We start from the raw sequence: 206,856 nt of genomic DNA, 5'->3' as shown, positions 1-206,856 counted from the left end.
TGAGACCATAAACTCATGTTTACAATGTTTACTGAGGTAATAAATCAAGTGAGAAGTAGGCTCATTTTCTCATAGACCTCTATACAATCTGACTTCTTTTTTGCAACCAGAGGAGTCACCCCCTGCTGGCTGTTAAAAATAATGCAAGTTTAAAGCACTTCCTTATTGGCTTCACTTTTCAGACCCGGAGTTAGCTACTGGAAATGACAGACCTACTTTGCTGTGGTTGCTTTGACCCCTTTTAAACATTATACAGCCAATCTGAACTCTGAATAAATCATCTCAAGAAATTACAAATATATACCAGCTATACTGAACACAACGGGATAAATCTGAAGTACACAAGTATAAAGTCTGAGCTTCAGTCGGGCATGTTTCTCAACCTAACCTTCTCGGCCTCTGTATGCAGTTACATGGCTTGATAGACCATTGAACCCGGGGCAGACAAACAGCATAGTCTGACCTTTGAAATATCAACTCCATTCATCCATACCACCTGCAACAGAAGGTCATCTGAGTGTGTGTCTGTGTTCATAGTTATTACATAGAAACCACAACAAAGCATTATTTTATCCACCTAGATTCTTTGAAATCTTGCTCTCAGTCTGTTGTTTTGTCTGGCACGACAGTGCGAATGGTCCTTCCGGCGGGACAGTCAAATTTCAGATTGTAATGTCCTCGCCTGAATTCCCCAGCGTGGCTCTTTAATGGCTCATGGAAAACGGCCACATATGATCTTGACATCAAAGTTTCGAAACATCCCAAGACGATTTTCAAGGGTGAGGTTGATTTCGTTTGCTTTTCATGTGTTGATTTTAATGATAAGATGTACAAGTCCTGCAGATAACCATTTCAAGTAAGCTCGCATATCATATTTCAATGCATAAGCAAATTAGTTCTCTAATCTGCTACTTTGCTTAAGGCAGAAAATGCTTACATCTTACAATTTCATTGATTTGATTATGTAATAGTTTAGTGTTTGAAGTAGTACCTATTAAACTAGTTTACTGAAGTAGTTCCGTTCACGCTCTTCATGCTGTGGCTCTGCATGTTACAGAGCTCTTCATGAGGGTTGAGCACAAAGGATGCTTGATGTGAACAATTAAAGACCATCTACAATATGTTACTTCCCATCTGGTTCACAGAAATACACGCAGACTGATTTCCAAGAACACCCATTCTTCACTCACCCCATCACCATCACCGTCACCCCCTCCAGATTACAGATCACATGTCCTGTCACACAGTAATCGTAGGAGGAGGAGGAGGAGTGGATGATTTGGTGGTGGATTCAGAGTAGAAAACTAACACTTCCTGGCTTTTTATTGCTTAGCAAAGCATTTCCTCATCTGCTTTTGAACAGAAATGCACGAGCATTGACACGAGGACTAAAAAGAAGGCAGGTAAACATGGTTGTAGAAACAGTGCTGTGTTTTGGCTGCAGTCTTACCCAGGGGAAAACATTTTGTTGGCTGCAGTTTGTATAGTCTCACTTTAAAGATTTCCACCATCCTTCCTCTGAGCTATACAATCACTCGTAGGTTCCAGGTTTAACTGTGACAGGAACTCCTGCTGGGATGACTAGAAAAACAGCGATTCTTTGTGGTGTGCTCAAACAATACAAATCGTATTTCCTCACATACAGTTGAGAGACCTTTAGAAGTTATATTTTGAGCTGAATTTACACCCCTTCTACTACAAGTGAGAAAAGATGGAAAACACCCACTTTATTATTAGCAATAGCATTTGAGGTCGATTTAAGGACACTAACAGTGTATTAAAGTTGCAGTGCATAGAATAGCTCAATAGGAACGCTCTCCCTGAAATGACCTGTGAATTGGCCAAAGTATTTTGTCACAGGCTAGATTTTTTAAAGCCTGAAAACAGAGCCATGAGGAGGTGCAGAAGTCTAGTTTTCTCTCTGAACACTTGCATATCTGCTGAAAGGTTATTATGGAATTGTTGCCCAATGATGCCAAAAATGTTCTGCCTACTGCAGGATTTAAGCCACAAGTTCAAACTGTCTCATTGTAGCTATATCAAGAATTACGACAAAGGTTACAAGCAAAAAAAATCCCAAAACACATGAATATGTCTCATACTAGTTGGCTTTAGCTGAGCCTGTGACCTCTGACCTCTCTGCGTGGGAGGACAAGGAGAAAGAGAAGTGAAAGTTTTTCCTTGTCGGTTCCAGTTTCTTGCGATTGACTTTAATGTTATAGAAACAAGTATGTATGTATGCAGAGGAAATGTCTAATTGTGCCTATCAGATGCAGAATTAAGCACTAATGGCTGCTTATATGTGATAAATAAAGATCATTTAAACATCTTGGACAGCGCTCTACACTGCAATCTTTGATCCAAAACAGAGTCCCTTCCTGGAATGTCAGACATGTCTCTCTGAGTGTTTTGGGGAGATAATAGTACAGCCTGCCTCTGTGTGACCAGACAGGGCACAGCTTGCATAACTTTCAGAGACTTGTTGATGAAATCAGAGTTAACTGGATTGCAAGGTCCTGTGGAAAGAAAGCTTGTTGCGCGGCAACCAGCCTCCCCTACAGTTCGGTGGGGCCTCAACTGACATAGTTCTGCCCAGCTGTTTAGTTGCCCTGGGAGACTGATCTTGGGTCGGCATAGGTGCCATAGGTCCTGTGGAGAGGATTGAGGTAAAACTGATGTGTGCGTTCAATGTTTTTGAGTGAATGTGGAGGCGTGTACTTCACAGCAAACCCTCCGAGATTCAGTATCTATGTGGGGGTTGACCTCAAGGTCGTCCAGCAGAAAGCTAACGGAAAAACACAAAGAGTGGGAGTGGGATTTTTGCTGTATTCATGTTTTTCTTTCTTTCTTGAATTTCCCTGAAACTAAAGTGGTTCAGACTCAACACATTTCTCCCCAATGAGAAAGCTGACGTCAAGTTGTTTGGTTTATTGTGTCATCGTTGTAACGCTGACATATTCAGTTACAGTCTTAACACTTTATAGTGGAGTTTGTGGCTGAAAAGGTTTGTTTTTTTTGGCTTTTAACATCTATTTTGATAAATAAAATGTTTGAGAACAAGCAATTCTAGCAGGTTACCTGTCTTGATTTAGACTTTTTTTCTTGAATGTTAAAACTCCCCACCTTTCTACCTGCACCTCCTTAATTCAAACACAACAACAACACAGCTGAATTACAAAGTTGCCTCATCACTAAAGGAAATGATGTCTCACTAAAACTCTTATCTGTCTAATTCACTTAATTTCCTCAGATGTTGAAACACGTAGCCCTGTTTGTTCCTAACTTTCATGATTGTTTATGTTTCCTGTGATATTCGGTTCTCTGCTTTACAGATTAGATTGTTGTGACTGAGGATTTCCAGCTCTAGACACTGTGGTCTAGACATCATTCTCTCATCATGCCCCAGCTCAGCATCCTTGAATTAAAGAACAAGTGAGTGACCGCATTTAGCAAGTGTCTGGCCAGGGAAAGCAGTTCCTCCTCAAGCCATGACAAATAAATAAATAAAAATGAATCATTCTTGAGTGAAATAATAGAAAGTCTGCTCAGATTTTATTACCAGAGCACATTTGGTTTTATGTATTTTGGTGGTGCAACATAAAGGAAAGTAAAATGAAGTCCGATGTGGGGTGTTGCATGAGAATGAAGGCCCATACATTGTGTGTCTTTAGCACTGTTGATCCACTTAAACATGAAAGGTGTTTGTTTTTGACAGAGTTTAAGTTAAGGACAGGCAGAGGACAAGCGGAGGAAGGGTGTCAACGCGGCAGCTCAAGTGCAGCTTTCCAGATGTTTTGCAAAGGATGTGAGATCATTCTTCTAAAGTCAAAGACAATCTTGACACAAAGTAACCCCAGTGTCAACAAGATACCTTTGTCTATCGAGAAAACAAACACACACACATATTCAGACAAACAAATCATCAGTTTACATCGTGTGAGTTACTTCCAACGAGATAACATGCCACATTATATTGGTGTATTTTCTTATACATGACATTAAAAGAAATGTCCTAACTTGAGGATGTTTATCCCTTTGCTTTTCTTTTGTCTTTCTCTGCCAGTTAACTCTCAGCAGGCTTCTCACTGTCATGCTCCTTCCTGAACGGTTTCCTACAGTAATTTGCACTCTGCTACCACTGTGCTGATGTGAGGTTTGCCTCCGTCAACTGTGGGCAGCAGAGGAAGATCAGGACCTTTCCTCTGCAGTGGAATACTTCCCTTTCTATCCTGTTTGGCCTGATGCTAACATAGTATTATTCCACATGTTCACAGGGACTTTCTGTCTCATCTTCACTGTTCATATTTATGGTTGTATGTTTTTTTATACTGTCCAGCTCCTACCTATCAAATATTGAAGCTGCATCACTGAGGGCTACTTGCAGAAACCCTGACAAAAAGAAGAATACTTCAAGTTTAGCAAGTAAACTTAAGTATAGTTCAAGTATAATCCCAATTTATGTAATAACTATACTAATATTAATGTACTAGTAGTATACTTGTAAGTATACTACTTCAATACTTCTTGGGACTAAATTGGCCCACTTTTAACTTTATATAAGTATGCTTTTAAGTATACTTTAAATGTAAGAGTAGTAAACTTTGAATACACAACTAGTTTACATCCAAGTTGTATTTTGTACTGCAACTATAATATGAACTATACAACTATACAAGTGAACTTATACTGTTAGTTTACTAGTTATATACTTGTAGCCCACTTTCTAGTTCATGAAAGTACACTTTAAAGTTTACCCTTAGTAAACTAGTAGTTTAATAGTTTTTACTGCAAGTATACCTGTAAGTTCTCTTTAAGTTAACTTATAGTACTTAGCCAAATATACTTTTCTGTAAACGTTTCAGTATAAGTCAAGTATACTTGCACTTTTCTGTATACTTGCCAAGTACATATAGACCTTTCTGTATACTTGTCAGTATAAGCTAAGTATAATTTTGTTAAGTATATCTCTGATAAAGTAAACTGACAGCATACTCTCTTATTTTAAGTTTAAACGATTTATACTAATAGCACACTTGAATAAACTTCTTTTTTGTAAGGGAAGCTCCACTTCCCCATTAATTCAGAAACCGTCAAATCAAGATGTCGGAGATAAAACAGGGAGTTGGAGATCTGCCTCGCTCCCCGCAGTTATCCAAACAAAGTGACGGAGATGCCTGCTGATCACAAGCACTGCACCTGTAAGTCAACCCATACCAGATGTGATCTTTTCTCTCCGGCTGTGAGAAAATGACCGGCTTTTAGAGTAGAGTACTTTGATAATGCACATACAGAATACCCAGCAGCACTGTGAACAAAATGCACACAGACGAGAGTAAAACAGGAGCTCTTCAGAGGAATTTGAACAAGGTTTAATAATGGATTACACCGCATTCGCAGGATTAGGGCTGTCCCAAATACTATTTTTTGGGCTTCGAAGCTTCGGTGAGAAATATTAGAAGGTATTCGAAGCTTCGGGGCAGCGCCGCAGCCGCACTACTGTACGCACCTCTACACATAACAAACAGCGATATCCGTCTGAGAATAATTAATAATAATTCATGTTGAATATGAATAATGTGTGGGATTACTCCTCATGTCAAGGGCTATTTTGGGATTTATACATTATTATTATTACATACTATTACTACTACTATATTTGGCCGAGGGTTAACAAATGGAGTTACCAAGTGTCCCCTCACCCTTACCAAAAAGAAGTTTATTCAATGTGCTATAAGTATACTTCTTTTAAACTTAAAATATACTTTCAGTTTACTTTTCATGTACTTATCAGAGATATACTTAACAAAAGTATACTTAAGTATAATTGGCTCATACTGACAAGTATACAGAAAAGTCTTAAGTATATTTGGCTTATAGGCCTACTTGTACTTAATCTTTGATTTAGATATACTTAAGAAAAGTATATTTAAGTATTCTTGAGTCGCAGACAATCTCTGCTCAAAAGTGGGCTACAAGTATACTTGCAGTATAAAACCTATTAAACTAGTTTACTGAGAGTATTCTTTAAAGTGTACTTTCATAAGCTAAAAAGTGGACTACAAGTATTAAACTAGTAAACTATCAGTATACTTATAGTATTGTTGCGGTACAAAATAAAACGTAAATGTAAACTAGTTGTGTACTCAAAGTTTACTATTCTTAAAAGTATACTTTTATAAACTAAAAAGTGGGCCAATTTAGTCCCGAGAAGTATTAAAGTAGCACACTTACAAGTATACTGCTAGTGCATTGATAGTATACTTACTACATAAAGTATACTTTATAAAATAAACTTAGAGTATACTACTTTTTCGTAAGGGCAGCTACAGTGAAATGTCCTTGAGGCATTAAAAACATGGCCAATGACACACTAATAGAGCTCTCCACTGGTGACCTTTGCTAGCCGTCCACTGGGATGCTCTCATCCACTTGGCATCCCCCCAAAAGTTCAACAACAGTGTGCCTTCCTCGACTAACTGCCGGTACCATTGTCCGAGCAGAGGGGAACAAGAGAGTTGGCCCACAGTTCCACCTGTTTCAGCTGTTTTGGCCATCAGGTCCAATCAGTGCTATCGTCTCCCTTTTCCTGTCATGGGAAAGTGACCGTCGGCTCTGGAACAATCCCCCCCCAGCCACCAAACACGCAAACACTTGACCAGCAGCCAAAGGGTGGGGAAGACCCATAATGCTTTTAGTTTCTCCATGTACGCACAGCTGGCAGTACATGTGCGAAGGGAAATGTTCGACCTCCAAAAAAGGAAGAGGGGATACATTTCCTCTGTGACCTCTCTGCACGATGCTCTCGATACTTCTGAAAAGAGTTCACATTCCTCATGGGGACCCTGCCAGCACACATCATGGCTGACTTTTACTTCTTGACCTTTAAATAGGGAATATGTTTGGATTTTTACCAAAATAAAGAAGCATGAAAGGACGGTACAAGCTGGAAAAAGTAATCGCGTGTGGAATAATGATGGTAATATCCACCAAGCATGGGAATAAACCATTAAAGTCAGGAAGTCAGCTTGTCAGATTAGGTGGTATGTTCCCATTAGAGCATTCCTCAGCGTGCCCTAATAATTGGAACGCTTTCAAAAATGTCATGATTAAATTTGGACGTTACGCCATCCAAATAAACCAGCAATTAACATCTAATGAAATCACAGAGACGTCAAATTTGACAAATTTTCATTCACTTTTATTCAAATCACCACAACAATTCCAAATGAAACCAAATGTGTCATGTTGGAGAATAGAGGCACAGAAATTTAATTTTGGCAACACAGCGAAGATAAAGAAATAGGAAGAGCAGAACACGCCTTTACTTTAGTTTGGTATTACGCTCATTGAACTGAGCCTGTCATCCAGCAATGCATCCAACGGGTGTGCTGAGGGGAGCCCACATCACGCCTCCTTCACGTACGTCCTCACCGCGATCACGTCTCCCATTATGCATTTCTGTAGGGAATAAAGAAAGAGGGTGATCAGGTGCGGTCCGAGGATCAAACAAGGTGTTTGTGGAAGAATTTAGGCTGCAGCTATCTACCTCTATAACATGTGTATATCCACAGTTAGTCTTACGGTATATTCCTATCAGAGTGTCTGTGGTTCTCAAAAGTGTTTATGTAACTTTATCCTTTGTAATATATAAAAAATAATGTATTAAAATGCAATTGTACTACAGGAAATCCTAATATAAGGGGGGAGCAATGCAAATTTAATTGCATTGCTCCCCCCTTATATTAGGATTTCCTGTATATATATATATATATATATATATATATATATATTATAATATATTAGTCTTTATCTAAATCTCTTGTGATATATAACTGCACTCTTCCAAGTCCATATAAGTATTTACTTTGTGTAGTATTTAAACTACACAAAGTAAATACTTATATGGACTTGGAAGAGTGCATTTATATATCACAAGAGATTTAGATTAAAAGAATAATATATTATATATGTATAATATTGTATAATATAATATATACTGTATGTATAATATAAAAATAAAATATATAAATATTTAGCTAAATCTCTTGATATGTATAACTGAACTCTTCCAAGTCCATATAAGGAAATACTTTTTGTAGTATTTAGTTGCATGCATTGCTCCCCCCTTATATTAGGATTTCCTTTAGTACAATGACACTTTAATCCTAAAATACATGTTTGCTCTTATTCTCTCAAGTGCAATATGGGCACAAGAGTAGTGGTAATAACTGGCAATAAATTAATTAATTAATTAATTAATTAATTAATTAATTAATTTATATATATATATATTTACATTTGCATTGGCAGCCTATTTATTAAAACTTAATCAACTAATCAAATGTGAAAAAAATCTGTGATTTAAAAATAAAAATGGTAAAAAAAAATGCAAGGATGCCCATGAGTGATGAAGTACTTTTACAGATCATTGCATGAACTAATTTAAGGCATTTAAAAGTTGCTAAATGGTTTAATTTCCCCCAAAAAAGTCATGATCTTACCGCTACTAATTTGCCATCTTCGATCTCCCTCTCGATATTCGTCTCTTTGCCATCCCAGCTCTGTTTCTGCACAAGCTTGCCGTTCTCCAGAGTCACCACGGTCTGCAGGGTCACACAACAGAGACAAGTCTTTATACCTCCAGCAGCAGAGACACAACAAGACTGGGATTAGAGTTTCTCAGAGATGCACCACACTAAACTAACTATAACTAACCCTGGTCTTCCTATCGTCTGCGGTCGTCTCCTCAAAGGGCTCGTTGAGCTTGAACTTGATCTCAGTAGTCTTGAAGGTGCTCTGAGACTTCAGGCATACAATCCCTTGATCGTCCACAGTCACTATCAAGTTGGGCTTGGTCCTGTTCCCAACCTGCCTGGTGGCAAATCCCACACCTGCACAAACCATCAAAATGCATTACATATAAGACAGTGAAAGCTTAGTTTTTTATGTGCAAAATACAATTATTATAGACATGAAATCAATAGGCCAATTAACAAGCAACTATAGCAATCCTGATTGTGCATAAACTAGCTATAATAAACCCCCAATCTCTCCTACCAATTGCTTTCATGTAGTCATCAAAGTTGTCGCTGGTAATCATCTTCCACGTCCCAATAAATTTCTCAACCATGTTTGCAGTTTCTGTGATGAGATATCCTGATGAGACAACAAGCAGCTGGAGTGTGACTCTGGGTTCAACTCTCCTCCACTGTGGGAACACACTGCTTTTTAAAGGGGCAGCCTGACGTCAACTGTCTGGGTGACAACCAATCACAGCCTGCTGCGTCATAATTGAAGTCCCGCCTCCAGCTCCCCTCTAAGCTATAGCATGTAAATAACTAAATGGATTTTCTCATAAAAAAGGGGTGTTTAAAATCGATTTTTCCCAAACATCTTCATGTGTTTCTCTGTATATTCTGAGCTTTTTTTTTTTTGTTTATTTGTTTATTTATTTTGCACAATGTAAGACTATACAAAATAACAAAAAAATAAAAATAGATGAGTAATATAAAGTGCAGGAAGAGGCAAAAAAAAAACCACTGGGCTTATCTGAAGCCTCCACCCAGAGACAAGATTAATATAAAGAAATAATATGACTACATAATAGTGATAACAAAGAATTAGGACAAGATATTTATAATAACAACAATAACAATACAGTAAATAAATAAAAAAAAGACAAGTGTGTGTGTTGCGTGGAAGTGTATGGTTAGTGTTTGTGAGGAGGATATTGATTTAAATATCTATAAAGACTTCTGGGTAATCGTAACCAAACAACATTGTGAGTGGGAAAAAATAAAAAACATAAAAACAGATACATGGACAACATGGATGAAAAGCAATTATCAATAGGCATCTGTCACTTCTACGCGTGGTAAAAATCTCAACATATTGTTATTTTAACCAAAGCAAACAACGGCTAGTTTTGTTAGCATGCAAACAACAACATATCCCATGAGACTTAAGCCAGTGGCACACTGCCAAAGCATCATGGGAGATGTAGTTGGTTGAATGCTAACCATTAGGTTGGCCTGTTTTAAATTCCCCAGGGGTTATGAATGGTTATTAATGGCTTTATTAATGGTGAATAAATAACTTACTAATGCTTTATAAGTCGATTATAAGTCAATTGTTTAACCACTATTCTACAAATGGGCTGCACATAGAGACCAGAGACAGAGCACATTAATCAACATTTCAGTTTCTAACTCGATGTAGGCTAAATGTGCTGTATCTGTAGTCCCTGGGCAGGTTATTACAAATTATATCATCAATACAATGCTTCAGCAAGCACTAGTATAGTACAGTAGCTACAGCACAATACGATACAATAGAATAAAATACATTACAAAAGTAGCAGAAATGTAAAAACAATGAGAGCTTTCAACGCCAGTGCCAGAGATGATGATTACTCGTTATTGCAGGTTTTGTTTGCTGTACGGCATCTCTGAAGTTCATGTTAAAAGTCAGGTAATTAGTAATCTCTCTTAATTCAATAAATAAATTAATTAATTTATATATATATACGGTATATGCTATGTATCATTTGCAACTGCAGACTTGATGAATAAACCCCCTATTATTTATTAATAATATTTATTTATGTAAATAAATATTGCAGACTTAATGGCTTGTTAGAAAATGAGAACCCCATTAGCATTTAATAATGGATTAGTTTACATTTATAACTGTATTACACAATCCATAATGTGTTCTTATTAATGGCTCATAGCTGATCTATAATGCATGATGACATTATTTACTAATTAAAAGATTAAAAACATTTTTACAGTGGGTGATTCATTGGGAGGTGGTACTAATTTTACTTGCCAGTATAGTAGAAGACATAAAAGTTATTTAGCTTAATATATTTATAGTAACGCCCATCGAGAACAAGCTTCAGCTTCATCAGAGGAACTGATGAAAATACATTTCCTACGTGAAAACCATGTATTAATAATAATAATTCATCCGTGGAGAAAACTCATCAATTTACAGATGCTGACGGGACAAAGAGTAGCTGCAGTAGCAGAGGGGAACGGATTTCAGTTATCTGTGCCTGGGTGAAAGGGTTCTTTTTTTCTTTTCAGTGGGGCTGCATCTAAAACTGTGCCAAATTACATTTAAGCCCGCTGTGTCAAAGGTTGGAGCTTGCATAATGTTCTCTCAAACGCTGGAATGATCTCTTTTATCAGGAAAATGGCACATTATGCAAGGACGCACCATGACCATGCATTGATCACAGCACGTGCTTTTTAGCAGTTAAAGCATTTCTATTGATGCCTTTAATAAGGAGAAAATAAACATAGCTAATGTCGAAACTATTTCCCCTTAACAAGACGGTGCAGCAAAGAACATCTGTAGGATGTAATCTGCAGATGGTGGAAAGATTTGGATTGTGCAACTTAAAGAGGAACCAACACATTTAAATGAAATACTTTAATAATAAACATCCAAGAATATACACAGCTAAATACAGATAAATTCAACACAGATATATTTAACATGAGGATCATTATTTTTTCGCTGCAACTTTTCCCTGTGGATCCTTGGCCGTGCAAAGTGACTGAAATGCATTCAGCATCTCGCCGCTGGTCAACTTTGCTCCCTTCAACACCAGCTTGTCTCCGTCTACTGTAGCAGAGAAAGACAAAGACACAATGAGGTGACTCACAATGACACACTGACTGATAGCTCTGTAAAAGGAATGCAAAAAAGGTGAAAAGTTAACTCTGAGCAGAAGTCAAGTCACACACAATGTGCAACATCCGTACAATGTTCTGCTGACCTGTGGCAGACATTTCACAAGTACTTGACTCACTCACTGTGTGGAAGTAATATCATGCGGTAAAAACATCAGCATGAACTTCCAAGTCTTGAGTTGTATATGAGGCATTGTGCTGCATGTACAGAGCCACCTTTTCCTGTGTTTAATCAAAGAGCAATAACACCCTCCAGTACACCAGTGATCAAGGTCATTTATCTATAGATTACCTCAAAGGGCATTTTAAAGACAGAGCCCCTCTGAACCTACTGTAATTTAAAATTAAAAAAGGTAAACATGTTGTCTTTAGGCACTGGCTCAAGTGAACTTCATAGGTGGATAAATCCTAAAGGGTTTGTAGTTTCTTCTTGCTACTTTAAAGGATAGTTTGGGTGTTTTGAAGTTGGGTTGTATGAGGTACTTATTGATAGTCAGTGTATTGCCTACAGTAGATGGCGGTCGGCACGCTCTCAGTTTGGAGAAGCAGACAGGAGTTACCGTTACAAGGAACCAAAGCAATGTACTGCTGTGGACGGGGCTGACAGCCAAACGTATTTCAGCCACCTAAATGAAAAGCTCACCTAATAAAATCAATATCAGTTTAAGTGCATGCTATATTTAGAATATTTTCACCGGTTTACCTTACCATCAGACAGATACACTGTCTATTTTTCTGACGGGGAACTGAAGCCGTCTCTCGCAGAAGCAACCAGACTCCATTGAAAAAAAACTGTAATTTTACCTCGCAGAACACAGGAGTTGCTGGTCTACCGCTGCCTCGATCGGTTAGTTTGTTTGTGTTATTGTGTGACTTTGGTTAGTTCGGATTCACCAGTCACACGATAACACAAGCAAACTAACCGACTGAGGCAGCGGTAGACCAGCAAACCCCGTGTCCGGCTTTAGTTCCCCGTCGGAAAGAGCTGTCCGACGCCAAGGTAAAGGAGTGTAAATATTTTAAATATAGCGTACACTTATAATGATATTGATTTTTTTTTTTAAGGTGAGCCTTTCTTTTAGGTGGTTACAATACGTTTTGCTGTCGGCCCCGTCCGCAGCAGTACATTGCTTTGCTTCCGCGTCGGTACTCCTGTCTGTTTCTCCAAACTGGGGGCGTGGTGACCGTCATCTACTGTAGGTAATACGAGGATACGAGGATAAGCACCTCATACAACCACACTTCAAAACACCCAAACTATCCCTTTAAATTAGCCAAATTTAAAGAAAATAATAGACATAAGAAAGTTAATTTTCTTTAATAGCAAATCTGAGGACATTAATATGTCAAAATGCCTTTAGTTTTTTGTTGTTACTCTGTTGTCGTCCATCTGTCTTTAACTCTGTCTGTCTCTCTCTCTCAGACCAAACTTCCCAAATGCGTATTATTGTGTGACAGTTAATGACTCTACATATCTTCAGTGGATTAAACCAATGGCAGGAATCTGAACTTTAAATGCAAAACTCCAGCCACAATCACACTGCTTCATAAAGTCTCACAGTTAAATATCTACTCCCACACATTTGAATGTGGTCACAGGTAATACTTACGATAAGTGATATCCACTACCGGTTCAGACTTGTCATGTTTCACCGTGGATATCACCTCACAGTTCATGTTGGTAGCTCTGGCCTTCTCTGAGCCCACCAGGGCCAGAAACTCCCTGTGGGGCAACAGGAGCATATGATTGATTACATTACAGCAGGGATGGAAAGTAACAAAGTACATTTGTCAAAGTATGTCAGTACAATTTTAAGGGTTCCTGTATTTTACTTGAATATTTCCATTTTCTGCTACTGTGCACTTCAACTTGAAGTATTTAACAATGTGGTACATTTAATCAAGTAACATATCTGAATACTTCTTCCTCTACTGCATTACAGATAGCAGACACAATGGTTGTTCACATAGAGGGCTTACATCATGTAGGAGTATAACATTAGTCACCAATATTAACATTGGTGATTAATGGCCCAACACACCCTTATTACTATCACTTATTTTCTATGATTAAATCACATCTGAGGAGGAATGTGAGGGAGTGTGCAGCAGACTGCGACATCTGTCTGACCCTCCTATGCATTTCGTTGCACCCTTTGGGTGTGAGAGGTTACACCTTTATTACTCTTATATTGGCTGTTCAGTTTGGTTATCTCAGGCCCTTTTCATAGCAGACATGTCATTGCAGGGTAAAGGTTGTAGATAATAACATTAATTAAGGCCCTGTTCCATTTAGGTGGGCCAGGGCCCTGCTATTTGCATCCTGGCTCACTAGAATGGCTGTGGCACACTAAATATAACGGGACCATAATTTAATGTGATCAATTACACCTGTGTTTACCCTGTGATGACATGTCCAGCTCAGCCCAACAAGAGCAGTCTAAGTGAAAACACGTGTGTAAAAGTGCAGGACCTCTATTTAAAACTATTTTTTAACTTTTCAGACCAAATATTTAAGACGTTTAGATTAAAAAAAACTTGTAACAAGCCAGAAATCTTGGTTTAGTCGTGGACTCTGACCTGAGCTTTAACAGCCATATTAAGACAATTACAAAGACAGCCTTCTATCACCTGAAGAATACAGCAAGAATTAGAGGACTGATGATAAAAAACTAGTCCATGCATTTATCTTCAGCCGACTTGACTACTGTAACGGCGTCTTTACTGGTCTTCCTAAAAAATGGATCAGACAGCTGCAGCTAATTCAGAACGCTGCTGCTGCTAGAGTCCTCACTAAGACCAAGAGAGTGGATCATATCAGTCCAGTTCTGAGGTCTCTACACTGGCTGATTTCAAAATACTGCTGCTGGTTTACAAAGCACTAAATGGTTTAGGGCCAAAATACATTTCTGATCTTCTGCTATGTTATGAACCATCCAGACCTCTCAGGTTCATCTGGATCAGGTCTGCTTAGTGTCCCAAGAGTCACAACTAAACATGCAGAAGAAGCAGTGTTAATCTTGTATGCATCAAATATCTGGAACAAGATAACAATCAATATCCTCCTCACAAACACTAACCATACACTTCCACGCAACACACACCATCACACACGTCTTTTTTTATTTTTTTATTTACTGTATTGTTATTGTTGTTATTATATAAATCTTGTCCTAATTGTTTGTTATCATTATTAGGTAGTCATATTATTTCTTTATATTAATTGTGTCTCTGGGTGGAGGCTTCAGATAAGCTCAGTGTTTTTTTTTGCCTCTTCCTGCACTGTATATTATATATTAAGCTCCCAGAAAGCTGCAGGACAACTACAACTCTGAGTTCTTTAAATCAAAGCTTAAAACGTTCCTGTTTGCTGCTGCTGCCTTTTATTAAACCAGATAATGATCTTATACTGAACTAGAGCTTTTACTCTTGTGTGTTATATTCTATTCTAGCTTCTATTTTTAGCTTGTTTTTATTTTCTAATCTTTAATGTTTTTATAACTGTTTTAATTATGTCTTAATGTTCTTTTGCACTTGTTCTTGAATGTTCATATAAAGCACTTTGAATTGCCCTGCTGCTGAAATGTGCTCTACAGATAAAGCTGCCTTGCCTAAATTTCAGACAAATAATGTTGTATATTGTGTAGGTAAAGTAGGTAAGGGAACTCCATATGTCATAGGTATTTAATAAGCCAAACTCTTCACAACCTCATCCCCTTCATCAGTCCTCCTAATGAGACAATAACAACCTACAGACTGGACTAGGCAGCTGGCTGGTTGCAGCTGTTTGGTCGCTTCATTGTTAAATTACAGCTTTAAACAAACAATCCAGTGCTACAAAAACAACTCTGAGACACAACGAGACATTAAACACACTGTTCTTACCGTGTGGACCGGACATTAGTCTCAAAAGGACAGAACTGGACCGCTATTTGCTTCACAGCCTTCAGCACCACGGTCGCTTTACTGGGAGCCGCCATGTCTTCTGTTGTGACCTCCAACCTCGGTGGTGATTGATGCTTCTCATGATGCATCACAAGAGGGCAGCAGAGGATTATAATAACTCACCATGAGAGTGATGCAGGTGACTGGGATAATTGATATAAATAAGGTACAGAATTATTATTATGGAAAAGGGAACTCACAGAATAAGGAATATGGAAGGATGCATGTGTGTGCCCAAGTAAATTATGTTACTATAATTTTTTTTTCTATTAATTTACTTGTTGATTTAATTTATTATTGTTATGTGTGGGTTTTTTTCTGTTTGTTTTGTTTTTTTAACTCTATTCTTTTTTTTGTCATTATTATTATTGGTATTAATTTTCTTGGTTTTGTTTCGGTTTTGAATGTTGAGGTTGTTTTCTCTAATTGTACTTGATGGGTTTGTCTGTAAGCTCATCTATTTAAAAGTTGGTTTATAGACTGTTGTAATTACGAACAGTGGATTGCATATATGAAAACAGCCTTGAAAAAAGGGAACAAATTAAGTATATGTAAGAACAAATAATAAGGTACAAAATTACAGCAATAGACAGTGGATTTTATTTGAGTCATATTCATTAATTATTCTTTCCTTTAATTTATTTTATACCTTATTATTCTTTATATTGTTTTGTATAATATAAGTGTATTTTTCCTATCTAATGTGCCTTTTATGTTAGGAGGTGATAGATAGATAGATAGATAGATAGATTGATTGATTGATTGATTGATTGATTGATTAATTGGCTTTATTGATCCTCAAAGAGAAAGTGGGGTGTTACAGTAGCATTTTACATTGATCACAAAAAAATCCCTCACACAAAAAGACATGAGGTAGGTACAAGAAACACCGTATTCACAAATCTCTATATAAATGTACATACCAACTACTTTACACTGGAAATAATAAATAATAAATAAATTAAAAATAAAATAAAATAGAATTAAAGGTATATTTCTATAAATGCATTATCTTACATTTTTTTTAAAAAGTCTAATAAATGTAGAAATGTGTGATGATAGCGATGATAGAGATTATATTTTTCAATGCCTGGACATTAGTGTAGTTTTTCTATCTATTATTAATCCTCTGCTACTTGGTTTTTCAGGGATTTATAGTTGAACCTCCACCTCCATAGTTCTTCCTTATAATTTTTCAAAAACCTTGACAATATATGATTAACATTTTTTGCATTTGCTCTTTGAGAGTTGGTGCATAAACATGTGTGAGGTGAGGCATGAGATGTATGGGCTGTAATGCTGCATGCCTTATGTGTAAATACATTTACAACATGGGGTCTATGGAGAAGGTGTTGTTTATACTGAGACACGGTGTTTTGATTGCTGATAATCAGACTACTATTGGGAATGAATTCTGCAGGAGTCATTGATGTCCTGCTCTCTCCTATGATGTCAGGTGTCTATTTAAGCAGTAATAGTTTAATAACACCACTTGTAGTAAGATTAAGCTTTTATATAGGTTAGTAGTATGTAAACAGCACAATCTCGTTCACAATGACATGACAAAGCTCATCAGCAAACTCACGGGGAAACCGACAGTGGCACGTTCTTATAATCATCTGACAAACGATGTCACAGAGCAGAATTATGTTAGAAGAGGTCTGTCACTGCACCAAGTCAATAAAGGAGGTGCTGCTCTCCAAATAGACAATCAAACAGACACATCTCATAATCAAATAAACGAGGAGGATGGGAGTCTCCAGCTACTGCTGCTCCATGCACTCAGCAGATGAAAAAAGGTCAAAGGCCTGTCACGGTATAAAAACAAGCATTTAAATTTTGGACTCAGTCAAATTTAATCATGGCATGAATTGCTTCTGTGAAATAAGTTAGTGTGTGTATGTGTGTAATGGGGGAGTTTGCTGCATGACATCAAAACAGCAATTTTGTAATTTCTTTTGCGAGGAATGGTTGTCAAATCTGATTTTCACAGTGGAGAATATAAATGTGTGTTTATCTCTTGGCCACATTTGTGTCACGATGAATAATAATAAAGTTCAGTACATTTTCTCAATAAACTGATAAATAAGTTTCAGTGTTCAGATAATTTTTATCATGTTTTGAAAAAGACTCCCAAGAAAAGAGAGATAAAACACTGAATATTAATCATCTCATCTGCCCATTTTGTAAAAAAACAACAACAACAAAAAAACCGTTTGCATTGCGTTTGCCCTTCTTTCACCTCTGTTCAGTATAGCTGCTGTGTATTTATAGCCACCTTGTTTTCAGGGCGTGTGTAGTGTTATTCTCACATCAGCCCACCCGAACTTGCACAATTTATCCTAACTTCAACACGCCTCAAGTCTCTTTCCTGCGCGGCCGACAGTCCGACGCAGACTGTGACAGTTGGACAGTGGAGGCACGGGGCTCTAAATTTAGACATAGGGCTACTGAGAGGCAGAAGCATTTCCTATACACTCCCCACACCCACCACACACACACACAGATACTTATTGAGTATAATGTAAGTCCAGCAATAAGACAGTGGGGGAGAGAGCGCTCAGAAACAATGAATACTCAGGGGAATGTTTGACCTCAAAGAAAATGGAGGTATTGTGTTGGTGCAGGACTTCATTTATCAAGTTCTCCGCCTGAACACAATAATAACTTATGAAAAGTCCTTTTCATTGTTAAGTACAAGGAGGCACCGGTATAGGATATTCGGCTTGTGTCCTTTTTAAAACTATAATACTGCTAAAGACTTGCTACTTGGTGTAAGAATGTCACTGTTACAGTGTTGGATAACATGGGTCAATGTGTCACAACACAGTGAGGTTTATATCTGCTATTCACACTTTGTTTTTAGGTGTGAATATGGAGTATAGAAGTTGTGATATTATTGTCAAACATGGAGCTGCTCCTCAGAGAGTGATTTGGGAAAGATCGTAACAGTGTATGTGAGAACACCCAGGGGGTTCTTGGGAAATCCCAGTGTGTTTACTGTTGGTAGAAAAAGGTATTTCTCCCTTGAGACTGATAGTGAGCAAGGGAGTAGCACTTTATTGTCAGTCACTGTTCAAGTTCTGTCTCCCTGAGGAACTCCCAACAGTCCTTGTGTGTCCCCAGTGTGAAGCCCCGGTGTGAAGAACACAAATCCACTGTATCAGGGACTATAATTTGCGCTCTTTTTATGCTTCTCTCTACATGTGAAATATAACTGTTAATGTTACTCATAAATCATGGAAGTATTTTCAGTGAAAACAAAAATATTTCTGTTCTGTTTAAAGCTTCTAATGTGAAACTGTTGAGCATCAGCAAATTTTTTTCATTTCTTTTTGAGAAATGATTTAAAATTTATAAAATGTATTTTATTTTGTATATAATTCCATATTGCATTATAATAAGTGTGCATGTGGCTCATTTAGTACAAGAAGTGTATTGCAGCATATCTTCCAAGAGCCAGTCAAGCTTGTTTTCATTTTTCATTTTTTTTTTTTGTGGCTTTTTGACCTCTCCTGTCACGTTATGTCTTTTACCTGGTTTTATGCTGTTGTATAACATGTCTGCAAATAAAAAAAATCTATAACTTAATTCACCTACTCATTAATTTGTTTAATATATATTTATATATTATAATCATTATCATTATTATTATTATTATTATTATCATTATTATTGTTATTATTTATTTATTAATAATTCAAAATAATAATTAATAGTTTAATCAATAAATTATATAATTAAATCAATTATATATACATTATATTGATTAACCTTATTTTATTTTGTATATGATTTCATATTAATTTCATTCATTTTAATTTAAAAATTGATTTCGAACATGTAGAATACAAAAAAATAAAATAAAAAATAAAGAAAAAGAATGATCATACCAACAAGTGGACAGTCTGAAACAAGTGGTATTTACATACAATGAAAAGCATAAGAAAAATAAATTGTCAAACACTTGATGCCTTGATTTACATATTCGAAAAGGAGTGAGAAGAAGTATAAACTTATTTAATCCCACCCCTTCTCCATAAGTCAATTATTAATTTATTAACCAGCTTCCTTATTGAGCCATACATATACTCTAATTAAATTTTCATATTAGTGTCATACAGAAATATAAATCAATTACTGATATATTCCTTATCAAAAATATAAATTTGTTATCAATCCAGAATACCAATTCATTACTTATAATATAACTTAATCACAATACCAATTCATTACTTACATATTTATCTTAATCATATTGACTATTTGTTATCTTTTCTTATATGCGCATATGCATATATATAAACATATATATATGCATGGTGCTCATATAGTGCAAAAACTGTCTTGCAGCAGCACATCTACCAAGAGCCAGTCAAGCTTTAGTACTCGTGAACTACATTTCCCATGATGCTTCGCGCCTCGGCAGCTCTCTCCTCCTCCTCCCAGCAGCAGAGTCCTGCTGCCTGGCGGAGCTCACAGAGAGCTGGGCAGAGCAGACTGAAATGAACAGCTCCGTGTGTCTCTCACGTCCAGTAAATGTGCGCAGCGTGAAGAAGGGAGACGCATCGCTGTCTGTGTGAGTCCTCTTCAGACTAAAATATCTTTAATGTGACACCGGGAGGCTTCAGACGGAGGATACAGACGCACTAAACACATCTAAAGCACTTTCTGTTCAACCAGCCGCTGAATGCAGATTGTTTTTGGAGGATAGACTAGCCCTGTTTGTCTGGTAAGCGCTCCTTTCCATACCTTCACACCTCTGCGTAAAAGTTATGTTCTTGTTTATTTGTTTTCATATCACCTTATGCAGCTGGGCTGATATTATATAGGTATGTATGTGTGAGTGTGGCATTGGGAAAACTTCACTGACTGAGCAGCTAGTTGTGACTGCGGCAGACTCAATGCTGCTGCATGTGTGTGTCTGTGACTGTCAAGCTGGAATAGAGACTTGTTGCCTTCAACCACAACATTTTGTGTTTCCTGTTCATATTATACAGTTCTGAGCTGCTGGTTGCACTTCAGTATTATTGGAGAAGCTGTCTCTTTCTGTTTAAAATTGGCTTGTAGTTTCCTTTTTTTCATCTCCTGCTGCATCAGGTACATTTTTAAAGATTTATTATTAATTAATATAACTGTAAACCCTTTAAACATGCACTATCTGCAACCAACTTGGACTCTAACCACTGGCACACTTTACACTATACATCCTATATACCACTTTATACACTGCACATATGTACATACTACATTTATTTATTGATGGACTGTACACACTATGTTCACCCATTCACTCTGTATCTTTTATATCTCTATTATTGTTTTCATAATTTGTGTATACCTTTACCTCTCCTGTGTTTCACTATGTTGCTGCTTTGTCACCTGAATTAATCACCTGGATTAATAAATGTTCATCTTATCTTATCTTATCTTATCATATAACCTTGGTGCTACCTTCACATTTCTATAACCACACCCCTTAAAGGTCCCATATCGTGCTCATTTTCAGCTTCATACTTGTATTTTGTGTTTCTACTAGAACATGTTTACATGCTGTAATGTTAAAAAAAAACTTTATTTTTCTCATTTATGTCTGTCTGAATATACCTGTATTCACCCTCCTGTCTGAAACGCTCCGTTTTTAGTGCATTTCAACGGAATTGCGGTGCCAGGCAACAGCTTGGGTCCATGTTTACTTCCTGTCAGCTGATGTTATTTACATACACTGCAATAGGAAATAACCGGGGACACATTTAGAATATTTACGTTTAAAACCGTGTTAATGGTCTAAATATTGTATATTTGTGACATCACAAATGGACAGAAATCCAAACGGCTTGTTTCAAACGCACAATTTCTGAATACGGGCTGTGTGTATTTCTCCGTATTTTGAACGTTTTGATAGTTTAGCAGTATTTATATAGCACTTAAACCTGCTTTATAATATATAAGACATGAAAATCTTACTTTTTACAATATGGGACCTTTAATATTTTTTATATTAATTGACTTATATCAAGGGTAGTGATTTTAAAACGTCTCCTTCTTGTTTGCCTCCTTGTTTACAGTGTATGTATTCATACAGGAAATTAGTAATGGCCTGGCATTCTTCTTCATGTGTTTTTTTTCTTTTCTTACCAGAACATTTGTGGGAACCTTTTCCATCTTCATGACAGCAAGATGTGCCTGTACTTCTTTTTAAGATGCAAATCAAATCCCCCCCCCATGTTGACAGTTTGACTGGCTTTAGTCACACATGCACACACACATTATACCATGTACTGTATGGATGGTCATGTGTGAGTGGATGCTGCTGTAAGCCCTCTGGATAACCTCAGACATGCATCGTCCTCATTGATACTGACAAGTAGGGCGATACCATACGTATCATGATAAAGGGGTAACGATTCAATATATTGCGAAATATTGCGATACTGTAAGCAAGGCGATATATTGGGATTTTTTAGGAAAACTGTCATAGTATAAAGAACAAATACACCATTTCAGAATAGGCAAACTAACACATTAATACTGTCCCCAAACTGCTTGTAATTATCATAAAGTGGGCATGTCTGTAAAGGGCAGACTCGTGGGTACCCATAGAACCCATTTTCATTCACATATCTTGAGGTCAGAGGCGTAACTTTGGAGCGTTATTCAGCCTCCTTCTCGACAAGCTGGCATGACATGGTTGGTAAAAATGGACTCCTTAGGTTTTCGAGTTTCAGCTTTCTTGCTTTAAGCCCACTACACCCTCCGAAAGATGGAATAGCGGATTTTTAAGAGGTTAATTAAAAAATCCACACAGTGTTTTTGGAGAATCGATACAGTATCACACAACATAATATCGCGATACTCATGTGTATTGCTATTTTCTTACACCCCTACTGACATGTACATGGCCTCTCCTTCATTATAGAGCTGGCATGCACACATGAACAAACAAACATGTGCATAATATGTGATGCGTGGTGAAGCAGAGGCACACACACACACACACACTATTCTACAACCATCTTTTTCTGTAATTGTAAATCCTCCCTGCTCACCTGCCGAATAAATAAACAGCCCTTTTCACACTCTGTCAATTCTCTTCAGGTTCTCTCTAATACCCCCAACCCTCTTGCCAACACACACACACACACACACACACATACACACACACACACATAGAGAGCCAAATGCCGCCAATAGACACCCCCTCCTCCCTCAGTTCATAGGAGCTGTTGGCAGGCCGTCTACCCTGCAGCACACTGGCTTTCACAGAAGTTGACATTCGCCTCAGCAAACACAATTTGCACTTTGTTTTAGCTTCCCCGTGCTTTCGCTGCACTTCCTCGTGTTTTATGCTAAACATTAACGAAATGGGTATTTCCTTGACATCTTTTAATAGGAGCACGGTGAATAAATACCCACAGCCGCTCTGGCGAAACTGGCAGCAGTCGTGTTTTGCATCCTAAATCTGTAACCGTGCCTAAAATGAGCGTAGAGTTCTTGAAATACCCCCTCTGTGTTTAAGTCCAGCGTTGAAGCAAAATGATCCCCAAATGCTCGCCCTTCTTCGTTTTCTCCTTCAGCTTGTTTTCATGTCATCGTATTGCTGGCAGGCTTTAGCGGCTTTACAACACGCACATGTCAAAGACACATAGCTGGATGTCTGCGTACGACTAAATCTCTGTCGCTCTTTAAGCGATAGACCGTGCAAATGTAAGAGGACAGCAGCATGGCAAATGCTTTGTGACAGTTTTAACTTCAGAGTATTCATAGCAAGCTGCTAATGCTGGTATTTGGACGGAGACGAGGCCGGGTATGTGCAGCTGTTGCATGTATAAGAAGGGAGATGAGTGAGGAGCAAAAGGGGAGTTTACCAAACTGCACCAGTTGAAGTCCAGTTTGTTTTGGGTTGTTATGGGTGGCCTTTTGTTCTTACACACACACACACTCCTTAATTGAAAGGGATCACACTCAAGCTGTCCAAACATTTTCCCATCCAGCTTGGATAGGAGGGTCTAACCTCAGACTACATCCGCATTGAGCCAGCTGAATCTGAAAACGTTGCTGCTTATAAGTTTTATTATTACAGCCAAACTCATGATTTAGATGCCCTCAATTGTTTCTTAGTCTGTTCTATTTCTAATTGTGATCTCTGTTTACTAATGTCACCTGTTACCAGGTAGCCGATTCATTTGTTATCAGGCTATTAAAAAAGGCATTATCGGTCACTATAAGCACTATAGATGTGGGTCAATAGGGGCCTACTACATCCAATAGTAGGTTTTATCATCCATTCACATGGTAGATCACCGAAAGAAGGTCTCAAAGAACACGACAGCGACTTTTAGCGACTGTAATAATGATGACAGGAGCAGAAGCGGAAGTGAAACTCCATATGGGGTGGAGGTCGGGGCGATGGATGAGACACAAATCACAGTATTTTCAAATAGTAGACCGGGGTTATCATCCCATGTGAAATCAACAACGTGTAGTTGTCTTTGTGTTCACAAGCGTAATGTTTCACTTTTAAAACATAGCTATTTTAAGCCAAAATACAATGTTTTTCCCTAAACTTAACTTAGTGTTTTCGTTGCTTAAACCAAAAGAAGTTGTTGTTTTGTTGCCTAAACCTAAAGAAGCCTTTTTTGTTTGTTTTCAAAATGTAACGTTTCGTTCAGTTTTACAACGTCATAGGCCCCTAATGACCCACATCTATGGTGCTTATAGCGACCGATAACACCTATTTAATGGCCTGATAACAGTTGAATCGGGTGCAGGTCAGGTGTCTGCCTGCCGTTTCCAGTCTTTACTCTCTGGGCCGCTGTGGCTCAGAGGTACGGGTCGCTCACCAATCGGAAGGTCGGCGGTTCGATCCCCGGCTCCTCCAGTCCACATGTCGAAGTGTCCTTGAGCAAGATACTGAACCCCAATTGAAGGATGTGCCATCGGTGTGTGAGTCAGTATTTAGATTAGATCCTGATGGGCAAAGTTGGCACCTTGCATGGTAGCCTCTGTCATCAGTGTATGAATGTGTGTATGAATGTGTGTGTGAATGGGTGAACGCTGACATGTAGTGTAAAAACGCTTTGAGTGGTCGGAAGACTAGAAAGGCGCTAGCAGGTGTTTTTCAGTTACTTTCAAGTATTACAGAGCAAAACTATTCAAATCAGCTTTTCTAACCTCCTGTTCAATTCTTCACGTACGCTTTTGAGTCATAGCACCTTGTGGTGAAATTACCTCGTAGAAAGTAATTTGCATGACCTGAACGGTTCCCTATTCAGAAGGGGCTGAACAGCTGCCTGTAATTCTGCTCTCATTAAAGCCGGTCATAATGTGTCTGGACTGTTGGAGAGCACAGTGATGCTGCTGTACACCGGGCCTGACGGTCCTGAGGATAATCACACTCTGTCCGTCTGCTGCTGTGAAAGTAGAGTTTCATCATAGGCTGTCAAGATGTCGTTAGGCAGACTACACACATTTCACACTCACTTAGGCTTTAACAAGCAAGGAGCCCGTCCCCATCGTTGGTAGGCAAACAGCGGAGCGTTTGGCGCCGCACCCCAGGTTTTGCAATTACCCTGCACGCCCCGTTTGACACCCCCTGTCCATCTGAGACACACACCTCGGGGAATTAAGCAGAGGATGGAGTCTGGAGGAAGTGTGTGTTGCTGCTGGGACTACCAAAGAGTGTTTGTTAAATGTCAGGCCAAGCTTCGGATTGAGCACGATTCTGTCATGAAAATGGAAAAAAACACCCTAGTATGTGCTGTTGTCGGAAAGAGCATTTTTTTCTCTCATTGATCTGGAATGGAGGAGCTGAACGTAATTATTTTCCCTTTCGGATGGAGCTCCCACTGTGCTCACCGGGATCTGTTTTTTACAGAATTGAATTTCTGTTTTAATGGTGTTCGCTGTGGTCTGAGTATCCACCAAAACATCACTGAAGTAGCTACATATTACATATTAATTTATAAAGTCTTTCATGGACAAGTCTGCTTAGCTTTCACATACTCAGCTTAAAGTTATGTTTAACTATTGGAGGGTGTGGGGTTTTCACCGCGCATATTTGGTTAAGAAAGAGGAAATGCTTAAAGAGCCTTTCACACAGTTGATGCCTCTGTGGGCTGATACGTGTTAACTGGTGTCAAGTGTGTGTTTCTGTGTGGTTAATATGAAATTTGCATGTACTAACATTGGATGCAGCTTCATGGGCTGAAGTCTCCATTCTGCATGAAGCCAATATCGTGTATTCAAAAGTGCTTTTCATTTAAGGCTCTGCCAAGCTGCAATGTGACGAGTCTGTGGTGAATATTTCTGTATGATTTATGGTAGAGCCGCACAATTAATCAAAATTTTATCGAAATCGCAATATGGCCAACTGTATTAATATTTTTTAAAGGAGAAATGTGTCTTAAAATAGCATTTTAAATAAAATATTAATAAATAAGAATAAGAAAAAACATATTTGTTTGGTACAGATCCCTGCAAAAATCACACCATAATATCGCAAATCATATCGCAATTGCAATATCAGTCAAAATAATTATAAATTACGTATTTTCTCAAAATCGTGCAGCCCTAATTTGAGGGTTTATCATCATTAGCATGATTTGGCATCTTTCAGATTCGGCCCTGTCACTTCATTTAGTGTTAGACTGCATGGAGTGATGCTCATTTATCCAACGTCTTTAATCTGCAATTTTTCTATATGAGATCTGTCATTTTATTAGCTGCTTGTGGAGAAATGGTCATTAACTGTGCGCTTATTCAATCCAGCCAAATTAGGATCGGTTGCTGAAAATGTCTCGTCTCATCCTCTTGTAAAGATTAGAGGGTTCAGTCAGCGAGCGAAGTGCTATTAGATGAAGAAATACGACAGATGAAGAGAATAAAACATGAGACGGCTATTCTGATAATAAAAAGGGGGGTATTGATCTCCAGTGCATCAGGATGGTTATCACTGGTGCTCCTCTCCGTCTCCTCGACCCTCGCTGGATTGATTTCTCATATGTTCTCACAGCGTAAAGGGCATTTGTTATGCTTTTTGAAATCCCATTTGTGGTAGTTATTAGAGCACCCAGAGTGTCTCCTCTTCTGAAAGGACACAAGTACACAATCTTCAAAGGGCGCACTCGACGGATCTTCAACAGGTTTAGAGCTGCGTTCGGCTCAAGAATGTAAATATTCTTACAGTGAAACCAGCGTGAGAAAGATGAATGACACCTCGGTAGGATGAGGAAATGCTTTTTTAAAGCAGGGGAACTACCTAATGTTCCGCTTAGCTAAAATGTTAAATATTACACTCAGTTAATCAGTGATGGATCAAATTGTTGAACCATGATGAATCTCTTCTTCTGCAAAATGTTAAAGATTAATCATCCAGTAGGAGTAGAGAGACGCTTTTTACAGCTTCATCACTCTGAGGTTATTAAATACATTTTATTCCAGTATTAGGAGCGTTTGTCAGGTTCATATATTACTTTGATTACTTCTCTGTCTGTGGTCGTGGAAGGTAAAAAAGTGGCTTAAAAAAACTCTTCATTTTTCAGCCTTGTATGTGTGTGTATGAGCGTCTGTTTATTTATACGTGTTTCACTTCTAGTAGCGAGAGGCAACACCTTCGAGACAAGAAAAAGGTGACCTCGTTATGTAAGCATACCAAGCTCAGGAATGCCAAATCACACGTGTGTGTGAGTGTGGTTGTGTGTGTCTTTGCAAGCAACACGTCACACATTGTCAACGGCAGACTTGTTTGTCTTGACGTACAGTTTTTGAAATCCTGCCTGATCCTGCCTGGAAACACACAGGCACACACACACACTTACTAGTAGACAAAACACTCACTCACAACAAACATAAAGCACCCACAGGTTATTCACACACATAAAGGAACCCCCCCTACAGTATATGGACCATAGACTGTATATAAAGATGGACGACATGACAGCTCCCCAAAAGTGAAGCCAAAACATCTTGATTGCCCCCTGGTGGCTGGCTGCAGTATAGCTCATAAAGCCCGCCCCCTCCACGTTAGCGGATTGGGACATGGACCAAATTAAAAAATCAAAGTTCACATCAAATACATTTTTCCCAAAGAGGGTTTCTGTTATTTTAGGTAGCTCTTATCACGTTGATATATGTTCAAGTGTTCATTTGTCTCACGCAAACAAGCTGCAGCCGTGCTTAGCTAGCGATTGGCTCGGGCGGGTGTGAGGGCGGGACCTCGATACCGCGGCTCCAGTCGCCCGATCACTACTGCGCAGATTCTGGCTCCAAATGACATCAAAATCTCAAGATAGCAGCTCCCGTATCCGGGATATTTTGGCTTCACTTTTACAGTGGGAGGAAGTGGAGACACGTCGTCCATCTTTACATACAATCTATGATATGGACACACAACTTGGACACAGACCACACTTGTCTACATCAGTTTCCACTCACACACATTTTACACGATTGTTTACCTCTTTCATACATACAGTAGCCTACATACATACACACACACTGTCATCAATTCAAGGTGGCCCTTAGCAATTTTCTCAAGGATAACAGGGTTTTTCAGCTTGTGTTCAACTATTCTGCAGTTTGTGTCGTGTACTATCTCTGCTACAGCACAGAAACAGACCTCACCTCTGTGCTGCTGCTGTGTGGCGAGAGAGAGAGAGAGAGAGAGAGAAAGAGAGAGAGAGGGTTTAGGGAGAGTGTGGCGTGTTCAAGGCGAGTAAACACTGCGGATGCGATTAACTGAGATTGCCTCAGGGAAGCTCTAATGGGAAATAAGAGTCCCTCTTCCCAGGAATTGTGGGTAACAATAGTTGTTATGTATTCACCCCCTGATGTGAGAATCTACATCGAGAGAGAAAGAGAAAGAGAGAGCGAAAGAGAGAGGGAGAGAGAGAGAGAGAGGAAGAGGGGACATGAAATGACTTGCATTCTGGTAGCTGCACTGTCTTTGCCTTCTGATGTAGGAGACGATTAAAGCTCTATTCAGAGTTTGTTCACTTGCCATGAAGATGGATCTTGACATAAAAAGCAAGTGAGTAACTCTTGAGTTGGGATTGTTCTGTCAAACTACTATTTCCAAGGTCAAGAATGAACTTCCATGCTTAAATGAATAGTTATATTTGCTTCTTGCTCAGAGTTGCTGAGAGTTACATGAGAAGATTGATGCTACTCTCATGTCTGTACGCTGAATATGAAGCTACAGCCAGGAGACAGGTAGCTTAGCGTAAGGACTGGAAACGGGGAAACAGCTAATTTGACTCTGTCCAAAGTTAACAAAATCCCACCAGCATCCCTAAGATCGACCAAAACAAACGGTCTGAGACTGCTTGCGAGAGGTGGTCTCGGACCGTTTCCAAGTGAACCAAAACGCAGGCTGCCTGTGCGGGCATTGGTTGAGTTGGACACAGGTAAAAGATAGGTTAACATGAGTGGAAGAGGACTGACCTGGACTTCTGTAGAAGTCAGATGTTTGCTTGACATCTGGGCCGAAGAGAACACACAGAATATGCTAAATAAAGTCCACAAAAATAGTGACGTTTCCAGTTTATCAGATAAACTGGAGGAGAAGGGATTTGTGTGCACAGTAGATCAGCGCCGGGTCAAAGGGAACAAAACTTCAACAGCGATAATTTCAAAGTCTGCGATTCACTGCATAGAAGTGGCAGCTCTCGAGACGAAAAAGATAAATTCGCTCCTTCGTACACGCCCTTCAATTATTATTATTTTTTTATTTGGTCCACTTTAATTTGTGCAGTGTGAAACTGAACCAGACTAAATAGCAAAACGAACCAAAAGTATCAATCTCACTCTGATTCGGACTACCCAAACGGACTATGGTTTGTGAAAGTGCACTAAAGCATGCTAAGAGCCAGGCTAGGTGTGTTTTACCAAGTTTCCAGTCTATACACAGTATGCTAAGCTAGGCTAACTGGCCTGAGTGGTATTGATATTATCATCTTTGCAAGAAAGCGAACAAATCTTTGTTCAAATTCTTTGGACTCTGTTGGACTGTAACTGCTATCATGGGCAGCTATCTGCTGTTATTGTTGCCCTTTGCTCTTCAAGTCCAATGGAGTGATGTCAGGACTGGGAGGTGGCAAATAACAACATCCTCTCTGCAACAGACGCATTACAGGAAGTGTGGTTTTATTTTTGATAAAACACCTTTAAGTGTCTGAAATGTGCCGTGCGTGTGTCCTGTACGAACGGAGCTGTGAAACAGCCAAATGATCACCGGCATGCAGAGCACGTGGAGGGGTGAGGCGAGGTGATGGACAGTGGACGTGGGTGAGTGGACAGGGTGTGTGTAGAGACTGTCCCTTCTCCTTGGTGTAAAGTGCTGCTGATGCAGCAAACCTACACACACACACAGTCACACACACTGCAGGGATGGGATGCTATAATGTCACCCAAGGGGAGGATCCTCATCTCACACTCTGCTGGGCTAAAGCACTGCAGGGATGGTGCACACACACGTATACACACGCACACACATACACACACACACATGCATGCAAATTAAGGACAAACATAGCGTGATGTCTGCATTCAGACTTATGCACGCACTGAGCCTGATTTGTATTCTGTGCAGCCTTCTTTTGTTGTGAATTTTTGAGAAAAATATCTGTTTCTTTGTGTTTTTCTTTTTTCCGTTTACCTTTCTGTTAGACTCACCTGTGTCTCTTTCTGCATATATAAGCGAGCCTTTGTCCTTGCCTGCCTCTCTGTCTGTATTTTTCTCTGCGGGCATCTTTGCCAACAACAACAATATTGTGAAAACTGCGAGCAAGAAATAATTCCTTCCTGTAGCTACATTTTTGTTATTCTCATGTGAGAAAGAAATGCCCAATACAGTAAAGCAGTGTTCTGTCAACGTTAATGAGGCCATCATGTGTTTATGGGGTCAGGTGTTTTGACATCATGTGTTTTGAGAGATCTGTTCATGGACAGTTTATAACTGGAGCTGAATGAGGGTCATTGGGGACACGATGAAAAGACAAAGAGATGATTGTTGGTTGGCTTTCTGACGTCTGTGTGTGTGTGTGTGTATTGAGCATTTGTCTAACATGCATGCAGTGAAGTGAAGTGTGTATGTTTCATGTTTACGTGTGAATTGGACATAGTGGCGACTATAGGCACATATATGTACCAGGTGAAGGTGTGGGGAGGTTTTGTGCCCCTACAGGGTTGTTGTTTGCTCTGTCGCTGTGCAAATGAAGGATGGAACGGCCGTCCGTTGGCTTCCATCCATCACTGAGGGCCTCAAGCTGGCTGACACCATCTTTCAACTTCCCTCTCTATCTGTTTCGGCCATTTCCCCCTTTTTTCCCCCACTTTCTTTGTCTCTTTGGCCCTTTCCCTCAGTTTATCCCGTATTCTCTCCTTATTTTTCTCCTTTCTTCTTTCTCCACCTGTCATCGTGCATGTCCACAGGAGCGTTTTTTATCGCGAGTGATCGCCTCGCTTCCCAGCGTTGTACGCTTGATGGGCTGCCACTCGACACTAGGCACCTAATTGGACGAACTCTTTCCCTCGTGGGCTGCTGCTCTCAGCTTTCAAACCGGAACCAACAAGGCGGCTCGTTTGGAAACTTTCTTCTCTTATATTATGTAAATAGTTCCCCGAAATGTGATTCTGAAAACATTTTATGTGAGAAATAAGCCATCGCCCGACAACGCTTAGTTTAAAAGTTTCTCAGAAGCTTCCAGAGGGGGCGAGTCACATCGGATGCCCGTGAATTGCGCCGCCACGCTACCAGAATGCATTGCACGACTGCTTAAATAGACAATGAATGGGAAGCGTGGAAAGGACGGAGGCTGTGGACATGTACTATTACTCTTCATCTTGCCTTACATTCAATTCAATTCCATTCAATTTATTTTTATATAGTGTCAAATCACAACAGCAGTTATCTCGAGACGCTTTATATATAGAGCAGGTCTTAGACTGTACGCTATAGTTTAGAGACCCAACAAGAGATCCCACCAAGCGCGCTGTCCTCCTCTTCTCTAACCGTCTGTCACCATGTCTGACATATTTATATCTCCCATCTATTTGTCTACTCTCCATTCCTCTTTCTATATTTATCACCCATCACTCCTTTACCCACTCTCTTACCAGCTTCTCTCTTTTTCACTTTCTCCTGCATCCCTGCTACTGGCATTGATCTTGAGCAGAGGCAGTTGTGCACACACACACACACACACACTCACACACACAAACACACACAAAGACAGTCTGTCCTGCTTACAATTAAAGCGTACCTCCCTCTTCCCTTTTCCCAAGCAGCCTCATAATAGGAAATGCCCCCGTTATCTTTACGGGCACCGGCGTATTAATATAAGCTGTAAGACAAACAAGGTGTGGGTACGTGCTCTGCTATGTACGCACTCTGATAAAATGCAATAGTACACCAGGCAGAAAGTACACAGTTAGCCATTACAAGCTGTTTTCCCCAAGGTTTTTGCACTCATCATGAGTTTAGTAATGGCGGTGAGAGAAGACGAGGAACAGACATGTGGGGAATGAAGTGAAAGATAGAGCTCTCCAGGGTCAAACGTTGGTTTTTAAGGGTGGTTTGGTCTTCCGGTTGATTAGAGTTTAGTGAAGCGAGTGTGAAGTAGAAGGTGGGATGCACAGTAAAAGCCAAGGAGCCAGAATCAAACTAACTCTGTTAGAGGCCTAAATACATGATTGCATGAGATAGTGTATTACTTTCTGTTATATTATATTGAGAGTAAAGGCCTTTACACACCGGGGGCGTGACGAATAAATGATACAAAAATGCAAAATACTCCTGCGAATAATATACTGTATGTCTAGGGCTTTTATTATGAAAGGTAAGAACAGAAGGAATGGATCTGGTCTGCGCTGCCTTTGTCAAGGTTGAAAGGAATAGTCGTGAGAACGTCGCTGCTAAGCAACGTCAATATTAATGTCACTGTCGGTGTCTAGAAGCCACAGAGGCTAACAATTTAGCAAGCTAGCAAGCAGTTAACATAATGCAGGAAAAGCAAAGGCATAATGACAGAGGAAAAAGATGAGGCTGTTGGGAATATCAACATTTTCCTTAGACCTATTATACAATTACAAAGAATTATAATACACGACAAAATTACAATATATTCACTTAAACGAAAAATTTCTGACAACGTCAACAAACACGTCACAACTCGTGAACTTGGAGCTTTCAGAAACTTTCCACCTACGAGATCGTGAATGCCACAAGAGTGGGGCGTCCATATGGACTCTTCTTGTGAACACGGTTAACACAACCCCATTTCAAGGCACCAATAATATAGGCGCAACTCAAACCGTTGATTGGTTGATGCCTTTATTCGCAGTGCGAAAGCTAAAAAAATCAAAACCTAGCTTTTTCGCTATTTATACTGTATCCCAAAAACATGCATCATTCTGTGACATTATATGATTTTGCTCAAATTGATAATGCCACTATCATCTCATTTCTAACACCTGAGCTAACTGTTATGCATTGCTCCCCGGTGTGACCCAGGTCGTATCTGAATTGTCCTGACCAGGGTTCAACCCGGGTTGATTGGCTTAGTTTGAATTGACAAAAGGAGGGTTGGACCAGGGTAGGTTAACCCTGGTCCAACGCAGGTCATTGGTGTGAAAGTGGTATAACATTAAAGACTGATCATATGACCAGAATGTGGGAGCTGCCGGGCCGGAGACCTCCAATTGTTTGTTTGTGTGTACGCCAAAGGTCAATAACAAGCCATCCCAGATGGTTCTTGAATAAAATATCTCTTTTTGGGTTGATAACAGAGGACACATAAGGTCAGGGTTTTTCTGAGGCTAATAATGACACATAATGATTTGGCATTTTGTTGAACTTTCCTTCAATGAGGAACCAGCAAATATGCCAACGACTATGGGACAATGAAAGATAACTAACTTCCTAATTTAGTTTGTGTTTTCAGTCGTCTCTTTGGCAACACATTAACATTAGCAATAAAGGAAGTGATCAGTTTAGATTTGTGTATTCGCTCAGAGTGTTTGAAGCCATTATCTCGCTGGTACAGAGGAAATGAGCGTCTAGTTTTATCCATTTTTCTCCAGAGAGCAGCCTTTAGCCTGATTGCAAATGACTGTTTACTGCAGGGACAGGGATTTGTTAATGGACTATAGGGCACTGTGTCACCAGAGAGCGTAAAGTGTGTGTGTGGGAAGATGAGAGGATGCATCCATTTGCAACATGAGAATAAGAAAGATTAAGAAGGATGTAATTATGGCCATTAGGGCTGTTTACACATATTGTGTGTTCTCTGAAATGAGGGGATTGCTTTCTGATATCTCCAAGTCATGCAGAGAATTTACTCTCCGTCTCCTTCTGTTGTGTCCCCCGTTCCGTCCTCCTCCTCCTTCCTTTCTCCGTCTCTGTCACTGCTGAGCTCTGTGAATAGGCCGGTTGTTTGCCTCCGCTGGCTGCTGGTAAATATGCTTCACTATCCAGGAGCAGACAATGTCGATACGTAAAAGGAAGGAAGGGAAAAAGAGCGAGAGAGAGATACGCAGAGAGAGTGACAGACGGAGAATTAGACAGAGAGAGTTGTGAATGAGCGAGTAAATAGATTTGGGGAAAAGATGTTTGAGCCAAGTGGAAGAACAAAGAGTTGATTGTTGAGGTTAGTTAGGGGCCTTTCAGTTCCTGGACAGTTGGTCCCTGATGTTTTTCTTAGATTCCCTCATGAACAGTTAAAGGGATGGGCACGTTTACTGTGCTATACAGTTTCCCTCCATGCTGCCCATCAAGGAAATAGGGCAAAGTACAGTTTTATTTATTGAAAGAACTATTTAACGTATCATTTTGGTTTATTTGGACAGTTAGAGCTGTGTATCAAACCTCAATCCTGTTTTTGTACCAACTGAAATGTGTCTGCTGCAACAAAATGTGGCCTTGAATGATTGCTCAGATTCGTCTTTTTCACACTCCTTACAAAGGGCTCATATGTTGTAACTCAAAGCTTTTATTAATGATGAATAGATTATTTACTAATGCTTTATGGGTCAAGTTATAAACCATTAAAAAACTAATTTGGGGTTGTGAAAAATCCCTTTGGCCTGAGGTTTTCCTTTCTATCTGGTAATAATTCAGTTGTAAATGTTGGAAATCCATTAATAAATGTTTAAAGGAATAGTTTGGGTGTTTTGAAGTGGGGTTGTATGAGGTACTTATCCATAGTCAATGTATTTTGGCCAGTTTACCTTGCCGTGAGACAGAAATACTGTCGGACTAGGAAATGAAGCCGCTATCTATGCTCTCGCCAAAGCAACCAGACTCCATTGGAAAAAAAACAGTAATTATACCTCGCAGAACACAGGAGTTGCTGGTCTACCACTGCTTTGATTGGTTAGTTTGTTTGTGTTATTGTGTGACTTTGGTTAGTTTGGATTCACCAAAGTCACACAATTGCACAAACAAACTAACCGATCGAGGCAGCGGTAGACCAGCAACCCCTATGCTCTGTGAGGTAAAATTACAGGATTTTTCAATAGAGTCTGGTGGCTCTGGCAAGAGCATAGATGGATACAACGGCTTCAGTTCCCTGTCGGAAAGGGCTGTCTGACAGCAAGGTAAAGCGGTGAAAATATTCCAAATATAGCGTATACTTAAGCTGATATTGTTTTTTTAGGTGGCTAAAATATGCTTTGCTGCTGTCCCCGTCCACAGCAGTACATTGCTTTGCGTCCTTGCTGGTAATCCTGTCTTTTTCTCCAAACTGGGGGCGTGCCAACCGTCATTTACTGTAGGTAATACACTGACTATGGATAAATACCTCATATAACACCACTTCAAAATACCAGAACTATCCCTTTAATAAGTTGTCAATAAAGGTACAGATGCTCTGCATCCTTTTTTTCAGAAGGTAAGCGGTCATTATGATCCAGTCGCTCACTTCAAAAGGGATATTTCACAGCCTGGCAACCCAAAGGTCGCTCCTATTAATTGCTTATAAGGATCAATAAAGCTTTAGTAAATAATTTATCAGTAAGGCCATTAGTTAGAACTGATAAATCTTTTACAAAGGACAGCTTATTAGAAAGAGGTTCTATAAGCAAAGTCAGCTGGTCGGCTTGTGTTTCGACAGCATTTGACATTTGAGAACGTTGGCCTCTTTTTTTTTTTTTAAAGGAATAAAGAGTAGCAAATTATATTCCTCAAAAATGCAAAAAATATTATTTTGTTATCGGATCTGAAGCTCATGTATCGGCACTAGTATAGAAAATGTTCTAGCAATACCAAGCCTTAAATACAGCAATCGATTAATCAGCAATCATTTTGATAATCGATTAATCGTTTAAGTAATTTTTTAAAGTAAAAACACCCCAAAGGTCTCCTGGTTCCAGCCTCTGAAATGAGAGGAGTGGCTGCTTTTCTTTATTTTCTATGAGAATAACCTGAACATGTTAAGGTTTTGGACTTTTGATTGGACAAAACAGACGTCATGCGCTGCAGTTGACCCCTGACTGCTGCATCTACACTCAGCTTTGTCAAATGTTTATCTTTGACTTGTATAATCTTTCCCTTTTTTACACAGCTCAGTGAGGTTGTGAAGAGTACGCACACTTGGCCCGGGGATTAGCGCGTTTGAAAAATGCCTACAAAGCTTAAACGCCTGAGTTGCGTTGCGGAAGCTGCACCTTTTCTTCAGAGAGCAGGACTGGGAGTTTTGACAAGAGGAAGAAAAAGATGAAAGTGGTTTACCTTCCAGCTTTTGGTAAAGGAGGTGATCCCAGTGCCAGAGAGATAGAGTGATGGGAGGGGGAGAGGGAGAGGGAGAGAGGGAAGGACCTTTTTAAAAGAAAGAGATGTGAGCTTGAAAAACGAAGAGAGCCACCACAGCAGGGTGCTCTGCTGAGCTGCAGCAAGCTGCGACATAAAAAAGGTTTTGAACCGGAGCCAGGCCCCTGAGCTTTCTACGAATACTGAGGGACCGAGGAGAGGAAATGATGGGAGGAGAGAATAGTTAAGAAAATGGAGGATTAGAAGGGAGGGGTGAAGATGAAAAGAATAGCAAGGAGACACAAAGAGAGAAGAGGGAAGTGGAAAATAGGAGAGGAAAGACAAAGGAGATGAGAAAAAAAGGGGAAACCTGTGTAGTGAAGTGAAGAAAAGTGCTTCCCAGTTAGTGTATTCATTCAAGTTGGCAGTTTAGGATGAAGCATGGGATAGATGACTGATTTATAATGCAGGGCTTTAACTCTCCGGGACACTTTCTTTTATAATCAACTGCAAACATTCTCTGTACGTAGAGGCGGGGGACATGAAGCAGAAACTCAAACATGAAGCCATCCGTAGAGAATGTGAGGGGATAACAGTTGAACTTTATTAAAGGCTCTACTTTAGGTGGAGGTTTGGATTGTGACTCATTCAGAAATGAATCCAGACAGAGGAATGTAAGGATGGAGCGGAGGATAGGGAAAGAAACGGAGAGGAGGAGGGAAACAAGCCAATGGCAACTCTCACTAGGAAGTGACAGGAGGAATTCCAAGTTGTAATCAGACCTACTTGATGCCGATTCGCGAGACATAACAGAGATAATATTCTTAGCACTCGGGACGTAAGATTTTCCAAACTAACGGCCTCGTTTTAGTGAAATGTCTTGAAAACGATTGGATAAATTGCCCTCAAATTTGGCACCAACATTCATGTCCACCTGAGGATGAATTGTAAAAACTTTGGTGATCCCCTGACCTTTCCTCTTCATCATCAGGTCAACATTTTTATTTGTTCAATACTTTGGTTTATGACCAAATACCTGCAAAAACTAATTCCCATCAGCTGTACTTTGTGTTTAGAGCTAATCAGCAAACGTTAAACTAAGATGGCGAACATGGTCAACATTGCACCTGCTAAACATCAGCATTAGGGCTCTGCAATTAATCGATGTTCAATTACAATTTTGGCTTCCAACGATTATGAAAACAAGATAAAATGATTATTGTGCGGCATTCCGTTTCACAATGACACTCTTGCTTTGTCTTGTGTTATAAGCGCTTCAGCCCCACCGGCGTGGGAGAATGCCCTCGTGGGAACTCTCTCCGTGGCTGGCTGGCTCTCGCCGGGCGTATTTCCTCCATGGTGGTGAACTGCGACCGGCTCCAGGTCGGCTTGGAAAGGCCAGGATGAATGTGCTGCTTTACAGCAACCCTTGCCTGGATCTCGCCACCTAGTGCTCGCTGTGCCCTCTCTCCCCGCGTGACTGTCGACCGGGGCGTACTGCGGCGATGTCGGCAACCCACCCGACCCGTCTTGAAACAAGGACCCCATCTCATTTACCATGCTGTGTGAGTGTGACTTTTGGTGCCTTCAAATTGGGTCGTGTTTTACCGCGTTCACGAGGAGAGTCCATATGAACGCCCCTCTCATGTCGTATTCACGACCTCGTAAGTGGAAAGTTTCTGAAAGCTCAGAGTTCACAACTTGTGACGTGTTTGTTGACGTTGTCAGAAATGGCGGAGGCCATGGAAGTTCATTTTTTGGTGCATAATAAGTTAAGATATATTAATTTTAGTCGTATATTGTTTTTCTTGGTAATGTGTCTGAGGAAAATGTTGATATTCCCAACGGCCTCATCTTTTTCCTCTGTCATTATGCCTTTGCATTTACTGCATTATGTTACCCACTTGCTATCTTGCTAAATTGTTAGCCTCTGTGGCTTCTAGACGCCGACAGGAACATTAATATTTGCCGTTGCTTAGCAGCGGCAAAAACTAGCACAACTAAACCACTTGAATGCCACGCATATCTAGTACACGACTTCCTATGTTGTAAACACGAGTTTCATTTGAAGGCACCATTGATATGATGTATTCAAATTGTTTTTCTTTATCCGTGTGTGCTTTGCTGCTGCGTTCTTGCTCTGATTTGAATATAAATGTTCAGAGAATTGTTCTCTCTCAAGTTGTCAGGAGCAATAATAAAACAGTCTGATGAAGCCTGTTTTTCTATCTCGCGATAAATAGAACCAGTCTTCCTGTGCAGTGTTTGATAAAAACAGTCTGCAGTGCTGCTGAAGCAGGAGAGACGCAGGCTGGGGGAATTCCACAGCAGCTCTCGCTGTAGATTATTTGTCAGTTTGCTCCTCTCCCTTCACACACAAGCACCTTTGCCTTTCCTTGTAGTGATGCACACACACATACACTGACTCGTGACAATAAACGCACACCCGGTCATAAAGCGGTAAATTAAAAGCCTGAGTCAGAGTACCAAATGAGGCTGGGGGATTAGCTTCTTTTCAACCATGTTATGAAGGTTATTTTTAGGCTCCTCTCTGCCACACAATGCCTCATAAAAAAACAAAGCTGGTAGGGTTTGGCTTCTGAATACAGATACTCTGGCTCTGTTAGTTTTCAGCTCTCATTAACTTTGACTTCCAGTTAATGTTGCTTTTTATACGATGTAAACGGGGGTTTCTTGAGATGCGATGATTAAAAATAAATCAGTTTTTTTGTGTCTCTGCTTGTCTGACTCAGTTTTACACACACTAATAGACCTTCCCGTCTTTCCCTCCAAATATACACATTTACAATCCTTGTGCACGTACACACGGAAATCATTGTTGGCCCTCAGCCCTCACAGTAACTAATCACTCCGACAGCGTGGCCGTGCCCTCTCATTAAGCATGCTGTACGCTGAAAGCAACACCGCTAATGACTCTGCGTTGCCTGTTACAAACACAATACTTGCTGACTTAATATTATAATAGCAACACAAACTCTACAGACAGACAGACGACACTCCCGCCCAGCTGTTTTACCACTGCAGAGATGCTCTGGAGAATGTGTAATTTTCTGCTGTTAGATATTGAAATGAGCAACACAATAGCTGCTAGTTAATGTGTGCAGATGTGCTTTTCTGTATTCCATCAGCAGAGATTGCAACCTAAAGCCCCCCATGGTGCTCTCCCAACAAAATACCGCCACTGCTCCAGAAACTTCACATCCCATTTGCTCTGACGTCGGCGCTTTTTTGCTCCTGCGCTGTCATCTTGCATCCGCCGCTGATGGTTGGAAGTTAGCATATAGCCCACTCATCTACTCTATAGCCCGCTTGCGCTTCACGAACTTGACGTCGTCAGTCAAGCATGCACGGATTCAGTCAACAAGGATTTTCAGGGATGCAGATCACGGTGCTGTTGAATCCAAGTCAGCGTCTGAAACACACAATCTGCTTCTCCTTTAGTGTGTGGAGCTCTCCACGGATGTTGGGGTGTTGATTTGATTGTCAATGTCTCTACTTTGTTGCACTTCATGCACTTCTTTTGGCCCTCAGCAGTCTATCTGAATTGTTAGCTGCTGATGAATTGCATGGATAGGGTAACAGCATCGATTTCTCTTTTCTCAATGCGAGGAGGTTGCATATTGACTGTCTCAGTAACTCAATCGCTTGGATAATAGCACAGAGGAAAGAGTATTTGTCTGTGTATGAATACACGTGCATACAGCCTTGGGCTTGACATTGTCTGTCATTCTTTCCATTTATGATTGTGTGCAGTTACGCCCAAGTTGCACAGCAGTTTGTGAAATAGTCACGAAATTGAATGTATTGATTCGTGTACATAGACACGAATTTCACATTTGTTTTCGTGATGGTCAGCACAAAAACAATTTGTGTGTAATCCACGTAATTGTTAACTGGGAAGTATAAAGAGCGGCGAACGCCACGTAGGAAGGAGATCGCGGTGGATGGATGGGTCAAAAAACACCGGACTTTCGCCGAGGAGACCGGTGTTCGTGTCCCGTATGAAACCAGAAGTCAAAGTTACGGCACTTCTGGTGTTATTTAAACCCAAACCACGATCTTTTCCTCAATTTAACTAACTACTTTTGTTGCCTAAACCTAACCAAGTCGATCTACTCCTAACACTGGCTAAGTAGCTTTATTTTGAAAAGACTGGAGCGGAAATTGACACATGCGTCATGGAGTTTGTGTCCCGTGTGAAACCAGAAGTTAAAGTTGATATATTTGTCATGTAACTTCTGTACTTAAAATCGTTATTCAAAACCCAAACCGCAATCTTTTCCTAAACCTAACCAAGTAGTTTTATTTTGAAAAGACTCGTGCGTCAAAGATGCGTCACGTGTTGCTGGACATTCGAAGGAAAACACACAAAAAAATACGTTGTTGAAAGTCAAGCTGAGCATCATGTCTATGTACACAAATCAAATAGATTAAATTTCATGGCAGCTATGATGGCATGTACTTTATGAATATGTTTGTCTAGGTCATCGTATTGTGTTTTCATGTAAGTGTGTGCCTGTCTGTACATCTGAAAGGTCTGCATTATCAGCCTCTTGCCAACAAGCAAACGGAGAACCGCTGAGTTCTGTTCAGTCTGTGCATCGTCAAGGAGGCCCTGTCGCCCCGGGTTAGAGGGTTGCTAGGGGATGGATGGACAGACTGGCATCACCAAAGTGCCAGCTAGGCATGTGGGCACTTCGTATCCTGATTTCCTACTCTTTTTTCCCCTCGGCATCCTCCCCTTCATGCTGTATTTATTTAACCTTTATGAATATATAGGTACAAATGTTTTTTAGAAAAGTAATTTGGCTTTCTAGGAGGCATGAGGTTTATACAAACGAGTCTAATACCAAACGATCCGGGGATTAGGAAGCAAAGTTTGTGTGTTTGTGAGTATTTGTCTGGGTGTGTTTCTGTCCTCGCCAACAGGAAGCAAGCGCGCTGTCTCATCGTCCTCCTCTGCTCCAAACAAACACAGTGATTTTTATTCTGTCACAATTAGTAGCTCGTACATAATGAATGGAGTTTGTTTGTTTCCAATTATCGAGTCGTCGTGGTGATGAATAGGCGTGTTTGTGCGCTGCGGTCGATTGAATCCTTTTAATAGATTGTCATTTATTATCACTATTGTATATAAATAATCATGATGCGCCACTGGGATGGATGTTGTTTTAAGATATGTTGTGGTTGTGTGAGGGTATGTGTGTGTGTGAATATGTGTGTGTGTGTGAGAGAGGAAAGGAAAGGAAAGGAGTGGAGGTTTGAGGCGCCAACAAAGAGGATATGTCTGGCAGCTGTGTCATTTCGCAGAGTAAAGGATTATGGGAGAATTACAGCGAATGAGCAGGAGGACCCGTACACACAACTTTCCCTCTACATTGTGTGTGTGTTAAGGAGTGAGTGAGACTCTGTGTACTGTACGTTCATCGCTCACTTCCTGCCAGTGACTCGCTACTGTTGCATTCACAGCAGCTGGCACTGCTTTAGTCACAGTCTACCTGTGACTTCCTGTAAATGCACACACTGTACTTAACTGTTACTCTTACTGTTACTGTTACTGTTACTGTTACTGTACGATTACCATAGAACGATTATAGGATTATTTTAACGCTTTAGTAAATATTGACACGGTGACTTCTAACTTTCACAGCCGTCCATTCTGCTCTTTACCATCAGCATGACTGCAGAATGTGAGTTGTTGCATCAACCTGTCAGAAAGCCAGACGCACACACCCCAGTGATGTACAAAGCCAGCCAGTCATCGGGGATAATTAATGAATAATATGTCTGTGGTTTTTTTTTTGTGTGTGTGAATGTGTCATCTCTCATGCACTCTCTTATACGCCACCACTTCAAGGTTGTTTTTAAATCCAGCGAGGCGTCCCTGAGTGTCTCTGAGGGCGCCGTTATGCATTGTCATTTTTACGGCTTATTATTGGGACGTGCTGCTTCGGTGCGACACGGCCCGCCGAGCGATAACAAGACCTGGGGAGAGGGTGCCCGACCTCCGAATGTCGGGAGGGATGTTAACAAGCTTTTTCTTGATCCCCGGGTGTTTGTTGTGCAACACACACACACACACTCTTGGCACTGATGTGCGGTTACACACTGACTCCCTCACATGATAGCATCAATCTGTTGTGGATGGATAAAGTAATGTCAGCCATAAAACCAAATGGGTGTGTCCGGGAGGAGAGAGAACCAGCTACTGAGCTCCGAGAGGGTTTTTAAAAGACACAAAGAGGCCCAGGTGTTGACAGGTTTACTGATGAGCCCAGCAGGTGTTGCCAGTTTTGCTGATGACCCTTTCTGCCACGCCCCGCCTCCAGTACCTGCGAGGAAAGCAGCCACACAAACCCAGTATTAGGCAGACAGGGCGGAGAGAGTCGCCACAGGCTACAACTAACTTCATTATTTATTCATCTCCTTTTTCTGATTCATAATTTAGTGTATGTGTAGGGTCAAACATGATGACAGTTTTCCACCATAAGTCATCAAAGCCAAAAGTCATGCCTTAAAGCAACATATTTTATCTGACAGTTAAATGGAAGTCAATACATAATGAATGATTTTAAGCATAGAAAAGCAAATCCTCACATTCGGGGAGCTGCTGGCTGACATACAGTAGTCGCCATCTTTAATATAATGACTTCAAAAGTGATCCATAAGTGCTGGTTAATAATTAGATATGATAATTTATCATTGTTTCAATGGAATCATGTCGTGATGATATATTGAGATATCATGATACACAATTACGTCGTCTAAATTGATAATAACAAGCGCATACTAACTCAAATTTCTCAGAAAATCGGATCATTTTGCACTAAAGTTCTTAATAAAATGAGAAAATACTATACCATATATTTAATTTACACAGGCGTATTCAAAAATAGGCTTTACTATGTGGTTATTTCATTTATATTTCAAATGTTTATTTATTGACAGAAAACATGCTATATTGTGATATATATTGTTATTGAGATATGAAATCATCTATATTGGGATAGAAGATTTTGGCCATATCGCCTAGGCCTAATTGAAAGGTTTATTGATTAGTGTGTCATGCGTCCTACCAAGCATCATGTTACTAGTTGTATGTTTTCATTATTGGGTAATCTGTCAGTTATTTTCTCGATCAAATGATTAATTGTTGTTGATTAATTGTCATAAAAATAATAAAAAAAATGCCCATTGTGTTTTCCCAGATTTCAAGAGGACAACTTCAAGTTTCGGATCCGATCAACAGTCCTAAACACAAAGGTAATCACTCTACTATCATACAAGACGATGAAAACCAGCACAAATCTACATTTGAGAAGCTGGAATCAGTGAATTTCCACTTAATTTTCTGTCAATCGATCAATCATTTCAGCTCTCTTCAGCTGTAACTATATGAAAAGCTGGGGATTCGATCACCTGCATATCAACTCCCTATTCCAATATTTCCCGTCACTCTCTGCCATCAAAACCATCCAAAATAAAATGCCATGAAGAACTTCTTCTTTGACACTGATTGTCCGTCAGTGGACTCATCAGTGACACTGAAAAACTACCTGCGAATGCCACAGAGACCAAATCGATCCCCCCTGTCATTTTAGGGTCATGAAGCTGCATTCAAATAGTGAAAGACTGTAATCCTGGCTGCTCCGTCAGCAGTGCCTCTTTATGGGTCAGCGCTCTAATGGGCACCATGTGTGCTGCAGGTTTGACGCCAGGTTGTAACACATGTCACATATTTCACCTTTTCACACATCCTGTCTTTGATGTTGCTCCTAATTTTACAAAAAAAACACTACGTGTTACTCAACTCAGCACATCACAGGATGAGGCTGTTGAACTCATTATGGAATCATCATATGGATCATCTGCTCGACGCCTTGATCAATTATTCATAGAAATAGACTCTGATGTGAATAAGAAGCACCTCTGTGTTCAGCTAGGACAGCAGTACGTGTGTCAAATATCTCAATAACTTTCTATTACAAGAGTTTTTAGCCTCCCAAAGGTGTTGAGATTTCCCTCAGGGGGCTAAATTGAGTCTCCCAGCAGCTTGTTGTGCTCCAGCAGTCGATTCACGTCTTCTTCTACTTCACTTCCACTCTATTGCTTTCTTTTCCTGTAGAAATCTTAGAGGATGAGGCGGGAGCTTTTTGGACTGACTCCAAACATCCGTTTCTTTACCTCCACGGATCCTCACATGAAAGGGCTTTCAGCTGGACTTGACTTTTTCCTTTTACTGTTGCAGTCTGGCTGATTTAACGGGCCCTCATGACCCTACAGTGAAATATAAGGCCATTATAAAGTGTGTTGTTTTATCATATCTCTCTTTTCTCTCTTCTCTCCTTTTAATTAATGAAGTTAGGGGATCTATGGGGAAGGTGCTTTTGAAGCTAAGTGATACTTTATACGCAGTAGTAGTCAAGAAAGTTTGTTAGGAAAGATTAAATTAAACTTCTAGTCATAGGTAGTTGAAGTATTTCTTTATTTACTTTTATTTTCGGTTCCTGAGAGTCACTTGTATTTCCACTTTAAATTCACTTGGAGGTTAAAAACACATTTTGCATTTCCTGCTTGCATCAAAAAAAAAGTGTGATCTTTTGTGGCTTTTTTTATGTTTCCTCAGAAGTATTTTTTTTTTCTTCGCCCGTGAGATTTTTCAAAACAGAAGTGTCAGCGTCTTCATGGCCAATTTTTGTAAACAAAACACACTGAAAAAGGACTTGAAAGCTGAAATTTCTCTCTGCTCAAGAAAGAATCCCCAACTTCAAACAATGGGAGTCCTCCATTTCAAAGGCGGACAACTTCAAACTCCTAGGGGCCTGTGTTTGCAGAAGTTGTGACTAATTTGGCCACAGTAACACGGGGTGCAACCAGCTGTTTAATAGTGGCCTATCAGCAGAACAATAGCTGCGATAGCAACACGCTGGAGGAGGGCTAACTCTGCCAAGCTATAACCGACAGGTCTAACCACATGACAAGGCCTGGAGAAGTCAAAACACAGGAAATTAGCTGTTGTTTACTTTCGCTCGTCTAGACTTGCTCCTACTAATTAAGTGCAAAGAGCCCCCTCGTGGATTCCTCATCTCTAAGGAGCGAGCGTTCAAGGTTACCGCTGTGCTGGGTGTTTCATTGTTTGTGCTGTTTCTCAAACAAGGCAGTGTTTGACCCATTTGTGGCCCCTAGGACTGTGCGGCGTTACAGCCATACAGTAATCCCCCAGCGACCCAGAAAGTCATTTCTAGAGCAGCTGGTTATGTGGGCCGTAGGCCTAATGACACAACAATAGCGTCATATGGCTGAGAAAGTGTTAAAGACAGCGGGGGTTCGGCAACTTAGTGTACATTATTAAAAGCAGCACGGAAAATTCTAGGGCTGACCCGAGTGCTTCGTAGCTGTGAAGCTTTGACCATTGCCAGGGTATTCAACCTCCTAATCACTATTTGAATGCTTCGTTTTAAAAAAATATATATTTTTTTTTATATATAAGAATGTAATAATAATGAACTGCACTGAAATATGGGAGATGGAGACAGACAGACAGAAGAACATGTCAGCCTGCCGAGCTGCGCTGCTCTGCGAAGCTTCGAATATTTCTCACCGAAGCTTCGAACCCCAAAAAATGGTATTTGGGACAGCCCTAGAAAGCTCATGCCACACTGTCCACCACACTGCCCCAAAGTTCAGCTCTGCTACAAGTGATTATAGTTGCCTAAAAGCAGCTGCAGTGCATCTTGGGTATGTGAGCTGCCACTGAGTGATGGGTCTTAGCACATACACAAATTGCTGTATGTGTACTGCCGAGGGTTTTATTAACAGGAGAAGGGCTGTTGTCAGTTATCCGAGCCGTGCATAGGATTAGAATGAAGTATTGCGTGTGTTTATGTGTGTGTGTGTGTATGTGTGTGTGTGCGCTGTATTACTGAGGTGAGGGATAATAAGAATAATGCTGTCTGATTTTTTTATTCAATTTTAGTGGCTTAACTTTTAACGCTAATGTCTCCAGTAGAGTGCAGCTGCATCATTTTACCCGACGTATTAGTACAAAACAAAAGGCTGAAGGTTGACAGATTTTCCCATCATGCTGCTGCATTCACGCCACCCCTCATGGGGCTTTTTGGAGGACGGTGCGAGGACAGGGGGGGTAAACCGAGAGGACAATCCCAACAAACTACACGGTTCTCTGGGGCGTCTTTTTCCAGATGAGGCCGTCGTCTCACGGCCTCTGATGAGTGTGTGTGTGGGTGGCCTGTTTACATTCCACTGATTCCTCACGGGAATCCCGCTCTCTATCCTCTGTTCCCCGGCTTATTTGCCTGGGACATGTGTGTGTGTTTAGAATATTTTTAGACTTCTCACTGGAGTACAATTGGCAACTGTCCTCACACCAGAGCTCACCCCCTCACAAATAAACACATCCTGCTGGACTCTTTAACCTTGAGTTGAAGTTGAAAGTGGGAATGCTCATGTGTACGGTATGCACCTAAACGCATCATCCTGTGCAGCCCTGAGTACTTAAAACAGTTTGTGTACATAAAAGTGTCCACTGTGTGCAATTTTCTAGCTCTCTAATGGCGATTTCTAGGAAATCCCACACAACAAATTTGTTGTTGGAAGTGAGGGGATTGCGGATGTCATTTTTGTGCCCAAGCAGCTTAGTGACAAAATCTGCAATCTCTCCTCTGGCTCTGTTCACACTGTTAATTCCTCTTTAAGACATGATGGCATGCTGTGTTTCTGTTGGATAGTAAACAGCAGAGCGGGACATTTTAAAGAGTTCAAGAGGTGGTTTACTTTGTTCAGCATCTATTTAAAGACACCGGTTTTCCTTTTGATTGACTTCCTTGTTTTAGAAAGCTTCGCCATCTACACAGAGCAACTTCCCGTCTGCTCTGATAGCCACAATAATTGATATGACGCTGATAGACTTGTCAGGAAGTTCTCAAGTAACCGAGCCATAAAGACAAGTCATTATCACCGTAACATGATGTCATGTGTTGCATTACACATTTCACCCAGGGTGATATCAACAGGAAAAAAAAATCCCCATCAGCAGCACTCGAGGGGTCAGAGCGGCGTGGAGTGTGTGTGCTGTGCGGAGCGTGTTAAGTGTCCAGGGCTTTGCTAATGGCCTAATGTGAGTTTGCGGTCTGGAGCATTGAGAGGTAATTTACGAATGCTGTAAACGTAATGGCTCTTGATTTTCGAGGGGGCACTCTGGAAGAGTGTGCGTTGGGTTAAAGTTCAGACGTGTGTGTGTTTAGTCACAGTGGTGTGTATATAAGCGGGTGAAAGGAAAACAAATTAAAAACAAAATTAATGAGTTGGAGGAACCAACTATTGCCCGTCAGATTGACACATAGAAGCATTTTCTGATATGGTTAAGGTTTGGTTAGGTTTAGTTAGGGCTGTTGCTGTGAAGGAATTTCCCCTGTGGGGATAATGATTGGCTCAACAGCATGATATGCCATATTATTGCCTTTTTTTTAATTACTTATATTATCCTGATTTTAGTGCTATATAAATAAGCTTTATTGTAAGGCTATTAATAGGTATATTGTTGCTTTTTAAATGATAAAGATGTCGTACTTGTTTATTGTTAAATGCAGAACACAGAAAGGCAATGAGGCGCAGTAAGGTTTTTTTTTCCAGCTGAGACGCTTTGGTTGCATTGCGTTGATACGGAATATCTACAGAAGTAAATATGGCGCCACAAGGTAGCTCTGGATGAAGGGAAGGCTGAAGCACATAGGGAAACTGGGAGGATGGACCCGCCCGTCTATGCGTATTGATTTCTCCTCCGTTGTTGTAGTTGTTGTTCAGCACTTGTAGCCTACATGTAGGATGTAACACTTGGTATTTGTGGTATTTGTCCCGCCCCTCCTCCATTGTGATTGGATGGCTGGGTGAAAAATTAAAGTGACGAGTGCAGCATTTTACCCAAAGGTGAACATTTTTCAACTCTCGGCGACTAGAAAATAAATGTGCAGCGCTCAGTGCAGAACAGACGCTTAGCGCCTCGTTACGCTGCTGCCGTAGCATAGTGTAAATACCCGGCGCTCCCATTGCAACAGAAAAAAACGTGAACAAAGCGGTTGTGGCGGTTGTGGCGGTTGTGGCGGTTGTGGCGGTTGTGGCGGTTGTGGCTGTTGTGGCTGTTGTGGCTGTTGTGGCGGTTGTGGCTGTTGTGGCTGTTGTGGCTGTTGCTTGTCATCCCCTGCGGTTGGCTTGTCAATAGTGCAGTTATTTCGAAGACGCTAGGTTTAGTGACAGAAAGAACTTGGTTATGGTTATGAACACATCATGGTTTGGGTTCGAGTAAAGTACTTTGTTAAGGCTAGAGGACCTTTGTTGTCATGGTTACGACAATAATAACTTAGGGAACGATCATGGTCATCTGCTGTCTCCTGTGTCAAAGACGGATGTTTTTTATTGACACGCCCATCCGCCCAACCTCCTCTCTCTGTGTCTGTATTCCACTCACTTTTCCACCTGTGTGTGTCACTCTGTGAATAATATCAGTGAGTGTCACCGACGCTCCCTCCACACACCTCGCCACATTATCCACCCATTGTGTCAGGATGGATTTGCCTCTGGCCACATGGGCTTCCTTGAAAGTGTCAGAGTGTGAAGGTGTCTCAGTTTCATTTTCCTCTCTGCTGCCGCCTGCTCGCTGAGGGCTTTAATGTATTCTTTCACTGGGCTCCCTCCACGTCTCTCTCTGTCACGCTGATTGTCTGTCGCCTGCTAATTGGTTCATCTCTATTCTGATGACTGTGTGTCTGTTTCTCGCTGTATTTGAATGTCTCAACTCCCGTGTGTGTGTGTGTAAATAACTGTGTACATGTGTGTGTGTGTGACTGACAGCAGATTTTCCGCCACCAGCAGGCGTTCAGTTTGCTGCTCCGATGCACATTCAGTTGGTTCATTTGGTTTTCAGCGCTCCCTCGGGACACGCTGAGCCGCCCCCATTAACTGATTTGAGAAGGGCTGTGGCAGCCGCCGCCGCTTTGTAAATAAATATTATACGGTGTTATATATTTATTATACATGATTTGGCCCTCTAGTTCATGAAGCTGATGAATAATAGCACGCGGTGTGAAGAAATGGGAAGCTATTGTGCAGTTTTTGGCTCCAGTTGTGGTTGTAAAGAGACGTCTGCGGTGCATAACTACAGATGTTTGGTCTCTTCACTGGCAAACAACAGGTGGTAAAGAGTGGGTCAAACAGCCCACTTTGAATGTTAGCTGGAATGTACTGTAACGAACTTGCTTTCACGTTGTGGTTTTAAAGGTTGCCAAAATGTGCCAGACTATTACTTGGCCAGGTGCTGTGACTTCCTGGAGGCTCCACTTGGCGACCTCATAGTGATGACAGGACTCCAGGAAGTCACTGTACCCAGCCAAAACATAGTTCAAAAACCTCAAGTTAATGTTTCTACACTGATGTTCAAACGTTTTTAAAACATAGACAGTATGGCATTATGTTTTTGGGTTGTCCGTCCGTCCAATGTAGCACAAACGTCCACTTGGACTCAAATATCAAATGATTGGATATTGATGGTCAAAGGTCGAAGGTCAAAGTCACTGTGACCTTACGTCCGTCCAATTCTCGTGAAAGGGATATCTCAGGAACGCGTGGAGCAAATTTCTTCAAATTAGGCACAAACATCCACTTAGACTCTCTAATTAACTGATTCGATTTTGGTGATCAAAGGTCGCTGTTATCTCAAAAAAAAAACGTTTTTGGCCGTAACTCAAGAATTCATACCCTAATAATGACCATTTCACACAAATGTCTAATAGAATAAAATGTTGACATGATGACATTTTGGAAAGACATGGATGTAAACTGCAAGGCATACAACTGCAACAAAAACATAATTTGTGCACATTCTCTCCAAATATGCTACCTGTTTTGATTCTTCCTCTCTGACCTGGAGTGCCTCTTCTTCGCTGAACGCCCTCCCCACTTACCGACATGAAATATGGAATAAGGTTCGGCTTGTGAAATGAGAAATCAAATGGAATAGTGGAAAAGGTGGAGGCAGCGGCGCCGTATCTGCCTGGTGCAATCTTCCACAGTTGCTCAGGCGTGTGCTGGATGGATTTAACCAGAAATCTGATGATTGCTGTGTGAGGGTTGCCACATCTTGCAGCCCCCCCCTTCTCCTTGCTCTTATAGAGGTTGCCATGTACTGTATGTTTGGCTGCAAACCCCCCTCGGTCACCGCCAGCCGTCCAGCCCACCCCCAGCTGCTGCTGTTTCTGATTGTAGATATGCCCTTTGAGTCCCCGCAGGCTTCCATATTTTACCATATCTTTATGGGCTAGCAGACATGTTGAATATGTCATGGTTAGGAGAGGGACAGAGAGGTGAGAGAAGAGGTTGAGGGCGTGAGGATGAAGAGAGAAAGGTGGAGGGAGAACAGACCGACTGATTAGACAAAGAGAGGAAGGACAAGATCAGAGATAGAAATCACAGCAAAGAAGACGGAACAGAGGACAGTTTACCGGTGGTTCATGTGAGAGGGAGGACAAGGGCCGTTGGATGAGTGTGTGTGTGTGGTTGTTGGGAGTGGGACAAAAAATCGATTCACCTATGTATCGCAATTTTGATTTACGATTTTGAAATAGATTTTTTAATGGCAGAATCGATATATTTACTTCATTTGAGGCTATGCGGAGGTAGAAGGAAGTTACTGCTTTTATTGTTATAGTCTGAGTGACGTGACGTCATATCCGCTCTGTATCCGTCAACCAAAACAAACCACAATGAGACGAAACAACGAAGCAGAAAATGGCGGAGGGTCCGTGTGGATACGACCTGCACCCTCACATTTTAAATCCAACATGGTAAACACTACACATACAGGAAAGTATGGAAACACTTTGGGTTTCACACATTGCCAGGAAAAGCGGAGCTAGACATCACGGCTAAAGCTGCATGCTAACTCTGTCATGAGCAGGAAACGTTATCGTATTGGGGTAACGTGCGGTCAAGCCAGTAGTCACTCTCATCTCTGTGGTCAAATCGGCGGACGCTACAACTGTAGAGCACCCATATACTGACATTTATGTTAAATGCATTAAAACAGCCGCGATGGAGCTGACCATGGACGGATAAAGCAATACAGCAGTACAAAGCTGACGGGAGAGAAAGCAACGGACTAGTTAGTGGAATTATACACGTGTGACTACGTCCGGTTTTCAAAATAAGGTGTGAAAAAAGGGAACTGTAAAAAGAAAATACCACTAATTTGTGAGGGAAATGTCTTTATTCTTTGATTTTTGGGTTGCTGTAAAAAATATAATAAATAATTCCTGACAATTAAGGATATATTTGACTTCAGGACATCTCACATGTAGAAAATCAAACATTTTTACTCTATCAGTTTAGATATTTTCCAAAATAAAAGTGATGATTCAACTGTTTCTCATGGTCTAGTGTTAAAAAAAAGTTAGCAAAAATCGTAATAAATCGTAATATCAAATTGCAATACTTGTAGAATTGCAATACTTAAAAATCGCAATACATATGGAAACGGCACCCAAGTATCGTGATAATATCGAATCGGGAGATAGGTGTATCGTCCCAGCCCTACTGGTTGTGGTGTGATATTAAACAATCCCAGCTAGTAGAAGTATGTCTGAAAAATGGCTCATACCAAAAGGTCAGAAGCTGCCTCAGCTTCCTTCCACACCTTCACTTTTTCATTCCTAACTCTTCTCTCCTTAACCCCTCCTCAAATATGCACACACACACACACACACCCATTAGCAAACCAGACTTGTGTTCCCTCTCAATGTGTTATATAGTCCGACGTTGCCGAGGGTACAAAGGGTCCGACCCCCCGCCACTCGCCCCCCTCTAATAAACCCACCCCTGCTGTGGTCGGAGCCTTGTAAAGAGACGGATCACATTTCCATTTTAGTTGCTCATCTGCTCACACACACACTCACACACACACACTATTAATTCCCCCCTATTGCCCCTGCACCTTTTGTCCAAAAGGCCGGTGTCACAGGAGGAGATAAATGAAGTGCTGCGCAGCAATTTTCAGAGCAGCGGCGGCAGCGTGTAGCCTCAACAGCTCAGGGGTGTGTCTGCAAGAAAGAATTATATTGCCGCGTGTTAATGCATCTTTGATAGGGAGTGTGTGTTGTCCACCTCATCGGCACATGTGTATTTGCATCTCCAGGCATCTGTTGCATCTCATTAGCAGCTTTTAGAATGAATTACCTCACACACACAATATCCTTCATTCTATTCCATCCTCCCTGATAATCCCTTTATCTTGGCGGCTATTCAGCACATAAAGGCCAGTGGCACTGAATAATGATGTGGTCGTATCTACTCCTCATTCACGTTAATGCTAATCTTCATCGCAAGGTGACATCGATGGAGAAATTTTATGCGTGCAGTCGTTCGGCGCTGAATAAATCTACCTGATCATAATAATAAGCGTGATATTATTCTTAAGAGGAGAACGGTCTGCTTTTTTCAGTTCAGTATCAATTTAGCTGGAGAGCAGGAGTCAAAATGACTCACAAACAGACAGGCACCCTTTGTTAGCTTCGCAGCCCCGTCCGTGCTCTTCGTCCTCAAATTCCGAGAGTTCAACAGTTCATTCCCCCCCTCAAACCCTCCATTAGTGTTTGCAGAGAAGGTCACTTACAACGTGAGTGACAATCCCTGAAATCAGTACAACAATCCATCTCCGTTCTTCGTGCTCAACGCTGCCATTTACATATTCGGATGACACGCCTGGCTGGTTTGTTTAATCGCAGAAAATTGCTCCGCAGCACAATTACCGAAGTGTGTTTTGTTTTAGCATTTTATTATTAACCGAGCGGCAACGCTGTCACAAAGCTAATCAATTTGAGACAATGACATTTCCTGCAGGAGTGAGGGGAATAAAAAGTGCTTCGTCAGGATGTGGAGGGTAAAATAATGTCTTGAATTTAGCTCAGTTAATTACAAGTTAATCGACGATTGCTTGCTAAGCAGCAGTTTTTGCTTGACATATTCAGAGGGTAGTCATGGTTTTGGGAGTTGCAGACAGTCATGTTTTTACTGATGGGTGAAGCTGTTAACACCGGCGACAGTACTATACACTTCCCCTTTCGAGGAGCGGAGGGAGTCTGCGAAATAGAGTTGAAATTGAAAGATTTATCATGAGTAAGCAAGAAGCGACTAAAGCGAGGCCTGAGAAACCTGTTTTTTGTGAGAACGAAAGAAGGGAGGGAAGGAAAAAAGTGGAAGTGAAATTGAAAGGCTTTAAGTGTTCGAGGGTGAGAGAGTGAGTATTCTTTCTGTAAAGCCACCCACTGTTGAACTCAGTGGAACGAACGCTCACAGAATCAAGTCCAAATGATTTAAATGCAGAGCAACGGCCCCGGGCCTCGGCAAAAAAGACGATATTAGGGTAGATAAAGTAGAAGAAAGAGGGGAAAAGATTTGTCAAGTATTAAATACTCTCTTGCTTTTTGTAAATGTATGCATATATTTATTATTGGAAATCAATTAACAACACAAAACAATTACAAATATTGTCCAGAAACCCTCACAGGTACTGCATTTAGCATAAGAAATATGCCCAAATCATAACATGGCAAACTGAAGCCCAACAGACAACAACAGCTGTCAGTGTGTCAGTGCGCTGATTTGCCCCAAACTGCATGTGATTATCATAAAGTGGGCATATCTGTAAAGGTGAGACTCGTGAACGTCAACACTCAGTACTTTCCCACTACATGAGACATGCAGACAGAGTAGACAATAACTTTCCACTGTTGCACAAAGAGGCATCACTACCTACATCGTAATTTTCCATTACAGTACCCATAAAACCCATTTTCATTCACATATCTTGATGTCAGAGGTCAAGGGACCCCTTTGGAAATGGACATTACCGTTTTTCCTCGCCAAAATTTAGTGCAAGTTTTATTTAACCTCCTTCACGACAATCTAGTATGACATGGTTGGTACCAATGGATTCCTTAGGTTTTCTAGTTTCATATGATGCCAGTCAAAAACTTCCAAAAGATCGACTGCGTTGATGCATTAAAGAAATGAGTGGCATTAAAACGAATTTGCGTTAACGTGTTATAACCACGTTAACTTTGACAGCCCTAGTTTTGTTTTAAAGTGACGTTACCATCCTCTATTTGGCACTAAATACCCAGAAATTCAGAGCTTAACATTTTACAACCAGTAGTCAGACGAGCAAACGCCCGAGGCGATCCAGCCTCAGTAGAGTTGCAGCTTTGTGTGCATCCAGTTTGAATACAGTAGTTTCTGCCTCAGTAGCCTTTTCTGTGCAGAAAAACATCTGCAGGCAACCGAAGACTTCTCCACGGTCACCAGTGTCCTCGAAATCCGGGAAAGGAAGACAGGAAATGTCTCTTTCCCATGGGGCCGTGTGACATTAACTAGAGGCAGATTTTACACACACGTGTTTACACAAACCCTGCACATACACACTCACACAGAGCCCCTGTGGACTGTAGTGGGTCTGCGAGGTCACAGAAATGCTCAGGGAGACGGGAGCGTTGTCATTTATGGTGAAGACATTAGACACATGTTGCTGTTTCTGCGGCCTCGCAGCTGGGAGGGATTCAGGAGAGGAGGTTGAATTCTTGAAACCAGATTTCTCCGGTTAACCACGAGACCACCCTGCCGTCCCGGAGGATGTAGTTCACCTCTCTTACTAAATGTTTTCATAGTGGTACATTATGCATACAGAGAAAAGGAAAAAGAACAAACATATGTGAGGAATGACAGATAAGACTCTTGGTAGCACGGCTGTTGCGTCTCTTTGAATCTATCAGGAAGAACTTCAGGGTGGAAACGCTCATCTGCTCGGGGGTGAAAACGCTTCATATTTCATTATTATATGTCCCTAGTGTGAGATCGATATAAATGCTGCCGCTAGCAGATATAGCTACTGTATCTCATAGGAGAGAGGAGTCCTGTGTGTATGGATGAAGATGTAACACACATCTGTAATATGAGAGAGGGAGATCGGAGGGGGGGGAGAAATCAGGGAGCCTTGCTAAATTATGCAGTTTCAATTTCCCCATTTAGGGAGGATAGATCAATTTCTCATGCTAAAACCATTAACCCTTAGGATGGGCAGCGTTGCCGTGGCAACACAAATTATGTCCCCCTGATCAGAGGCACCTGTTTTCATGCTCGCAGACACACATGTACACACGCAGACACGGACAGTGATTAGTAAATTAGATACACACACACACACACCTCATTTATGAACTGACACTTGTAGGTTTCTTTATTTTTAATGATGCATTTAATTCAACAGATATGGCCGTGCCTCTGCATGTGTTTTTGTGCGTGTGTGTGTGTGTGTGTATGTTCTTTAATTGCATTGTCTCAGTCAAGGCAGCGTCCCTCTTGCACTGCAGCCTGTGGGGAGCTGTATTTCATCAACGCTCCCTGGGGATGGGCGTGTGTGTACGTGTGTGTCACTATGACTATGTGTGCTTTCTGCTTTTGCCGCTTCTTTCTCTCTCTCTCTTTCATCTCTTCTTTTAGAGTTGTCTTCTCTCTTCTTTCTTTTGGTTGCCTTATGGTTTCTGCACCCCCCTCCTCTTCCTCTCTTCATCTTCCCCTCCCTCCTCTCTCTTGGCAGACGTCCCCTATCCTTCATCTCCCCTCCCCCCATGTCTCCCACCCCCACCATCCAATCCAAATGGCCCTCCGGTCAGGACACAAGATGGTCAGTGGTGTGTTTATTATCTGGTGCATCCATGTTCATTGGTTTTTCTGCTTCTATAATGACCAGTGGAAGTCCCCTAAAAAAAAAAACCTTTAAAATAGCTTTTTGTGCATTCAATTTGAATGTATGTATTTATATACAATATAGGGAAGTTCTTTTTCTGTTTGAATGGGTTTTATTCCAAATTTAGTACACAATGTATGCTACTGTTGGAAAAAACAACAGTACAGAGACCCTGCAGGGTTCTGTGTTGTTGTTAGTGCACATACGGCCTTTGACTTGTGCTTATAGACACTGCAATAGGGCTGCAACTAATGATTATTTTCATTGTTGATTAATCTGTTGATTATTTTCTTGATTAATTGTTTGGTTTATAAAATGACAGAAAATCGTGAAATTTCGATCAGTGTCTCCCAAAGCCCAAGATGACGTCCTCAAAGTTTTATCCACAACTCAAAGATATTCAGTTTACTGTCATAGAGGAGCAAAGAAACCAGAAAATATTCACATTTAAGAGGCTGGAATCAGATAATCTTTACATTTTTCTTAAAAAAATACTCAAACCGATTAATCGATTATTAAAATAGTTGGCGATTGATTTAATAGTTGACAACTAATCGATTAATCGTTGCAGCTTTACACTGCGAAACAACAAAGTGTAGTGTTAGTGGCATCGTTCGTGTGCCACTTAATGTGCATTGTATGTATGCATGTATTCATATTTTTGCTGCCCAGAAAGATCACCGAACATTAGACAAAGCTTCAACGCTCCTGCAACAAAAAATCCTGGTTCATTTTCCCAAAACGGTGCACGAAAAGGAGTCTCTGCAACCGAAGCAAATGTTCTCATTGTTTGGAATAAACTCCCGTCATCACTTCCTTCTCTCCTTTATAATAATTTTAGAAACGTTACTTCCTGCGGTGCTCCTCCACACTAGCACGTCTGCTTGAAGAAAGTTTCTCCTCTAAAACTGGATTATTTATTATTGTGGAAATGCCTCTGGCTCTCCTCTGAGAAGCTTCCTGGGGCTCATCTCTCAGCACCCATCCAGCTATAAACCTTCCCCGTCTGCCTGCACCCAGAGGACCCTGCAGAGGGACGTGTCACGCAGCCACACAGGCAGCCGCAGAAAGCGAAGCGCTGTTGTGCCTGTGGATGTTAATTCTCTCTGTCTTTTCGCTGCCGTCCAACAGCTTGTACAACAGATGAAACTCTCTCACACACACACCACACACACACACACACACACGGCTCTGCCTCACTGGTACGCTTCACACCAATGCCAGGTAGGGTTTCTGCCTGTAGAGCTGCAGGGCTCTTGGCTCTAGTTTCTCACATGGAAGGTTATGCCTTGATGGGGCTTGTGGTTAGTCTCTGGTCCGTGTGTTTGTGTGTGTACAGCTGGTTGAGGGTAAAATTTGGATTTCTGCCTTTTAATTCCCAAAAACACATTCCTTTTCAAATGGCTTTTCCAGTCGGTTATTTTCTATGGCATGAAACAGAAGACAGCCACACCGATTGTCTCTCGTCCAAAGCTCCTGTTTTCTCTCATCAAAGCCTGAAAGTGCCGGGAGAAAGAGAGAGGCAGCACAAGAGAGTTCAGTTGTACTGTTGGCTCGATATCTTGTATCACATGGTGGTGGCCTGTGAGGAGTTTTCCACAGTTAAAAAGACACTCAGAGCTTTTATGTGTGGCGTTTTATCAACTATTTAGGGATGAAGTGTGTCCTCAGAGGGGAGAATGGATGGTTTACTCCACACATATTTTCTACTCAGAAGGGAAATATGTCTGCAATGTTATAAAGAGCTGGATCTGTGTTTGTACTTAACAGGTTCCTCATGCCATTTGAGTTAACGTGGTGGAGGCAGAGATTTTGTTTGATTATAGAATATGTTTACATGCTTTAATGTTAAAAAAAACGCTGGCCTCAGGGGGGCTTTACAATCTGTACAGGATATGACACCATCTGTCTTTTACATTGCGACCCTCTCATTGGATAAGGAAAAACTCCCCACCAAAAAAAAACCTCTAACAGGGAAAAAATAAAAAATGGAAGAAACCTCAGGAAGAGCAACAGAGGAGGGATCCTCCTTCCAGGATGGACAGACGTGCAATAGATGTCGTGTGTACAGAGTAACAACATAATGAAAATACAACATAGACAATCCATATGACAAAAAATAATACATATAATGTGAACATATGTGAGAAGATGGATCCAGGAGGATGTCAAGCAGCTTCCCGGCGTCGCCAAACAGATAGAGCCAGAGCAACACGATCAACTGAACCAAACTCTTCGGACTCCGCTCCAGCTCCACTCTAATTTTGTTTGAGGGCGTGCCAAACTAGCCGCCAGGCAGGTATTATGCAAATGTGTTACTTGGTGACATCACCACGTTACTGAAGAAAAGGTGGGACTTAAAGGTCCTGTGTATAGGATCTGGCGATTTCTAGCGGTGAGGTGAGGAGATTGCAACCAGCTGAAGCTTCTCCCATGTGCCAAGCGTGTCGGAGAGCTGCGGTGGCCGACGCGAAAACGCGCATGGCCTTCTTTAGAGCCATCTGGAGCAGAGCCAGTGCGTAGAGTGTGTGTGTACGTGGGAAGTGAATGGTGAAGCAGGAGAGAGAGTGCCGGCGACGGGAGCGCGTAACGTTATCGACTCCAGCCCAAGCAGGAAAAGTCAACAGAGTTTGGTTTGTCCGTTCTGGGCTACAGTAGAAACATGGCGGACTCTGTGGGACCCACTCCCTGTGTAAATACAGTATAAACGGCTCATTCTAAGGTAACGAAAATACAACGATTCTTAAAGAAAACATACTTATAAATATTATATTCCATTTCTGCCAAAAGATCCCCTAATTGTTATACAATGGTCCTTTTGAAGTGAGGCATTTCAGACTGTTCAGGAGCAGTGTTTCTGTGGGGGAGAGTAACTCCCTTTGGCCTGGACTTTGGGCTTTGCAGACCTTTTACATGCACCAAAAAATGACATAACACACTAAAGGAAAGGAAAGAGAAAAGGCACAAAAGCACAATGGGTCCTCTTTAACACAGATTTTGCAGTATATATGGCAGTTTATGTCATAAAAACTCAACTCACATCATCTTGATAGGGCGACCCTGAAGGCTCATTATTGACTTTGGAAAAAGCATATTGACAAAAAAGTATCAACACAAGGTCCAACTTGTCGTGTCCAAAGCTTTCAACCACATCCTGTGGCCTTCGTCGGCTGATGGAGTTGCTCAGTTGTCATGGAGATTGTCTCTATCTGATGCTAGTGACCATACTAGAACAGAGACAGGTGTTCAGATATCCCCCTCATATACGACCACCTGTTATCACGTGACCCAATTTCAATACTTGGGTCACATGATAACAACTACACCATCTCCATGACAACTGTTGGACACAGTTCAAGAATATTGAAGTGCAGTAGCTGACCCTGAACTTTTACTTTTACTTCGTCATCCTCATTACCATCCAGTACAACAAAAGCCTAAGGTAAAAAACAATAAAAGCAATAACATACCTAAACACACACACACAAACTCCACCTCAGGATGAGTTGCATTCAAAACATTTCTCTCTACCACCGTAAACGGCGCTGATGGGGAAGAAGGGAATGTTGCCATGGAGACACAGTGCTGTGGCAGCCGGTAATTATTCTGGTTTAAGTGCCAACGGAGAGACACACACACACACACACAAGCTGGCACACAGTGGCAGAGAGTGACACCTGGACACACATGAGCCTCTCAGACGAGACCAGATAAGGAATTTAATCAGGCGATAGTCATGTTAAGGGGCGGAACACCTGATGACATTTTAACCACAGCTAAATCAATCAATCAAGGTCAACATTTTTGAATGTACCTGAATGTACAAAGCTGTTTATAGCTAAGCTAAGTTTATAGATTGAAACACGGCAGCTTGGGGAGTGTACAAATGTGTGTCCGTGATGTTAAACAGTGGAGAATACAGTCAATATCATGTGTTACATGATACAATTCAGAGATGATGTCACCTGGTTATTATCCTCTCAGTAACATGAGCAGACTGGTCAATAAAGTGGACATTGTGTGTGTGTTTGTTAGAGAGCATTGAAGACATGGCTGTGTGAGTGTGAGAGCTTGCAGGCAGCCTGTTGTCCAATATGTATTTGATAAGGGTATTAAAAACCACAAACATGCTCGCAAGTCCCTCGCCACTCTCCCACACACTCACACACTTGCCCAGCGTACGCTCTTGCATCCACACACACACACAGATCAGCACCACCCTCAAAGGATAATATTCAGCCTCCACCAAGCAGTAATCCCCCTCCCTTCTCATTTTTATCTCCTCTCTTCCAGGCGAGGCCGACCTGACTAATCATCCGAGGTGTCAAGGTAAGGTTGTGTTTGCCTCTCACCAGCCACTCACACTGATAGCAACTTGAGCCGCGGCGTATTTCACTCCGGGGGGGGAACACAAACCTGCCTTCCTCTAGAATTCCTCGGTGTCCTTATTGAAGAAGAAGTTAAAATTGGCTTTTGCAGCTCATGTCTGATTCGCCACAAAAGTTCCCTTCCCTGCAAGACGCCGAGGAACGCTTCCCCCCAACTCCCACACTCCCCGGTCGCATTAGCATAGGCGAGCAGAGAGACACAATGGAGTTTTTCACCACCACCACTAAATATACACACATATACACATTGCTCCAGACAGGCACATGCCAGAAAACAATGATATTCTTGTCTCCTGATCCTTGCCAGGTCTCCTGTAGCTGTCTCGTCAGAGAGAAGGCGAAGGCCATGCAAACGAGGGCAGATAGACAGATAGATGCTCACTATCTTCCCCTGTCAATCATCCCACATGTCACCTTTGATCACTCCTGCTCCACACTGTCTGCCCTCCATCTCTATCATACACTGCGGTACCAGATGTCATCACATGCACACACAGTGCAAACATCCTCTCCGAATTTATTTGTTTGGAGTTTTTATAAGACTCATCCCTCATCCCCGTCGCCGCACTCCCCTCGCCGTGAGTCACCCGCAGCCCCCATAAATCACCCATGATAACATCAGGGGTTCCATCAGCTCAGTGAGTCCCAACTTTGGATGTTAGACGGGGACGTGAGGAGGTTGCTTATGCTGTGCGCAGAGCCCCAGACACCAGTTGTGGAGGCTCTTGTGTGTGTGAGGGCCACTGCAGCAGATCACAGTCTGCACTGCAGTCTGACTCCGCTCTGTGCTGCCACCTGCTGGCCATGACTGGTCACAGGATACAGCTGAGCTGCTGGTTACTAGTTGATTTGACATTGTCATTGAACCGCAACCAGCAGGTGATGTTTTTACTGGCAATGGTCAGATTCAAATTTCCATGTTGTTAGTCATCGCCGTTTCATAATAGAAGCTGTGGATGATTAATGCATTTCTCTGCAATGAAGCAGCTGCACCAAAATCAAGCCAATCCAGTTAGTTTGCTGGACAAATAAGACACAGACTGCACACTATATTTCAGTAAACTGTACTTATCCTCAACCAACAATAATCATTTAAGATTCTTCCACTACATATTTAGTCTCACGTAAGGTAGTATAAAGTGTTTCCACCAGATTAATTCGCTCAAAGCTGTTACTATCTCTCTCCAAAGAAGAAACAATCTAACTAGAAAATCATTGCCGGTAAATATATTTTAATTTTGTGTTTTTATTTCCCCTGTGTTTCCCCAGCCGGTACCAGTCCGATGTCCTCTCCCCCCACAGTGTGATGCGTCATGGCTCCGGTGCTGCTGAGTGGAGTGTGGTGGGGGCCGGAGGCGGGTGTCGTCGGGTCGGGGGCGGCAGCTGCTACGGGGGTGGCGTCGTGGCTGGGCAGCGGGCAGCTGGTCCTGGTCGTCACCCTCAGCGTCCTCACCGCCCTGCTGCTGGTCTCTGTGCTGATGCTGCTGTGTGCTAGCTGCCAGGGGTGAGCACCATCTCACATGAGCAGTACTGACCTACGTATATGTTGTTGTTGTTCTTGGAAACACTCACATAATTAGCAGATGTCAGGAAAGGCTGACTGGTTTTACCTGCAGTCAATTACCCTCGCTGGAAAATGGCGATGGTGCATTGTAGGTGAAAGTAGCACAAATACCTGAGAAGGTATTCTTAGCTACAGTAATTATGGGTGCAGCAACAATGAGGAACAATTCTGCTGAGTAAGAATGTCCTCAGGCGTGTTAGGACTTTATTACAGCTATAATTAATGAGCATGTGTGCTGTCAAAAAGATTTAGCAGGTACAAATTGTAGAATTGTAAGTGTTTTCATACCCCCGAGCGCAAAAAGAGTTGAGGTGAACAGGAATAGGGCAATAATGTCCCAGAGGCTTACAGAAAGCAGCGTGAAGAAGGCAGAAAGCAGGAGACAAGCCTGTGATATCCAGCTTTTTAAACAAATTACATTTTGTCCAAAAAGCCAATAGCTGATTGAATAAAAGACTTTGGACTGGGTGGATTTGAACCCTTAGTTAAACTTGAAAACCAGCACTTTAACCTCATAGTTATTGTTTAATTTAAAGAGGCCCTATTATGCTTTTGTGCTTTTTCCTGCAAAGTTACAAAGCCCAAAGTCCAGACCAAAAGGAAGTTACTCTCCCCCACAGAAACACTGCTTCTGAACTGCCTGAAACGCCTCGCTTGAAGATGTCACCAAGTAAAACATTTGCATAAAACCTGCCTAGCGGCTAGTTTGGCACGCCCTCAAACAGAGCTAGTTAGATTGGAGCTGGACTGGAGTCCAAAGAGTATGGTTCAGTTGACCAATCTTAACGAGGGGGGGGGATGTTTCAGACAGGGTGAAAAGAAGTGTTTTTTGAACATTAAAGCATGTAAACATGTTCTAGCAGAAACCCCAAATACAAGTATGCACCTGAAAATGAGCATAATAATGAGCCAAAACAATGAATAACACGCAGGCCTGCAACTGATCCAACTTAGAAACAACAGCTTAATTTTCCTTTAGATTCACACAAGATTCTAACTTTAATGCCGACGCCACAAATTACAATATTAGCTGCCTTGTGTCCTCTGTGTTCATTAATCATTCCTCACCTTTTAACCCTGTCATCTCTCCGCTCCTCTCTCTTTCTAGGCAGAAGAAGGCAGTCAACGGACATCCAGCAGGAGACCATGAGAACCTCATGAATGGAGTGAGTCGGACTTCAGCGTTTTTCTTGCAATACAACATGAATGATCTGCAGATGTTAAAGAAATAGTTCCATATTTTGATAAATACGCTTATTCACTTTCTTGCTGTGCTATATATGACACTAAAGCCAGTTAGCTTAGCTTAACATAAAGATTGGAGACATGGGGAAACAGCTAGCCTGGCTCGGTCTGAAGGTCACAACATCTACATACAAACACCTCTAAAGCTCACTACTGATTACATATTTCTTGTTTGTTTTATCCATACAAAAACCAAAGTGTGAAAACGACACTTTGGTTTTATCAGGGGTTATGGATTTAACTATTTCTTGGCCTCAGGCAACCAGCAAAGGCTCCAGGAAAGGTCCCAAAATGTCAAACTGTTACTTTAAAGGTACAGTGTGTAGTATTTGGTGGCGTCTAGTACCCCTCCGCTCACTCCTTCCTTTCCAAGACTGCGGTAACGTGAGCCACCAAGTGCAAATCTGTGGTAATGCGGTTTGCCACGCTCAGAGGCCATCCTTACCATAATAACACTACTTTAGGAGCAACAGAAGTCAGATTGCAGCTGGCGGTACCACGGTTTTGCCCTCTGTGGCTCACGTTACCGCAGAGAACTACGGTGGCCTTCAGGTAACGTAAAAACCTGAAAGTCTCTCTCTAGAGCCAGAGTTTGGTTTGTCCGTTCTGGGCTACTGTAGAAACATGGCAAAGCAACATAGCGGATTCCATGAAGAGGACCCGCTCCCTATGTAGACATGAAGGGCTCATTCTGAGCTAACGAAAACACAACGATTCTTAGTTTCAGGCGATTATACACTAATGAAAATATAGTTATGAATATTATATTACATTTCTGCTAATAGAGCCCCCAAAATGCTACAGACCGTTCCTTTAATGGAAATCAAAGGCAATATTGAAGCATCTTAGAGGACAGCTTTGATGAAAAAGCTGTTCCTGAGAACATCTAAAGCTGTGATTAGGTTTCAAGTTTTGCTTCTTGTGTTTTTGATGTATTTTTGTGTGTGGGGGTGTTATCTACGTGATGTGAGACGTGGAGGGGAACAGCTGTGTGTTTTGAGTCAGTGTGACAGGCAGATTAGTAATAACATGTGTGTGAACATTCACACTCACATTCACATTCACATTTGCTCTCTTACACAGTCTCACACATATGCAAACGTATGTATGTAAACCATAGAAGTCAGGGTTCAATGACATCTGGGGATTTTGGGGAAACTCTAGAAACTCTAGCAGATGAAAGATCAATAATTAAATCTAATCACTGGAAAATATAATTACTCAAATCTATTTTAAAGCGCTCACATTGTGTTACAGATGGAAGCATGCGTACACAGAAAGACACACACACACGTGCATACACACAGTCCTCATTAGTCCCAGCGTGTATGAGTGACATGTCTGTAATCAGGCAGTGTAACCACCGGCAAATGAGGCTGTAGATAGTGCTTCCACGTTGTCTGCATGCCTGAATAACACACACACACACACACTGACATTTGCCTTCTAACCCACTTCCATCACGCTGTCACAGAAACATACACAAAACAAAGCCTCCCCTCACACAGCTGATTGACAGCCTCCAGTTGTTAGTGAGGTTGTTTCTTAATGATGGGGAAGTGGTTACTCCTGCTCAGAAAGCACATGAGGGGGAATCCCATTCACTGCTGCTATTCTCACATCATGTTATTATAATAATATTGTAGTGTATAAGTCAATGAAAAGAGAATTAAGTTAAATACAATTAAACAATAACACAAAGCAATCTAAATAAACTGAATATTCACTGTTTATAGAGTTAACCTTTGCCCTTTCTATGTATGCTGTACTACTCATAATGACACAATGTCCTCTTGATCGTGTCACATGTCATTATTACCAACTCCCCTAATACTGATGCTTCAGTAACTGAGCAACATTTAAGTGTGACAAATGCCCGGCTTTCACAGACTAAGTGACATCCACTTCCTCTCTTATCCTGTCACTCCCTCCGGGGCTTTTTGTGTGTGTGTGTGTGTCACCCTACATGCTCCCATGTGCACGTACACGTTCCTCAGAGGCCTTTTTGCGTTTTAATGGATATCTTCGCTCTAACCCGCAATTGCTGGATGGTCAGGTTGTTTCAGGAGGGGCCCATTTAAATGACGGACCGTCCTTGTCACAGGCTGATAGGTTAAATGGGGGTCTTTGTCTTTGCAAATGAGTAGATGTGTGGCTCTCCTCCTCGCTCGCCCGCGATCAGTCTTACTGTCACGGTGAAGGAGCTCTCTCCTACTACGCTTGCCACGTTTGTTAAAATGTTGTCGCCTAATTGTTTAAATAAGTCTTTCATTCAGTCTGGATCTAGACTTATTAAAACACCACATCTCGTGTTTGTTGTGAGGACTGCGTGAGCCATTTTGGATCCCCATAAAGTTTGCAAAATGCAGCAGAAATCTAAAATGATCTTAGTTTATCAATCGCTCTACCACGAAGACCCTGATCAGGATTTGGATGTGGACTAAATGCTGAGACTAGGAGATCTTCATCTTGTAACTATTTCCCATCTTAGTCAAGAAAATAAAACAACAAAAGAATAACATAGGAGATATTTGGGTCATAAAATAGTTAAAAGATTACATCATGGACCCCAATAGCTATGAGAGTAATTGACCACTAGGTGGGGTTGTGGAGCCTCTATAATACACCACCTCCTGGCTGCTCACACTGAAGGAAAACAACAAACCTAAACAAAGAGAATCTTCATTTGCAGCGGTTCATATATATTTTCACAGTTCTTTCTTCTCTCTTAGTCGTGAGTGACGGAGCGATATCTCCGTCTACAGAAACAAGACAGTTTATGTTTAAAGTGCATGTTGATGAATCATGCCTCAATGCGGCAGGTGCTCGGCACATGCAGTGTTGATGGGCGTAGTTCCTTTTCAGCTCATTTGGCTGTCGATTTTGCCATGTGATAGAGCAAATACGAAACGAGCCGGACCTGGTTTAAAAAAAATCTGCACTGCTGAAGTGTCCTTGAGCAAGACTCAATCCCTGCCAGCTGCAGGGTTGTTGTTCTGTCGCTTCGACTTTCCTGCAGAGGAAGGGAAGTTAACATTTCCCTGTGGGTATCCGCAAAATATCATCTTCTGTGGTTTTCACTCATGTGCCACTACTAATGCCACCCTGAGTCGTACTGTGTTATTACCCCTGACTTGGTTTCAGACCCTATTATTAGTGAACCAAAGTGACATTAAAAACATGAAGTGATATGTGCCCATGCAGTGTTTTTTATCATCAGCTCAGCCTGTCATAAACCCAACTACAATAAACTGAGATAAGAATAAAGCATTGTATCTTCATTAAGCATAAATCAGCTTTGTTTTTTCTCTTGTAAGAATTGTTGACTATCTCTAGATGTCTTTTGTTGATGGGTAAAAATACATTTAATTAAGCATGATAATGAGCTTAAAGTAATCAGTAAGTGATTGGAAAAAGCTAAGAAAAGCAGAGATAAAGAACAGGGAAGCGTGAAAATCTTAATCAGTGCTGCAAATATGACACTTCCCCAAAATCCTATGAGAAAATCATTTTCCGAACACGTTACAATCTGCTGACGCCGGCTTTTTGTGTCGCACAGAGGTGTGAAAGTCGTCTACGCTGCGCAAGCTGACAAGTGCAGATTGATTTCTGTTCCCTTTAGAAATTGAAATTTGTTGTGTGACTGTGACGTGTAATTGAAATAACCTCTAAGGCTGGATGTTTTTTGTCAGTTCTGTCACTACTGAGTTGATCTGCCAGCCTCTGAGCTCAGACCAGCAGTCAAACATCTTCTCCTTTGTTGTGCAGGTGTCAGAGAAAGAGACGATCAGCCAATCAGCAGACAGTCCAGTGACGGACGTGGCTATAAGCAGCTCTCATAATGGTCCTCTAACCAGCGGTACAAGTAAGCCAACATAGTTAGCTTTAGCTTAGCATGTCTTGTATTCTTTGTCCATGTAATTAACTATTTTAACCTCTTACCCCATTCCGCCCTCTTTTTTTTAGAGCTAACGGGGGACAGGAGATATTCAGGGTAGATAAAAAGTCAACAGTAGATAGTCTCACTAAATGAAATGGCTACTATGGGGACTAACGTCATCATACAGGAATACAATTGGGATCATTGAATTCACAAGAGTCTCAGCTTTACAGTGATACCCAATTTATGTAATTCCAAGACTGTTTAGGGACCCCAGTATGCTGAAATATTCAAACACACCATTTTAGAATGGGCAAAAATAACACCTTTATACTGCATGCAAAGAACTGCATGTTTTTTTACCCAAACTGCATGCATTATCATAAAGTGGGTACCAATAGTACCCATTTTCAGTCACATATCTTGAGGTCAGAGGTCAAGGGACCCCTTTGAAAATCGCTATGCCAGTTTTTCCTCGCCAAAATTTTGTGTAACTTCGTAGCATTATTAAGCGTTCTTCCTGAGCTAACATGACATGGTAACAATGGATTCCTTAGATTTTGTAGTTTCATATGCTACCAGTATCTTCAGTCCAGCTTAAAAACTGAGCCCGCTACAACCTCTGAAAGACCGAATAGTGGCTGGGCCGGAGTTTTAAGGGGTTTACTCTCTGATACTGATATTAGAGTCACTACCGTCCTTAAACGTTCATAATTCAGCGACATGATAATAACATTAGCAGCTGGTGTTATGCAATATCTTAGTTGTTTTTCAGCTTTGGTTCATTTTAAACATCAGCTGGTGTTTTTTTTTTTGGGCTATATCTATGTAATGTTCTTAGTCATTTGTGCGTGGGTGGGTGCTAAATATCAGTAACAGAAAACTGTAAATAGTAATGGATCTATTCTGCAGTGACCGAATACGGAAAATGTGTCTCAGTACAAGTAAATGTTAAAAATATGCTCTCATAAAAAAAGCACTTTGCCCTGATTCTCTCTCTCTCTCTCTCTCTCTGCTCCACCAGTCCTCACGGACACACAGGACACCAGTCCCCAGCCGTCAGAGGAGATGCTCTCCAGCCAATCAGAGCTCAGGTCCTCCAAGTGTCCTCAGGACCGGGAGCTTCCCAGCATTCCTCCCAACAACGCCCTTATAGGGGACGGACCCCCAGCCTCAGGGGACAGCACCTATGAGGTCAATGTTTTTAAATGTCACCTACACTCGAATCATGTTTTTACAAGCACTGAGCTTGAATGTGGCTGTTACAGGAGATTAAAACTTTGATTGGCTGGCAGTTTGTTGTATGTATTATATGTATATTGCTCAAGCACAGTAAAGAACCCAGTGTGTGTGTCTGATATCCAGGTGGTGAAGGAGATTGCGGTGGCGTCACGTGACGTCAGCGTGGAAGACTCCCTGTACGAGACGGTGAAGGAACTCAAAGACTCCCCTCCGGCACAGCTCGGCCTCCCCAACGGTACCGTCCAGCAGAGCCCCGATGTACCTCCCCATCATCCCCCCCCCCTCCTCAACGGCCACCTCAGCCCCTCCACACCTGAGCGGGGGCCCCTGTGCGCGGGGGTGGAGTACGCCTCCATCGACCTGAATAAGAAGAGCCGTCACAGCGCCGACATGGAGGCCAAACGGCGCTCCGAAAACGCCAGCGTTCCCTCCCACAAGCCTGTGGAGGAACCAGAGGACTTACCTCCGCCGGTACCAGAGAAGGTTCTGGATGAAAATGACAACCAGCCGATGGTGATGAACGGGCTGGTCGGGGTCGGGATGCACAATGGAGAGGTGAGAATGGTGTGTGTGTGTGTATGTGGTCTTCCACCTGTAGAGTTTAGTTGCAGGTTAATTCCTAATTTGATGGAACAGAGAAAAACGCATTTAATAGGGTAATGCAAAAGCAGAAAATTTATTAAAAAGCAGTGGGAAATACATTTTTAACATAGCAAAAAATAAAAAAAATGTTTAATAACAGTAAGTTTGCTCCGGCTGGTGGGCGGTGCTAGGTATTTCCTTAACTGATCTCAACATGTCTGCCGGGTCACAAACTTTCTCATTTTACTGCTAAACAGTACACTACAAGATGTTTCTGAAAACATTTGAGGAGAGAAATAGGCATTACAGTAACAGAATACTTATTCATATTTGATCAGCGCTGCCTAGTTTGACCGTTTGATGGGAGTTCAGACCAGGAGGCAGGCTCCAGCTCGGCTCTGATTGGTTGTTTTCCTCTGGTCTGTGAAATCCGTTTTATAAAAACAACTTTTTTTAATCACATTTGCTCCATTTCTACCCACTGCAGCTTTAATACCAGGGTATTGCACTGTTGAATTATAGCACAAATTATTGTACAGTTGAGTTAAGTAATGAGCACAGCATGAGCTGTGTTATTAAGCGTCTATGTAGCTAATGGTAAAAACCAAGATTAAAAAATGACTCTTAACATAGTTGGCATTTATTATAATGTCATTCATAATGTTTTAATAAAATAATTAGTTATGAGGTTTCAAATTTTATGATTGAGCAATAGTTCATGCTCTTTATCCCCAATCACAGAGCAGTGAGGTGACATGGTGAAGAAGCAGAACCTGATTGGTTCTCTCGTGTACACTCTCAGCACTGATTGGTGCTTTGCAGGTTAAACTTTCATAGAACCGAGATAGAGATTGATTTTGTAGATAATATGTTCTTATTTTCAAATGTTACAGCTGTAAGAGTCAAAACAAACCCACACAAAATGTTAATAACTTGATCAAGAATACCGCCATGTGACTGACTCAAATTTTTAGGTAGCCTTTCTCTCATTCTCGAATGTCCCAAGTTATCCTCATCCTAATAACACAATTTAGGTGTGGGTCATCTACTCAACAACACCGCTAAACATCAACGTAGCTAGAAAGAGACCACGGTGTACAAAGAAAATTATGTGATGTGTTGCCGCCACAATTATCATCTGTTAAACTGCCTGCTCAGTGCTGCTTTAGGGAGAGTGACAGAGAGGAAGCGGTGTAGCAGTGAAGGGAGAAGAGAAGAATGAAAATGTGAGCTGGAGTGGGAAGAGCAGGCGAGAGTAATAGACGAAATAGAGATAGTGACAGAGAGATGATGAGAGATAAACTCAAAAAGAGCTGAGAGGACCCCGAGGCATAAAGGGGTGAGAGAGAAAGAGAGTCAGGAGTGAGAGGCTGTGAGATAGAGAGAAATAAAAAGAAAAGTAACCCATCGGCATACAAATGAAGCCATCTGTAGTACAGAGGAGGGAAAAGAGAAGAAACGGTATATGAGAGAGGAGAAGGGGTGAGAGATGGAGATGTAAAGGAAAGGAGTGGAGAGGTGAGATGAAGAGAAGAAACGCGGTTCAGTGTCATGCACCGAACAGAGCCGAGCTGCTGCTGCTGCTCTCAGCATGCTGCTCTCCGCATGCCGAGATCCATCAGAGAAACACACAAACAAAGCAACAAACACACTCACACAGCTCAGAAAGAATTGCATCAGACAGTCAGAAGCTGACAAGTCAATCTGCCACAAAGCTGCGTGTGGTTGATTCTCTCCACACACTCTTCCTCTCTTCAGGTCTGTTCATATTCACTCTCCTCCTGCCTCTGCAATACTTTCCCTTCTCCTATTTAAAGGGATAATTACAGTTTATGGACTGGCGTGGCTCTAAGGGTGGCAGTGTTGGTCTGTCAGTCCACCACTCTGGTCCACAGACTGAAGTATCTCAACAACTATTGGATAGATTGTTGTTAAAGTTTGGTGCAGATGTCCATAGTTTCAAGTCTTCTTCAATACAGCATGATGTTCATTTAGTAAATTATGGTCCCATTTAGAGTCAAACAAACCATAAAGCAGGGTATGCTTTAGGGCGTGGCTACCTTGTGATTGACAGGTCGTTACCACGGCATTGTTTGGTCTGAGAATTGGCCGTGTTTTCGTTTTACAACTTTCGCAGTATATTTTCAGTCCATAAAAGTTAATTAACAATTAACATTTTGGTTGCCTAGAAAATGTCTTATTCAGCGTTCGGTTGTACTTAGCTCCACCCTCTCGTGTCACTTCTGGTTGCAATAAAACCAAGATGGCGATGGCCAAAATGCTGAACTCGAGGCTTCAAAACAGCAGCCCACAAACCAATGGGTGACGTCTCGGTGACTACGTCCACTTCGTATTCACAGTGTTATGATTGCATCACAGTCAACAGACAGGTGTCCTGGTTCAACTTTGACATACTGTACTTGCCGTAGTTGTACAATGAGGAATTATTACCAACAATTCAGGCGTCACTCTAAAACTTTTGGTTTTATTTTCAAACAAAGTGGTTTAGATAATCTGGTTGATGACTTGTTTACAACCGATGGACCGATAAAAAATGACTTATAATAAACCAGAACTATCATTTAAGATATTTTATGTTCTTGGTTCTCTTTGATCTCCTCGCCTTATTTCTTTTCTTTTTTTGTCACATTGTATATTATCTCTCCTTTGTCTCTGCTGTTGTAACCAATTAGTTAATGACTGACCCCGTACTCTATGATGAAATCTTGATCTACTGAGCTACAATATATCTCCAAACCATAGTGGCAGCTACACATATAGACACAAAAAAATGTACTCATGTATAGATGCACCCACATGTACCTTGTTGGTATGTCTAGTCAGCATTAATTCTATTATTTCTCCCCATCCCCCCACATTACACACACACACACACACACACAAACTATGACGTGTGTGTTTACATATATTCTGCTACACATAGACTCCCTGGGGCTGATTTAAGGTTAACCCTGGATGTTCCCGGCTCCCCGTGGTTTACGCCCGTGTCTGACCAGGAGTCGTCGGTGATTTGTCTTGTCAGAAGCAAGTGTGTGTGTTCTGTGTGTGTGTGTCTGAGCTTAGTGAGCGCCAGCTGGCCGCTATCACAATGACAGTTAGTCTGGCTTCATGATGGATGATATGGTCTATAGAATACTCTCTCTCTGTCTCTCACACACACACACATCTGTAGAAACGCCGGGGTGCCTGCATGTAAATGCGAGAGGAATCCCCTCAGGTAGCAGCTCGGTAAATGCTGCTCATGCGCTTCTCATATACACACTTTTTTTCCATACATACACCTGTTTTCTAGCTAAACAGTCAATGCAGACACACACATACACACAGGAAGCACACACTCTCTCTTCTATTTGTGACCTTTCATTTGCGGCCTCTCTGATCCTGTGCAGTTATTGAACCGTCATAAACAGCAGTAACACTTGTTTGCAGTCATTTGCCTGTGTGTCGCCTGTGGGCTTTTCATGTGAGGTGCAGGAAATTAATTTGACCCAGCCTTTGGGCTGCTGGGATTTACGCTGGGGACACGGTCCAGGTAAACTGCCGTAGTCAGCACTGTTGAGCTGCTTATCGCTAAAGGGAATCACTATTGTTAGATAGAGGATTTGAGTATGTAATATGTGTGTAAGTGTGTTATAGGTCCTAATGTGAGTTGGTGTTTAAGGCATAGTTCGGGTGTTTTGAAGTATTCATATTCAGTGTATTACCTACAGTAGATGACGGTCAGCACGCCCCCAGTTTGGAGAAGCAAACAGGAGTTACCGCTTGTTGCTGCTGGCCATGTCCACAGCAGTACATTGCTTAGCTTCCGTGTAACGGTAACTCCTTTCTGCTTCTCCAAACTGGAGGCGGGACAACTGTCATCTACTGTAGGTAATACACTGACTATGGATAAGTACCTCATACAACCCCCCTTTGAAACACCTGAACTATCCCTTTAATGTGCTTTATATACTGTATATATCTATATCTACAGTTTGTTTTGAGTTGTTTGTGTACTTGTATGAGCATGTGCAAGACAGAGAATGCAGATAATCTGAGTTGATGTATTCATACTGATTTGTATGGGCAACATGCACGTCAGCATGATTGACACATTGACACCTGAGTCGTCCATCTTCTGAGGCCGCTGTAATCAGCTTACTGTCACACGCACATGTCCTGTATGTCATTGTGTCTCCTACGTATACTGTACACATAAACACATTCCCGTAATCCTGCCTCACACAACACATGCAAACCTATCGCGTGTTATTGTAACACGTCAAAGTATTAATCTCCCGATGTGTATTGACATGACAACAAACACCCGTCCAGTCTTTATATTAGTTTAATATGCATGGAATAAAGTTTTTTTAAGACTCAGTTTAATGCCCATATGTGTTAAACCCAGGTTAAATACTTTGTTTATCGTCGTCTGTGTGACCGACTAAATGAAAATTCCACTTCAATTTGCGCTGATGCTGGTGCCAAGAATACGGAGGCTGCAAATTAGATGAACAAATATTGTGAGTCGCACTCAGAGGTGCAGTGAGTGACTGGGTCAAGTCACCTGCGTCCATGTTTCATACCCAGACTCCTCTGGGGCACTCTGCCTAATTGGTCGGCTAATTGAAGCGAAATGAAAAAGGCATCTACTGCGTTACAGAGTGTGTGTCGAATCTATAAATTTAATCATGTCTCCAATCATCCATAAAGTAATGATATTGATTTAGGCTTTTTGAGGAAATGCCAGAGAAACATGTATCTGCATGAAGATACTACGGCACATACGAGCTGGTGCGGACGCTTTGATGGATGATCCACAGTTTCTCATTCAGTCCATAAGAGAGTAGCTTGTGTGGCAATGTGCCCTTGACAAGTATTGTGCCTCAACAAGTGGACATCTTTCCCTTTTTTTCAAAGGCATTAGCATTAACCTTGGTACATCTGGCTAAGGACTTAGTAAGTCAGAATTTATTCCTTCCAAAGTACACAAAAAGCAAATGTTTAAAACATGTTTAAGACATGTGTAAAAAATTCACTTGATATTAACTATTTAGTCAACGCCAGCAGCGATATCGAGGTTCTTGTTAGACTCCCGAGGTGTTTGGCGCTGTTGTCAGATGTGCTTTGTTGATTAATGACTCCCTCATCGATCATAAGGCGAAGTGGACCGAGGCTGCGCACAAAAACATCACACTCTCCGTCACTAAATATTGACTTTTGCTCAATAATTTTCTTAATGAATGGGTGGTTATATACAACATTAGCTTCATATGTATCACAGCAGAAACTGCCAATGCAGAATTCTCTCCCACGGCTGGGAAGTTTAGAAGTTCACTCTATTGATCGGTTACCAAGCGCTCTCTTAAGCCATTCAAAGAGATTTTCCACTGGTCTTGTCAATAGTTTGCCAGCATATTTTAGTAATGCAGATCGATAAGAACTGCAAATCTCAATTGCGGTTCCTCAAACAGCTCTATTGCTACATTACAGTATTACAGCTCCATGCTTTTGATTGTAAGAGAAACTGTTTAACCCTCTGAGACCCACCATAGACCCGTTTTTGTCTTTTTTTAGGGGGGTACAGGGATTCTTTAGGGGGAGACAGCAGGTCAACAGTAGATGTCACATAGAAGTGAACATCATCTGAAAGCTGGGAACCTGAAGATTAATTTGAGATGCAGCTCAGCACTGTGAGTCAAATTGTTCTAGTCATAAATCAGAAATAAACACTAAATTGAACCATTTTTTACCAATCGAGAATTGATCAAAATTACACCATAGAAACACCATAGAAAAAGCCATGCTGGGATTTGGTATCAAAAACTTTTGACATTTGGAGATTTCTGCAAGAATTACATTTTTTGGCGATTGGATGGCGAGCACTTCTGTTTTGGAAAATGCTCGGAAACCCCCTTATTGTTAATCTACTTAGGAAAGCCATCCATCCTCTGAATGCCCTAGGTCTGTAGTTTATGGCTGTAAAGTTTCATGAGGCTGTGATTATGCAAGAGGTTACCACAGGTCATTTTATAGTGAGATCACATTTCAAAAATGGTCTCACTACAATGAAATGGCCACTGTGGGGACTAACATCATCACACAATTGGGCTCTTTGGATCTGCAGGAGTCCCAGCTTTACAGTGATACCCAATTTATGTAATTCCAAGACTGTTTAGGGACCCCAGTATGCAGAAATATAAAAAATACATAATTTTAGAATAGGCGAAAATAACACATTTATACTGCATTTAAAAAATATATTTTTTTTTTCCAAAAACTGCATGTGATTATCATAAAGTGTGCATGTCTGTAAAGGGGAGACTCGAGGGTACCCATAGAACCCATTTTCATTCACATATCTTGAGGTCAGAGGTCAAGAGACCCCTTTGAAAATGGCCATTCCAGCTTAGCCTAACTTTCGAGCGTTTATTCAACCTCCTTTCCAACAAGCTAACGTGACATGGAAAGTAAAGTGGGTCTCAGAGGGTTAAATTCTACGGATTGCCTCTTTAAATTTTTACAACAGAAAGATGCCACCAAAATTCTTAAAAATAAAAATGTGGGACAACCCCTCAAATGTTCCCAATAACCACTTTCAGGAGAAGTAAGCATCCACTTTGTAGTATTAAAATCTGCGCTAAGTCTTTTCATACACTATGAACCATATCTAAATCTATCTTTTTGTTCTTTTCTCCTCCAGTTACACTCCCCTCTGTCTCCTGCGCCAGGCCTCGACAACCACATTCTGTCAGACAATGAGGTAAGTGTGTGTGTTAAACTCCCTTATTCCCCAAACTACTGCCGTCTCCTCTCCCGAGACAGCAGCAGCACTTTACTGTGTGAATGCCAATGCTCCGAGCAGCAAAAAGACAAAAAAGAAGTTGAAACTGGTAAAAGAGTTGTGCAACATCAGACTATAACGCTATGAGGGGGAAAACCCAGCAGGGATCTTTTTGGTACAAATGTTTCTTTTTTTGTGTTCACATTTGTGTCATCTCAATAAATGTAGTTTATGACAATGTTATACAAAATAATTCATGTGATTCTTCTCTGTCCTTCAGTCAGCAGTGTACTCGACAGTCAACAAAACAAACTGTGACGGTGCGGTGAGCGAGGAAGACAAAGAGCACGACTACAGCAGCATCGCCGAGATCAAAGGTCTCGTCACGGCGTCCTCCTCCAGCGACCTCTACGCCACCGTCCGAGATATCTACGCCCAGCCCGACGAGCCACAGCCGGGGGAGTACCCCGCCTTGGACAGCACAGATCCCGGCTACGAAACCATCCGCATTCCAAAGACTAGTAGCTCGGATGACGACTGCAGGGGCGGGCTGGGAGCGGAGGGGTCAGACGCCGCCAAGGCGGAGCCCGACTACGAGAGCGTCGGAGAGTTGGGTCTGGGCCGGGAAATGTCCCGTCTCTGAGTTTTCCCCCTCATGTGTGGCGGCGTGGGAGAAGACGTCACTGTAGTGCTTTGAACCTGCTACCAAGCATGCTTTTGGTGCATGACTCGGGGGTGGAAAACGGCTCACCACAGCATCCATCATAAACGCATGAGTGTCCTCTCTACAGCTTGGGTACGGTTTATCATATCTGAACTTTTAATTTATCAAACACAGTGAATGTCAATGGTACTGGTAGGCCTAGTAGAACATGAACTGTAGTACCTCAGTCATTGGGCATTAATCATGCGGATGAGTGCACTTTGGATCATCGTTAAATTCAATATCATGGACACATTTAACAACACTTTATTGTGGAAAAAAAGATCAAATAAATAAACGTATCAAATACATATCCAATCACAATGCACATGCAGCATTTGAAGGGTCAGCTGAGGACACGATCAGTGCCTGTGATATAAAAAAATAAGATACCAAGAATTCAGTGCCATATAATCATTCATGCACTTACTGTACATATGAAAGTTATTTGTATGCTCCTTCTGCAGCTGCTAGTGACTTTCTAGCTTCTTCTTCTAGGTGACTCATGTTTTATTGAGGTGTCAGATGATGTATTTCTAGCTGTTCTTTGTCAGGTTCCGCAGCAACTTCACTGAGCTTTCCCTGCTTGAAATTCCTGTGAATGAATTCAAGGCACGGAAAGCAAAAGCCAGTCAGATCTGTGACCAAACGGCTAGTTGAAACAATTCGATAGATTTCGCCATCAAATGACTTTTTGACAGCTATATATGTTCTTTTTTTTTTTTTTTAAGAGACGAGGAAAGGAAGACGGGTTCACAGGAGCTTGATGTTTCATACATTTTGAAAGCGTTTTTAGACGTTTTACAGTCCATGTCAATATTTTTTTGTGAAATTCATATTTATTTGAAGACGCGTATTGTTGTGTAATTGTGAAATGTTACAGAGTATGTCTGTGAGAGGAAAGTAAATAGAGTTTTCTAGCATTTTTATTAAGATACTAAATGAAAGTGAGTTGTGAGGTAATGACAGTTGTAAAGGTACGCTTTTTCCCCTGACTTTTTTTTTCATTTCAATTAATTTTTTTAAAAAATACATGTTTTCTTTTTTTGTCATTTGCACAGGGGACAAAACAAATTTAAAAGAGGTGTAAAGTGATGAAACTACACGACAAATTTGCATTATTAATACAAATCCATTGATATATGTATTTTTTTGGTTGTCACATTCTTTTGGTACAGTATACAGCCTTCAGTTGGTGTCCCAGATGATTTTAAAGCACAAGGTTTAATATCATGGTACTGCATTTATATTCAGCTTATCACAATCCAGCTACAGCTCTGCACAATTTGAATATCTAATGCTTTTTATCTTACTATAGTAGCGCTCTGAGAAAACCGTATGTGTCTGTTTGTAGCTTGTACTGACGACATGCCAACCAAGGCTTGTATATACTGAGAGCACTATTTTAACCAACTGTTACTCGCTGGAAGTTTTATGTAAGCTTTTACTTATTTGTATGTCTGTTAAGAGCACTGATGTATGTCTGCCTTGTTTTGAGGAAAACATGTTGTCCAATGGCTTTTTTATCTTATTGTACCTCAAAGTTGTCAAAATAGCTTTTGAGTTCTGAGATGAAGTAACCATTTAGAAATATGGTACAATGTTTTGGTACATGCGTTTTAAGAAATAGTGAGTGTGGTACTTTTATTTTTTTTAAGAAAACCTGAATTAATGTGTCAATATTTTGGTGTTTGTTTTCAAATTTGACAGGGCCAGTGCTTTTTTGCTGTAAATATATCTGTTACTGCTACAGTATCTCCCGTCTTTGCAGAAAAATTGGTGTCATCTGTTTCCACCCACATCCAAATATTACAGCATCTCCAGCCTTCGTTCGTGTTTCATTAGACATGCAGGAGCTTGTTGGTGGTTCAGACAAAGACAGCTAGCCCGCGCTGACTGCTATTAGATTCATAAATGATATCACACATTTGAAATGCTGTAACATCTCCCAGCAACGCTAAAGGGAAAGAGGGTTTTAAATGCAATCCACTCCTAGTATTTTATGAACGAAAATGCATAAATTAAGTATTTGTTCATTTCTGCAAAGACGTAATTATCACTGACATTTACACTCCCAAAAAATGAGTACATGTTTCCTACCAAGTGATGTGGCTGTGTATCAGGGTGGTGCCATCATTTAGATATAATGTTGTTCACAGAAATGACCTCTAAGGAAATTATCCATCAAACGGGGTGTTTTAGTGCCAAATCTAACCAGGACAACACACAGTTAATAGACACTTGCCTAAAATTACTTATTCTCTCTAGCTGTCTATCTCAGTCTTATAAAAACACACACATTCCCCTTCAGGGAATTGGGGTGTGGTGGGGGTTCCTCTCCTTCAGCTCCGCTACTCCCATAATGAGACCATTTGTTCCCCATACAACCAGCAGACAACTCTATGGTGACACCTCCCTTTGATCACAGGGCGAAGCCTGTTTTGGAAGTTATGGCCACATCTGTCACTCCACTCTGTCCGGTTTCCATTCCCTGCATGTAAATATTTGATGACATGAATTGTTCTATTAAAAAAATATATATATATATATATATATATAATAAATTGTCATTTTTTTATTCACTTGGGTCGTTGTCATGTAGAAAGATTATAAGCTGCACATGATTTTCTAAAAACATTACGTTTGACATTAATGAGGCGATTTGTAACTGTGATAATGTCTATTGGTGTATTCTCTCTGCCACAATGGGCGATAATCACGATGAATGAATTAGTCTCTTTGCTAAACTTGATTTATTCCAGCACTTTCTAATGAACTTTCTAATCAAAAGGGACGCATTTAACAGATATATCTCTCTTTCTCAGTGAGCAACGACTTGAGTCACATTGTGAGATCACACTTTCTTATTTAGTTCAGGGTGTAGCTCACATGTGTTATGTGCAGTTTGGAAGTGAAAAGCACAGTAAAAAGACTAATATGACTGCTGGCTTATCAAATACAGGTGTCACAGTATTTCTGGCAAGACTGACCTCGCCATTATGAATTTGCATTTCAAACTTATTTGCATAATATCTCAGCTATATTTAGTATGTGCACATGAATCCCTTTATAGCATTATTTATTTACATTATCAGAAGATTTGGGTGCGTTTTTTTAAAGGGACTGTTTGTAACTTCTTACATGTATAAATCAATCCGGGTCGGAGTCCCATGCGCTCTCGTGTGTGGCTGCGCTGTTCAGGCTCAGACTCCAACACAAACTACACGGAAGGACCAAAAACCCAAAGTTCTATCTAGTGAAGCCCGTCTTGCAAAACAAGTTGGCCGCGGTCAGAGGACGCGGGGGAGACCGTAGCTTTGGTCTCCAGGGCCAGAGTCTCTGCTGTACTCTGATCCTCTGCTCCTCTGCCTGCCTGCCTTCACTCACAGCTTGCTCCACCTCACGTGCATGCGCGCACACTACATACTGCAGAAGAGTTAGTTTAGCTCTGAGAATATCTAGTGCAGTGGACGTTTGTGCAGAAATAAATGCCGCAGCTCCTCCAAACCAACAGAGGTTTCCCATTTCTTGTGAAGTTTCTCGTGAGTAACGTTATCGTCTCCTACCGAAACTCCGGTGTCTCCCCTGCTCCCTCCGGCCGCGGTCGGGAGGCTGAAGCAGGAAACGCCAACACTAGGATCAGCAGTGATTCATGGAGAGACCTTTGTCTGGTCAGCTAACATTACTGCCAAGCAGGTGAAATATAGAGTGATATTGTGGTTTTAGCTGACGTGTGTCGCCTCACTGTTTTGAGCGATGCTCGTTCATTTCTATTTAGAGCGAGCAAGCGCGAGCCCGACGCTGACTTTCGTTGACTTAGCGGCCACAGGTGTCGCTGTTAACAAGCATTTCTGAAAGTTACAAACAGTCCCTTTAAGTAATGACAACCACATAAGAAATAACCTGTTGTGTTTACATTCAGAAAAACAACACCAGTGCACTTTCATTTTTAGAACCAGATCATAGTAATTTAGAAGTCCCACATGGCACCTTGGAAAGTAGGCTGCATGCCTTTAACAACTATAGCACATAAAGCCTGCCTGTATGGCCAAAGTTTTCCTTTCCGTAGCCTGAATTCCCCTTTTTTCCCTTTCTTTCTTTCTGCCTTTCCCCCTCCCTTCTGGTTTCCTCTCCATCCTTGCGTCATTGTTTTGAATGGAGCATCCTCCCGGCTTGCATTACCTTCTTGTCGGAGGAGGAGGTGGTGGAGGGGCTTGTGGAGGCGTGTGCTGCAGCGACCAATCACAGCCCTTCCTGGCCGCCGGACCGCACATGTTTACAGGCAGCATTCCGCCGGTAGAGGCTCTGCTCGGTCGGAGCCAAGCACTGGACTGGAGTTTACAGTAGCCGGAACTGGAGTCACGTAACGGACGTTGTTTTCGACCGTTATCAACACTTACGGAGGGGTTTACGGTTTTTATAGCCGAGCGAAGTGAAATAAATCGACGTGTTTGCTTCCGTTCTTCGTTGTATAAGTCGCTAAATCGCGGATAAGATGCAATTTTGTTAAATCGTGTACAAATGTCACTTCGGATCCAGAAAGTACTTGCTGCTCCGTGTTTTCCCGCTGTTCGCTCAGCTCGCGCAGGGAGCAGTGGGGAAAACAAACAGGTCGAACGTTGGAAGATTGGTCGCCGGTTAGACGTTGGAGGGTTGTTTAACGGCTTTTAACGGCGTTTTGTCCGGTGCTAATTCAAAGTTATCCTTCCATTTTATCGGTGCTTTTTGTGTGTACGGTGTTTGGTAGTATTTACCCTCCGAGTATGTTGCCGCTTTCTAACGTTTTAAACGGGCAGTTGGAGCGCGTAGTCTACCCCGCTGCGGTTTGTTTTTCTCGACGTTGTTGTTTACCGGTTATAACTCGACGGTTACTGATTTAAAATTTAACCGGTTTAACGGCTCTGAATTCAAGTTGAGACCACGTACCCTTTTTTTTTTTTTTTAAGTAGACATGCATACGAGGCGTTTAGTGAAGCGGTCGATCCTCGGCAGCCGCGTTTATGCGCCGAGTCCGACGGGTGACGGTGCTCCGGTGATGACAGGAGTGGTCCAGGCTGTCAAGCAGGAAAACAGAGACGTTTACTCGGCCGTTGGAGCCGTTGGAGCAGCCCGGCGCAGCGTCTACACGGTGCTCATGCAGGACGGCAGCCTCCAGGAGTTCTCCGAGGAGGAGATAGCCGCCGGGTTCAACCACACTGCAGCCAAAGGACCGCTCAAATCCAGCTTGAAGGTGTGTGTGTGTGTGTGGAGACTCAGCGCGCCACCGCCGGCCGGCTACTGTGTTGTGTTGTTGTGCGGTGGTGTTTTGCAGCGTTTAACCGCTTCCTGCACGGAGCGGATTTAACGGTGTCACCACCACCGACACCACCGCTGCTGCTGCCACTAAAATCTCAAAATATAACCAGCTGTGAGAACAGCAGTGTGATTTAAAAGAGAGATAATGCATATTGGGTTGCATATTGCATCAAATAACGGGCTGTCATGACATTTGGCGACATCAAAATAATATGGGACAAAGGCCTTGATAAAGGGGCCTGCGCAATGTTTATGTGGGCTAGTGGGTGGGTAAGCTGAGGCAAACAAACACCCTCTGACTGCAGCGAGAACAGCTTTTTGCACATAATTATTATAATGCATTAGAATTGATATATCATGCACAGACAATTTTGTGAATCATGCATTTAATTGCACATATATTCAAGATTCAAGGTTTTTTGTCACGCCGGTTATACATGTACAAACGTGTGAAATACTTTTTGCGGGGAAGCTCCATTAAAATAATAAGTTATATTACATTTACATTACAATTTCATTTACATTACAATTATAAAAGGAAACACTTTGTACAAGGACATATTAAGAACATATACAGGCATATTAAGAACATATACAGTATATACAGTATCAAATATATTTTTGTGTGAGAAGGTGTATGAATTATATATTTAAAAGTCTATTATGCACTCAAAGAATGTATTATATTTTGCACATTCTGCGCTGATAGATGATGCTGCAGCTCATTATGTGAACTCATTCTGCATAACAAGGCTTATTATTGTGTAAAAATAGCTATTGTGGGCTTCCTGTGACAGATTAGTAAGTTTCGATGATGTCCAAATTTGTAGTTGTGATACGAGCCTAATTTGCATTGACCTAATTGCCTTCATTTCCAACTTGTATGCTTTTTGGTGTCACATAGCCTCAGATAGAGACTGTGGTGAGGCAGAGAAGCCATTCCAGCTCTTGGATGAAAACACAGTTTCTGGCATGTGTGTGTGTGTGTGTGTTATGTCCTTTTTATAGTGGAGGGAGTGACTGAGGAATGCATGTGACCGAATAACTGCTTGTTTACTGCCTTTATTTTGATGTGTGTGTGTGGCTTTGTGCCGCCTTGCATTCATGTGTGTGTGTTGTGTTTTGATATTTTATTGATGAAGTAACTCAGTCTGCAGTCTTTTTTACAAAACGGAAATATTCGGCCACTGTTTGTTACCACACATGCTGGACTGCTCACATTTCCTTTGTGTAAAAGTAAGATATATAAGACAGGGTAGGGTGTACATCTACATATACAGTACTCTGAAAAAAAATGCTCGTAAATCTCAAATTAAGTTGCAAATTAATCTTTAAAACTTTCCTCAGACATGTCAAACCTCAACAAAGAGAAATGCAACAGCTCTGCATGGAGAGTGAAGGGGAAATGCATTGTAAACTTGGGCTCTCTTGTTTTGCATTTGTGCATGCAGTGTTGCTGCACTCACAAAAGCTGTTGCACAATACCGTTACAGTTTTGCCGGGTGCAGGCTGGAGTAGTGCAGCTGAGGCTGGGAGCATAGCCCTGTCAGCACAATGGTCAGGTCTCTTTCAGTGCACGATCCCAACTGAGGTCGAAAACAAGCCATGAAATGAGGAAGGGGGGTTGTGTGGATTCACATGTGCATCTGTGTTGCTTCTTGTGTGCATGGGTGTGCTTTCTCCCATATGTGTATTGGTGTGTTTAATGAGTTAGAGCTGACTACTTTAAATTTTGCAGTGGGGGTTGTTTGTGAGGGCACGCCGCCCTGTTTGAGCAGCAGCTGTACAGCCAACAAAGCAGGCACCCCCAGGTTGGCAACGGGTGGCATGCTCCAAAGAATCTGGATGCTTGGCACATTGCCCGGTATGGCAAATGAATGCCCCCTGTTCTAGAGGGTGGGGGGGACAGGATGCCACTTGTTGACTTGTTGGTTGGTGCAAGTGTGTGTTGTGTGAGCAATACACAGATCCCTCACTGGTAACAAAGAGGCGTTACTTGTTTTTGTTTTTGCCGGGCGCTTTTGTTGTCCTCGCCGTTGTTGTTGTTTGCGTTGATCGTACGCCGCCGTGGGAGTCAATGAAGCAAGCTTGTTGACAGGAGCTGAGTGACTCTTTGTTCTGAAGCGGCGATCCTAGGCAGGCAGGCCGGCGTCGGCTGTCCTTATTGGTTGGCTGAGCAGCATTAGCGTGAAGCACAGTGACCGCAGGGTCAAGTCTGGAAGCTGCTTGTGATGATGTATGAGTAATTCTATAGGGTAAAGGAGGTGAATGTGTTTATGCATGTGTTATGTGTGCTATGAACACATAAAACACAGGTATAACACACACATTTTTATCCCCTTTTCTCAATCTTGTTCTTATGTGTGTCCTTCAAAAGTATTTATATCTCTCATTGGCAAAAAGCCAGATATTTCAGTTCTGCATGCAGAATAACTTCCTTTTAAATTACTCCAAAAGAGTCTGAATGAAAATATCGTGTATATATATATAGTTGCGTTTTTAAATTTATCACAATTTATTTCTATTAGGTAACTACTGGGCCTGTAGTTTTGAATACGTTGTTTGTGTCAAGCATTATCACAAATATATCTTGTTTTAACATTAAAACAACCAGATGTAATAATGCAGTTGCTTGTTGTTGAGGTCCTGCAAGAGTCCTTTAAAAAAGTTAACTTGTATGTAGGGCTGTACAATTAATTGATTCTTAATCCCGATCATGATTTTGGCTTCCCACAATTAAATGAACATGATCAACTACGATATTGACGTTAAAAATACGTGCTCCGCTAAAAGAAAACTTCCACTGCATATCCAATCAACTTTCCTGAATGTTGCAGCTGCAGTTCAGAGTAGAAGAATAATACACTGTATATTACTCGTTGTACAACAGAGAGCAGACGGGCAAAACGAAAAACCCTTATTTTAAGTCTTATTTTGATGCAGTTTTGTTAATTAGCAGGAATTTAGCACAACGTGACAGTGAAAGCAGTGCTCTGTTGATTTAATTTTTGGTAAAAAGTTTAGGTACAATTTTATTTTGCTTTTAGGAGATACACTGTGAATAAGGACCAGTCTTATTTTGATGCAAAGATTTGTACAAATTTAGTAGGAATGTAGCACAACATGGAAGCGAAAGCATTGCTCTGTTTAATTGTGAAAGTGCAATAAAAATAGTAAGTTAAAATTCAAATTGCAGCTCTCGCGATTTCAAAATGGCACTACTTCAAATTGCAATTTCATTATGAAAACAATTGTTAAGCCCTAGACTAAGTCATATGTTTGTTATGTTAGAAAATCTAACGTTCGGCTATGTCAGTGCAATGTCATCAATTAATAATCATTAACATTCCTAATCCTGGTCACATGCACTAGATGTGCTACAAATACTTCCTGGCAACAAAGAACCATATGAGCTAAAAGACACAGTTGGTCCACACTTTGACCTTTGACCCATAAAGGCTCAAGAGTCTTTATGCTTGACAAACTGCCCAAAGCAAGTAGGTTATGAGTTTCTGTGTGTGTGTTTGTGAGTGGGAGAGAGAAGGAGAATGAGAGATAAAGAGCAGGGAGATATGGGGGACACTTGGGGTATTTGTTCCGTGCACACACACACACACACACACACACACACACACACACACACACACACATATACACCAGCCTTGACACACGCAACTCACATTTCACAACCGATTTGGCATGCTTCACAATTTCCTGGCTCCGTGAAATGCCATCATTCATAAGCCCGGTGAAAGGAAGGAATTGCTGTTGGTTTTATCCGAGGAGTACACTCGTCATACACACAACACCTAATCTTCCCCGAGCCGGTGTAATCCATCTTGTTGTTTTACTCAAGTCTGTGTTTTCACAGAGCGATTTGCGCACCACTGAGTGTCCGTGCGACCAGCCTCTATCATGAGCGACACTCAATACTCATTACTCCTGTTTTTTTACCTCATTAATCTAAGTAAATTGCTCGCTGTGCATGTGAGTGATTGACTACGGTGCCGTTGCCTTTTCTACAGTCAACCCTAATCGTGTTACAGTGCTTCGAGATAAGGATCTAGATCATACACATACCTACAGACACACATGCATAGACACACACACACACACACACATACACACACTGGCCTGCATATCATACTCCTCAACGCTCCATTGGCATGGGCAGCCGTGTGTGTCACTCTGGCTGTGTTTTGGCCTTTTCTCAGTGTGTTTCTAAGAACCTGATGGCTTTAGTTACCTACAGCGATGTGTGTGTTGGTGTGTGCGTAGGTGCATGCAGGTATTCATGTGCAGAAGCATGCCATTCGTTGCTGTTGTGTAAGAGAAGAGATGATGTGGGGCTGGTTTTACATTGCTACAGGTGGGCGTTTTCAGATGGGAGAAATGCTTTTATTTTGTGATTGTCTGTGTCAGTGAGTAGTTTACATTGGTAAGTGTGTTTGGCGCGGGAATATGTTGTTTTATGTAATGCAGTCTTGCTGTGTGGAGTATGTTTGTGTGTTTGTTATTAAGTACTGGTTCGTCTCCTGGTTCCAATAAGCTTTTTGGCAACACGGTGATCTGAATTAAGGCCAACATGAAAATTTGTAGTTCTAATATGTTTATGATTAAGGAAGAAATCAGGGTTTGTTTGGTTTTTTTTCAATTTTTTTTTCAAATCAGTGGAATAGTGTGAAACCGGCAGCATTTTGTTTTGCATGGTGTGTATAGCAGCATCCACATGCTCATGCAGAATACAAACAAAACAGGGACCCACTCGTAAAAACATTGCTAAATAGCGTTACTGGTGGTCAAAATCTCCACTGGGTATCTTTTAAGTACTTACAGATGATTCTTCCTAAGGTGTCATGTCCTTAGAAACACTTGATGGCACATGATTGTTAATATTGGTGGGGGAAAAAATCGATTCACCTATGTATCGTGATTCTTTTTTTTTTACGATTTTGAAATAGATTTTTTAATGCCAGAATCGATATATTTGCTTCATTTGAGTCCATGCGGCGGTAGAAGGAAGTGACCGCTTTTATTATTGTAGTCTGAGTAACGTGACGTCCTATCCATTCAGTGTCTGTCAACCGAATCAACAAGCAGAAAATAGAATACGAAGGAGGGTCCGCGTGGATTCAACCTGCACCCTTACATATTAAATCCAACGTGGTAAACACTACACATACAGTAAAGTATGGAAAACACTGAAGCTTTCACACATTGCCAGGAAAAGCAGAGCTAGACATCCTGGCTAAAGCTGCATGCTAACTCTGTCATGGACAGGAAACGTTATCATATTACGGTAACGTGCGGTCAAGCCAGCCGTCAATCTCATCTCTGTGGTCAAATCAATCGACGCTACAACTGTACATGCTGAAAATCAAACATTTTTACTCTATCAATTTAGATATTTTCCAAAGTTAAAGTCCCTAGAAGTGTATGATTCAACTTTTTCCCATGGTCTGGTGTTAAAAAAGTTAATAAAAATAGCAATAAATCCTAATATCAAATTGCAATACTTGTAGAATCGCAATACTTAAAAATTTTAATACATATCGAATCGGCACCCAAGTATCGTGATAGTAAAACAGCCTTGTTTTATAACTGACCACTGTGCATTTTTGAGTTTATCCAATCTATTTTGGAAGGGCCTATTTAAGTCTAAGAGGCTGGAAAAAAATCTTGAACCATGTTGGACCATGTACTCCTTCATTTGAAATGTAAACATGAAAATCTTCAAAATGTGGGCTACAAACTTTTGCCAGCCAGAGCCCAGACCCCAACTTTATATCTGAAAAACTATATCCATTTGGTTTCCAAGTTTAGTAATATTTCTCTGATATTTTAGTAGGTAATTTGAATGAACAGTTGTTCTTACTATTAGTCTTTTTACCTGCAGCAGAAATGTATGACATGTTCATCACCCTGAGGAGGCATGTTTCTGTACTTTGCATCAACATTTTTCACAGCGTATTCTCATATCAGCGTTGTTACTAACTTGCGTACATGGTTCTCCACCAAAGCGCTGACTTAATCTTCTTTGCGTCCCTCTCCAGCATAGCTCCAGTAACGGAGCCCCAGAGAGCCATAAGGTGGAAGGCGGCTCCCTCAGCCCAGAGGCGCTGGAGGAGCAGCGGGTGGCGGACGGCAAGCGTGTTGGCCGGGACCCCGACACCCGATCAGTGTCCCTACTAGAGCAGAAACGCAAAGTGGTCTCCTCCAGCATCGATGTCCCTCACGCCAGGTAGGACAGCGTGTGTGTGCGCGTGCATGTATACAAGCATGCCAGACAGTTCTTTGACTGGAGAGTCTGATTCCTGTCTTACAGGAAGTTTGGCTTAGGTTCCCACATGCAAAGTTCATTGAAGGTTTATGACATAGATATGTCATCTCATAAATGTCACGGAGTTAATATGGGCTGACGTCCCATTTTCTCATGTGATCCTTGAAGCCATTTTATCAGAACACTGAATGCAATGTAATCTGACAGGAGTTCAGTTTTATTCCATTACATATATATTTTATCATATGCTGGCATACATGTCACACTGCACATCAGCGGTGTCAGTATGTTGGAATGAATGTATTGTTACTCCTATACCAAAATGTAGTTAGTCTAAGATTTCGTCCCTGTCCTAAATATTGAAGGGTTGTGTGCAAAATGTCATTTTTGGAAGAATCCCATGCTGTTGCCTTAACTTGCTGAAGCAATTATGGTTATGGTTATTTTAAATGGCATGCCTAGTCTGGTGGTTTCCAAAATTGTTAAAGTGGTGCAACATGGACTCAAGGCCATGAGAGTGAACTAACAGTAAATTGCATCGTTACCCTATTTGCTCCGTAGCAAAGACAGTTAGACATACTAGCTTCATAGCCAAAATAGACATAAGAAGAAATATGCTTGAAATTTGTGTGGGAGAAGCTTTCATGCAACACAGAGCCCAAAACAAATGAAAAACTGTTATTATGTTATGATGCATGAGCTGTTCCCTCACACATTCAGCGACTCTCTTAACACCATAAAAACACAAATATTATTGTAAAATGGTCAGCATAATCCAACACCGAAGCTCGTCCACAATGGGGCAATTAAACATTAATAGGCAGCAGTCCATGGCAGTGAAGAGCAATCTAATAAAGAAACAACACTTTCACTATTAAATGTGAAACACTAATACCTTGTAAAGCACCTCGGTGTTATCGAACATCACTCCCCCATTACTTGTCCTCGTGCTGCTGGAGGAGTCCAATCGATGGCAACTCGCTGAAAAGTACAGTAAAAGTGGCCCATCTGAGCCGCTTTATCACTGCATCCTGAGCCCAGCTTTAAATTTAATAGTTATTTGCTCATAAATCATTGATTTGCTTCTCTCTCGTTGCCCATTAAGAGGAGGAATCTCTTTTTAAACTGAATCTATCACATGGATTAGACAGATGTTTTTTACAGCAGTCCCACTCTAATTTGATCCTTGCATATAGGATAGCCATAATATTGATATATTTATATGGTTATTGTGGAATGGCTTATTGATCATCTCAGTGCCCTTGCACAAGTTCAGCTTGTTGCCTCAGCTCAGGGACGATCCCTTCATAAACCAGGTTCCTGTTTATCCTCCTAATGAGGCCACCTGACGACAAGATAGCCACGGGGAATGTCTTTTCCCTCAACATACAATAATCCTGATATAATGGTTAAGAGAAACCACAACCTGTAAAAAGCTTCACTTATTTTCATGTGTGGGCAGACAAACTAAATTTCAACAACACACCCAAGTTGTCTCTCTCGCCAAAAATTCCAGCAGCATGATGGAATTTAGTCATCTCCTCTTGCCCGGTAAGAAAGAAGGAAGGTAGGTATGTAAAGGTCATGTGTAGGGAGAAGGCCCCTGGAACAATCAAACACATCTTGGATGGTGTGTGTATGTTCTGTGTTTGATCAATGCATAACTTCTGCAAATGGTACAACCTGTGTATGCCTGCGCTAAATCAAACCAAATGCAAAACCAGACTTCCAAAAACTTAATTTCAGTCCAATTTGTAAAGTGTGCTCACGCAATCAAGAACATGGAAAGTTCATTCAGGTATGACCCGGAGCTCCTTCCTCAGATATCCCTATAGCGACCTCTTCAGTGCACACAGCACCATTATTTCCTTAAGATTAAGATCCATGGCTCTCATCCTCTGCACACCTGCGACCGATTTTCATCCCCGCTCTGGCACTGGGGATGAAATGGTGTCGCCGCCGCCGACCGCAGAGTAACGTTTATCCGTAATGGAGACAAGGGGGGGAGAAAGAGGCTTGGAGGGATGGTGGAAAGGGGACGCGGGAAGTAACAAGGTAAAAGAGTGAAGGCAATGTATGTGTGTGGAGAGGAGCACAAGAGGGTAAAGGAGTGTGTATGAGTGTGTAGCTGTGAGGATAACAGCAAAAGAGGGAAGAGAGAGAGACTGCCTGAGGATTTCAGTTCAGAGCTAACTCTCCAGAGAAGTCTGACCTTGAGGTTGTTAATTGCACTCTCAGAAGTTCCCTCTCTGCTGGTGATTTACCAAGAAAATGTCTGGCTGTTTGACGGCTCTCCAGGTCCCTTGCAACCCAGATACAATAGGTTTCCTACCTCACTGGGACTCACTGAAGTGCCCCAATGCCTCGTCTGCAATCATTGGGAAAATAGAGGAAAAATGACGTTAGACCTCGGGGGTTTTGTGTAGCTACATTTTATGGTTCTGTCAGTCGGTCCGGCTCTCATTACATTATCGAGTTGCCTCCTTCATCGTATTTGTTTACAGCACATTTACTTCACACGCATTTCGTCAGATCTTGCTCCAAAAATCAATAGGTGTCATTCCATGATTGACCTATTTTCTGCATTGCCCCAACTCCCAAATGTCCAAAGAAATAGTTTCCTTTATGAAATGTTTTTAAATGTGCTGTGTCTCGAAAATAAAGAGGCTGGAATTGCTCGCTGGGGCAGATTTCTGATTTGTTTTTACGCCAAATATATTGTCTGATTCTCTCTTTTCAGACATCTCTACTCATTGTCAGACTGTGGTTTCAGCCAGCTGCTGGGCCTTCTCCTTCCTTCGAGGGCTTATGTTTTCTCTATGCAGGAAACAGTCAATTGTAACAGGAGCTGGCGGGGGCAGACCAGTGGAAACGAATGGCTTGGCTTTTGACAAATAGTGTTCTGGGGACTAATTGCTAGCAGGGGAAGCGAAGTATAACCTTAGTTGAAGGGGAAATCAAGAGAGTGCTCTGCTTATTATTGCAAAACCCAAAAACAACAGATCTGAGGGTTCAAATCTTCTCATATTCAGACCGCCAGCAATCCCTTTCTAGCACGAAGCGAGGTTACTCACGTTTCTGAAAATAACTGGACCCCTTGCTGGTCCTCTATGATGCTGTAATTTTCTTCTGTTTTTTTAACACCCAAGGTCCAACACAATGACCACATTCAATCAGATTTATGGTAAAGGATGATCATTCCACGTAGCTGTAAATCAAAGCTTTATTTGATGCCAAAACAAAAGTTTGTTATGGTTGATTATTTTTATTGTTGATCAGTGTATTTGCAGATCACTCAGTTCACTATGCTGAGCCAACCATGTGTTCCACACTCGGAGCCTGCATGGTGCATCAGCCAACTCAGACATGGAACGGCCCCAAAGACTCCCAATCCTGAGCAAAAAAGAGGCCCAAAGGGACTGTCTAATTATCGTTTGTCTTTTGATGAAGCGGCATGGCTTCATAATCCGCTTGTTTTGCCTCTGCTCCTGGTTTTGTTAGTCTTTGTGGTCATTTCACACCTTTATGGAACACTGCTAGTGATATTACTCTTCTTGCATAATGTGTTTGTGTTTGTGGCGAAGGAGCGAGTTTCGAAACGAGAGAAAGGAGGGGATTATGGGGCGTGTGCACAAGAGCAGTGTGGGTTCTCCAGAGAGTGAGTGACAGATAGAAAGAGAGAGAAAGAGCGAGAGAAATGCCTGGCGTTTGCCAAAGAAAACAGTTTTCCTTGTTTGGATGCCAATGGTGTTCAGAAACCATGCGATTACCATCTGAAAAGACAGCTCTCATGATCTCTCTCTTTCTCTCCCTCTCATTCACTGTCTCGCTCTCCCAGACTCAGTGTGCTATTATCTGATTGGACACTGAGTTTTTTCCTGCTACCATTTACTTGACCAAACCAAGTGTGTTGAGTCCAATTCTACTCTATCAGATTGGCCTAACTACACGAAGCTAAAAATATCAAACAGAAATGTGCTTGTATTTATATAAAGAGGACATTGCTCAACATGTGTAATAGAGGGTTCTTGTTTTGAGCCACTTTAATGGTTTCCAAAATTCCTAACGTTGTGGGATCTGTCACAGTGACAACTTTAGCAGGCAGAGTTTCATGAGGGAAATTGATTTAGATTCATTCTAAGAAAAATGGCAAACAAATGTAACCACATGTGGTTGCAGTGTGTGTGTGTGCTGGCTGCCTAGTATAACTTTTCTTATTTATTACACACTGTTAATAGGTCCTTCCAATACGCCATTGTCTGTGTTGTAGTGTGCAAAACCTGTGTAGTAGGGGTGAGGAATAAACGATTCCAAGATTTTAAATTATTTTTTTTAATGCCAGAATCGATATATTTGCTTCATTTGAGTCTATGCAGAGGTAGAAGGAAGTTACCGCTTTTATTGTTGTAGTCTGAATAACATAACTTCTAATCCGTTCCGTATCCTTCAACCAAAACAAACGCAGCGAGCCGAAACGATAAAGTAAAAAACGACGGAATGTGCACGTGGATACGACCTGCACTCTCACATTCTAAATCCAAACACTACACATACATTTAAGTATGGAAACACTTTGGGTTTCTCACATTTCCAGGAAAAGCAGAGCTAGACATCACGGCTAAAGCTGCATGCTAACTCGGTCATGGACAGGAAACGTTATCGTATTGCGGTAACGCGCGGTCAAACTGACATTTATGTTAAATGCATTCAAACGGCCCCGATGGAGCTGACCATGGCTGCATAAAGGGAATGGAGCTGATGGGGAGAGCTAGCGACGGACTTGGCAAAGTTAGTGGAAGTATACACATGTGACTACGTCTGGTTTTCAAAATAAGGTGTTAACAAAGGGAACTGTATATACAAAGTACGTATATGGAAATATGATTGATTGGATTGTATTCACCAGAAGTATAAAACATTATCTGTTATAAATTAAAAAAGAAAATACCATTAATTTGTGAGGGAAATGTCTTTATTCTTTGATTTTTGGGTTGCTGGAAAGAAATTCATAAATAATGCCTGACAATGACTGATATATTTGACTTCAGGACAACTCTGACTACATACATGCTGAAAATCAAATATATTTATTGTATTAATTTCGATATTTTCCAAAGTAAAAGTCCCTAGAAGTGTATGGTTCAACTTTTTCCTCATGGTCTAGTGTTAAAAAAGTTAACGAAAACCGCAATAAATCGTAATATCGAATGGCAACACTTGTAGAATTGCAATACTTAAAAATTGCAATACATATCGAATCGGCACCCAAGTATTGTGATAGTATCAAATCGGAGATAGATGTATCGTCCCAGCCCTACTGAACAGTGACCAGAACTACATTAGTTTTCTAAACAGTTATACAAAGCACTTTGCAAAGAGGTAAATAAAGTCAACAGTTTGAGTGAAAGCTAGACACTAGCTTTAAGAAAGGATTTAAATAAATGTACAGATTTAGCCAGCATGAGCTCATCACAACAGGTTGTTTCATTGTCTCGGAGCCCTGAGGGGAAAAAGCCGAATGTTGTTTTTAATCTTGGCTTAAGAGCAGCCAGTAGGGACCGACCCGGTGTCCTGAGCCAGGGCTCATGTGAGCTTAAAATGTCTGTGATCATATCTTGGTACCAGGTGCATTTGTGTTTTAAAAGGGATCAGCACAAATCTTAAAAAATCAATTCTGAGAGTGTCAGGTAACCAGTGCAAACATGCTAAAATTAGAGCGATATGATCTCATTTTAGTCAGGATTACACTACATCATGTGCACCGTTGTAATATCAGAGCCATTCTCTAACCTCCCACTTCCATCTTTAGTGTTTCAGTGTAATATAACTGTGAGTATAATGGGACAAAATGAGATCTTGAGATGCAAAGGAGAAAACCAGATGAGACAAAAGCACCTTGTGGGCCGTAGATTGTCGTTGCGATTTCCTAGCATGACATATTTTCTTTAGGCTCATTAAACAGTGGTCTGTATGGATTATTTAAATATCAAATCAGTTTTTATTGGCTTTTTCTCTCTACTTTGCTTGCTCTGTTTAACAGGATCCACCGGAGTTTGTTCATGGCTTGAAAACCACCTCAGTTGACTGTACTGAACCTCTAATCTCAGATACAAGTGTTGAGTATTCACCCACCCCGCTGTTAACTCAGCTTTAGATTTATTGCACATGGACTAATCAAAGACAAAAGCCCTCACTCTTTGTCAATATCCGCGGCACACTGGTGAGAGCCGCATCGAGTTGGTCCGCGCTGGCTCATTGGATAGGTTCTGGCTCCTGAGAAAACGACCACCTGTGATGCCGCAGGAGTGAGATTGTGAGTTTACATTTATATGCAAATTGGCTCTTTAATTAAGCGTGCTGAATATCGGTGAGTGTGAGTGGGGGAATGCTTAACCATGGATTAGTGGACGGTCGGCCTAAATTCACTGCGATCTTTTGCCAAAGCACTGGACTGTGGCAGGGCATGTGTAGGCAGTGTTGATGTGATCTCAATCCAGGATTTACATTCACTTAAACAGCAAAAGACTTCAGAGCTACTTTGTTCTTTGGCGTACATCTGGCATGCTAATTACAATCAGTTATTGAGTTTTTCCTTCAGTGCATGCAGTTTAAATGAAATCCACAAAGTCTACAGTTTATCTAAATAACATATTTGACACCGTAGAAGTTGTATACTGATTACTTTGACGCTAGCAGTGGAATTGACTCATAATGTGTAACATTCATTTTGAAGCCATCAGCAGAAATCTATTTGCAGTTATTGATGCCGTAAATAAACACAGCGATTTTTGAACACTCTTTATCGCTGTCAAGGGATCGTGACGAAATGTGTCGGCCTGACAGCACCGATGGCATGAATCAACAGATGAATCAATCTAAAGCCTCACAGAAAATGTCACTAATATGCTAATTTGTCCCACATCGATGTTGTTGTATCTGTATGGTGGTTTTGTGTTCAGTTATCTATAATGCATAGTGCAGGGACTCAAAGCCGATGTTTATGTGACAGTGGGATCTGCTGCTTCGGACTAATCCATAGTCCCGGCTTTAATGGACTGATGGCACAGAGTGCTACAGGAAAACAAAAAACTCTAATTGATTCTATCGACGGACGCGCATTATGGTCATCTACGGTATATAAGAGGTGGTACCCATTGACAGCAGTGTCTCCGAGTTCAGTGTCCAAACAGAAACGCTAATGAGGAGGTGAAATTAGTGAACTGAACATCCATTGTCTATGGAGTACAAAGTGAGAATTTAACCTTGACTGGGCTGTTTAACCAGCAGAATGTGTTAAAGTCAGCTCCTAAAATGATGAGGAAATGTATTAAGATCTTTTGAGAATTCAATTTATAAGGTTTGTCCTAATATGATTCAGTTTATGCTGAGAAGTACAGCACTCATGTGACACTAACTGTTATTTGTGTGAAATTTGAGCATTACTCAAATGATCTTAATTCAGTTGTTATAGGCACAGACAAACACTCCCTGTCACTACACAGCATCTTTGCCTGAATGTTAGAACATGACCATATTGTTTAGTAATTTTGTTTTTGTTCTGACAGAACTGCGTCTAGGTTATTGTTTGAACCTAGTGATTTTATTTGATCACTTGTGTTTCATGTTTTTTATATTAAATTGAAGTCAATTAACTTGTTTTCCCATAAAGCAGTGGCTCATTAGCCATTTGTGTTTATTCGAGACATATATTCAAGCAGATTTTTGTATTGGTTTTTAGGGCTGCAACTAACGATTATTTTCACTGTCTATCAATCTTTTGATTATTATCTTGATTAATCGATTAGTTGTTTGGTCTATAAAATGCCAGAAAATTGTGAAAAATGTCAAAGATATTAACTTTACTGTTATAGAGGAGTAAAGAAAGCAGAAATTATTCACATTTAAGAAGCTGGACTCAGAGAATTTTGTTTGTTTTTTTCTTAAAGAAATACTTTTTTACCTTTTTACCTAATGGCAAAAAAAGGAGAGCTAATTCATGTTTGTATTTTACTTTTAAGAGTTTTATCTTTTGTGCTTGTTCCAACAACAAAGTAGAAAAACACAAAATTGCACATAAAGACATAAATCTTATACAGAATGTAAAGCATAGGGACTGCAAGGTGATTAATTGTGTCCTTCCTGCCATAATTTAGCATTAATAATACTGTACTGACCCTGGCAAAGTTTTGGTTTGGGGCAAAGACATTGTGACACGACGGGGGGGGCGAAATGCTCCTCAAGTGTAACCTATTAAAAACAAACCCAGCCCGCCAGAACTACCTCCTGCTCTCCACATTATTTCTAATTATGCCCATCAATTTTGAAGCTCCATTGACCTGCCTATTTTGAATTATTGATATCTGTCAGGCTGACAGGCTTTATTAATTAAAATGGAGATGTACTAATTAAGAGCACGGCATGAGGGTGTCATAACTGTAGCCCCATTTTAATTTGAGTGTCGCTCATCAATTTTATCGCGGTTTAGCAGAGTGGGCGCGGCGTGAGCGAGGGGTGGGTGGAGGTACGGTGGAGGTGCCCTCATATGCCCTCACATGTGTGCGATTGTGTGTATTTTTTCGGTTTTGTGCGCTAGCCATCGTTTGATACCACTCCAACGTTCCACTTTTCAGATTGTCCTCACCGCCCGCTTTTCATCCAGATGTTATAATGACTTTCCTTTCTTTGTTCATGACAGTTTGCATGAGAACATTAATCATTCTTTGTCTTAATCCAAGGAGATAAGCGCAAATTAAATTCAAACACTGGCCATCCAACAACAGAACATATCAGTTCCTCCCATGAGCTGCTCGCCACATATTTGTAATGTGGGGCCATTTAAATGTACTTTTAATCCATTTTTATGAAGCGCAGACTTTTTTCCAGAGAAGTGATATTAAAAAAGACAATATTTGAGTGCCTCAGTTACTTGTCATAGTCTCACGCAGACACATTTTAAAAGGGAACAATGTGATTCCTCCCAAAGGGTCGCCCAGATGAGAGACTGTCTCAAGGACTTGGAAGGAAACAATGGAAAACTGCTGTGAAGCTTTGTGACTGTCAAATAGTTTAGTGTGGCTTGTTCAGTGTGGTTCAGTACATCGGTTTATCGTGTGTGTGTGTGTTCATTATTCTAACCTATGTGTGTTTGCAGGGACATTAACACACATGTGTTATGAATTTATATCAGCTCTGCCGTATTACTCACCAGTGGCATCTCTCTCTGTCTCACATGCTGCGAGCCTGCATGGGTCATGTCAGGTCAGAACACAGGTGTCTCCGCTCTCCAAACAAATGTTGTGCAGCCACTCAGAAAAAATCTCCCCTCAAGCAATGTTTTTTTGTCCACCTTCGATCCTGTCAATAGCTTCTGCTCTAGTGTAATGACACTCGAGTCATTGATGATGAAAGGACACCAATTACCTGCCAGTTAGCAGCGTGGAAGGACAGGATATAACGGCATCCTGCTGAAGAATTGACCTTGAATCCTCAAACCGCCCAATGTTATCAAAAGAACCCGCGTTGAAAGCATACAAGGATATTATTGTCAGGATTTGAGTCATGCTGTAAAAGGTTTAAAAGTAGTCTATTAAAGCATATTCCTGTGAATTTTACAGTCATAACCACAGAAAACGTAAAGTATTGTAACATTTGTAGACTAAACCGTGCTTTCATATGATCCTCACTGAATCAAAGGCATGATGCCCGCAATGCTGTTAACTCCCAGATGTGGTACCTTCTGGTCTAACAGATGTATAAAAGATATTCACACCGCGGGAGAGGCTATAATGTGTTTAGCGCGGTGGCATGTAATTTCACCTCCAAGACAGCAGATCATTTTTCTCACAAGCGGCAATCATACAAAGTTAAAGTGGTGATAATGCAACGTGCATCGAAGGACCTTTCAGCACAAATCTGCTTGATTCGCTGTTAATTGTTTTGCCAGAATCGTGTTCAATGACATGAATAACATCTACAAGAAAGCGATTTGCCATGCAGCATCTCAACAGTTGGCATTCTCCGAGTTCTGCTCCACACTGTTGAATCCACCGCACAGTTAAATAAGCCAGGCATTTAGTGAAAACTATCCCACAGATGTCTTCCTCAACAAAAAGGCCTTATGTTGTGAGGAGGGAGCGATAAAGTTAATTGAAAGTTAGCCATTTGTTAGTCTGACATCTAACAGCCATCTGCCGGGGCCGATCTACATAAATTGTACCCGAATAGGACAACAGTGGAATATCCTTTTACTTCATAATCCAATAACGAGGCTCCGTGGTCTTTGGTGTCTCCAGTAAGATCTAATGCCGGGAGTAGGCAGCAGACCAGAACTGTAAATAAGAGACCCGGCGCTTTCCAAAAGAAAATTTAAAAGGTAATCCATCATCTGTTGGGTTTCCAGCTCACGCACTTGGCCGCATACACATACAGTCAAAAGAAACAGAGAGGGCAGCTTTTTCCCCATCTTATTTGTCCTTGAATGTGTGCAGAAACTGGATGACTTAAGTTTTATTAAAGCATGTAGCTTAATATTTGGAAGTGAAATACATCTTGTGATTCCTGATGTATTTGTCCAGTTGCCTGTTGGCTATTCTCAACTTTTCTGTTTATCATTATTGCTGTTGCTTTTGGCTCTTTTGACTTTCCCAGAAATCATCATGACATTTAAAAGCCTTGCGATACATAAACCTCCTTTTTGTGGTGCTAAAATTGTTAAATGGTGGACCCCAGCTGCAGCATAAACACACCCGATCATAATTGGCTCATGCCACACACCACCACCCAACCTTTCAAATGAGATAAAGCTTTGGTTGTTGCATCTCTTCTCTGTAGGGGTTCTGTGTAATGTTCTCTCTCTCTCTCTTTTACACACACTCACTTTTTCTTTGTCTCTCTCTCTCTCGGCCGTCCTTTGTTCCTCAAAGACATTTGTCATTAGCTTCACTAGCTTCACCTGCAAGCTGGCTAGCAGTGGCAACGTTACTACACACACACGACCCCCTGAAGGTAAAGGTTCAATGCTTATCTTCAGGTCGTCCCTTGGTCGCTGTACAGAACAGCTTGTAAGGGTAAACAGTCAGCAGTGGATCTTTTAGCTTTGGGGGTTGATATAGTGTGTGTGTGTGTGTGTGTGTGTGTGTGTGTGTGGGTGTACACTGGAATTCAGAAGACAGCTGGTACAGATGCCCCCTCAACCCCCATTTGGAGAGGTTGCTCAGACCATCTCCTGTTTTCCTCAGCACACACACACACCACCCCCACCATCGTAGAGCTCTTAATATCAACAAGGCGGCAGTTTGCCCGAACTACAGATTTGTCACCTCCCTCCTCCCTCTTCTCTCCCGTCCCTCGCTGTAAACAATGGGAGCCGGTGGCTTCGGTCACGTGAGCCGCCAGCATCTGCAGACGAGCTTGTTATTGTTTTGATTCAGGTTCCACATGCTGACACTCCCATGTGAGCGGGGCTGTGTGTGTGTGCGCACGTGTGTGCAATCATTTTAGGGGTTTGGGTCGGTTGGGACTCGGATGTTCTGCCAAACTCGAGGGCTGCCTGCAGAACTTTGTGTGTATTTTTTGAGTTTGTATTTGTGTGTGTGTGTGTGTGTGTGTGTGTGTGTGTGTGTGTGGATCGTAGTAGCTTTGGCAACATTACCTCACTATGAGCTGCAAAATGGATGTGTTTACCAGGGGCTTCTCTCTCTCTCTCTCTTCGTCTCTCTCTCTCTCGCTCTCTCTCTCTCCCTCTCGCTCTCTCTCTGGCTCTCTCTCTCTCTCTCTCTCTCTCTCTTAAAGACCCCTCTCTTATTTTCTCTCTTGCAGGCGTTTGAGGCTCTCAGCCTTGATGGAGGGAAACATAACACCCTCATTACACACACATGCACACACACACAAAAGCATTTTCTGGAGTTTAGGTCTGCAAACATTAAATGCACAGACACACACACACACACACACACACACATACACACAAACCATGTTACACAGCCATACCCCTCCATATAGCATGCATAATTCATGACCTCCCATTGACATTTATGTAAACACGGGTGCTTCCCTCATGGCTGCTCTGTAGTGGGTCTTTGTCGGAAGGGGTTGGTCGAGTTGAGCAAAACACTCCTTTACTCAACTCTATCCACACAAACACACTTCCCTCCAGTAATGACTTATCTCGAGGAAGTCATTGTTTCTATATCCTCTGCTGACTTGTGCCATGTTGCATGTCAGTTAAAGCCACAATTTTCAATAATCCGAAAACAGCCTGTTTTTATTTAATGTACAGCACATGTCAAAGTGATATTAAGATTTTATTTGGAAAGCTGCGCGACAATTTGTTGTCTGTGCTCCAGTACTGGGAAAAAAAGTCAGATTTGAAGGCCAATTTTATATACTATATTGGATTAGATTATTTCTGTGGTAAGAGTTCATGTCTCACTGGTTTTCACTATAACAAAGAGCAAACTGAAAACCTCCTCTTCCTTTCTCTCTCTCTCTCTCCCTTTCTTTCCTCCCCCTTTTGTCTCTGTCTCTCCCACTTACAGTACACTTTTCCCTCTCACTGTCCACTTCTTTTCCCTCTCTCTTTATTCTTCCCGTCTCCCTCTCATTGCCCCCTTTGCCCAGATGGCTGATTGAGCTTTCTAAGTTGCTTTCGTTCTCCCTTCCTGTCCTCTTTCTCTCTCTCTCCCTCTTGCTTTCACCTCCCCTGACTCGCTGTATTCTATCTTGCTCTCTCCATCTCTGCTTTCCCGCTCATTTCCCCCCTTCATTCCCCCATGATCTGTGTCTCTCCCACACTCTAGCCCTCCCTCTCTTCCTTTGTCTCCTCTCTCCTCTGCCTGCTTCGTGTGTGTGCGTATGTGGTTGTTTTTCCTCTGACTGACAGAGAGAGATGTTAGCCCACTGCTGAGCTGTGTGCTGGCGCTGTAGAATAGGCAGTGTGGCTAACTTACACTAGCATATGAAATCAGTAGCGACAACCACAGCGAGGCGAGTACAAGTTGTTTATCCGAGCTTTCTCTGACAAAACAACTGCGTCAAATTTTGGCACCAAAGCATTTGAAATCTGCCTGCACACTCCACAGATTTCACTACTGTCTAATTGCTTCAGTTGGCTGTTTTCACATGGGAAATTTACTTATGTAGAAAAATAGCTGTAATTAATACTATACACAGAAATTAACATGCCGTTTACTGAACATGCATACAGATTCTATACTCACAAAAGGCACCCGCACATGCACATTTCCAATTATGTATGCAAATACGCCAATCATTTGCAGTTAACCCCCACAGGAAGGGTTGATGATTAATGTTGGGTGCACAATCACACATTTACAAATGATTATGATATCACACAGACAGCAAAGAGGCATCAGTTGTTGTAGTTGTTGTTGTTTCATATTATTTACAGTCCAAGTTTTTTGTATACAGGCGAAAGCGTGCATTGACCCAAATCGTAAGTGACAATTGGCACGTTAGTTGGCTGAAACTGAACATCAATCCGTTGCCTCGCCTGCGGCTGCTCGCACCGGTAGCACTGAAGACGTGCGCGGCATACTGACTCGTACACAGGTGGTGGGAGTGCAACTCAGTAGTGCGCGCTCATATTTATGTAGCTCAAGGGTTCTACTTTGTGTAGTTTCCTGTTGTGTTGTTATTTCTGATAACGCTTGTATTGGAGGCACATTTCAGAAATCCTTTTGTAGTTGAAATCAGCGGGTGGGTGGTAAGGAGAGTTAATTCTGTCCAACCTATGCTGAAACTAACACAAAGTAGCCTCTAGAGGTCTAAATAAGTCCTTGTCCACTGCTGAACATTGGACTATTATCATGTCTTTCGCACTGTGAGGAAAAGCTCAGCTCTGTCTAGCTGTCCTGTGTGGTCAGTCTGCTCAAACACACACACACACACACACACACACAAATCAGGTTTCTGACCTACTGCACATATACTTGGATTTACAGGTTGCTACAGTGCATGTAAGCGCGTTCTCCGATTACACGCCTAACCTGGTTACTTGAGTGCATGTGAACGCACTGTAAAGCCGTTTTCTCATATGAATGCTGGAGAATCAGCTCCGGACATTGTTGCCTATTCACACATGTGGCACACAACAGGAGGATTGTTGGTTTCAGATGCGTTCTCACCTACTGGAAATGCTCCATTTGGTTTAGGTGAGGGGTGGCGTATAGTAGAGTGTGCAGGAGGCAGGACATGATGCGGATAACACGCGTAATTTGGTCATAAACAACCGAGTCTCTTACCGTTCCTTGAATTTGTCTTAACGATTTGGCGTTGACCCTTTCCGACATAGATTTTCCAAATCTCGTCATCTCTCCAGTGAGACATTTTTTGTTGGCGTCTTCATGTAAATGACGATAGAAACGTCATCACATGCCCACTCGCTCGCCGTGAATTCTCCGGACAATGACCGTCTCTGTTCACACATGCGCTCTATCGAACATTACACAGACATTGTACCAGAAAGCTGGCAGGGTAAAGTCTGTTTAATGTCCGGTCCAACTGATTTGGACATTTACCTTCTCACATACAGCTCCTCCGGGTAATGTCTAGATAATTTCAATTGTCTAGTTGCCTTTCGGAAGTCTTGTATGGATGCGTCAGTATGGATCTATATGGGAGCGGTGGATTCTTTGTGTGGACTTGTTGACATGGTTGAGGGGGAAGAAGGAAGGGGTGGTCTCTCTCTCTCTACCTCCCTCTACCCTCTCTCTCTTGGTGTTTTCATTTTTTTTGTCGTGGCTATCCCTTCATGCTCGGTGTCACATCCTCATATCACACAACAGTAAATTAATCACAGATTATACTCGCCTGATGGAGACCTTCCCCAAAACACATCCTCCCTCTGTCACTCCCCCTTCTGTCTCTCTGTCTTTTTTTTCTCTCCAAAACAGTTTCCATCATCAAGAAGTATGTGTGAATATGTCTAACTCTTAAGGAGGAAAAAGGGCATTGCTGCAAAACCACATCTCGCTTAACTTTTCCTGGGCAAGTCGAGGTCAACAATCGCGCAAATAGTGGATCAAATGGGGGGTAAGAGGACGAGAGGAATGAGAGGAATGAAGAATGAGACCGGGACAGAGGGGTGAGAGTAAAGGGGGAGGGGAGTGAGTAAAAGGCCTCTAGGTAAATGTTGAAGTGGCGGGCAGATCCTTTGTCCTGCCGTCGAGGCTGTGTGAGGCGATTGGACCAGCTGATAGGCCTTTCATAATGCCCTCCATCAGCTCAATCTCCGGGGCTTTTATGAGCACCTTCAGCAAACACACACACACACACACACATGAACACGCACGCTGACACACACAGCTACCCCTCCCCCCCTTCGAGGTGTAATTGGGAAAGAGGCCCCTTCCTCCAGTGTGTGTATCGCTCTCCTGGGAGCTGAGGGGCTGGAGGTGCGTATGGCGGTGTGGGTGTGTGTGTCTATCTGCGTCCGCCGCTGGTGGTTACAGCCAAGGTGTTTATAATCAAGCTCAGCGGCGATAAAAGGGTGCTTGTGTGTGTTTAATGTCTGGGTGGTTTATGGCACTTATTGGCAGGTTGTGTGTGTGTGTGTGTCCAGAGGGCAGGTGGAGAGAAAAGACCACTCGGGGCTAACTCGCGCTGCTCTTACGACCCCCATTATCACTACTGCACTTGCCACTAAATACTAATGAACACACAATCTCACACACACAGTGATGAGGTGAAAGGTAGCTGGACGAGCAGCCTTCCCCCGTTTCTTGAAGGAAGGAGGGGGAAAAGTGGAGATGGACGGAGGAGACCCTTTGATTAGCGACGATCGCTCCAACTAAGGCCCCGTGGCATTTCATGAACCTGCGTTTAGTTAGAAGGCCATTTTCCTCTATTAACACAAACCAGTAAACAAGTAGAGTCATTATAACTGCTTATTACGCGGCTTTGTTGAATACTCGATTTCTGATTGGTCAATCACAGTTTTCTGTGCTCTGTTATTTCTTTTATAGCAGACCGTTGCTATTTATAACAGACCGTTGCTATGGGCGCAGTTCTGATGTTGGACTCTGGCGACATCAGATGACCGTTTTTGTGTCAAATTATTGATTTCTTAAGTAAGTAGCCGTGTAATAAGCGGGATAATGTACAGCTAGCGGGTCATTGTTGTGAAATAAATCCCTTCAGGGCGATGCAAGACCCGCTCCGCGACAGGGTGCCACATCGCCCTGTCTGGGTTTATTTCACAATAATGACTTACTTATATGTCCATTAACTGTGATGTGATTTTGATCAGACAATGAATGAAATGCTTAGAAATTATCCAGCAAAAGTTGTTTTATTACTACAAGTATTACAAGTGAATGTGGCAATGATATTGTGAGTATACAGTATTAAGGCCTGTCTACACAGGAGGTGTTTTAACCACGGTTTTCAGTCGCCAGTGTTACACGTGTCTGACGGAACATATCCACTTTTATTTTTTATTAATACAGCTGCCTACACAGGCAGCGCAAAGGCTGCATTTCATTCACGTTTTATATGAGTCACTCTGACCCGAAGCATAGTTTTCAGATTCAAGTCTATTTTCTTTTATGTATGCAACTGCAGTTATTGTGTATTGGGCTCTGAGTGCTGCCAAAACGTGCGTGACCTACACTCACTACAGTGCCTTAACACATCCTTTGTAGACACTGATGGAGGACTGAGGCTGCTGCTCTGCTAACGGGCTGCTTTCACTATGCAGCCTGTGTAGACATTGTGTTATATAGTAGTTAATCCAAATATCTTTTCCTTAAAGGGTACAAAATGCATTTTGCGGCATGTAAGAGACACTTTTGTAATGACTAAAATATCCTTTTTGTTTTTTCATGCTGCGCAGCCTCTGACACTTGTTATAGGCCGCCACTCTCCATGGCAATCTTCTTGATTGCTTATGGATAAGACTGCAACTAACGATTATTTTCATTGTTGATTAATCGGTCGATTATTTTTCTCGATTAAACGATTAGTTGTTTGGTCTATAAAATGTCAGAAAATGGTGAAACATGTCGATCAGTGTTTCCCAAAGCCCAAGATGACGTCCTCAAATGTCTTGTTTTGTCCACAACTCAAAGATATTCAGTTTACTGTCATAGAGGAGCAAAGAAACCAGAAAATATTCACATTAAAGAAGCTGGAATCAGACAAGTTTGACTTTTTTTTCTTAAAGAATTACTCAAACTGATTAATCGATTATCAAAATAGTTGCCGGTGTCACAACCTGGCTCTCAAAGCCATGACAAATAAGGAGACACACCGTGGTAACGATTAAATCAATTAATTTATTTAACAAAAACAAAAAAATTTATGCAGATCAAAAGGTATGGAGTGTGAAGATCAGTAGTGACAGTAGTTTAAGGTGTGCATAGTGTAAATGGTGTGTGCATGTTGTAAAATGTATAAAACAAGCAAAAGATTAACCAAGGAGAACCTAAGGCCGCCACATGCGGGGAAAGAGAGAGAGAGAATGAGACATGAGCCTAAGCTTTATAGGCTTGGAGCGTTGGGCCCAGGTGTTCCCAGAAGGCCCTAATGGCAGGTTAGAGGAACCCTACTATATAGGCGACAGCAGGGGTCGCCACACCGGTTAATTTAATAGTTGACAACTAATTGATTAATTGTAGCAGCTCTATTTATGGTAGTAGTTCTGCTAATGTCCATGGATACCATTCAGTATATTTGGTCCCCAGTTAACACACAATTCATATCTATTATAAATATCCATTGCTAATGTTCCACGGATATTTCAATTAATGTTAAATATCACACATGCAACATTTAATACTACAAATGTAGGTTTGATTTTGGAGCTCCTTTTGAACCATGTTCACACCCTGTCTCGTGATTCAGTTCAATAAGGCCCAGAGTCAGAACTGTGACACCCGGGTACGTTCTGCCACAACACAAATAAATCATGCTGCTGTACCACTCCAGGAAAAAGGGGCACAACAGAGACAGAGAGGCCGAGAGAAAGACATCCTCTGATGTTTGCTCTCCCAGCTGCACACTCTCAGGCTCTTCATTTACTCCATTTCTGACACGGAGCTCAGGTACTTGATTCCTCCAGCCACTTGCTTTTGTTTACTCCAGCACTGCATCATATGGATGAACAGCGTTGATCTGACATGAGAGAGAAATGGATGGAGGGGATGGAGAAAGACAGGTGAAGGAGAGGAGGGGGTAGAGGGACATAGGGAGCAAGAGAGAGGAGGAAAGTAAAGGAGGAAAGAGGGATGAAGAGGGGTTGGGGGGGGGGTATTTACCAGCTAGCCAGCCACTCTAAAGGTCGTCATGACACTCATAGCTGCTGCCTTTGTTCGCATCAGTGGGCGACCCCCTCACTGCTCACACTGACTCTCACACATTCACATACATCCACATTACCCGGCATGCGTTCAGGCATCCATCCACGCAGGTACTTGCAAGCAGGAACATAAACATCTCACAGAAAGTGACACATTTACTCACACACACACAAACACACATGCACACACACACATGCACACACAAGGCCAAATTAGTAGCTTGGAGCAGTGAGATCCTGTGTATTCCCTCTGCTCATTAGGGCACACAGCAACATCAATTCAGGGAAAGCCCATCAACGTGTGTGTGTGTATGTGTGTGTGTATGTGTGTGTATGTGTGTGTGTATGTGTGTGTGTGTGTGTTGTCCCTGCTCCCACCTCCTACCCCTCTTCCTTCTTCCATCTCCCTCATCATCACGCTTTGCATTTTAAATGCGTCTCCATCATTACACCTATTACACACCCATTGTTATCGTTGTATCTTCAGAAATATGAGAGCATCTATTTCTGGAGCAGTACCTCGGGGTTTTGGCGGTATCATTTCATTTTTGTGACATTGTTGACTTCCAAGTTTGTGCTGTTTTGTTGCTCTTATGTGGTTGTTTTTGGGGGACTTCTTGCTTTTATTAGATGGGATTCAGGAGAGAAAGACAGAAAATGAGCATCTGCATCTTCAACCCCCGCGCTATCAGGACACCCCATATGGTTGGATTTGAGTTTTTATTGTGCTTCACAGCGGCAGAGTGCACAAGTTCAACTAGCAAACAGATCCAAATCACTGCTTTTTAAAGCTGCTGATGTACGTTTTGTTAAAAGAGGAGACAACACTATTTGTCATTCAGGTTTCTCAGTATCTTTAAACTTGTTTGTCAAGGTGCTTATTTGATGTGAGGGTAGATTCAACTCTGAGGAATGCAAGCTGAGATGCAAGGATAGCACAGTCGCAGGGGATTACTTCAGTACATCAAGACACGAGAGGTAAATACAGAAAAATATATCAAAACATAATGGTGCAAAAACAACTGGGCGTGTATATGAACTGAAAACATAGATTGTGAGTGCAGCCGGTGTTAAAATATCATACATATAATCAGTATTACATACATAAGGTGTAGCTTTGTGGGAGCACTGGACACAATATTGGGAGAAATTTACCCAAACAATTACATTTGACAGTTTGAGACTGAAATGAATGAATGTGTAATTGAATTTGTTCACTCAGCTCACCTGCTACTAATATTAGATGAAGGGGAACTCTGTTAGTGGTGTGTGGCTGGCCCAGAGGCTGCCCTCCAACCTATAGCACCAATCTAGGACATAACCACCAACTGTGTGTGCGCGTGTCTGTGTGTGTGTGTGTGTGTGTGTGTGTGTGTGTGTGTGTGTGTGTGTCAATCAAAAGGCATAGTAAAAGGTAAAGTGCAGCGGAGAGAGCGGATGATCATTTTCCTTCATCCCTGTCGCTCTAGGGGTTAACTGTCTTTATGGAAGGGGAATGAGAAGAAATCAGGACTTGTATACATCAACTTGACATACACACACACACACACATTGAAGACCTGGTTCTCTACCCCGCGGCTCTTTTCCTATATAAACACACAACACACACTACCTGAAGATCTTCCCTGCACTTAACCATCCCTGCATCCAAGACATTAACGTCTGGCTCGCCTTTGTCATGACATGTACCTTCAAATTCAAAGATCCATTCACACTAAATAGGTTGACACAGTGTCATAAACAAAACATGCATGCCTCTGTTTATGGTCTTCATTTTATTAGAAAAGTGAGAGGAGAAGTAGGAACTGATAAGCAATATTGACTTAGCAAGACGGGAGTCCATTCTGTCAACAGACCCACGCTGCTATTTAGCATTTGTTGCGTTGATAAAAAAAAATAGATAAAGTGATATAGAAGATGTTTGTGTAGCTTCCCTTCAAAAGGTCTGGTGATCCACAACATACATGAATATACCTGCTAATGGCCTGGTGACAAGTGCCTGTGAGTATTTCAGTGCAGCTAAAAGACTTTATGGTCTAGATAGGGAAGAGATAGTGCAGGTGTTTTGAAGTGGGGTTGTATGAGGTAACTTATCCATATTAGGTGTATTACCTACAGTACATGACAGTCGGCACGTCCCCAGTTTGGAGTAGCAGACAGGAGTTACCGCACGGAAGCAAAGTAATGTGCTGCTGTGGCCGGGGCCGGCAGCAAAATATATTTTAGCCACTTAAAAGAAAGGCTCACCTAAAAAAAAATCAATATCAGTTTAAGTATACAGTATATTTAGAATAATTTTGCTGATTTACCTTACCATGAGACAGCTAAACAGTCTGTTTATGTTTCTGACAGGGAACTGAAGCCGTTATCTCTGCTCTCAACAAAGCAACCAGACTCCATTGGAAAAAAATTGTAATTTTACCTTGCAGAACACGGGAGTTGCTGGTCTACCGCTGCCTTGATCGGTTAGTTTGTTTGTGTTGTTGTGTGACATTGTTTGGTTCAGATTCACCAAAGTCAGACAATTGCACAAACAAACTAACCGATCGAGGCAGCGGTAGACCAGCAACCCCTATGCTCTGTGAGGTAAAATTACAGGATTTTTCAATGGAGTCTGGTGGCTCTGGCAAGAGCATAGATGGATACGACTACAACGGTTTTTCCGACGGAAAGGGCTGTCTGACGGCAAAGTAAACCGGTGAAAATATTTTAAATATAGTGTACACTTAAACTGATATTGATTAAAGTATGTTTTGCTGCCGGCCCAGTCCACAGTAGTACATTACTTTGCTTCCTTGCGGTAACTCCTGTCTGTTTCTCCAAACTGGGGGCGTGCTGACCGTCATCTACTGTAGGTAATACACTGACTATGGATAAGGACCTCATACAACCCCACTTCAAAACACCCAAACTAGCCCTTTGAAACAGAAATAAAAAGAAATGAGCCTACCGGCGTTTTAACCACATTTATCAGTGCATTTGTTTAGCCAACAGTTACATCTAAGTGGAAGTATTTGTTTCTCCCCTGTGCATGTGTCTCTGTTTACATGTATGAGCTAATTTTAATTTTGTGTGTGCAGTGTTTTCCCTTTTTGTGTTTTGTGTGTGTGTGTTCTCAGTCTCCCAGCAGTGTGGTGAGTAGATGGAAACTAGGCTAAAGAGCAACACATGATGAGGGAGGCTGATACTGGAGATTTACTCCAGGATAGAGTGAGGAAAGAGAGTCTGAAACACACACATCGTATACCTGTAAAACCGTATGTGAGAGAGAGTCTGTGTGTGTCAGCAGGTCAGCGTTGACTTATTTATCCATTTACAGCGTGAAACGTATCTCATCCGTTCCTAGAGCATTCGAGGCAGAACAGGACAAAGGCTGAGCAAAACATGGATACATGTGCAGATAAAACCACGCTCTGTTGATCTGCAAATAATTCAGTGTATCTACTGTACAGCTGCAACTGTCTGTCTGCAGACACGTGAAGAAGCAACACACACAATTCGACACACAGAGGGTCTTTGGCTTCATGCCCGGGTAAAGTACGCCACGCCCTGTTTTTGCGCCTACCAGAGGGCGTTCACTAAGAAGTGTGTGTCTGTCCGAGAGTGTGTTTGTCGTTTAAAAAAAAGGGAACTAGTGCGTCTGTTTCCAACTGCACGTACTGTCGCTTACTCATGTGTAAAAATGTTTCTGTATATAGCTCTGTCCTTTACCCAAGTGTGTGTGTGTGTGTGTTTTGAGGACAGCTAGAGAGAGAGAGGCAGACAGCTAAAACATGCTAATGTGTAATCAGCTAATTAGCTTCTAGCAAATGCCGATGATTAGACACAGTACGGCTCTCAGCAATAATATTGTTGAGTCTTAATGACTTCATCATGTGCTCTATTCTATACATGACCTACCTTCTACATTCAATAAGCCATTCTCTGTGCAGCTCATTACAGTAGATTATGCTTTTCTTGGCTTTTAAAAACGGTGGTGCACAGGTGGGTTGTTCAGAAAGCACAGATTGAATGACAATTTAAACTTTAGAAGAACAATAGCAAGATGGGAAAAGACCCTTAACCTTTTAGATATTTCATGTTCCCTTCAAGGAAAACACTTTGCTCTGCCTCTTGATAGTTCATTAAGGAAACTCTACCACTTCCTTGTTTCTCATAGTGTCTGAAGAATAGTCTGTGTTCTTTGGGTTTGATGGATCGCACAAAGCAATTTCTTGAACACAGTCCTGTTTCCGGCTCCCGCCTTTGATCTTGAAAAGCTTTGAAAGTCAGCAACCACTCATAATGATGTCTTCATCGCTCTCACTTCACTAAAGGAAGTGAATTCTCTAAGGAATCTTCTTGCATGCATGTCTAAGTATTACAAATAAAAAGTAACATTAAATTCAAGTCATGGTGTTTTGTAACTGAGACAAATATCAATTTGAGTGTGGCGTTGCCGTAGGGACTCCCAGTCTGAGTCTTTATTATAAGATTAAAGGGAGATTTCACCCTAAAAGAAAACGTATCCAGCTCCAGTTATGTCTGACAGTTCAGGCAAGGCTTTTCATTATGATCACGTTTCTCCAAATCTAGAAACAAGAAAGTTATTAAATTATTGTCAAGTAGATTCTCCATGCAGGGGATAACTTTATTTTCTGGTTAGATTACATGCTGTAACTTAAAACCATTTTGTAATGTTTCCGATGTGATGTATCAACAATGTATTAACTTTGAATGGGGGTATGTTGATGTTTTTAAGAAAAGGGGGGAATGTTTCAGCCCTGGAGGAGCACTGACCTGAGATACAGTTCATTGTAAAGCTCAAGTTACAGTGAATCAGATGGAGGTTTTGCACTTTTACTCTATAAGTCTGTGTGAAGGGAAAGATGCCCGGGGGATCTATTTCAAGGAGCTGGCTGCTAGGCCAGTGCATATGTTGTTATGGCTAGGAAGATGACTTGTTCCTTTGATTATATGTCTGCATGTGTGTGTGGCATATGTGTAATATTTACCTTGTTCACCATCTTAGTTTAGCATGCTAACATTTGCTAATTATCACTAAACATGAAATAGAGACTAAATACCTGCAAGAATTGGCTCATAAACCGAAATGAAACCTACCATAGTTGCTTTTAATTTCAGTATATAATTAAGGATTTGGTTATTGTAACCAACAGATGACACCAAAGCAAGAGCAGTAATGTATATGTATAGTTATGTAACTCCTATTGCGTCCATAAAAATGGATCCTTCTTGTAACCCATGTGCTCGGCTTTACAATAAGGCAAACGCCAGCCTGCAGCTGTCGACAGCACCTGTGCAAACCTCACATACACCCTCATGTGTGTCATAGGTGTAGGCCTAGACTTCACACACACACACACACACCTCACAGGAAATTAAATAGGCAACACAATGATATAAATGCCCTTCTGCATATTTCTCAGGTTTTATAGAAATGCTGTTTTTAGGATGCGTGTTTTCCAACAAAGGACTGTTATCTGTAACATCTCTAGAGCCTGAATGATGCACACAAGCATGTCAAAGAAAATTCCTGTGTGTCCCTTCATACACGTCTGCCAATCAAAAGCTGTGCCCTTCATGCATTATGGCCCCGTGTCATATGCAGATTCCTTTTGTGGTTTTGATGTTGTGTGTGTGTGTGTGTGTGGGGGGGAGAGATCAGATAAGCACATGGTATAGGAGTAGCTTTCTGATTTATAGGAGCTTATTGAGGAGGAAATAGGCGTCATAGTCCAGTGGCCGTAATAAACGAGTAGACCTCCCTGCACTGCTCAGCATCAAAGCGACAGGCCAACCCAAACACACACACACTCCTTGTTTCTGTCTTTGTTGCTCACTTACTCTTCGCTCGCTGTGTGATTCGGCAGCAACAAAAGTCAAAGTGTGGGAGGGAAAGCGAGCGAGGGTTGAGAGAGGCAGAGTCCAGCAGGGGTGAAGGGAGGAAGAGGAGCGAGAGGACGCAGCGCAGACAGTGTAGGAGTGAGGGTTGAGCTGGGCAGCGCTGGCCTCTATTTCAGGGGAATTCCTGTAACCCACCACACCTTTCAGCTGCCTTCATTAGAGCTGATTGATAGTTTTTGGGTGACATAGAAACTAAAGCTACAAGAGGTTTGTGCATGTTTGTGTGTGTTTGTGCATGAAGGCTGACCTTGGCCCATTTAGTCTGAATTAGTTTGGAGAAGGAGTTTATTAAAAGAGATTACACACTTTAAACAGTGTATTGCACTACATGTGAAACATCAACTGTGTTGTATCTGAACTTGTCAAGAATGTGACCTCCGATTATTTTGTTGACTCTGAGTAGAAGTTTTCCCTCATTAGCTTCAAGTGGAGGGATGTTGAGTTGTGTGTCTGCAGCCAAATGTTGTTCCAGGATAAGTAGTGAAAAAGTATTTGTTTCAACGGCAAGATTTGGGCTGTGATTTCACTTACAGATTGCCTTGGCTTCAGTCGAGGGAATCATTAAATTCTGTTTTTTTTAGCATTAAAGTTTGAAGTAGTGAACATTGGACATACTGTAAAGTGTTGAATTTCTGTGTAGGTTAAGGGTATGAATTGCTCCCTCTCATGTCTCAACCACTGTTGAGGTATCCTTTAGCTTGGCTACTTGATTCCCAACTACTGGACACGCTGCTCTGGCAGTTGTGTACTGTTTTTTTTTTTTTTTTTACAGGTGTTAGGGAGCATAAAGTGTTTAGCAGGGCGGTGCGGGGCCTAATAATGTGGCACACAAGGAAACAGAGACAGAAGTATGCATCCACCATCAAGGTAAAATTGCAGTTCCTTAAATTATTCAGCGTTGTTCTGAAAAGAAAGAGGTTTACAATCTTATTTCCTTCAAAAATTATTGCACCCTCTTGCACGTTGTCCCTCCTGAACATCAAAGTAAACTTAAAGAGGGGATGGAAAAACAAAAGCCAGACCCACATTTCAGTGGATCACATCTACCTGTCAAACTAACATGACCACAGTAACTTGAACCCCCGTTATTATCTCACTCCCTGCCCAGTGTTTAGTTTGAAACTGGACACTGCCCGTACCCCACAATGGTGGAGACTTTTCCTCTCTCACACACACACACACACACACACACACACACACCTTGCCGTCCTCCCGTATTTTTTGTTCCCATGCAGGTCCTTTGTTTTGTTGAATTCACTAGTGGTACCTAAAAAAGAAGTTGGCACATCTGTCCAGGAAAATACAAGTTTCAGCACACGCCCAATACACACACACACACACACACACACACACACACACACACACACAAACAACAGCTTGTGTTGGCAAACAGTCATATCTCCCACTAAACTCACCAGAACCCCCGAAGAGGGAGCTGTTGTTTTTACTTCTGCATTCACACCCTCACAGTGATAAATCCCAACTCATCTATGAATCTAATTTTAACTCCTGTAGTTTGTAATTTTGGTGTTCAACATGTGTTCATGATTTTCTCAATAAAGGATCTACGTAGTAGCTCTTGAATAGTTCAGTAACAAATGACCAGTATCTCCTTTTCTCATCTGTTTGCTCAGTACCTCCTGCTTGCACTCTGATCTAGTTACAAATCTAAGTCTAGTTCAAGCGTAGTTAATGCTACTAAATGAAAAGTCTAATTTTGGAATATAGAAATTGTCTGCAACCCTGTTTACATCTGGCATTAACATTATGAGACACAAAATTAAAGAGAATGGTAGTCTTTTTCAATCAAAACACTCTGGTTTCAGCTTCTCAAATGTGAATATTTACAGTTCACAGACCAAAACAATTAATCAATTAATCGAGAAAATAATTGGCAGGTTAATCAACCTTTTGTATTTGTCTTAGCGTTTGTAATTAAAAACCTATTTTCCTAATTACCATTAAGATCATTTAAATATGGAGCTGAGTCCATGTTTCAAGTAGGGAAGAAAAACTATATTATACATTATAACTACTGTGCTACCTTTTAAAATATAAAGGGTGACACTGAATGTACCTCTATAATGAGAGTGTGGTTGAATATTTTTGAATGAAAAGGCTGAGATAGTTGAAATTCCCTGTTAACGGCAGGTTTAAAACAGATACAGATCGTTCATACTGTGTGCTGATGCTACCGGAACAGAGAATATTTCAATTAAAGACTCAATGACCTTTTGTCAGGTCATTAAAAAAAAATCCCTGGCCGTCTGTAACGGTTTTAACCTCATTTACAGCATGTGCAATAACATGCTTGTTTGGCCTTTGAAAATAAACTCATTTTCCATTTATGAATAGCCGGCAGCAGGATAAAAATGACATGGATCTATTTCATGTAACGTGCATTAGTAAACACGCTCCTTACTTTCTCTCTGATTTTCTGTTGATGAAGCTGTATGAACATGATAATGTTCCACTTAGGAAGCCTCGGGGGTCAGATATCGGAGGATGTTTTATTGCAACTTAGTGAAGTAAGAATATTAAAACACACACACACTATGGCACATACAAACATATGAAACTCATTTATCAGAATTCACTTACCCATCCATTAACCGTCCCACTACGTCTACTGTGTCACACCACATGTATCGGGCCTTTTATCATGTGTCTCTCTATAACATACATACACACACATGCTCTTGGTGTGTGTGTTAATTATAGCCATAATAACCACAAAACTAAGTTTGATAAGACCACTAATGGTAAATGCGATTTGGGGAAATTCCCCTTCCCACCCTCTCTTTCGCTCCATCTCATACATTACATCTTAATTGTTAGTCCTCCTAATGTGTTTTTCTGAGATTTAGCCTTTCATATTTCAAGATAGATAAAGCACCCAGTAATTATTGTCTGTCACTGTTTCCATGGAAATAATGTCTACAGTCACATGACGGCCTCCCAAGGTGACCAGGAAGTGGTTTTACGGCGACGTAGGGTGGGGGGTTATGGGTGAAAGTGGCAGTTGTGTATGCGGCTCCGTTTCTTGATTTATTAGGAGGCTGTAATGACATCATATTCAACAGAAAGGGTCATAAATTAGACATCAGCTAATGGAGGCTGAGGCTCTTTCTTTGTTAGCGAATGCTCTCTTCTCTTCCACCAATCTCTGCCTGTAAAGTTAATACACTTTTAATAGCTCTCACATTGATGCAAGGGCGTACAATCTGGGAGGGACATGTCCCCAATATCCAGCGACTACTGAATTGTCCCTAGCAATAATTTTGATCAAAAAAGCTGCTCTAATGGAGCCGCAAATTAGTGAGAGAATAAGATAAATCTGAATTGTAGTTTGTCAACTACAACGGAGTATTAGGGCCACTGTTAGAAAAAAAATAATAATCTGAGATTTAGGCCTAGAGAATTAAGTCATAATAATATTATATTACGAGACCGACAGCTCTGTGTCTTTGTCTGTGTGTTTCGCCCTCACTTATAGGGCGCCTTCACAAACCATAGTCCGTTTGACTGGTACAAATCAGAGCGAAATTTATACTTTTGGTTTGTTTTCTATTTATTCTGGTTCGGTTTCACAGTGCACAATTTAAAGTTGACCAAATAAAAAATTAAGTAGCTGAGGGCCGTGTACGAAGGAGCGAATTTATCTTTTTCATCTCGAGAGCTGCCACTTCTATCCAGGGATTTGTGGACTTTGAAATATTATAATAGTAATATAATAATGTTTTTTCACTTTCACTCAGCACTGATCTATTTTTGTGGACTTTTTTTTAGCATATTCTGTATGTTCTCTTCGGCCCAGATGTCAAGCAAACATCGGACACAGGCAATGCCCGCACAGACAGCCTGCTTGGAAATTGTCCAAGACCAACTCTCGTAAATGGTCTCGGATCGGTTGTTTTGGTCTGCGCCAGAGAACCATTACTGCGTTCACAACCACCCAAATGAACCGCACCAGAGTTCGATTAAAGTGGACTAAATGTTGGCTTGTAAATGCGCCCATAGTCTGTCAGCGTCTTCAGTCTTCAGACTCCAGGATGCTTCCTACTGAAAAGCTGTGAGCTGCACTTTATCAGAGGTGGTGAGGTCACATTTTTGTGGACAATAAGCCACACAATGGTGAGATTAATGCCTGATCAGAAGTGTTGTTAGTTAGTTCCTGTTTTCCACCTCTTATGAAGGCCAGCATACGGCCGCTTCTCTAAACTTTGTCTCATACAGAGACCAGAGTCCCAGACGGTCTGAAGAGGATACTACCATATCAGCAGAGCGATAACGTAATGCTACTATAGGGCAGGACACATTTTTATCAACCTTGTGATTAACTGGTTCAGTTTGGTTCTGGTTCAGAAAATGATACATCCTCCAAAAGTCTGTTCTCGTTTGGTAGAGAGCCTTGGAAATCCCCTCTTGCTCAGTGCGCTCCTTTAACTTGTAGTTGCTAACACAGCCAAAAATAAGGCCTCACTGACTGCATGTGGAGAAACACACACAGCCCCACTACGATCAACAACACCATCTCAAGTTAGTGTGGAGCTACACAGACACATAAAGACACCTGAATGGTGGAGATCAGGTACACATGGTGTCTTGGGCAGTGAAAACACTGTTGATTAACTTGGTCGCTGTGCCTGTCAACACCACAGATGAACCGATTTGGATATTGTCTCATCATCAGCACACAAACAGTCTACTCATTGTGACAGGCAGCTGGCTGTTTGGCAGTTAATTTGAGCATATCAGCTCTTGGATGGGCATGCAGCTCTGACAGCTACTCATTACAGTACAAACGGTGAACATTTGCACTGAAAAAATTTTGATTTTTGGGGGGGAAAGTCCAAAGTATGAATATAAAAAATTTTAGGAGAAGTGTCAACCTGTGCCAAGTAGCGTTGTGGTAAAAAAAAGAAAGAAAAAACACCCAATCAAAAGTTGATCTCAATGCAAACAGTAAGAACTGCCCTGTGCTTTTTATTTACAGCCTTTGTTCCCTATTATGGAAAAGGTTTACTCTTGGGATCAACACATGGCTAGATTCAAAGTGGGTTAGACAAAACATAATGAAGTTTTGGGTGAGATTTATCTACATATAAAATGTAATGATGCGTCCTTATACGTTTGTCAGCTTTTAAGTCGTCTTAAACACATCTGCATTAGTTTGGCACATGTGGATTTTGGGACTTTCTTTTTCTTTTTTATATTTGCTTAAGCTCGGTCAACGTGGATGGGGAGCATCTGTGCCTTAAAGCCATTCTAAAAATACACATGGGGAGTCACGTCTGGGCCATTCAACATGTTCAACACTGCTGCTGTTGTTAAGCCTCTCCACTGTTGCTTTTGGTTATACAGTACAGTACAGTATGCTTTGGGTCATGTGCTGTTAGGATGGGATGTGAATTGTTGCCCCAGTGCAAGTCATTCCAAGTTCCCTGTCATGCTTTACAGCGGGATATTGCACCAGACGTTAAACTGCAACATGACTAAGGAGGCATGTGTTTGCATGCTGTCATCGGTTATTTACAACACAGATGCAGTGAGTGTAGTGATCGCAGCCAAAGCCCCGTTGTGACAGACCCTGTGGTCCTTGGCATTGTGGTTACTTTCCTGGCCGCGTTCCTCGTTTTTATATCTTTCTATTGTTTTTTATTTTATTATATTTAAGCTGAAATGTCACTGAATTGGGAAGACACGGTCGGGGAGTTTCTAGATGGATTCATCTCAGTGAGCGTTCAATGCTTGATTTGCACAAATTGTTTTTGCTGTGCACATTTATGAGGGGCAATCAGCCATTGGACAGTACAGATGTTTATTCAGTTCAATACCAGGAAATCCAAATGCTCTTATATTCCCTTTTTCCCTCTGAAGCAGAGTCAAGAACTGGCGTGCTCAACTCAAACGTCTTCAGAGTTTAATGGGTGCCAACCAGAAAATCACACAATAGCAAATTAAGTCATCAGCACTTGCAAACAAGTATGCAATACTTTTAATAATGCACAGCAGCAGAAGGAAACAGATACATTTCAGCCCTTGCGAGATTACCAACCAGCTGATACAGGTCATCAAATTATCGCCATCACAACCCAGATACTAGTAAGAACAATAAAAGCAAGAAAATTGAAGTCATAAGAAGTAGCAATCATATTCTATTCTTGCAACAATTCATGTAATGCCCAATTGATTTACACATTAACAATAAAAAAATGCATGTGTACATATGTAAACTCATCATGTGCAGAACCCATAGAAGATATAAACACAACAAACAACATCATCAAAAGATAAATACTAGTAAGAAAAATAGTAATAGTTCTCAGTTTTAAGGATCTAATTGACATTTGGGCAGCATTTCTATTTACTTGCCACTTAATGCATACAGTTGTGATTACATAAGTTAGACAATGCATTACTATGACCAGTGTAACCAGTACGGTAGATGAGACACAAGTGCTGATGGAGGAGAATATGAATTATTGCATCATCTTGCAGATTTTTGCATAACTTGCACAATCCTCTATCCCCTTACTTCTAAGAGTGCATTTATTTGTTGTTTGAAAGGTATTAGGAAAGTAAAAATAATGTGTTGTTTATTTCAATATATTTGTTGCCTGTAAAGGATTTATACCAATTAAGACTCAGGATAACCATTTGATCTCAGCGGCTGTGAAAACTTGGTGATGGCTGATGTCATGTTTCTTCCGAGGCAGCAGGAAATTTCATCATTGTAATAGAATTGACTTTGATCAGTCACCATCAAAGTCTCAGGAAAAAAACACACACACACACACACACACACTGCTTGTTATGTTAATAGCGAGCATGTACCATAGGTACAGTATACCGTCGGTAATAAAGCTATTGACATCTCTTTGATCACAGGGATTGCCTCTCTCTGAGGAATACATGCGAGAGGATTAAGGCACCTGTCTTCTATTGTACATTTGCCACGCGCCAATTAGAAGAGACAAATACGTATGCTGTGTGTGGTTAGTCTGTCATATGGATTGGCCAGTGTGTGTACTGTGCAGCACTGAGCTTGTGTTGATAATTCAGGCTTTAGGGATTGAGGACAAGACCCACATCAGTCTAGATTAGTTTTACATTTATTCAGTTTTATTTTGTACAGCAGCGTTTCAGCTGTTGGCTGTTGATTTTTCTAATGGGGTCTGAGCGATTGCATCAGTCGCCCACAAAGGACATAAAAAAAATAATAAAAACTTAGATGTAATTAGAAGCTTATGCTGCAGAATTCAAAGCTGAGTGAGTTTGAGACCAGAAGGAGGATTTTTGTCTGAAAACATCTGGAGGGAAATGAAGAAGACACAGACTCACTGTGTTCTTGAGCTTCACAACTTCAGACATTGGTTTATGTGTGTAAGGTTAAGGGGTGGGCAAAAAATCAATACAGCATAGTATTGCGTTGTTTTGCATGGCACTATTGTATCGATACACGGACAGCACATATTGATCTTTTATTATATAAACTATTAACCTCTTAACAATACGACTGCTATTCTGTCTTTCAGAGGTTGTAGCGGGCTCAGTCTTAAAACTAGATTGAAGATGGTCATATCATATATCATATAAAACTAGAAAACCTAAGGAATCCATTGGTACCAACCATGTCATGTTAGCTTGGAAGAACACTAAATAACACTCCAAAGTTACGCTAAATTTTGGTGAGAAAAACTGGCATGGCCATTTTCAAATTGGTCGCTTGACCTCTGACTTCAAGATATGTGAATGAAAACTCTGAGATGAACTGAGTGAAAACTGTATCTTATTAAATAAAACAGATGTTGACAAACTGCATAATTTGCAGTTAAACAAAGGTAATAAAATCACAATCTATCTTATCAGAATACTCAGCATATCGCAAAATGTTTAAAATCACAATGAGATCGTATTGTGACTTAAGTATCATGGTAATATCGTATCGTGGGGCCTCTGGTGAATCCCACTCCTAGTAATGTGTGTATATTGTGGCCTGTTAAAATCTGCATATGAAAAACATAGAGTAGAGTCTTTTTCAGTGATAATGTATTGGGAGCAGAAGACACTCAGTAAAATCCTGCTCTTTTTCTTTTGTGTTTTCACAGACGGTCGGAGGAGGAAGTGGACATGGACAAGGTGACGGCTGCCATGGTGCTGACAAGTCTCTCCACCAGCCCGCTGGTCAGGAGTCCACCTGTCAAAGTCAATGGTGAGCATCACAGCTATTAAAATGGGGGATGTCCTTTTGACCCAGTGGGGTTTTGACAATTACAATATGCTTTAAACTTCACAGCTTTAAATTAATCTTTGGCGGCTTTGATGTATCATTCCCTCCCTCCCAGAATCTTTATGAAAAATGAAACCCTTTTTAAAAAAAGTAGCGCAGCCTAAGCCTGTAATTTGTATGTTCCGCTATACGCTGACTTTTCATTCCCTCACAGCTGTTATCTTGTGAATGCATGTGCAAGCTTAGCTTGATAAATTACTGCCACCTGCTGTGCTTTAGGATTCTCCCATCAATGAGTTCTGCACATCCACAGAAAAGCACAATGAGTCTGGATCTGTGCCACCCTACACGGTGGCGGGAATCCAAAGTGCCCCGTAGCTGCAGTCACATGCGACCAAACGGCCGTCTATTCAACCGAGCAGACGTGCAGCCAACCCTCCAACCACCATGCACGCGTTATCACAGTTACACTCACAGTCAGATGTTAAATGTGCATCGTATACATCATGCACACGTGCACAAAGTGGATTTTAAATACCAACTGTACGGTTTTATCTTAATGTAGTCATCCAGATGTCACACCCATGCACACAAGTTGGAGATCATACAATGTGCATTTACATCAGTACACAAAGTAGGTTCTCATGCATGGTGCACCATGGTTAACATTTCATTCTCATAATCTGCCATATGATTGTTCAATTGCACATCTCTCATTGAAAGGTGTTGATCTTGATATTATTATCACTCAATCATAACATTTCTGTACCACAAAACCAAATGCATATCAGAGCAGCTTTCTTATTGTTGGTGAGCCACTTCCTCTTTCATGTAGTAAAGAAAGACTGAGAGGAGAGACACTCCTCCACCAAGAGGCAGCTTCACTAGACCAAACAAACTAGGTCTGCTCTTCACTCTTCCTCTCTCTTACTCACTCAAACACATCCCTCAAAACACACACACATATTTTCTCACACACACACTTGTGTACACACTCCAAAGTTTCCCACCAGCCTCAACCTTCACAAAGTGAACTGCCTTTTGTAGCTGATATTCAAAAGAAACGTTTCTTTGATCTGAAAAAACAAGACCTTGGAAGTGTCGCAGCGGAACCACAGAACAAAAACAGTAACCTTTTTTTTATTGTGTCACAGACAACAGCAGTGCTGCGAGGCTCTTTTGTGTGATGTGCAAATAAAGCCGTCTGAACTTAATTGAATGTCTTGATCTCCCACCGCTGATAGAGGAACGCCCACACATTTTGCTGTGGTTGTATCATCATATGACTGAAGGAGTTTGTTAGATTTACTTATGATCTCCCCCTATGTTCTTCTTTCCTCCTTCCCTGCACCTCTCCCCTTTTTGTTCACCATCTTCTCAGAAGGTCTGAGTGGTTCGTGGAAGGACAACGGCTCCGCTGGACCCTTCACCCCGTCTAGCAACAGCTCTTCAGGGGGTTACTGGAGCTGGTCTGCCCCCAGTGATCAGTCCAACCCTTCCACACCTTCTCCGCCGCTCTCTGCCGACAGCTTCAAGCCCTTCCGTGTGCCCAGCATGGGCGGTGTGGGACCCGGCCCCGCGGGGCCCGAAGACCCTAGCCTGGACGAGCAGGACGGCAGCAGCCTGCTCTTCGATGAGCCCATCCCTCGCAAGCGCAAGGTGAATACCGTAGACAACATCTGAGTTAAAAGGCTGAAAGGAAAAGGCCTGTTCTGCTTCTGAGAACACATCTTTGTCAATTAGGAGTTGAAGGCATTTCTACCATTAAAAAACAAATAGGCATACACAAGATGAAATCACGTATTACTACAATATTAAAACATTTGACTTCTTCCACATTAAACCACCAGACAGTAAGAAAACAGCTACATTTCTTCTTCTTTGTCCTCTTTTTTTCTGGCAAACTTGTTCATGACAGCCATCATCTGGTAGAAAGTGGAACAGCCCGCTTACTTCACCAACACTCAGCTGGTTGAACCTCCATTCTGTCCTCTCCTGCTCTTCATCATCATCACTTGTAGTCTCTTTTAAAATAGCTGACCTCAGGATTTAGTTGTTCTCATTTACATGTTTTCTGTTTCTGTTGTCAAACAGCTGAATGAGCACAAAATAGTGAATTAATCACAGTCTAAATGCCACCCACTAACCAGTAACTCAGCACTGAGACGTCAATCAAATCACTATTGGTTGTTTGTTTTGTTTTATTCTGTCATAAAACACAGAACACTCTTGTCCAAATATTCACCAAACAACTAAAAAGCCACTGATTCCCTCTAACCATCAATCACTAAGATTTTAGAAAATGTACTGTATTGTGTGATCAGTCCATGAATGTTTAATAAGATCAGGATACGGTGCCGCCGCTCAGCCTTGCTTCCAATTGTTTCCAGTGGCCACTCGCGGTATTTCAGTGAAAAATCCCCCTGCGGCCGAAAAAGCATTTTCCCCATAGACCACCACGTAAGAGATGTCTGTAAAACTGTTGACAAAACACTTCAAACTGCAAACAAGGTCAAATTTGACTCTTTCTATTAGGAATTTTTGATCCATTGAGGTTTTATATTTGTAAAACTTTCCTTGAGTCGAGAAAAGCGTTTTTTAAAAATCTGTGACGTCATCACAATGTAAAGTCTATTGGCCAAGCGGGAGAAACACTACTGCACATATTCAGTGGGCCACATAACCTGGAAGTAAACCCAGAAGCTAGAAAACTTTTTTGGCATATGCGCCAGGTGAGCAATTCTCATTGGAATGAATAGGCGTCATCTTGGGGTCCAGCATCCAGTATTGATATTACATCCATGTACCAGCTATATTGACATATATAAAATGATCACAGAGAAAGTTGTAGGCAACTGGAAGTTGTCTAAGTTGTTAAATGATTTGTTCTGGGGTCTGAAAAATGCCGTGCAAGAGAGCAATGCTTTATTTTGGATAGAAGGCCAAAGCGGAGAGAAAAAGATGCATTTTCAGATAAAACTATCTTGGTATGAACAAAATAATAAATAAGCAATTTTCTCTCAGGCTGCAAGTTCCAATTAAAGTGTCCAGTTACTTCCTCAATCCCCACAATTTCTAGGAAATACAAATTGTTTTGTGATCATGACCTTATGTGCCCTAGAAGGTTTAGAAACAGTTGCAACAGTACTATATGAATCTTTCCTTTATTTCTGTGTGGAGCTGTCACATATTAAAGGGGTTTAAAAGAGAACGGCAGCAGCTCTCCTGATAACAGGCAGATGTCTCAATAAGAAGCTGTCAGACGTACACGAGCTGCTTGATTTCCTTCTTCAACACACACTGATATTAACCCCTGAGGTGAAGAATGTAGTCGAGACTGACTGACTGATTGGCAGAGTTGAAAATGGGACAGGAAAGGACACGCAGCCTTTTTGCTCCAGTGGTAGTTTTGTCTTTGCAGCCCAGATGTTACGAGCACAACACACACATCTGTGTCTTTCTCACTCATCATTTTCTGCTCGTCTCATTTCTACACACCACTGACAGCTCATCACATCCACAGCTCAGTGTCACTCATTATTTTTTCAGATGTATATTGCTTTGCTCTCCCTCTTTATCTCTCTCTCTCCTTATCAGCACTCTACTTGCTGGTTTGCTGTCAGTATCATCCATCTATCCCTCCTTTCACTCTCTCTCCCCCTTTCTTCCCCCACGTCCTCTCTTGCTCTCGCCCATGTTTTCGCCCCCCTCTCCACTCTTTCTGTATATATGTGTGTGTCCTCCCTAGACATTTGCCCTTCATAATTACTTCTCAGACTTCACATGCAGCCGCTCCGCAACGGCAGTAATGATTTTAATACCCACTACAGCAAACATAAAGATCCTGCCGGCTCCATGTAGCCTCTAAAAAAATCGATAAAGTCTCTTGGGTGAGCTCCGCATCGTAGTGTATTAATTGGAGACTTATCACAAAGAAGGGCAACGAGAGGGAGAGAGAGACATTAAGAAATGGGAAGGAGGGAGAGAAAGATTTAAAGGGGGACCAACAGGAATTCAGAAAAGGGGAAGAGAGGATGGAGACCCAAACAGATTTTCTATTAAGCTTGGATAACAATGTAGTTGACTTACATAAACACACACAAACACACGTGCTATATGTGTGATGCCAAGGTTTCACATGAAATTATCTACACGCTCCTCTTGTGCTCTCGCTTCTCTCTTGGCAAGACAATACCGTTTGGAGCTCACCATTTAATTAACTGTGAAATGCTTCTTTAAAAGGGAATAACACACACACACACATACACGCTAAACAGGCTTTTGTTACCCAAAGACAAAACAATGCACAGAGATTGGGGGGGGGGGGGCAGACAATTGTTGTGTGTGCATGCGTTTCTGAAAAGACGAGGAAAATTAAAGAAAAAAACATCTTGTCAAAATTAAATCAGCCCCCTCAACAATAGTTTGATAGACAGGCCTATAAGGCCGTTTATAATGGCTCAGAGCGGGGAGGCTGGAGGGCAGGGAGAAAGCACGAGGGGCTTTTCACTCCATGAAAAACAATGTACAGTCTCTCGAGGAGGCCGGTGGTGTAATTACAGTAGACAGATAACAGATACAGCAGCCTCGCCAGCTCACAACCAGAGAGACATTTACCATTATTTGGCCTCACGCAGCTCCAGATAAATGTGTGTTCAGGACAGCTCCTCTGAAAGATGCTACAGTAAAGCTGTATAACAAAGACGAAAGAGCATCTAGTGTGAAGTTATTTAATTCCTTTGTTTGTCAGTATGCAGTGAATATTCACAGTTTTGACAGCATTGGCAGTGTGACACGACAAACATAATCCACATTTATCAATAGCAGAATAACCCTTTAGAAATGCGTTTTAACCAGCGGGCAACCTCTGGGTCTGAAAAGTGAAGCCAATGCGGGGGTGCCTTAAACTGGCATTCTTTCTAATGGTGATTGCCAAAAACCAAGATGACAGCAGCCAAAATGCTGAACTTGAGACTTAAAAACAACAGTCCACAAACCAATGGATGATGTCACGGTGACTACGTCCGCTTCTTATATGCACTCTGTGGGGGGGCTGGAGCCGATCCAAGTTGACATTAGGCGAAGGCGGGGTACACCCTGGACAGGTCGCCAGACTATCACAGGGCTGACACATAGAGACAGACAACCATTCACATTCACATTCACATTCACACCGCCGGGCAATTTAGAGTCAACAAATAACCTAACCTGCATGTCTTTGGACTGTGGGAGGAAGCCGGAGAACCCGGAGAAAACCCACGGAGAACATGCAAACTCCACACAGAAGGGCCACAAGCCAGATTTGAACCTGCGACCCTCTTGATGTGAGGTGACATTGCTAACCACTGCCCTAAATAGAAATATGTAAATTTCTCCAAAATAAAATTGACATGTGTTAAATAATCCTAAATTAATAGCTGGTAGTGACCTGTATTAACAAAACACAATGTAGTCCTGGTAGCTTTGTGGTTGCTGTCATTTGCTGTCAACTTTCCACTGTGTTTTCAAAAATAAAAGCATAGATGCCAGAAAAAAAAAAAACTATATACACCAAAATAGAGATGTAGAAATAATCCACACATGGCAGTAAATCAATGTGTTTTATTTAGTAAACAAAGTCTTTGAGATCAAAAGGGCATGACATCATCGCCAACATATGTTGTGCAGCAGCTCCTCAGGATATGTCACTGTCCAGTGTAGCAGTGATGCTGCATGTCAACTCTCTAGAAAAATCATCAGTTTCATCACTTTCACTAGTCGGGACATCCCGGCTACTGTACCTCACCAACATCCTCTGTCTCTGTGACACATCTGTTGTGTGCTGTGGGCGTCAATTGGTACACATCAAGTGAATGCTGTGAAATGCAGCTGATGTGTGTTGCACTTAAAGAGAGAGCTCCTGGAGTTCCCAGCATAGTGAGAACTACTTAAATCTACAGTAGATTGTATTTCATTAACTATACATTAGCATATGAGTGAAAGGATAACATAAGACTATAATAACCATAGTTTTCATCGCACCAACTGGTGTCACCTGATGCTGCCACTAAAATAAATATAAACAAATAAAATCAATCAATAAAGTCCTAAACTGAGCCCTTAAAAACTTACAGTGGGTTAAATAAAGAGCCTGAGCAATCAATATGCTTTTATGTTATGTAGTCACTTGAGAAGCCTGAACCGTTCTCCTACCATTGTTAGGCGTGGCTAATTTAGTGAACCCAAGTGCAGAACACAGAGACTGAGGCAGGTAATAGATGCAATGAAATCATTTATTACAATACGTAATTTGTGATGGCGAGAACTGGGTAGAGCAAGGCAGGTGAGTTTGCAGGCAGAGGGGGAGGGAAGGAGAGCTGTGTCCCAAGATCCAGAGGTCCAGAGGTGTGTGCTAGGCAGGAGTGGAATGGAGGCAAGAATTGGGCCGAGTGCTGCTGAAGGCAGAGGAAAACAGGTATGAGATAATCATACAAAAACAGACAAGAGATTTTCAGATAATAAGCTTGAACTAGAGTGACTGTGGGAACAGAGTCTACGATCTGGCAGCATGGTGAAGATGAAGACCAGTATTTGTAGTAGAGTAGATTGATGACGGTTTGCAGCTGCAGCACAACCCCTGCACACCTGAGTCCACTCCTGCAATCAAGCACAGCACACATACACACACACAGACAGAGAGGGCGAGAGGGCCTGCTGGCTAGGATGAGGCAGAGGGCCTGACGACCATGCTACCTGATAATGAGGAAGAAATTAAAATGAAATGATGCACTACAGGATGGTTGACTAACCCTGGAGGGAAATACCAGATGTATCTCACCTTCTGTAATATATAGATGGATTTAATTAAATGAGCGAGTGAGTTTTGTGCATATATATCATGAGAAATCTGCTGAGGGAGTTGATCTGCACACATCTGATTGCTTGTCATTTACTCTTTCGCTGTTTTAAAGGTAATGTGAGAGAGTGACCCAAACACAGATGTTATACTGTATAAGGAACCACATATTTCTGTCAACACTACTGTGTTTTCTGACCGTAGCTGCTGTACTTTGTGTGTTTCCTGCAGAACTCCATGAAGGTGATGTTCAAGTGCCTGTGGAAGAACTGTGGCAAGGTACTGAGTACCGCTGCCGGCATCCAGAGACACATCCGCACCATCCACCTGGGGTAAGACACCAACACTCACACACACACACACACACACACACACACACACTTCCTACCTCCTCTCTCACCCTTCCGACCCACTTCATTGTCAAAAACAGCAGATTAATGGCTGATGGATTATCGCCACGGTAACACTTCCTTCTCTGGGAGTGAGGGTGGAGGAGGAGAACAATGATATCGGATGAATCATACATTTATATGTGACATTCGATTAAACTGAGGTGCTACGCTGATTAACTGCAGATGGCGGTGTTTTGTAGGTTGGAGGAATGACATTAATGATGTGTGATTGCTGAACATGTGGAGTAATCAGCATTCAGAGGGGAATTGTATATGTTTTAATTTCTCTCTGTCTGTCTCTCTCTCCACCACCACCACCCCTCTGTCTGTTTGTAGGCGTAACTGTGACTCGGACTGCAGCGACGGCGAGGAGGACTTCTACTACACGGAGATCAAGCTCAACACGGACTCGGTGGCCGACGGGCTGAACAGCCTGTCCCCCGTGTCCCCGTCCGTCCTCCCCTCACCTCCTCCTCCACCCGCTCCTCTCCCATCTCTCAGCCAGCTGTCGGACTTCCACAGACCTCCGCAGTCCTCCGACACCAAGGAGTCTCACGCTGGCGGCACCACCCCGCTCAGCCGCTCTGCGCCCAGCGCACTCTACCTCATCCACACGGACCACGCCTACCAGGTGAGCGGGTGCACATGTACACACTCACACAGGCGATATTAAGATCAGTGTACAACACACACGATCGATGCACTCTCTAGATCAATACACACACCACGACGCACTTATCAGGCTGCACAAAATGCACATATTTCCTCTCACACACTGCCATCAGGGTCCTCATTATCCTGATTATGTGTCACAGTGTTTACAAAAAACACTAATGATGTCACAGCGACGTGATGGTCCCTTGCTCCCGTTAACAGCTGTGCTACCAGTTGTGGTATATCGACACACAGCAGCAGGTTTGAAACAATTAATTGTAGGTGGAATAACGGCACAATCCATCAGTTAATGTGATGGCTACGTGTGTATATCTACATAAGTTATTAGTGCTTAATGTAATTGAAGAGTTTTTACAATGTGAGATACCTAAAACATGACCATTTATTCAGTTTGAGGCTCACTTGTGTTTACAAATTTGTCTGATGAATTTCAGGGAGCGAAATTGTTTTAAAGTGACAAAAAGCAGTTACACAACCCGAGATACTGTTGCACAAACCAAACCAAGCAATAGTTACACATGAAAAGTAGGGCTGTCAATCAATTGAAATATTGAATCGTGATTAATCGCATGATTGTCCACAATTTTGACCTTTGACCCCTGCCCTCAGGCCACGGCTCCAGTGTCCATCCCGTCCACCAGCAGTAACTCGACCGGCTCAGCCTGCACCAGCTTCACTCCCACCAACAACTCCAGCTTTAGCATCTCCTGGCAGTCGCCGCCCGTCAATTTCACTGGGACCACGGTGAGGAAACTTCAATACACATGCATGACCAGACATTTATTCTCAGCCACATGCACAGTGGTTCTTATAATCCCACATTTGTCTGCCCTCTTCAGGTGTCCCCCAGTAAAAGCCAGGGCTTCGGCGAGCAGCGCTCCCAGACCATCGGCGTCCTCTCGTCCCCTCCCAGAGCCACCACTGCCCTCAGGTACTGGATCCTCACTGCTCGCTGATTTCCTTTTTAGCTTTAATTAAAGGCCGAACAAACTGCGAACACATATTAGATATTACCAGGAGACAGCTCATATTTAAACCAGTGGATCTAATGTGATTTTCTACTTCAATTAAACCCGACTGAGTGAGAAACACCTCATGTGGTAAAAGGTGAAAAATATTGACTCTCACAAATCAGCTCGATGGCTCTTAATTAAAAGAATGTCATGATTAATCAGCTCGGTTCAGCCTCTGATTTGCCTCTGATCCACTTCAATAAGGAACCACGCTGTTTTAGATTGAACGATTTACCTGTTTACCACATTAGGACATTGTTGTCTGTTGATAGCTGCAATTAGACGTGACAAACACTGAGGCTATACTTACCAGAACAGTTTGACATTTTGAGAAATGCACTTATTTGCTTTCTTAAAGCAACAGTGTGTAACATTTTGGGGGATCTAATAGCAGTAATGAATATAATATTCACAACTATGTTTTCATTATGGTATAATCACCTGAAACTAAGAATCGTTGTGTTTAGCTTACAATGAGCCCTTCATATTTACATAGGGAGCGGGTCCTCTTCACAGAGTCCGCCATGTCACACACACACACGCTCCCTCGCTATCTCTGTCTCTGTCTTGACCGCAAACACAGACACTCATCAACGTTAAGCACACAATCTACGCACTGAGTTATTCCTTAAAGGAGTTTGCTACTTGTATAACACATTTTATTTAAAAAAACATCTTAAAAATACATAATTCCCCGATGCTTTGGCCTGGTGGGGAGTCAATTTAGGAAACCCTGCCCTTAAAGTAATACAGATACCAATAGAATACTTCATGTGATACCTTATTTTTCTACTTCATTCGATAACCGTCATGTGAATGCCACCGCTACTGCTTTCAATTTGATCAGACACCACAGGCGTGTAGTATAGGCATACTTTCTAACGTTTTGGTGGCATCTCGGCACACTGAACTGCCAACTCCGTAAAATACACCGCGCTCAACTTCACACCAGAGACTATATGGGTTGTAGCTGCTGCGGTAGTGCGCCAATCCCACGTCGCATTAAAATGCGGTGATTGGCTGCGAGCAAAACCATACAAATAGTCTTATGAGAAGTTTCGATACTACTTGGAATGTTTTTTTTTACCACAGGTTTGGTGTACTATGTCTCACCACAGGTTTCTACAAGATCGATGCTAGTGCTTACAGTATTATTAAACAAATAATAATGTGCTGTCTTCTCCATCATGACGGTTTCATCTGTTTCTCCTCCTCAGCCGGAAGGTGCGCGGGGAAGGGAAGAAGTGCCGCAAGGTGTACGGGATGGAGAACCGCGACATGTGGTGCACCGCCTGCCGCTGGAAAAAGGCTTGCCAGAGATTCACCGACTGAACGTCCCCCACCAGCTTCACGGCGCGCCACGCCAACGGGCACTGCTGCCTTTCGCCAGAGAACGGGGAGGGAGGGGGGGCATCATTTTGCATGCATTTGGTTTTCTTCAGCTCAAAATCGCAACTGTCCGCCAAGCTCTGGCTCCGCCCCTGTCGTCCTCCCCCCTCAGCTCCACTGAACTCCAGCTGCGGAAGGAACCAAAGGACAGCGGAGTCACCTTTTGCTGCCCAGGATTCCAAGTACTGCCTCGCCATTCCCACCATTCCTACCATTCCCAGTTTTGGGAAACCCCAGTGCAGCTAAACGGTGTAAAGAAAAAATAGATCTAAAGATTTCTCCCGTTTTTCTTATGTTGGGTTCAGTGTTGCATATTTCTATGTTTTGTAAAGCTCTGGTTTTTAAATGAAAAGTCTAGTCAACGAAGGGGTCCGGGAAAAAAAGGCCAAAAGCTTTTTTTGTGTGTTTTGTGAAAAGAAAAAATCTTCACTTTTTTAATCCAAATAAAGAGTGCGCCTCTGTGCTGCAAGTTTTTGAAGGACGTTATGAAAAAGCACGAAGTTGAAGCTCGCTGTTTTTGTTCTTCCTTCCAATATCTCTCTTGATTTATTTCTGGACTTTTTTGAGGTGATCTTTTATCACCGACATCACAGCCTCTCCCGGTTCCTCACCTGCTCTTCACTCCTGACAGCCCTGAGGGAATGTATGACATGAAGAGAGAATAGAGACACACACAAAGTGAATGATCGATGCAAAAAAAACGATAGTCAGGGAAAGCAGATGGACCACGCCGGTGATTTAGCGTAACAGTGTTCACACTCACAAACAAACACAGGTATTCCCAACACAATCAAAGCAGAAGACAGGAACTGTTTTCTATGTCACTTTTTTATCCAGTTGATTCATTTTCTTTGTTTTATCAGGGATGTGAATCTAAAGAAAGCAAAAACCAGCAGCTAAAACTTGGGAGTTATACTGTGTCAGCCTCTTTCATTACACACTTTTTGCAACCAAAAACTCCTTTATCTTACTCTTTATGTTTTTGGTTTTTGTTAAGACGTTTACTGTTGTTGATGTTTTCTCTCTTTTGGCGAAACCAAGACTGTTTACCCACCACCTGCTACAGAAAGTGTGTTAAAAGACCTTCCTGACAGCACTGGAAAAGCATGAAGTCAGCAGCGTGCAAGCCCATAAAAAGATAAACATCTTTCACCACATACAGACAGACAGATTGCCCTCCTCCTCCTCAACCAACTTCTTTCCCAACGGGAACAAAATATCTCTGTGTTTACGTATCTTGATGATCTGTTAACCAAAGGGGGAGGGCCGAAAAACCAAAAGTGAGGCACTTGCACTGTATGTGTGTAACAGAGCACTTGTGGCTACTTGTATTGATTCTTTCTTCCACGAGCACTCTTCATTTCAACATAAGCAGTTATAAAAAGGAAACGAGCAACATTTGACCACCCTGACGTCGCTACTTCCTCCTTTTTGAACTGTTATTTGCTCCAAGAGTTTTGGAGAAGGGTGGAATAAAGTTATAAGCACTTGATTAGGTCACTCCTTTGTTGTTTAATATGTACCGCAGCACATTTTCTTATTCACTTGGCAACACATAAGCAAAGCTTTGAGCTCTCATAAGAGTCCTTGTGATCGCCACGTAACCTTGTTACCGAGGAGGGGAAAAAAAGAGGTCAAAAAATATCTGATTTGTCATTTGAATGTTTCATTTGAATTTCCAGCCTCCTTGTTGGCTCAAAGGCAGGAAACAAAATCACAAAGCCAAATAGTTTACAGATGTTCTCTACTCTGTAGTGATAAATGGACCAACTCTTTTTGTCACCCGGGGGCTGCGTTCTGCTTTATTACAACTCTAGAAATGTTTCTAACCAACAGGCACGTTGTGATTTTGTTTCTGCAGTTACTCTCATGACATTTATGTGAATGCACGCTGAATTCTTTCTTGGCATTTTTGTCATTTTACCCCCCAGAATTTATTCAAAGCCAACACCAGTTAATAAATGCTAATACACGCTCGCCCACTTAATATACAGTATAACTACTTCCGCAACCGATCGTAAAAATCGTAGCTCTTTTGCGTTTGCTCAGCTGTTTCTATTTTGTCTCCATTTGTTTCTGTCTGATCATGTATATATGTCATTCTTGTATTTTCTCTTAAGCTCCATGTTTATGACCTCGGTCATTACGTTCGCCACCTTATGAACAAGACCGGTTCAAGTACGACATTGCGTGAGGAAACAATGTACCGTTCAACCTGTCGGGCTACTATTGTTTTGAATATAGGGATAGCCTTAAAGTCGCTCTTGAAAAGAAATCATTGTGCTTCTTCTTCTATGTCATTACATTGATGTTTCAGTAAGAAATATTTAGATTATCTCCAAACTGATTATGCCATTGTATTATGTGAACGTATCATTGTTTATGAAAAGACAAATTTATATATACGTAAAGAAAAAAACATGTTGGAATTTAAATTCAAAGCAAAAAAAGATTTGGCTGTTTTTTTTTGTTGTTTTTTTTCATATATATATATACATATATATATATATGAATATATATATAAACTGTTTATGAGATTTTGTTTTCATGTTCTGCTGAAGGATTTTGTTTTGTGGCTAACTGTAGGAGGGAGGCATAAATCTCACTGCAAGCCAAGCTTGTTATGCTCTTTTCAGCGAGTGTGACCCGCACGCTCCCGCCTGGAGCTCCTTCACGTCACGCTGCCGGCGCTGCTAAGCGGTCGAAATCCACAGTTGATTAAAACCTTTATCTTATTTCCAATTCTGCTCTCCCGGTGGCGCGCTACGCCCACTCACAATTAGTTTGATTGACAACTCGGTGTGTTGTTTGCGCTCATGTGTGCGGTCACACGCTTCTGTGTATGGATGTGAAGGAGCCCCCGGGCGAAGTATGCGGGCCGCCGCTGAAGCACGGTGCTCTGCCTCCTCCTCCTCCTCCTCCTTCTCCTCCTTCTACCGGGGAGAGCTACACATCTTTATCAAATGGCCTGTGGCATTTCCCTGTCAGCTAACACTTCGGGGTTCAAGGATGTTTTTGTTGGTCCAGACGTCAGCGGCTGGATGTTGTTGTTGTTTTTTTACTCCATGCACTTCCCATTGCCCTTTCTCCATCATTGTGGTGCTTCATGTGTGTGTTCGGACCATCTCCTCCACTGGTGTGTGGGAACAATCTGGTAGCCAATCTGTCCACGAACAAATCCCTAGTTCAGACCAAGACTGGATATTTTAGGTGGCAGCATCTCCAGGCAGCTAATTTTAATTTTCTCTCTCGATTCTAGGTCAGCGTCGCGTCGACCAAGTAATAAGATTTGGCCAAAAATAAGCTAATCTCACACCCTGTGTTTAGGGTAAATCCACAAAAGAACACGTGCTGCCATATTCTCTCAACCTGTTCATCTCCTCAGTGAGGAACTCTGGGATTTGTTTGTGGACCGTGTATGGCCCGGCCTGCATCGTTCGTAGTACTGAGGAACACCTTGGTCCCGTTCACTGCCAATCGCACAAAGATGGCCTGAAGCATTAAGGGGCATTTCAGAGGACACTCAGCCCAGCAGGTCCGTCTGGGCTTACTGCGCATACTGGTGCTGTGGCCTCAGCTAGGGGGAGAAATGGAGGTGCTATTATTCCCGTGCATTTGCTGTTTCTCCCATGTTGTCTTCTGATCATATTAACTTCATTTTGTACACTATGTTATGCTGTAGAACATGAAAATAAAAACACCCTGCCTCAAGCCTACCAAGTTTCCAGACACGAGTTAGTGAGGGGGTCGCCCCGAAAAACCTCTGTTCTCAGTTTTGATGCTTTTATTTTGATGACTAGTGCTCATTGCTGTCTCTCCATTTGTTGGGCTCAGTCCTGTAGGTAACATCAAATGCATGAATTTCATATAATTATAGGAAATTAGTGCATTTTGTATTCTAAAATTGCTTGTGTGCGAGTATAGAAGTGCTTTCCGTATACCCTAAACAGCAAAACCATTCGATACTCAGACTAAGCTAACAGTTCCTTCTTGACCTCAGAAACAGCTGAACTATTTCAGCTCAAGGTGCACTTACTTGCTTGTTCTGGAGCTTTTGATCTTATCATATAGTGCCTTCAAATGGGGTCGTGTTTACGAGAAAAGACACAAGCTCACAAGTTTCATTTGAAGGCACCAACACAGTCTTCATCAGCGGATTGAGTTTTGTCATGAAACTGTAGATGTCCAAACTTTACGTGTTTCTTTGATTTCATAACAACTGAGCAAGCTGCTGATGAAGACTATGTGATCCAGTCAAAAGCTCCAGAAGAAAAAGTGTGTAAATGGGTCCTGAGTTGAGATTGTTTCGTCAGCTAATAATCCAAATTGTTTAATTTAATTTTCCAAGTACATTGAACATGACAAAATAGCTTTTAAGCGAGACCCATAGTTGCATTCTTGCTCAGAAAAGGTCATTTAAGTAGCAGCGTAAAACTTTAAATCCGAACCCAACGCATAAACATGCAGTGGGTTGTTTGGGGATATTGGATAATTTACTTCCTTTTAGGCAAAACTGGCAGAAAAAAAAGGGATCATGACTCTTCTATTCTGACTCCCTAATGATGCCAAACATGCCATATGGCCTCACGCTCCTGATCTGATCATATTCATATTAGAGCAGAAGTGAGCTCTCAGCCCAGCAACCTGGGGGGAGAGTGAGCCGCTAAACAAACGCGAGCTCAGAAACGGCGTGCCATTACAAACATGTGTTCGCACAGCAAGAATTAAAACTGTGGCATCAAGGAGCCACAATAGGCGGTCTTGTTGCACCAGCGAGAGTGATATGAATACTTATGAGGACTTTTTTTTCCTTCAAATGGAGCGGCGGTGTGTGACTTTTGTTCTCTGGCGTTTGTTTACCCTCTCAGCTGCTGCCGCCTCTTAAAGGGCTGAGCGTTCAGCCGTGATTTATAAGTTGAATAAAACAAGACGGCATTATTCTGCTCATACGGACGGTATAAAAATCAAGTTGTGAGTTACGAGGGACCCTCCATGTATATGTCCTCACACACACACACACACACACATTTTATGTCACGCTATTGTCCGGTGTCGAGTGATGGCTTTAACAGCAGTTCATATGTTGACAGTTTTATAAGCATTCATGGTTTATGTACCTGAGATCAATATTTCATACATGACAAGACTTGTTTGTGACGAGAGGCTGACACTTATTATTATTATTACACCTTATATCATCCAAGTATAGGTCAATATATGCTACAATATATACAGATTAAGCTTCAGTACAGCATATCTAAGATACAGTGTGTGTTTATGTGACTTTAAAAAGAAATCCTACTTCTTATTTCTTTTTCATTTTCACAATCCAGATGTTGAAGTTAGTGACTGGTTTTCCTCAGCTCTGTGGTTGCAGATTAACCGGCCACCCACTTTCTAGCAGGCGATAAAACGTGGTAAGCAGGGTTGTTATCTGCCTCTCTGGCCTGCACACACACAGACCGTCCTGTGTTCTCCACTCAACAATAGTCCGACAGCAGGTGGCACTGTGTGGTGAAAATGACTGGATATGTTTTAAATAGTACTTAAAAAACACAGAAATTGAACCATGTGCACAGTCGAGTAGTCCTAGCGTTGCCTCGCATGACCCCCCGAGTATAGATTGAGTCGCGGTGTGTCTTCAAAGTGTACAGATCCCGCCAACCGTAGGGCTAGTTTCCATGGCGACCATGCTGACAGGCAGGTTCCTATCCAGAGCTGGGGTGTTAGGGCGGTGGTGGTGGTGTTGTTGTCAATAAAAAGAGGAGGGATCCTCCGTCCTTCATTCGTTCAGGAATGTGAAGGAGGAGAAGGAGGAGGGTGGATGAAATGGCTTCGGGGGCATTTTTTTTTTTTTTTTAGGACATTAATGATTAAGAAGTCCTTAGCATGTGTTCCCAGGAGCTGCTTCACCCCCATTTGTGGTTATCTTTGGAGGAATATAGGAGTCCTGAATGTGCCTTGATGAGAAAGTTTCTAGAGTGGACCTCACCGGTTCGCCACGCCGCGCTGCGTGGCGCCGCGTTGCTGTGATATGACGATGATGGAATGTCTCTGGTGCTGGCTAGTCTGAGTTCTGCTTTCTATACCTATAAACTCAAAGATTTGTGATACAAAGAAAATGTCCTGTGAGTTGCGTTTAGGGGCCCCTTTGGCCTCGGGTTCTAGAGAGCTGTCGCGAGAGTGACTTTTCTACTCTTTGCCGTGACTTGTTGTAAACTAATTTTTTGGATTATGCCGATACTGTGTTTCAATGTGTTACTTTGTTTGTCTGTTATTTCTTCTTCTCTTTGTTTTCCCAAACATGGCTCCTCTCTCTCTCTCTCTCTCTCCCTTTCGTACAAGGGCTTGTAGATACATGTATGTCGATGTGAAGACTTGCTGTCGTGGTGCAATCTAGATAATGTTTGGGAAATCAAGGAATTCAGCTAAACCGCATGTGAAACAGTCAGTGAGATGATCTGTTTTTAGTGCAGGAGCGATATCCACAGAAACCCTGCTTTGTGGGAATAATAATGAGACGAAAAACACTCATCAGCCTGAATTCTATTATTGGATGTGATTATTCAGAAAAGCCCAAACATTAAAGAGTATTTCAGCTCCTTCATTTTGAACTTGAATATGCAACACAGAGACCCGCCTCCTCTCTTTAAACATCTCATCTCATTGGCTGTTTTATCTGATTACAATCATGTAGACCTCAAGAACTCAATGACTGTCGCACTGGATTTTTACACTCTTTTTTCAAACAGTATATATACTATATGCTCTGGTCTAACTGTATTTTTAATACTGCATGTGCATGCAAAATAAGGAAATTATGAGACTTTATATAAATGTGCTCTATTTGTGCTTTGGCGTGCCATGACGGGTTGGGAGCAGCCGCAGGTTGCCTCAGTGGACTTTTTCTTTTATTTCAACTGTGGTTTTCTACACTGAAGATTGGTATACAGAACAAAGTGTTTTTTTTTTTAGTTGAAAGTACCTGTTATTCCCTGCTGGCTCAGACCAATTTGTCACAGTCTGAGTGGCGCTCTCATCCTTGTTGTGTGCGTATTAACAGTTAGCCGGGCCCAGGAGAGTCTGGCGGGATGCTGGTGGAGGACGGATCAGTAGAGGAGGCTGTGTAGTGATGGGAACGCTGCCAGCTGGAGTTATGAAGACGCCTGAAGTCTCAGTTGTTCTTCCTCCACCTGCATCCCCGACCCTCGCTGAAAACACACAGCGAGCTTTAAAACTACTTGTCAAACATATATGTAGGCATGTATCGTGGTAATAAGAGGTAACCACAGCGTTGGCACAGTGGCTGCTCTCCACCCTGACGTGGCCGGCACAGTATGTTGCGTTTTATATCCTTTTGAAGCCTCTAAATGTTAATGTTTGATATGTGTTTTCCAGACTGTAAAACTAAATCGTAGATGCAACACATCGTCCTTCTCCAGATCTGTTCTCACAGTCGGTTGTAAAAATGTTAACGCTACGTTGTCTGACATAAACAGGGAGGATGGTTTCTGTGCTGAGGTGAAGCTCAGGATGTCATTTCATGAGCAGCATCGGTTCAACTTTTGGTTCAAAGTATTGAGGAAATGTCAAGGAATAGTTCGACATTTGGGGAATTAATCTTATTTGCTGAGAGTTAGATGAGAAGATTGATTCCACTTTCATTTTTCTATGCTAAATATGAAGGCACTCATAAAATCCACCTATACCAGAACCTTTAAAACGCACAAATTAACGCATTATATCTTGTTTTTAATCCAGGAAGTTACTGGTCTCGGCAATAGACCGTATATAAAGATGGATGACTCGTCTGTACAAAAGTGAAGCCAAAATATCCCGGATACAGGGGTTGCCATCTTGAAATTTTGACGTTATTTGGAGCCAGAGTCTGCGCAGTAGTGATTGGGGGGGGCTGGAGCCGTGGTATTGAGGTCCATTCCGAGCCAATCAGAAGCCGAGCACGGCCGCAATTAGCGTGAGCTACCGAGCTGCTACATTAGCACCACGGCAGCTGTTTGGCTAGAAAGACACAACAAGTCAATCTAATATCTCTATAACTACATTTATGATCAAATTGACACATGTTCTATTACAAAGACTTGTGACGGTTATGGAATGTTGAAGTTACGTCTCCTCTCTCGTACAATTACCGAACCTCCGGCTCTGCGACTACTTCACTCAGAGCAGCTGTCAATCACAGCTGTCAACCATGACGTCACAACCCCTTTTTTATAACTAATTAAAACCAAACTTACCAGAAAAATGAACACACATCAGCATGATAAGAACTACCTAAAATGACAGAAACCATTTTTGGGGAAAAATTGTATTTGATGTGAACTTACTTTTTAGTTTGGCTCCACTAACATGGAGGGGGCGGGACTTATGAGCTATACCGCAGCCAGCCACCAGGGGGCGATCGAGATGTTTTGGATTCACTTTTGCGAAACGGTCATGTCGTCCATCTTTATATACAGTCTATGATCTCGGCCAAGAAATATTGCAGCACATAAAATGTCTTTTTTATACTTTAAAAAAACCCGGATTAAACAAACAAGATATAATATGTTAATTAGTGAGCCTTAGAGGTGCGGTACGGTTTCCCCCTGTAGCCTAACCAGCTGTACATATTTACTGCACAGATATGAAAGTGGTGTCAATCTTCCCGTCTAACTCTAAGCAAATAAGTTTTTTCAGATGAACAGTCAGTACAGAACAGGAAGGGAAAGCATTTAAAACAGTTTGCAGATGTGCCAGCTGACACTTTCATACACTACAAAGGCAAAACACACTGGTGTGATCTCCCTAAATTGTGTCTTCTCCAATCAGTATCATTTACCTCAAATATCTGATGCTGAAACAGCAACCCTGTAGGAGAAAGTTTCATTTTGCAGAAGGTCTTTTTGCAGCAGAGTGCTCTGATAGTATCTCAAACACTGTCTCCTAAAGCCTCTTCTCACCACTCTGCTTGTTTTTATATTTATGTAGAGAGAATAAGTCTGGGAGACGGTTTAAAACTACAGGATGAGCTCCAGCAGGTGTACTTCCTCTGGGTCATCAGGAGTAACAGTATGTTTTCATGAGCTCGGTGAGACATGAGACATTTATCATTCTGCTGCGCCGAGACGGTTGAAGATGTTTATACATTGGCACGGCTTTTTCCCTTTCCAATCCAGCTTTTTCAAGCAACTCCAACATTCATGTCAGTCTGCATTATTTATCAAGCAAAGCATTTGAATATGCAACTAAATATCTCAGCTGCAAACATTTGTCGCCTGTGTTTTATTTTTCATAAACACCTTTTGGGCAGGACTTCATGCATATGCTTTTATCACACAACCCAGACCTCTCCGCACACACACACACACACACAATATGAGTGAAAGAGGTGCGAACGCCAACTGTGTTGGATCATGTCATCGGGGCAATATGTGCCCGTGCTGCTCGACATATGTCCCCGTGGCTTCAGGTCTCGTCCTGTGATGATGTGAAGAGCTCGCTGGTGGAAGCTGCTCGCGTCTCTCCAGGCCGCTGGTCCAAACGCACAGCTCCGCCAAGGAGTAGATAGCATCATATGTACATGTGTGTGTGTGCAGCATGAGATGATGGAGTGTGTGTTTCACATAACCGCCTGAGGTATGTCCCATCTGCTCAATGTAGCATTAACACCTCCTCCTGTTTGTCTGCGTGTTTGTGTGTGAGCATAAAGCTTACTGTGCATGTGTGTGTGCACCCGGATCAAGCCATTACTGCAGCCATAAATGCACGTTTTCAATGTGCAAGCTGTCATACCTCATGCATTATCAACTAGTACATTGACATAGCATAATAAACCTCCCCATGCTGCTTTTCACACCAGCCAAAAGCCTGTCTGCTTCATTATCATAAACGCTGGCATCTGCAGGGCATCACCCTCCATCAGGTGACCAAAATGAAACGTAAGGAGCCTCTCAGTTTATGATGTGAAACATAAGTTGATCTGCTTTAAGCTCAGTGATATTTTACATGATGCAGTGATTGTAGAGATGCTTATCCAGGCTGTAGACACGTGCCGTGCCCTTGTCTTGTCTGCTCCGTCGAGGCGTTTGAGCAGCAGGTCGAGGTTGCAGAGGAATCGAGGCATCTGTGAGTCAAGCTCACAGAAGATGTTTTGGCGTCTTAGTGGAGCGCAGGGAGCTGTTTATGTGTACGCCCGTGTGTGTCCGAGTCATTGAATTATTGATGAGGGCGGTGAAAAACAGCACATGTACACCGGCTCCATCTGTGACCTCGGTTGATAAGAATCGTTGCAGCCCATGAAATCGGTAGCTTCCCCTCGCTGTGAGGGCGCAGGAGGTTCAAAACAAAAGGGGGGGAGAGGAAGAAAGAGGCACATATGGATCAGTTTAATACAAGCAATATAGGTAAAGAGAAAGAGAGTAGTTACAACAGGAGGATCTGGCTTTGAGTGAGCCAAAAATGAGAGAATATCCTGTCCACCACAACAGAAATGCCTCCAAGCCAGGGGTCACCAAGGTCACAGGAGGACAAATAGGGACTGATTATGGAAAAATGCACTCTTGCATGACCCTCCTTTTGTGTCGATATTGTAGATGAAGCCACAATTGACTCCCTGCCCTTTGCCAAGAGTTTGAACTTTAAATTAATAGTTAGACATTTGGGGAAATACTGCTATTCATGCTCTCGCTCTCATGTTGGGCAATTAAATGTGAAGCTACTGCTATGAGATGGTTTGCTTAGCTTATTTTTCTTTCAACAATTAAAGTACAGTATAAGAAGCCACCGCTAGCAGCCAGGTTATAGCTTAACTTAGAAACAAAGACTGGAAGAGTATGGACACAAAAAGACGAAACTCTGGTGTTTTTTTGACAACAGCCGCTGCCGCCATTTTGGACTGAAACGCTTATTCTATTTATAATATGGCCTGTTATTGTTCAACACGTGCCATTTCGGTAGAATATGAGGATAGACGAGAAATAAATTTGTTTTACTTTTGGCATTCGGTAGTCGCTTTCAGTCCAAAATGGCGGAAGCGTAGCTTTGCTGCTGGGCGCTGATGTCGCAATGGAACAAACAATTGACTTTCACTTTTTGGCGATATATGTGCTTTGGTTACAGTGCCTGGCCAAGCATTAGTCCGGCATTTAACCCCTTGTAAACAACATGTTGTTTTTATACTTTATACTAATATAATGTATCAATTTGTGGGCTTCATATTTAACATACAGACGTGAAAGTGATATCAATCATGTCATCTAACTCTTGGCAAGAAGGCGAAAAAATTTGGTATTTCCCAAAATATAAAAAAAGTCCTTTATACTGTCTATACAGTGTCTATACTCTCTACCATCAAAGTGTGTGTACACTCACTTTTTGTGATGATGGGAAGTCATTTAGGGGAAGTTTCTGAGGTTGTTTTGCCTTCTGAACTCATCACACAAACTAAGCCATGTCTGAACTGAATGTTCTCTCTGCACATTTAAAACAAGGCCTGCTTCATCGTATTACACACAGACAGTTGTCACATTATTCAGTCTATACATGGGATTCTTTATTGTTAACACACCACACTAAGCACTTGCAATATCTGTTCTATCACAAATATACTCTATTGCACCAATGATGTTTTCTTATATTCTTTTCCACAATATAATGAAATGAATTCTATGAATATATATATGATGATTTTTCTCAAAGAAGAATCGATACACACTGACTGTTAAACTCCTGTACCAGTTTTTTTTTTGTTTTTTTTCTTATCTGATCTCTGTGTGTAGAAACTGCCATCGTTCTTGTTGTAAATGGTGTTTTCTGACATTGTGTTCTGGTGCTGTTGTTGTTTGACTCTCGGTGTACACAGTTTAGACCTTCTCCAGAGTGATCGGTGTGACTGGAACACTCTGGAGGCGTCCGGTTACAACTGAATAAAGATTTTTTGGCAGCTGTTTGTTAGCTGATGTCACTGTGTCTTTTCTCACCTCCTCTGAGTTTAAAGAACTATTTAAAGAACAAGTACAGAAGTAACTCTTTTTATAACTATGACAGGTTCAAAGTACATTTATTCAAATACTGTATTTAAGTACACTTTTGAGCACTCAGGATACTTGAATATTTTAAATTTTTCTGCTACTATTTTAGGCTACTTCACACCATTTCAAAGGCAAATATTAATAATTGTAGCCTACGTTTTACTCCACAAAATTTGCTTGACAGCTATAATTACTAGTTCAGATTCAGATTTTACACAAACAATAGGTGATCAGTTTCTAAAATATGATGCATTCTTATGAATTAAACTACCCAGCAGTATATTAAGTTGTTAATAGCCTTACTTCCACAAACTGCTTACACGGTAATACATAATTAATAATAATCCAATAATACAGAATAATAGGTCATTCTGTTGCATATGAGTACTTTTACTTTCCAAGCACATGTTGCTGATAATACATTTATGCCAGATCCCTTAAGAAGTAGTACTTTTTTAGTAAAATATCTGAGTTCTACCCAATTCCTCTCCCACTTAGTAGTGCTCTCCAAAATGGTGACTGTCTGCTCTTTATCAGAGTACTTTGTTAGTGTTTAATCATACATCCATGAGTTTATCTCATATAAGGAGAAAAACCTCAAAGCAAACTTTAGTGGAACATCATCTCAGCCCAATAAGGATGTAATGCATGCCTTAATAAAAGTAGTTCTGGTTCTGGAGCAGATTTTGGAGGACCTCGAGGTGCTCCAGACTTGCAGGGTGTCATACAGGTGGGTACAACAACACACTGCTGAACTCTGCAGATGAGAACCTCAAAATCCACTTTGTTGCCTAGCAACGTAGTGCAGTCTCTCCTCAGCTGTAGCCCTACAGCCGCCGCTGTGGAGTTTATATTATTGTTTCATGTTTACATGTCCACCACGTCTGCTTTGGTTAACGTTTTATTCTACTGTTGATTATAAAAGAAGCTTCAGGTGCTGTGGTGTCGTTTTATTTATTGACTCTTTTTCTGGTTAATTCTTGTGAAGCTGCACTGAGGAAGGAAGCTGTATATCTATAATTGATAATCAGTTGTATGCACAGACTGCACCGTCTGTTGGTTTGAACAGAGGTCTTGTTGCTGATGTTGTTCCACTGGTGTAGCCTATAAGTTGACATTTATTGCAATCTAGCCTATTTTGTAGCCTAAAGATGTTATTTAGTATCACCCTCTTTTAAAATGTAACACAGTAACATTTACTCAGAGTACATTTAACTGACCTGCTTTTTACTTTACAAGTACAATCTTTACCTTTACTTGATTAAAATGTATTTAATGTAACAGAAGCCTACTTTTACTTACAATATACTCTTTTCACCTCTGATTACTTTCGACCCTTCTCTATGAACATGAGATATCTTTGTCTGTATTAGCCTACTTAAATAAGACTTCAAAACCCCGACTCAACTTCAAGTAATTGACTTTCCCCTGCCAAACATAAACCACATTATTACTGTGAAATCTAAATTTGTACTTTTTTTGTACACCACTTTAAACAAGACATTCACATTTCCCTACAGGCTTTACTCACTTTTCCTTTACACTATAGGGATGCACCGATACCGGATCGGATATCGGCCAATACTGACTTGAATAGCTGGATCGGGTATCAATGACAATGGGTCCGATCTGTTAAATTCAATTCTATGTCTACATACTATATTATAGAATAGAATTTTAATTCCTGTTTATAAGTTTTGACCAATTGGTTGCTGTATTAAAAATGTATACACTTGAATTGTAATTCCTGATCATTTTGAAGATTTTCTACTAAGTTGATGATTTATTATTTTAATAATAAATAAGAATTCAGTAAATTTATATATTTATTTGTGACATTTAGTTTTATAAAGTCAGGAAGGCAATGCTTAAGTCAAGCCTGATGTTTCCTTACACATAAAAGAATGATCCCAGTCACTTCCACACAGTGAGGCATACAGATGATTATTTAAACACTGGTATTGGATCGGTACTCGGTATCGGCTGATACCCAAAGAGCAGGTTTCGCTATCGGTATCGGGACTGAAAAAGATGCATCCCTATTTCACAGTGTGATGATGTAAGGTGTTAAAGCCCCTGAAAATTTGATTCAGATCTTAAATGTTTCTCTAGTTACTTGTTCAGGATTTAATAAGCAATAATCAAAGCTAAAGTTGGTTAAAAACATTCAGAAACAACCCCCTAAACTATCATCAAGTTTGGATTTTTGTGCCCAGAAACACAAGACATCACCTTCCCCCAGTCCGGCCCACTTCAGACCAGCAAGAGGAGCAAAGACAAAAACTACACAAACTGAAATTTGACATGAAATAACACAAACTTAAACTTTAAACTTTGGCAAAATATGTTTTTGTAAAACCCCCATTGCTCGTAGCTAGAAGCAGATTATGAACATTTTTGGACTCTTATCTTCTCAGTATCGTCTTGGAACTGGGCTTCAAGACAGAGATCTACTAAATATAATATTCACCATGTGATAACTATGAGTCAGTTCAGCAGCACCATGTGGATCTGGTGAGGTCTGGATGGAGAAAAATAAAACCAGAAGTAGTGTTGCTTCTGTTCTTGGATGCCCTCTTGTGTTCAAATGAGGTACTGCATTTGAATAAGGTTTTGTTTTGACCTTTTGTGGGTTAATTTAAACACGTTCCCCCATATTAGACACACTGTTGTGTTAAAAGTCACATCCTAAATTCCCAATTATCTCACAACAAGGCTACTTAAGAGGGAACTTTTAATTAGAGCATGTCTTCACTCCACGGCTCCAATTAAAGAACAAACAAACCGTGTGTGTGTGTGTGGGTTAGGTATGCCTAAATACAAATAAAACCCTCATGTCTGAGAGAAAAAGGCTGTAATAAATTGTCTCAGTGAACCAGGTCATGGTTGGAGAGTGATGTTACACGAGGACATGAGATACGGCACTGTTAGAAATCCATTACTGTCAACTCAGAATAGCACACAGTTGTGGTCGGTGACAACAAGATCTCAACAGCAGAAATCCCCCGCGGCCTGTATGGATGATCTACGGTGTGTGTGTGTGTGTATGTGTGTGTGTGTGTGTGTGTGTGTGTGTGGCAAATTGCATCATAAATGATTATTTTTTTGCAATTGCTAAAACACAATTTATGAAACCAGGGCCACACTTTATTCAACACAATGAACTCTTCTAAAAATGGTGTTTTTGAGGAAACAAAAGAAATTGGTTTATTCTCAATTAGGGCTGCACAATTAATCGAATATTAATCCGGATCACAATTTTGGCTTCCCATAATTAAATGAACATGACCGCCTGCTATATTGACATTTAAAATGTGTTCTGCTCATAGAAAACTCTGCTGCATATCAAATCAAGTGCTTCCTAAACTAACATCAGGCCACCAGCCGGTGATCGAGATGTTTTGGCGTCACTTTTAGATATTGATATTATCTATACAACCAATGTGTTTATGATTAAATTAAGAGCATAACATTGTTTATCTAGCTCTTATTGTTGCTAATTTTGCTCTCAAAGTGCACTAGATTGAAGAATTTAACTTTAAAAAAGTAGCTAACAAAGGGGTTGGGTGAATATTCCTGTATTTTTTCATATTGAAATATATATATATGTATATATATATATATAGCAGAAAAAAATATTGCAATGTCAGTTTTTTCCAACATTTTGCAGCCCTAATTTGTACATTAGCAGGAATGTAGTACAGCATCGAAGTGAAAACTGTGCTCTTTATTTTAATGTGAAAGTGCAATATGTTGTTGAATAATCAGTGAATAATCATGATAAATAATCATGATCTCAATATTGATAAAAAATAATCATAATTATCATTTTGGCCATAATTGTGCAGCCCTATTCTCAATAATCTCTTTCTATATATATTATATACTCATAACAGTATCAAACACAATTACTTTAACTGAAGATGGCATGAATACTGTACTGTATTGTAAACAAAATGCAGTATATTGCATTTAAAGTCCTCCTACAGGTGCATTCTGGGTGCAGGTGATTGATAATTGAGTGTGGTATTTCAATGGCAGTGTAACAAATAACACACACACTTTTAGTTGAATGATATGTCTAATGAAGATAATCGTAATGTAGTTATTTGCAAAAAGTGTTGAGTTAATGGTTTCAATAATTGTCCCACAAATACCAGTTTTTGTGTCTTTGCAATTGCAAAGCAAAACAAAAACAAACAGTGGGAGAGCTGATTCCCATTAATGTTCAGCCACTGGTCCACCAGCAGGGGAAGACTTGTACCAGGCCGGTCGTGCTCGAGCACAGGAGGAGTGTTAGAAACTTGTGTTAAATCCTCGTGTCCTCCATTTGTGTACCAGAGGAAACCTTGGCCGTGTTCAGATTGGCTTCATTTGCCCTTCAAGCTTTATTTAACCACCATCAGTAGCCCTGTGCACATTAGACAACTATAGTGAGAGTGGCCGCTCAGTAGTTTAATAGTGTCTAGAATATAATCACGTGAAGCAACATATGATTGTAAAGCCAACTCAAGAAAATGCTGAAGATGTAATGCTGATATTACTTTATTCACACAGTTAACATTCATAAAAGGTTTTTGATCTGTATGAAAGCAGCATTTTCAGAAAAGACTGTAAATCCTGCAGTTATCAAAAGAAGCAGATTTTTTATAGTTTTGTGCAATTCCTTAGAAACTTCTCAAAACAGGAAATAAGAGTAACTGGACTAAGAGTCCACAGCCTCGCTAGCAGCTCCGTGAGGCTGTGAGCTAGATGCTAATGCTATCAGGGTTATAATGACAACGCTAACATGCTGACTAAGCAGGTATAATGTTTATCATGTTCAACATCTTACTTTAACAGGTTAGCATGCTGACATTCGCTTATTAGCACTTAACACAAAGGCTGATGGGAATGTCATCAGTTTTGTAGGTATTTAGTCATAAACCTAAATATTGGACAAATCTCGACCCGATGACGGCGCTTTAATTAAAAATTAAAGGATCCCCAAAGTTACTACAATTCATCCTGAGAGGGACATACATGTTAGTACCAAATTGTATGACAATCCATCCAATATTTGTTAAGATATTCAGTCTGGATCAGTGGGCTCCGGTCTGAAAAGTGAAGTCGATGTTGAAGTGCCTTAAACTTGCATTCTTTCTAATGTCCAGCAGGGGGCGACTCCTCTGGTTGCAAAAAGAAGGCTGATTGTATAGAAATCTATGAGAAAATGAGCCTACTTCTCACTTGATTTATTACCTCAGTAAACATTGTAAACATGAGTTTATGGTCTCAATCGCTAGTTTCAAGTCTTCTTCAATACAGTATGATGTTCATTTAGTAAATTATGGTCCCATTTAGAGTTAAATAGACCGTAAAGCAGGGGATAGTTTAGGGCGTGGCTACCTTGTGATTGACAGGTCGCTACCACGGCGTTGTCCGTGTTTTTGTCTAACAACTTTAACCCTTTCACAGTGTGATTTCAGTTCATGAAAGTTAATAATAACATTTTTGTCGTCTAAAAATGCGAGTCCATGAACCAATGGCTGGCGGTGTTTCTAATATATTTTTTCTTATATACAGCCTATGGTCTGGATCAGAGTGGTGGACCAACCAAACTGCCGACAGACCGTCCATCCAGAGAAAAACATTGTCAAACTTGCACATTATAGGAAAATGAAGGTAACCCTACTCTTGTACACCATTATCCTGTATCAGTATACAAAATAACAGCCTGTGAGTCTCTTGCCTCGCTTGAGCGACTAGGTGTTACCTCCCGGGCAGAAACAATGGACAAGTGTTTAAATATTGACTCTGGCTCTGGAAAAGACACATTTATTTCACTCTCACCTCGGGTCATGGCTGAACCTTGACTGTGTGTTTGCTCTGCCTCGATCCTGCTGATCTTGGCTGTTTTCCTGTAACTATCCAAGCGCGGAGATCATTTTCTGACAGACTCTTTAACAATGGGGAAAAGGGATGGTTTTTATTCTGAAGTGTGTTTTGAAATACCAGTTTTGGACACACAGTATCAGTAGCTCAGTGCTGTGGGTTAAAGTATACAAAGTGTTGTACCTATATGACACAAAAAGGCATACATTCATATTCTGAACACAGTGTTAGACTACTTTATGATTGCGTGGTGTCCTAAAATTTATATAACGAAGAAAACGGAAAATAGAGGCAGACAAAACAAGTGCTTATTATAATAACTTTAACTTTTTTAAGTATAAATCCTTCTCTAATCATGTTCCTAATATTTCTATATATGTGCATTTTTTTTACTCTCAATATGTAAAATATGAAACAGTGTTAATGTGATAGAGAAAAATAAACTAGGAGCTTGTTTGGCATCTGAGCTTTGCTGGTTAGACAAAGACGGAGAAATAAGGAGTACAGGAGGAAAAGGAAAGGAGGAAAGGAAAGTCGTACAGCAGGGAGGATTTCTCCCACAGCGAGCCAGAATAGACTCAAACACATACGATCGACACGAGACCACATGCCTGCACCCATTCCATGCTTTCAGTTTCCACACCGGCTAACAAGTGAGCGCACGCGACAGACAAAAAAGATCAGACAATTAGATCACAAGCTGTGTGTAAGTCACTTGTTTCCAATAAAGGGAGACTGGCACACAAGAGTTTAGGGGGCGAGTGTTGACGATCCAGGGGTTAGAGGGGTCAAGTGAGGAGGGGGGACGGGTGGGAGGTCAGGAGGGGTCAGGCAGGTCTCAGTTCATTGGCGTCTCTTGGGTGGGCAAGTCTTCATCAGGCTGACTGAGCAAAGAATCGGAGGGGGGGACGCCGCTTTCCGGCTCGCCAGAGTCACTGCTGGTGGACGCTGATGGACTCATCTTGATCTGATGCAGGGGGAGGAGAAAAGACGAGGAATAATTCAATTATTGACTCCCATAACTCAAGTTAACAATATGATTTAAACACACACACACAAAAAACAAGTAAATTCTAAATAAAAATCTGTGGTAAAATTTGCAAAACTCAAGGTTCACTTAGTAGCTTTTTCTGGAGCTAAAATTTAAAATGCATCAATGTAATGTAAAAAATCCATAAACACAAAACGTCCTTCTATAAACAGATTTCAGCTCGTAATTGAATCTATATAAAGCGAGACCTATGTAACTTTTGAAAGAAGAAATAACACAATCTTCCGCTTACAAATGAAAAGTTTAATTCACAAGCAACAAAACGCACCGTTGCTCAATTAATTATAATGAGGAGATTCTGCTGCTACAGCCTTAAGGGCCGTTCACATGCTGCGTTTTTTGCGCCCTCAAATCCATTGTTGTCAATGTAGACACGTGGAAGGCGCGCTCAAAAGCAAGAGGTGATTAGAAAGTGGTTTAAAAGGTGAATTCCTGTTTTTATTAACAATGGAGTGTTGATGAACGTCCGTGACCTCTAGGAATATTGGATAAAGCTATGAATAGAGATATTACATACTGATTGAAAGGATAATGTTTACAATTGACCAACTAACTAACCATAATATCTCTATAACTACGTTCATAATCAAATTGACACATGTTCTATTACACAGACATGTGACAGTTATGAAAAGTTGAAGTTACATCTCCTCTCTCGAACGATTTGACTTTTACTTCACTCAGAGCAGCTCTCAATCATGACGTCTCACCCCCTTTTTATAGCATCAAATAACTAATTAAAACCAAACTTGTCAGAAATATGAACACTTGAACAAACATCAGCTTGATAAGAACTACTTAAAATGACAGAAACCATCTTTGAGAAAAATGTATTTGATGTGTACTTTGACTTTTTAGTTTGGCTCATATCCCATCCACTAACATGGAGGGGGCGGGGTTTATGACCTATACTGCAGCCAACCACCAGGGGGCGATATAGGTGTTTTGGCTTCACTATACACAGTGTTTTTAATCAGTTACCTTCAAAGTCTCCACTTTCTCCTCAAATGACCTGAAAGTTGGTGCATTCCTGTGAAAGAAAAAGACACAAAACGACAAGATCACAGACTTTGTTAGACTTTATCTGATGTGCTTATACACTCTACGAGTTTGGGAAAGTGGAGCTGCAGACAACAAGGAAGAAGGAGCAGGACATGACTGTAATCACACCTTTAGAGGTCAAGTTATCGGATACTCCACACAGACAATGCAGGATTTTAAAGTGACCCCATTCAATACAGTATGTTTTATTAGCATGAATGTAACATGGACAATATTGCCAAACTGTCACCTAATAATGAGGCATTCTACTCTGTTGCAGAAACACAGATGGATGCTCAAGTTATTTGTTTATTATATTTTTGTTGGATAAAGGTCAACATGGTTGGCATGAATGTAATACATTTCAAATTTTTAATCTTACATAGAGCTGAAATGATTAATACATTAGTCTATTGACTAGGGCTGCAACTAATGATTATTTTCATTGTCAATTAATCTGTCGATTATTTTCTCAATTAATCGATTAGTTGTTTGGTTTATAAAATGTCAGAAAATGTTGACAAATGTCCATCAGTGTTTCCCAAAGCCCAAGATGACGTCCTCAAATGTTTTGTTTTGTCCATAACTCAAAGATATTCAGTTTACTGTCATAGAGGAGTAAAGAAACCAGAAAATATTCACTTTTAAGAAGCTGGAATTTTTTTTCTTAAAAAATTACTCAAACCAATTGATCGGTTATACAAAACATTTTTTTTAATTTAATAGTTGAAAACTATTTGATTAATTGATGCAGCTCTACTATTGACTATGGATTATCAATTAATTGTTCACTTTTTTGAGCAAAAAATGCCCAAAAATGTCTGTGGTTCTTGCCTCTCAAATATGAGCATTTTCTGGTTTACTTAGTCTTCTGTGACAGTAAACTAAATCTCTTTGGTTGCAGCTCTAATCTCACACACAAGATCAAAAGATCAAGAGAATTTGAGCGCAAAAAATTGGTGTAGAGAAAGTGGTGTGTGATAATACTCCATACCAGTAAAGTACACTGGACAGCACGTATTTTCCACGTTTCTGAATGTGGGTCTTTCCAAATTCACAGCTAACTGATGCTGCCTCTGGTTTCAACGATGCCTTTTTATCTCAAGATTTTTGCTTGGCCCCTGTCAGCTCGACGAAACAGAGGTCTGTCTAAGCAAGATTATAAAAACTGCAGCTTCACTGATAGCTCATAGTAGCTCTTAGTGGCGGTCGCTCACACTTGAGAGACATTTTTATACAATCCCTAACATGAAAATACAGAACTAACGGCAAACAAGTTTCTCTTTCCTCCAGTGTTGCACAAACACACTGTGCAGCTTTTTCCTCTTTCTCATTTCATACATTAACACTCATAGCTCAGAGGGCACCACTGTGTGCCAGACTCACATCAACACAAACTTCCCCTTACCTCATGGCAGGCATACTAGCTGAGTGTTGTATTGAGCGCATGCTATCCGACAGCATTATGGAGAAGAAAGGGGGGGTGTTAGTGGTCGTCTTTACATAGTGCAGACAGTTTTACACAGACAGAACAAAGAGAGAAAGACATGCAAACACAACAAACCCTCATTTGTTCTCCTATACGTTCAAGCAGCGAGTGTTCTTGTGCATAAATCCTATAAATCCTGCTTTATCCCATTAAGATTGATTGTGTATTAACACAGTGGGTGTGTGCTAATCCTGTGTATTATGGGGGGGAATATCTTGTCATCAAACACACATACATACACACAAACACCCCCTATGACCCCTGTCAGGTCGCTCTTCACCACCCCACCCCCAAACCAGCTCTGTGTTGAGGCTCATCCGTGAGGCTGCACTTCTCAGCACACTGGTGCTTTGAGGGGCCTAATAATCTTGTTTGCGGCTCAGTAATCCAGAGAGAAGAAGGATGACAGGGGAGAAGACAGATTAGGATCTCAACTGGAGCTATATCTCAGATGGAACAATCTGTTGCTGGGGTTTTAAGCCTCATTTAAGCAGGAAATATTAGCAATAATGTATATGAGTAGGCACTTTGAAAGTAGAATTTGAGGACAGAAAATCAATCCATTAGATCTATGGCTACCGTAATATATCCCTTTATGAATAAGGAGAAGATAATGGTAGTTGTGAACTGTAATGTGATTAGAATGGGCAAAATTGGTTATTAATGGAGCTATCTAATGGCATCATCATATCAGACCCACATGTTATTACCGCTACATTTACACAGAAATAGGACTCTGGTTGCAGTTTAGTCTGTAGAGTTTTTACATGTACATTTTGTTCATGCCAAATAAAATAGATGGAAGGAAAGAAAGTAAGAAAGAAAATTGGAAATATTCAGAGACTGAATCTCCCAGCCCATCTAACTAGCACTTTGAGATCCCTGGGCAATTTCTAGGAAATAAATCATCAGGTTGCTCAATGGAACAAAGGCTAATGTGGTTTCTCAAAGATTCAGTGCTTCACAAAATATCATTCACTTTTAAAGGGGACATATCATGAAAAACTCACTTTTTCAGTGCTTGTGCACATACATTTGAGTACCTGGAGTTCCTACCGACCATAGACTGTATAAAATATGGACGTAGTCTCCGTGACGTCACCCATAGGTTTCTGAAGAGCCGTTGCGAAGCTCAAAGACGGTGGCCCCGGCCGTCACCATCTTGGCAGTGACGACGCTTGACAGTGACCTAAGTCACGGCTAATCCAAAAATGGCCAAAGAAGTGGATCGTTGGTGGAGGTGAGGTGGGCCGGGTGACGCAGCAGAGCAGACAGCTCGCAGCTAGCGACCTGAGACAGCACCCACCTGTCACTCAAAGTAGCCACGCCCTCAATTATGCCGAAATTTAAGCCCCATAATTTAAACAGGTGAGTTATACAACAATTCACTCCTTGTACAGTTGTCACGAATGGGGATATTAGCTATAGAGACCAAAAACGTTTTTGTACCAGGCTATAAACATGTTTATTTCTGCTGTAAAGTTGGGCATTTTATTGGGGGGGGGGTCTTTGGGAATTGACTCTGTTTTAGAGCCAGCCTCAAGTGGCCATTTGAAGAACTGCAGTTTTTGGCACTTCATTTCGCAGCACCGGAGGTTGCTGCTTGGTATCACCCCACAAACTGCGAAATAAGTGAACCCAGTCAGTTTTTTGTGGGCTGTCTAGATCAGAAAAACATGTGATTCAACAAGCCATTCAGATTTGGCTCCCCTTCCTATGTCACATGCAGGCTCATTAGAATATATCACCCACAGCATGAGAACTACCTTTGCAAAGGTGCACCATATTTTTCTTGCAAGCCAATCAGAGCAGACTGGACTTTTTCAGGAGCGGGGCTTAAAGAGACAGGCACTAAAACAGAGCTTTCCAGACAGAGGGTGAATACAGGTATATTCAGACAGACAGTATGAGAAAAGTAAAGCATTATTTGAACTTTAAAGCATGTAAACATGCTCTAGTAGAAAAATAGAAAAATACATGTATAAACCTGGAAATGAGCATACGTCCCCTTAAAAGTCACGTTGCTGTCTCCTGTCTGACTCACCTGACATCCTCGAGCTTCCGGGTGATGGCTGTGCCCACGTTAGTGAACGCTGCCGATGTCCTTCTATAGCTGAAAGACAGGAGGGGAGGGAGAAGAGATGGGGAGCAAAAAGAGAGGATATGAAAGTGATGAAAAGAGACAGAGAGATCAAAGACTGAAGAGAGGCATCAAGGTCAGAGCTAAACTTCAATGTCTTTTTCATTTTAAAAAGCCTGAAAGCATCACAATGCTGCTCGTTTCCTGTCATATAAAACCCAACAGTTTCACTCCTGCTACAGGCAGCTTGTCAAGAGCACTGACGTCTTTTTTCCTCATTGTTCAGAAGAGAAAGAGCCTTCTCTCAATGGTGCTGACAGTTAACCATGTTCTCAAGGCATTCAGTACAGAAATAAATGAATCATTATCAAACAAGCAGCGGATGTATATGTTGGATAATAAAGCTGTTGTTCATGAGGTCAAAAGGACAAGCTACTACAGAGGGTATCTCATGAAAGGTGTAATTACCTATAATCAAGAGGCAAAAGCTTGACAGGCAAGGTTTCATAATGAGAAACCATGTAACAAGTGAAATATAGCAGGTCAAACGTCAGCATACTGTGGTAGGCAAGCACTTACGCAGAAGAGGTGGTGACATCCTGCCAGGTTTTGGTGAAATTCTGTTTCAGCTCATTGAGCGGTGTGATGTTCAGCTTCCTCTTAATGTCTGCCAACTGCTTCTCCTTGGCTGCCAGCACCTGGGACAGAGTCAGGATCTCATCCTCAACCTGCACACATACACATACCCACAGTTAGACAATTGTCAGTTTTTCAAGGTTTTAAATGTACATGCGATGCTTAACCTTGTCTTGTCTGACTATATATCAGTTCAACTGGAAAACCAAATACAGAGTGTAAAGGTTGAACTATAATGTCTATGTCCAAATTGAGCTGCAACAATTAGTCAATTTAATGAATTGGTTCATTGCCAGAAAATGTATCAGCAACTATTTGGACAAAAATGCAAAACATTCTCCGTCTGAAACCAGTTTCTCCAACGTGTGGATTTGCTGCTTTTCTCTATTTTTCATTGTAAAGTGATTATCTTTGGATTATGGCCCGTTGGTTGGATAAAGCATGACATTGGAAGATGTCAACTTGGACACTGGGAAAAGGTATATAGAGGAGTAATGTCTACCTGACCAGAGAATGAAGTCACTCTCCCTCTACATGTGTTGTAATCAGAGCTTCTCTGTGCTTTATTGACATAGCCAGCCGGCCGTGCATGCTTTTTAGTGCATGTGAGCGTGCCCCATTGGCTAGCTCAAAGCCGCTGCTCTGCACTGCACTCATACGGCGGTTACAACTGATTTCCCCGTCCCGACCGACACCATTCGTCGCGGAAGCGTAGCACCCACCCTCTGGTTCCCCCTCAGGTAAACACTGTTAGCTCTGTCAGCTCTTTCGCCGTATTTTTGTTAGCGCTGTTAGCTGCGAGCTGCCGGCTCGCCATCGCTATGTTGACAGCCGTTGAGAGGCGATGGAAATGCTCCCGATCCCGTATTTAGCACTTCTTTCATCGCACTGCATTTACATGTAAATATAAAAGCAGTGGAAATACTGTCTGTAAGTGGTTGGATCAGCTACAGGGGCAACAAGGGACCTAAAATGAGCATCTTGTTGCTATGGAAGGCTGCTATGTGAACACAGCCTGGCCTTGAAATTAAAAGACACTCAAAGCATACATTACACATGTACGAGGTAACGCCAGACTCAAAAACAGCAGTCAAAGTGGTGTATACATATATTGTAGCCTGCTTTTGAAACCCTTATCCACTATTTGCAAGATCGGGTTCAACACCTGAGCTTGATTTCCTGAACTAAGACCCGTTTAATCCCTGATCCCTCCTGTCCTGACCTTGACCAACTCTTCTTGCAGCTCGTGCCGTTCTTCCTCTGTCATGACGGGAGGAGGGGTAGAGGGGCCGGCAACCACCACTGCGTCTTCTCCCACCTCTGGGGCCGAGTCCGGATGCTGCTGGGAACCTGGAAGGTAAGATGAAAAATGTTAGATCCATCCGTACCTCTCACTTGGCATGTCATGCGTCTGCTTTGAGGCGGCAGAATCGCTCTCTTTTTTTTTTTTTTTTTAAATGACACGTTCACATGTTTGTGCCCATGTTTGCTGTGTGACAGTGAACAGGTGGTATGGGAGGGGAGGCTGATGTTGGCTGTCAAGCTCTGCTCAGCTGTCATGTTCCCCTGGAGGATGGTAGCAGGTGAATATGGGAAAGATAGCAGAGAGCAGGATTAGAAAAGTTAAGGATGCTAAAGATGCTGTTTGATGACGGGTGATAGCCAAGAGGGAAAAGCTCTCGCAGTCATATATTCACTCCACTCACGTACAGTATACCGTGAGCACGCTTGTCTTTTGATGTTGCCGTCTCTGACCGAGCTGTGGCCAGTAGGAGCAGCAGTGCATCAATAATACAAAGAACTTTCTAGATGGAGACATCCTGGGCTCAGACAGCGTGAGAGAACAGAGCAAAGGAGTTGTTAAGATCCGTCAGTCAAAAGGACACCAGCAGGTGAGGATGTACGGGGCCAGAACTGAGCTGGAATAGGGACACAAACATGTCTCTGAAATCATTTTTATTCTTATCTGGGTTTTCCCAGTATTCAGAGTAAAAGCAAAAAAATATAGAAACAAATAAACACATGGTATGGTGTAAAAAAAAAAAAAAGAGAGAGAAAACCCAAGAGTTAAATAAATAATTGTTGGGGGAGGAGACAAAAAAAGGAACTGATTGAGAACAAAAAATGGGTCTATACTGTCCCATTACCAGGGGGGAAGGCAGAATCCCCATGTATAGACTGAGAAGAGGCTAAAATAGACCGGCAAATTAATTTCATTAAAGCATTGACCTTAACAAATATTGAACTTCTGAACCCACTAGAATCATGGAAATAGCAAGAAAATTAGGGTTGGCCTTGTGCATTGCCCATTGTAAATACAGTAGGAAGCTAAATAACATTGTTTAATTGTCCGATTACCCTTAAGGCCGTTCGTTACACACGGGGCGTGACGAATAAACGACACAAAAGTGCGAAATACTCTCCTAGGAATATTATGTACAGTATCTATGGCTTTTAGTCTGACAGGTAAGAACAGAAGGAGTGGATCTGGTCTGCACTGCACTTTGTTAAAAGTATTCATGACAAAAACAGTTCAAAAAAATATATTGACATGCAAATTAAACACACAAAATAAACACCCCCGGCGTTTTAAGGCCTTTAGAATGAACAAGAACATCTTGTTCTGCATATGCACGGTTGTTGTTGTCGGAGATCATCTTAATCAGAAAATACAATGACATGCTAACAATGGAAATAATGCTTACTCACTTTGTCGCCGAGAGTTGGATGAGAGGATCGATACCACTCTCATATCTATCTGTAAAATATGAAGCTAACACTAGCAGCTAGTTAGTTTAGCTTAAAATCTGCCAACCAGCATCGCTAGGTTCTAGTGGTTTTGGTACCTTTTCTCTCTTTCATATCGCTCTCTAAAGCTCCCAACACTTTTAAAAACATGAACTGAGACAGAATATTCGTCAAGGACAGAGATACCAAAATCACAAGCAATATATACTCCCACGAAGAATACGATACAAACATAATCTACTCATGAAGTAACACCAGTTCTCAGCCTTCCAATCGCAAAATGTTGCCACAAGCTCAGGACTGGGCTGTGCCATTACTCGTTCTAACAATAAGTAATACCATGGGAATAAGAAGCATGGATTTTCCAACTAAAAATCAGTACATAATTTTACAGAGGAAATAGAGGCGGGCATTACAGTAATTAGGAGAGTGGGAATCACCACCCCCACTGTTCCTCTGAAGCGTTACACATCATCTGCCCTCGAGCTCTCCCCCACCCCCCTCATATATCTTTCTCACGTCTTACATTTGCCCTCTCTTCCCATTACTGATGACACAGCAGTGCCATTCACACACACAGACACACTATATAGACACACACCTGCTTACAGCGACAGAATTGTGTAATGGACACTTCCCCTCAGTCACTAAAAAGACAAATCCCCCTCCGTATTAAATAGTACTTTTATTTTGATAACCTACATTATGCTGCCTTTTTTGTGAGATTACAGTGAAAGTCCATTACCTCATCAAGGTGACACCTAGCATGAGTTATCTGCTGTGTACAATGTTGTAATACATTTCTGCAGACAGCAATGCGAGATATGTACGTGTGAGTGTGGAGGTGCTGAGTGCGAGACAGAAGTTTCTATGTGGGTGTAGGCCAAAGTTTGGCTCGCTTTACCAAACTGCATACTCACCCACATTTCTGCTCCACCCCTCTGCTTTAGCTCATTTCCTCTTAGACCAACTGTAAGAGCCACTTAAGCACATACTGTATTTGTAACATGCTCTACCCAATGACCACCTAACTCTCTGTAGCTGTCAAATCCATAACAGCTAATTAGAAAAACAGGCTTGAGAAACAGACTGCCAGCTCATAATTATCTCTTCTTTTGTAATAACGAGTCACAAGCAAAGCTCAACAATGGTTTAGGTCAGCATGACTAATGAAGCCTAATCATCATTATAGTTGGTACTTTGTTATTGTGACTCATATCTGATTTATACTCCTGTGCGCCTACGTGGGCTGCTCTTGCGTACGCTAGGCATACATACATAGTACTGCGGCGGATTGCATGTAGCATGTAATTACTTTTTGATTTGGACCCGAGGTTTCCAAGTCCTTTGTCAGGTCGTCTTTAATTTATATAATAGACGTGATTCAATAGTTCCATATAAATTTGGCCAAACACTACTCCATGGCTGGAAAAAAAATTATGGAAGAGTGGGATGATGAGGAGGAGCTCCAGTGCCTAGAATTAATAAGGTTGTTGTTGCAACGGATGTGAGGTACTTGTCCGGAAATCCCACCTCCCGGCTCTGATATCAATCAGATTTCTTATTGGTGCCCGGACCGTAGTCACATTTTTCAGGAGGTGCGCAGCGCAGAAGTATAAATTAGTCACATGTGGAATTGGTAGATTATTTTCTTTAGTCTGGACGCTCGGTTTCTTTTATTTTTTAATTAAAGTAGCCTATAATACAATCTTACAGTTAAAATAAAATAACAAGACTGAAAATTAAAATTAAAGATGTGTCTGTGATCTGATCTCCTACATTCCACCTTCATGCACTAAAACGAAACAATAAAATCTTTTCCTTTTTCTGATGCAGTGTGGCAAAGACACTTTTAAGACAACGAGGCAGTCTGCACGGCAGAAAGTCACACTAGATTTGTTATGAAGACGTTTGTGACTCTCTCCAATCCAAAGCGGATGATATGGAACAAAGTGTTGAGATAGTCTTACACAGAGACTCAGTCATGGTACACCAGCTGCCACCCACATGTGGTTCTGACATACTGTACAATATACACTTGACTTATTCAACATAATATCAGATATTACACTACTGATAGTATGTGGTCTCAAATTCCTACATTTCTACAAAATTAATGGCAGTCACCTTGAAAGACAGTTCAACATTGGACCCCAAAAGCTACGGCAACATCTTCCTAGCATGAAATAATCACAATTTCAAAAGTTCAGAAAGCACACACTGTAAGGAGCAGACCAATGTCACACAACTCTTTTCCATTACACCAAATTCACCAAAAGTTTTCTGCCATCTTGTTATCCATAAATATTAAGAGATGGAAGTAATTTGAGCCCCCTATGTTTTCAAAATTGAGTAAAAAAACACACTGATGAAAGCAAGATAGATGAGATCATTTGATGTACTGGACAAGAGTCGTACAATGAAATAATCATAACCATAGCAAAATGAATTGAATCTCATTCAGAAGTATAATTAGTCTGTTAACTAAATGAAGGTAAACTGAAAATTGGCAAAAGATGCTGTCACACAAACACACACACATGCCACCAAATTCTTCCCGTCTAATTAACCAAACCCTTGTATTGTCTTTCTGTCCAGCACACACACACAAACACACACAGTCATAGTCACAGTCATCACATCCTCCGCCCGGCCTCTCCCTTTCCTCCTTGTGATTACCTCTGCTTTTGACAGCTGGCGAGCTGGGCGGCGTGTCACTGTAGGCCGGGGAGAGGTAGAGGTAGCTGGCGTTGACTCCTTGTTCAAAGTCAAAGGGAGAGTGGTATTCCTCCAGGGGCTCCATGTTTACAGCTTGTAGTGTGTGTGTTGGTCGGAGTGACTCCCCACCTCCCGACCGCCACCACCACCACTACCTCCGCAAAGCCAGCCAAGTGCTGATTGTCTGCATGTGATCCAGGCGCGTGCTGTCTCCTTGTTTACAGCGTCCTGGACTCTTGTGGTGTGTGTGACAGAGGCACAATATCCAAGTGTGTGTGTACGTGGGAGGAGGTTTTGTATTGGCTTTCAGGTGGTCAGAGAGTGAGAGTGAGAGTACAGTGAAGCTGGATTTCCATGCTCTGTCTCTGCAGCAGGCCAAGGCGTTGTGAACCAACCCTCTGCTCCTTTCTTTCTGTTAATAAGTTACCTGTCCCGTCAAGCAGCTGTTACACACACACGCCCTCTTCCTCTCCACCGTAATCCCAAAGGTCACTCCGTCAATCCGTCCTCCAAACATCAATTTGTGCAATCAGTGCCGTTTTCAGATGCTAGCCACTGTTAGTGGAGCCGGTGCTGTTGCGTGACACTCCGGTTTCAATACTCTCAGGTCTCTCTGTCAGTTCTCTCCCTCCCTCCCTCTACTGTCATCCAAGGAGGAAATAAAAGAGGTCCCATTTGTGTGGGCAGGTCACATGATGTGTGTGTGTGTGTGTGTGTGTGTGGGAGGGTGGGGGGGGGGCATTAGATGAAAAGCATAATCTGCAGTGTCCCAGATTACAGCGACGCGCTAATCCAGGGTGGCCAGTCCAGCTTGGAGCAGCAGTAATGCTAGTCAGCTACAACGGAGGGAGAGGAGGCCAGAGGCTACACTTGCTATTGTGTGTGCGTACTTCAGGAAAAGTGCTCTGTGTGTGGTAAAGAGAGCATGTATATATACACGGGCCACTGTGTGTGTTCATATTAGAGCTGCAACGATTAATCGATTGACTAATCGATCAACTATTAAATTAATCACCAACTATTTTGGTAATCGATTAATCAGTTTGAGTATTTTTTCCAGAAAAAAAAAAGTCAAAATTCTCTGATTCCAGCTTCTTAAATTTGAATATTTTCTGGTTTCTTTAGTCCTCTATGAAAGTAAAGTGAATATCTTTGAATTGTGGACAAAACAAGATATTTGAGGACGTCATCTTGGGCTTTGGGAAACACTGATTGACATTTTTCCTCATTTTCTGACATCTTATAGGCCAAACAAATAATTGTTTAGTCAACAACAAAAAAAACAGATTAGTCAACAATTAAATAAAAAAATATATTTTTATTATCAATCAGATTAATCGGTTGATACATAAAATATTAAATCTATCAGAAAATCCCCATATCTGATATATTCAAATTGTTTGTTTTGCCTGTCCAACAGTTCAAAAACCCACTAATATTTATTTTAATATAACAGAAGACAAAAAAACAACAAATATTTAAATTTGAGAGGCTTTAAACAGTGAAATTCTGTCATTTTTGCTTAAAAAATACTTAAATGATTAATTAATTATCAGTTACAATGACCCGTGTCAGATTATAAACCTAATAAATAAAAAAAATAGCATCTAACTGTAATATTTTATATAACTAAAGCAGCACTATAGCACAGTCGTTAGCTTTTAAGATAATGTCCTATGATTATTAACAATTAACATATTCTGTGGGTGTGTGACAATGTAGCCAGACTGCTCCTGTCTGTACCTTTAACTCACACACTTACTTATGTTTGTTATTTTCTATACCGTAGATAAGCAAATGTACACGGCATAAATGTACATGGTATACCGTTTTTATACCGTTACAACCGTAGTCGGCATACATGTTATTACATCATTATCACTGGGTCACAAGAACACAGTATCTAACCACATAAAACATCTAATTTTTCCCCCGCAAATTCTGAAAGTAGTCTTTATGTAATGTCACACCAAAGCGTTTAAAGGAGAGGTATGAGGCAGGAATTCAAGCTACATGAAGAGAGGAAATATGCAGGAATAAGTCATGTATCATTCCATTCAAAGGCATTCAAAGGAGTATCAATAGACAGCAAGCGTGTGCAAGCACCTGCTGATACTCTCAAGGCTGCAGTGAAGTGGAAAAGCAGCCTGGTGACATTGCAGCACTAATTTTATTGGATTTAGCTGATTTTAAATGCTACAAAGGATTTATAGTGTAGCTCTGTAGACAGTATGAGGTTTGGAAGGAGGTAGAGACTCATCCTGAGCATAAAAGGAATCAGAAAGGGAAGGTACAGCAGAGCTGTATGAAATCAGGATTATAGTAAATTCCTAGTAGGAAGCATGACTAAAATTCAAATGTAAATTTGTCCTAAGATTATTCTGATATCTTCGGAAACAGGGATGTCACGATACCAGAAGTTTAGTAGTCGATACCAATACCAGCGAAATTCCACAAATCGATACCACAGTAAAAAACAAAAGTAACATAATAAATCCCATGTATTCAACATCCAATCCTTACTTACTCCTAACATACTGGTTTACCGAGTACCAAGTCGAGTATTAGTAAGTATCAGATTAGCCTTTTTCTGTACACTAACTTCCTTCCACCATTCCTCTGTGGTTAAGAGCCAGACAAGCATGTTTGTGTGCTCTTCTCCAGGAAATACTTCACATTAAGAAGCACTGGGGGACAAATTCCACAATCGACTGTGTCAAAGTGAGGAGAATAGAGTTTTCAATTTTAAAATGAAGGTGTGTGTACTATAAAATATATGAAAGGTTGACATTTTTTATATACAGAAAGACAGAAGTGATGTTGTTTGTACAATCCAAATCACTTGGGTCATGCAAGGCAAACATGCAAGGCTATAATGTAACTGTGCTGTGTCCTGATCTGCAGAGTCAGGCTTCATTGCACTGTGCTTTCATTCAGCAAGGTCAAAGCCCAGGAAGTGACACACATACAGACACTCATCGCACAAACTATCGAGTATCAACATGCACTCTGCATGCACTAAAATAGGCCCACGTCAAGGACAATGACTCCTTCCCAACATCTTTCCTCTCTTGCCCTTCAGATTTGGGGTCTTTTGACTCATTTTTGTTAGGAAGCAACAAAATTGTGTATCAGTATTAAGTCTCACATGGATACATTCAACAAAACCAAGCACACATGCACACTAGTCTTTCCATCCTACTCCATCCAGAGGCCCCCTTTTCACAGTAAAAAGACACATCTTTTTACAGTAAATGTGAGAGATCATTAGAGTGAGACTGCATTATTCTGAGACTAAATAATACAGTGGCAAAATAGGTTCATTTGCAAAATCATGTTTTTTCATGTGTGTGATCCAGGGAATTTCAATCAAACTGGTGTTGGGTTATTTTGATAAAATATCTCAATTTAAAAAAAATGTAATTTTGATTTATTGTTATTGTTGTGCACTCAAGGGATTATCAATCAGGCTGGTGTTGGTTTGTTCATTTTAAGAATGGCTTTTATCTGTTTTTGCAAGTGAACACTTTGATTATTAATGGTGAGGTACATTTTTTAACTTAATCAATACTCAACATAACTTCCACTCTGCAGCCCTCCTGACCTGTGGATCCACTTATTCAAGAGTGACACTGGATTCATGTGACATTTGTTAAAGAAAATCACTGGTGCGGTTGAATTGGATAAATGGTTTGAATTAAAATTCCATCAAAGTCACAGATTTGCTTTTTCATCTTCTTCTTTCTTGTTCTTGGATTATTTATTTGATTTATGAACCAAGAAAAGATAGTAGCAGCAACATCCAAACAACCCATAGCAGCCACCCAGACTGTAACCAGGAAAAACATTTTCAAGTGGTTAATGAAGCACCGCATGAGATCCATTACCTTCCTATTCATGGCACACCCTGTCACATGATTAGCCTAAAACAAGAATCATGGGACATGGATGACTGGGAACGCAGCGAGAGTGCCCACAAAGTTCACATGACATGGTGGTGGACGGTGGTTTTACAGTGGCACGACATGACGTCTGCTCTAAGCCAGCCGGCTGCTGGCTGTAATTTTAAATTTACCATGGAGACACGAGAGTGGTATCAGTCTGCTCATCTAAATCTCGGCAAGAAAGCGAATGAGCATATTCCTCAAAATGTTGAACTATTCCTTTAAAAACAAGGGGAACATACTAAGTCAGGTTCATTCTTCAGACACAAGCTCTGACATATGCAGACTTATCCCTAATATATGGGACCCTGATGTTGAAGAAGAAGCCTGTTCTCTTAGTGAAAAGAGTTTCCCTCATACTATGTGCACAGTCCCCCAACTGGCACTTCATGGCTGCAGTTTACAGCCATGATATTATAAGAAGGAATAAAAGAAAATCTCTGCAATAATAATACAGTAAGACCTACTTTGTTTCAATCATCTCAGTTGGGCTCATGTTCAAGATACTCCCGCCAGCTATTATTAATATTATTATCAAAAAATTTAAAAAATAAAATAAAATTCCCCCCCTGTGGCCTGTGCTTTACCTGGATTAAATATGTTGACTACCTTGTTTCAAAATATATCCTTTAAAAAAAACAACTGAGTTGAGGTAAAATAGCAAGAAAAGAGAAGAGAAGAGAGAAAAATAAGGAGGATTTCAAAACCAAAGCTGGGGTCTGGGGGTCCTCCCCCAGAAAAAATTGAGTTTCAGAGACTTCCCTGAGTTGCTGAGGTGACTTTTAAAGAATGAAAATAACAAAATAATAAGTACACTGCAACAGCATTTGTTTTTGTTAAATAGGCCTACTTTTAATTCTCAGGAAAGAAAACTGAATAATTCGCCCCTCTGGCGTGAACTTGTGTGAATCTCTGGTATAAACTAGGCTAATATATTCATTAGTTTTCATTCATTCATTTTTTGCCCCTGCTTGAGTATTTCTTTCTCTGTACTGAAGGCCCTTTCATGGTACGTGTCCACAGGGGTGTGTTTTATCATTGGATACTTCCACGAGACACAAGGCACTCGGCACCTGATTGGACGAACTCAACTTTATGCAAATGAGAAGCAGCCAATGTGACGGCCCGTCTCTCGAATCACGCCGCCACGCTACCAGAATGAATTGCTCGGCTGCTACATAGACAATGAATGAGAAGCGTGGAATGGACGGAGGCTGTGGACACGAACCATCAGACATAACGCGACAACGACACCGCTGCGCTATGAAACACGTTATTTCCAATGGTTTGCGCCACGCTACGCCAACTTTGCTGTGATGCTGTGGTATGCGCGCGAGTGCAGCTCAATGCATGCCGCGGTGTCGCAAGCAGCTCTCCTCTGCCGGGAAAAGACATTTGGAGTAGCTCTATTGCTGCCCGTGTGGAAACAGTAGGGCTTATACACGCTGTTCAGTGCCAGAAACATGTTGAAATAACAAAAAGGAAAAAATAAAACGGTGTAAAACATTGCCATAAACTGGGAGAAATGCAGAAGAATTGTGACCCCGGGAGGAAATGAAAAACAGGAGTCTCCCGGGAAAATCGCGAGGGTTGGCAAGTATGGAAAACTGTCTACAGTGATGTGAACAGAAAACAATACAGAAAGATGTAGAAAATGGGGCCTGAAATTCCAGTCTCTCTGGAGTCAGTAGTTAGGCCTACAGCAGTTTGTCAGTCTCATTTATCAATATCTATTCTAGTGCTTCTTTGAAAAAGTGATTGATTTAAAAAAAAGGGACTAAATGACAAATGAAATCTTAGGTTATTAAGTTATTCAGGGTTCATAATTTATACACCCACTATGCTCTATTTGACAGTGAGGCCCAAAGTTTCTCTCTACAGTGTCATGTTGAAAGATACTTAGTCTGATGCAGCCAGACAGGTGAGACCTGTGCTTGGCCAAATCTTACACCTTAATGAAAAATTCTCCATAAAGAAGAAGTTAAATGACGAGGAAGGAAATGGCCACCGCAAAATTTGAGCTGACAATTTCTACAGTTTCTTCTTTGTGTTACAGAAAGACTATTAAAGACTGCATTTTAATGCAACATGAAACAATTTAAACAAACACGACATGTATATATAACTATAAGTAGCTTTGTATGCAACTATATTCGGGTTATAAAAGGTATCTTGTTGTGATTTCCATTACTCTCTCTTGTCATTGCTGCAGTAAGCTGAGCATAGTGCAGAAGCTTTAAAGGGTGAGAATATTCAACCCATTATATAGAACATAGGGAACATTTTAATCATACACCACATTTGCCGCTTTTCATTTATGCAATAATCATCTCAAAGATGAAAGTTTTCAAATAGACAGGGGGATTTTCCCTTTAATCTTTGAGATGAAATGTGCAAATCTGCTGACACCAGTGAACCTGCAGGTTTTCTGGTTAGGCTAGGCGCTTTGAGTAGTAGTTTTTGTTCAATAATGGCTCACATCAAACCCTTCAAGAGCTCTTTTTAAAACGACTTGTGACAACCATGTGCAGACAGGCATGTATTTTTGATAGGGCTGTCAATCAATTGGAATATTTAATCATGATTAATTGCATGATTGTCCATAGTTAATCGTGATACATCGCAAATTAATCGCACATTTTTTATCTGTTCAAAATGTACCTTAAAAGGGAGATTTGTCAAGTATTTAATACTCTTATCAACATGGGAGTGGGCAAATAGTCTTGCTTTATGCAAACGTATGTATATATTTATTATTGGAAATCAATCAACAGCACAAAACAATGACAAATATTGTCCAGAAACCCTCACAGGTACTGCATCTAGCATAAAAAATAATTATGCTCAAATCATAACATGGCAAACTCAAGCCCAACAAGCAACAACAGCTGTCAGTGTGTCAGTGTGCTGACTTGACTATGACTTGCCCCAAACTGCATGTGATTATCATAAAGTGGGTATGTCTGTAAAGGGGAGACTCGAGGGTACCCATAGAACCAAGTTTCATTCACATATCTTGAGGTCAGAGGTCAAGGGACCCCTTTGAAAATGGCCATGCCAGTTTTTCCTCAACAAAACTTAGCGTAAGTTTGGAGCGTTATTTAGCCTCCTTACCGACAATATCTTCACTTCACTAAACCTAAAAATTGCAAGATGTGTTTATGCGTTAAAGAAATTAGTGGCGTTAACAGGAAATTGCATTAAAGTATTATTATCACGTTAACTTTAACAGCCCTAGTACATAGTTATTGCTATCCTTTACAGTGCGGAAAATAAGTACTTTTTTAACTTTTCACTGTGCAGCAAACCCCACAGCTATAATGGCCACCAAATATTCAGTCATGTAAAAATGCAAAAGCACTTTTTAGGATAGTTTAATTAGACAGGGCTGGATAATAAATCCATTTTTTAAATTTTGTCAGTAAGATTTTGAGGATTGAGTATGTTTTTGTTCTAGCGAAAAACATTTCTACCACAAACAAGTCCGCTGTGGGCTACATGGTTTGACGGTTGTTATCTGTGACAGACTTCTTCTGGCTGTTCACACAGCTGAAAGCATCCAGTTGTGCCTCACTGAAATCTAATAAGACAAAAATGTTGGCCACTATTCGTGATCAATCTCATTAGACAACTGCATTTGAAAAACAAGATAGATTGGGAAGCCTGACTGTCTCATTTTTGAACATCTGATTTGAGCAAAGGCCACCTAGGCACACACAATCAGAGGAGAGCAGACTCCCCTCACCTGACAGCTCCTTTGAGAACCACCACTAATTATGCTCGCTGACCTTCCTCCTTCTAAAACCTGCTAACCTCGCTCCTTCTCATCTGCCGTCTCTGAGCAGCTGTCAATCACTCGTAAACTCGCGACCAAAGAGTCAAACTACGCGATGAGAAAGTTTGTGACCCGGCCGCCATGTTGAGATCTGTTGAGGAAATACCAAGCACCGCCCACCAGCCGGAGCAAACTTTCTAATTTTACAGCTAAACAGTACACTACAAGATGTTTCTGAAAACATTTGAGGTGAGAAATAGGCATTACAGTAACAGAATATTGATTAATATTTGATTAGCGCTGCATAGTTTGACCGTTTGATCGGTGTGCGTGCGCAAGTGACTGACAGCTGCCTCTGTTGAATGAACAGCCAATAGGAATGCAGTCACGGGCTTGATTTTTTAAAGTCTGAAAACAGAGCCATGAGGAGGTACAGAAGTCTAGTTTTCTCAGAACATTTGAATTACAATATGCTGAAAGGTTATTATGGGATTTTTGCCCAATGATGCCAAAAACTACTGCAGTTTTAAGGAACATCAATCACAAAAACATAGCCACAGGGTACACAATACAGAAGAAAATTAGTTATTGCACCTGTTTGTTGAGGGCAGTGATGGAAGAGGGCATAAAGCTCTTAATGTAGCGTACATTTTCACAGATCAGAGATCTCTATCTGCAGCCGGATGGGAGCAGAGTGAAGCAACAGTTCAGGCCAGAGTAGCTGGGGTCATGGGTTATGTGCTTTGCGTGTGATGGCAGTGTCAATGAGGGCTGGGAGGTTGGGAGAGAGACCAATGACCAATGAAATACTGGTGACTGAGCAGGCTGTAATCCAACAGGTGACAGTGACAAGAACGCAGGTAGAGCTACCATAGCGACCAGCATAAAAGCATGACAATAAAGTGAACTTACTTCAGGGTCTGTTGCCATGAGAGTGTGACGATAAAAAAAGGAGAACTTATCAGTTCCTGTGAGGAACAAGGAAGGAACAAAGAAGGATGAAACTTCTGCTATATTAGGTCACATATCTGTTTCTCTATCTGTGCTTTCAAGGCCACATAAGAAACCTTAAAGAGCTACCACAAGACAAGATATTTGCTGCTTTAACTGCTGGTGCATCAGCTGCACAGACACGGCAGAAAATAATGTAATGTGTTGAAGGAAAACCTTGAAGGTATAGACAAAGCATAGAGAACCTACATTACCAAAGAGGAACCATGGTCACAAGACAAACAGCCAGACAAGCTGCCCCTAACTAATAGTGACTAAGAGACAATTTGCTTAAAAATACATTGAGATGACATAGAGACTGACAGGGTTGTCTGACCAACACAGACCTCATTCAGTCTGATATTAATAAGCACACATTATCAACCAGTAACAAGTTACATCTGTCAATATATAAAATATGCTGCACCTTTTTAACCTTGAGGCCAAAAAACACAAAATACAACAGGCAGACATCAGGAAATTACATTTCTGCAGGGGGTTGAAGAATGTTTTTGCTAAAGGGAAATGAGGTCAGGGCTGTGCCCTGTTTACCTGGCATCCCCTTGAGGTGAAAAAATAAACCTCTGTCATTTGCTTCTTTCCATAATAACTACAAGGCCATGTTATGCTCAAATAAATTACAAGAAAAGAGAGTTTTTGATCAACTAAAACTGAGTCTTACAAGCAAATATTTAATTAATTGAGCAAACACATGCACTTGCCTGAGAAGCAGCTAGGCAAGTACACAAACCTGGAGGATGTGTAGAAGTGGTGTGGAAGTATGGGAGAGCAGATGGCTGCCTAGCAGGAATGGAAATGTCCAGATATGTGTAGGAGAGGAAGGGAAGCAGGACTGGTAGGTACGATGCATTCACAGCATACCTGTGGTTCATGCACTCACCTCCTCTCCTTTTTATTAAAATACTTGGTAGTCAGTCCCACACATGTGCTAGAGGCCTGTTTGACCTCACTAACAAACCTCACAGCTTCCCAACACAGACTGATAGGACTGCGCTATTTCCAAAGTAAACATATTTATGTTCAAAAAAGGCAGGGTGGCTTGACTAGAACAGGTATAAGTGGGGACATTTATAGAAAACATGTAATAAGCTGTCAAACCAGGTGTAAACTGCTTGTAAAAGGTTAAGTTCTCAAATACAGAGCATGGTTTTCACCATACCTCAATTTGATCAAATCTATGCCAAATGTACCTATTGGTGTCAAACCTCTGGCACAATTATGGTTTCCTTTAGTGACAACTTCCTTGTTTATTTGCTGAAGTAAAGTTGGCTCATCTTCTGGTTAAATGTTGGAACAAATGCTGTGTAATATTATACTTCCGTGATTTTTTTGGTAACTGTGGTGTATTAGAAAGATTAATTTCTTTTAAAAAGTCACAAAAAGCGCATTTTATTTGGGTTTGAAAAGTAGCATATGTTATCAACTAGCTAACTTTGCGCACTAGTTTGCTATCTTTCATGTGACACAAAAGTAGTTAGAAAACGTTTTTTTCGGTTGCAACACAGTCACAGTCACTGAGAGACATTTCAGCAAATCATTACCTTTCTCTGCATCCTCCATGGTGCTGTTGCGCGTAGTTTCTGGTAGTTTTGTACGTCCAGAGTCTGCAGGTTGTTCACTTAGTGGCTGCTGCAGATCTTCCTGCTCTCTCTCTCTCTCTCACTCATGTTGCTAGGCATCGTCGTGCGTGCGCGGGGTGGGGTTCGCTGTGACGTCATCACGCTGCAGTGTAAACAGAGGCGAGCACGTGGATCGAGTTTTACATCGTCAACAAGGCAGAAGCTGCATGACAACGACACGTCATTACTATCTTGTTATTGTTTTTTTTAACATACATATCTGTCATATATCTCAGTTATACATAGTTATATATATATATATATTTCCTGCTACAATGTAGCACAAATGAAGAAATTAGGAAAAAATTATTTTAAAAAATTAAATGTAAACTCCAAGATTTTGATTCCCTCTCTGACCAAAATAAAATACAACATCTACTTGGAGAAAATAGTGTCATCGCCATAGAAGCTGCAGGATATGTCAGTGCATGTCACAGCCTAAGAGACAACCACAACAACAACACATAATAGATGTAACTCACACTCTGCCTATTTATTTACTCATCAACTTCATGTTTTGTTTTGTTTTTTACATTTATCCTTTGATATTGCAATATATTGTTATTAATTGTTTTTTATTTGTTTGTTTGTTTTATTGACACAACAAACATTAATTACTTCTTTATTGTTTTCTTCCATTTTACATGCATGTTCTTTTTAAATATCTATATATTGTAATTTGCTTAATGAATTGTATATATGTATATATATGTTTTTGTTTTTATTTTCTTCTTTTTTTATTTTTATTTATTATTGAATTGACGCTTTGGCAATATTGTTCACCTGACAGTCATGCCAATAAAGCAAATTGAATTGAATTGAATTGAATATAGAATAGTAGTGAAATACTTCACACTTCTACACATGTAAATAGCCTACAGCATTAAGTGATAAAGAGGCAGGACTAGTTAAAAAATAATACAGAAATCCTCTGTTAACACATCATACATAGAAAAGCTTGTGATCCCAAGGAGAGACAGTTATATGTAGATAAAGTTTTAACCTGCTGTAATTGTGCACAGAAGACACAATATAACTGGAAAGCATGCTTGGAATGCAGCTTTTATGTGCTTTTTTAAATATTTTTGTTGAGTTGATATTATTGTATACATTTTTGTTAATGTCACATTTATGCTTGCTATCCTAATCAGTTTCTATTTATCATTTTTGTTTAGCAGTTGCCAATGACATATCTCTGGAATGAAGTAAAACTAGTGGCTGTAGCCAGTCCAACATATCTATGTTTTGAAAAATGTCTTTCTTAATAGAAACACTGGAACTTGAATATCAAGCGATATCTTAGGGGAGTTCATACTGAACTGGACTATCAGGTTTTATTCCTGCACATAATGACATCACCACCATTTAATAAATAATACTTGTAGTCAATGATTTATTACTGAGCTGAAGGCCACAACTCAGTCACTGATACCTCCAAGGCCCACTCATTTATTTCACACCTGACGGAATAGTTCCTATTCAGTGCAGGGAAATTAAATTTGTCAAATTCATTCTGGTGTTTATGTCAATTTGATAGCCAGTAGACTTGATACACTAATTGTACACAGCAGGCCTTATTAGACCCTTGGGAATTTAACCATTACAGTGGGAGATACAGCCCCCACCTTGTTGTAATCAAAACCTGGGTTAAATCCCACTCTTGTTCACACACTATGTGCAAAGCCCTTAATTGGACAGCATTGAAACTCTACACCCAACTATGTCAAGCATCACACACACATTCACACACACACACACAGACACACACAGAGAGAGAGAGAGAGAGAGAGAGAGAAAGAGAGAGAGGCGTTCACATGAAAGAGGGCCACCTGCTGGACCTGATCTTAACGACAGGGAACAGAAACTTAAGGTCCATGTTGATATGTTAGAATACTTTACTCTAGGCTATATAACATCTCACTGCAGGTCTCTGGAGGTTGCCAATTTCACATCTACACGATCACACAGCACATGACTTTATTACAGTCACACCAGCTATATTTACTTATTATTTAAAACATATATCGTAGGATAAGAAATATAGAAACGGCAAATATACTATAAACTATGATATTATGGTGACATATATTATGCTTTGGACAAAAAAAGTTGTATAACTGCAATGGAGTGTTAATATTAAGTAATGGAACAATTTTTGATTTTAATAAAATATCACAATGAATTCATACACATGATTTACACATATAAGCTACTTTACAGATATTTATATTCTATATTATACTTTACTATCTTTTGTAAATAGGCTTCAAACACTTGATTTTTATGTGTTTTGTATGATATTATGTTATGTATTTATTTTGCATTTGTTTTATGTTGTGGCGTCTGAAACTTTAATGTATGTTTAAATGCTGCTGTCTTGGCCAGGTCTCTCTTGCAAAATAGATTCTTAATCTCAATGAGTACTACCTGGTTAAATAAAGGTTAAAAATAAATAAATAAATAAAATAAAATAAAAAGGCAACTACAGACACACTACAAGTTCTTGCAGAATTCCTATAGAAATATTATAGGAACTATGATATTATGGTGACGTATATTAAGAAAAATGTTGTATAACTGTAATGGAGTGTTAATATTAAAGTAATGGAACAATTTTAGATTTTTAATAAAATATCACAACATGATTTACACATATAAGCTACAGATATTTATATTCTATATTATACTTTATGTATTTATCTTTTGTAAATAAAATAACTACAGACACACTACAAGTTCTTGCAGAATTCCTATAGAACAATTTTTAATTTTAATAAAATATCACAATGAATTTACACACATGATTTACAAGCTACTTTACAGATATTTATATTAAGGGACTACAGATGTGAATTAGTTTAAAGCTATAATCTGGTACGGTGCATCAAATGGTGAAATTTATTTTTTAAACTACATGGTCCCTTTTAAATAAATAACATAAAATATATTATACTTTATGTATTTATCTTTTGTAAATAAAAATAAAAAGGCAACTACAGACACATTACAAGTTCTTGCAGAATTCCTATAGAACATTTTTTGATTTTAATAAAATATCACAATGAATTTACACACATGATTTACAAGCTACTTTACAGATATTTATATTAAGGGACTACAGATGTGAATTAGCTTAAAGCTATAATCTGGTACGGTGCATCAAATGGTGAAATTTATTTTTTAAACTGTACATGGTCTCTTTTAAATAAATAAAATAAAATAAAATATATTATACTTTATGTATTTATCTTTTGTAAATAAAATAACTACAGACACACTACAAGTTCTTGCAGAATTCCTATAGAACAATTTTTAATTTTAATAAAATATCACAATGAATTTACACACATGATTTACAAGCTACTTTACAGATATTTATATTAAGGGACTACAGATGTGAATTATCTTAAAGCTATAATCTGGTACGGTGCATCAAATGGTGAAATTTATTTTTTAAACTGTACATGGTCCTTTTTAAATAAATAAAATAAAATAAAATATATTATACTTTATGTATTCATCTTTTGTAAATAAAAATAAAAAGGCAACTACAGACACACTACAAGTTCTTGCAGAATTCCTATAGAAATATTATAGGAACTATGATATTATGGTGACATATATTAAGAAAAATGTTGTATAACTGTAATGGAGTGTTAATATTAAAGTAATGGAATATCACAACACATGATTTACACATATAAGCTACAGATATTTATATTCTATATTATACTTTATGTATTTATCTTTTGTAAATAAAATAACTACAGACACACTACAAGTTCTTGCAGAATTCCTATAGAAATATTATAGGAATATATTATGGTAACCCCGTTTAGCAAAGGGGCTAAGGTGGGGGCACACTATTTATTTACGTGCTGAGAAGACAAGCAAAGCCATAAAAAAAAAGTAAAGCATGCATGAAAAATGGGTGTAGCCTTCAGAAACACAAAGTCCCCCTTGCTGATCAACAGATCCCCTCATCTTCCTTTAAATGCCCCCTCCTTCTCTCTCTCCAACCAACCCCCCTGTCTCTGGTCGAGGTGCATTGTGGGGAGGAAAGCCGTTGCCATTCGACCTCTGCGGGGCCTGCGCGGAGCGGACGCAGCGAGAACCCTCAAATTCATTATGCCTTTAAAACCTTTATTTATTTCCGCATAACCTACATACTCTCACCGGGAGGAAGGGCCACACTCAAAAAAGCTGAAAGAAACAGAAACGACGACGGGGGTTCATCTCTTATCAGGGAAATACATTACACATATTCTTGTCGGAGGATAACTGTTGAGAAAGTGAAGATTCAAATATATTTTTAACTGACAAAAAATGTCCGGTGAGAGAAACCGCAGGTCGCTGGCTTTCCGAGGAGGCGGTGGATTAGCCGGGTTAACGGGTTCCAGCGGTATCGGTGGTGGGGGGAACCGTAACAGCTGGGAGGCCCCGGCCTGTCAAGACCGACATTTTAACGGGAACAGGCCGGATCAAGAGGAGGACAGCAGCAGCGATCTGGGGGCGAAAGGATCAGGAGGATCAGAGAAGAGAGTGGAGGGCGCCGGGTCTGTCAGCGGCGACAGCACCGAGGAACCAGAGGCGGAGGAAGAAGAAGAGGACCCGGAAGAAGGCAGCTTGGTTGACGGCGACAACGACGACCGTGTGGGCTCGGTGGAAGCGGAGGAAGGGGATAACAGCTTGACAGAGGAGGGCAACGGTTCCAACGTTCCCAACGACCAGGAGTCGTCGGCGGTTACTCCCGAGACTGGCTCCCGGAGATCCGGATCTGGTGTAGAGATGAGACCGCAGACGTTGCTCCAGAAACACTCCTCGTTATTCCACGCTTCGTGGTTGCAAGAGTTTCCATGGCTCAAATTCAGCCAGGAGACGGGACTCATGTCCTGCTCTTGGTGTCACAACATTGCCACTAAAAAAAATAAAAACAGCAGCAGCAGCGACGAGCTTGTCAAAGGCAGTCGAAACTACAAGCGGGCCTTGCTGCTGAGACATCACCTGTCTTCTGAGCACGGCAGGAATGACCCCACCAAACAGGTAACACTTAGCTCTCAAAGTCCCAACGTAGTCCCAATACCTGTCACACGTTTTACCATTTACACATGTCATTATCTGTGTTTGTTTGTCACTAATAACTACAAGTTTCTACAACTTCTAAAAGGCGAGAATAGGCTTGTTACCTAAGCTTCCACAATCCCTTCTCCTGGCTGATTAGCTAGCTGCTAACCTGGAGCTAACAGCTAGCCTAGCCCAGCTAGCCGCTTGTAGCTGGTGGTAGATGGGGGCAAGAGGCGGTTAGTGGAAAGCCCCTTAGCGAGGCTACTAACTAGTATTGAATGGCAAAAACACACTGAACCACTTTTTTTTATGTGTGAGTGACACGATTCAGTTAGTGTCTGCCCACTCATTAGTCCAAGTTACAGGCACAAACCTGCTCCAGTGTGTGACACCTGCTAGCTACTATCACACCCTGGGCTGTTTCCCTTAGAAACAGAAATGATTCATTGCATGTCACAAATTAACGTTTAACAACAAATAATTGACAATGTTTGGTGTCTTAGAATACTTTTATTTGGATGCACACTGTACCCTTTTGTTGCAATCAGCAGCTGTCTTGATTGCTAGCTTGCTCCAGAGGTCACAATGGCAAGGGCTCGACCCTAGCAGCCTTTGGGGAACCGCACCCCTACCCAACCCCCTCCTACCTCCCTCCCTCTTTGGCCTCTCATCATGCAGTTCTGCTGGCTCGCAGTCCCGGGTGACCTCTGGCGCATTTCTTCCTCCTCCTCCTCCTCCGCCCTTTGGGGAGCTAAATTAGAGGCATTGTGCTAGAATGACCCCCCAAAATCCATAGATGGTGTCACTTGCAGGGCTGGACAAGAGCAGGAGAGTAAATCATGTTGCCTGGAGCCTGACAGCTTGCCTGGCCCATGTGAATAGGCATGAATGAGTGAAATAGAATGACATGGCACCACCTGACCCCCATCATCCACATATTTCTGAATTAAAGGGCGCTAGTGTTATACCTTTGGGGGATATGTTATGATTAAGGCCCCTGTCTTGTATGCACAAGATTGAAACTATATTGGAAAATTGCCCCTCTTTATTTAATTGGCATATAAAGACTTTGTGGTTAGCCTAAGCTTGAGGTATGTATAAAGTCGTTGACCGTACCAGTATATTGAATGCATATAATCCAAAACAACCAAGTCATTTTGGTGAACTATGTCTTTATTGACGTGCATGAGGTCTTTTTTTATTGGTTCATTATTTTTATTGCAGTGCAGGCAACATTTCTACAGTACTCCTTCAGAGACCTCATAAAAACAGGGAGTGCATATTTACCCGAACAATCTAGTGTCAAAGGGCATTTCTCCCATCAATCTTTCTTTTGAATGAAAAACGTACTGTTAATTCTGTTCCTTGTACATTTCCACACCCGACCTCCTATCCTGACAATGGTCTGGACTGTCAGGGGAATTAAGAGCGGGGTGCCATTTGACTCTAATTTGTGAGGGAAGAGGATTGCACTACTACATTTAGTTCCTTCCTTTCGCACACGCAATCACTAATCAGAAGTGATCCACTAACTTGTACACATGTCTAATTGGTAAGGAGAGCAGTGAGGGTGGATTAGGGGCTTGGTGTGGCTTTTCCTTAGCAACAAGGACCCCAGACACTGTACCGAGAGGTTATCCAGGCCATTTCCTCATGTAGAATAGAGCTGGGACGACAAAGTCCCAGTGCTGCATTATTGGAAATGATTAAATTCTGATTTTTATTGAATTATTTTCTGCGGTTTCGATGTTTCTCAGATTAGATTTTTCTCTTGTGACTGCCTTTAAACCCTTCGTATATACAGTACTGTTGAAATAATGAGCAGCAGTGGATGTTAGGCAAGGTGGCGTTGTGAAGCAATACATTAAAGGGGAATTATGGTGTTATGAGGCCACGTCTTGTTCTATTCACCCATTCCTTGCGTTAGTCAGGCCTCTGCTGCATTCGTTAAAGCTAACTCGATTAGCCCTAGCACACCAGGGCAGCTGTGGTAAATGTGGGTCTCCTTGGAGAAGGGGGCCGTTGTCCTTTAATTCTCTAGACGCTGTCTTGTGCTCAGATTGTTCCCTATGCTCACTGGCAAAAGGTTAAGATGAGGAAAGTAGACCATTGTTTCCCTTGGATCAAATATGAGATCACATATCTGGGATATATATATATAAGTCAATTTTATTCTCAAGTAACTGTTTTTCCTTTGTTCACAAATTGGTGAAAGATTATGTGTCACATTGGTTGTCACACAGTAGTCCCTTGTCATCACCATGTACAGGACTATTCTGCAATTATTGTTCCATATACACATATAGGTACATTGCGTAAATACCACATAAAGTTAGTTTCATTTTCAGTTCTCTCTAGATCCAGCCTCTCCATAAACTCCCTCTTTCTCTCTCATCTGCTTCTATCCTTTCTCGTCTCTCCCTTTTTCATTCTTTGCTTGAATGTAAATAACTAATTTGATTTAAATTCGTAATACAGACACCTGTTTGCCAATATTCAAACATTCAACCCAGGTCAGAATGAGGCTCATGAAGCCACAGCAGACGATCCACGTTGCCTCATCTACAGTAGTTTGACGACCAAACAGATGTTTTACCTGCATCGCTGTGTTGATCTAAATGGGGTGTTAGATAAGATAACGCTACACTTTTCAGATACAATTCAGATATGCGGGACCTATCCAAGTCATTTCACCCCCTCATTTCAGTTAAGACAACCGGCTCATTGTTAAGAGCGAGTCTCCCCGAATGGGAAAGGGGACCCACCCATTGCGGTCTGATGTCTGCCAGATAGATGGGATGTTTATTGGGGGCCACAGGTCAGGGGAATAGGGTGGGGTGCAGCCAGAGGGAGAATTCTTCTTGTTGAATCCGTCAGTGACTCTACCCTCCCCTCGTTTTCTCCCCCCCCCTCCATCTCTGCCTCTTCTGTCAGAGCATTGTTAGGAGGCCGGGAGACACTCAGCGCAGCCCTCCCACACCTTGGGCCAAACGCACACTGCAGTATTGTTCTAGCATCTGGGGACAGACGGGTCGGGTGAGGGAGGGGGGATACAGTAGATGTAGGGAGTTAGGGAAGGACCGGTGGAGATCGCCTCAGGGCAGGGCTGGTCATGGGACTGGATTGACGGTGGGTGGGGGTAGACGAGTGAGGGGATGGAGGCAAAGTGTGCGTAAAAGGTAAACAAGAACTGGCTCCAGTGGGTCATTATGTTGCATGGGGACAGTGCTGTATCACATGATCTGTTAGAGGTGTGTCTAGCTGATGCCGGTGCGTCAACATGCTTGAATTTATGACCATCTTGGTTTCGTTTAATCCACCTGTAAATCAGTTCTTGTTGGCCATTCACTGTAGATTTTAAAGCATCCATGTTAGACCCAGATCAAAGGATTTGTCTTACCCAACGCCCTCTTGGATTCTCCTGCACGCTCATTCTTCCACCCCTACCATCTCTGGCTCAAATAAAAACCTAGCCACGTCACAACTGGGGGAGGCTGATATTGTCCCCACATTCTCTCTTGGCTCAGACTGGTTTTGCCTCCAGCATCTGCTGTGCAGGGTTGGTCTGCTGGTTCTCTAAGCTCACACGTGGCACATCTGGAGAAAGGATGATACTGCTGCCGATGAGGCCAGTATGGTGCAACTTGTCCAGTACCAGGCTGTCCTAACCTGACTCTAATAAGTCCACACACAACTCATATTAGAACTGTCAGGCAAAGTCTTACCTCTCTGGCCCATTGCCTTGCTATGTGTAATGGATAAAAGCTGTGGGGAGTCATGAGGTTCGGGGGTGGGGTGGCCAGTTCGTCGAAATGATAAAATGGGCCTACAAATTCCCAGGGGTATGAGAGCGTTTGTTTATTTACGGCATTTCTAACAAATATACTATTTTTTCTGTTCAAACCTCACCGTCTTGTGACTGTAAAAGTGTTTTGAAGGTATTTTTGTTGCAGGATGCTAAATATAATTCATTATTATTCCGTTTAGCCCAGCAATTTGATAGCTTGTTTGATCTAAACTAGGGCTGTCAAAGTTAACGCAAAATCGTTTTAACGCTAATTTCTTTAACGCATTAATGCAATCGATCTTTCTGAGGTTGTTTTACAGCTAGAGTGAATATACTCGATCATATGAAACTTGAAAACCTAAGGAATCCACTGGTACCAACCATGTCATATTAGCTTGGCGTGGAAAAAACGGCATGACCATTTTCAAAGGGGTCCCTTGACCTCTGACCTCAAGATATGTGAATGAAAATGGGTTCTCTGGGTACCCACGAGTCTCCCCTTTACAGACATGCCCACTTTATTATAATCACATGCAGTTTGGGGCAAGTCATAGTCAAGTCAGCACACTGACACACTGACAACTGTTGTTGCCTGTTGGGCTTGAGTTTGCCATTTTTATGATTTTAACATATTTTCTATGCTAAATGCAGTACCTGTGAGGGTTTCTGGACAATGCTTGTCATTGTTTTGTGTTGTTAATTGATTTCCAATAATAAATATATACATGCATTTGCATAAAGCAGCATATTTGCCCACTCCCATGTTGATAAGAGTATTAAATCCTTGACAAATCTCTCTTTAAGGTACATTTTAAACTGATCAATTGACAGCCCTAGTCTAAACCTATCAAAAGAGGAGAGCAATGGACAAAAACAAAGCAGTCAGATCTAAATGCAGTCTAACTCGGAAGCATATCCAACACCTCTTGTGATAGCACTCCTGCCCTTCACCACACCAATATATTCCACCACAGTACTCGACATGATGACCATGCCCCTCCAGAGGCTTTGATGTGTATATCATGGAATAATTTTTCTCCTCCCTCCTCATCCTCTTCGCCTCCTCACCCACACGCACTCCGGCTCCTTTTCTATGCTTGCGAGTGGGAGCTGCTGTGTAATAAGAGAGTGAGTGCCGAAACCTTTCACAAAGGCCTACAGTGAGTGGACAATGAGCCTCGGGGAGAACACGGGCTATTGTGAAGGCTAAAATGGGGTGACCCAACTCCTTCTCTCTATCGCGCCTGGCTCTCCGTCCCCCTCTGCTCCACATTTTCTCCTCCGCCCTTTTTCTCGAGGCTCAAGGTCTCGCTCTCTCAATCTCTGCCTCATGCTCTCGCTCGCTTTTCTTTGTGCGTGCGTTATCAGGCTTTTTTCTCTTATGCCCCAACCATTTCTCATTTTCTTTTCACACTAATTCTATCAACTTTTCTCCATCAGAACAATTCTGCTCTCTTATCTTTTATTATTTTCTGTCCTTTTTATTTCTTCCAGCCCGCAAAGTACGTCCACTTTCCCCCCCTCTCTATCTGTCACTTATTCTGCCTCTGATTTCATTCCATCCCATCTCTCTTCATCTCTCCCCTCCAGCTGTGGCAGAGGATGATAAGCCCCCCTATACTATCCTGTGTGCCCAAGCTGCCCTGGACAAGCACTGCAGTGTGGAGGGAGTAGGGGTGGGGGGTGGGGGCTGGGTGGGGACCTCAGAGAAATGGATTTAATCTGAATTACTCGAGCTGAAACCCCAGCTGTGTGTGTATGTGTAGGCAGCTTGGTTTCTGTGTGGTCGTGTGTGTGAGTGCACATGCATGTGTGTGCACAGCAGAGATGGTGGTAGGCGGGGGCAAAAATGCAGGGCTCGAGCAATGTGAATTATTCTGGATTAGGACATCTGCTGTGCAATTCTAAAATGAGCCGTAGATGTATGCTGCTACATGTAAGTGCAAAACTATAATGTAGAGTTCTACACATGTATGTGCATTTTTTTTTATTGAGCTGTGTATTTTGTAAGCGTATGCATATACACGTGTAAATACTCCCCTCTTCTCTGCTCCGTACCAGGCTGGCCCTTTGCCCTGTTAAGGGGGAGCAGGGGAGGGGGAGCGGGACTTTTACAGGGTAGTTCTGTGCTTCTGCCAGTTCCCCTCCCATCCTACAGCCACGTTGAGTCCTGTTTGGACACTTGGCGGCCCTCCTCCGGGTCTAATTATGGCTCGTTTTACATCTAGCTTCCAAAATTAAAGAGAGGGAGAGAATTGTATTGTACAGAAGCTAAATGTGTGTAAAATCTTGAATCTCATAACGTTCCAGGCTAACTTTGGAGGTGATAACCAAGGCGAAATTGAAAAGTGTATTCATTCACCATGAAAAAATAATCATGCTTTTGTCTAGAGCTTTTACAAAACCAAGACATTCTCTAGTGTTACTACGAATGGAGTCTTAAATTATGCTCCCGGGAAACTTAATAAAACGAATGCTTCACTGTTGCTTTAAAGGTAATGAAATTCTCAAAAGGTGATTTTTCAACTGAGTTAGAAGGGAATCCTGATGAACAGTGATCATCTTAGAAATGTATGAAAATAGCCATAGGTGATGTCCCATGCTTCTATTTTTGCTTGGGTATGTATTTTTTTCTTTTGCCCTGGATGTCTGAACAAATGCCAGTGCAAAGTGGCATCATGTTGAGGTTTTTGCAGTACATCATAAATGGAAATGAATAGGATAAAATATTCCATCTCCCTAAAACTTAAACAGTAAGTGTAAGGTTTTCATAGCACCCCAATTGAGCAAATATTTCCTTCTAGGCTCACTGTTTTGTTTTTCAGTAGTCATACAAGTAATAGTCGATCAAACAAGCAGTGATGCTAATTTCTACTCTGATTGAAGCACAGCCACAAGATGTCTTTATGAGTAAGCTGTGTCACCGTTTTAAACATTTGATTGACGGAAAATGTTTGCCCTACTATTACTACGTAATAAGCCTAAAAAAAATTATATTCTCTGAGGTTGTCGAATTGCATTCTGGAAAATGTACGAAATCATTAATTAAAATAAAAATAGGTGAGTCACCTTTTTGGAAAGTCTACAGCAGATCATTTAATTACAATGTCTTGTGAAAAGCACTGAACATTGCAGTCTAATAATATGTAATTGTACAATATATGGGACCGATTTCTGGGTTTATTAATCATCATTGGGCCTACAGCATCATATTTTTGTGTTTAGGACTTGTGGAGTTTCAGTTTAATTGAGAAAGGGAATATATTCATGGGGCTAGGTAACACTACCCCACCTTAAAAGTAACACACCTTTCATGCGTCTTTCCCACCTCCTCCATAACAGAAGCCTGTCAAACCTGTTTCACCCCTAGGTTAGGTGCGTCTCTGTCACACTGGGAGCCCCGGGGGTGTATGTCTGTGCGTGTATTTACAGAGTTACAGGAAGGGAACATATATTTGCGTATAAGCGCATTTTTGCATGCTTTTGCAAATTACTTGTGAGAACAAATCTTCAATATTTTTTCTCTTTCTTCTTCTCTTTTACATAAAAGGAGACGATGAGACCCTCAGACAATGGCAGCCCCTCCACTAACTGCTCAGAGGAAGATTACCGCAACAGGCCCAATGAGAACTCCTACTGTTACCAGCTTCTCCAGGAGCTGGACAAGCAACGCAAAAGTGGCATCCTCTGTGACGTCAACATCGTCGTCTCGGGCCAGGTGTTCCGCGCACACAAGAACATCCTGGTTGCAGGCAGCCGCTACTTCAAAACCCTCTACTGTCTGACCAAGGGTGAGGCCCAGGACCAGGCCACGGTCACACACCTAGATGTTGCTGCTGTGCAGGGCTTCTCCGTTATCCTCGACTTTCTCTACTCTGGGAATCTGCTGCTCACAAGCCAAAATGCCATTGAGGTGATGTCTGTTGCTAGTTACCTCCAGATGACAGAGGTTGTACATACATGTAGGGCTTTTATAAAGGATGCCCTGAATATCAGCATCAAGCACGAGGCCCCTGATTCAGTGGTGGTGGACTACAACAAGAGGCAGACGTTGTCCAAAGAGGGTCGAGGGCTGGACCGGAAACCAAGCAACTTCTGGGCCACAAGCATCCTGTCGAAGCTGTCGATCAAGGCCAGCAACAATCAAGGAAAGGATGCGATGGAAGAAGAAGACGAAGGTGGCAGGGTGAAGGAGGAGACCAGCGATATAGAGGTGACAGTGGCCGGGGGTGAGGGCTGTGCCCTGGTGACCCCCGGAGCCTCTGGCAACTGGGTCCACCACAACGACAACTCGTCTGATTCAGCAGAGACCAATGAAACGCGGTCGGCGAGTGGCCAGGTGTTCGTCTGGAACGAGCCAACCACAGGTGGCGCTGCAGGGGCACCCGCAGCAATAAAGCGAGAAGCACCGGATGCTGCTGCAGGAAGCGGACGGAGGAAAAAACAGACCACCACGCGGCGTTTTGTGTACAACTTTCCACCAGAGCCTGAAGAGGGATTTGACGAGGGGATGTTCATCCAGCCATCGGCCTCCTACCCCAGAGAGGACTTCTCCTCCCTCTCCGAAAATGCTGGTATGACGCACATATGTACCTCTAAACACACCTCACCACCCCCAGTCCTCTACCCTATAATATATGAATTGCTTTCACCGTTAATCATGAATTTGTTATTCCTATTAGTCACACTGTATACTCACTGTAAGTAAAAGAAAGAGGCTCCCTTCTTAAGTTAGAGAGGTGCATGCGGAATTTCTGTGGCGCATTCAGTTAAATGAGCTTTATTCAATAGAGGCTACTAACACAAAGCACAACCACATGGCCAGGGTCAAGGAAGAATGAAGATTAAAAGAGGTGGTTCTAGTAACTTTTTATGATCCAATCCTGCCAAAATTCTTCCTTGGCAAGAAGATCCTAAAGGAATCACAGAAATGTTTTGAAATAAAATGCAGTGGTATAACACTTCTGCCAAAAGAATTTATCAATATACATCCATGTAAAGGCCCCATGCACTCCTCTATGTAACTGTGTGCATTGCTTTTGTCAGCAAACTTGGCCTAAAGCTACTACTATTTGGAGATGCAATAACCAGTTATGTCAGGTAGCCTCATTAGCTAACCCAACGCCTCTGTGCCCCACCCTCTCCCCCATCGCCATCAGTTTAACCTCTAAACACTAAGATTACTGTGACATTCAGTTTCTTCTTGTTCCAACACTTACTTGAAGTTAAATTATGCTCACACAAACTCAGACACCATGTTTTTATGGCTGCACCAGTGCATCAATATTTGATATCTTTGGTAAAACTGTGTATTTATTTACAATTTTAAATGAAATTCTGTAGGTTTAAACAACGCTTGTCCCCACATTGTGCATTTATAATAATTTATCCACCAGGGGGTCAGTGGGGCTGAAAAGAATAACCCTGATCAATCCCATGGATTCAGGATTTGAATCTTGTTTTGCTGTTTTCCAGCCTGCAAAAATGTTTGCATTATTTTAGCACTGGCAGATCACACCTTTTTGTTGCTTGGGGGCAGCATTGCCTCATTTATATGAATGATCTGTCACCATATAGTGACGTATCTAATTGTGTCACACCCACGATCACAGATTCAGTGCTAATAAGCTAAGCTGTGTGATCACCCGCAGTGGGAAACACTGGCATGATCACTAGTTTTCAAGATCAAATTATTGATCACATCCCAAAATGAATGGATTTTCAGCTTTCGATCAATGTCCTGCTGTTGCACCTAACAGGATATTTGCTTATCAAGCGTTTTACCTGCTGTGCACAGCCAAGAAGTGAGTCACTCACACAGCCACGATCTCCACTAATCACTCCAGAGCAGGGGGTTAATGAAAGTTTACGCCCACCTGGAGTGCTTTGTCTCAACACAGAGGTGCGTTGCCACATCGCTGCTGAGACTTGTTCTAAAGAAAAGATGAGACATTTTATAAGGTTAAGTCCAATTCAATTATTTTGAAGCAATTTAATGGTTCAGAATGGTATGCGATAATGTTCTATTGAAGAAAATAATGAAATGTCAATATTTAAAGTGAGTGAAGTGGAAAGTGAATTACCGATCCCGAAACGTGCTATGTGATGTGGTTGGCAAAAACATTGACTCCATATGAACTTTCACTAAATCATTTTTTAAATCTTGCTTGATAGAACTTTTGCACATTTTCACCTTCTCCCTTTTTCTTTACCATTTGATACCTTGCACTCTCTGTCCCTTAAAGAGGACCTATTGTGCTTTTATGCTTTTCCCCTTTCCTTTAGCGTGTTATATAGTTTTTTGTGCATGTAAAAGAAAGCAAGCTACAAAGCTCAAAGTCTACACCAGAGGGAGATACACTTCCCCCCAGAAACACTGCTCCTTAACTGCCTGAAACACCTTGCTTGAATTGCTGGCTTTTCTTCTGTAACGTGGTGATGTCACCAAGTAACACATTTGCGTAATACCTGCCTTGCGGCTAGTTTGACACGCCCTCAAACAAAGCTAATTAGAGCGGAGCTGTGGCCAGTGTACAAAATTAACCCTTTGACTCACCAGCCAAGGGGACGGATAGATGAAAAAATCCATGGGCCAAGCATATTTTTTTTACCGGCCAAAATAATAAATTACCTTTTTGTGTCACATATACATTTGTTTCAGTAGATTTCATTTAGTTAATAAGGTCTTATGTTGAATACAAAACTAGTAGAACTTAATTAATTTGCATGTTTGTTTTGATTTTGATAACAATGCAGCTAAGTTAAATTTAAATATATTTTTTAAGTGTAAAAAGTAGCAGGAGCTCAAACAGAGCGTTTCAGACAGAGGGTGAAAAGAGTTGCAGCAGCACAGGTGGTATGAGAAAAATAAAGCGGTTTTTTTTTTTATATTAAAGCATGTAAACATGTTCTAGTAGAAACCCAAAATACACGTATGCACCTGAAAATAAGCATAATAGGTCCTCTTTAATCTATCCATCGCTCCATCTATCCTATCCACATCCAGTGTAGCGCTCATAGTAATCTCTTCCCTCAGCTCCAGCCTTCTCCTTCTGTTGGCCCCATTAAGCATGGCACTCCATGTAACCATAATGATATCAGATATTAAGTGGAGTGGTATGGACGGGGGGATGGAGGGGATGTGTGTAGAACGAGAGAGAGAGAGAGCTACATTTTGTGTGCGTGAGCGAGAGAGAAGCCCTCCCTAATGCAGGGAAATGAAGAAAGCAGGGGAAACATTTCTCCCCCTAGGCCTCCCTAAATGCACTTGAATGCTCTTAGTGCCTCCAACTCCTCCTATGGCTCTTTTTAATGTGTGCACAAAGTGATCCACGGTGTTGTAATGGCTTAGAGAGACGCTCAGTTAAAGACGGAGTTTGTCTGCATGTGTGCTAACTCTCCAACCTTCCTCCTCTTCATGCATCTGTGTTGTTTAGCTCCACGTCTCTACTTAATGTATACTACATTTCCAAATAAAGATACGGTTAGGACTTCAAGTAGGCTGTTAGTCACAGTAAAAGGTTTCAAGGGAACTATTTACCCTTAAATGATAGTTTTGTGTTCAACAGTCCATTCATTCATACAGTAGACTCTTAGTTTAAATATAGATCTGTGAATATTTAGTCTCTGTAAGGGCTTAAAATGGTAACGATGTGTCCGTCTCTATTGTTTAACATGTGTGAGAGGTGATGTCCAGAGAATTTGAGGCAGAAATGTGCAACACATTATCCTGATGCTGTTTGATGTTGGGATGAGAGGCACTTTTTTTTTTAGCCACTAGAAATGAACAATTGGCATAATTGTGAAGTTGCATTCATTACTGTGGGTTGTTTATCAGTGACCTCATAGTGTGACATCGTCCGAAATGGCATACTAAGCACTACATACCCGATATGTTTACCATCGCTCAACGTACTTTTGTGTGAATAAACAGTAGTATGTATCTTTTCGGACACACTGAGCTGTAATTTACATCGTCATTTCCTGAGAGCCTCCTTGATTGTTGTAAACGAAACGAGCAACGACCAGATTCTGAACTAATTTTAAATATATATTACGCCTATCAAAGTGAAATCTTATACTTACGCTTAAATTGAAGCGTTGTTGATGTTACAGAGCTGTCCGTCAACATCTGTTATGAATGTTGTGTGTAGTGTCCAGTGTTTGCATACTTTTAATATTTCACCGGAAATAGTATACAATTTGCGTACTATTGGTTTCATACTAAGGGTACAGACATACTAAAAAAAACTCTCATACTGTTTTAGTGTACTTAATAGCATGTTAGTATGACATTTTGGACACAACCCATATTAAGCATTTTTTTTTAGCAAAAAGTGTTTTCCAAATTTTATTTTTTTGGTTCCCTGTTAGAGGAATTTTTCCAAATGCTTTGTGAAGTGTTGCTGTTTTTTTTTTGTTTTAGTTCAGAGGTTTTGTGACAGTAAAGGATTTCTTTAACAATTTTTACTCTGTTCATCTATTAAGACAAGTTGAGACAAACAGAGAGGACAAACAGAAAGGAGAGCCACATGTAAATTATATTTTTTAGGACAAAATTTGGTCGCTTCCTGCCTCATAATGCAATGCTGAGTCCATTTCAGTTTTTAAATCTAGACTTTAGCGAAGCGTTTTAGTTGATGTAGTTTTTTTCTTGTTATCTAGGTAAAGTGTCAGTTGGTTATGTGAAAGCTGCTTCATTTTTTTTAATTTATTATTATTATACATTTTTCTACGGTAATGTGTCATATTTTTCTCCACACCGTAAAAGCTTTTTAGCCCTGCCTTCAGGTTTTAGGACATTCTTCACTTTGTAGGAAGAAGTGGGATCCAGTGGTGTGCATGTAATATTCTGCATTTGTTTACTTCTGGGTAGAAAGCTGCTGTGTCATGGAGTCTACTGTACTGTATGTGTAGCGTCAGAGCACTCAGCTATATTAATGCCATTTTTCACTCCACATCTTCTGGAACGGACATGAAAAAGATGGTCAAGTACCATTTATGGACCCGAAGCTTTCAGTTTGTTCCCACAGCCAGTCTTGTGTTGCATACAGTGCTCATTTGTTGTGACTCGCTCTGGATGTGTGCGTCACATGATGTCTTAAATGTTAGTTACGCTTTACTGGAATATTGCTTTACAAAGCAAAAATGAGAATGTGTACGATCATTATTAGCCATGTGGGTTATTAGATTATTCTATAACACACAGTCATGCAGACGAGACGAGGAAGTGTTTATCTTTTTGATCGGCACCAAAAACTCTTCTGGTTGTGAAAAGCTCGCTTTAAAAACTAGACAGCCTTCTTGCACGATCAGTCATCGCTGGTTTGCATATTTCTGTTCGAGCCCATGAGCAGTCATCCACCAGTATTAGCTGTCCCAGTTTCCCACAGTGATGTCACTCGTTTGGGTTTCATTTTGCTTTAGTTTGATTTGTGCGGTCATGCTCCAAGGATAGAAACCTAGTAGCCCAAATGGTGGTATTCTTTCTGCTGTTTTGTATGTCTTCCCTTTCAAAACGTGTCTTTTTTAAAATATTTTTCCTCTTTTTTTTAAAGAGGTTGTTAGTTGCAGCCCTAAACATTTCATTTGTTGAAGAATTGTTGTCTTGTTGATTCATCTACTGGTTATTTTTCGATTGATGTAGTCTTTAAAATGCCAGAAAACAGCTTGTCACAATTCCCTAGAGTCCGAAGTGTATGTCTTTTTTTTTGTCCAAAACCCAAACATATTCAGTTTAAAATTTTACAAGACTGAGAAAAGCAAAAAATCTTCACATCTAAGAGGCTGGAACCGTCAAATATATTGCATTTTTTGCTGGAAAAAATGTCTGAAACAACTGAAGGTAGACAGTTTACAGAGTGACAGGAATGCTAGTGTTGTGTGGAAAATAACAGTTGAAAGTGAAGGCTGGTTTCAGCGATATAAGTACTTTGCCATCGCTGTCTGCTCTTACCACGCTGAGCCCACAGCCAGCACTCATGGCCAATAAATTCTTGGGTCTTCTCCAAACAACGCTGTTGGATTGTTTAAAGGGTGCATGCTGCACACAGACACACACACACACACAGCAGGTGAAATGCATTTGCATACACACTAGTGTCTGTTGAAGCGTGCACACGAACACACGCCCACGCACAATAACTTCCCCAATCCCTGCGAGGTGCAAAGCCGCCAGGGGCAGTCCCTTCCCTCCCTAATCCACTCTAATGCACTGGGGCTGTCCTCACTATTCCAAATATTGACCCAGGGAGAATGGACACACACACACACACACACACGCACGCACGCACGCACACACACACACACACACACACACACACACACACAGGGTGTGGGTCTTTAATGGGCTCTAAGCGCTGATGCTGGAGGAACCGGACACACACAGGTGCTCACACACAAGTGCTTACAAAGGCCGAGTGTAAGCTGAGCCGTCGTGAGGGCTCAACTCTAATTAACCCCCTCCCTCCTGGTTACACCGTCAGTTTGTTCCCCTGGCCTGGGGAGCACACTGTTTTACATATAGTAGGGACCTGTGTGTGTGTGTTTGCCTATGTTGTTAACTGAAACTTCCATTGTTTCATGTGGGGGGTGGCTAGTTGTGTACACAAGGCGTTGTGAGGTGTGTGTGTGTGTGTGTGTGTGTGTGCACCCCCACCCAGGCTCTCACCACCTCTCATCTCTCTCTCTCCCTCTCACTTCTCTTGTCCCCCTCCTCCCCCCCTTTCCCAGAGCTGGCCAATCAGATCCAGTATAGCATCATCCAGGACTTACAGCAAGGGGAGTCCTGGGAGAATGGTAAGACGCCGCTCTCTCTAGACTACCGCTAAACAAAACAAAAAAAAAGCAGGCTGCTTCAGTGAAATCTTTAACTAAAATGCATCTTCTCAAATGAGTGTGGGCAGTCCAGTCAGTATGTCTCCTTGAATAAGAGAGCAAACACATTTCTATTAAAGGGTTCAACCAGCGTTCAAATGCGTAGCTTATCTGCTTGACCCGGTTATACAAAATTATGATCTACTGCGATATTGACATTTAAAATGCGTGCTCAGCTCATAGAAATCTCCACTGCATGTCAAATCCAGCGCTTGTTAAACTAACAGCCAGCCACTAGGGGGCGATCCAGATGTGTTGGCTTCCCTTTTGGGTAGCTGCAGCTGCAGCCTGAGAAAAACTTTGCTGAATGTTGCGCCTGCAGTCCAGGGTAGAAGAGTAATACAACAGAGAGCAAATGGGCAAAATGAAAATGCACTGAATTCAGTTGAAGAAGAACCTTATTTTAAGTTGTATTTTGATGCAAAAATGTGTACATTAGCAGGAATGTAGCACAACATGGCAGTGAAAGCAGTGCTTTGTTTATTTACATGTGAAAGTGCAATACATTTTTTATCTCTGAAATCAGTGAATAATCGTGATAAATAATCATGATCTCAATATTCATCAAAATAATCATGATTCTCATTTTGGACATTATCGTCCAGCCCTGCCTTGTCTACAGTACACAAGGCTGTGTGTCATAATTCCATAATTCGCACTAATTCTAAGTATGTATGCAAGTATGCAGTGTGTTCACAAGTGTCGAAATGAAGTATACCTAAATGTGACAACTTGAAAAAAAAACCATCTCATTTTAAGTGTGCTGTTGATGGGAACTACTTTCCCACAATGCACTGCACAAAGGCAACGGAGGTGCTGCTCACAGCTTAAAAAATGTAAAACTACTTGTTGATGGTGGTCAAACAGCTTTGTGAACACCCCAGAAAACAAGAATAACAAAAAGATTTTGACTTTTGTGAAATTGAATTGGTGTTAGGTTGCAGTTTGACTGATAGGCGTCGCTGCCTGTCAGTTGTGAGTTGTGAGTTGTGGGTTGAGATATCAGCTAAAAAAGCACGAGGGGGAACTAGGGAACCGGGCTCTAGTCAGATTGGCTGGCAAGGTTGTATCTAAAACTATAAATCTGTAGTTGAATTAAAGGTGCTATTGATAACATCCAGCCACTAGATGTCGCATTCCCCTGTTCCATTGCATTACAACAACAAGTGGTTGCCAGGCACATACCGTCAATCTCAGCCATTAATCTGATTTTTCCACACTAACTCACGACGCAGAGATACCACGTGATACCAACGTCGTTTTACTGTTGGCTCACAAGCCTTGTTAGAAGTGGGAACCTAACGTCTGATATCTTCCACAGAGATGAACAAAACATTCATTTTGGACCTGCCAAAATCTTTTAAATGATTAATTCACAATCATAATTTTTTTCAGGAAAAGCCATACTTTATTCAGCACCTTTCTAAAGGCTCTGTGGATGCATTATTTAAAAAAAATATTCATCTACATAAAATGAGACATAAATGAGACCTTTAAACTAAAAATTAGGTGCTCTTCTTGTTTGTTTTTTAAATAAAGCTTTAGTTTGAATTCAGGCCCTCTCAAGACCATTTTTTGCCTGCTCTGTATTTATAATGACAGATAGTGAAAATTAAATTTCATAGCCTAAATTAACAGCTTGTTGCACATCCATAAGGTGTACAACACACATACACACAGTCACGGGAAATACACAGGTGACCTGCTTCTCATCAACCCTTCCTCCTCCCTCCTCCCCCTAGCAACCTGCCCTGACAACGCCTCTGTTGTGTGCTCAAACAAAAGGCCCGGCCCTGTTCCCCCACTTCTCTCAACCCTGAAGACGAGCCACTCTGTTTGGAGTCTTTTCAAAATCAATACGTTGCTTATTTATTTGTAAACCCAGCTGTCCTCAGTAGCTTGTTAGCATAAACATCCTGAGAGGGTTAATGAGGTCCATGCTGGTGTGAGGACATCTTGATTTCTTTCTTTTAGACACTGAAATAAAAAAATCATGTCATACCATATGCTCTAGTCGTTAAGTAGTATACTAGCTAATGTTGATGGATGATACATAAAGGCGTTGGGATTTTTTAGCTTTTCTAATTGTATTTGATGTTAGGAGTTGCTAATCATATTATGGAACTTAATCGTGTGCGCTTGAGCAGTTTTGCAGAAAATTGCTGTAGACTTACAGTATTGGGTAATTAGCACTATGGTTTATGTAAAGTAGACCGTTTCTTAATATAATGAGGCAGAGTCATTAAATTATTAGTTGTACCTCTTTATGAAAAGTTGCAATCACAACTGTTACATCGCCAATGAAGATTTCTTTTTGCCCAATGATGCCAAAAATATATTGCCTACTGCAGGTTTAACTATTTTGCCTTAGCTTAGCCACAGTTTTGTTGTTTTTTTGCCATAAACACAATCTTTCCCTAACCTTGACCATACCGTAGTTGCCTTTGACATGTAACCAAAAACTTGTTGCCTACTGAAGCTTTAATGGCAAATACATACACCTCTTATTTGAAAATAATAAAAAGTGCAACTTCAGGACCCGCTGCTTCAGTTCTCAAGATACAAGGCAGTGCAATATTTAACAATAAATAAAATAAATCAACTTATATTCAATCATTTTCAATATAAACGGTAGAGCAATAATATTGGAGTCTCAGTAGGTGTGTGGAAAGATTGGTTGTGTTGCCATTATTATCAAGGACATCTCCCTTTTTGCAAAAGCCAAAATGTTTCCACACGCTGGACCTCAAACACGGCTTGAAAATCTCTCACTCGTCTGGCTCTTCCCCGCCATCAGCCACGCTTCGTTTTGTTGTCATCTATCTGAGATTGGCGTTGCTGGTGCACGTCGATGACGTCATACAATGGGAGAGTTAACCGGAGTAACGTTTACTTTACTATTAAAAGTGCTAAAAAAATACATCCATATAACGTTTGTCGTGCTTAAATACAAGGTGCAAAATCTTAGTATCGATATAATAGGTTATTCACCTTGCAAGTTTTAGATGAATTGTAGATCGATATTCGTCCCCCTTGAAGGACAACTTGCAGAGTACCTACTGTATCGATGTAGTTGGATCGTAGAAATATAAATCATTACATCGATGTAGTAGATGAATCGTTACACCCCTAATTTCTTTCACATCGTACACCAAACTGCATTATTCTGTGATCTGTATAACGACACAGATGCATGTTTCTGCTTTACATTCACTGCTAATATGAATCTGTATCATTTCTGACATCGCCATGGTGAGGCCTCTTTGCAGACCGTTACTTAGCAACAGTGCTAGAGCTGGATTGTGAAGTTTACATGGCTGCCATGGTTCTATCTCTGCAGTTTAACAAACTTTGACTAGAGGGGCTTTTTGTGATGCATCAGTTTGTGGTGTCTTATTCTCTCTAATGGCCACCGCATCCTAACTCAGTGATTTGATAAACAGGATATTGGTTCCTGACACACCCTTCTTTCATCAGAGGATCTATAGATGCAAATGTAGCTTTTATGATCGTTGTCTTCTTCCATCTCCAGTTTGTTCTTCCAGTCCACTCAAATCAAAACTTCACTCAAACCATGGTTGTGTTTTTTTTTTAAGATGTAATTGTACACTAAATGTTACTAAATCACTGCATCTGCATGTCTTGTGTTTCTCTCCGTCTCTACCCAGGCGAGTCCTCACACCTAGCCCTCAATAAGCTCAAGTGCCCCCACTGTAACTACATCGCCAAGCACCGGCGCACGCTCAAGAGGCACCTGATCATCCACTCGGGCGTGCGCTCCTTCAGCTGCGACATCTGTGGCAAGCTGTTCACCCGCCGCGAGCACGTAAAGAGACATTCCCTGGTGAGTCCACATATGCACAGGATCCTCTCCTCTCTTTTACACCACCATGTGATGTGCATCCATCCACCATCTTGTGCCAAACGCTACAGCGTTTTTGGCCACCCTCACGCCTTTGCACTCCGGCTCACTGTTTGTGTCTGGGAGCTTTTTGCTCGAGGGAATGAGTGCAACAAGATATTTTTAAAAGCAGGAATTTATGGCTATGATATCTGTTTTCTAATGTAGGGAGTATCTCAGAGTCTCTCACAGAGTGGTACAAAACAAATGGATTAGAAATCAGGAGGCTATATATTTGTACTGGCAGCACAACTTGAAAGGACAGGCAGGCATTGTCCTGTTAAATAATAGTGTTATCAGTCAGACTGTTAGAGTTTAATGGAGGGGGGGGGGGGTTACTAAACTTGTAACTCTACTACCTCTGATTTCTTACTCCATATTCAATATTTGGGGAATATCTTTAGTGTTTACAGGAATGGCACTTATTCGCTTTCTTGTTGAGTTAGATGAGAAGATCGATACCACTCTCATGTCTGCGTGCTAAATATGAAGCTACCACTAGCAGCCAATTAGCTTAGCTCAACATGAAGACTGGAAACAGGGAAACAGCTAGCCTTTTGTTACCTTAGAATGAGCTGTTTGTATCTACATAGGGAGCAGGTCCCCTCTCCACAGACTCCACCATGTTGCACCGCTACGGACCTCCTGGGGCAGATCATTGTTTTCATGATCCTATGTCAATCTAAAATAAATACCATAATAGCTAGAATATTCATTATTTTTGCAGCGAAAAGCTAAGGCCTCGGTCTTTCGTCTTGTCACGTTGTATGATCGTGATGACGTTGTTACATTGCGTGTGGTACAGAATGTGGTATTATAATAGTAGTAGTAGTAGTAGTAGTAGTAGTAGTAGTAGTAGTAGTAGTGGTGGTAGTGGTGGTAGTGGTAGTATTGCCCCGTAATGGCTGCGGGAAATTGTTGTTTGCAAGATCCTGTTTAAATCGATGTAAAATAAAAAACATAATAGCTAGAGCATTCATTCTTTTTGCAGCAGAAAGCTGAGGCTTCTGCCTTATAATGATGACGTCATTAAGTTATGTTACATGCGGAACGCAACAAAACTATCAAAACGCCTTTGCACTCTATTGCAAAAAATAAAAAATGTGCATAGTTCAAATAACTTAAGAAGTTTTAATAAATATTTTGTTCATGTTTCTACATTCAGAAATCTTTTGGATCAATATTTTTGTTTGCTTATTTCGTAACATTTGATGAAAAAACATGTCCGATTTCTTTTAATTTTTGTTTTTTTGTTTATTGACTTATATAACCTTTTAGCTGTGGTTGTACAGATTTTAGGGATGTGAAGCATTTGAAGATACTCCAAGAAATGACATCACAATAAGCAAAAATACCAATGTAGGCACTGGGGAACCATTTCTATTGCAGAGTTCAAAGGGTTAAAGCGACCAGTGAATGCAAACTTCAAATGGCAACTGACCTCACTCACCTCATCTCCTCAACACTCTCCTCCTCTTTCCCCGTCTCTCTCACAGGTGCACAAGAAGGACAAAAAGTACAAGTGCATGGTATGCAAGAAGATCTTCATGCTTGCAGCCAGCGTTGGCATCCGTCACGGCTCGCGGCGCTACGGCGTGTGCGCGGACTGCGCAGACTCGCACCAGGCCACTCAGGAGGGCCTGGAGGCCATGGAGGGCATGGAGTTTCCTCGCGACGAAGACTTCGAAGGCGAAGAAGGGGAGGACCTGGATGGGGAGGAGCCTACCGACAACGACCAATCAAATTGGGGTGAGGGCAACGCTGGTGCTGCCCCGGAAGAGGACTAAGAATTTAAACAAGCTTGAGAAACAAAAAAAAAAGGTTGATGTTTAATATATGTATTCAAAAACTAGCTGGTAAACAATCAACTCCAAAGTGCTATCAAACCTTGAGGTTACTTAATTGTGCAAGTATACGACAAAGATATGGATTTAAAAAAAAAGCTTTCGTAGAGTGGGAACTCCAAGATGTACAGATTTTATTATTGTTAAAATGTGTCCAACTCTGGGCCCAGAGCCCACAAGAGAAAGATTCTATCGACGAATAATATGATAAATCAGGTTTTTGGTGATGTATTTTTATTTCCTGTTTTTCGGGGGAGAGTTGGGCAGGGTGATGATGTAGTTTTTGAGCTGGGGTAGGCCAATCATCTAAAAGAAAAAGCGAAATGTTAATTATTTAATTTATGAAGAGAGGTTATTATGGTCTTATCAATAATTTTTTTTATTTCTGTTTTTGTCTGCAAGCAGAGGCACAGTAATGCTGTCGCTTTCTGCACAATCTGAAAGTATATTGCTTGGTGCTTGTAGAAGTACACAGAAGAAGAGCATTATTGTCCACAGGAAGATTTCTAACTTGCTCTGTAGATCTTGTTTAGATGCGCTAAATCTTATTATATTATTCTTTTCAAATTTTTTTTCTTTCTTTCCCTGTGCAAATCTTGGAACCAAAAAATCTGTTTTGTGACTCTAATGTATCGCAGCCATATTTATGATTAATTTAAGAGGGCTGTGATATTGTGCCAAACAGACCGCACACCAAGATTTAGCAGGAAGCAAAAACTACTGAATACGCTTAAAAAAAAACAAATAAAAAAAAAGACAACGTGAGTTTTTTTTTTGTTAAGCGGGAAAAAAGATGAATAAAAAGAAAAGTACAAGGGGAAATGTTATTGCTAGCTTTATACAAATCACGGCGTCACAGTAACACTTTATTATTATTAATAAACAAAAGCATTTGACTTTCACTTAAAGCTTGAATTTTGCCAAATGACGAAACGTTTGGTGCTGTAATGCTTGTCGCAGAATACTGGACCTACAGGCTATATATGATGTTTATAATCATAAAGCTTAAACTGACTCAGTTATACATATGTAATCAGCTTAAACTATAGAACACTGTTGTGCTACGGCGACTATCAGGTATGCTTTGCCATTTGTTTTTAAGCTTTTATTTTATTGAATGCACACACGAACACACACATACCATTTTGTAGAACTACCGGCAGTACTTGTAATTGACGTTTTGCGGACCTAAGTGGACATCAATACCTGTATACGTTTGTTTATATTTGGTACTGAGTTATAAAGTAAATACAGTATATATATATATATTTTGAATCACTTGAACGTTGGTTGCGAGGAGGAAGAAGTGTGCAGAAAATCATGATGTGTGATGTTTAAGTCTGAGAGAACTCCATTTTTCATGTGTAAAAGCTAAACAACATGTCATCGGTTTAATTTGATGTAAGTTTGTTTTTATTTCTTTTAGGTCTGCCAGGTAGAAAAACACTTTGTTCCACAAAAAGTGAAGCTCTATGGCGCCTCATAGACATGCACTTACTATTGCGTTCATGAAAATAATTTTCTTTTTATGTTTTTCTTCGCTTCCCCCAAAAGCGGGTCTGAATGGAACTATATATAACTGTTGTGTCTTTCTTCCAATGCGCAACTTTTTTTTATTATTATTAGACATTTTTGTTTTTGTTATTTAATATTATATATATATTGACTCCAAAATGCAATCAAGACTGTTAATTTCTATTTGTCCAACCAAAATTGTTGTTTTAATTATTGTTGAACTATAATGTATGAGAAAAGCCAGGTGAAAACTTGCTTAGTGTAGAAAAATCCTTGCTCGTGTCTGTAATTGTTGAGATTTTTAAATGTTTTTATGCTACAGAAATCATTCACTTTACCCTAGATACATATTTTGTTTAATTTTGTCCTTTTCCACAGATGTTTCCTTTCTCCTTTGTTCTTTCATTAAGCACATATTTTCTAAAGAAACACGGATTGTTTGCGGGTTAAAACCTTGGAACAGCAGTATCTGTTCATATGCAGTGGAATATACAGTATGTACTGAAGTGCTGATGATACAGAAGACGTGTAACCTCCCTTTAATCTCAGTGGAAGAAGATATATTTTAAGTCATAGAGATATTCATCCTCTTCGTGTCACTTTTACCTTCAAATCACTGTGGGAGGGGTTATATATATATATATATCTATATATATATATATGTGGAGATTATATGAGATAAATATATAAATATATATATGAAGAATATATTATTTAACTAGTGGATTTACTTAATGGAACACATGGACGGTCAGCTCCAAACCTCCTGGCGTGGCGGTTTATTTCCGTGAACTTTAACCTTCCTCTGTCGCTCTCTGTTCACGCTGTGTGCTTGCTCATTACACCATCCTGTTGTCTTGTTTGTTCTTTTGATACTATTTACCATCCTACTGATTTTACTGTAATGAATGAAACTCAAAAACTATGATGTATCATTTTTAGAATTTATGCTGTATTTGTTATATGGACAAAAAAAAAAAAACCAACACGAAAAAACGAAGCAAAAACACTACAGATGTAAAAGCAGAGGTTTTTTTTCCCCAGCTGTATTTTTTTACGCTGTTGCAAAAGGTTGTATTTTTCAATTTCTCTCGAACTTTAACAGTGATGCAAAACTCGGGCCGCGCCTCAGTGCCCTCCGAACACAAAGCAAATTCAGGTTACTCTTTTTACGTTTTTATCGAAGGTTTTCAAAGATGGAACTACATTCTCCTTTTTTCTGTCTGAATTGTACTACTGTTCCTCTCTATACTACATTTTAAGAATAAAACTTTGATATTGCTTTAAAGTTTTTGTCCACTTGTTTTCCTGTAGAGAGATCTTTATGGTCTGAACATATCTATTTCTCTTCCATATCCATTTACCCGGAGCAGCTCAGAATATGAACCGGTCTCTGATTATGTTTATCTTTTTTTATATATACAGTATATAAAGTAGGGCTGTCAAAGTTAACGCATTAACGCAAATTCCCTTTAATGCTACTAATTTCTTTAACGCAACTTGTGATTTTTAGGTTGTAGCGGGCTCAGTTTTAAAGCTAGAGTGAAGATACTGGTATCACATGAAACTAGAAAACCTAAGGAATCCAACCAGGTCATACTAGCTTGTCGTGAAGGAAGGTAAATAACGCTCCAAACTTAGGCAAAATGTTGGCGTGTCATGGCCATTTTCAAAAGGGTCTCTTGACCTCTGACCTCAAGATATGTGAATGAAAAGTCTCCCCTTTACAGACATGCCCACTTTATGATAATCACATGCAGTTTGGGGCAAGTCATAGTCAACAATTTTTCAGATAAGCAAATGAAACTGACCACTAACTGCCTATACTGGAAACCGACAGTTTGCACAGTGACACTGTGGTTAAAGGATAACAGCAGGGTGACACACAGCACACAGTCAGTGGAACTCATTCCTGGTGATGAGATGATATTTTCAGAGATTTACTGACGCAGTCCCATTTACATGTATCCACAAATAAACCTTTGGAGGTAGAAATAGTCTCTGATGTTTCTCATTTTCATCCCTTAATCATATTAAATCTGATTTCCCTCTAGATTAGTCCTGCCCAGGAATGTGATCTCTTCATTTCTGCACTCATCGAACGGATGGGTGAATGTTTTTTATAAGAACATGAACTCATCCTCTCTCTAAAGGCCAAGCTGCTGCCATCTGCTGTTAACACTCAGGACTAAAACATAATTTGGCTTTTTGTCTGGGTTGACACCAGGTGGCAGCACTTCTCTTTAAATTACATTTAGGGCCACATCACACACCCTACTCTTCTAGTGGGTAAACTGGTCCTGCATCCATACAAGGCCCTAATTACTTATTCAGGGCCATTAGGCCCTAATGTCACTTCCTGCCCATTTCTGTGTCAAGAATGCCATTTTTTGTATATGTTCTACTATTATTATTATTATTATTATTATTACTATTATTATTACTATTATTATTATTATTATGATTATTATTATGATTATATTAATATCATAATCATAATAATAATCATAATAATAATAATTTCCGTCTGATGTAGCTTTTTTTCTTTTCTTTGTCAATTGAAATGGTATGACTGATTGTTTGTACATTCTTATAAATAAATAAAAATAATAAAATAAAAAGAAGCCATATACGGAATAACAACTATGTATATAGTTGTATATATATATATATATATATATATATATATATATATATATATATTTGTTTGTTCTTATCTATTTTTATTGTTATCCCTTAATTTCCTTTATATGTATTTCCTTTGTATTGGTTAAGTTTATTAAAAAAACAACAACAACACAGGCACTCGAACCAATGCATTATGGGATACATATTGCCCTCTAGGCTCCGTGTTGGATTACAAAGCTTGTGAAAGGGAGCCGTTGTTGGAAAGCTAACGCTACAACGATGACGTAGTGGAGGCTCTTTAAAGTGAGTGTCTAAACTTTAAACTTTTAAACTTTATTTCAGTCGTCTCATACATGCAGGTACATATACAGACGTAGGCAAAGTTGTTGGTAACGTTCCGTTAAAGAGAGAAAAACCCACAATGGTCACTGAAATAACTTGAAACTGACAAAAGTAATAATAAATAAAAATTCACTGAAAATTAACTAATGAAAATCAGATATTGTTTTTGAATTGTGGTTCAGCAGAATCATTTAAAAAAACAAACTAATGAAACTGGCCTAGACAAAAATGATGGTAACATTAACTTAATATTTTGTTGCACAACCTTTTGAGGCAATCACTGCAATCAAGTGATTTCTGTAACTCTCAATGAGACTTCTGCACCTGTCGACAGGTATGTTGGCCCACTCCTCGTGAGCAAACTGCTCCAGCTGTCTCAGGTTTGAAGGGTGCCTTCTCCAGACTGCATGTTTCAGCTCCTTCCACAGATGTTCAATAGGATTTAGATCAGGGCTCATAGAAGGCCACTTCAGAATAGTCCAATGTTTTGTTCTTAGCCATTCTTGGGTGTTTTTAGCTGTGTTTTGGGTCATTATCCTGTTGGAGGACCCATGACCTGCGACTGAGACCAAGCTTTCTGACACTGGGCAGCACATTTCGCTCCAGAATGCCTTGATAGTCTTGAGATTTCATTGCACCCTGCACAGATTCAAGACACCCTGTGCCAGATGCAGCAAAGCAGCCCCATAACATAACCGAGCCTCCTCCATGTTTCACATTAGGTACAGTGTTCTTTTCTTTGGATGCTTCATCTCTTCGTCTGTGAACATGGAGCTGATGTGACTTGCCAAAAAGCTCCAGTTTTGTCTCATCTGTCCAAAGGACATTCTCCCAGAAGCTTTGTGGCTTGTCAATATGCATTTTGGAAAATTCCAGTCTCGCTTTTTTATGATTTGGTGTCCTCCTGGGTCGTCTTCCATTAAGTCCACTTTGGCTCAAACAGTGACGGATGGTGCGATCTGACACTGATGTACCTTGACCTTGGAGTTCACCTCTAATCTCTTTGGAAGTTGTTCTGGGCTCTTTGGTTACCATTCGTATTATCCGTCTCTTCAATATGTCATCAATTTTCCTCTTGCGGCCACATCCAGGGAGGTAGGCTACAGTCCCGTGGACCTTAAACTTCTGAATAATATGTGCAGCTGTAGTCACAGGAACATCAGGCTGCTTGGAGATGGTCTTATAGCCTTTACCTTTAACATGAAGGTCTATAATGTTCTTTCTGATCTCCTGAGACAACTCTCTCCTTAGCTTTCTGTGGTCCATGTTCAGTGTGGTACACACCATGACACCAAACAGCACAGTGACTACTTTTCACCTTTTAAATAGGCAGACTGACTGATTACAAGTTTGAAGACACCTGTGATGCTAATTACAGGACACACCTTAGTTTAATATGTCCCTATGGTCACATTATTTTCAATCTTTTCTAGGGCTACCATCATTTTTGTCTAGGCCAGTTTCATTAGTTTGTTTTTTAAAATGATTCTGTTGAACCACAATTCAAAAGCAACAGCTGATTTTCATTAGTTAATTTTCAGTAAATTTTTATTTATTATTACTTTTGTCAGTTTCAAGTTATTTCAGTGACCATTGTGGGTTTTTCTCTCTTTAACGGAACGTTACCAACAACTTTGCCTACGTCTGTATATGAAATGTGACCTCTGCAACCATAGTGTTCCAGAGATAATAATAAAAAATATCAATTATAGTTATATAGTTATAGCTGCTTTCATGAGCTATAGATACAGTCGGCATTCATGGGAACGCCCACAAAACGCCACTTCAGGTTTACACCATGGGGGAAAACAAAGCATTCCCTGCTACGCCCAAAAACTGCTGTGTAGCTTTCTGCAGTTAAATAAACTTAGAGGGACTGTTTGTAACTTCTTGCACGTTTAAATCAATCCGTTCGGTGTCCGATGCGCATTTGCGTGTGGCTACGCTGTTCAGACAAGACTACAACACAAACTACACGGAAGAACCAAAACCTCAGTTATATCTAGTGAAGCCCGTCTTGCAAAACAGTGTCGGCCGCGGGGGAGACTGTAGCTTTGGTCTCCAGGGCCGGAGTCTCTGCTGTACTCTGCTCCGCTGCTCCTCTGCCTGCCTGCCTTCACTCACACAGCGCGCTCATTCTCGCTCTTTCGCTCCACCTCTCACGTGCATGCGCGCACACTACACACTGCAGAAGAGTTAGTTTAGCCCTGAGAATATCTAGTGAATGTACAGTGGATGTTTTTTTGCCGAAATAAATGCTGCAGCTCCTCCAGACCAACAGAGGTTTTCCGTGTCTTGTGAAGTGACGGGGCTCCGCAGTGAGAAACGTTATCGTCCCCGACCAAAACTCCGGTGTCTCCCCTGACATTATATGTGCCGATCTGATGTATAAGCCATTACCGACCACAGCCTAAACAACAGTCCTATTTGATTTCCTCTCACATCCTTGTATTACTCAGACAGTAGAGACGTACAGCGAAACCTTTGTGCTTCTCAGATAGTCGTGTAAACACATTATGGCATAACATCAGATTAGATCGTCCTATTCCAAAGCATGCATGAAAAACATAATGAAAGCTTCTTTCAGGAGCACACACTGGTTTACACACAGGCCAATTAAAGTATCCGGTGGTACATTTTCTGTGACAATTTATCTTAGTTTATCTGAATGACTGAATGCAGTAAATTCCACCAGTTCGACTCTTTGACTGAAACAAATGCAAAGAATGCATTGAAAGTCTACTGATGTGTATTTGTCACACTGATTTTCTGAGGTACAATCCAGTACTGTAAGTTCAAACTGTGTACAGTCCTCAGGTTATTGTGGTGTGTTTATATCTGCGTGGGCATGTGTCTTTTTGAGTGTATGTGTACACACACAGAAGTACTCATCAAACATTGGCCTTGTGGGCAACCACACACTGCTCTATTCTTTTCTGTGTGTGTGTATGTGTTCACGTGCATGTGTGTGTGTGTGCATGAGCCTCCTTCCCATTCACAGGCCCTTTTGTGTGGGTGTCTGTCAGCGGTGTTGTCTGCAGGCAGGCCCCCATTGTGTTCAACCACTGCTCCTTATTGACACAGGGCCCCTGGCGCTTCGTGTTCCCATGGCCCCCCGACCACGGCGGACGGAAGGCTGAAACCGGAGCCCCGGACCTGGGGTGAGTTTGTTTGCACTCCCCTTTCTCTCCCCTGGTGCTCCTGGAGCTCTCGTCCACGGGGACGGGGCTAAACGGATGGCGGCATAGTGCAAGTGTGTGTGTTGTAAGGGGAAGTTTAGGGAGGGGGGGGGGTCCTGTGTGTGTGTGTGTGTGGGTTGAACATGAAAAAAATCTAAGGTGGAAAGACAGGTAATCATGTGGTCACAGCTGCAGCTGTCGACAGGGGAACCCCAGTGCTACTCATTGTGTGGATATGAAGTTTGTGCATGTGTGGGTGTGTTGTGGTTTTGACCTTCACATCATATTGGCCCTTTGCCGTCCTGTATAACGGCTCGATGCTTCACAGCCCTCAGAGGTCAAAGGGAGAGCAAACATTAATGGAGAAGATTCTTCTCTGAAAGCTATTATCGCCTCTGTGGCCTATCGTGACCCTGCACTGGTGTTGAGACAAATCTAGTTCCCATGCACAAAGTGTTCTCTGCAGAACGGCTTAATACTGCACCACTGCACATGTCCTGCATTTACACTGCAGCTTTAAAACTGACTTTGATGTGACAGCAACAGTTTGTACAACTGAACTGGTGTCATTCAAGACAACTAAAAGTTTTTGTTTCAGTCTAATCTTTTCTCATTGTTCCACCTTTGAAGGGGCGCTCTGCTGATATTACACATAGAAAAAAAAATCCCTGTTGAAAATGTCGAAGTCCCACCAAAGTTATTTTTACTCTATATTTACTTTGGCTGTCAAAGTTAATGCGATGATAATGCGTTAAGGCAAATTAATTTTAACGCTACTAATTTCTTTAACGCATTAATGCAATCGATCTTTTGGAGGATTTCGCGGGCTCTTTTTTAAAGCTAGAGTGAAGATACTGGCATCATATGAAACTAGAAAATCTAAAGAATTCAATGGTAGCAACCATGTCATAGTAGGCTAAATAACGCTCCAAATTTATGCTATATTTTGGCGAGGAAAAACTGGCATGGCCATTTTCAAAGGGGTCCCTTGACCTCTGACCTCAAGATATGTGAATGAAAATGGGTTCTATGGGTACCCACAAGTCTCCCGTTTACAGACATGCCCACTTTATGATAATCACATGCAGTTTGGGGGCAAGTCATAGTCAAGTCAGCACACTGACACACTGACAGCTGGTGTTGCCTGTTGGGCTTCAGTTTGCCATGTTGAGATTTGAGCATATTTTTTATGTTAAATGCAGTACCTGTGAGGGTTTCTGGACAATATCTGTCATTGTTTTGTGTTGTTAATTGATTTCTAATAATAAATATATACATACATTTGCATAAAGCAGCATATTTGCCCACTCACATGTTGATAAGAGTATTAAATACTTGACAAATCTCCCTTTGAGGTACATTTTGAACACTGTGCGATTAATTTAATTTGAAATATTTTAATCGATTGACAGATAAAGAAGAAAAGTAAAAACTGGAAGCCCATTTTTTTTGTCTTCTGTCATTTGGTGTGCTGCTTTTGAACGTACAGTTCATGTCTGACAGTGACCTGACCCTGAAAGTAAAAGTACAGCCCGACCTTTGCTCTAATTTCTTTCAGTTCGTTGAAATAGATTCAAATAGTCAGACTGTTAAAACGATCCTCTGTGAGAATAGCTATATGAAGTGAGAAAAAAAGAGTGACTCAGAGAGGTCCTTTACTCACTAAAATGTCAGAACACTTTACGAAGGAGTGGCTGAGCAGGAGGAGGGGGGGGCGATGGGAAACACTGGTTGATGAAATAAAACGGGTGTATGTGGGGGTGGAAATGCTCCATCCATCCTTCCATCCGGTTGCGCGTACAATGGAGCTTGGGGCGGCAGAGTGTGTGTTTATGGCACACTGGCGGGCTATGCTGTGTGAACCTGGCAAGGGCACGCAAATAAACACACACACACACACACACACACACACACACACACATGCACACACACACTTGCAAGGAAAAGGCATTACCATGTGAAAACGAAAGGGCAATTAAGATGTGGAGAGTTTACTGGCTTGTGGTGTGGTGGCCTCTCTTCTGTCCTTTTCCTTTTCAGCCTGGCTTTATTTAGGGCCACCGTCTCCAAGTCAAGGCCAACGCGATCAATACACACACACATTCACACACACAAACACACACACATTGTGCATGGCAGTGTTTGTGCCAGATATAAACTTGCCGCCTCAGGCTTCCCTCTCTCTGGTGTCAACGGGTGACAGAAATGTGTGTGTTTCTGTTACACAAGAGTGTTTATGATTACGTCTGTTAATCCAGCCACAAACACACACACACACACACACACACACACACACTCACACACACACACACACTCACATATTGTGTTCAACTTGCTTTTTATTTGTGGGATCAAATAGTTTTTCTTAGATGTCATATTTGTGTGTTTGTGTGTGTGTGTGTGTGTGTGTGTGTGTGTGTGTATGTGTGTGTGTTCCTGAGGGTCGGCCTGCATCTGTTCATGACCGTGTGTTTGTTTATAAGTGGTGTGTGTGAGAATGTGTATACATACCGCATCATCTCCGCGTGTGTCCCAGCGCGTCAATGGTGTCAAGAAGTGACAACACGTGTGTGTGTGTGTGTGTGTGTGTGTGTGTGTGTGTGTGTGTGTGTGTGTGTGTGTGTGTGTGTGTGTGTGTGTGTCTAAGGGAAGGTGCTGGTTCCCACAGCTCAGATCTAATTCAGCTGTAACTCAATCTCCGTGTGAGTGCCGCTCCTCCAGTGCTCTCCTCTCCCTCTGGAGTGTGTGTGTGTATGAGT

The 206,856-nt window shown here is 41.2% G+C and overlaps 6 protein-coding genes and 1 long non-coding RNA gene across 13 annotated transcripts; 4 read left to right on the top strand and 3 right to left on the bottom strand.

The window, feature by feature from the left end:
• The first annotated feature begins 2,557 nt into the window (after nt 1-2,557).
• On the top strand, nt 2,558-4,021 carry LOC119503587. The gene is made up of 3 exons (XR_005210346.1): nt 2,558-2,666; nt 3,333-3,432; nt 3,716-4,021. It is a non-coding gene; the product is annotated as an uncharacterized LOC119503587 (long non-coding RNA).
• A 3,155-nt stretch (nt 4,022-7,176) lies between these two features.
• Nucleotides 7,177-9,218, bottom strand: fabp4a (fatty acid binding protein 4a). The gene is made up of 4 exons (XM_037795984.1): nt 9,058-9,218; nt 8,716-8,891; nt 8,502-8,603; nt 7,177-7,458 (listed from the first exon to the last, which is right to left on the bottom strand). Exons 1-4 carry the CDS (start codon nt 9,128-9,130, stop codon nt 7,405-7,407), a joined length of 405 nt encoding a protein of 134 aa, XP_037651912.1. The 5' UTR covers nt 9,131-9,218; the 3' UTR covers nt 7,177-7,404.
• Nucleotides 9,219-11,424: 2,206 nt separating this feature from the next.
• On the bottom strand, nt 11,425-15,748 carry mrpl53 (mitochondrial ribosomal protein L53). The gene is made up of 3 exons (XM_037793744.1): nt 15,588-15,748; nt 13,313-13,425; nt 11,425-11,634 (listed from the first exon to the last, which is right to left on the bottom strand). The coding sequence occupies exons 1-3, from the start codon at nt 15,734-15,736 to the stop codon at nt 11,516-11,518; spliced, it is 381 nt and encodes a 126-aa protein (XP_037649672.1). The 5' UTR covers nt 15,737-15,748; the 3' UTR covers nt 11,425-11,515.
• A 4,345-nt stretch (nt 15,749-20,093) lies between these two features.
• On the top strand, nt 20,094-79,180 carry pag1 (phosphoprotein membrane anchor with glycosphingolipid microdomains 1). Of its 2 annotated transcripts, XM_037794787.1 has the most exons (10): nt 20,094-20,379; nt 43,623-43,677; nt 60,515-60,550; nt 61,879-62,113; nt 63,282-63,339; nt 67,187-67,283; nt 68,323-68,492; nt 68,664-69,095; nt 75,829-75,888; nt 76,190-79,180. In XM_037794787.1, exons 4-10 carry the CDS (start codon nt 61,923-61,925, stop codon nt 76,550-76,552), a joined length of 1,371 nt encoding a protein of 456 aa, XP_037650715.1. In that variant the 5' UTR covers nt 20,094-20,379; nt 43,623-43,677; nt 60,515-60,550; nt 61,879-61,922; the 3' UTR covers nt 76,553-79,180. The 2 variants fall into 2 exon arrangements, with proteins under 2 accessions (XP_037650715.1, XP_037650716.1); XM_037794788.1 differs by lacking the exon at nt 43,623-43,677.
• Nucleotides 79,181-81,033: 1,853 nt separating this feature from the next.
• znf704 (zinc finger protein 704) lies at nt 81,034-134,663 on the top strand. Of its 2 annotated transcripts, none has more exons than XM_037794141.1 (9): nt 81,034-81,842; nt 87,961-88,148; nt 120,522-120,625; nt 122,028-122,302; nt 127,710-127,810; nt 128,207-128,501; nt 129,155-129,289; nt 129,385-129,476; nt 130,776-134,663. In XM_037794141.1, the coding sequence occupies exons 1-9, from the start codon at nt 81,564-81,566 to the stop codon at nt 130,888-130,890; spliced, it is 1,584 nt and encodes a 527-aa protein (XP_037650069.1). In that variant the 5' UTR covers nt 81,034-81,563; the 3' UTR covers nt 130,891-134,663. The 2 variants fall into 2 exon arrangements, with proteins under 2 accessions (XP_037650069.1, XP_037650067.1); XM_037794139.1 differs by having other exon boundaries at nt 81,036-81,842; nt 122,025-122,302.
• A 14,254-nt stretch (nt 134,664-148,917) lies between these two features.
• tpd52 (tumor protein D52) lies at nt 148,918-171,033 on the bottom strand. 4 transcript variants are annotated; one of them, XM_037794136.1, is made up of 6 exons: nt 170,885-171,033; nt 156,370-156,497; nt 155,091-155,239; nt 154,476-154,544; nt 150,883-150,931; nt 148,918-149,817 (listed from the first exon to the last, which is right to left on the bottom strand). In XM_037794136.1, the coding sequence occupies exons 1-6, from the start codon at nt 170,901-170,903 to the stop codon at nt 149,689-149,691; spliced, it is 543 nt and encodes a 180-aa protein (XP_037650064.1). In that variant the 5' UTR covers nt 170,904-171,033; the 3' UTR covers nt 148,918-149,688. The 4 variants fall into 4 exon arrangements, with proteins under 4 accessions (XP_037650064.1, XP_037650063.1, XP_037650065.1 ...); XM_037794135.1 differs by lacking the exon at nt 170,885-171,033 and adding an exon at nt 160,575-161,170; XM_037794137.1 differs by lacking the exons at nt 148,918-149,817; nt 150,883-150,931; nt 170,885-171,033 and adding exons at nt 152,332-152,392; nt 160,575-161,206.
• Nucleotides 171,034-175,020: 3,987 nt separating this feature from the next.
• zbtb10 (zinc finger and BTB domain containing 10) lies at nt 175,021-199,236 on the top strand. 2 transcript variants are annotated; one of them, XM_037794133.1, is made up of 5 exons: nt 175,021-176,005; nt 183,364-184,387; nt 190,545-190,610; nt 194,357-194,532; nt 196,086-199,236. In XM_037794133.1, exons 1-5 carry the CDS (start codon nt 175,289-175,291, stop codon nt 196,374-196,376), a joined length of 2,274 nt encoding a protein of 757 aa, XP_037650061.1. In that variant the 5' UTR covers nt 175,021-175,288; the 3' UTR covers nt 196,377-199,236. The 2 variants fall into 2 exon arrangements, with proteins under 2 accessions (XP_037650061.1, XP_037650062.1); XM_037794134.1 differs by lacking the exon at nt 190,545-190,610.
• The last annotated feature ends 7,620 nt before the right edge of the window (nt 199,237-206,856 follow it).

Source organism: Sebastes umbrosus, chromosome 15, assembly GCF_015220745.1.
Source record: "Sebastes umbrosus isolate fSebUmb1 chromosome 15, fSebUmb1.pri, whole genome shotgun sequence".
Lineage (NCBI taxonomy): Eukaryota > Metazoa > Chordata > Actinopteri > Perciformes > Sebastidae > Sebastes > Sebastes umbrosus.
This window is presented reverse-complemented; position numbering and strand designations above follow the sequence as displayed.

Bases quoted from the DNA above. Each gene is read 5' to 3' on its own strand.
- fabp4a (XM_037795984.1), bottom strand. From the start codon at position 9,130: ATGGTTGAGAAATTTATTGGGACGTGGAAGATGATTACCAGCGACAAC. The intron at 8,892-9,057 runs GTAGGAGAGATT...TGGTTTGTGCAG, and splicing joins TGACTACATGAAAGCAATTG to GTGTGGGATTTGCCACCAGG. The intron at 8,604-8,715 runs GTTAGTTATAGT...GTGACCCTGCAG, and splicing joins CAGACGATAGGAAGACCAGG to ACCGTGGTGACTCTGGAGAA.
- tpd52 (XM_037794135.1), bottom strand. From the start codon at position 160,698: ATGGAGCCCCTGGAGGAATACCACTCTCCCTTTGACTTTGAACAAGGA. The intron at 155,240-156,369 runs GTCAGGACAGGA...GTATGTGTGCAG, and splicing joins TGCAAGAAGAGTTGGTCAAG to GTTGAGGATGAGATCCTGAC. The intron at 154,545-155,090 runs GTAAGTGCTTGC...CCTGTCTTTCAG, and splicing joins GATGTCACCACCTCTTCTGC to CTATAGAAGGACATCGGCAG.
- mrpl53 (XM_037793744.1), bottom strand. From the start codon at position 15,736: ATGCATCATGAGAAGCATCAATCACCACCGAGGTTGGAGGTCACAACA. The intron at 13,426-15,587 runs GTAAGAACAGTG...GTTGCCCCACAG, and splicing joins ACTAATGTCCGGTCCACACG to GGAGTTTCTGGCCCTGGTGG. The intron at 11,635-13,312 runs GTAAGTATTACC...TCTCTGCTACAG, and splicing joins GGTAGTGGATATCACTTATC to TAGACGGAGACAAGCTGGTG.
- pag1 (XM_037794788.1), top strand. From the start codon at position 61,923: ATGGCTCCGGTGCTGCTGAGTGGAGTGTGGTGGGGGCCGGAGGCGGGT. The intron at 67,284-68,322 runs GTAAGCCAACAT...CTGCTCCACCAG, and splicing joins TCCTCTAACCAGCGGTACAA to TCCTCACGGACACACAGGAC. The intron at 69,096-75,828 runs GTGAGAATGGTG...TTTCTCCTCCAG, and splicing joins TCGGGATGCACAATGGAGAG to TTACACTCCCCTCTGTCTCC.
- znf704 (XM_037794139.1), top strand. From the start codon at position 81,564: ATGCATACGAGGCGTTTAGTGAAGCGGTCGATCCTCGGCAGCCGCGTT. The intron at 120,626-122,024 runs GTGAGCATCACA...CCATCTTCTCAG, and splicing joins TCCACCTGTCAAAGTCAATG to AAGGTCTGAGTGGTTCGTGG. The intron at 128,502-129,154 runs GTGAGCGGGTGC...CCCTGCCCTCAG, and splicing joins ACACGGACCACGCCTACCAG to GCCACGGCTCCAGTGTCCAT.
- zbtb10 (XM_037794133.1), top strand. From the start codon at position 175,289: ATGTCCGGTGAGAGAAACCGCAGGTCGCTGGCTTTCCGAGGAGGCGGT. The intron at 176,006-183,363 runs GTAACACTTAGC...TTTACATAAAAG, and splicing joins GGAATGACCCCACCAAACAG to GAGACGATGAGACCCTCAGA. The intron at 194,533-196,085 runs GTGAGTCCACAT...TCTCTCTCACAG, and splicing joins ACGTAAAGAGACATTCCCTG to GTGCACAAGAAGGACAAAAA.